Source organism: Candoia aspera, chromosome 1 (assembly GCF_035149785.1).
Source record: "Candoia aspera isolate rCanAsp1 chromosome 1, rCanAsp1.hap2, whole genome shotgun sequence".
In the NCBI taxonomy this organism is placed as follows: Eukaryota; Metazoa; Chordata; class Lepidosauria; order Squamata; family Boidae; genus Candoia; species Candoia aspera.
This window is the reverse complement of record NC_086153.1, coordinates 255,971,601-256,259,958: the sequence shown is the minus strand read 5'-3', so window position 1 is coordinate 256,259,958 and position 288,358 is coordinate 255,971,601. Positions and strand designations below refer to the sequence as shown.

Genomic DNA, 288,358 nt, shown 5'->3' with positions numbered 1-288,358 from the left:
TTACAATATTCTGATTGAGAGTTTATTGGAGATGTATCATAAAGTTAAACTATCTCAGCCTAGGTAGGATCATAGCTGGTACATCAGCTGAAGCTCTCCTTGTCATTGAAGGCCACCACTGCTCTAGTTATAGACTGGAATCAAGAGGAACTCCCAAATTATGTAACCGTTCCTTCAGAAGGAATTCTACCTTATCCAACACAGATTTTTTTCCTAATTCCTGGCTGTAAGAGCTATTTATCCACAGTGTCTTCTTTTTAGCCAGATTCAGTTTCTGGTTATTAGTCCTTTTCCAATTCAGCACAGCCTCAAATATGTACCCATCCTTCCTAAACAGGAGTAAAGAGAGATACAGCGGAGTGTAATCTGCATATTAGTGATACCAAATCTCAAATCAATGGATCATCATCCTAGCAGTTTCATGTAGATTTTGAATGAAAGGGAGAAAAATGAAGTTTTGTGAGATGGTAAAATTCAAGCATCATAGGACTGAAGAGAAATTTCCAAGACCGTTCTGTGGTGGAGGTCCTTTAGCTAGGAATGGAACCACCATGGTATGGTGTCTCTGTCTCCTACTGAACTACTCTAGTAGTATCCCATAATCAATAGTGTGAAGAATAATCAACATAGTAGCACTAATCTTGTCTGCTTCCCAGTAGACACAATCAATCAGGGCATCTAAGGCTGCTTCTGTGCTATAACCAGACCTGAAACCAGTCTGAAACTGATCAAGATAAGCAGATTCTTTCAAGGATACTCTGTAGCTGGATGGCTGCCACCATTGCCTAAGGTGAGAATATTTGCAAGAGGACAATGCGGTTGTCCAAAATCTCAGGGTCCAAGGATGGTCTTTTTTAAAAAAAATGCTTTCTAGAATTCTGGTGAGTGTAATTCCTTCTTGTAAAGAAGCACTGACCACTTCCTGGACTTAATCATTAAGACCCTCTCTCCTAAATTTTAACAGTCACAGTGGGCAAGGGTGTCTTAACCACCTGAAGCATTTAGTTCATTTAGTGTCAGACTTACTAGGTAGACCAGACAGGAAATATGACTAGATGAGCTAATTCTACTTTACTGTAAAGCTACATTAGCAGAATCTTGCAAGTCTGAAAATACTTCTCTCCCCCCATCCTCTTCACAGCCCAAAAATTAGGAAGGGCCTCTTCTGAGCCTCTTGCCCTGTCCACATTCCTGCTGCAGGCTCAGCTGCCTTTTATCTGTCTGTTCCCTTGACTAAGTCTCTTTGCCCTGTCTCCCAAGGTCATTCTCACATACCCTTACTTCCAGGGCCCAATAACTGAAATAGATACTGTAAACCCTGACCAGACAGTATTCCCATAAACACATCAAGATCTGTGAGAATTGTGGGATCTAATTAGGGACTGATGGTAGGGACTTTACTCTCAAGATGCATTGCTAATTTATCACAATAGCTACTAACTGGTAAACTGAGTCTGCTTTGGGATTAACCTTGAGCAGCCTGGCCTTTACCTGAGAAAACCCTGCTACGTGATTCACTGAGGATGCAATGCTGGTGAAGAAATAAACCTCTTTTCCTACCACCACTGCCTGCCATGTAATTAATAAATCCCTTTTTCCAGAAGCCAGAATTCATTTCTGTTTCTAATACCTCACAGACTTACTGATTTGCATTAGTATTCTGAGAATATTCTTTCTGTCCCCATACAGAAAAGACTACCTCTCTTCTCATTGCCTTATTTTTAATGCTTCCAAGTTTATTCCTTTTCAGATTAGTGCAATTGTGTTCATCTAGCTAAAAAAGACCATTGTTTGCTAAGTATGTATATGCTCTATTGTACTTGAGCACATCTCTTGAAAGCACACACTTTAATCTGTAGTTCCAAGTAACTTGAGATCAGCTGAACTTTGTGTTTCCTCACAACTGCAGAGGAGTGAAAACAACACAGAATCCCAGGAAGGCTTCATATTATAACTCTCAAATATAGAAGGCCCATGTAACAGACCATTATAGTATATTATCTCAGTTCACTTTCTATCAGAGAGGTAACAATCTCCGTGATGTCAAAGATGTTCCAGTATTAGTACAAAGAAGCCACATGAGGGAGCATTTGGAGAATTGAAAGGTATTTATTTAATCAGTGTAGCTGAACGCAAGAATCAAATATCTTTTGAAGCCCAGAACTTAAATGTGTCTAAAAATAAGTCCTTGTTCAACAACTTGTATTTAGATTACACATCATCATTCCAACTGCAATATTTATATGCAATGCTCTCCTCAGTTATTGTCTGCTTTCCAATGTTATGGTTTTATTGGGTTTTTTTTACACTATGCAACTATTTATTATCAACTATCCTTAAGAATAGACATTTATTTGTTTTAGAGTTCTTCAGAATAAAAATAGCAGAGCTTTACCAAGTCTTTGAAAGTGATGATTCACAAGGTATAGAAGTGTGTACAAAGTCTCTCTTTTCAAATCTTTAACGCAGTTGTGTCCTTTGCAAGGCTTCTGTGGCTCTTTCAGAAGATGCTCTGGTGATTTCTACTGGTGATTTCTACTGAAGCCCCTTTTTTCACACCTAAATGTTTAGACAGCTGGAAGCAGCTTCTGAAGTAGCTATTGAAGCCCTGAAAACAACATGGCTGCTTTAACAGTTCAAGAAAAGTTGCTTTGTATGGACTCATGTGGGTTGCACATCCTCTCTTTGAATGTTTTGCACAGCAGTAAAAGATAGACCTTTAGACTGCAACCATACAGAACGGGATTCCAGGGGTCATGGGTCTGATCCATTTCCTCTATAAAGCCAGAGGTGAGACTGCAACCTCAAAAGGGGAAAGGAATGACATAGAACTTCCTCTATAACTCCATAGGTGGCTTATTTCTAAGGGTAGGAGACCTTGACCACAGAGCTTCAAAAAATAGGGAATGGCCAAAAGTCTCCGCAGGATCTGAAGCTTCCATCAAATGTATGCTTGCCATCATGCTGCCAGCTCTGTCCCTTTCCTACCTGCATGCAATGTGATGATGCACATAAGAAAGGAATGGAGCTTACAATGCAACACTGCTTTTGTCATTTGCCCCTACTCCCCACCGCCTTCTCCTGCTGATGCCTCTGGAAACTGGCAAAGTTTAGCCAGGGAGCTGTCTGGGAGGATCTTCTGCACAATTCTGAAGGGGGGACTTATTTATTTATTTAACGTGTTTATTTATTTAGATTAGATCAAAAGCAAATGGAAACCTATTCCATCCTATTGTCTATTATGGAAAAAAAACCCTGCTTTCAGCAAAAGGAAAACAAGTATCTCTCCATCCCCGTTTCCACCTGCCGATCTAAGCAGGCAAGGCTTTAAGGCATGTCATAGAACTCCAGGTTTGGAACATTCTGACAGGACAATAGAACTGACCTGCCCATCAAGCTGTCCTTTTTAAGTAGGTTCTCCTTTTGACAGTTCTTAAAGCAACTTATTCTAACATGTTGTTCTCCTGGCTGAGGACATTGCTTGTTGGGATTTGTAGCTGGTATATCTGGAGGGCACCAGGAAAAGGATCTATCTAATCAGTGTCCTCCAAGACCGTCTGGATTTAGCAAACTCAGTGATGTCTGAATGGTGAGGGGAAACTGAAGCAAGCACAATAGTGGATGCACGGTCACAATGCAAGCCCCATCCCTTTTGTATGTGTGTGCAACATTGCACTGTGATACCACATTACACCTGCTTTGACTCTTTTCCCTGCAGATGCCACTGAGCAAGGCATCATATATGAGGAATGACTTCAGCTGAGCATCCTAGAAGATCGGTAAGTTGGCCTAAGCAGCAGGCACTGCTTCTAGGCACATGTTTCAGGCAAATGCTGCTTCTTTTGTTTTCTAACACTGGTAAGAAGTCTTTCCTGAAGTTTATCCAAAAGTGGTTCTGCTGTAGATTAAACAGAAATAAACTGAATTCAACAAGATTGATCTATGCATAGAAATGAGATCCTTTGTTTACACCAGGATTTTTCAAACTGAGTTCCACTGAACCTTCGGGTTCCATGAGGTATAGAAGGGATTCTGTGAGGTATTAAGGGAAAAAAAAAACCACCCTCAAATGCATTCAGCCATCTGCTCCCACCTCCATGCTGCTCTTCCCCTTTTACCAGCATTTGCAAGTGCTCCACGCAAAGGCAACTAGCTGTCTTTCCCTCGCCACAACAAACATTTCTAATTCTGCAGCAGTGATCCTGGTGAGGGTCTCCCTCCCTCTGCCACATTGCAGACAGTATTTGTCTATATGCATGTAGAGATCCCCAAGAGGTCTGCTCAATAAACAAGGTGACATCCTGTGTACACCTATTTAGGAGTATGCCCCTTTGAGTGTGTAGGAATTAATAAAGAAATTTAGGATTGCACTGCTTGGGTGCAGTGGACCTGTGCCTGAAACCCCTTTGGAATGAGATTTTTTCCACAGTAAACAGCATGCAAATGCAAGTAGATAAACAGGTACCACTTTGGCGGGATGGTAACCGCGTTCTGTGCCTGTCATGCCACCACATGACTGGGGAAGTGTCTTCGGACAATGCTGGCTCTTCAGCTAAGAAATGGAGATGAGCACCACCCCCTAGAGTTGGACACGGCTGTGCAGGGGAAACCTTTACCTAGACATAGATTATGCTTGCAAAGGCAGGCAGGTGGACAGTTAGAAGTTGGGTGCTTAAGACATCTCTAGTTCTTAAGTTCTGCAGCAGCATTTTAATACTACAAGTGGATTGATAATACAGATGTAATTGTATTTAAGGAAATTCCAATTAGAATACTGCACAAGAGAAAGGAGTATTTTTTTTTCTGACAGATAAACTCAAACAGAAAAAAGATTCCATTTAGATGGGATAAATTGGAAGGGGTGATTTTTACTTTTAAACAGCAAAGATTCAGATTGAACTCTGTGCAAAAAAGCAAGAGACTTTCTGGGAAAATTCAACCAAGAATTGGAGGAAATGCAAATGGAGTGACAATGACAGATGTGACTAAACAAACGCCACAACAGATACAACAGGACACTGAAGATGCTATCAAGTTGGGCACTACAGGTATTGATTTTTCTAAAATCTTGGTGTCACTATGGATTATAAATGCTTAATGTGGAATAAAATGGAGCAAATGCTCCTCAAAAAAGAAACAGGTATTTCATTATTTGAAAAAGTTAAAATGAGATGGGATTTGCTTACATGAAATGCATATAAGAAAAAAGGATATAAAATATTTGAGTCACAAAAATTGGGGTGAGGACTTTATTTCAGCAGGAATGGAAAAAAGAAATGGAGTTGTTTTGTATATAAATTCTCAACTATATCCAAAACTTATATTGACTGATGATTATGGCAGATAAGTTGGGGTGGAAGTTAACTTAAAGGGACAAGGACTTTGATATTGGGAATTTATGCCCCAAATGAAGATAGAAAACCATTTTATAAAGGACTTATGGATAAACTACTGGACTTTATGAAAATTGGTCCTGGGAGATTGGAACGGGGTGGTTTTCCCACAAAAAGATAGAACCTCAGAGGAAAAATAGGCAAATTACCAAAGGTTTTCTTTGACTTAATGGACAATTTGGAGCTTGTTGATAAATGGAGATATAAAAATGGTGACTCAAAAGAATATATTTATTTTTCTGAAAGACATAGATCTTTAGATTCTTTTTTCAAGAATAGATAGACTTTGGCTACTAATGTTCATAAAATAGAGATATTACCAAAGACTTTCTCAGACTACAACCCAGTCACTTTAACTTTTAAAAGGAAAAATGGCACTTCCAGATGGAGATTGAATGAGATGTTGTTGCAAAAGGAAACGATAGTGGAGGATTGCAAAAAGAAGTTAAAATAATTTTTTGAGAATAATTTCAATAAAGGCACAGAAGTAAGAACCGCCTGTGATGCAAGTAAATCTTTTATAAGGGGATATTTCATACAACATAGTGATTTTTTTTAAAAAGGCAAGAGAAAATACAAGTGATTTTGGATGAGATAAAAAAGGAAGAAGAGTTTAAAAAGTCCCCAGAGAGGACAACTATTACCTACCAAATTAAGCTTCTACAGAGGCAATTATCTATGTTAACAGTGAGAGAGATGGAAATAAAGATGAATTTTGAAACAAATAAATTTTGAATTTGCAAATAAACCAGGGAAATGGTTGGCATATAAGTTGCTAAAAGAAAAAGAAAAGAAAGTGATACTAAAGTTACAAGAAGGAAATACTGTAAGAACAGATAATGAAAATATTTGAAAAGTGTTTCACCAGTATTATTCTACTTTATATAAATGTCAAGAAATTTCCTTGGAAAAAGTGGATGAATATTTACATAAACAGAATTTACCGAAGATTACAGAGAATCAGAGACAAATTTTGAATGGACCTATAACAATAAGGGAAGATTATGAAGCTATTAAAAAGACTATAACAGGAAAGGTGCCTGGCCCAGATGGTCTGCCGGCCTCTTATTATAAATGTTTTGAGGATGAACTTTTACAATCTTTACAACAAACAATGAATATTATTTTACAGAATGGAAAGATTCCTGACAGCAAGAAAGAGGCCAATATAGCATTAATACCTAAAGAGGCCCAGGACCTGACTTTAACAAGAAAGTGTCGACCAATATCTTTACTGAATAATGATTATAAGTTGTTTACAATGATTTTGGTTGAAAGGTTGAAAATAATTTTACAGGATTTTATTCATGAAGATCAATGTGGGTATTTACCTAAAAGACAATTACAAGATAATATTAGAAATGTGTTAGATATTCTGGAGTATTTGGAGCAGCACAATGAAAAGCCAACGGCATTGATCTTCTTAGATGCAGAGAAGGGCTTTGATAATTAGAACTGGATTTTCTTGTTTACTGTTCAGGAAGATATGAACTTTGCAGACAATTTTATTAAATGAGTAAGATTGATTTATACCTCACAGAAAGCACAAATAATTGTTAATGGAGAACTAACAAAACCCTGTGAGATACAAAAAGGGACAAAACAAGGATGTCTCAGTTCCTGTTCATTTTAACTCTTGAGGAACTGAACAGACACATAAGACAAGATGAGTGAATTGTGGGAGTAAAGATTAAAAAAGAAACTTGTAAATTAAGGGCATTTGCTGATGACCTGGCAGTAGTTTTGGAGGCTCCGTTAGAAGGAGTAGAAACATTAATGGGAAAATTAAAGTACTTTGGTATGCTAGGAGGTTTAAAGATTAATAATCAGAAGACAAAGATGTTAATAAAAAATAAGAAAATAGAAGATCAAATAGAACTGATGGAGAAAACTGGTTTTAAGATTGAGAAAAAACTAAAATATTAGGGCATTATTATGACAAATATGAATTGTATGTTATTTCAAAATAATTATGTTGAGACATGGAATGAAATTAAGAAGGACATGATAAGAGGGGATAAATTAAAACTGTCACTGTTGGGGAGAATTTCTGTGATAAAAATGAATGTTTTGCCTAGAATGATATTTTTGTTTCAGACAATACCTGTTTTGACAACTGATGTACCCATTCAAGCAATTGGAAAAAGATGTATCTAAATTTGTACAGCAAAGGAAAAAACCATGAGTTAAAACAAAGTGTTACAAGATGCAAAGGAAAGAGAAAGATTGGTTTACCAGACTTGAAATTGTATTTTGCAGCTTGTTGTTTGGTTTGGATGAAAGAATGGGTGTTGCTGAGAAACAAAAGACTTTTAGAGTTAGAAGAGCATGAACTGAGGTTTGGATGGCATGGACATTTATGGTATGATAAAGTTAATGTGGATTTTAAAAGCCACTTTATTAGATGTGCCATATTGAAAATGTGCAGTAGATAATAAACCCAGGCTGTGCCTGAAAACACCTCTATGGGTCTCAGCACAAGAAGCGTTTTATGGAAGAGAAACAACAGGCAAAGACAAATGGTTAAAGTACCAGGAATTATTGGAGAATCATCAAGAGCAATATAAAATTAAATCAAGAGAACAACTACTGGCAGAAGGATATAGTTGTCAATGGTTTTCCCATTTACAGTTATCAGAAAGATTTAAAATGGATTAAAATACTTATGGTATGGAGCAGAGTAAGACAGAATTTGAAGTGCAACTGAGTACTGATGATGATCATGTAATTGCTAAAATGTATAAACTTTTGTTGAAATTTGAAATGGAAGAAAAACAGGTTAAACAATGTATGATAAATTGGTCTAAGAATTTTAGTTATAATATACAGATGGATCAATGGGAAAATATGTGATCAAAAGGGCTGAAATTTATATTAAGTTATGATCTTAAAAAGAGAACCAGTTTGGTGCAGTGGTTAAGGCATCAGGCTAGAAACCAGGAGACCATGAGTTCTAGTCCCACCTTAGGCACAAAGCCAGCTGGGTGGCCTTGGGCCAGTCACTCCCTCTCAGCTCTAGGAAGGAGGCAATTGCAAGCCACTTCTGAAAAGCCTTGCCAAGAAAACTGCGGGGACTTGTCCAGGCAGTCTCCAAGAACCAGACATGACTGAACAGATTTTTTTAAAAAAAAAAATATTAAAGAGAATTTTTATAAAATGATGTATTGTTGGTGCATGATGCCAGAGAAATTATATAGAATGTATAAAGGCATTTCAAATGTGAACAACAAGGGACATTCTATCGTGCTGTGTGGATTTTAAAGATTAGTATTCAGTTGAAGCCAGAACTTTTCCTTTTAGGACTGATGGTTACACAGATAGAAAAGAGTCATGGAAGGTTATTTCGATATATGAGCACTACAGCAAGATTATTATATGCCCAAAGATGGAAAGATTCCGAACTACCCACCATGGAGGAATGGTAGGTGAAATTGACAGAACTTGCTGAGTTGGCCAAACTGACTTCTCTGATTAGAGAAAGGTCATTATAGACACTCATCAGTGACTGGAAACCCCTCATGGACTCTTTTGCATAAAAGAAGAAAATGTTTTTGTGACTTATGGTTTTGATGATTAGAAATAATAGGTTATAGAAAGAAGGAAATTATGATGTCATCTTAGAGAGAGGGGTTTGATTAGAATTGTAGGTATAGCTGCTGAGAGGAAGATTGGAAGCCACTTCTTTATATATATATATTTCATGTTTTCGGTTCTGTTCTGTTCTTTTCTTTTTCTTTTTTCTATCTCCTTTTTTCTTTGCCTCTTTTTCCTTTCCTTTCTTTTTCTTTCTCTTTCACATTTACTATATCTTTTTCTTTTAGTGCACTTCTTATTATATATGTAAAATCTTTTAATAAAAACTATTGAAGGAGAAGGAGAAGGAGAAGGAGGAAAGTGTTTAAGTGGCTTCAGCCAGGTATGTACAATGGAAAAAATCCATGCCATTAACAGTCATCCTAGGTATATAGCCGTCAGTGTGCACCTGTTCTTTTTATTTTGTTTTTTTTAATTAGGCCTAATAAATGTTTATGTAATACGAACATTTTTGCAGATATGGATCATCAGCTACAAAGTGGTATGATTGCCAATGGTAGAGAAAAAGGTGAAAACTGAGAAAGCGAAACAAATCCCAGTGCTGTTAGTGCTGCTGCTGCTTCTCCTTCTCCTTCTCCTTCTTCTCCTTCTCCTTCTTCTCCTTCTCCTTCTCCTTCTCCTTCTCCTTCTCCTTCTGGCTTTGAGAAGTTAAAATTAAATCCAACTGATTTCACATTACAAACAACATTTCCTCATATAGAACTTACAATATCAGAAATTCAGAATATCCTGAATTTGCTATTCGAGCACTGAAATATCTTGTCACTTACAGCAACATGCCTTTGTGAGAGAACCTTCTCTTCATATGCAGCAATAAAAAACAAGCATTGAAAAAGACTAAAAATAGAAGATGACAAGTAACATCAGTTGCTCCAAATATTGAACTTTTATTCAAGGATTCAAGGAAAAGCAATCACATTGCAGTCACTGAACACCTTTGTTTATTTGGTTAAAACATTAGCCTTCCAAATAATTGTGAAATGCAAGGATTCTTTTTTGTACAATGAAAATATTAATTTGGCATTTACCATAAATGGTTTGCTTTTCATTTTGTTGCTAATTTCTATCACTAGTTCTTTGCTCCTTGATCAGGGTTCTGAGTTGTTTTTTTTAAACTAACAGGTTATGCAGCCTGAAAAAAGTAGAGAACCTCTGGTTTAGATCACTTTTCTGGGGGGAATACTGATCAACTCATATATACGTATAAGAGTAGGCTGCAGTCATGCTGCTGGATACAGCAATAACTTTCTCTTTCCTTGCACCATCATCCTATCACCATCACCATCCTCAGTGCTGTAATTTCTTCTCACCTATTAGTGCAAAACTGAAGCCTCATATCTCATCTATCCCAAACAAATGGCCAGGCCTTCCAGAGGTGACAGAGTTAGGTAGGTAGATCTTTATTGCAATCGTTGACCAGCATGTATACATGTACATATACACATAAAATACATTAAATACATATTAAAAATGGCAATTAAAGAAGTTAAATGAGTTAAAAATAAGAAAGGAAGGGGAGGGGAGGGGAAAAATTTAAATGCATCAAAGAAATGCAGTTTTATGGACAATATTTGTTGCCTCACTCTTGCAGCAGTGAGGCAAAATTTGGCTACATTATGGGTGGTACAGTAGTGGTTTTATGGTCTGCTAAAAGATAGAGCTGCACCATTGGTCATCTCTCCATAGGAATTCCTTGAGCGGCTGAATTAATACTTCACGCAGGTTCAAATAGAAATTACAGTACATGCTGAAAATGTTGGCAGATTGCTGGGAAAGCCTTTGGCCCAGGAGAGATCAGAAAAGTCACACACCAGGCATTTCTATAAAAATAATTTTATTTACAGAAAGCAAAACGAAAGCAAAACATATTTAAAAGTTTTGGCTCTCAGTGAGAGCAGCTTGACTCTCTACATGTCTGCACAAAAGGAAACAGAAACTAAAACAAGTCCAGGCACATTCCTTCCCCCAGGTGCTGCAAGCATTAACACGTGAAAAGGAGACAATTAAATTCAACCTCTTCACCCAGCCAAAATGATTAGTTACCATAGCAACCTTAATCTGTAGTAGGAAACATTAATAGAAAATCCTCTATGGCGTGGGAGTCACAGCAGCAAAGACCTTTGTGGAAGGGAAATTTTTGGTATTTACCATCAATAACTGCTGAAGGGAATCTAGCCAGAGCAAATGCTCTGTGATGTTTATTGTTTATTTTTATTCACTGATTCTTTCATTCATTTTTTATATATATATAAGTTCAATCAGGTCTGATTCTCAGAGGCTGCCTGGACAAGTCCCTGCAGTTTTCTTGGCAAGGTTTTTCAGAAGTGGTTTGCCATTGCCTGCTTCCCAAGTCTGAAAGAGAATGACTGGCTCAAGGTCACCCAGTTGGCTTTGTGCCTAGGTCAGGACTAGAACTCCCAGTCTCCCAGTTTCTAGCCTGGTACCTTAACCACTACACCAAACTGGCTCTCAGTGTTTACTAAGGATTGGCAATAATCAGCTGGCTTGGTGGTAGAAGACAGGCTCTAAGGGTTATGTAGCCTTGGTGCTAAACTGATGTCATGTTGCCATCCTGTATCAAGGATTCTCTCCTTCAGTGATCTTTTTGCTTGGTCATATCCCATATTTTGTGTTGCCTCATTTGAGAAGCCATAGGCTGCCAGTTTTTCTCTGATGGATATCTTCCAGGTGGATTGGAAGTTATCCCTGTTAATGAGGGATGTCAGGCTTGTTGGGTTAAAGAGTAGTTTTAGCCAGTAATTAAAAATAATGATCCAGATCCTGGCTTCTATCCTTCTAATTCCTAGTTCTAGTCTTAAAGCTGTATAACATAGACATCTGGGGACTTGCATGACCAATCTTAAGAACCTGGACTGCATCCTCTTGACTGCAGTTAGGTTAGAGTAAGGCCCCACTTGAGTCCCATATAATAGTGTGCCATAGCTTTTGCCTCAAAAAGTTTTAGGGCAGCTGGAAGGCAGTGTTCACCTTTAGAGGAATAAAAAGATAATATGTCAGGGCCAGCCCAAGAACTATGTTGAGTCAGTGTATTCCAAACTCCAGTTCTTTATTGCTTTCACCATACAGACAGAATCTTGCCAGAGTAAAGCTACTCTAACTGACCTAACGGTAAGTAACCTGGGAGACTCTAGGGCAGAGCTACCTTGAACCTCTTAACTTTCCCAGCAACAGTCTCTGGGCTGTAATCCTCTTATCTGCTTGGAACGCGCTCCCTCCTTCCTGGGAATCAGCGGCAACACTGAAATCCACCACATCACCACCTCCTTCAGGAACACATTCCATCACACAATACGACTGTAGCACTCCTCTGAGCAACCTGTGATATGTGGGCCAAGTGTGGGTTCCTATATCCCAAGGAATGAAAGCTAAAGCATTTGACTTGCTCAATTTTATTTATTTATTTATTTATCTATTTATTTATTTTCTATCCCGCCTTTATTATTTTTACAAATAACTCAAGGAGGTGAACATACCTAATACTCCTTCCTCCTCTTACTTTCCCCACAACAACAACAATCCTGTGAGGTGAGTTGGGCTGAGAGAGAGTGACCGGCCCAAGGTCACCCAGCTGGCTTTCATGCCTAAGGCGGGACTAGAATTCACACACTCCTGGTTTCTATCCCGTTGCCTTAACCACTAGACCAAACTGGCTTATTGTCATTGATATACCAATTCTGAATTATTGTCATGAGCACTGATGGTGTGCAGGAGGGGGCCCCTATCCAGGGGGGAAAACTCATGCGTAGTAGCGAGAATTTGAGCTGTCATTCAAAGAGACACAGAACAGACCCGCCTTGACTTTTGGGGGTTTATCTGTCTGGGTTTTCCCATGCTTCTTCAGTTTGGTAGGATTTTCTGTCTACTATAGCATTAATAAAGCACTAGAGACTCATTCCTCGTCTCGGCGTGGTTCCTGCTTGTTAGGACAATTATAGGGCTTTTGTTTAAGTTCAGAATTTTTGTTTTTGGTAATTTATCATCAATGTTTCTTTTTCACAATATTGAGCAAAGGATTTAAGGGTTCTTTGCATCCCTACCACAGAAAATGACAGAATAAATGTCATTGGCATACAGGAGACCTGAAAGGTGTCCATCAGCTAGTTTGGGTAGGTGAGAATCGCCTTTATTGAGGCATTGTGCAACTAGTTTATGTAAACATTAAAAAGTAGTGGAGCAAGGATACAACCTTGCTCTATGCCTCGTGCTGTTACAATTGAGTTGGTTAGTTGCCCTTGGGGACCACATCTTACCCTCAGGTTGGTATTGCTATAAAGTTTATATATTAATAAAAATAATTGTTTATCTGTGTTGATGGATAGCAGCTTCTTCCACAATAGTTCTCTTGATAAAGAGAACCTTTGGATCCATAGGTGTATTTCTCCACTAGGTGTTATAATATTATCATTTGGCCCATGGTAGATCTTCTTGCTCTATAGCCAGCCTGTTCTTCAGCTAGGATATTGCTAGCTTCAGTGCAATCACAAAATTCTCAAATAGGTGTTTGGCATAGATTTTGCTAATTAGTTAGATTTAAAAAAAATAGATTTTTTGTATCACACCTTTCTTATTTTTATAAACAACTCAAGGTGGGGAACATACCTAATACTCCTTCCTCCTCCTCTTTTCCCCACAACAACAACCCTGTGAGGTGAGTTGGGCTAAGAGAAAGGGACTGGCCAAAAGTCACCCAGCCGGCTTTCATGCCTAAGGCGGGACTAGAACTCTCAGCCGTCTGGTTTCTAGCCTGGAACCTTAACCACTAGACCAAACTGGCTCTCAGCAGTGTTGACTGTTGAGTGCAGGCTGACAACAGTGTTGTCCAAATATATTTAAAAAGAAGATAAGGAATGGGAAGATTCGGGGGGAGGGAGGCACAGCTGTGAATTTTACTCCTGTTCTCTGTACCAAGGATGTTAGCCTCCCATCCATAAGCTCCTTTGTCCTCAGTGGATACATCAATGTGTTCCCTACATTTCACTTTTTGCCATTGTTATCAGCATTTGAAAATTGGTAATAGACTTTCCCAACAGCATTAAATAGATCAATTTATCCTGCTTCTGAGGCTTACCTTGCATACTTGTGTTAAACTGAATACTGTGACAGAATTTGTCTTGCGGTCTTTCAGAATTTTCTTCTCCCTATGAAAGAAATTCATGTTCTTCTGCCTTGTTCTCAAGCATCTTTTTTCTTTTCTTTTGAGTTTATCTAGGTGATATTTGTGGGCTTACCTTATTGTTGTAAGTGGTAGATCCTGCTATGTCTGCTGATGTGATGCTTGGATGTGCATATTTCCATTCGTCTGAAGTCACACTGCCTGCCCACCCTTCCCAATTGAAAAAACTCCAGTGGGAGATACTTTCACCATTCATTAATTTAAATAGTAGAATTTCATTGGAGCATGAGAAGTGAAGAGGATGCAGACAACCAGAAAGACTCTTGTAGAATGAAAGACAGGATGTTCACATTCACCCCTTAGCTTACTCAGGGCATCTTTGGGGGCAGTTACTGACATCAAAAACAAAAAAGAAAAAACAAAACAGGCATAATTGAAGCATCATTGAAGCCCTGCCCTGTTTTACAAGTGTGAGTGGCATGCGATACATATTGAAAATTGACTCAACTTCAATCACCTGGTTGCATCCCCCATTTTGACCACACTTACAAAAGTCCTGGGCATATTCATAATCAAATAATGCTATATTCTACCCTTGAGTAAATAATGAAAAATCTCTTTTCTCTTGAAAAAAATGTCAAAAGCAAATTCTTTTCCATTAAACTGAATCACGAAGGGTTGGGAGAAAAATGCAGGTGAACTCCATGACATTATTACACTTCTACCTGGGTAACCCTACCATTCTGAGGGGACAGAAGCTTCTCCGGCTGTCGAAATAGCAACCAGTTACCTTCCTACCTCTCCCCAAATGTGATTCTTAACATCTTCCCCTGTTTGATTCTTCCTTCTGTTCAGTTTTCTTGCTGCCATTATTTCAAACCACCTGTTACTGACATTTAGCCTTTCTACCTTTGAAAAAGTATAATCCCACTTACTTTCTTTGCATTACTTTTTGATATAAAAAGAAGTAATATATTTTTCTTTTGTCAGGAAAGAACAAACATATTAAACACAGTATTGTACATATTGAAAGAGTAGGTGACTTGAATTTAAGAAGATCCCTCCCCAAAAGATTTTATCATAATCTCATCAAATCTGAGATGATGTCCCTCTTTTAACGGTACACTCTTCGGGGAAAGTACTAGTTTTCCTTTCAGAAAAATATATTTTCCATCTTCTAATGGAAAATCCAACAGTGGCTAATCTGGGTAAAAGTAATACTCAGACTAAGGCGGTTGCCAAAAATACAGTTGTCACTGGCATAAAAGTAATATGAATATGGAATTGCATCAAGAGGCTCTCTATATATGCATTTCAGTGAGCATTATATAAAGGGGAAGCATTTTGTCACTATGAAAATGTGATTACTGCCCAGTGTTCATAAACTGTGTCCATGCAGTGCCTGGGAAGACCCTACTTGCTTGAAATATTCCACTCTGCCCAACATTGCTGCTTCAAAGATCTGAAGAAAGATCATTGGAAGGTCTGAAAGGACATTGAAGCTACATTTCAGATGAATATAGTTACAGGCTGGCCTGTGACTGGGAATCGGTACTATCAGGGGTTCTGGTCATCGAGAAAATGGTAACAACTTGGTGTGTGTGTATGTGCCCTGTTGGACTTATGGTTCCTGCTCAAAGAGCAGATGGTAGCCATGGTTAGGAGGGCATTTGCATAGGTTCATCTTGTGTGCCAGTTGCATCCATTTCTGGACCAGGAGGCTCTGCTCACAAGTAACTCATAACTTAGTAATCTCCCAGTTGGATCAATGTAATATGATCCAACTTGACCAGAATGCAGCAGCATGGGCAGTTTTGGCTGCTTAACAATATAGCCATATAACACCATTGTTCCACAAGCTGCACTGTCTTCCAGTGAGCTTCCAGGTGCAATTCAAGGTGCTGGTTATAACCTATAAAAACCTGCATGGCACAGTATCAGGTTATTTGCAGGACTGCCTGTCTCCAATTGTTTCTGCTTGCCCACCAGAACTGATAGGGTGAGCACGCTCTCTAGGTTCCTTCCATTAAGCAGTGTCATCTTGTGGGTCCCAGGAGTTGTTCCTGCCCTGTAGAACAGCATTCTCCCAGAGACCCTAATGGCCTTCAGTAAGGTGTTAGAGACCTGGTTATTCTCTCAGGCATATGGGCCTGGATGTTAGGTGAACCCTGCTGGCTGATTTGTTTGGTTGTTGGTTTCTTACTGATTGTAAAATGGAATGATCTTTCAGACCTCTGGCATGTGTTATAGTGATTTTTTCTGGTTATTTTTTTGTTAATTGTGCTGTTTTGTTGGTTTTAATTTTCTGTTCTCCGTCTAGAGTCACTGTTGTGTGGTGGGTGATCATGTAAAATTTTTCAGCAAACCAACCAAACATATTCAGCCAAGTTGGTTACTTTCTCACCTGAGATGTTCAATATGAAAAGGCTGGGTTGGCATATATGCCTCTTTGTCTTTTCATTGATTCAGTATATATGCTTGGATGGCCTTGTGCAAGTGAGAGTCATTCAATAAAATCATAGCCCTGACCTTCAGCATAACCCCCAACAAAATTTCCACCCCTCTTCCACAACCTACCAAGCACATAAAAATATAGGGATTCTGAGTACATGAAAGATATTTTCTCTTTCATTTTATTTCATGGCCATATACCATCCATCTATGAATGGGGTAGGATTATAGCCTGAAGGCCAGGCTCTCACTGTACTGCTGTAGTCTAATTTAAATGTGACTTATTTAAATGCTGTGCTCTGTACCTGCAGCTTTCATCGGATCCTAATTATAAATATCACATTGCAACAACAATAGAAACTGAGAGGCACTGAACTTAATCCATCTGATTGAGGTTGGTTCATTTTTCATTATAGGTAATCATTTGATCATTTTTATTAAAATGAAGCAGGTTCGGAGAGACCAACATTTCTGATTTATTCTCTCTCTGGAGAACTCTTCTTCTAGGTCGACTGTGTTGGATTTAAAAGGCAAATGGTATTATAAGTGTTAATTTCAAAGTGAATTATTCAAGAAGCACTCTGTATCAGCAAGCATCATTTTGTGGAACTATTTTTATGTCCTCCTTAAATATAGTTCACCTGTTGCATGATCTTTTATAGATCCAGGAAATATGGAGAATGAAGAAATGCTTCTGGTAAAAGGAAGTTTGGGTGGTTAAGTTCAATAAGTGCTAACACACAGGATGTAATCTTCTTTCAGGAATGTGTCATTAGCTATAATAAGTGAAGGATGTTGAATCTAGATCCTGCAACTACAGAAAGTACAAACTCAAGATCTGTACTACCACAAATCTTAGTGCTTAATTCCCATAGTAGGTATATAAAGGGAGTTTCTTCTTGCTTCATGGCCATGTTTTATTGCCCTATTAATAGAATTAGAGGGATGAAAGCCTTCTTCCTGGGCTTTCTCCTAACATCTCGGTTGTGATACAAAACCTTCCGAGCAATCCAGAATGAATGATGACATTTCAGAGCTCTGGATTAGGAACATGAACTGGATCTGATGGTCTCCTACTCATAAATATCACTAAATGGATTATTCTGCAACTGTCCGTCAAGAGCTATAAACTCTTCTAATTCCTAGACATACTTACAATTATTGCCCTATGAACTCTATAGTAACCTAGTCTGCTCTTCTCTCACCTGCTGATCTGGGAACACTGGAGCAGGACAATGTCAATTTATTTTTGTGGAGAATTCTGAGGAGAAATAGAAAATAGAACTGCTTTCCAATTAGAGACATTTAATCTGTCAATCAACTGCATATTAATTGTTTTATCTATTGATTACATCTAAGAAGTTTACTTCATCTATTTTAGTGGGTGTATGTATATCACAACAAACACAACACTAAAATAATCTAAAAGTTTGAGGTGAACATTTCTATTAAAATGTGTTTTGTCAGCTGTAAATGTATGTGCAGGTCTGTGTGTGTGTGTTTCTAAAAAAACAATTTTATTACCCCCCCCCAAAAAAAGTAGGAGCAAATCTTTAGCTAACTAAAAGTTTTTCCCCTGAATAATCTAATTCATATTGCAGTCTTAGTAGCAGGTGCTGGATTCTTTTCAGAGAACGTAGCAGTCATGAGCATCTGTAATGAATGACCAGGAAAGAAGTCAGACTTCAAATCTGCAGAAGAGCTATGTTCTAAACAAGTAGTAAGCATAATCCCAATGCAGTATTTTCAGTTCGGTATCAAATGCAGCCTTGCATACTTCAAAATCCACTGCTTCTGACAAAGAGGGTATAAACAGTTATTTATTTATTAAATTTATACACAGCCCATCTCTCTATAACAGTGGCACTGGGTGGTTTACAAGTAAATTGTTATAGTGAAGCACAAACATCCTGGGTAAAAATAAACAAATTTACCCCCTTCCAAGAAGTCATATAAAACCTCATATACAGGGGCTTAATTCCATTGAGATGATCCAGTCTTCATTTCAAAGTACACAGCTTCGGCACATATGCAGAAGCCATTTTTAAGGAGCAAAGCTCAACAGCTATTCCATTACACTGGCTAGAAGTGAGGTACTCTGATGCTTCACAAAGGCCCTTCAAATTTTCATCAGCATCTCCTTGAATAGCTGCACTGTAAATCAACAATTTCCCTGCCAAATTTCCTCCCCCTCTATTGTAATGTTCAAGATGAACAGCACTGAAAGTAATATATTTCTTATTAGGCTAGTCTTGCTTTCTGATTCATCTGAGGGTCTACTTTGTGCCAATTGCAATGGTGCATCAGGAACCCATCAGGGTACGTCATCTTGAGAAAAGTTGTCTGATGTCAGCAAAGACAATTGAGTCAGGGTGTTAGTGACCCCCCAACAAATCAAAGAACTGTAATGTGAGATGCAAGTTTGAATTTAACTGTGGCAACTCCTTTGCCCCCCGTTTGAGGTTGTCCTGCCTCTTCCATAGAGGAAGACAGAATTCTTGTGGCTTCTGACCAAGTAAGTCTTCAAAAAGCTAAAAGAAGGGCTCACCCAAACCCATCAGTCTGGGGTTCCATCAGACAACAAAAAATGTGAATTAAATGCTAAATATAAGAAACCTTTAACTCCATTTAAATAATATCCCAGTACAGAGGCATCCCATCTTTATGACAAGATTTTACACCCTTTACTCAGTGTATGTACATGAGTAAAGCACCAGTGTGGTGTTTTCAGGTATTTTGACCACCAGAGGGCAATGTGTAACTAGTTTGATCCTTACTGGGAATCATCAAAGATAGGTAGCTATGTCTTAGTTTATGGAGTTTATGGAGTTATCTTCCTGGAATACACAGTGGATTTCCTGTGCGGTGTTTTTAGTTATATTGACCACTAGGAGGCAGTACATGACTGATTTCACCCTCTGAAGTGGGGTGGTGGTGGTGATGGTGGAGGAAGTAATATAAAACCATGTATATGGGGGTATGACATAATGTAATATTTGTATTTTTTTTTTCACTGAGAGCTTAAGGGAAGGTGAACTGTATATACCATTCTGGCAGATCTTCTAGGATTACCTTCCTTTAACACCACTGAGCACCAGATCCTGGATAGCTCCTCAGGAATATTTATATTGCCATCTAAAGTACCATTCCTGGTAGAGTTTGAACCCCATAGAATAAGATCTGGATAAATATATCTGATGATGATTGATAAGGATGAAACCAGTCGTGTATTATCTCCTGGTGATCAATCTTCCTATTGTGAATTTGTTGTGAAATGGTTTTTTGGGGCCATTTTGGACTTCCATCTGAAAATGGGAGAAATCTCATTGACAACAGAAGAATTTACTTCTGGCCAAATTTGAAATGATTGTGCCATTTCACTATTAGTATTGACACCCAATAGTTCCACATACTGAAAGAGAAGGATTTGTAACACGGGCAGGCATTCCAACCAATGAAAGCCTTGCATTTGCATTGCTCAGTAATTAAATGAAAACTAATTTTATTTTCCTTTGTGCAAAAACCTTTTGATTGTGGCAGTGTTCCCTTAGATGATGGCCATGCTACTGAGTTGGTCTCTCTGTACAGCTCATGAGAATTTGTTTGTGATACAGTATATTGTTGCAGCTTTCGGTGAGAAATAGATTCCTCTCCTTGTTATTCATTTTTCCCTATTATAAGTTTTGAAAACTTGAATGGGTCACATTCTTGATATTTTCAGTCGGTGTCAGAGGTGGTATCAGTTACTTGACTTGATAAAAAGCAACACAGAGAATGACAACAACAAGCATTAGGGTGTCTTTTCCTGCTTCCCAATCAATGTTATCTTCAATCAGTCCGAGAAATGCATCAGCTGAAAGCATAAGGGTGCTTCCTTGCTGATTCTAACTGATGGGAGAAGAACTTATTCAAAAACAAACCCTGTCTTTTGTCTTGCTCTTAAGTAGCCACTTGGGTTCATCAGTTGTTAGCTGAAAACTGGAAGAATACAAACTAGTCTGTGATGGATATTCATAACACATCCAATGTGATTTATTGGCATGTACTACACACTCACTTGTCTGTCACATGATGCCCATGGACTTTTAAAAGCTGGAGAGTAATTACTATTTACCACATTCAGGTCTTATGCCCATAGATAATCTTCAAAGGAAGATTAACCCTCTTCCCTTCACTTTAGTAAGAAATGCTATTAAATTGTCTATTCCCAATTTTTCATCCATTGAGGCACTAGTCCATTGTAATGAGCCCTTTGAAGTTGCATCAAGCATATCTTGGGGACTGCAGAAGAGTTTGATCAGTATATGTTTCTGAACTAATAAATATATTAGGCAGCAAATGGAGGGTGTAATTTTTTTTTACCAGGAAATAATGCAATTTCCACCTGCAAAAGTTCAGCAAACATTTATTTATTTATTTATTTATTTAAAAGATCACTCCCCCCCTGTTCATATATTCAAAGTGATTAAGTGATTAATATGTACTTAAAATTTATTCCAAATTCAAACCAAGTTCATCCAATTCAATTGATTAAAAATAATTATCATCTAAAGCTTCAGTGACTTACCAATGCACATGACTTTTCTAAATGAATGTGTTTACTTCACCAGACTACATCATGTACTATCACTTCATCCTTTTCCTGTAAAGTTTGTATTAAATTCAGAAGCAAGAAGTATGAATTCAGAATGCTGAACAGAAGGAATTGCAGTCTAAAAACTGTTTATTTTGTCATTTAACCGAACAGAAATGATCTTGTGATGTTCAGAGTTTGATGGGTCCCTCCCACCTGCAAATTAAATTAATCCTTAAGGTTATTTAATTTAGTCAGTTCAGTGTCCAGAAGAACAACAAATAAATGTTCTAACTTAAATTAACTGAAAGGTGGATTACACTGAGAGTTACATACAAGTCAAGATGCAGTTTTAGCACCTAAAGTTGCCAATAGGTGGCAGAAATTTTAAAAAATGTTGAACTTTCAGAATTTAATAATGATCAAATAAATATGAATTCTCCTTTATATCCTTTCTATATCTTTGTAGAATTAGAAGTGAAGAGAAAAAAAAGTATTTGCCAAACAAAAGAATTACTTACTAGGCTTTATTGTATTTTTAAATAAGTCAGCAATTTCCCTAGAGCATGTGAAAAAACTTTGTACAGTTGTGCAAATGAAATCATCCTCAATAGGTTTATTCCTCCTTCCAGGCACCTGTAAGTACATGTGGAATTTAGACTTTTCTAGATCTATATGATTATTATAATTTCCCTTGTTTAAAAGATAATACAGTTTCCCACAGATCTAGTCACCTTTGTCATTCTCTAAAATTGAAGGAGGCAGTAAAATGAAAGCAATTTGCTATATAGTAATTTTTAAGTCAAAATGTGGAAAGGTGATTAGCAACATATTTACTGAAGAAGTAGCCAAAGCAACTGGAAATAAAATACGATAGAAACTACTTCATTTCTTAATGTTTTTAAAAATATGCTAGATACCTCAGTAAGGATCTATAAGGAGGGATCTGAGAACTACTCAAAATCTTTTCTGATTTACATGTTGTATTAGAAGGGCAGTATTCCCATGCAGTGTTTTTTCTACTGATGAAAAATGAACGTAGAGAAAGAGTGATCTGTATTTGCAGCCTCAAACATATACTTTCCCCTAATTTACAAAACAGTTAACGTAAATGGTTTGGGAATCAATTTTTTAATGCAAATCATGCTGCTGCTTTTTTTTTTTTCATAAATTTCTCTGATACAGGCTTGCAAAGTGCAAATTCCCTGGATATAAATTACTTTTTTTAATGTTAACTGCCACTGTTTGCACGTAACTTTCAGAAGTGTGTGTCTATATATATTCGTCATTTGATGCCTAGGTTTGATGCTAAGGTTTATGCCACTGCGACGTCTGATAAATGTGGAAAGCCCAGATTAGCTCCCGGAAGAAACCACGGCAGAATTGTTTTAAATCCATATACCTACAAAATCTTTTTTTTTAAATTAAGGATTTTAAACAGAAGATAAAAACTAACAAGAACTAATAGAAAGTAAAGAGAAAAGAGAAAAAAAGCAAAGAAAAAGCCAAAAGTGGAGAAAGAAAAAATAGAAATAGAAAAAAGTAGCTTCTGATTTTCTTTATGGCAATTACAAGTATTGTTTGCTATTATCTTTTAAGGACTTACTTACTTTAATGGTGTCACTTTCCTTTCCAATTTTCCCTGTTATTCAGTTAAGTTTTCTTTAGAATCAAGCTTGCATTTATTTTTCAGTTCTTTTACTGATCATTATGTATTTCTAATTTCTCACTGTGGTCTCTTCCAACAGCTATACTGCTTACAATAATACAAATGCTATTTGTAGTACCAAGAAACAATAAGATTTCTCACCACCATGATGTGCTTTCAAACGTTTGTCAATAATATATCTGTTTATTGAAGTATCCCTCAATTATAGGGATGTCGCATGTAGTGTGTTTGCTACTACTACAAAAGTCGTACACATGTGCTCCTAAGTGAGTAGGAGAAGACATGGGGGAAGAGTTCCTGCTGTCACTTCTGATGGCAAGATGAGTCCCTCCTCCCCAAATCAGACATGCATTGTTATGAGGCAAGCAGCGGGAAGTGGGCATCCCATTTCAGCTGTAAAGAGTTTGTAGAGAAGATGGTGGGCAATAAAACTAGATCCTTAATAGTGGCAGCTCCAGAGATAGAAGAAGGAATGGGAAATGTCTTAATAGACATTCAATTTTGCAAGGAATTTGCTGATGCATTGAAGACATCAGAAACAGCAGTAGTGCTGCACCTCTACAAAAGGGGATGAAGAGGCATCAGCGCTAGCAGCCAATACTTCTTTGATGTCTTCTACACTTCGTTCTTGGAGAATACTAGCACCCCAGTTTAGACAGTGATTTAGAAGAAGTAGAACATGATACGGGACAACTTTCAGGTGGCATTAGATCCCTAATACGCTACCTACCTGTGCTGCCGAAAAGATATAAGCAGTCAGTTAATAGAAACTTGATTATTAAAATTCATAATTAAGAATATTGCACTTAAAAAGGGGGGCTTCAGGGGGGTTGTTGCATGGAACCAGAAAGTTTAAAATAGATGAATGGCCATTCTTTCTCCCCAGTCAAATCCCTCAAGCTTTGGGCTTAATAGAAGCTTATTTTCTACGCCCATCTCAGCATATGAGTGTAATAACATTTGGAAGCAACACACAAGTATGTTAAGAGAAACTGGAAAATGGTGTTGTCCTTCCTTCTCGCCCACCAGATTTTCCTCTTTATTAAATAATTCAGTTGAAAAGTTCAAAATAGCTTTGGAATGGGTTAATTAAAATATAGCATTCTTCTGTATCTATTTCTCAAACACTTAAAATTTTCTTCAGAGATGTTTCCCTGACAAACAACTGAAGGAATTATGTTTTTCAGCATGTGGCAGCCCACAGAGCCATTATTATGAACGCTTGGCGCTAGAAGAGAAATCTGCCCAAAGCTATTATTATGGATGTTAGACAGTTCTATCATGCTCTTGACATTATTGGCATCACCTGGATTGTTCAGTTTTACTTATGGGATGAGTTTTGTACTACGTTATAATATTGATTGCATTTATATTTTATTTTGTCTGTAATTTATTTTTCCATTGTTTTGGGTAAGCTGCCTAGCCAGTTTGTTCTGGGGAGGCACACAAGCATTATAAATTAAATGAAGAATTGTCTAGACTAGACTATTATCCATCTGTTTGCTTAGTCAGATACTTTCTAACCTTGTGACCTTATTCTGTGTCTGAAATCAAATATATTCCATAAGGCTGGTATTTTATATTATTTTTGCACTTCTGTGCTAGGTTTCTCTCTCTGTCTCTCTTTCACTTACTCATTTAATTACCATGATTGTAAACTGGTGTAAAGTAAAGAAAAAATAGTAAAGATAGAATGAATAAAAAATGGAGTGTTGACTTTGGAAGGTGCTATATCACAATGCGAAGATTGTTTCAAGATGTACCAAATGACTTCAAGACAAAAAAGTTAATGGACTCTATTTTTTTGGTGGTGGGAAGTTGACATTAATTCTATGGCCTCCTTGCAAGACCAACACAAGCAATAGTAATCTCAGTTGGTGATGTCTACTGCAAAAATGATGAAGACAAAAAGCCTGACATTTATTGAGTCAAACATGTTGTGATCATGTCATTGTTGATGTGGCAGATACATTCATATATTGTATTCTAGTACTGCTTCTCTTCAAACAAATTATTTAAATTTGTAGCATGATTTGATGCTCTAAGTAAGACAGCAGCAATACTATAGGCAGGAGTATCTCTGCCATTTCATCTTTACTTCTTTAAATATGCTATTGACTGTCTCCAGCAAAAGTTAACAATTGTTATGAAACATAACTTGGAAACTCCAGTTAAATATGATAGGAAGACTAGTTTTAAGCAATTTGGTATGTTATGTCCCAATTCTCACCATAACATTAACATAACCCTTCAGTTCTAGGTCTTGATCTAATACCACCTCCTCCATGGCTTTGATCTTCTTTCCTTCTTCTTTTACACAAAGAGACCACAAAGAGATCATTTTGCTTTTTTGGTTCATCAATTTTTTAAAAAAAGAATTAAAAATGTGCATATGTTAATTGAACATGTCTTCCAATGTATATATTTTCCAAGCAATTTCTGATAATGCAATACATTTTCTTGTGCACTTTTCCCAGATTTGTGTGTTCATGACTTGAGAACTGCATGACAAAGACCAGGAAGGCAAGAATTTGGGCATTATAGTATGAGAGGGAGTACCAAATGGTTAAGTAATCACATTCACAAACTGAATAGGTTTCTTCCCATTGCCAGGTCTGAATTCTCTTCTCCCTACCCTTCCTTCACCTGCCCACAAATCCCAGGAAGTATGCACTGTAACTCTAAAAGACCAGAACACCTCCTTGCCAGCAATCAACACCCAGATATGCAAAGATTAACACTAGGATTAATACCAGATGAACAATCAAACAGCACAATATACCCTAATCAAGGAACTATTAACTCAGGCAATCAACCAAGCAGCAAACAACAGCTCAATCAAAGAAATCCCAAGGAGAGAAGAACACCCCCACCAACACAAACAGGGCAAGCCACAGTATATAAACTGAGAGCAAGGCCCACTCCCTCTTTGCACTGAAGATGTTGCCTAGTCTGGCAATGAAACGTCTGCAAGAAAACAACAAGGCCCAGAGAGCACCAAGGACTCCATGAATATAGGTAAATATAACTTATAGCCACCTGTGCCATGCCAGTCACTCCACTTCAATCCAGTGAAGACATTTGTGGATTAAAAAGAGTTGATTTTCAATTCTTTCTGTATATATACTAGTGTAGGCTTTCATGGCAGGTATCTGTTGGGCAGTGTCTGGCTTCAGGGCTTAGTGACCATGGGCTAGAGAACAGATTTCCTGTTTCACTGGCAACTCTGGCCGGCATCTTCACAGGCAAAGTGATTTGCTATAGAGACCACAGGAAACTAAGCAGGGACTGAGTTCCTGCCTTTATAGCCAGGTGTCTTGACTTCTGACTTTTTGCTTTTAGCTGAGCTGTTTTCAGATTGGTGAGGGCTGGTCTCTGATTGGTTCTTTGTTTATGACTGATCCTGAACAGTCATTTGAGTGCTGTTGTTTCCTGATTGGTCGTTTGTTCATGCCAGCTTCTGATAGGTCATTTTTGGAGTGCTGATTTCTGATTGGTTCTTGGTTTATGTTGGGTTCTGGTTGGTTAGTCTGGTTGGTTAGTCTCTCTTTGTCTCTGTCTCCCTCCCCACCCTCCAAGACCCTCTAATCTGCTTCAAAGGATTCAACAGTCTGGGAAGTGGTGCAGGATAAGGGTAGAATTTGCAAACACCACCTTCCTGACTTCTATAGAGCTAATCTAAAATATTTGCTAGCTGAAGCAAAGGAAAAGATGGTGCTTCCTCCACTACTATACTCAGTGAACAGAAGCTGAATGAAATGGCAGTTGAATCTTACACTTTGAACAGGCTTGTATCCTCCATTAACTTTGGAGGTGGCAAGCTAACTCAGAGAATACAAAGCAGGCTGTAACAACATTGCCATGCAAATAGGTTTAAATCGTGAATAGGTATATGATGAATTAAATTCGGTTACCTTAATCTGGGTTCAGTTCCACATTCAGGTATTTCAGCCAGTTCACTCTTGTAAAGATAGAATGAATAGTTCCAGTATTGAGCTATCCATAAGATATACTGTATCACAGTGGTGTAGGAATTCTGATTTCCCAATACCTTATTCTAATATCCCAAAATAATTTGCTGAAGTTTCTTACTTCTTAAAATAAGTTCAGTACTGAATCATATAAAACGTTCTGGGACCAATTCGACAGAATTCAAAATAAGTAAATAACTAAAAGTGGTGATCTAAGGATGAGTGAATGATGCTTTAAACCAATAATAATAATTAATAAATAAATAAATTAATAAATTAATAATAATAATAATAATATACCTCAGGTTAGAGTTTTTGTTTTTCAGAACTCAAAAGCCATTTTGCCAGTAAAAATAGGAGTGGACTTTCCACATAGGTAAATTATGTGGTTTACCTAGGGTGCCAAGTTAAGTAGGGCACTGAACTTTTGGATAAAAATTAAAATGAAATAAAAATACAATAAAAATTTATTTAAAAAATATTTTAAAAATAGGGTATTGATTGCATGGTTCACCTGTGGTGCCATTTGCTGGTGGCTAATATTGGGTCACGACTTTTTCCAAAGGTTTAAAAGCAATATTGCAAAAAGGCTATTTTCAGTGGTGAATCTTGGAGAAGGCCAATTTTATTTGTTTGTTTGTTTGTTTATTTATTTATTGCTCCCTTTGAGTCAGTCTTGACTCCTGGTGACTGCCTGAACAAGTCCCTGCAGTTTTCTTGGCAAGATTTTTTTGGAAGTGGTGTTGCCTTCATTCTAGGGCTGAGAGGGAGTGACTGGCCCAAGGTCACCCAGCTGGCTTTGTGCCTAAGGAGGGACTAGAACTCACAGTCTCCCCATTTCTGGCATGATGCCTTAACCACTACACCAGACTGGCTCAATAATAAATATTTCTAAATACTTCCCCCTAAAGCCAGAGTGCTTTCCATGACTTTTACATTAGCCAAACTTACATGTATATTACATTAAATATCAGAAACAATGAATTTTAGCATGTAGAGGATGCTGTTAGTATTTTGAAAAGTATTAGGACATTATGACATGTCTGTGTCAAAATCAGAGCTAGAGATTAGAAGAGCATTGCCCAAAAATGTTGATATAGAAAAAAGTCTTCTATATATATTTATGCACATGTCTATATACACACTTGATTTTTAGAAAGGAAATTGAGCCTACTCTGCTGCACCTGGATCTGATTCTAGTTGATTCTATAGCTCTTATGTCTTTAAATATACATTAATAAAAATGTATCATAATTTTAAAAGACTACCAGTGGCAGGAGCAAGACAAATGAGCGTCTTATGGATGACTATTGCGTGCACTGGAGATCATATCTTACAGGAATTTCCTGTAACTCTTTTCATAGGCACAATTTATTGTAAGGAAGAAAAGTATGTTAATTATTGCATAGCTGGTAATTAATCATAGAAATCTATAACACGCTAGAGGCATTCATTACCACAAAGTGCTAAAGACTAGAAGCATTAGAAACCAGTTAATTCACTCAGATTTTCTCTTGGGCTCCTTTCCCTGCAGACTCAGACCGGGGCTGAATGTTGAATTCAGGCAAGGATGGAGTCAAGGTTTTGAACTGAAAAGAAGCCCCTCTCTTGTTGAAAGTATTGCTAGAGTAACATTACCAGTCTTTGGCTAATGATGACCCAGTTGTTGGAAGTTCTGGCAAATCCAGCATGCCTCATTTGCATGTGAATTGACATGTAAATTAAGTTGTCCCACAGTGCAACTCTGAGGAAGCTGTTCGTTGCCACTCCCACTTCCTCTTTCTGTCTTCCTTCTTCTCCACCAGAAGCAAGCACAGGGATGTGTGCTGCTCTCCTCCATTCTGGGCACCACGTGGTAGGTCTGGAATTCCCCTTTCTTCCATGCAGCTCTTGGCAGCTGTAGGGCTGAGGGTTTAGGGCAAAACTAAGTATTTAGAAAGAAAAGGAGAACAACGGAACTTCATCTTTTCCACCAAGATGGATGTAACAGAAAAAGCAACAATATAGTCAGTAAGAAATTCTTTTACTTCTTAACCTAATATGTTTAAGCATGTGATTCTTTATGCTTGGGAGAGCTGAGTGTGTAAGATCCATAACCTGTATTTCTCTGGCATGCTCACTGAAGTTATCTAAGATAATTTTCTTTTTCTGTGCTAGCTTCTCAGCTGTGTTATAAGCTCTGCTCCATTTCAGTGGTTCTAGCAGGCCACTAAACTGGCTTCACCAGTAACATCCAAGTACTGAACCACAACATATACATGTGCATCTAACAGCCAGAATAGATGCAGCTTGAGAACATCTGTACAGGATTTCCTCCAGTGGTTGGGCAGTGGCAGGCAAAACAGGTTCTGCCAAGTAAGTTGTGTATTAGCCTTGCCCATGAAAATAAAAGAGGATGAAGTTAGAAAGCAAATGGAAGTACTTTTATTAGACAGTTCCTCTGTCTCTGAAAGCGTGGGCACCACATAGTCTCTATACAAGTGAACTGGGCCAGTTTTATTCTAAAACAAAGTATGAGGCCTTGATCCATAGGAATCCCTAACTTATAGCCAGGCAATCCTTAGATTAGGACCAACAAAAAGTTTACAGTGCATTTTTTAAGATTTTGAAATTGCCTCAACAAGTAGAACGTTACAAAAAGCAGGCCAGGTAAAGTTTGGAGGGAAAAGAAGTAGATTTGTTATTGAAGTCAGAATTTTGAACTGGAGATTTAAACAGATCAGTTTTTCATAGGTGGTATGTATGTAGGTTTCAGTGTAAATGTTGAGTGTGTGTCTATAAAACATTATATATATATATTTCAAAAATGGTGAAATCCGCTATTGCATAATTCTTTGTTTCAACAGTTTTAATTTAAAACTGCATAATGGAATATGCATATAGAGTCATAGGATTTGTCACTCTATCATCTTCAGATGGAATATAAAAGAAAGTGCAGACTTAAATGAAGTCTTTTATGTTTCATCTGAAAATGATGACATGCAAACACTATGACTTTAGCATAATTTTTCTATTTTTTTTTTAATTGTGTCTAATGAATTATAGCCTGATGTAGATTCTGGCCTTCTTTAAATTCTTACCATTCATCAGAAACAGATTTTTTCCAGGCCCAGAGCTAGTGTATTGCCCCCAAATAAAAACATTCTAAGAACTTTCTGTGTTATCATACATATAGTCAACAGTCTATAGATATAAATGTTCTGTAATTAATTCAGATATATTCAATCTGTTTTTTGCTTTCCTTTGCTTTTGCTTTTGCAAGCTGTCTTGAGAATTTGGTTATAAAGCAGCAGGGAAAGGCTCAAACTTTCAACTTCAGCCATTATCAAAGGGCAGAACTGCCCTTTCTGCTTAGCCCTTCACCAGTGTAGGTCACTCACCACCTCCTGAGTGCGGAAGTGGCTGGTACCCTCCTGCTCCTAGTCCACTCCAAGTGTACCAATGCCTGGTTTTCCAGCTTTGATTTAAAATTGCTGTTTTCCAACAGGAGCCACCTCAAGCTCTTCAGGGTGGATGCTCTCCAGTGCTTCCTTCTGTTCTAATAGCTGCCCAGCTCCAATTGGCTGCAGGGCCTGGCTTGGCCCCTCCCTTCCAGCAGACAGTCACTGCCTTGTGTTGTCATTATCTCCTGGGCTGCCAGGCTGCTGGGTTCTCTGCTGACTGGCAGCTGCTTTTTTAAAAGCAATCTTGCATTTGATCCCATGATGGCCCATTAAGTTAATGAACTATCTTCAACACTAGAAGTCATGCTTCATTCAACCTTTACACTTCCAGTAGACACCATTTTGGTTTCTGTCTAGGATGGGTAAAGCAGGCTTTCTTGCTCCTTGCTCACAATACTGCAAAGCCTCCCTTTTATTTCCTTTAACTTTTTAAAGGATCTTTAACATGTTTCTATAAAGCTGAACTATCAGTTCATCCTTGCTACAAAGATTCCATGGACTTACAGAGGAATGTAGGAATGAAAGAACCATCTGTTTCCTATTGCTCTGATTATTGTTGCATCACAGCATATGTGCAAACGTGTGCAAACATTTAGGAAAGCACAGGGATTAGTGAGGAAGGAACAAACCCTAAAAGAAGGCAGGCACTAGTAGAGCAGGCTGCACAGCATCCAACTGGTAAAGCTTGCTTTCTCTGCATCAACAGAAAGGCAAGAAATAGGGGAATGGCCAATCAGGTCTTGCAATGGCTATAGTTCAGATGGAGCACCAGTCTGGCCCCATTGCCAGCCTACTATAATCTAGACTTGAACTTCTGAAGATGGCTTAAGAAACAGCCAGGACAAGTAGCTTAGGCTGTAGTGCCAAACTGCCTAAAGATGAGATATCTGGTTTAGTTATTTGTTTTAGCTCAAGAATCATCTCAGCAATCATAACCACAGTTGAATATTGAAAAATCAATAGTCCTCTTCATGAATCTAGGAACCTTGTGACTACAATGGAGGGCAGTTCTTTGGTCCTGCTCCACTCAGGTCACCCTCCATGTGCAGAGGGCAGCTATGGATGAAAAGAACCTGTTTCTTTGGAGCCTGTTCTTGCAAACAAACACCACGGGAAGCCCAGATCCTAACTGCTTGGACAGCCTCAAAGACAGTAGTTGTTCGCTACTACAAGTAGCTGCCATTTACATAAGAGCAACATGAGGTAGTACAGTTATCGCAGAGGTGCACCATTGCTGGTTTCTTGAACACCTGAAGAGAGCTTATAAGAAAGCATAAAGGGGAAGAGAATGAACTTTCTAATGTATTGACTGAATTTCTCAACTGCCTTTCAAGACCATAATCAAGGCACATACAGCACAAAGGAATGCATCAAGCTGACATAAAATCCTATAAAACATGAAATAAAACAAAATATAACCACAAATGTTAAGAACTCATACCTGAGTTTTCCTTTTCCCACCACATCCCCCTTTCCTTCTGTGTGCCTTTTTGGATTGGAAGCTTAAGAACAGGGACTGTCTGGTTTTACTTCTTAATTTTATGCAGCTCCTCTGTAAGCCATTCAGGCTGTGAAACAAGGTGTGTGTGTGTGTGTGTGTGTGTATGTAATTTTTATCCCACCTTTATTATTTTTATAAATAACTCAAAGCAGTGAACATAGCTAATGCTCCTTCCTCCTCCTATTTTCCCCACAACAACAACCCTGTGAGGTGAGTTGGGCTGAGAAAGAGTGACTGGCCCAAGGTCATATATACTTTAAATAAATGAATAATAAACTATTTGAAACAATGCCAGTTACAGTAACTTACAATGTCAGTATTACTTAATCACTCACAGCAATATTAGTGCTCTTCCAGTTCATTCTCCTCTCTTTTTTCTTTTTGTATATTTCATTCTCCTTCTTTTCATTCCAGTTTTTAATAAGAGCTAATCAGCATAATGCCATTGCCTTATTCATCCATACATTCCATATTCACTTTTTAAAAAGTCAAATCCTAGGACTACATGAGTGTCTTTGCTGGATTTCACTGTAATATTTGCCTTATTAGAGTACAATATATACCTTACCTATGGATGCATTAGCAGTATAGTTACCATGGGAATAGAGATGACCTGTAACACCACACATGATTCATATCTGAATAGTAATATTGATACTCTTTTGGAGTCCTGTTACCATGATTACAGTTGCAGTGGCACAAGGAAGTACATGACAAATCAGTCATTTTTATATAATTGAAGATTTTGTGACTTCATTTCTGGAATCATGCAAACATTTTATTCAGGTCCCAGTAATGAATGTATAACTAGCATTATTGTAGCTTATCGTCTTAAAAAAAACCTCTTTCCTACGACAATCACTTTAACAGTATTTTCTGACATTTGCTCACTGTACTGTATGTTACAGAAAATGCCTCATGAAGGAGCAATTACCCACTGTAAATGGATTTCTAAACTGCCAGAGAGTAGTAAATTTGCAAAACAAGCCTAATATCAAATGAGAATCAGAGAAAGTTGAATGATGTTCAAATAATGCATTTATAACTGCTGTTATTTTTTAGACTCAAGAGATTGGATTCCATTACAGCTAACCTGGTGTCAGTGCATTTTCTCACAAAATTCTAGCTCTGTTTGATTTGAAATAATCAATAGCAGTTGCAAATGTGGTGTTCCATATGACAAGCACCAAACCTGTTACCCCATTATAGTAAACACTGAAACATTGAGAGCAGGTGTTTAGCAAAACTTGAATTATTAAAACTAATTATTTAAATTAGTATGTCTTATCAAATATTGGCTCCAATTGGCTTGTTAGTCAACCATTCAATGTCTGTAACCAGCTCAGAAATTCTTCAAATAACAGATCTGGGTCATAAATGGGCCTGTCATCAGAATGAATCTGAGACCTTAGTGCAGATTTGTCTTCCCTGTCCCTTCTAGGAGAACTTATATGCTGATATACCTATACCGCCTCCTAGCAGAGATCAAGCTTTCAATGAGGGAGACCAGAACCCTGCTATTACAAGGTTGCCTAATTTTAATGGCTGTCAGGCCCAGCCCAAGAATAACAAAGAATCAGTCCAGCCAAACTTCAATTCTTTATCTGATCACACCGTATAGACAGAATCTTGCCAGACTAAAGCTGCTCTACCTAAGTAAGGGGAAATAACCTGGGAAAGCTCTAGGGCGGGGCTATCGTGAACCTCTTAGTTTTCCTACAACTGCCTTCTGGACTATGTTTCCTCTTATCTTGTCCTCCTCCTTGGAATAATGTGCTCTCTCCTTCCTGAGAACCAGTGGCATTACTGAAATCTACCACAATGGCATCTATTGCCATAAAAAGGCTCCAGGTGCCTTAATCTTGGAATGATGTCACAAGGAAGACCTTTTATTCTTTTAGCTTAATTTATCTTATCTATTTTGTCCTGGTTTGCTTTGTTTCATTCTCTTTTGTTTACTTCTTGTATACATACATTTTATGCAGGTCTATATGGCAGTTTTATTGCTCTTACTGTATTTGAGCCTACTTTTCTGTGTTGCTTTTATTGAACCTACTTTGCTGGTCATTGACCATAAATAAATGCAAATTCATTTCAATATTTTTTAAAGAAATAGGTGCCATGTAAATTTATGTATTTGCAATTGTTTCTGGTGTTTCACTTATATTAACATTATCAAACAACTGTCAGTTGGAGGCTCAATTCAACTTGGCCTGGCTCTTCCCCCAAGCACTGGGCTCGGATGGGGATTGACCTGGGAAGAGGTTTGGTCTGGTGCCTGCAGGGAAGGGTACTTTTGTTTTTAACCATGTTTTTATAGGTTGTTGTGAACTGCCCAGCATAAACATTGAAACATTGAGAGCAGGTGTTCAATAAAACTTGAATTACTAAAACTAATTATTTAAATTAGTATTTCTTATAGAATATTGGCTCCAATTGGCTTGTTAATCAGCCACTCAATGTCTGTAACCAGCTCAGAGATTCTTCAAATAACAGATTTGAGTCATAAATTGGTCATTAAATCTCATAAATATATAAGATAGACAGCCATATAAGTCCTGTAAATAAATAAATAAATAAATAAATAAATAAATAAATACATACATACATACATACATACATACATACAATAAAAACTTATGTAATTTTGAGAAAGGCAGATTCTATCTGTGGCAACTTCTCCCTCTTCCTTCTTGCCCTCCAGCACATAATGATAGAAAGAGACACACACCTGAAAATCTTCCATCCGTATAGATAATACTAAGGAGACATGAGCCTTTTTCAAGGTTTGCCTCTGGTTTCCCCTCTATGATCTCCAGCAACATTAATGGGTCTGGACGAATCATACCCAGTCCATTTTTCAGAAGAGCTTTGCAGAAATGAGGGCATTGCATCAAGCCAATCTGATTTGATCAATTGCCTTGATTCAATAAGGCTGATTTGATCAATTGCTGTCAGGTTGGAAGCCAAGCACCCCATTCAACTTCAGTTCTTCCTCCCTGTCATGCAGTTTGACTGCGGTGCAGCAGTGGAGGGGGGCAAAGGGGGGTGCAGTTGAAGGTGCTGAAGGAAAGCGCACGCGCATGTGAACTGGCTAGCTGAGGAATGCCAACCATTGTGTGATAAGAGAGATGGACTGCTCAAGGCCGGGATGTTTGTACCATCTGGAGAAAGAAGAAAGAGGGAACAAAGGGGGGTAGATGGAGGAGGCCCAGTGGAATTTTACGGGCTTTGCTGCTTGCATGCTGTGCGAGGGGAGATTGTTTTAAACTGCTGAAATGTGCGCGAAGAGCCAATTGTGACTTTGTCTCTGAACTTGATGCTGATTCTCTTTGAATAAACTTAAACCATATTCATACACCTATGACTTGTGGTTAAGTTGGGTTTAGGGGAATACAGAACTGGGTTCATCACAAATGTCTTGATTCAGTAAGGCTGGGTGACCTTGGGCCAGTCGCTCTCTCTCAGCCCAACTCACCTCACAGGGTGGTTGTTGTGGGGAAAATAGGAGAAAGAAGGAGTTTTTGGTATGTTCACCACCTTGAGTTATTTATAAAAATAATAATGGTGGGATAGAAAATAAATAAATAAAAATAAATAAATAAATAAGACAACCTTTGGTGTGTGCAGAAGCTACTCTTATCTGGTGAAGAAAGTTGGGCAGCCACTCTGCTCTTCCCTTTAGAAACGGGGTGTCGCTGTGCTTCACAGAATTATTTTGGACGGCTTGCTTCACTGAACCTTCCAGTGAAGCAAAGTGTCTGTTCAAAGGTTTGTACAACCCTCATAGGTAACAAAAGACACATGTGATATAAAAGGAAAGGCAAAAGAAAGCTCCTAATTCTCATACTTTCACTTCAGCTTTGCTCTAGTGTAATGTTTATTTCATGTATGTATATATTCTTTCTCTTTTCTTTGTTTTTGTGTTTTTGTGGTTGGTTTAACTAATTAATAATAAATAAATAAATAAATAAAGCCAGGAAAAAAGGAAAGCTCCTAATTCTCATATGGAGTGGGGTTGAAAGCAGCGCATTCAAAATGAACTCAGAAAGAAGGAGAGTAGCATAGACAGCAGGAAAAGATCAGTAGGAAACAGAACAGAGAATATCAGCACAAATGACCTTAGGATCAAGCTGCAAGTCAGATGGTTTTAACTCATTTACATTTCTATTGAATACTTACCTGATCTGATCTGTTTGACCATCTTCCTTTGCTGAAAAAGGAAGTGAATGATATCTCCTTTACTACGGGAAAGGGAAAAGAAAAGATGTGCTACGTAGTACGACCACTGCATTATGTAGCATTTCCATCAAGCAAAACCCTAAGTTTTTAGTTGCATAATTCCACTCAGATTTAGCATCCTAACAGAATCAAAGCATTTGATTCTAGCATTTATTCTTTGGAACTCCACCTTCCTACAGCTTTGTCATCACACTCATTCATTTATTTTTATCTTGTATTATTTTGGAAAATAATAAATCTAAGAAAATATGGATGGACTGAGAACTGTATCACAACACCAGTGCTTAAGCCTCCCTAAAGGAGTTGGTTCTTAGGGAAAATGTGGTGATTTTCTTTAGATTAAAATAGTCTTTCAAATGTATTATGAGTCAAAGTCTTTTGGAAAAGAACATATCGAAAATATTTAGTGGTTATTTTTACTGAGCTTTTTTTTAAAAAAAGAAAAGAAATATTAGTAGTCAGAAGGTAGATGATTGTAAAAGTAGGTTGACTGAGCATACATTTCTTAATAAAACATTGCAATTCATAAATTAAGAACAGCACCTTCTGTAATCTAGGACCACTTATGTTTTGACCAGCAGACAGGCATACTGTCTTCCTCATTAAGTCTGCATACAATATATAGTACCACAAGAAAAGGTGGGGAAAAAAAACCCTTGCAACAACAGAGTGTACAGTCATCCATGTGTAAATAAAATACACAGGAGCTGAATGAGATGGATCAGATGAACAAATAGATCAGAATTGCTCTGATTCTTGGAGCAGTCAACTGTGTTATGTTTTTCAAATGTTTGGGGAATTTTGTTTATACTGTTATCCCACTGGAGAACCGCTGATCTTTCTTGTCTTAATCATTTTAATAAAGTCTTGTTCCTGACAAAGTCCTGGATTCTGAATGGGGTGAGAAAGCTGAGTAGAAAGTATGGGCTCATGTGGGCTAACTTGCTCTCCCAATGTTGAGCAAGGGCATCTGTGAATGAGGATAGACTTCTCTTTGCAACCAGAAACCTGTTCTGTCAGGGTTCTCAAGAGAGCACAAATATTCTAGTCACATTCAAGTGAAGATAAATTAAAAAGTCCCTACAGATTTCAAGCTCAACAGAGGGAAGACAGGGATGTTAGAGGTCAAGCCAGTACATGCTCTCTCCATTTTACTGTGTTCATAAGGCCTGTTCAGGCCAAGTGTCTGAATAAGGATATGATAGCTGGAGATCTTTTCAAGAAATGTGAAGCAATATTTATTAGAGATACTTTACATAATTTCAGGTTGTATCCAATGTCATCAGTAGTATTATAACTTATCCTAAGCCTTCGCTTCTGTTGGTTTGCTTCCTTTTTGGATCCTTCTTACTTATATTGATATAAACATATTTATATGCTTTACTTATTTGTTTCCATTTAAAAGCAATATTTATTGGAGATACTTCTTTTTCTAGCCAGCATGGTTTAAACTGTATGCAGTCTCAGCTTTTAGGCAACCAGTTCAACAGCATATTGCACTTATTCTAAGCCCTTCATCCTATACATTTGCTTATTTATTAGCATACTTCTAATCTACTTATTAATTGAAGCAAATATTTGTAGCTCAGGGTATAACTGTGGAGTCCTTGGTGCTCTCTGAGCCTTGTTGTTTTCTTGCAGACGTTTCATTGCCAGACTAGGCAACATCTTCAGTGCAAAGAGGGAGTGGGCCCTGCTCTCAGTTTATATACCGTGGCTTGCCCTGCTTGTGCTGGTGGGGGTGGTGTTCTCTCCTTGGGAGTTCTTTGGTTGGGCTGTTGTTTGCTGCTTGGTTGATTGCCTGAGTTCATAGTTCCTTGATTAGGGTGTATTGTGCTGTTTGTACTGGTCTTTTGGCTTTTCTATTGTCTCTTTTGAATGGTATGTAAATATTGTTTACCTCTATGTGTCTATCAGACAAAGCAGCCATAAACAGACAATAGAAAAGCCAAAAGACCAGTACACTCCCTTGCCAGCAATCAACACCCAGATATGCAAAAAATCAACACTAGGTTAACACCAGATGAACCAGCAAACAGCACAATACACCCTAATCAAGAAACTATGAACTCAGGCAATCAACCAAGCAGCAAACAACAGCCCAACCAAAGAACTCCCAAGGAGAGAACACCACCCCCACCAGCACAAGCAGGGCAAGCCACGGTATATAAACTGAGAGCAGGGCCCACTCCCTCTTTGCACTGAAGATGTTGCCTAGTCTGGCAATGAAACGTCTGCAAGAAAACAACAAGGCTCAGAGAGCACCAAGGACTCCACAATCTACTTATTTGTTAACAGACCTTATTTATAGATCCCATATCCCTAGATTTCAAGAAGGGATTGTAATCAATAAAATAAACATACAGAAAACAACAATAATGACCCAAACAAAATGCAACTATTTTAAAGCCACAAAATGTGGAGAACAGTTAGATCCACCCTTGCCACGGAAAAGCTAATGTGGGCACAGCAGAGAAGCTGTCTCTTACATTTCCACATCATGTTTCACTCCCCAATTGTGAGGCCCAGTGGGGTGTGGAGCACACAGGGATGCTCACTTGCTTTTAGGGCAAGAAGATGATGAACAGGGACAATCCAACTACACAATGAATTAGATCTTGGGTGAGTGTCAGACTCCATGATCAAATGATTGATGGATCATCTGATCATGTTCATCTGCCATGATGAGTCAACACATGTCAAGAACCAGTGGGGAGGGGGAATACTAAGGAGTGTAAAAGTATGCTGCTTGGGCTAATAGGAAGAGTCAAGGTTGTACCATCAGAGACATCTGTGCTTGGCATGCATGGCCGTAGGAATTAGGTGGGAAGAGAAGAAGAGGGGAGTGGGGTAGTTGCTAACTTTTAATTAGGTAGTTTGGGCGGGAATCTTCCATCACAGCTTTTCTCTTGATCTGTACACATTCTCAATAAATCTGAATTCTGCATATTTTAATTGTGCATGAGTCAGGTCATTATTGGGATTCAAAGTGTCAGGTTCTTACAGTGAGTGACTTAAGAGATACTCCTGTCCTAACAGTCAGGAACCACGCTGAGACAAGGAATACGTCTCTAGTGTTTTATTACTGCTACATTAGACAGAAAATCCTAACAAACTGAAGAAGCGTGAAAAAACCCATACAGATAAATCCCAAAAGTCAAGGTGGGTCTGTTCTGTGTCTCTTTGAATGACAGCTCAAATTCTCGCTACTACGCATGCATATTCCCCCCTGGATAGGGGCCCCCTCCTGCCCACCATCAGTGCTCATGACAACTCCTATGTGTCCAGATTGCTTGGTAAACCTAATCTTGTCTCATGTGTTATGGCTTATTACAGAATCTCCCTGGCTTTTGTTAAGAAAAGCTGTGCTCTTTCACCCAATTGTGTTTTTTGTCACTTTTCCATGGCTAGGCAGATGGTCACTTGATAAAACTTTTAGAACCCCGGACAAATGATAGCATTAATTCCAATAAATGAAAGTAAAAGCTCCACTACCAAGTGGCTTGTTTTTTCTCACAATATTTACAGTATCCCGGGCTATATATTTAAAATCTTCAAAATATTAAAGAAATGAGTCAAATTTCAAATGAACAGACTCCTCCATCACCTCTCTTCATTCTCCTACCTACCTCAATGTTCACCTTTATGTATTTATGTATTTATTTATCACCTCCATCCCAAGACGCTGGGCAGTTTACAATATACCATAAAAACCATTTAGTCTGAATTCCATTTCAATACAAAAAACCACAAAAATGGAGCCATGTTCTAGAGAAATCATAGCTCTGTAACGACTGTACATTAACTGATACAATCTTTGATCTAATATGGAAAGGGAAGGGAGGGAAAAAGAAGCAATCTTCCTATTTTGAGCACCAATTTCTCTATGTTCAATGACTTACTTTAGAAACCTTTTCCTAGTAATGAGTATTGATTCTTTGTGTTGGGTTCACTTCCTTTTATTAAATGAACCATCCAGAAGCAAGTTTGTTGTTCCTGTTCTTGTTGCTTTTACTGCATGGCTGCCTCATGGTAGGTAATCATAATGAGAGTGATTGGGTATCCAGCATTGCAGAATGATTTATTTATCACATTTCTATATCTGCCTTCAATATAAACATTGCTAAAATGCTTAAAGCATGACTCGATTAAAGGATTAACTAAAAGAAATATAATTAACACTGTTGTTTATTTTATTGGTTGTGTTTCTCTCCTGCCTCTCCTCCAAAGAGCTCCACATGGGACATACCATGTATTTCTTTCATACACAATTAGGATTCGGGTTAGTTAAAGGGCTGAGTTTGAGGTGGGATTGGGATGTCCCCAGAATCACAGATTTATCATTCAACCATTGCATCAATTGACACCCTCTATAGACGAGTATTTTTTTTTTCCTTCAGCATTTTACAAAGTGGATTTGGATTTTAGGAAAATAATGAAGAGAGGAGAAAAAAAATGAAAGCAGGACTAACTGGATAGATGTAGCAATCAGTGCAGTGATGTACATGTTAGCTGAATTTCTGTGTTGGTGATCTTGAGGAATTTAATATGATTTTTATTAACCTTTATGTTTTTGTCCTGTTATATTTTACATGCATTTATAGAAATATGTTTAATATGAAGACTAAAAATATTCAGAGAACCAGAAAGCATTAACTACTATCCAACATAAGGGCCTAATTATGTCAGAGCATTAGATTTATCATCATCCTATATTAAGAAAACGGTTCTGAGTCTCCTTAGATATTTCAGGTGTTTATCATTTCACCCTGTGGCATATCTGCAATGTGATCAAAAGCATACCAATAAGATAAAGCTAATTTAACCATCTTGTCCATACGTAGAATCCGGTCTTTTTTTACCAGCTGGAATTAGCATATATTTGTTGGTCACATTCACTGCAATAACCTGGGTGGCTGGTATTAATATATTTATCAAGTCAGTCTTTTATGTTGATAAACAAGGATGAGCCAGGTGAAGTAACTATGACACAATGTTGCCAGATGTGAGTAGAATTTGACAATGGCTGACTGAAACTGAGGTTCAGTCTTAACCCACTACTAAGGGATAAGGGTCTTCTCCCACACATCCTGATCTGTTTCCCCTGGTTTTATATCCAAAGACTTGTTTCCAATTCCACCCCCACAATTAGGGACCTGTGACTCAGAGCTAAAACAGAAAGGCAAAGCGCTGTGTGATATATCTCTTGCTGGGCTGCATAATTTCCTATTACAGGTAATAAATAAAGCAAAGGGAGCCATTTTGTTCCTAAGCAAAATTCCAAAATCCATTTTTTTAAAAAAAATATCCTAGATATATAACTCTAAATTTACAATGTACTATGATAGAATTGTGTGGACTATTTTCCAGTGAATATTAGTGTACCAGAATTGAATTAAGATATCGTTGTAAGTCATCTTATGGCTTATGAATTTGTGGCTTGATGTGCAATGTGGACCTAGTCACTGTTGTTTTGTGAAGTATGTTTTATGGCTTAGTGTACTGTGTAAACCCAACTAATGCTGGCTTTTTCATCAAAGCATAGCTAGGCAACCATGGTTTAGCACAGCCTTTCTCAACCTTTTGACCCTGGAGGAACCCTTGAAATATTTTTCAGGCCTCAGGGAACCCCTGAACATTCAGGCTCAAATATAGGGCACAAATTACAAAATTATTGTATTTGTTTCATGTGTAGTCCTGTATATATGCCCTAACAGTATACTTAAACTAAACATAATGAATGAAACGTACCTCTTTAATGTGAAGTTGCCCGAATTTGAAATTGATTTTTAAATAAATTGTGATCTCCCAGGGAACCCCTAGTGACTTCTTGCAGAACCCTAGGGTGCCACAGAACCCTGGTTGAGAAACCCTGGTTTAGCATAATGCATGCATCAGGTAAAGCAAAGGGAAAGGTTTTTTTAGAGCTGAGTTCAACTCTTGATGATCTCATGGACATGTTCTGTAGTTTTCTTGGCAACATTATGGAAGTGATTGGCCATTGCTGCTTTCTGGGATCTTTTAATTTTTTTAAAATCTCAATTGATCCTTCAGCTCTTTCAGCTCTATTGTTCCCTAGTGGTACTAAGTACTAATCAAGTCTGACCATGGTTACCTTTCTGAGATCAGCCAAGGTTATGTAGGTGTTGCCACCTAGCTGGAAGTGGTTCTGGTAGAAATGTTAAACTAAAATAGGCAATTTTGTTGTGGTTGAAGAATCATTCCCTCACAATGACCTCCTGGATTTAATGTGAAGAGAATGAGATGATATCAGACTTAACAGAACATTATGTATTATTTTTATGTAAAGTTATAAACTTATAATTAAAGAAAAGGATGTAATATTTGAGGGAGGCAAGCTATTGTATAATCCTGGAGCTTAGGAGAGACAATGAAAAGCCTTTATAAATGAAGAGAGTGCTTTTTCTTCCGGCGTATGTGCAAAGGCAAGTTTTAAAAGTGTGACTTGCTTCATTATGAGTCATCTCTTGAACATTTGATGGATATGAATCAGATGACCTTCCTCTGGCAGCATTTGCTGAAAAGAAACAAATGCTTCTGATTGTCTAGAAATCTTCAAAGACAGTTCTTACAGGCATCACGATCATCTTTACCATTTATTGCTTTCCTTTCCACATCAGCCTCAGTGAGAAAGTAATGCTCCATAGCTTGTCTCTCTGGGCTGGAGCAAGTGAGGCTCTTAGTAGGTTTTTTCACTAGCCTACAAGCTGAAGGAAGATGAAGATGCAGCTGAGTGGGTTGATAGTGGATGCAATGACAATTCTGACAAGAGAGGAATAATTTGGAACAAAGGGTCATATTGAGAACTCTTGAAGATCAAAGTCTATAAAGACTAAATGTGAACCTCCACTGTGATTATGGCAATAGTGCAGATGCTGAGAATTTGTTGTGATTATGACAATAGTGCAGATGCTGAGGATTTGTCAACTGATTTATAGAGGAATCCTAATCTTGCAAGTCCCAAGGGAGAACAGCTTCCAGAAAGGAAGTCACTTAAACCAGATGCCTCCTCTAACCAAGAAAACGTTGACCAAAACTAAAACCTTTTCAGAGCTACACATTCCTGAAAAGCTGTATATTATCATAGCCAAAAGCCTACTCTGAATCATTCAGCACTAGAGAAACACGCATACTCAGCTCTTCCTAGGCCAAGTTAGGCAAAATTAAAGATTCCTTATGTAATAATATAATTTACTCAGAGCTCTGAGCAATGTGCATAGTGTGCCTTTCTCTTATTATGTGCCCATAACAACAGCCCCATGAGATAAGTTGGGCTCAGAGAAAGAGAGAGTGGCAGATCCAAGATCACCCATGGTTTCCATGGCTGATAGCAGACTTGAAGTCCATATTTCTATTCTGGATCCTAACTATTATACAAAGCTGATTCAAATCCATCGGCTTTTCTATGGATAAAAGAATTGTTAATTTTTCTTCAGTTTGTGAGAGAAAGTAGTCAAACTCAGCATTACAGTTCTATTTCACAAACTGTTGTGCTGTTGTGGTTATTATTTCCCATCAATCTGGCAGATCCAGAATGGAAATGCAGTTGAGTTCTCATATATATCCTGGACTACATTTTAGCTGTATAGCTTAATGGAACACACAATTTACCACTGCAAGGAGCTAGAATTCGACTGTGTCTCTAGCACACATGGAATAAGTTTTAATCCTTTACTCATTCCTTAATCATGCATACAATTTGCATTATGGTTTCCTTGAATGCTTTGTGGAGATGTGTGCAAATGACTGGTGCAGCCTCCCAGGTCAGACTGGATTGCTGTAGGAGGAAAAGTATCAAGCCACTCTATCCAAACTTTTGTAGTGACAATTTGTGGAAAGGAAAACCATTCATTCAAGTCAAAATTACGTAACCAATAATTTTTTTTCAGATAGGATATGAAACTCCTCCCACATTCCTATAATGACAATACTACATATGTGTGATTGTATGGATTGTCTCAAATAGTGTGGAGCAGGCTCAGGGACTGGGTATCTCAAGGATCACCTTCCCCAAAAGTGACTGATTGTCCTAACCAGATAACTAGGGAGAGTTGGCTAAAGGTTCCAGCTACCAGGAGGTATGGTGTGAGGAGGTACAGCATGTGGGGCCTCCCCTCTTCTGGATAGATTGTCCCTTGAAGTGTGGATGACCTCTACCTTCTTGCTTTCCAGAAGCAGGGGAAAAATATGGCTTTTCCAGAGAACTTTGGGGATTAATTGTATACAGCAGCACCAATTTCTATACTTCTATAATGTTAATCTTTTATTGTAGTTATCATTTTAATATTATTCTGACTTTGTATCCTGATTTTATTATGTCACTTCTTTAAGCCACTTAGAATCTGATTGATTTCAGGCAGTTTCATAAATAAACATTTCATAAAGAAAGAAACAAATAAACAAATAAAACACTGTGACCTGGAGCCATTTTGTGTGTCCGGGTACACTACTTAGGAATGTGGATGGCGATCATCTAACTCTGTTGAAGGAGCTACAAGAACTCTGAAATGACAAGCAGCTTGGCCCTTTTCTCCAAAATCAACACCTGAGAATGGAATGTGACAACGGGACTTGGGTCTGTGGTTTACCACCACAGTATTTCACAAGACGCTCTTGGCAAATTGAAACTTCTTGTGTTTGTATGATACAATATGTTCCTTTCTCCATCAATTTTGTTTAAGGTTCCCTGAAGTTGAATCTTTAATTGTGTTATTATTCACTTGCATATGCCCTGAAGATATCTTATTTGAACTCTGTTCTCAAGATCGAGCAAATCCTTGGAGCTCACTCGGTTTACAAAATCTGAGTTTTACATTTGAAGAGTTCTGCTAATCAACATCACTCTTTCTCTCTGCATTGAATATTTCAATAGAAAACTAACACTATTGCAGGTGGGAAACTGGGATAGATTACAATTTAGTAACTAAATTACAACAAACGCACTGAAATCAACAAGGCAAAGTAGGGATTACTAAATTAAGTCCAGCTGTTGAGAGAATTAGAAACAAATATGCATTTATGCATACATACTGATTTTCAGTGGATCTTTTCTAAAATAGCAAAATCTTTATCCAACCTCATAATTTCTCCTACTAAAGAGGCAACACGTAGTCAAAAATATCTAAAGTAGCACTTATTCCTCAAAGCATTTAAACTATGAATGGACTGTAACAAGGTGGCTTTCCTTTGTTTTATAATTCATACCTCTGTGGGAATCAGTGATTCTTATCAGGATTAAAACAACAGCATATTCAGTGGTGTATATCATTCTTTTGGATAAATTGATTGGGTTTTTTTTTTTTTTCTGCCTTAGAGGCTGGTGAAATGGAAGGGCACTTGTAGGCTTTACAATGTGGTGCTCTAATAAGGGATTTGAGCTTGGAAACATGAACCTACCAACACGGAACAACAAAGGATAAACGTAATTTAAATGACTAGAAATTAAGCTCAACAATTAGTATTTAATTCATGTTACCTGATAGATGGCTATTACTGTTTCTCTATGAATCACCATAACAAATTGTATTCCATACTCAGTAAAAGTAATGCCTACTGAAGAGAAATTTTTGATATATCTTAACTGAAAAGGCTGTTCCTCAGTACACTCCCCTATGCCAACTCTGGCATTTGTGTCTGGCACTTTCTTAACAGGAGACACTTCTGAAATTGGAAGGTTTGAGGTGTGACCACCATGTTCTGAAAAGTGTCTGTTGTGGTTATTTAAAACTACAGTAAGAGAAGCTCAGGGCCAAGCTAGCATGACACTGAATGCATCATTAGAAATAACATTGGTGTTTTTAAAAATAAATGTTAGGGAGAGGATGATTTCAACTGGAATCATAGAAAAAGGAGGAAAAAGCTAACTCACCCCTCTATGTTGACTAAAATCCTTTCATATCCTCCTCCTCCTCCTCCTTGATATTTATTTGCTATTTTTTTAGCACTGCATTTATGGGATGCTCTGATAAAATACATGCCATCAATTAGGGAAGGTACAAAGTAGTTCAGTCACTGAATGTTCAGCATGCTGAAAAAGCACTCGAGTAAACACGTAGTTGTCCAGACAGCTTCCTTAAAAAGAATAATAAAGAAATAAAAGTTTTATTTGAAAAGAATTGTTTAAGAAGCATAAGCTTTATCAAAACAAATGCAAGGTGACACCTAAATAAACAACTGCTCCAAAAAAAAAAAAGGAAGGAAGAAAAAAGAAGAGAAAACCCACAAAATTTGAGGACAGTTGGAGGGCTGTTTCAGGCACTTCTTTATCTTGGAGAGAATATTTTTTCTACTTGCGAAGTGTTGCTGAGTGCAGCTCTTCAGCTCTCCTGAGATTTTTCTATTTGAAGGGAGCTCATTTTATCCCTGCAGCTTGCAAGGTCTTAGAAGCCAAGGTATCTTCCAGTTTCTCTACAGCGTCTAGGTCAGTACTTTTAGAAAGCTTGACATCCTTGAAGCCATTCAAGCTGAAGTTTATTAAAGCTATTCTTGCAGTTCTAAGATGTATTAAGATCGCTGCTCTATATTAGAGATGGGCTTGTGTCTGGGGATGCTAGAGCTTGGTACTATCTTTCTAAACTTTGTTTAACATTTAAACTTTTCTCCCCAATGTGTCTGGGCCCAATGGTTCTTAAAAACCAAATTTAAGTCAACTTGGTTGAAAAAAGTTATTGGCAAGCTTTGCTCCCTAGGACTCTCACTGGAGATGCTTTGCCCATGGGCATTGAAAGTGTCAGAAATCTTAAGCAGCATACTGTATCTGGGACACTGATCTTTGAATCAGTCTAAGTCTGGTATCCCTACTTTCTATGATTCTACATTATCAGATATATTACTGAATTACATTTTTAGTTGTGATGGCTTTTTAAACTTATTGTAAAGCAAAACAATGGATTGAATCTCTACCTTGGGACTGTTTTTAACCATAAAAGTTTTGAGGTACAATTTTTATAAATGAATGAACAATGAAAATGTTTGAACTGTTGAGTTTGCATTTTAATTTGCCTAATTTTATATGTTTGCTCCATTATTTGTTCCAAAATTTAGTTATTCTTCAAAACTTTATTCTTCAAAAATTCTGTTACATTAAAACAGTTGTCCCTCACTTAAAATACATGCAAACCTGCATATCTGAAGGAAAATGCATGAAATATCCATATTTATGGATCTGATGTACAAATAATAATAGGGAAATAAACTACATATTATAAGAATACAAAGTATATATACATTTTCATGCAATCTCCTTATGTTCTCAGATATAAGTAGAAGAACCCAACTTCAGAATGAAAAAAAAAACCTAGAAAAAAATAGGTGTTTAAAGATTTCTGCAGATGTTAATGAAAATTGAAATGTGGTATGAACAAGGTCAGGCAGAGATGTTCATCTCTAACATCTGCAGTAGTTTCTAATTCTCCATACACTGAACTGGAGATCTGCAGGAATGCCATAAGGGCTTTCAACTGAATATATTGCATTTGGATTCCCAGATACAGAATGGCTTGTAAGACCTTAGTGCTGCACAGCTCTCAGCATCCCACCATTAGCCACACTCCCAGAGTGGCCAGGCATTGTGGTTTAGCAACATTGTAAACATAATGCACACAATGTGCTGCCATTATGATGTAGTAGGTTGAAATATGTATCAGTATTATTAAGAATATTCTAATGTTTCCTTATGGTATACAAAAATATAAACAACTCCAAAGAGTAATCACAGAATAGAATATTAAAGCAATATTTACAATAATTAAGAAAAGTTTAAGAAATGTTCTAAAAAGTTGATTAGAATCAAATTGGAATTGATCTGTACACCCTTATAATATAGGACTTTGGTTTTGAATTTGTTATTATTTGTTGTTTATTCATTCAGTCGCTTCCAACTCTTCGTGACTTCATGGACCAGCCCACACCAGAGCTTCCTCTTGGTTGTCGCCACCCCCAGCTCCCTCAAGGTTGAGTCCATCACCTCTAGAATGTCATCCATCCATCTTGCCCTTGGTTGGCCCCTCTTCCTTTTGCCTTCCACTTTCCCTAGCATCAGCATCTTCTCCAGGGTTTTGAAGTTACAGGGAGATAAATTAAGCAGATATTAACATCATATATTTAAAGGACATTTTAGGAACTATCTGTAAGAGCACAACACTAGGGATCTCTCACAGAAAATTTGCATCTTTTCACTAATGATAACCTCTAGAATCTTTGAGGGAAATTGTGATAATTAAACCAATATAATGCAATTAGATCAGAAACCAAGCCCTCTAGGTTTCCTCTTTCTTTCCTATTCATATGTCTAGGAACACTTCTAAAAATGTGAAAAGTAATTCATAATGAGATGACCCCAAATTCATCCCACCCATGTTCTTAATTCTTTCATCCCTTTGTCCTAAGGCCTTCCTCAATTAAAATGTTCAGCCACATAGTGGTTGTTATACTAACGTTAAAGCATTCATTTTCACATTTCTCTCTGTTTGGGGACATGCTACATCAGTCATAAGAATGTATGAAGAGTCCTGCTGGTTTGATAAGTATTCTAGATATAGTACTCTAGCTTTCAACAATAGCCAGCCAAACATTTTCATGAATCTCATATATACATTGTGGCAGGATGTAAGATTCAGTCAGGAACAGCATACACTGAATGTCAGAACCAAATAGCTGGAACTGTGTACAGGAACATCTGCACAGTGTATGGGCTAGACCCTCCCAAGTCCAGATGGGAGATTCCACCGAAAGTCATGGAGAATAACAGGGCTAAGATCCTGTGGGACTTCCAGATCCAGACAGACAGGCAGGCACTGGCCAATCAACTAGAAACTGTGGTAGTAGACAAGGACCAGAAGACGGGGGTGTTGATAGATCTAGTGGTGCCAAGTGACAGCAACATCAGGAAGAAGGAGTATGAGAAGCTGAAGAAGTACCAGGGCCTGAGGGAGGAACTAAAGAGGATGTGGAAAGTGAAGGCCAAAGTGGTCCCAGTGGTGGTAGGGGCACTCGGGGCTGTGACCCCCAACCTGGGAGAGTGGCTCCAACAGATCCCAGGAACAACATCAGAGGTCTCTGTCCAGAAGAGTGCAATGCTAGGAACAGCTAAGATACTGAGCAGAACCCTCAAACTCCCAGGCCTCTGGTAGAAGACCCGAGATTGAGGAAGACACATACCACCAATAGGGGTGAGAGGGGATATTTTAAAAATAATTTTTATTAAATAAATTTTTAAGAGAATAAAAACAGTACAAGTGTTGAAAGAAAAAAGTAAAAAGTAAAGAAAAGTAATAAGTGAAGCAAAAGGTACAAAGAAAGAAATAGAAAGAAAAGAAAAAAAAAGTTATAAAGCAGCAGCTTCTGATCTTATCAGCAGCTACAAGTACCATCTCTCTCTAAGGTTACAACACAATTTTCTTCTTTCCATAGTCTACCCTTTCTAATCATCGAAACCACAAATCACAAGTTTATTTTTTGTTTTTTCTGCAAAAAGTCCATAAGGGGTCTCCAGTCACTAATAAATGTGGTTATTGTCCTATTTCTAATCAGACAAGTCAATTTTGCCATCTCTGCTAGTTCTGTCACTTTCACCAGCCATTCCTCTGTTCTGGGTACTTCAGAGTCTTTCCATTTGTGTGCATATAATAATCTCACAGTAGTTATCATATACAGAAACAATCTTCCATAACTCTTTTCTAATTGTCTATCCATTAGTCCCAGGAAGAAAAGTCCTGGTTTCAACTGAATATTAATCTTTAACATTCTTTGTATCACTGTGTGTATTTAAGTTCAAAATTTTCTGGCTTTTTTACAAGTCCACCAGGCATACATTTTCAGGAATCTCATAAGCAGGTCCTAAAGTTACAGCCCCACTTCCAACAACAAAACTGATACTCACAAGGCTACACGCTCTGAACAAGCAGGTTCCGTTTTGGTATCATTACTAATAACCATCGATAGGCCTGTCTTCCATGACACATTTTACTGTCTTCCAGACTAAAATCTGAAAGTGACTCTATAGAAGTCCATTTATAAGATACACAGGAACAGTGAGATTATATCCCTTTGGAACTGTGACTGAGTTCCTACTCTCTGCTTTTACATGATTTGGAAAGTCAATTTCATTCAATACTTGATTGAACTGGGCTCAAATCAACTCTGAAAACTGAAACTTCACCCAGTCCTACAATACATATGAGTGTAAGGATCCAATGAGGCTTGTGCTTTGCTGATCTGAGCTGTATTCTCATTCATAGGTGTGAAGCCCTTCAGCTAAGGAGGAGAGGTGAAACCTCCTAGCCTATTCCTAGTCATTGATGGGAACTCAAAGGAAGATGACCAAATGAGCATGATAAAGGAAGGGATAGAAGCAGGCATGAATCTATAAACCAAATAAGACAAAATGATCACTTGGATTATGACTCAAGATATTCTAAAGAAACCAAGATAACTGTTCTGACAATTGGATTCACCCATGTTTTTAGGCTCTGGAATCTACTTTGCACATTATTAGCACATTTCTTCCTCTCACAGCAAGGTTGAATCACACAGCAGAACATACATAAACACTGCTGAAATCATGGCTTTGGAACAAAAAAAATAAAGGCAGAAGGGTAAAATTAACTCCATAAACATCAGGATCTGCCCTTTGAAGAAGCAAAGCATGGTTTATATTCAATGGAAGTATTCATCTTTCCTACAGAACGAAGATGCCTATCAGCAAATGTAAAAGTTTCTATCCCAATCACGTAAAACACAAATGGACTGACAGCAAGATCAAGAGAAACAGTCGTCATAATCTATGAAAAGAGCATTATCTGTTGTGAAGAACCATGTTTAGAGCCTGTGCATGTCAGCAGATGCTGTCATGACAATGAGCTTAAATTACGAGGAAATAGAATTTGATCAGGAAAAATATCCTAACGGTAAGAGTTGTTCAATAGTGGAACAGGCTGCCTAAGGAGTGGTGGATCCTTCTTTGCTTTTGGGCTTTGAAAAGAGGCTCGAAGGCCATCTGTCTAGGACACTGTTGTAGTGGTTTCCTGCAACAGGCAAAGGGTTGGACTAGCTTATCTTTAAGGTTTCTTTCAATGGGTACGTTCTATGATACTAAGATACCTTGGCTAAGGCAAGTCATAACTGCAGGGCAGAGCTGGCCACTTAGAACTAAACAAGTGTGATTTGAAATTAATTGCATGTATTAAATTAATGTGAACATTTCTCATTATATTGAAGTGGCAACCAAAGAGAGGCTTGAAGCCCCTGGACTTTGTCAATGTGTGAAAAGAAGGGATTTAACTCTTTCCCTGCTAAGAGTTTCCACCCCTGGAAACTATTGCTTGAATTTCAAGAGAAGTTCCCATTAGCATCACTGGGAGCTTTTCTAAAAACACCAATTATAATTTTTCACTTTTGTTGTTGGTGCTGATGTTACGGCAGGCAGGTAGGCACGGAGAACTGAACTCCCATTATTCACCCACCTACACAGTTCTGAGACTGCTTTTTGGCGGGGGTGGGGGTGGGATAGAATGAAGAGAGGTCCTTGAGTTCCCGTAGAAAAGGCAATAATAATAATATAATAATAATAATAATAATAATAATAATGGGAATCCAAACTAGACAACTGATGAGATTTCACTTAAGTTCTAAATTGTATGATTTAGTGATCTCTGGACTTATTTTTTTAAAGGTGACAGAAGGGTGATCCCCATGAAAAAAGCTCATCAAACTGGCTGTGATCTTTTAAAACTTCAAACAAGTTAATGGACACTAAGCATATCAGTGAAGTTCACTGTTATTTCACTGGAAAATTAATTGCTACATCAAAATCAAGTGACCAATGTCAAGAAAGCTGAAATTCAGAATGAGCTGAAGTTGGCAAAGAATGTTAATAATAACAAAAGGGGATTTTTAAATGTACTCAGAATAAAAGGAAGAAAAATGAATTAGTTTACCAGCTGTTGAATGAAGCAACAAAACACTAACAGATAGCAAAGAAAAGATAGAGCTACTGAACTTATTTTTTTGGTCTGTTCTCTTCAACAAGAGGATATGTGTTCCAGCAGGCAACCACAAAGAGCAATATTGAAGCCTGAAACTAATAGAAACATGAACAGAAAATTCTTTCTATTTACTTTGAAAGAATTTAAATCTCCAGAGCCCGATGGATTGCAGCCTAGGGTATTGAGGAAACATGCCAAAACTTTAGGCATTACTTTTGAATGGGTGAAGTGCCAGACAACTGCATACTTGCAAAGTTGTCCCTATTCACAAAAGAAGGAAAAGATTCTAGCATGGGTCATCAAAAAATCCATCTATAAGCACCTTGAAAACAGTGCAGTAATTATCAAACATCAGCATGGATTTGTCAAGAAAAATTTTTACCTGAGAACCATATGCCATTTTTTTTTATTCTTAACTTTCTTAGTAGATTGTTGGAATGCTGTAGTCAGCGGATCTTTTTTGCTCCAGCAAAACACCTGAGAAGGTACCTCATTTACATACTTTATATTATACATTGTATTGTAATTTATAAGTATGTACCTCATTAGAAAACTTATTTTGGAAAGCTGGATGGCATAATAAATACATAGCTGGTTTAGAAATGGAACTCAAAGGGTGCTCATAAGTGGTTCCTCATCATATTGGAGTGAGATACATTCCTAGACTCTTTAACATTTTATTAATGATTTGGATGAAGAGGTGAAGGGAATACTTATCAAATTTGCGGGTGTCATAAAATTGGGTGAAATAGTTAAGTGCAAATTTCTTCACCTAAAAAACAGTCACTGAATGCATAGTTATAGGAAAGGAGTATTTGGCTTGGTAATAGTGCTTGTGAAGAAGATTTTGGAAATAATAGTTGATTACACACTATATATGAGTCTGCAGTGTGATGTGGTTGAAAAAAGGCAAATGCAGTTTGTCTGCATCAACATATGGATGGTTTTGAAATAATGGGGATGTATAATTGCACTTTATTCTGTGTTGGTCAGACCCACGTTCCGAAATACTTTTGTCTGGATCTGAGCACCTGTAATGGTTGCCTATTCTAAAACACTGTCAGACTCATGAACAGGAATTCAAAGATATCTGATTTATTAAAGAATAGTGTGCAGGATCACAGAGAAAGCTGAGAATGATGAAAGCGCACCAAATTCAAAGTAAAAACCCTTGGTGCAAATGAAATCCCTCCCCCTGTAGAATCTTCTCAAGTTCACAATCCCAGGTGCTCCTAACGGTTTCTGATGATCTGTGAGAAAAGGCCTTGAACAGATAACATAACCCAAACACATTCCATTGTACTGATTTCACATACAGAGCTTGGTACAAGGTTTCACAGCAGCTCCCTCCCAAACAGAAACGCGCATCAGAGCCATGGCATGTGAAATGTTAGGATGTATAAAGTACATTGAATCAGTGAACATGACATACTGCCCCTCCAAAATAAAGATTACATCAAGCAGCAGGCTTTAAAGGATAAGCAAGGTGGAAACGGTTAACTAAGTCAGGAGCGTTAACACCCATTCAGGATGAGGAAAATGTTTCCATCAGACGAGATACTGCAGGGTGCCTCGAAGTTTGCGGGAATCGATGTTCTTGACTTCAAAGTGTTGTTGGCCATCAATCATAATTGGAGCAGGAGGAGGAGGTTGAGGGTGCCAACGTGAGGAGTGGTGCATAGGCTTAAGCAAGCTGCAATGGAAAACAGGGTGCAAGCATTTCAAATTGTGAGGCAGGTCCAATTTAACGGTAACTGGATTGATAAACTGAACAATAGGAAAGGGACCAATGAATTTGGGAGCAAGTTTTTTAGAGGGTTGAGGTGATTTGATAAATTTAGTAGATAGATACACCTGATCCCAAACTTTGAAGGCGTGTTGTAAAGAACGATGCTTATCAGCCTGCGACTTGTAAGCAGCCTGGGCATCAGCCAAAGCTTGTTGAATTACCGGCCAGGAATCAGACAGTTTAACAGCCCAGTCAGATGCAGAACATGTTTGGGAAGGGGGTTGTGGCAGTTCAGGGATGGGAACAAAGTCGTGACCAGAAACCACGTGAAAAGGGGTTTGTCCGGTACTTTGATGCACAGCATTGTTGTAAGCAACTTCAGCAAAAGGTAATAAGTCCACCCAATTGTCCTGATGGTAGTTAATGTATGCTCTTAGAAACTGTTCAAGAGTGGAGTTTAAAATCTCAGTAGAACCGTCAGTCTGAGGATGGGACGATGTGGATAGTGCTTGTTTGGTGCAATTTTAAAAATGATTTCCAAAACTGGGAAGTAAACTGTGTCCCGTGGTCAGAGATCAAATGGGAGGGGCTACTGTGGAGGTGGTAGATGTGGTGGAGAAATAGGCGCGCCAATTGTGGGGCTGACGGGATGGATGCACATGGAATGAAATGAGCTTGTTTAGAGAAAAAACCTTTTACAACCCAAATGACAGTTTTCTTCTGACTGGGAGGTAGGTCCACAATGAAATCCATAGAAATCTCGTCCCAGGGGCAGGATGGGCAGGCCACAGGTTGTAGAAGCCCCTGTGCCTTGACATGGCACAAACAGGACAGGAAGCAACATAGTCTTTTACATCACGTCTTAAGGTTGGCCACCAAAATTGACGGTGAACCAAATGCAAGGTTTTGACAAAACCAAAGTGTCCAGCAAGTTTATCATCATGGAAATGCTGCAAAACATCAGCTCTTAAAGTTTCAGGCACATAAAGGCGGTGTTCCACCCACGCCAGACCATTTTCAAAAGAAACATTGTCTCTATTAGCTAGCAACCAAGTGTCAGATTTCAGTGCCTGGAGAAAGTCCTTCTGTAACTGACAAGGAACTTGTACTTTCCGCTTCCCAGACTGGGCTGGGGGTGGGGTTGCAACCAAGCCCAGTTGTGGTTCAGTGAGAACAGTCCCAACCACATCTGCCACCTGGTCAAGGTCCTGAGGTAAACGTGACAAAGCATCGGCCAGAAAGTTTTTCTTTCCTGGGATAAATTTTAACTGGAAGTTAAAGCGACTGAAAAACTGAGCCCAGCGAATTTGTTTAGGGTTGAGATGCCGGGAGGTGCGGAGGGCTTGCAAATTCCTGTGATCGGTCCAAACCTCAAAAGGGCATTTAGCACTTTCAAGGAGGTGACGCCAGGTTTCCAAAGCAGCTTTTACAGCAAACACCTCCTTTTCCCAAACATGCCAACGGAGTTCAGTTTCAGAAAATTTCCTGGACAGATAAGCGCAGGGTTTTAAGTGATTTTCAGAATCCCTCTGTAACAAAATAGCTCCAACTGAGGAGTCAGAAGCATCAATTTGGACCACAAAGGGGTGTTCAGGATCAGGGTGCTGTAGAATAGGCTCGGCAGTGAAAAGGGTTTTCAACTTTTCAAATGCTGCCTGGCATTCAGGCATCCAATTCAGCATGGTCCCAGGGTGTTTTACTTTGCATGTCTCCCCCAAGCGCTTGGTACAGAGTAAATCAGTGAGGGGCAAGGCAATCTCAGCGAACCCCTGGATAAACTGGCGATAATAATTACTGAACCCTAGGAAACTTTGCAATTGCCTCCGGGTGCGGGGACATTCCCAACTTAGAACTGCCTGAATTTTTGCAGGGTCCATCTCAATACCCTTGTCAGACACCCGATAGCCCAGATAGTCAAGTTGGGTTTTGTGAAATTCACATTTGGAAAGTTTGGCATAGAGTTTGGCATCTCTAAGTTTGTGTAACACCTGTTTGAGGAGGCGTTCGTGTTCCTCCTCGGTTTCAGTGTAAATTGGTTGCTCTGGCTCTTCCCCATCATCTAAGTAAACCAGGACCCCTTTAAACAAATGATCATGTAAAACTTCATTAATCAACTGCATGAAGACTCCGGGTGCCCCTGCTAACCCAAAAGGGAGGACTTTGTACTGAAACGATCCTAGTGGGCAATTAAAAGCAGTTTTCCACTCATTCCCCAGCGGATGCGGAAATAGGCTTCGCAAAGATCGAGCTTGGAGAAAATCTTGCCCTTTGACAAATGTCCTAACATGTCCTTCATGAGTGGGAGAGGGTACTTGTTGACAATAGAGAGAGAATTTAACCCCCGATAGTCCATACAGAGTCGAAGCGTGCCATCTTTCTTTTCCCGGAATAACACAGGGGCCCCAACTGGGGAAGTAGCAGGTTCAATAAATCCCCTTGACAGATTTTTGTCAATGAAGTCCCATAATGCTTCAAGCTCCTTCTGAGTCATTGGATAAAATTTTGGCTTGGGCAATTGAGCATTGGGAACCAACTCTATTGCACAGTCAGTTTTCTGGTGTGTGTGTGTGGGGGGGGGGGTAGCTGATCTGCTTCCATTTCCCCAAAAATGTCTGCAAAGTCTTGGTATCGATCGGGCAAGCCTTCTAAATGTTGCAAGTTAGGGTGCGGCATGGCGGCTGCAGCCCTTCCAACCCCCTCATGTGCAACTATCTCCGCTGTAGGAGCTTGGTAAAATCCATCTTTAAAAGTCACAGTTCTGTGCTCCCAGTTTATATAGGGGCTTCAATAGGTCAACCAGGGGATCCCCAGGATTACCAAGGGATTGCCAACAGGTGCTACAATGAATTTCAAAGTCTCATGGTGGCTGCCCATTTGCATTGCCACAGTTCCAGTGAAATGGGTTGCCGCTACCCCCCCACCCCACCGTTGAACCATCCAGCTGTGTGAAGATCAAAGGCTGCTGGAGGGGGAAGCTAGGCAGGTCCAAAGCAGCAACCAGATCAGGGTGAATTAAACACCTGGAACACCCAGAGTCAACTAAAGCCCATACCTCTGTAGTTTTTGTGTGGGAACCCAATTTCACTTTTACTGCTAAAGTGGGACAGTCAGCACTCACCATAGCATCTTCGTGCCCATCCTCCTCCACCTGCCCGCAGGCGCTCTTCATGGCAGGTGGCTGGCGTTTTCCACCGGCTCCTTAGAGTAGTCTTCAGCCTCTCCCGAGAAGTAGATTACTTCCTCAGCATCGGCTGTACCTTGGCTACTGTCATCCGCCGCAAGGGGGGGGGGGCGATTTGGCCGGAGGCTTCCCTGCTTGATCTCCAGCTTTGGCTTTTGGGCAATCAGCTGCTCGGTGGCCCTCCTTTCCGCATCGGAGACACTGACCCCCCACGTAGCGCCGATCTCTCTCCTCATCCCAAGCTCTATAGCTTGGTCGGGCAGCAGTTGTAGCACTTCGGGGTCCCCTCATGGTGGCGGGTGGTTTTTCAGATTTTCTAGTTTGCATGAAGGTATGCTGAGCATGCTCAGCCTTGCATGCCAGACTGATCCAGTCGTACAATGACTCTGGGTCATCTCTACACAACGCCCACCATAGGATGTCCCGGTTGAGTCCCTCTTTAAACCGTTCTATTAGGGTTGACTGAGACCAGTCAGTGATTTTCCCAGCTACAGCCTTAAACTCTAGGGCGTAATCAGCTACAGACATTTGGCCCTGGGTAAGATCCTTCAGTGCCTTCTTAGCTCTTGCCTTGGCCAGAGGATCCTCAAAATGTAGCTTTAACGCCCACATGAAATCATCAAAATAATCAAGTGCAGGGGAGTCAGCATCACTTAACTGAACATACCAGTCAGCTGCTCGACCTTTCAACTTGGTGGCAATGGCAGTTATCTTAGCCTCTTCGGAAGGGAAGCATGCTCCAAACTGCCTCATATAACTTTTAGCATTAGTTAGAAAGAAAGATAACTTTGTTGGATCCCCATCAAACTTGACAGAAAAATCTCTCAGCCCCACTCCAGTTGGGGTGGAATCGGCAGCCACTTGAGTGGTTGGGCCCCAGGTTACAGTAGCTTTCCCTCTTCGGAGTGGGGACACTGGTGCTCGAGCCCTGCGGGTGGGGGGGGGAGATTCATCCCAGAGCCGTCTCCGGGCCCGCTCCACCAGCAGTCTGGATGGGAGGATGGGGGATGGTTGCATGAAGCTGGGATCTCTTCCACGCCTCCCCTGCCCCTCCAGTGACAGAGACAGGTTTCTTAGCATGTACTCTATTGATTCTATTTTGGCCTCCATCACTCTTAGTCTTTCAGGAGTTTGAGAGTCCTCCCTCCCTCGCATGTTTGGCTTTCTCTCTGTTGACACCATAGTAGATTCTTTGTCTGGGGTTAGTGGGAACCAATACTTCCAGGATGCCCCCGACGTCCCTGGCTGGGGTTCCCCTACTTCATCCAAGGTGATCAACTCTGCGAGCAATTTTCTGGGTGCCGGTTGCTCTGGCTCTTCCCCATCGTTAGATTCCTCCACATCAGAATTGGAACTCAATCCATCCCGGGAGTCTGAAGGTTCTGGGGTGAGGTTCAGTTCTCGGCTCTTGACCGTCGACTTGGGCATCAAGCTAGCCAGCTCCTCAAGTCCCCCGGTCGTGAGCTTGGACTAGGCCATCGTTAACTATTTTCCCCCACAAGAAACTGATCTTGGTAGGAGCTAACGGTACAACTTTGGGGATTCTCAAAATTCTCAAATTTGCCTATTCTAAAACAGTATCAGACTCACAGGCAAGATTCAAGGATATCTGATTTATTAAAGAACAGTAAGCAGGATCACAGAGAAAGCTGAGAATGATGAAAGCGCGCCAAATTCAAACTAAAATCCCTTGGTGCAAATGAAATCCCTCCCCCCGTAGAATCTTCTCAAGTTCACAATCCCAGGTGCTCCTAATGGTTTCTGATGGTCTGAGGGAAAAGGCCTTGAACAGATAATATAACCCAAACACATTCCATTGTACTGATTTCACATACAGAGCTTGGTACAAGGTTTCACAGCAGCTCCCTCCCAAAGAGAAACACGCGTCAGAGCCATGGCATGTGAAACATTACAATGTATAAAGTACATTGAATCAGTGAACATGACAGCACCACACAAACTGGAATAGTTTTAAAGAAATGCAATGAGGAAAACTAGCAACCTGGAAATAAGTGAAGAGAAGTGAAGAGAAGAGAAGCTGAAGAAATTAAGGAAGTGTAGTTTCAAGAAGAGAGAATACATGGAGAAAGCGGGGGGAGGGGGAGGGAATATGATAGTACTCCTCAAATATCTGAAAGAATTTCACACAAAAGAAACTCAAGACCTTTTCTCGATCAGTTCAAAGTTCAGGACAATAAATAATGAATTAAAATTAGAGTGGATCTAATTGGCCAGAGAAGTATTAGGCTCCCCTTTGCTGTGTGTTCATGCAGATGCCAAATAACCATCTGTCAGGGATGTTTTAATTTAGATTTGTGCTGAGCAGGAAGTTGCACTTGATGGCTTAAATGACCCATTCCAGCTCTATGATTCTATCATTTCCTTTTCTACACAGGTCTGGTATTAAACAGAAGACTTTTGTTGTTGCTATTTTTTTTTCCTTAATAAAAGTATTTTTGGTTTTTATCCTCTGGGACTATCTCTGAGAAAAAAACCCCACTATCTATTACTAGTTAGTTATTTAGTGTTGGTAAGTACATGAAAAATAGTTGGACTCCTAGTATGATTATTGTCAGTATACTCAGTCTGCTTTAACTGAACTGGTACTTGCATAATGAATTCACAGCGTGGCTGTAATATGTATGACCTTGGAACTTAGTTGCCTAATTATGAAACAGCAATGTACTTGCATACCTTGCAGCATCATTGGGAGATCAATTAAAACTAATGTCTAATATTTTGAATACTGAAATTAAGAAATACGTAATACTAGGCTATTCGGCTAATGTAAGCAGGCAAAAATAAGCATAGAACAAAGTGGGGCAAAAATCCTTCAAGACCCCCCCCCCCCAAAAAAAAATCATTTGGACATGAACAATGTGTGATGACATGAAGCAGTACTTTTGTTCATGTCCTGTATTGCTTCATGTCATCACATATTTATAACACAGTAAAAATGATACACCATGATATTTTTTTCCATTATCTATGAATACTGGATAATCAGATTCTGTCTTCTACAGATTATTTTGTAAAACCTGTTCAAAAATGTAGAAAATTCCAGCCTAAATCTTTATAGAACACAATATAAACAGCAAAAATATCAAAATTAGCAAATTAAGGCAACTGGAGTGTTGGAATGAAAGACTGCAAATTAGACAAGACAACTCATTAGTCCTAATGAAACACTTACGCATTTCATAGGTCTTCCAGCCCCCTTTTAAGCACCAGTTCCTGGATTGGTTTGACTCCCCCCATTAGCTGAAACATTTAAAAGATCTGCTGTGGCTATGGTTGCATCAGTTCAGTCACAGAGCCTTCTGAATTCTCTCATTTAAAAGACTTGTTTCTAAATAACATGCAAAATACTGTTTCTTAATCTCAGATTACTGATCTTTACAGATAGCCTTTCACACAATTTAAAGTTAAAAGCAGTTAGTATTCTGAAAGCTGTTGTAGAAGACATCTCATTTCTGAACTTGGGTTGTGATGGAGTAGGTCCTGTTACAATGATTTTTCTCAAAATGCATTGAATTTTGCAATTATCATGGGCTGAAGATAGGCCAAAGCATGAGTCTAATTGGACCTTTCCATTAAAGATGATCTCTCATCTGCAATGAGCATTGGTTTGGGAGACCATCATGGAGTTTGTTTTCAAACTCTGAACTTTATCCATATGGGGATATGTCAACAGGCTTCAGTCATGAAAGTTTATAAGTCTTGTGATAATAATAATAATAATAATAATAATAATAATAATAATCGTTCCCATTTATTTTACATTAATAATAAATAGCCATTTAGATTTGAACAATTGAAGCAGCATGGAAAGATTTGTAATAAATAAATAATAAACTGATTCCACTCTCAGCATCAAGTTCAGGTTCTTTCCCATTTCCTCTTTATTTCCACTCAAAACAAATTTCATGCTGAGATTGACAGGGCCATCCCAAACCTGCTTGCATGAATTAAAGCATCTTGGGGACTATTATGCCAAAAAGGTTATTAGCTTGTCCTATTATGTTTCTTTTTTCCATTTGCTGGAACCAGTGTCAACTCCCCTTCAATCTGGTTTAGAAGGTCATTCCTTTAGCCCACAGCTATAGCAGCATTTTTAGAACACAATATTCTACCTGGAATAGCTCAGCACATAACATTTTACATTCTCCAGATACAATAAGTGGTAAGGCACTTATGAAAAGTTTTTAATTCACCTAAGCCAGCAAGAAAAGACAAGAAAGATGAAGTAGAGAGATATGCAATGTCTGTGTTTCCTAAATGTCAAGATATTTTCATGAAGCTTTACATTTTATGTGGCAAAATCCCTGATTCTATAGGACAAATGATTTTTTAAGGATCACCCTAAAGCTTGGTCACTAGGGTCTTTAGCAACAGCTCAGTGAATCAGACTGATGGGCAGCTATGCCAAGCTTTACAAGTTCTTTTCAGAAAAGGACCAATTAGAAGTGGACAGTTATAGTACCTGGAGTAGCCAGTTATGAACTAGATCAGTGGAAGAGTTTTACTGCTTTTGTGCACGATATGGCTAAGCACTTACCCTTTGACAGTTGACATCAGACTTACAAACTGGCACCAGGATTAGAGGTGAAATAATTTCCACTCCTTCCAGGACATCTCTCCAGGAGAGGCTTCAGATAACATGCAGTCTCTTAGAATCAGGTGAAAACTTAAGCAATGCTGCAGGAAAAGAACAGGAAGTCTGCCTGATGTCCCCATAGATTTCTTCTAGATGGGTGTGGAAGGGGATTGGGGTGGGGAAGAGAATCTACTTTCTTTCAGCAAGTAGCAGAAATGACAATTATGCACGATTCACAAGGCTCAAGATACCAGTGTTTGTATTTATTCATTCAAAATATTTTAAATTGTACAGTATGGAAAATTTCAAAGATGTCCTCAACTTAATTTGGTGCCAGCTTAGGGAATGTATTTGGAGGCAGCAAGAAGTGATGCAAACTTCTTTTTATTCTCTCCTTCCTCCTTTTTCCTCTTTCATTTTTAAGTTAGTGATGAGCTTTGTAAAACTCAGAACCTGCTACCAGGTTAGATAACGGCGTCCTTAAAAATAAATCACTTGGCATAAAATGTATCCCAAATTTTAGAAGCAGTTCCCATCTTTGTTTTCATTTGGGAGAATAGGTGTCCATTATTTGCATATATTCCAAAATGAGATTCTATTTGAAGAATAAATGTTTTCCTTTTATTTTTTTTTAAAAGCGGTGTTGACTATAGAACTTATAGGAAAAGAACATGTCTAACCTTTGCCCAATGTGGGTTTCTCCACTCCAAATCATATCTTAGCATCTTCTCCTTCAGTGAGATTCCAGCTGGTTAACATGTATCTTTTTAAGTAAAAAAGAGACAGCAGCATGAGCTACATGTAGGGTGTATATGCATGACCCAGTGTAAATAAATGAAAAGTGGGGAAAAGGCTAACATCCCATGTGACTTCTGCACTCAAAGTTCCCTGTTCCTGATTCTGTTTTTCTTTTACAAAAATCAGCACTGATGATGCATGGTACATTTTTAAACATAGCTAACACTTGATGCAACAGTAGCATCATATATGGGAGAATTCCATTTCATTGGTGACTTCTGTTGGGGTGTGAACACTACACTCCCAGCAACCATAGCACAATCTGGAGATAAGTCTTATCTGTAATCCACAATTTTAGCAGTACAATTGCCTGTAGCAGCTTTAAACCTTGCACTTTAATTGTCCACAGATCCAAGAATATGAATTTCTCAGACTTTTTAACCAGAGGATTGGCTAACTATGGTATAAAACATTTTATGCAACAAAAGCTGTTTTCCTACACCCACCAAACCCTGTGGAGCTTACTTTGGGATTAACTTCTGTAGTACTGTATTGTATTGTATGAGGGTTATAAATGCAATTGGCTCCAGACACCTGTTTTGGCAAACTGTAGAGGAAATCATTGCACCTGCCCAGGTAAGAGTTGAGGATGGAATTTTACATGGCTTTTTGTGCAAGGAAGAGTTAACATTCGGAATACAAACAGCCAGAAAGAAACATAATATAGAATAGAGAGAAGGAAGTGACACTGGAGATTGTATCAAATGTACTTAAGAGCAGGTTAGATCAGAGGACCAATCATGTTCCACAGTGCTGAGTGTTTAATAATTGGAGCCTGAAACTTTGCAAGCATGAAGAAATCACAGCAAGCATCTTCCAGAGGTCGAGGAGTCAGGTTTGATGTCTTAACTCTGGAGGATCTCTGTGATTATTGGCCATACCTTTCCTTTTCAGGCCAAGCATTCTTTAAACTTGGGCAACCAATTTTATAAACTGCCCATGTTGCCCCATGCAGTTGAAAAAAGTTCCAATCCGTTTATTCTTTTCCTTTCCTCAGTGGTTGTCTCTGTCTTTGTCTGTCACAGCTGCCTTAGCTTGGAGGATGTAGCTAGTGTCTTAGAAAGGCTGATCATAGCCCACTTCCTTCTCTTTATGTGAGAGATATGCATGGGCTTCCCATGAAAGTAATGGTCAGCATGTTGTGGCTTGCATACACAGCTATAAGTCATCCTAAAGAAGAAGACGAGACTCCATTGCCATCTCTGTTGATCTTTCCCATGCACATTCTTCCACTGAGGGAGAGGAGATGCATTGTGTTCCCACTATATTTTTGGGACTGGGGAGTATAAGAATAACTTTGGCTGAATACCAAAGATGTGACTGCTGATTTACAGTGATCTGCATGATATTTAGGTTTTATGTACTTTGGAGCTTTTTAAATAAAAGGGTTGTAACAAAGACAACATACTCTTGGTGCATACAGTGTACAATATACATTGGATATAATTCACAAACTGCTACAAATGGTATTGAAAAAGTGTTTACACACAGCTGTGCAAAACAATGCACTTTCAGAATCAGAGGAACAGAAAAGTAACCAGATCCCTTGCCTTGGCATTCTCCCACTTTGCCAGTGGCATTACAGGATGGCTCAAAGCCAGGGGTTAAAATCGGGAACCTGAAATGCTTTGAATAATATGAAAAGACACACACTGAAAAGCTGTAAAGTAAAATTGATCATACAGATGATAGTTCAGGAACTGAAGTGACTGAGAACAAAAACCCAAATATTACAACTAAGCAGCTGCAACAAAAAGGGAAGAAAAGAAGTTAAGGAAACAACTGGACAGGTGCTGAATGCACAATGCAAGTGTGACGACAGGCAAAATTGCTTACTGTCATCTGAGTACAGATTGCAAACCTAAGAAGCAAGTGTATACCCCAGGTATATATGGCTTTGTTCAGTAATTTTTGCCTTTTGAGACCCTTATTTACAAAGTGATAAAATACTGCAATCTATCTAGCATTAAAAACCACCATGACAACAACTGGACGGCACAGTTTCCTATGTGTGTTCCAAATGAGAAACCAACACCTCCATCTGTCAACACTTCTGGCAGGTAATGGGTTGAGATTCCTATCCTATCCTACCCTACCCTACCCTACCCTACCCTACCCTACCCTACCCTACCCTACCCTACCCTACCCTACCTATCCTATTCTATCCTATCCTATCCTACCCTACCCTATCCTATCCTACCCTACCCTATCCTATCCTACCCTGTCCTATCCTACCCTACCCTACCCTACCCTACCCTACCCTACCCTACCCTATCCTACCTATCCTATCCTATTCTATCCTATCCTATCCTATCCTATCCTACCCTACCCTATCCTACCCTACCCTATCCTATCCTACCCTACCCTATCCTATCCTACCCTGTCCTATCCTACCCTACCCTACCCTACCCTACCCTATCCTACCCTACCCTACCCTACCCTACCCTATCCTACCCTACCCTACCCTACCCTACCCTACCCTACCCTATCCTATCCTATCCTATCCTATCCTATCCTATCCTCATCCTTTTTTTTTTGCAGCAATCCTGAGCTATATCTTTCAGAATGTGCCAGAAGTACACACAGTTGAAGAGATCAAGTGGGGATAGTATAGCACAAGTGCAATACCAGTGGTATTTATCTTAATGGGAGGGATTTGATACACCATGTGCATTTTCAGAAAAGTTTAGCAATGACATGTTATTAAATAACAGATGCCTAAAGCAAATGATACACACTAAGCAAGGGCTCGACAGACATTAGACTTGTCCAATCATTGCTGCTACTTCCTCTTTATTTATCTACAATACTGTGTTTTTTTTAAATTAATAAATGCCTCCAAAGTGGTGTGTGCAAAAAAAAAAGTAAATATAATAAAGTAGAATTTAACCAACACAAATAACAAAACCAAAAGTTAATTTGTAAATAACAATAATTAGAACAGATGATTAAGACACTGAGAGGGAAATTAGGAGTATAACTTGGGCAAAGAAATACATTTTTATTTCCAGTGATAGCAAAACAGTGGATTGGGTGCCAAGACTAATCTCTGTATTCTTCTTTCTCCTCGTCTTTCCTGCTCTTTCATCTCCTCTTCCCCTTCTTCCTCCTCCTTTTAATATTTTATTAGAATACAGTTATCCAGAAAAATAGAGAAGAGTAGCATTAAATGCCACATACTTTGAAGTTGCCACCGAGAAATCACCTAGTGCCAGGGCCTTCTCTCTAGCAGTCCCACTACTGTGGAACTGCCGGCCCATTAGTTTACAGTCTTCCTTCTCTTTGGTTATGTTGAATAATATGAAAAGTTGGTTTGTAAACTACCATTGTCTTTTTGAAGTTCATTTATGTTTGTACCAATGGCTATTTTATAATTATGATTTATTTGTTTTATTGTTGTTTATTGATAGGTTCATTGTTTTAACTATGGTTTTATTGTTGCCTAATGTTGTAGTCCACATTGACTGGCTTTGCTGGGAGTGAGCGGGTACAACTTTTTTTTAAAAAAAAGAAGTTAAATAAATATGCATTTTTTTTTCCCTATAATATTTGAAGCTATGGAAATTGTTCAGTATGAAAGCTGATATTTCTTTCTCCTGTGCTTATCTTGAACATTCACAGCCGAAGCTCTCACAGACTTAGGATTGTAATTTTACTGAATGTAACTAAAGAGTTAAACTCACTGAACTGTTTGCAATGTGTAAGAAAATAAATGTGCTTGAGAGTGCTAACTGCAAAAGAAATAAGATAGTGTCTATTTAGTTATCTGGGTAGTATCAAATGCTAAGGTGTAGTAACTGGCAATCAATACCTGTAATCTGATGAGTATGTAATTGTATCTTCAGTCTGAATCTGATGAATTTTTTTCAATGTAGTTTAGAGTATTTTTTTTTTTAAAAAACATGTCTGTGTACAATTGCTATGGATTAACCAGTTAATCAATAAAAAATTGACATGCTTAATGAGCTTGGGCAATGCAGCTTGTAAATAAATGAAGACATTGCCCAATGTAAATAGTAAGTGCAAAGGCCCAGGCCATAATAGAAGATAGGAATCTAGCTGACAAGAGCCTGATGGCAAAGGGTGTTGTTTTAAGGCAATGCTTTTTCAATCCAAAGAAGGGGGAAAAGATCAGAGATATGCAGAAACAGAAATATATGTAATTTAATTGCCAGTGAAATTAGCGCAAATGTAGAGAAAGCCTGAACAAAATTGTCTATGAAAAAGAGGACATTGCTGAGGATATGAAAGTGACTTCCAAAGTTGCTTAAGGTTTAATTTAAGGGAGGAGGGGCAAGTCTGCTTTATTTAATGCAAAACAGATTTTGAATCATTAGAATCCCCAATAGTCTATCGTTTATAAACCTGAACTACCTATTCTATGTTTTCCGAATTTGATTCAGACTGCAAAAATTTGTCAGAATTCGAACAAATTTTTAAAAGAAATCTTATTATAAGAAATTAATATGATTTTCTTCTTAGCTGCTTGAACTGCCTTTACACATTTTGCAGAGCTTCTCAGCTCCTTCCTTCCTTCCTTCCTTCCTTCCTTCCTTCCTTCCTTCCTCTGCAATCTGTTTCAGCTGCCTAAAATGTACTTCATGAATTAGTTTATGTGCACTCTCTTACTTGATGTGCAAAGAGCATCTTATCTTTTTCAAAGACATAATCCACAGTTTTGGAAGGGGCAAATCTATTTTAGTTACTTTGGAAATAATCCAATCTACTTTAGCCCCTGACTCTGAAGTAAGAGCTGGAAAAACTGGATTCTGTTCTCCTACTGTCTATCATAAGAAAAATGCAAATACAAACAGCACTAACTTTTCCATGGGGTGGTGATTTTCCTCTTTGTCTTAACCTTAGGTAGCTGAGAAGTGCTTCTGAAGTTACATCTTGTCACAGTGAAACAAAGGAAGCTGACTTACATCAACTTAGGTATCATGCCATCTCTTTCAGCATAATCTTAAACAGCTTTCCCAATTTAATGGATCAGAATTACCAGTAGTTCATGGCCAGTAGTACACTGACACGGAGATACTAGGCCTGAAACTAATTGTTGGCATGCAAACAATATGTCGTATTCTTATGGCCCCCATAAAGGAACTGGGGTTGGGGGGAAGCCCCCTAAATGTGAGACATCCAGATTTGATGTTTCAGTTTAGCTACTGAGCCAGGTTCATGGTTTTGAGTATGACACTTAAATTTCTAAACAACTTGGAGCCAGGATACCTGTCATATTGCTTTCCTGTTATAGACCTGGTCATCAGAGGAGATCCTGCTATGCATACTGAGAGATGCTGTATGCCATCTGATGGCTATTCATAGAAGGACCTTCACTGTGGTGGCTCCTGTGCTCTAGAATGCTCTCCCCTCTGAAATTTAGAGACAGTATTATTATATGTTTTGTTTCTGTTTAAACTGCTTTGAAATACATAGGCATAAGAAACATTATACAAATATATTCTTTAGTTATTGGCTGGTCCAAACAGATTACTATATCATATTCAAATACTCTAATTTTTAATATGGGAATAATCATCCTTGCTCACTGTTTACAGAATATCTGAAATATTTATTTTCTCAATATATGAGAAGTGCTTTGAACAAGGAAAAGCAGCTTATAATTAGATGCTTATACATTAGCACCTAATTTCATTAGCATGCTTTGTTCTGTTATCTAAAAGGTTGAATTGAAATCACATAGGTAGTCCTCCCAAATATTTCACATGTATGTTTCAGTCTGCTTTATTACGCATCTGGTAGAATGAATTCTATTCAACAGAAGCTTGTGCCCCAAAACTTCATGGATAAGATATTCACATAATCATATTAGCACGACTGGTCTCCTTAAAAGTTTTAATTTGGATCAAACTCTTCATTGTGGATGATTTTGTTCTTTCTTGCCCTCTTTCCCAAATATTCTATAAAATTCTGCCATTATGAATATTTAGGTTTTGTCCTTAAAGGTATCAAAGTCCCTTGTTCTTTGCCTTTCCCTTGGCAGTTGCAACTGTCATCAATTTAAATAAGAAAAATGATGCTATATTGGTCCAGTATTCTCAGTATTTGGCCAAATTTTTAGAAAGATTTTTTTTTAATTCAAGAGTTGATCTGGTGGCAATTGCTCAGGCCCTTTTTAAAAATAAAAAAATAATATTTTAAGACTCAATATCTCATCATTTCTTCTCTTCCATCCTCCCTCAATTCTGTTTTCATGTGTTATCATTTTTATTATGCCTAGGGGCTTAAATGTTGGAAGTGGCCAAGGTCTAGAGTCCTGCAATTGTTAAATCTCTGCTTTACACCTTTCTGTGGCTACACATAGTGATAGTATTACTATCTATAGTAGGGAATACTATCTATAGTAGGGGAATAAGCTATTATCCCCCTACTTCCTGCCGTCTGCCTGCATTAGCAATACTGTATGTAACTGGCCTTTACAGTGCTGTTGTAAGAGTTTGCATGCAAAGTAAATTGAACAGTACAACTTTATAACAGTATACAGCTTAAGTACATCTTTTGACATATTCCTTTTACTCGCAAGTCAAACTCTCTTTAATGTGCAAGAATAGAATGTAGGAGCTTATATTGGCAGAACTGTGAAAAGCATCTACAGTATGGCTACAAGATTTGGAAAAAAAAAGTCTTAAAGTAATATTCAACAAATGAATATTAACCATGATAAAGAAATCAAAATGTTTGCTCAGTACTAGGTGGTAGCATTAAATTGGCTGCTATTAATATAAGAAATATCCTCCGTGATTAATATCTGAATTTGTAGGAAGAAGTGTTGCATTGGTTAGTAAATGTCACCTTGCATTACTAATTTGATTTAATGTTACTGTTTGTTTACATAACCTGGCTTTTGCTTCAACTTCATATTAACTTTCCAGCAATGGTGGCAGTGTTTTTCCTGTCCCCACTCAAAAGTAATATAAAGTTAATTGTATTTTATGAGTTTTCCTCTCATGAAGTGGTGGCTTGTCCAGGCAGGTGAACTAAGTGGTTGGCTACAGTACCAAGTTAAATTGGGCACCAGCTTTTGAGAAAATAATTATTATTATTATGATGATGATGATGATGATGATGATGATGATTGAGAGTAGGACAGTGTTTGCATGCTTCCCCTGGGATGTTGTTTACTGCAGCTAGACTAGGCTCTTGCGTCATACATACCTAAGTAGGATATTTATATGTTTGTAAGTCAGTAATTGCACAGTTGGTCTCCGATGTTGTAAAACAGAGTCTGAGAACACCTGTTTTAAGAATTAGAAAAGTGTTCAGATTTACAGGAACTTATCCTTTGTAGAAAAAGTGACACCAAACTTAGTAAATAGGATGTTATGCTTCCTGCATTCATAAATACCATGCAGTCATGCTTAGTGAAATAGTAACGCCTCCATAGGAAGTATTGATTTACGGAAGATTATGAAGGAATCTAGGATGAAAGGACAGAGCAAGATCATTATAAGTAAGAACCAATATGAAGGATTAGATCAACAGCCATATTAAGAGGATATTTATTGAAATCAGTGGAACTTAGTCTCAATGGTCTGTTCTAAGTATGGACAAGTTTTGATCCAACTAAGTGAATGTTGTGGTATAAACTTTTGTGGACTGGAGTCTATTTTACTAGATATATGAAGACTCACTGTATCTTAATGCCTGATCTATCTACATCTGATTAAATGAACTGGAATATACAAAAGTTCATGGCTATATACAAATAATTTTAAGGTGAGATAAGAGACATGGCTTCTGCCTGAAATTCAGGAAAAGGAAGATGTTTACTGTAGTAATGGAGTCCTACCTTGCTCAGGTACTTTTCTTGTTTTCTCTCCTTCATTGTCTTCACCACTATCCACAGTTAAATAGTAAACTAATTAAAGTGGGAAAGTATATTTATTTAGTAAATAATATTGATTTATGGAACAATGTACAAGAAAACAAGTATCCCTGTATAAATATCCGACCTGTTTTTAAAAGGACTATATTTTTATAACAAGAGTAATAATCCTGATATGATTTATTCTAGTTTAATAAAATCATACATACTCCTTGGAAGTTAGTGACCATGTTGTTCTATTTTTCTTTCGAACAAGTTTAATAGCCATGCAAAAATAGACAAAACATTCTATGTATAAGTAAAGTGACAATTGATATTTAAATAAATACAATTGACTACAGACACTTTTGGTGCTCAAATATTTAATTAAACTGAACAACCCGGCACTTCAAAGCATTAAGAAGTCATTAATCATAAGCACAGCATACATGCTGATTAGTTTACATATTATTTATGCAGATACATTTTGCATGAGGAAAAAATGTGTAACAAAGAGGGGATTTTAATTATCATCATAACAGTGACTGTTAGGATATATTTTTTAAAGAGCACTCCCTTTAATACAAACAGAAAAACAGACCAGAAATGCCATATACTATCAGGAAAAAGGGAGAAAGGAAAATGAAGAAGTCCTAATTTTACCTACATCTGTGATGTATTCAGTAAACCTATTTACACTTTCCAAGTTTTGCCTAGGCCAGCTCAGTTTTCTGAGGGGGTTTGAAATGTATTAATTAAAATGCCTTTATCATGTTTTTATTTTAAAAAGCACTTAAGTATATAACAAAAATAATTGAAAACAAATTGAAAACACTTTGTCAACAATATTGACATTACAAAATTTAAAATATAGTATGATTATTTATTCTTGTTTTATTGTAAACCACCCAGAGTCGCTCTTTGAGTGAGATGGAAGGTGATTGAATTTGAAATATAATGTAATGTAATGTAATATAATATAATATAATATAATATAATATAATATAATATAATATAATATAATATAATATAAAACATAAAAAACAACCGAGGAGTCAGAGTAATCTAAACAAATAACAACCATACCACGGGCTCTGATTGACCCCATGCTTGGGAACCCATCGACATCCATGTCTTAAGAGCCTTCCAAAAAGCCAGCAAGTTGGGGGCCAATCTAATCTTGGGGGGAACGGTGTTCCAAAGGGCAGGTGCAGCCCCAGAAAAGTCCTGCTTCCTGGGTCCCACAAGATGGCATTCTTTGATTGACAGGGCTTGCAGCATACCTCTCCTGCTGGATATAATGGGCTAGGTTGAAAGAAAGAGGAGAGGTATAAAGTTATCTGGTTGTAGAGCCTACTTTTATTTTCCAGCTTTGCTGATACAAAGACTGAATTCTTTCTTTTTTATTCTTTGTGAGGCCAGAAACAAGACACAATTAACTGTAGATGTGGGTTTCAGCCATTGTTTTTTTTGACCCTGAATGCTACACACTGGAACATCTATGAGTTTCTTCAGTCTATAGTCTCACTTGATTGGGAAACCTCATGGAAGAAATATCTGAATTCTGTTCTTTTGCTTGTTTGTTTCTTCATACCTGTTTCGTGACATTTTGGCTTTATTCCTCCTAATAAAGATATTAGGACAATCCTCACATAATGAGAAGACAGGACAGCCTGGAGAAGATGCTGATGCTAGGGAGAGTGGAGGGCAAAAGGAAGAGGGGCCGACCACGGGCAAGATGGATGGATGATATTCTAGAGGTGACAGACTCGTCCCTGGGGGAGCTGGGGGTGTTGACGACCGACAGGAAGCTCTGGCGTGGGCTGGTCCATGAAGTCACGAAGAGTCGGAAGCAACTACACGAATAAACAACAACAACCTAATAAATATCATCCTACTATTTTTCATCAGGGGCCATAAGGTTTTTTCTTCCTCATGGACAAAACGTCACTACTTTTAATAGAGTGCTTAAATATTCTGGTCCATGGTATACAAAATAGCTTTTCACATTCCCCCCTCCCCCACTTATTTGTTCTTTCATCATAATTACCATTCAGCAATTCTTAATTCTGCATAATATCAGAAGTGATTGTACAATACATCAAAAGAGACCATAAAAATGAATGAGGGGAAAAATAAATGAAGAGGGGAAAACTTAAAATGTAGACACCAGAACCCCACAGAAAATCACCCCTCCATATTTTTGCATTTTGGATTCTAATTAAAAAGAAAATACAGTAATAACTTTAATTATATTTAGCTCTTCATAAGAAGAAAGGAAAAAGTCACTTTGGTATATTGATTAAGATGTTGGACTAGACTAGGGAAATCTAGGTTTAAATCTACTCTGAGCCATGGAAATTCCCTGGATGAATAAGGGCCAGTTATTTTCTCTCAGACCAACTTACTCACAGGTGATGAAAAGTGGGAAGAGGGTTACATACTGGGTGTTATATACTTGGTTTGATCTTCCAGAGAAAAGGCAAGATATAAATCTAAAAACATAAAATGAAAAAGAACTAAAACCTGAAGTGGCTACTTATTTTAACCTTGAAATTTAGCACAATTTTCTTCCCAATAATTAAAAAACAGTAATGTCATTTGCTGTTAAATTATTTGATATATATAATGTGATGTCTAAATGAGTCATGTTGAAAATACATAAAAAGAGAAAGCATCTATTGTTCTAATGCCGTTGCAAATGAGAAGAGATAAATACTCCAAAAACCCAGTGAAGCTGGTGGGATAGTGGAGGAAGTGAATCATTTAATATGTTTGGGAGTTATATTGGGTTCTTCTTACCCCGGTTCCCTGCTAATTAAAAAAAGAAAAAGAAAAAGAAAAGAAATCTTTCCAATGTATTTCTTCAGCTGTTCAAGAAGCTGTGACTAAGGCCTAATGAGCTATTGTGAAGCAGCATGAAACTTCAGCTCACCCTCAGGTCACAATTAAACAAATGTTATGAAAACACCATTAATTGGAAGCAAATCAAGCACATCTCATGGCACATGTAAGAAGGAAGACTTCTCTTATTTAAACTCGTGACAGCAGCCGGTAACATTTACTTACAGCTTTTCCGAAGAGATGGAGGAAAACACCCCTTTATTTTTACTGGAGTCGAGAGTTCGACTTCGAAGGAAGCTGGAGGTTATTTCCTATGCCCCATGGAAATGTGATGTTCATTTCCATCAAACCATGACTTTGAAAAGAAGAGCCAGCGCTCATTTGCAAAAGAATTATGACTTTCATTGTATGCACATTAATGAAAATCAGTTTTTATTCACCAGTTGTTGTTGTTTATTCGTTTAGTCGCTTCCAACTCTTCGTGACTTCATGGACCAACCCACGCCAGAGCTTCCTGTCAGTCGTCAACACCCCCAGCTTCCCCAGGGACGAGTCCGTCACCTCTAGAATATCATCCATCCATCTTGCCCGTGGTCGGCCCCTCTTCCTTTTGCCTTCCACTCTCCCTAGCATCAGCATCTTCTCCAGGGTGTCCTGTCTTCTCATTATGTGGCCAAAGTATTTCAGTTTTGCCTTTAATATCATTCCCTCAAGTGAGCAGTCTGGCTTTATTTCCTGGAGGATGGACTGGTTTGATCTTCTTGCAGTCCAAGGCACTCTCAGAATTTTCCTCCAACACCACAGTTCAAAAGCATCAATCTTCCTTCGCTCAGCTTTCCTTATGGTCCAGCTCTCGCAGCCATATGTTACTACAGGGAACACCATTGTTTTAACTATGCGGGCCTTTGTTGTCAGTGTGATGTCTCTGCTCTTCACTATTTTATCGAGATTTGTCATTGCTCTTCTTCCAAGGATTAAGCGTCTTCTGATTTCCTGACTGCAGTCAGCATCTGCAGTAATCTTTGCACCTAGGAATACAAAGTCTTTCACTGCTTCTACATTTTCTCCCTCTATTTGCCAGTTATCAATCAAGCTGGTTGCCATAATCTTGGTTTTTTTGAGGTTTAGCTGCAAACCAGCTTTTGCACTTTCTTCTTTCACCTTCATCATAAGGCTCCTCAGTTCCTCTTCACTTTCAGCCATCAAAGTGGTATCATCTGCATATCTGAGATTGTTAATGTTTCTTCCAGAGATTTTAACTCCAGCCTTGGATTCCTCAAGACCAGCTTGTCGCATGATGTGTTCTGCGTACAAGTTGAATAGGTAGGGTGAGAGTATACAGCCCTGCCGTACTCCTTTCCCAATCTTAAACCAGTCCGTTGTTCCGTGGTCTGTTCTTACTGTTGCTACTTGGTCGTTATACAGATTCTTCAGGAGGCATACAAGATGACTTGGTATCCCCATACCACTAAGAACTTGCCACAATTTGTTCTGGTCCACACAGTCAAAGGCTTTAGAATAGTCAATAAAACAGAAATAGATGTTTTTCTGAAACTCCCTGGCTTTTTCCATTATCCAGCGGATATTGGCAATTATTTGGATTTAAAAATGCCAGTTTCTGCATGATATTGTAGCTCTACCTCTTGCTGATTCTCAAGTCTGATCTAGCAGGGTGTCCTAACAGTCAGGAATCACACTGAGACGAGGAATAGGTCTCTAGTGTTTATTACTGCTACATAAGACAGAAAATCCTACCAAACTGAAGAAGCATGGGAAAACCCAGACAGATAAACCCCAAAGGTTAAGGCGGGTCTGATCTGTGTCTCTTTGAATGCCTGCTTAACTCCTCAGTACTACGCATGCGTTTTCCCCCCTGGATAGGGGCCCCCTCCTGCTTGCCATCAGTACTCATGACACAGGGCTAATTACTGACTACTGTAGATAACTGTATATTTTTTTTAAAAAAAAGCTTTCTGTTCATCTTGTAATATTCCGCAGACTTGTTGACAAATATTTCTTTTATTGCAGCTTGTTTTACACATCATCTCATCTTTTGACTTTATTAATGTACAGTTCAAGACTGGTCTGCAGCAAAGCTGGATATGCATGAAGCTGGATGGATGTGAGGTTAACGGCTTAGATAAATAGGGCTACCAATCAAGACTGCAACACTTGGACAACTACTTGATGGCAGCAGAATACTGGTTGGTTGATTCCCTTTCTCTTTGCTGCCATCTAGTGTTTCCCTAAGGTTTTGCTGCTCTTAGGTCTAGGGTACAGGCAACATTCAACAAAATATCTACTATTCGTGAATGTATAAGGCTGTAGTTAGACCTTAAATCCTTTTTTCCTTTCACCAAATACAGATTCAAATAAGAATGAAGTTTTTTTATAGTAAACTTTAATAAACTGTTTATTTTACTGCTATAGTGTAGATGTCACTTGGAGAAAAATGGTCTCTAGTACTTGCAGCATTGTAATATAATATTGCTTTCATTTGAAGTTTGCATAAAATCAGATTATGCGTAACAACTCATGTTTTTCTGGAATAGTCAAATAAAACCTATGAAAACGGCAGCTGTAATGTGAGCTCATAAGACTGCAATTTGTACACACACACACACACACACACACACACTCCAATTAGCTTGAATCTGATGAGACTATGTTAAGTCTCATTGATTTCAGTGGATTTATTAGAACTGAAATGTAAATCAGGATCCCACCAATTATTTTAAAATTTTCTTTCATTCTTCCTTAAACTGTAAATACCATTTTAGGACACTGATTTTGACTGTAAAGGGGGAAATTAAGTCAACTGAGAGCATTTAGAATTGCCAGGAAACAAGATTTTCCCAGAAATTAAGAGAGAGTGAAAAGAATACAACTGACATAATTGCTGGCTGTAGTATTTGAGAATTTCTCAATTACGATTTACTTTTAGCCCCATTCATTATATTTGTAATTCATCCTTCCTCAGAAGTTCTGGATTCCATTTTTTTCCACAGAACAATCCTCTCATGGAGGTGAGGCTAAAAAATAGTGACTCACCCAAAGTTAGTGATGTTCCATGGCTTTGGGTAGATTTGAACCTAGGCCTCAAAATCCTAGTCCAATGTCTTAATTTCTGTAATACATTGCCATGTACTATGATGTCAGGTGTCCTTAGGGTGTCATATGTCCCATTTTACAGATGGCAAACCTCTCTTGGAAGGGCTAGCAAGGAACAGCCTTATCTCTGAATATATTCTGTTTCTGTCATGAGTAAGGATGGCGAGCAGGGGGCTCCCATCCAGGCTGTAAAGCGCATGCGTAGTACTGAGGAATTAGGTAGCCATTCAAAGAGACACAGATCGGGCCCGCCTTAGCCTTTGGGGTTTATATGTCTGGGTTTTTCCCACGCTTCTTCAGTTTGTTAGGATTTTCTGTTATGTAGCAGTAATAAAACACTAGACACCTATTCCTTGTCTCAGCGTGGTTCCTGGCTGTTAGGACAGTTTCTGGGATTTCCATTATAGTATACACCTACCTACCTAACCATACAGAGGCACCTACCAAACTAATTATACCATATGCAGTTAAGTCTAAGCATCTTTCTGGACCTTCTCAAGCATATGTCTGAATATGAAGTCCTGGCCTAATTGCTTGGAAGCCAGGAAACAATTTATCTCCTTTAGCTTGTATGGGTGGGGCTTGGGAGAAGCAACCTTGAAAAACTATAGCTAGAAGGAGATGGATTCCTACTCCCTCATCCATCAAGTTTATATTGGTTCATTGGTAGGGATATAGGCAGGCTTCTTCCTGATCTCAAGCAGATTGAAAGTTCTCAGCCCTAATTATATTAATGAAACAATAAACTCCATTAATTTGAATCTCAACTGCTGAAAATCAGCAGGGGGTGCGTGAAAATCCATTCATCCACAGATTCTAGATTAATGTGGCCCTTGGCAGATAAGCTTCTCCCACCCAAACTCATTTTTCTTGTCAGGGTACTCCCCCATCACCACACCTGTGAATCAATATATTTGTTTGATTATATTGGGCAACCCCACCAGCTCAAATGAACCAATGTATTCATCCAATTCATTTATACCTATTTCCATCTTTCCAGAAAGCAAGGAAAAAGGATGGAAGCCTGTCCCAACACCGTAGATTAGGGCAACACATGATGGTACCCTGTCTTTACTCTTTTAAATAATTGGAACCAGCAATCAATGACTACCTTATGCAGGTGTATATTCATTTTCATATATCTAGACTCTATTACATCTAAACAACTACATGTGTGAAAGCCAACTAATGTGTGAAAGCCATCCATCATTATTTCAGAATAAGTTGGAGGCCAGGTGCGAACACTCTAAGATCCATCTTAATATATTAAAAAAAATGAAAATAATTATGTCAATATTTAAATTGTTATAGAAAAATATGTTGTTATAGAAAAAACCTTTATATTACGTTTTAATTACATTAATTTTATCAATATGTTGTGTGTTATTTAATTTTTGAACACAGTTTTTTTCTTTTTTATGTGTTATTCTATAAACCATGTATGGAATATTTTAATCACAAGCAGGCTTGAAATATTTTTAAATGTAATAAACATTCTACATATATATACAGGACTGCAAGAAATAGCTTGAGAATATTTTTGGAATTACCCTGTTGGGCAGAAAATCTATATATGAAATCACAGTTGATAGAAATGATGTGACCCCTTTTTTCCCAGAAGCTAGGAGAGAAGAGAACTTCGTAAATTTGTTTGTTTGTTTGTTTGTTTGTTTGTCAAATTTTTATCACTGCCCATCTCCCCCCTAAGGAGGGACTCTGGGCGGTTTACAATAGAAATAAAATTTAAAATGCAATACAAACTATAAATAATACATTAAATATAGATATAAATAGAAGATAAAAATATAAAATGCAATAAAATCCAGATGGCAGTAAGGTTCTACTTCAGTCCGTGAATATATAAGGCACCATTCTAGGGCACCAGCCATCCCCAGGAATGACTATTCCCCTCCCTGCCCAGGTGCGATGGCAAAACCAGGTCTTCAGTTTTTTATGAAAGTCCAGGAGAGAGGGGGCTTGGCTCACCTCTGGGGGAAAAATGTTCCAGAGGGCAGGAGCTGCTGCAGAGAAGGCCCGCTTCCTGGACCCCGCTAGATGGAATTCTTTTACAGATGGGGTCCGTAACTTGCCCTTGCTGCATGAACAGGTGGGCCGGGTTGATGTAATGGGGATGAGACGGTCCCTCAGGTAGCCTGGACCCATGCCATGTAGGGCTTTAAAGGTAATAACCAACACCTTGAATTGGACCCGGAAGCAGACTGGAACCCAATGCAGCTCGCACAGCAAAGGTGTTAGGTGTACTGATCTTGGAGCACCTAGGATTGCCCGTGTGGCCACATTCTGGACCAGTTGTAGCTTCCAGATACTCTTCAAGGGTAGCCCCATGTATAGTGTATTACAATAGTCTATAGAGGAGATGACCAGGACATGAGTGACCATTCGAAGGGCCTCTCAATCCAGGAAAAGGAGTAACTGGCACACAACATGAAATTGAGCAAAGGCCCTTCTGGCCACGATTGCCACCTGCTCTTTGAGCAGGAGTTGTGAGTCCAGGAGGACCCCCAGATTCCACACCGGGTCTGTCTGGGGCAGTGTGACCCCATCCAGAACTAAAGATGGCAAATTCCCGGATAACAAGGAGCCATTAACCCATGGCCACTCCGTTTTACCAGGGTTCAGCCGAAGCCTGTTGTTCCCCATCCAGACCCCCACAGCCCCCAGGCACCCAGAGAGGGTAGTCATGGCATCACTTACTTCACCCGGGATGGAGATGTATAATTGAGTATCATCAGCATATTGATGAAACCTCATCCCATGGTGATGGATGACCTTACCCAGCAGTTTTATGTAGATATTAAAAAGGATTGGAGAGAGAACTGAACCCTGTGGCACCACATAAAGGAGGGGCCACAGACTGGATCTCTCACTCCCTATCAACACCGATTGGGACTGGCCCTGGAGGAAGGAGGTGAATCAGTGCAGAACCACATCATCCACCCCCAACTCCCTGAGTTGCCCCAAAAGGATACCATGGTCAATGGTATTGAAAGCTGCTGAGAGGTCAAGAAGAACCAGGATGGATGCACTGCCCCCATCCCACTCCTGCCAGAGATCATCCATAAGTGCAACCAATGCTGTTTCCAACCCATATCCGGGCCTGAGACCTGACTGAAAGGGGTCTAGATAATCCATTTCAGCCAGAATCCTTTGGAACTGCAATGCCACCACTTTCTCAACCACCTTCCCCAAAAAGGGGAGGGTAGAGACTGGATGAAAATTGTCCAGTACAGTAGGATCCAGTGATGGTTTCTTGAGGAGGGGGTGCACAGCGATTCCTTAAAGGCATCCGGAAACACCCCGTCTCTCAAGGATGTATTTACCATCATCTGGACCCAACCACACATCACCTCCTGAGCTGCCTTCACCAGCCAGGAGGGACATGGATCTAATTGGCAAGTGGTGGCATTTACAGTCTGAAGGACCCTGTCCACTTTCTTGGGCCCAAAGGATCAAACTGTTCCCAAATAACTGGATAGGTACATTCCCCAGGCATCTCCACAGACCATGTCTTACACTTGGAGTCCAACTTGGAATGAATCTGAGTAATTTTATCCGGCAGATGCCCAGAAAACTCCTCAGCATGGCCCTTAGACTGTCACTGTTATCAGGAATACTAAAGTATAATAAATAGAATTCCACTAATGAGGAATTCAGAGTCTATAAGAACAGGAAGTCCCCCAAATCCTATTGCTTTGATCTGTTATGTGAATTTGGTCATTGTAGCTAGACCAAATAGCCTCATCTTGCAAAGAGAGCACTCATTTAAATTCTAGCATGTGGCAAGTCAATCAATAAGTAGATAGCTGAAATTAAAATTCTACACATGCAATGAATTTTTCCACTTGCTCCCTCCTGCAACATCCCTAACCCCAAAATGGGTTCATGTGGACCTAAGACTACTTAAAATAACATTAATTAGGCTTCAGAATGCTAAAATGAGGCTGGAAGAAAATTGGTGGAAATCTGAAACTTTGTGGCATCAGTGGAAACTCCTTCATCAAGCAGACTTTTTAGAATCTTCCCTTGTCTCCCTCACATTTCATGTATTCCAGTTCACTACCAGTATTAATTATTATTAATTAGAGCCAGTTTGGTCTAGTGGTTAAGGTGCTGGCCCTGAAACCAGGAGTCTGTGAGTTCTAGTCCTGCCTTAGGCATGAAAGCCAGCTGGGTGACCTTGGGCCAGTCACACCCTCTCAGCCCAACTCACCTCACTGGGTGGTTATTGTGGGGAAAATAGGAGGAGGAAGGAGTATTAGGTATGTTCCCCACCTTGAGTTGTTTATAAAAATAATAAAGGTGGGTTTAAAATAAAATAAAATAAAATAAATAAATGTAACTGATTTCTCACTTCAATCTTCTCCAATGATGCCCTCCAAATGTATTGGACTTCAGATGCTATAAACTCTTGACTATGTTTACTAGGGGTTATGAAGAGGATACCAGAAAAATGAAGGTTGATTTTAGCTCATAATTTTGAATTTCTTTCTTGTTTCTTTGCATCTTCTTCCAGGTGAATGAACCCGATTATTCTCTTGTCTCAGGCAGAACCTCCAGATTTATGAAGATGAGCAACAAGGTTAAATGAGCAATAGTGTATTAGAGTGACAGGCTGTTATGAATTAGTCTAATAGTCTATTTGCTATAGCTTGGAGGGGATCATTATGAATATCTTCATCTCTGTGCAACAGACATTACAAAATAGGTTCAACCTTTGGACAAATACAGACTTCTGGGCCCATTCTACCTCTCTGTAAGCCCTTGTTCTTTGAAATGATAACTCATTCTAGGCATTTTTTCTACCATTTCTCTGAAGAGACTGATCAAGGCCACTCTGCACTTTCTTATTAGTTGAGAAACAGTTGTTCTGAACCAATTTCATGATATTTAGAAGTGGTCTTCATGGTCTTCATGGATGCTATGGTGGAAATCACTCTTTTCTTGGCCTTTGAAAAATGACTCCCTAAGGGCTATGGAAGTTTTGCACATTATCCAGGAAACTATTTCATTATAAATATCTCTCTAGACACATTCTCTCTAGAGAATAGGACAAAGCATTACTTACAGTCCAACAAATACCTGGCAAAAGAAAGGAAAATTGTAGAGACCTCAGATAACCTTTACAAATGTGTAAATGTGTGTGTATTCATTATTATATGTACATATACATTTTTCTATGTAGAGTGTGTGTGTTTGTGTGTGCATGCATGAAAGAGGGGAGAGAGAGAAAGAGAGAAAGTAATAACAGTAATAAGAATGGGAGAAATCCACAATACATTTCCCATTATTTCAAACATAACTTTAAGCAGATACACACATGCAACAACAATCACAGTAAAACCCTTTTTGTTCAATAAGCTTTGCTCACGTATCTTTCAATAAAGATTCTTTTAATTAGTTCCCCATCACAACGATTGATTTTTAAAGTAGGAGGAATCAGAGCAAGTTGCCTTATCAGAGCCATCAGCTAATCTCTAGTTCTCAATATACTGATGAACAATATGTAATAAATTAGGGGTAATGGTATATCATAAATGGGAAATCATTCTAACATTCTTGAAGTAGGAACATCAGTCACATGCTTGCTTTTAACACTCATCCTGTGCATTCTCCAGGAACTGCAGTCATGTTTTCCGGTAAGCCTTGCTCATGCAAACATTATTGAAATGTTTTATAGAAACAGTTGTCAATATTTTCCCCCTGATATGATTATCCTTCTATCATACAAACAACATCTGTGTCCACTGTGCAAGATGATGTCTCATTTTAGGTTATCTATATGAAATTTTTTGCCTCTCAAAACCTAACTAGCAACAGGACTGGGCAAGTTTCCATATACATGTGTCTAATTCTAGCTAAAACAAGCAAATAGGCAACCAAAGATAGAAAAAGATTAAATGAACTTAGCTTAGCAGGCCCACAAAATTTGTGGTCATCAACTCAGTTGAACACAGCCTGTAATTCATGGGTGGTGGTCTACCAGATGTTTGACAAATCTTCAGCTTTTGCGGTTCAGAGCTGGAAATGCACATGGGCATTTAAATGGGTAAATAGGGGGGTGCAACATTTGGCTGATGAGCTACATTCAGTGTGTTAAGTTTCCTTAAGTTTCACCCACACCTGCTATTTAAAGAGGAAAGTGCATTCCAGGCTTGGACATAACTATTGTGAAGGATGGATGGACTGTGCAAAACATTCCTACACACATTTATAATCAGCTCACTCACATGTGTGGGACTTAAGGCACACCTAAGAAAATCTGGAATGCTGTGCCTCACAGCAGTGTTTTGTAGAAGCTCTTATGATATAGATATAGAAGCTCTTAGTTATTACATGTATTTATGAGTCATTTCTTGTCAACTCATACTGTCTGGGCTCCACAGATGCCAGGAGTAGAGCACATGCTTAGCATATGTGCAGTCCCTGATATCTTAGGTAGGGCTGGAGGAGAACAAACAAACTTCCTGCTTCAGACTCTGGAGAACCCTGGAGTCATTGTTGACAGTATTGGGCTAATGGTCTAACTGAAGGATTGAGCTCATATATTATGCTAAACTGTTATTTTAAACTATTAACTAAGACACCATGAACCCAACCAGTGTAAGACAGCTGTATTCAAAACATATCCGTGCTGAAGGCAAAAACATCTGCTAAACAAGAGAGAAATATTTGGCATAATCACCCCTGGTAATAATAACTGACAACAGAGACTTGGAGTAAAAGATGAGGATAAATCAATTAGATCAGAGGAATGCTTTCATCATTAAGTATCATTTAATGATAATGGCAATGAGAGGAAAGATTATCTGTATTTAAAAAACAACTCTGCCAGAAGGCAGCAGCAGCCAACATTGCTCTTTATGAGAAGTGTGTACAAGAAATGACTGAAGACATATGCTTGGAATTCACATTTGTCGGAGTGTAACACATGTAAACATCTGCACATGTGTCTAAACATTCTCTTAGACCAGATTTCACTGTTTCTCCAGTGGCATGGCTTTTTCCACTCAGCCCTAGGAATGAGTCCACAACCAGCTGTAATGGTCTGTGGGAACGGCCTTGGGAGACAGGGTGAAGAGACCCAGCCAAGGGAATGGTCAGACAAAAGGCAACTTAGCTTACAGCAGGGGCAAGAGGCTCAGAAGAGGCCCCCCTAGTGTTTTGGCCTGTAAAAGGGATGGGGGGAGAGATATACTTTCAGATTTGAAGATTCTGTTAATGTAACCTTACCATAAAATAGAATTAACTCATCTGGCTGCTTTTCCTGTCTGGTCTACCTTGCAAGGCTGACACAACTTTCCTAAGTTTGCATGAGGATTTCAATCTTTATGCCTCCATCTATATGAAGAGTCATCCTATCTCTCTCTCTCTCTCTCTCTCTCTCTCTCTCTCTCTATATATATATATATATATAAACAGTATATCTATACCTGTATCTATACCTGTATCTATACCTGTATCTGTATCTGTATCTGTATCTATATCTATATCTATCTATCTATATCTTCTGGGCTTCTACCCTGGAACTGCTGCTTTGGAAGTCAATATTTGTCTGAAGAGTGGGATGAATTAATTAGTTGATTAATTAAATGAAAACCATGACTGAAGAATTTAATTTTTAAGATAGATTTTTTTAGTTTTTTATTTCTAAAAAAATTACAATAACTTTAAACAGTGCAACAAAATTCAGTGCATACATATATGGGTTAAAAAGGGAGACAAGAAAAACAATTAGTAAAACCACATATTAATAATTCCTTAATATTCCTCCCAGACATTAATGTTTTTATCTGGCATAAAACAATTATGGTTCCCCTGGTTAGCGTAAGATAAAAAATCAGACCATATATCTGAGAAGGTTTTAACTTTAGCTTGACCAGAACACAGGGGAAGAGTGTAGGTCAATTTCTCAGTAATGGTGATATGTCATAGCCACTATAAATTATCGTTTTATTTTCCTGTGTGTAGCTATGGACATTCTAACTGCAGTCAACAAAAATACCACTGATTCTTTAGAGTAAATATTTGTGTGAGACTCTAAAATATATTCAACAAAGCAAGTTTTGGACACATATTAATTATTTTATTTATAACTCTGCCAATCTCCAAAAATACCTCAGACCAGAAAGAAGAAAACATGTGGACATGATCGCAAGTAGCAATAAGGGGAAATTGTTCACTGCCATTCCAACAAAAAGAGGTTTTTTTGTTTATTCATCCTAGTTTATAAGGAGTCATATACCATCTATGGAATAGTTTAAGAAAATTTTCTTTAATTTGGGCTGAGGGTGATGACACTGGTTTCCATTCTGTATTTTATTCCACTTTTGATTCTTAATTTCTTATTGGAAATATTTTTTCCCAATACATTTTTCAAACAAATTAGAGGCTGGCATATTTGTTCTGTGATAATGTTATATAATTTAGAGATAAGTCCTTCAGATGAATCTGAAAGATTCAATACCCCTACTTCAAAGTTTATCAAGGGTCTGTTTGCTTGAGCTTTTATTTCTGAAGGAACTAAACTGTAACCGAAATAGCCAAGCACATTCTGAAGAAGTTAATTCATTAATTATCATCTCTAAATTAATAGGATTGCCAGAATGATGAAATTGCTTCAGTCTGTATAATTTCTGATTGATCTTTGGTTTATAAAATGTAGTAACAGATAAAAGGAATTTAAAGTGGCTAAAAAAAGAAATAAAAGGAGAACAAGGAGGAGCTAAAGTCTTTAGCCATTTTGCCCAGATTTCACCCAGATTTTAAAATTAGCAGTTGCACAGATAGGATCTGCTAATACTAATCATCTGCATAAAGACTGATCTTATGTTCAGTTTTGTTGATTAAGAGGCCTCAAATAAACTGATTACATCTAATAGCTTGAGCTGTAGATTAAATGACAAATGTAAATAATAAGGGAAATAGTGGGCATCTATGCTTTGTGCCCCTAGTAATGGCAAATGATTCTGTATTCCAGAAATGTATGTGAATTGTTGCAAAAGATTTACCATATATTTGTTTAAGAATATTAATGAATCCAATTCCCATTTGAAGATATTCTACCAATACAATCAAATATGGAACTGCAGTTGATCAAAGACCTTAAAAATATCTAAGGTAAGAAAAGCTAAGGGAGTTTTGGTATGTCTACTGCAATGCATGCAATTTAGAATGTGGAAAATTGGATCTGCAACCTGTCTGCCTTTAATAAATTCTTATATTAAACTATTATCTCACCCCCTTTATTGTAATTTTTCTTTTGTTCCTTTTTCTACAAAGAGCTAGATTTCCTCTGCTCCCCCATCCTTCTGTCTGTATTACTTCCTACCCATCTGGGGCCATTTGCCTTCTATTTCTCTAGCAAACAATTTGATTGGCTACTTAGACACTGACTATCAAATGATCTGAGGTGGCCCTTCTTCTTTAACTTTTCTTATCCCGGCTGTAGTTCCCTTACCAGTGATCAATTACATAACTCACTGACATCTGACATCTGTTTTCTTGAATATAGGTTGGACTTAGGGGATATTACATGTGTCTCTATTCTAGCTACACTACTACCAGTAACTTTGAAACAGAAAGGCTGGGGGGAAGAGAGACTTTCTTCTCTTCCCTTGAATGGCTTTGGCCAGAAAAGCTTTATTTTAATAAAATCGTTAGACCTACTTCCTGATGCATAATGTCTCCAAGTATAAAGATAACATAGTGATAGAACCATGCCACTAGGAACTGTCTCCTTTTTAAAGAAATAGCCCAGAATTTGTGTTCATCAATTGAGGCCTCATTACCTGTTCCACCTCATATGTTTTAGGCAGGGAGATCAAAATCCCTTGTATTAAGTGTTCTTTAATTCAGTTGGACTTCTTACTCCCTGATGATAGGTATCATCAATATTTATTTTGGTCATTGGCCAGCATAAAATAACATTAGTTAATGACAATTTACAACCATCCCAATATGAACAGTCTAGCCTACAAGCTGTGGAAAAATAATTAAAATCCCTAGTAGGATGTATAGGATTGCAACTTAACTTGTAAAGGTCTGGGTGGGATATTAACAATAAGATCACAAGAGTTGGAAGGGGACATTTAGGTCACTTAAACAACCCTCTGCTTAGTGCAGAAATTCAAATTAAAACTTACCTAATGGTTGGCTGTCTAACTGCTGCTTAAACACATCTGGTGAAATAGAGCTCACCAACTCTCTGGATAATTAGTGCTAATGTCAAACTATTCTTGTTAAGGGGGCTACATTGTTTGGCTGCTCATTGAAAGCATTTTTATACACTCTTCAGTCAAAAAATGTTCCCCTCAGAGCCACCTAGTAAAGCAGCCTCTGAGCCCAAGTTTTCTTTCTAAAGTTAATGATAAGAAAGACAGAAAAGGCTTGATAATAAAAATAGATAGGACATTATTAATTAATTAATTTGCATAATTTCTCCAGTGAAATAATTTTAAGGTGAGGTATAAACAGATGAAGACAATTACTTGCACAGCATTAATACGGTACAAAAGAAACAACAAAGAACTCTAACAGAAAGCAGACCCCCAAATAAGCAGACAAAGATTAGATGACAGTATTAAAAAAAAATACAAAGAAATAAGTTTCCTTGAAAGCAGCTGCGCAGTGAGGAAGGTCATAATGTGCTGTCATAATGTATGTAGTGTCACCACCAGCTGTACCATTCTGGTCTAAACTTGGGATTAATGCCCTGCTGCATTTTGTCTTGCAGAAAAAAATTGCCTTCTCCTGCAAAGGGAGCTTATGGGTTTTTTTACCTTATTTTATGGGTTGCTTGAGAATTTCCTTTCAATTTCTATTCATGGTGCTTTTAAATTGAATTTATTGTTGGAGGTGGTGAAGGGTGCTAAAACAGTGCTATGTTTTGGCTAAAGATCTTTTCTTAAGCCCTCCTGACTGGACCTGCTTCACAAACTCAAAAGAGACTCTACAGTGGGAGAATTCTATTATAATGTCTTCTCTTGGGAGTGAAGTATAGGAAATCAGAGAAGCTGCATACCTTGGTCACCTAAAAACTAAGTAACTGCAAGAATACCATAGTCCACCAATGAACATTTCTCAGAAATTCTGTTCACTAATTTTTTTTAATCAAAAGTTTAAATTATCCATCACTCTGTGTGTGTGTGTGTGCGCACCTTTGACTCCTGGAAACTGCCTAGACAAATCCCTGCAGTTTTCTTGGCAAGATTTTTCAGAAGTGGTTTGCCATTGCCTGCTTCTTCCGAGGGCTGAGAGAGAATGACTGGCCTAAGGTCACCCAGCTGGCTTTGTGCCTAAGGTGGGAATAGAACTCACAGTCTCTTGGTTTCTAGCCTGGTGCCTTAACCACTATACCAGACTGTCTCTGAAATGAAAATGGTAGAAAACACTTGCAGGATAATTTTTCTGCCCAGCACTACTTGGGTTGTCCTGTGCTTTGTAAACACATAATATATGCCTTTTAAAGTCAGTACTGAGTGGTTTTCCCTCTGAATTGTTTACTATAATTTAAAAAGAAGCTAAATAAAATCCAACAATGTGCAATAGGCATTCTCCTTGCACAGTGGGTTTTTCTCCTTTCTGCCTTAAATCTCCAGTGCCTGCGTATTTTCAATGTGTGCTTGGATGACGGAGGGAATATGGGCTAAGAGTAATGTCTTTGCTGGTCTTGTTGACTCAATCAGTTCCATCAGAAAAAGTTTTTACTGAATTTCATTCCATGTTTCCAATGGCTCCTCTGGTTGCTTTTGCAGTCTTGGATATCCAAATCACCAGTGTTGTATAACAGTCATTTGAAAGGCTTCATCTGCATCACTCCTTCACAATAAATCTTCAGATCAGATGTGATACTTGGAATCAGGTTTCTTCAAAGTGATCTGACAATTTGATACCCATTTGTGTATTTGCAAATGCACCTTATTCTGAATCAGTGATTCAAACTGACTTTATCGAGTTGTCAATTCCGTTTAAAAATGTGAATCTAATTGACTCTTCAAACTTATTTGGGTGATTTCCATACTATTACAAGTCACAATTTTACAAACAGAAAATGGAATTACAGCCAAAAACTTTGTATTTCTTCATTTTGACTTATGAGTTATATTATACTGGCTATTGTAGTTAATTATTTCATATTGACTTGATTGTAATAATGTTCTGAAGTAATAATGTTCTGAATGTTCTCTCTTGTTGATACAAGATATTTAATGTGCAGCAGCTAACATTAATTTGAAAAATGTATTCAATCTTACGTTTTTAAATTTCTATTTTTTCCCTTTCTTTTCAGTTTTTCTTCTTGACTGTGTTTTAAATATCTCCTAAAATAAAATTAAAAAATCGAAAATGAGATTAGGCATTTTAAATAAATGCCCCATTGTCTCCTGCAGGGTCTGAGAATTGCATATAATGGAGATATTTTTTTTATATATGTAAAATGAACAGAAGTCTGTTGATGCATGTACGTGTAAGAGATAGCCCCAAACCATGTTGTGTTAGCAGTATAATAAATATCACTAAGTTTTGCTTTGAAGAATGAGAAAAATCCTTCGATTTTCTTCCTAATATTGACATCCTTTTCTTTAAACACTATCCTTTGATAATTGGTTTCTAAAATAAAAAGCTTATAGATTCAGACAAGGTGCTGACTCTCATCTACAGTAGTTTCCAAATGCAGTTGAAACTCCTCTTAAACTTTCCATTGTTTGCACTGCATCTTGGAAGGTATCCTATCTGGCAGGGAGAGGGTGGGGGAACAGGGATAAATTCTGCCTTTGCCATCTACCCTCATGAATTAGTTTCTTTGAATCATATCCTTAAATTTCTAGTCACAGCCACAAAACTAGTCTATAGATCAGATTCTGAAGTCTACTGATAGTTTTGCCACTAGCTGCAGTAGACCACAACTGCAGCTGTTTTGTTTATTTATTTGTGTGAAGGGGAGGGGAAATGGATAGACTAATAACTAGAAAAGAAAAAAAAATAGACATTTTATTTGGTAAGTAAACAAAATGAAGGATCATATTTCAATTATATACACCACCGCATTTTTAAAGCTCACTTTGATCACTCTGGAGAAGGTTGCTGCTTGAAAAACAATGAGTCAGAGAAAAAGTGAGAGGAATGATGTAGGAAACAGAGCTCAAGCTGGTTTGCCCTAAGGAGAAAGAAGAGTTAAGAGGAGCCCAAAGGATTAGCCTGCATTTTAAAACAAAATGAACACACTAAAAGCCTGTGTTCCACTGGAGTGATGGAAAAAAACAGAGATGAAAAGCTCTGTGCTTTTGACAGCAACAAAACGATGATATGTTGACAAACATCCACCCTGACTTCATCCATTTTGGTTAAAATATAGCATTTTGCTCCTTGCATAATCACTAACCAATCTAAAAGGAAAATGGAGCTCATATGACAATGCTTTGCTAGGCTTTGTCATACTAAATGAAACCCTGGAGAAAAAAGCTTGAAAATTTTGCCTTGGGAGAAGTTATTTTTCTGAAGAATAAGAATAAGATGACAAAGCACAAAATAATACACAAACATCAACAGCAAGCTGGTACAAAGGTATCATATGCATTTCAGTTTTGAGCTCAATAGATCCCATTATTGTGCATTTTATGTCACATATGATTATTCTTCAGATGAACCAATGGATTAAATACAGAGAAGCCTATTTGCCAATGGAAGGCCTTTAGTACCTGCAGGAGGACTTTTCCTAAAACAAGATCCTCACGTGGTCAATATTGAAGCCATTTCAGCGGCCTGCTAGAACCACTGAAATGGAGCAGAGCTTATAACACAGCTTAGAAGCTGGCACAGAAAAAGAAAATTATCTTAGATAGCTTCAGTGAGCATGCCAGAGAAACACAGGTTATTGCTCTTACACATTCATCCTCCCAAGCATAAAGAATCACACGCTTAGACACATAAGGTTAAGATAAGTAAAAGGAAGCTTACTGACTTTATTCTCTGTTGCTTCTGCTACATCCATCTTGGTGGAAAAAGATGAAGTTCCTTTGTTCTTCTTTTCTTTCTAATTACATAGTTTGCCCTAAACTCTCAGCCCTACAGCTGCCAAGAGCTGCATGGAAGAAAGGGGCAGAATCCCTGATCAAGGCCCAAGCACACGGCCCTGATGAAGAGAGCAGCATCCATGCTGCCTCTCCCTGGGTGGAGAAAGGGAAAAGAGAAGAAACAGGAAGTGGGAGTGGCAACAAACAGCTTCCTCAGAGTTGCATTTTGGGCAACTTAATTTACATGTTAATGAGCCATGCTGGATTTGCCAAAACCTCCAACAAATATGATAGGCAGCTGAAATACAGTGGTGCTTCTGTTTGTATGAAGCCTTGCTTGCTTGCACAAGTATTTCAAGATGTATCCTAGCACAAAGCATTGCCTGAGCTCTTACACAGTATCATCCCCTAGATCAGGGGTTCTTAAACTTTTTGTGCCATGGACCCCTTTGAGGGTCTGGGGAAACCTTTAGACTCCTTCTCAGAAATATGTATTTAAATGCATGAAATCAAATACCTCAATATAGATTGTATTATAAAGGAATTATGCTCAAATACACTCACAAAAATATTTTAAAAATAACAAATATATAATATAGTAATATATGTACTTCTTTATTAATTCATTATATTAATAACAAGACAAGCTAAATTTCAGTTAGAAGTTAGTGAAAATAAAGCTGTCTTTTTTTCCCATTCAAGTTCATGAGCCTTCTGAAATCCATCCATGGACCCTTTGGTCATGGAACTGATGTGCTAGAATTCTTTCCCATTAGTATATCTCTGGAAACTATGCCTTTGGCTAAGTATTTGGTTTCTCATCTATTATTGTAAAAAAATGGGGATATACTGTAAGCTAAGTATGTGTACCTAAAATTAAGAGTTGAATGAAAAGTAATGCCACCACCTCCATAACTTTAAGTACTCTACACTTTGCCCCTTCGACCAGGTTCTTACAGTCCTTTCTACTTCTTCATTTGAGTCAAACAGATGCCCACAAAGGTATTCTTTCAATTTTGGAAAAGGTCGAAGTCCCATGGCATCATGTCTGTACTGCCTGGTAGATGGGGTAGGATAGTGAGTTCCAACTTCACAATTGCCTTTTGGGTGGTTTGTGAGGTACGAGGCCTAGCGTTGTCAAGCAGGGCAAAATTGTTTCCAAATTCTGCTTAAATGTTGTTTCAAAGTGTCACATGTTGCAGTGTCATTCTCTGAGCTGATAGTGATGCCAGGTTCAAAGAAATCCATGTGAATAACACCATCTGTATCACCAAAAACTGTAACCATGAGTTTTCCTGCCAAAGTCTGGCTTTTGATTTTTTTGGTCACATGGGAAGATTTGTGACAATATTTCATAGACTGACCCTTCCTTTCTGGATCATAATGTTGAGTCCATGTTTTGTCTGCTGTCACAATGCTGTGAAGAACTTTCTCACCCATATTGTCATAGTATGTCAACAACTGCTGGCAAATTTCAACTCTTGAAGCTTTCATCTCTGCTGTCAGTATGGGAGGAACCCTTCCAATATTGAAGAGCATCAATAATGTGACCCATACATTCCTGTGAAATGCCGAGCTTCACATTTTTCCCTTGGAGTGATTTTTGATTGTCCTTAATCAGTTCATCAGTCCTTCTCTTGTGAAAGACATTGGGTGCTGTCACAGGTTGTGTATTTCATTCTTGATCTCACAAATTGATTCATCTTGGTTCACTGTCTTTACATTTTTTTGGCTCAGTAATGCACAGTGTCTACACCAACACTGTCATCACCATTAACCATCTGCATGTCAGCCCTATAGGGTAGACCAGACTAAGAAACCAATGCCATATAAGTCTAAAACTACTTTTAGTAGAACAGCTATACTAACAGAATCTTGCAAGTCTGAATGTGCTTCCCTCCTCCCTTACTTTATCTTTATGTGAAATAGGGAAAACACCTGTCTGAGGTTTTTTCTCAAGTTTGTTTTCTGAAATGGGCTTAAGTCGCATTTGTCTGACCATTGCTTTGGTAATGAATCTTCCCACTGTCCTTCAAGGCCATTCTCTATTCCCACTACACTGCATTTGGCAGTGAATTTCAATTGGAGGGACTCCTTGACCAATCAAAAAATAAATTAGGATCCGTTGTTCAAAGTACACATGTAAGTACTCACTGCAGGTTTCCATTTCAATAGCATCATGTAGGGAGCCATGGAGATAATCACGGAGAAGCCATCTAGAAGCCAGGAAAGTACTGAACTTTCACTACATTGGTCAAGTTGAACCACAATGCCCAGAAAATCCTTCACAATGGTGAAGAAGGTTGGTAGTTAATGGTTCAACAATAGTTCTATCCTGCTTAGATTCAGTAGATGTTAACAATTCACTAGAGTTGAAGTTACATTGAAGCCAGTCCAATGGGATTCTGTAGGTGATACGACTGCTGAAGAATCACCATTTTGTCCTTCAATCAAGCTGTAAGATGATGATGATGATTTTATCAACCCAGAATAATAACTGTTTCTCAGTATAGCCTGCCTATAGTTTTTTTTATGGTGATAATTAAGCAATCATATGACTCATAGTGATTTAATGCATATGATATGGTAGTGGAAGAACAGGGAGGAAGAAAAAGAGGGGAGACTATTCTATCTCTTAACCACTCTATTTGTTTTTAAATCTCTCCCTGCAAAAAGAAAGAACCCACACAGAAAAGAAGCAAGAGCTGAAGTAACATCAGTTTGGATAAATTAATTCAACTATATTTTACTTGACAAATGCCAAAGTTATAGATGAAGAACACTAAAGAAGATGCCAGGCATCCCAAGCAAACAATGGCTTACTTATTGATTGTAACACAATTAGTAGGAAGACTTTTTCTCACAACTATCTGTCTTTGCAGCTTTTGATTCTGCCACCCACAAAGGGCTCCCACACAGCTCATTACATAGCTTCTGGACAGGATAAAACAGGTACTGCTGATTTCTATAGCACATGAATCAAAATGCCAGCGCGCCTTTACCCACCTACAAACTCTGGGGAAAGTTGCTTCAGATGCTTTGTTCCTTAGGAAAAGCAATCTGTGAGGATGCACACACATTAAGAATGTTCGTTTCCATTAAACTGTGGAAAGAAAAAAATAACCTACCTGAAACTGAAAAAGTTTTCCAGTAGAGGAAAACTCTTTAAAAAGAAAAATATGTTATTCTGCATCTTTATATAGCTGAAGGAAGCGTCACACGATTGGTCCGTATATAAGTTTCTGATTTTCCTTGGGAAAGAAGAATTCCAAAGATTCACGCAGCTTAAAATTCAGCCTTCATGGAAAGAAGGCAGGCAACTGTGACAGCAAATATTGTTTCAGCAAAATAGTTCCCTTTTTCCCTGGGGACAGTGGGAGGGAGGTTCTCTGTGGAGAAGATTAGGCCAAAGAAAATGGTTAGGGCTGAGGTCTTTGAAAAGGAAGCAGGGGTTGGAGGGACAGGGCAGGATCTCCTGAAGTTCACTGGGTAGATGAGAAACCACCTCAGTTTGGATTTAGGCTTACAGGCCGAACAGCAAAAGAGAGCCATGGCAATTATTTGCAGATAGCCTATTCTAGAGTAGATCAAATTTTATATAGCCATGCTGTATGAATCCAATAAGTCACAACATAAAGGTTATACCACAAAAACGATGAGGAAGCAGGTTCATCTTGTGGTAACTCGGGGTCAAGCTTTCTTATTAGCCTTTGCTGTTCATTAGAATGCATTCCTTGCTAAACTCTTTGTTGGATTTTTAAAAAGACACAAAATACCTGTTGTTAAACATTCATTAACTATTGATTATAATTGTTTTTCATTATCATTTTCATTGTTTCTAATATTTCAGGTTTTAATTTGGATTTTAATGCCACCAGGAGACCTTAGTCGATTAAGTAATTGTATAATGAAAATATAATTAAGAATTGGGGGAAATTGAAACTTTGGGTCACATGTTGCCACATTGCCTTTTTTATAGAGACCTTTGAGATACGTATATTTTCCTATTCATAACACATTACAGGTAGTCCTTGTTTAGCGACTGCCTCATTTAATGACTGTAGTTATGACGGTGATGAAAAAGTAATTTTATGACAATTCCTCACATTTACGACCTTCGTGGGTCTGTAAAGCAAAGGAAAACTGAATCATAAACACAGTCATGGTTTCACTTAGTGACTACTTTGCTTAATGACTGAATTGCCAGTCCCAATTGTGGTCTCTAAACGAGGACCACCTGTACCCAGGGCTGGCTCTAGACATTTTGGCACCCTAGGCAAGGTCACATTCTAGCACCCCCTACGGTCTGGCTCATCTGATTTTGTTAGGAATTTTTTTTTAAAAATGCCCTCTCCCTCCCTCCCTTCCTTCCTTCTTTTGAGTGTTTGAGCTTTATACTTACGATTTTCAGCCCCAGTCATTTTTTCACATTTTCACCCTATTTACACAGTAAGTAATTTTAATTACATCAGCACCCATTGTTGTCAGATGGCAAAAATTCTGCAAAATCATATTTAATCTTCTAGTGGACATGCTGGCTGATGGAGTGAGCTGTTATTGCTTTTTAATTTTTTATTGTATTTCTGGGGAGTCTTTTCAATTTTGGCTCCCCCTATAATTTGGCGCCCCTATGCGGGTGCCTGCTCGGCCTTAGCCTGGAGCCAGCCCTGACAATACCCAGACACGAGAAAGGGTGATTATCTTAGCCTCTTGCTACCTGACCACGAGGGGGGAATTTCAGACAGTGTAGCTCAGTTCTGTATCTAAGCTGTGGTCAAATGCAAACAGCTTCTCCAGGTGAAGTGATGTTGAGCCCTGTCTAGGTTACCATATCTTATTTTCTCTTTCTCTCTCTCTTTTAAATTTACATATATCATTCCAGTTACACCATGTTTTATCTTGCTATTATCTCACTTCTGGTTGGTTGGATTATAACTGCAATAATCCCAATCAAATCCTAGTAGGCTACAGCCAGTATTAGGCTCATTACAAGTTAAGATAGTACTAAATTATTATGGTATCTTATAGAACCTGGTATTTCTTATGTATTTATCTATAGGTATCTGGCTGAACTACTTATAGCATTTAGACTGACTGTAATGCCATGGTTTTATATTTTAATTGTATGTTAATTTTTTATTTTATTTATATGATATTTTACTCCTACTTCTGTTTTGCATTGATTTTTATGTTATTTGTTTTATGCTGGTCTACCACTGAAATAAAACCAAATAACTTAATTAAGAATTAGAAGTAATTAGAAGTAATAGTAAATTAAATGCCATAGTCCAGCTTCCATTGTACTTTAATTTTTCTATCAAGATTCTGAACTAATTTAGTTTGCTTTGGCAGGTATGCATACTTTCTTTTATTGGCCGGTAGCCTGGTATGTAACACTAAGCTTCCCATCTTTGATTTTGTAAATCTCTACTTTAAGGGGAAATTGGAGCCATCAAATAGAGACAATATTTGTATTGTCTTGACATTCCCTCAAGTCACATTTGCTTTGTGGTTAGAGTATCTCTTAAATACTGTTGCATTTTATTTATTTATTTTAGCATTTATATAGCCATCCAATCCACACCATGTGAATCATGGCATACAAAAAGAAAAGAAGAATGGCATACAAAAAGAAAAGAAGAAAAAAGAAAACCATAAGCAACCAATACAAAATAATGTATCTCATTATATATTCATTTTTAATGGAATAACTTAGTTAATTTTTTTCACACCTAAGATACTGCAAATAAAACTTGTAGAAAGTTAGCTGCGTAGCTGATCAGATTATATAAGACTTTCATAAATGGAGTCAACAGAATGTGAGAATGCAACATGAGCCACTTCCTTTAAAGTGTTTGTTTTTTTCAAATCTCAAATAAAATTCAGGATATTTAAAGACTCTTATTAAGAAGTATGTTCTTCACTCCCATATTATTCATTCTCACTTTATATGCAAGACTACAATAACATACAGATGATTGTATAAGGTGTGACATGAAGCTGGTATGAGAAAATAGGTTCAGCACTTATTTGTACTGGATGTTTGGTGTTGAATCAAACATTTTTCTAATAGTCAACATAAATTCCATTAAGCATATTTTTTTAAAACTCAAATATCTTTCTCACATATAAATATCCATTTTAACTTCTTGGAGATATTAACATGCTCCCTTTCAAACATACTCTTCTGTAGATAAAGGACCTATAGGACCTTTATTTAGGGCCTACAGGACCTTTATCTATAGATAAGATAAAGGACCTACAGAACCGTTTCTCCCCTGTGGTGTCTACCCATCCTGTGAGACCTGGCAGGAGAAGCATGCTTCAGTGCTGTTCACAAGAGAGTGCCAAATGAGTGCCAAATGAGAAAGAATGAACACAGGGAGATGATACACAGCGTCTCCAAGAAGCCCTCAAAGAAGACATGACTATAATAGTACTGTCTCATGCTATGGAGGTCCTGCCTCCACAGGTGTCTGGAGGCTGTGGGGGTCTGAATGGGGAACAACAGGCTTCTGCTCAACCCTAGTGAGACCTAGCAGCTTTGGGTTTTAGGACCCCCTGGTTCTGGGGATGTTCCATCTCTTGTTCTGGATGGGATTGCACTACCCCAGACAGATCCTGTGTGCATTTTATGGCTCCTGTTCCTGTGGCTAGGAGGCCTTTGCACAGCTTCATTTTGTGCACCAGTTGTACCTGTACCTGGAGTGGCAGGCCCTGCTCATGGTCACTCAAACCTTAGGCACCTCCTGCTTGGATTACTTCAATGCGCTGTACATGGGGCTGCCTTTGAAGATTATTCAGAAGCTTCAGCTGATGCAAAATCCAGTGGCATGGGCAGTTGTGGGTGTTAGTTGCTCAGCACATGTGACACCTCTGCTCTACAAGCTGCATTGGCTATTAGTATGCTTCCAGGTGCAATTCATGGTGCTGGTGGTCACATTTAAAGCCCTTCATGGCTCGGAGCTGGGTTACCTATAGGACTGTTTTTCCCCAGTGATGTCTACCTGTCCGGTGAGATTTGGCAGGAGAGGCATGCTTCGGGTTCTGTTCACAAGAGAGTCCCATCTGGCAGGCCCCAGAAAGAAAGCCTGGGAGTCAAAGTCCATGCATCTAGACTGCCAGATTGATAAGGCTGATGGGTAGCCATCCATAACAGCTGGTGATAGTTCTAACTTCCTTTAATTGTTTAATTGTCTTTTAACAACATTCAAATCAGTGGCCAGAAATGCTAATAAAAGGTGTAAAATTCATAAAGACGAAGGGGTAATTTGGCAAAAGGATGGTTCAAAATTTAAATAAAGCTGTAGGAAGCTGAAAGAACAACTAATGTATTCTGCATTTTCCTCATCACAAGTCATCCTAGTTTGACTTTATTTCCCAGGCTAAAAAGCTCAATAGATAGATTCCATGAATGGTTATTCTCACTTGTTAGATAACATAGTCCATCAAGGAAGAAAAGTTTCTTGGGAAAACCAATATGGGAGCTTTCATTTTACAAATATTGTCTCTATTTGATGGCTCCAATTTCCCCTTAAAGTAGAGATTTACAAAATCAAAGATGGGAAACTTTTCAGGGAAGTCTTAAGCTGAACATTTATTACTTTTAGATGACGGTAGGTTGCAGTGAGTAGGGATTTGATCTCAGGCAAGTGGGCAGGGCAGATAATTCTTGCAAGAGAGTAAAAATTGAGATATGTGTTCAATTTTGTTTTTTTTTTCTTAGTGTCCTAATTCTGTTGCATGGCTTGTGCAACTTTTTTCAGTTCACCAATCAAAATGATGTAAAATGCTCTCTGTTATATCAGTATTTTTTAAAATGAATTTGGTACAAGGGGCAGGGGAGTCTAAAAAAAATCAAGATGGTGACCATGACCACATAAATGAAGTCCCACCTGTTTTTACCTGCATTGTGTAGGCTGTATAAAAAAGGGATGGGCCTTCAATCATTGTGGCAAACATTTCTTTGGCCCTCCTGCAGATGCTCCTGCTTCAGAGACTCTAGAAGATACAAAAGAAAGGGGGGAGGGGGAGGACTACACATTGCCTATCCCCATATCAATTTTCCTCTTCCAAGCAGACCAGTTGATTATAATGGTGAAATGGTTAGGAGTGCATGAATATACTTTGTCTTCTTTATGGGCACATTTGTGAAGAAAGCCTATAATATGCTATATGAGCAGAGTTTAAAACTTTAATGCCATGGCTGTACTTTGAAGGAACAGCACAGAATTCTGGTTTTTGACATGAGTGGTGGTAGGCTTCTTACTTCCAAGTACATTTACTTTTGATTTATGTTCTTTGGCATACCTGTCCAGACTTCTGAGGAATGTATTAGAAGAGGGGGAGCATATTGCAAAGAGAGAGAGACAGAATCTTAACCAACACATAACTGGATCGAGAACCCTAATTAGGTTTACTAGCAGAATAAGGGGTATGCCTATATTGCACAGGTGATTCCCAAGACTTAGCTGAAACGGCCATTGCTAATCTTCTATGATTAGTTCAGCCACCTAAACATCTAACTCTTCCAAAGCCCTTTGACTCTCTCTAGTCCTTGGTATCATATAATTATTTTAAATCTTTAAATAAGATGCACTCACACAAGCACTTACAGAGTGCTTATGCTTGTCTTATGCTTGTTCTCCTATTACAGGTAGGAATGGAAAATGCTACGAAGATCCATGGCTTGGAATGACAGCTCCTATATGTCAGCTCCAATAAAGCTTACTAATGTCACCATGATAAATAATAGGCAGCTGATTTAACTTAAATAGACAATATTCATGCTACATTAACATCTTCATAATTGTAGGGAAATTACAGCTGAAGCAACGGTCTTTATGGGTATTTTCTCATGAAACACCAGACTGCTGTGAAATAAAATGGTTCATTTACCATTACTACCACATACATTTCCTGTTAAATAGTCCAGTGGGGTATGTAGTAGGAAACCTTGTGAGATCCAATCTGTTTCATGCTCTTGGTAAATTGAAATTGCCAGACACTATGCAGCTTTGGATTTAAGCAGTCCCTTGTATGATGGTGACTCCATAGTCACAGTATTTCTGGTACCATTGCTAAATCTCAGCCAGAGAAATTAATCAGAGAAAAATATCATGATCAGAAGCCTGTATCGGGGCTGTAAAAATCTGGATTATTCACTACACCACAGCAACAATTAAAGATGTTTTACTTCACTGTTATAACTTTTCTGTGAACTTAATTTCTCCTACTGAGTTTGCTCAGGTTTGGAAGAAAATACAGCTCCAATTTCTCCCATTCATTTGTCTCAGATACACAGTACTGTACCTTCATTTTCCTACCATCCTCTGCTGTAGCATAACAAGACATATTTTGCAGGGGGGAAAGAAATATATTTGAATGTATCAGTAAGAGCAGGCTGCTACATCTTAAGCCATCATGCTTAAGAAAGTACTCCCCTAATCCACCTGCTGGCCACTTTTGAAAAAGAACAGTGGTCTGATCCAGGTGGCAATCTCTCTTTTTGTCCTAACGAGAGAGCAGATAAGAGCTACTCAAGATCAGGTGGAGTAACAGCAGAACTGCTGGCTCTCTCCATGGCTTCTGTTCATAGCAACCTTGGCTTTATTTGTAATTACCGAAGTTGCTTAAGCCAAATGAGCAGGTGTATACATCTGCATATTTCAGTTGCAGAATTCGCCTTTGGAACAAGATCTGGAGTTTTTTTAAAGGCAGAGTACACAGACTGTTGCACGCATCAAATGACTGAATTATTTGAAGTGACCCAGAAGCATGTCCTAAGGTGTACACTTGTACTTTTTGTTTGTTGGTCTCTTGGACGTCTGCTTTATGACGACCTATGAAAAAACACCCAATACTAAAAGAAAATACTCAGAGAAAGGAATACTTTATGTATGAATGTGTGTGCATGTTAGGGCAAAACTGAACAAGCATGAACAATACATTTTTTAAAACATTAAAATTAGTTTCCAGATATTTGCATAACCTTTTAATAGCCTTTTTCATTATGTACATACTTCTGATGAATACTGTTCTGATCTTCATATATACTGAACCTTCAGCTCATACAAGGTTTGTTAGAGTTTATCAGCACTCCATGTCAAAGATGGCAGGCAAGTTCCTTTCTAGAATTCCAGGAAGTTCTGATGTAGGACTCAAGCTCAAGTTTCAGTAGTCAAAAAATGTGCGTCAAATGCAAATGCCAAATATACAAAGATCAGACTTGCTAGCACACCAAACAACCCACACATAAGAACACGGTGCTGTACTTCTTCATAGCCAGGAAAATGAGTCACTGGTTACCCATGAACTTTTAGGTATCTAAGATATTGTGATCAAGACAGCATAGAGTTTTATTCCAACTAATGATCCAAAAGTTGGTATTAAAAAGGATCCTGGTAATTTTCATATGGTTCCCTTTCTATATCATCATGTCAGTTATGGTTAAATGCTTATCTGTCTCAATGCATGTAGGAGATAACTTGTTCTTGGATATCTAAGCAAAGAAATTATCTGCTTTTAGAATAGATGGTGTCATTCCATAGAATATTAATAAAATTAAAAATATTTTGAGACTAATATTTTAATAGAATGAAAATACTAATTGATCATGGCTGAAAATGGCAGTTACATGGATAAAAACAAAGAGCCAGGGAACAAGGAATTACTTTGTTGTACATACAGGCTGCAAACGTGCTGCTCAGCCTTACCTCTTGCTCTCAGCTGGTTGCAGTCTCCGTGTGGTGTGATTTACATATGAAATATGTAGCTCTACAAACAGCCTTTTTTTTGTGATCTTTCCTGTATGGTTATCACTTTCCATTCAGCCAGAGGAGGATCAAATTATACTGCACAACTGCATTTGTCATATACAACTGCAACTGGACAGATGATTCTCATGCAGTGAGGACTATGTGGGAATGGGTTGGTGGGGGCACTGACAACCTTAACTGTAAGCTTATAGATTCCACAGAACTACTCACATATACTGAATGGAAAATATAATGGGGAAATCAACTAGCTGTTAGCGATAGCATGATAAATGTTCTTGAAAACGTGTTAGTAATGGCCAAGCAAAGATTACTTTGTTGCTTCTCCCTGTAGACCAAATTGATCTTCATGTTCAGATACTGCTATTGATTCTTGCCTCCAATCATGATTTGGTTAGCAGCAGCTGCATTTAAAGAACTGATTCTTGTATTTGATTTCTAACGAGAAGAAGTGCAGTGGAGTGGTTAGAATGTTGGATTGGGGAGATGTAGATTCAATCCTTCCTCACAGGGTGGCTGCTGTGGAGATAAAATGAAGGGAGGGGAGAGGAGACACCATCCATGGCACATGAAAGTTCAAGAGGAAAGGAAGGATATAAGTGTAATGTCATGAAATACATACTGTACATATTTATTTCCATAGAACTGTATCTGCAAGAATAGCATGGTGCCTCATGTTCTGGTAACCAATGGTGTCAACAGGAACTCTGCTCCTTTTGGGCATGGATGTGACATTGCATGCATGCAGAAAAGGGGCAAAGTTTACATCATGCTGCAATGCTGCTGTCAGTCTGACTCCCTTTGTCTCCTCCTGCAGAGGCCACTCTTAATAACATTGGTTTAGCCACCTATAGATCTAGAAACATTTTTTTTTTAAAGTGTGTATTTCTGTATTCAGAAATACAGAAATTCATTGCTGGATTCCATAATCTGCACTGCAATCTCATATTCAAATGAGTTTGTTTGTTTTATTCATTCATTCATTCAATTTATATAGCTGCCCATCTCAAACCAGTGACTCTGAGCGGCTTACAATAATAAAAACAATCAGACAATAAAAATGATGCAAAAAATTGTGTGTGTGTGTGTGTGTATGTATATATATATATATATATATATATCCATCCATCCATCCATCCATCCCACATTAAGCTTGCTTCTTGAGTTGCATCACCATTATGAAGACTTCAGCTTCTAGTATTAGGCAGGGCTTTCAATGTTGCTCTATGCATTTCAAATAATGGGTGAAAATATAATTCCTGGGCAGGAATAGTTTAAACCAGAGAGACCAATGAATAAATTGGGACATGTTTCTCAGCCTTGGCAGCTTGGACTTCCAGTCCCAGAATTCTGGGATTTGAAGTCCACACATCTTAAAAGTTGTCAACTGAATTAGGATAATTACCTGCAAACCAAGATCCTTTGTTAGTGATCCGATGGACAACAGTTTGCCAGAACTGTCTGTCAGTAACTGTTTCTTTGAGTACTTGTAAGCTTATGCTTGTGATACCACTTACTTAGCTATCTTGTCCTTTATCAGTCTCTTTTTCAATTGCCTTCTATATCCAAAGCCTCAAAATCTTCTCCAAAGCCTCTTGCTTCTGCATTATGCATCCAACGCATGTGTTTAGTTTCATTTTTAGCGGACCTAAACTTACAAGGGCCCAAGATATCACCGAGTCAATGTGAGAAAAGGCCCTCTTTGATATAGATCTGCCTTCCTAAATGGAGGCAGAGGCCCTTCTGATTGTGTAACCACTTACAAGTATCAGTTTGGTATTAATTAGGAAGGGGGCCTTTTCAGTTATGGCATTCCTTCTGTGGAAACTCTTCTCTGAGAACACATCAGTTTTATTACAAGCTAAGAACCTAAAATACTCATTGCCATTTGGTACCTCTTAATGGTAATTTTATTCTACTCATAGTCAATGGATAGATAATATTATTTTATATTTCATTGAAGGCATTCTAATGATAGCCAAATCTGGAAAGCAAGATAAATTTTAAACAAAAGCATATTAGAGCAGGGACAAATTTTCCTGCCCTACTACCCCTGTCATTACTGTTTTGGTCATCTTTCATTTGTAGGCATTCACTGTCTGCAGTCAGTATTCCTCAATCTATACATGCTTTGGGGGAGGTTTAGAAGCTGAAAATTCAGTGTTCTAAATCACATGAAAGATAGCAACAATGGCAATAGAGGGGGGCAAAGCTAGCAAATTCATCCCAATTTCTTTTCTTTCTCTGCAAATGTCTGATGAGACAGCTTTTTTCTCTGAAAAAATAGCTATTGGCATTCAAATAAATAATGTGTTATTAAAACGTTTCCTACCTCTAGTATCTGGAATGTGTTGTAAAGCAGGGGTCCCCAACCCCTGGGCTGTGGACTGCTACCACTCTGTGGCCTGTTAGGAACCAGGCTGCACAGCAGGAGGTGAGTGGTGGTCGAGCGAGTGAATTTACAGCCTGAATATTTACAGCCTCTCCCCATCGCTTGCATTACTGCTTGAGCTCCGCCTCCTGTCAGAGAAAGCAAGCCCATTGGCTGCTATCTCCAAACGGTGTGAAGAAAAAAGAATAAAAGGTTGGGAAAAAGAGGAAGCTCTTGAATCATCCCAAAACCATCCCCCCCGGTCCGTGGAAAAATTGTCTTCCATGAAACTGGTCCCTGGTGCCAAAAAGGTTGGGAACTGCTGTTGTAAAGCAAGCAAAGTGCTTGTGAAAAATCAGTGAAATCTATCAATTACAAAAATATGTTCAGTCTTCACAAAATTTTTACAACTCTCTTTCTCTCTCTCTGTGTGTGTGTGTGTGTGTATGTATGTATGTGTGTGTGTATGTATGTATGTATATATATATATACATATATATATCAGCACACATTGAATGGCACAACCAAGTAGCTGGCATTGTGTAGAGGAACATCTGCACAGTGTATGGGCTAGACCCTCCCAAGTTCAGATGGGAGATTCCACAGAAGGTCGTGGAGAATAACAGGACTAAGATCCTGTGGGACTTCCAGATCCAGGCAGGTACTGGCCAATCAACCAGACACTGTGATAGCAGACAAGGACCAGAAGACAGCAGTGCTGATAGATCTAGTGGTGCCAAGCAACATCAGGAAGAAGGCGTATGAGAAGCTGGGGAAGTATACTAGAGCCCGAAAGAGGAACTAGAGAGGATGTGGAAAGTGAAGGCCAAAGAGGTACCAGTGATGGTAGGAGCACTTGGGGCTGTGACTCCTAAGCTGGGAGAATGGCTCCAACAGATCCCAGGAACAACATCAGAGCTCTCTGTCCAGAAGAGTGCAGTGCTAGGAACAGCTAAGATACTGCACAGAACCCTCAAACTCCCCGGCCTCTAGTAGAGGACCCAAGGTTGAGGAAAACACATACCACCCATAAGAGTGAGAAGGGAATTTTTATCTGTCTATCTATAGATCTTTTAAACATTAAATAGCATTCATTTTGTTTATCATACAGAATTATCAGAAAGAGGTTTGGTAGCTGATCAAGTAGCTGACACCCTTCCAGCTACTGAGCCTTTTGTGCCAACTTAGGAGCACATTTTTTCCTCAAAGGCATCAAACTTAATTTACGCTTTGTATACAGTATTAGGGATTTTCCAATATTCACATGATTATTAAATCACATTTGATGAATTTGGTCAAAAATGTTCACAGTTATGTACATTTTGTGCTACTGCATCAGACAGGGTTTGTAACAGACAATGACTGATGAAATCTGAGAAATTGAACAAGCCAGTGGAAGACAACATTTCAGGGCCAGTAGGAGCATTTGGAAATTTGAGAGCAAGACATAAGTTCTCTCTCAAAGTTGCCAGCCATGTGGGGCCTCTTCCCAAAATTAATGATGGATATGGCCAGGAATCGTGATGGTACCATGTTGGCTACTCCTGAAAGAAAATCATGCAACTATTTTCTTCTCTATGTCACTTAGAAAAATTGACTTAACTATACAAATAAAATCAGCCAATGCAAATTCACATAATTTGTTCAAGCTGTATAATGAAAAGAACTTCTCTTTCAATTTGAGCTACCTTGAAATAAAGTCTGGAGTTTCCAATTTTGTATTATTTACCAAAGCACATGATGCTTAAAAAACAATCTTAGCATGACTGTCATATTTTCAATTATATTTTTTAATAAATATTCTAAATAATGTGTTATTCAATTTCTCCCCCTACTCTAGTTTTACAATTTACTTTCATTGCCCTTCCTTTTACTTTCATTCTATTACTGTTTATTACTATAATGGCATATTGTCAAGCTGTGCAACACAGTGCTGAATAGTTGGTGAGGGGAAAGCATCTGGATTAAGCTTGGATGTTACTATCCAGTGGTCAAGACACCCCAAAAGAGGAAGACTACCTTGACTAATTTCAGCTTATTGGAATTTTATACTTTTTTCTGTAACAGGGAGAACATAATTCACGGGGCTAATTTCATATATTGAATAAAGATTAAAGGGCATTAATTTTAAGAGCCAAAAAAATGCAAAAAGCTACAGATGCATTAAGACAATTTTGACTGGAAATTTTTATTCATAATAGTTAGCCTATTACACAAAAACGTAAAACATTATATAGTGTAGAAAAACTAAACATACAAAGACATATTTTAACATTTCAGTTGCTCAGGAAGTTAAGTAAAAAATTTGAAACTAAACATTTTCTTTTTTAAAAAAATACTTCCTGGAACTTATCCTGGAAATTCTTAGCAGAATGTTAAAAAAACAAGAGAGCAAAAGACTCATGACCTCTGTATGCATCAAGATGTTAATGTATTAATTGGAATGGATATTTGGTTGTGTATTTTTAAGTGGGGAAAAAAATATTGATAAGCCCAGGAGTTTTAGTAAAAAGTACCTAAAGACATGAGAATAAATAGGCACAATCCAATCTGAACGCAACTCATAGTTCTATAAGCAAAGGACACTTCTCCAAAGGTCTGACCTCTAGATGATTTGGGCTGCAATTCCCATAATCTAAGACAAAATTGAATGTGGGGAATGATAGCCCAGCAAATATGGAAGCCTTTCAGTTTGGGAAACATTCACTGGCATGGATTGCAAAAGGAAACACATCCTGTAATTTACTCAGCAAGTTGAGACAAAATGATACAAAATTCCATTCAGACTCCTATAGATATTGAACAGTATTGTCAAAGCAATCCTTAAGTCTGACAAAGGTTCCAATTACCTATTAAGAATTCATGAATGATAAACTACAGGCCAGATGTGGCCCTTAAAGATATTTGTAAATTAAGATGGATCCCCCCCCCAATGCTAAGTGAAAAGTCACCACAGATGAAGGAGAAACTGGCAGAAAGTAGAATTGTTCATTTCTCTCTTTCTGCTAATAAATCAAATCTGTATAAAGTAAGGTTTATTTTCACCTTAGAGCTACTATTTATGCTTTTTCTGACGGGCCCAGTTTTATGTCTGTTGATGTATTTTCCTTCAAATTACTTTTGAGGTGTTTTCTTAGTCTATCATTATGCTTCCAGGTTCTTGTTCTGATTCCTAGGGAACAAAGAATAAGTCATGTTAAAGAGAGAGAAGAAAACAAAACAAAACATCAGAACCATATTAATAAAACAAAGACTCAATTTCATTAATCTTCTAAATGTTAAAACATCTTTATTTAGCCTGATGCTCTCCAGCTGTGCTGGATTACGACTAACCAGTTGGCTGGAAATGATGCAGTTTTAGTTTAATACATATGGAGGGCATTAGATTACTGAAAACTATAACTTTAAGATATAAAATAGGACAGAAGCACAGTAAACCTGGATTTAACAAAGTAATAGTGGGAAAGAAATGCCTGATAGAGCTGACAATCTATTAAATGGAAAATGGAATGTTATGTATGCATAAAATGTATGCAATGTATTTAAAATACATAAAATGCATAAATGCTGTTCAGAGTGATTTGAAAAGCTACCAACTATATGGAATCCAAAATTCAGATTTTGTCCACTACACCCCAAGTCATCTGAACTGAGGTTGTAAAAACAGCGGTTTACTGTATGATTGTTATCACTGTTTCATCCTCTACTTTACGAATTAGAGTATTTGTGACACAGTATGATCTCATTCTGACATACTGGATATAGAAACCGCCTTTGAAACCGCCTTTCAACTATGTAGAAACTGTAGTTGACACAAAATGCAACAGCATAATTGCTAGCAAGGTTAAATATACTATATAAAACACAGCATGCCAATATGGTTTTTCCAAGCTCAATTCAGTTTTGGACTTCAACTCTATGAGCAGTTACTTGGGAGCAAAATAGGACTTCCTTTTTCCTTCTTAGTCATCTAAAAATTGCACTGATACCTTAGGAAGTTCTGAACAGCTAAATGATTAAGCCATTAAATCTGCCTCTAATGAACAATTCTATGATTTCCAGCACATTGGAGCTGAGGTGGGTGATGCCTAGAGGATGGCTTTTCAGTTGTGCTACTCTGTTTATTATATTTTAAAGTTTTACTTTATAAGCAATTCAGAGAGCTAAGAATGACAAGTAAATAAATAAAAATATAGCCAGAAAAAAAAGGCCATTTAGATGAGAGTTCATCATCAGTGAAAGCTTTTTAAAACTATCTGCAGTTGAATAAATTAATTCCAGTTTGTATAGAGATACATAATAATAGAACTAAAGAAATATACAATAAACCCCCCCCCCCACCGGTTCAGATTCTTAATTGCAACGTTTTGAAAACTGAGCATGCCAAATGTCTCTGGGTGAGGCTTATCTCTATTCAAGAATAGCCTGTGCCACAAAGTTTCAGTCATGTTATACTCTGTTCATGCTATATTCCAAAAATGGATTTCTTATGCTTTGATGGCTCCCTTCTCCTGCACTCATCCTTTTACACAGAGGGAATGCAAATGAAATATTTTGCTGAAAGGAATGACTAAGGGTACTGAATATAAATGGTGATATAAAAATAACAAAATACAAATAGCAGCTTGTGCAGGAAGCCAGATTTTCAAGGGTTATTTCCTATGGTACATCTTTACTGCCTCTTACAGAGGAGAGGCACAAGTACACATCCCAAAATATTGAGGCTTCTGACAATTCTAAGCATGTCTGGTGTGCTGCAGCTCTTACATTAATCATTCAATTGCACGATTCTTTAACAATACAATTACAGTAACCAATGCTGGTGTCCTCTGTTATCTCATATTTCGTACAAATAATTAACAACATGAAGATAGCATTGTGTGGGGCTCTTATAATGCTGTATTCAGCTTCTGTGAGGATGGGAGAGACTACATGCAACACTTTATCAAATGAATTCCTTAAGGAGAGCAATAATTCTGCCTGGAAGAATGGGAGTTAATGGTACCAGATCTCCACTGCTTTATTTATACACACCTCCCCCCACCCCCCAGATGTGATTAATAGTTTTAGAAGTGCAAGGTACTAAAAGCAAAAGAAGAAAGCTAGGAAAGGACTTAGCTATTCATTTTTCTTCACATAATGGCCAACCAGATGCACCTTGGAAGTCCACAAGTACACCAGACGTCCCTGCTGTTCTTTCTCAACAAATGCTATTCAGAGATGCACGTCTACAGCCCTCATGATTAGTAGGCATTGAAAATTCCTTGGGTCTGCGAAATCCCATTTTTACCTGTCTATGGAGGCCATCACTACCTTCTTTTGAAAGCAAATTCCATGCCTGAATTATGCATAGTGTGAAGAAGTAATTCCATTTATCTCTTCTAAATATATGTAAGTCTTTATATATGCCAATCTATGATTTGTAATTTCCCCTTACATGAAGTGAGCAAATAAGTATGTTGCAACCATTCCTAATAAATATGGGGAAATTTTAAGAAAGTTACAATTTTATTTCAACCTCTTTCTTAATATGGATTTGTTGCCATCTCTTCCTCTTCCTTTTCCCCTGTAAAATTACCTATATACCCAGTTGATGTTTTCATTGGTCTATCTTAAGGGATTACTTAAGAGACTATCTCTCCCCAGTTGTTTCTACCCATCCAATATGGTCTGGCAGGATGGATATCCTTCAGGTTCCATCAGCTAAGGAATGCCAGCTGGCAGAGTTCAGAAAGTGAGCCTTTTCTGCCATAGCATCTGCCCTCTGGAATATTCTACCTCCAGAGACTAGGCTGGCTTTTACCTTCTGGCCTTTCCCAAGGCCCTAAAGACCTCATTCTTTGCCCAGGCCTGGGGCCGTGTGTGTGAAGGGTCCTGCCTCCTGGTTGTGTTAATGACTGTTGTATTTTTTCTTGGCTGCTATGTATTTTAATTTTTGTAATTGTAACTTTTTAAATATTTTTAATACTGTTCACTGCCCAGTCACTTGTTGAGATGTGATCTATATAAACTGATCAAACAAACAGATAAATCTACAACACTAAACTCCATACAAAGAGATTAGCATACACTTCTGTTTGTTTCAGTATCTGTCTCTTTATTGAGGGGCTTGCAGTGAATTACCTATTGGTTTTTGTCCTTGTTTTAGAGGCTAAACTATCAAAAAATTGTGTGACTATGTTATCATAGCAAAAGACTGTAGAAATTATTAACTGAAAATGTCAGCCTATAATTTTGGGCTTTCTATGTAGCTGTATATTGCTTAAATTTTGACACAATTATTGCAAATTATAAATTTTACACTTACCGGAGGTTGTAGGTACTCTTAGTGGTTTATTACTTAATACAGCATCTCGTCTTATGCGTTTGGCAGTCACATGATCTTGCTGGTTTGTTAATCCACTGCTGGATACAGAACTGAGGGGAAAAAAAAACAAAAAAGTTTGTTATTAAGCACAATAGTGTTGAGCCAGAATTCTGCATTCGTTCTTTAGAGTACATACATTTCCTTGTTGCTGGAACATTCAACAAATCTTGAGGAAACTATGCCTGTGTGAAGCTACTCTGGACTATCATAGTACTTCAGTACAGTGCTATAGTATATACAAGGGGGTCACATGCACACCGGGCAAATGGGGAGGATTGCATGCAGGACTGGTTTCAGCTAGAGTTGGAAACTTTAGATTGACTAGGTTGGGGAAACTGGATATTGCACAGGATTATCTATCTACAGTATCCATCTGTCCATCTACCTACCTACTTATCTACCATTCCTTGGGGAGGGGTAATCTTAAATTCAGGGTTGTCTTCCTTTCAGATAAATAAACATATATTTTTCTCCATCTGGGAGAGGGTTGAGGGGGGATTTTAACTTTTTCCAAGCATGCCAAACCCATCAGAAGTGTTTCTTTCTGTCATTATCTAAAAGCCAGCAAGAAACTGTGAACAGGATAATATAGGCTGCAGGAACCTGTTTTGAATTGCTGTAAACAGAAGGCCAAACTGTGTCACATTTACTGCAAAGGAGCATTGCAGACTGTGCTTATTTTGTCTCCATCTCTCCTAGGAACAGCAAAATAAGTATAATTCAACTTAATTTAGGGGAGTTGATTTTTCTTTTCTAAATATTCATTCTAGTATGAATACACAGAACTGTGTCCAATCTGGTAAAGTATTAATAACAACAAAAAACAGTGTCACAGCAAAAATTTGCAGATAATAAGTTATGGAAAAAAACAAAGTATGCATATGAACATTTTAGAAACTTTTAATTGCATCCCTTTGCTACATATGTTTGCCAAGGAGTAATTATCACTCATTTCCATATCACTTGCTCCAAAATAAATGTGCACAGGAATGTAGTCTTAGTTGCATTAAATTTTATTCTACATGCTAGTCAAATCAATACTAATTAACTCATCAAAGTTGTTTTAGATACCACCAATTTATTTGACATATTAAAAAATAATTGCAAAACACTAACAATAACTGCAAAACACGAACAAATAACCTTTGAGGTAAAGTGGGGGGGGGGACTTTTGACAAAAGGCAAGTACCTTGGAACCCATACTAAAAGGTTTAATACAAATACTAACTCAATATTAACCATACAAAGATGGTTGTATAGGCCACATCTAGAACGCATGATGACTTAGAGAGTGGCAGGTATCTTGATGTTAAAAAACATGAAAACTAAAATATATTAAGAGAATATATATTGCATTCCCTCCTATTTTTTCCCACAACAGCACATATGGGATAGTTTGGGCTAAGAGACAGTAACTAGTCCAAAGTCATCCAGTGAGCTTTCATTCTCTAGCACAATCTCTGGCACAATTTTGGTCATTCAGTAAATTAAGACTAGTTACTGAATGGCCAAAATTGTGCCAGAGGATTTCCTCTTCCATTGGATCACAAATAATCTTCCTGGTTGATCCTAATTTGTGATCCAATGGAAGATACTAGAACAGTAAATATCAATTTCAGTACTAATTTAGCAAATTGACTTGAAGCATTACCTACCTTAATAATTTCCTTTTTCTTGCAGCAGCAGATGTCATTGCCATATAAGATGGCTTTGCATGTATGGGACCTGGTTGCCTATTTAACAATGAAGGAAGGCCAAGTCTGAAATTAAGAGTAATAAGTCACCACCAAAAATCCCATTCTAAGAACCCTACATTCTAAGATATTATTTTGTTCTTGTATAGCCATTTCTTGGCTCTCCCAAGATACAGAAGACATAGAATTTCTGATGACTGATTATGATTCAGTCAAACTGGGCAGCTTCTGATCCAGTTCAAGCTGAATCCGTTTGTCTTCTGAATTGTCAAATCAAGGTTCCAACTGAATCTTGTGAATGCCCACCTTCCTATTTATTACTCAACTGTCCAATCAAAACACATGTGATATAAAAGAAATGCAAGTGCAGTGGGATTTTTGTTCCATTTCTCTGCACATTCAACACAAAGATTTCTCAGTTCTTTGGAGTGAATTATCAGGATTTGCAGGAGGGGAAGAAATCTTTTCATAACATTACTTGTTCCACTGGGAAACAAACACCGTTGGATTTCAATTTCCTTTTTTGAGGAAGTTTACGCTAATCCAAATGATCTCATGCACAAAGATGTCCTTTTTGTCTCAGTTGCAACAGTTCTCATGTATTTCCTTGGAGGACCTGTATCTTCCTTCATAACTGAGAGAACTGCTTTTGCCCTCATGTGCCTGTCAAAGTTTGGACAGCATTTGTGATCATGGTTTATATCCCATGCAGGGTAAGGTACAGGATAAGATCTCTGTTCCAAGGCCAACCTAGCCTTTCAATAAGGTACAAATTTCAGATATTTTAGCTCTCTTACCTGAGTTTACTATTCATACACCAGAATACTAATTGAGGCAAAACTAATGTAAAATTAAAGGAAAGAGTTTATAATTGAAGATAAAAAAAAAAAGGGAGGGAGGGAGCGAGGGAAGGAGATAAAAAAAAAGTAAAGACATTTACATTTCATCTTCTACACAAAATACCTTTGTAAAACACTTCTGTTGTTGGTTGCCTCTGACTTGCTTCTCGATGCATCAAAAGGATAGTCTATACTGTCTACGTTATTTTTATAAAGCAGAACAGTTGAGTTCATGTGGCACTCCGGGGTGACGTTATATGTAACATCTTTGGGGCTGCTCTGCTTTAATGGTTCCTGAATTTGTGCCATGTGACTCTTCATTCCTTCAAGGGTTGGCGTATGCAGTGCTTTTTTAATCACAGTTTCTGTACAGAGAGGCTCCACCGGCTTCTTGCAGACCTCGGGGGTGTACATAATGGGGTGGAAGGCTTTGCTGAGAGAATCTACCACATGGTTAGAATCTGATTGGCTGGAATGCTGAGGACTTTGGACTGTCAGAGGAGACGCCATCAGTTTGCGCCTTGTTCTTTTGTTAGGCGGCATTCCATGCTCTGCCTCATGCTGAGCAAGTGTCTTGACTCTCTCTGCTGGCAGATGAGAAGTTGTACCTAAGTTCAAAACAAGCAGTATCCATGAATTATTCCCTAAATATTCCCAATTAAAACTTAGAATAGCTGCTGAAACTGTAAAAGTAGATCTGACAGTACAGCTCTCTCCCTTGTTTGAACCTATAGCAAACAGTTCTCTAATGCTATTTGTACAATTTGCATACCAGATCATCAAAGTGCAAAACCTTATTAGTGTTGAGCCTCTTGTGTGCTTTTGTGAAGGTGTTAGTATCTTATGCTAACCCAGTTCATTTGATTAGTTCATAGTTCTGTATGTTGTGTGATCTCAGAAAATGGATTAATTAAGTAACCAGGTTACTATATGCAAATACAGTTTAAGTTCAGCAGAGTAACAGAATTGGCTACTGGCATAGTTACCTCATTTAGGAGTTAGATAATCCCTTGCATATTCCTGACCAATATTTTCCGTTTTTTCCCCTTGAGGACTTTCAAAATTACAACTTGTGACTCTAGGCAATTTCACTATATAAGGAGCATAGCTAGTAAAAGTTATTAGTATACTAATTGATGCTTAGAATCTGAGTAAAACTGTTATCATTAAAATACATAATAATAATAACCATAACCACAACAGCAACAATAATTTTAAATCATTATTTTAAATTGTTAGTGATTTTTATTCTGCAATTAATTTTATATTTTTATATTTTTAAATTTATAATTAATTATTTTAAAATTTTATTAATAATACTAATTTTTAAATTGAGAGCCAATGTGGTGTAGTGGTTAAGGCATCAGGCTAGAAACCAGGAGACCGTGAGTTCTAGTCTCACCTAGCCAGCTGGGGTAACTTGGGCCAGTGACTCTCTCTCAGCCCTAGGAAGGAGGCAATGGCAAACCATTCCCAAAAAACCTTGCCAAGAATACTGCAGGGACTTGTCCAGGCAGTCTCCAAGAATCAGACACGATTGAATCGATTAAAAAAATAATAATAACTAGCTCTAGCCTATTTCACCAATATAATTCTCCAGCTACTATAGGATTTATTTATTTGAGGGTTGAGGTACTTATGTCCTCACCTTTTTTTTTTTTTAATGCCTACTTTCTATTAGTTCTCTTGGGAGATTAATATATATTCTAATACTTGTTCATACAAAGCCAATATATTCTCCTCCTGCAGTCATTTCACTTTCTCGCTTGTTTTACTTTACTTTTCATCCATATCTAGTTTTTCCTAAGATACACTTTTGATGTTTCTCAAAATGAACTCTTTGTTCAGAAACTCTGATCATCGTTGTATTCCATATTAATTCTCTCAGACTTTCAACCTAAAAATCAAAGCAAGCATAGTTTTAACTATTTTTTTTATGTTTAAACCATATATTTAAAAACAAATATTCTTCAAAGCTCATCAGTTACCATTAGGCTTAGGTCTCTGAATGGCCCAGCCACTTTTTCTGTACTCTCTTGCCTCATTCTCACCTGTGTATTCATCTCGCCTAGCAGAATAATCTTCTCCCCAGACGTATTCATTCATTTCCTATAACAAATTTCTGCCTATAATCACTATTCCCTTGAATTTAACATGCAACTGTCATCTATTCCTTACTTTCATACATGCCCACAACAACACAGATAACCTAGATAACAACAGTTTATTCTCTCCGATATATATTTTAGCTGTTTCAGTCATAATTAAATCTATACCCTGCATGTATATTCCTTAACTCTATCTATAAGATCATATTGTCATTGTAATTTAGTCTTTCCCCTTTCTATTATGTTAATATCCTGTTATTATATAATATTATTATATTATGTTATTATCCTGATATTCTTGAGGAAAAGATAGGTATTCACTACAACAATAAATCAAAATCAGCTACAAACTGCTTATTTTTCATTCTATCAAACACTTTGCTAATTGACTGTAAGATGCATCTTGACTGGAGTTGCCTTCCCACAACATGTCTCTGACCATATGGTTTGAGAAAAATACGTCTCTCTAAAGACAGTAGTGAGGAAGTAAATCAAAAGATAACAATAATATAACAATGTCAACTAGCTGTTTACATGCTATAATTAAAAGTAAATGAGCTGATACACATATGGCCATTGAGATACAGTAATTGTTGATGTACAGGAAGTATCACACAATGAAAAAGCCAAGAGCATCAGGGAACAGTGACGAGATCAAATGGAAGAACTATGTGACACCACTGAAGGCAAGTGACACCAACTGAAAATAAAAATGGACTATTATAGTTGTCTTAAATTCTCCCGTCTCATACGAAATCACCCAGTTTCAAATTCTACTCAGTTAAGGCAACTCCATATGCCAGTCTAACATCATTTCAGGGTGTCTCATATGAGAATATTCTACAAATCTTGAGCAAGATTTTATCTACAAACATTTCACAAGAGATATTATGCTTTTTTATCACTTCAACATCACTTTCAATTTTACATATTCCAGTAATGTAAGCGAGAACTCATGATTTTTATTCCTGATGTTTACTTTCTTGCCAATTACTGCCCTGGAATCAGCCTATAAGCTAATTATTCCTATTGTACATAATGTATCAGGAGTAAGGATGAGATAAACTATTGTCTAGCATAGGATTATGTAGTTCTCTTAGGTCTTATAACAAATGTTGAAGTAGATGGGCTACACCTTAAATAAAAAATAGGTCTACTGAAACAGATTAATAATATCTTATCTGTTAAACAAGATGGTATGCTACTATCCTATCTTATCTTACTCTAACAGAGTTGAAAAAAAATGTCACAGATTTCTTTTACATGAATGGCATGACCCATGAACATGATGCTGAGGCAGAGATAACAGTAATGTATAGTCTGCTAGTATGTGTTATACTTGGCTCAGCAAACGTATGTATTAGGACATGCTGCATACAAGGCATGTGTAAAAATACACTCATGGAAAAAAGAAAGTACACCCTCTTGGAGTTCTGTGGTTTTATGTATCAGGACATAATAAAAAATAATCTGGTCCTTAGCAGGTCTTAAAATTAGGCAAATACAACCTCAGATGAACAACAACACATGACATATTATATTGTGTCATTATTTATTTGACAGAAATAAAGCCAAAATGGAAAAGCCATGTGTGAAAAAGTAAGTACACCCTATGATTCAATAGCTTGTAGAACCACCTTTAGCAGCAATAACTTGAAGTATGTGTTTTCTGTATGACTTTATTAGTTTCTCACATCCTTGTGGAAGAATTTTGGCCCACTCTTCTTTACAACATCACTTCAGTTCATTGAGGTTTGCGGGCCTTTGTTTATGCACAGCTCTCGAGGTCCCGCCACAGCATTTCAATCGGGTTGAGGTCTGGACTTTGACTGGGCCATTGCAACACCTTGATTCTTTTCTTTTTAGCCATTCTGTTGTAGATTTGCTGGTGTGCTTGGGATCATTGTCCTGTTGCATGACCCAATTTCGTCCAAGCTTTAGCTGTCGGACAGATGGCCTCACATTTGACTCAAGAATACTTTGGTATACAGAGGAGTTCATGATCGACTCAATGACTGCAAGGTGCCCAGGTCCTGTGGCTGCAAAACAAGCCCAAATCATCAACCCTCCATCACTGTGCTTGACAGTTGGCATGGGATGTTTGTGCTGTGTTTGGTTTTTGCCAAACATGGTGCTGTGCATTATGGCCAAACATCTCCACTTTGGTCTCGTCTGTCCAAAGGACATTGTTCCAGAAGTCTTGCGATTTGTTCAGATGCGACTTTGCAAACCTAAGCTGTGCTGCCATGTTCTTTTTAGAGAGAAGAAGCTTTCTCCTGGCAACCCTTCCAAACAAAACATACTTGTACAGGTTTTTTTATAATTGTACTGTCATGAACTTTAACATTTAACATGCTAAGGCCTGCAGAGTCTGAGATGAAACTCCTGGATTTTTTGCAATTTCTCTGAGCATTGCATGGTCTGACCTTGGGGTGAATTTGCTGGGATGTCCACTCCTGGGAAGATTGGCAACTGTCTTGAATGTTTTCCACTTGTGAATAATCTTCCTCACTGTAGAATGATGGACTTTAAATTGTTTGGAAATGGCCTTATAACCCTTCCCAGGTTGATGGGCAGCAACAATTGCTTCTCTAAGATCACTGCTGATGCGTTTACTCTTTGGCATTGTGTTAACACACACCTGAACACTCGAGACCAGCAAACTCCTAAAACTTTGGCTTTTATAGAGGTGGGCACACTTGGTGATGATCAATTAATCAAGGGCAATTGATTAGCAGTACCTGGCTGCTACTTAGCCTCTTAATACCTATGGAAGAAGTAAGGGTGTACCCACTTTTTCACAGATGGCTTCTCCATTTTGGCTTTATTTTTGTCAGATAAATAATGACACAGTGTAACATGTCTTGTGTTGTTGTTCATCTGAGGTTGTATTTGCCTAATTTTAAGACCTGCTAAGGACTAGATGATTTTTATTATGTCGATACGTAAAACCATAGAACTCAAAGAGGGTGTACTTCCTTTTTCCCGCGACTGTAGATATGTTGGGAAAAGTTGCATTTTATCCCTTAGCAAACATGCAAAACAAATGATGCAAGCAAAACTGATAAAGATCATCTTTAAATTGATTTGCACATCCTTAGTCCCTAACTCAAATTTAATTTCACTTATGACTCCGTTGGCTCCCTTGTTGGCTTTGGGCCAGTCACTTTCTAGGCTTCTTTCACACCTTCAACATGGAAAAAAAATACAAGCCTATCTTACAGGGCATTTATATCAGTAATAGAGATAAAGTGGACAAGTATATTTCCTTGTTTAAACAAAGACTACAGCACAATCAACACAAGCTATGAAAAGGATAACACTGCCATACATCAAAACCAACAGACTATTACAACCACACAGCATCACCATAGCACACAAAGCAACTAAAGCCCCCCAAAACATCTTAAGTAAACCAAAACACCTAGTAGCCCAAGAAGGAAAAACCGGAGTCATCTACATCACATAGTGTAAGGACTGTAGGAGTCACTGTATAGGACAGGCAGGCAGAAGACTAGCAGAGCGCATCCACGAACACCAACTAGCAGTCAGAAGACCTGATGAAAACTCCTTAATCTCACAACACATGGACAGACTCAACCATAGTTTCAACTGGGAAACTCTGAGCATCCTAGACCAAGATAAATAAAAAAACGCTACGGAATTCCTGAAAGCTTGGCATTCAAACAAATCAGCCATTAATAGACACATAGAAATAAACCATATTTACACACCATTCAAAAGAGACAATAAGAAAGCTAAGAAGGAAACAAAAAAACACATCTTCTCCAACAGCCAACATGCAAATAAGCAGGGATTAACACCATGCGAACAATCAAGCAGAAAGCAATACCCTAATCAAGGAGCTACCAGTGAGAAAACTACACCCCACCAGCATTGGCAGGGCAAGCTACTGTATATAAACAGGGGGCAAAGCCCACACTCTCTAGCAGTGATGATGCTATCTAGTCAGGTGATGAAACCTCTGCAAGCAAATAACCAAGCTCAGAGAGCACCAAGGACTCCACAACCACTGTATTCTATTTTTCTTCTTAGGACATGATCTACAAACAAAGTAATATGCAGTAGTCAGTGCTACAGGGAAGTTCAAGAAAGTTTTTAGAAATTTAGGATACTACACTTGATCTTAGTTAAAAGGCTGAGAAGCAATGTCTTAAATTTTGATAGCATGAAGGCTATTGATGCATTACCATCACAGCAAGGTGGCAATATTTGCTGTATTCTGGATTCTATGTAGCAGTTTGGATGAACCAAATGGTTACTGTGAATATGCAACAGCACTCTGGCTACTTTTCCCATTTATTCAAAGTTCAATTTACTGGAGACACCACTCTCTCTCCCCCCAAGTTAATAATTCAGATTAATGTCTAACCAGAAACAATGGAATTATTTCCCAGCTTACACACTACTAATCAGCAAAATCTGCCTTTTATTTCCCTTCTAAAATGTATATAAAACGTATAGAAAAGCGACCCTCTTTCTTGAATAGTTGCTTTTCTGATGGTCAAGGAATATGTTTGCCCATGTCATCCAATTAAATCTTTCAGATAGCTATCCTTTAAATATTTGAGACATTTTAAAATATTAATTTATGGCATGTCATAAATGGGTGTTTCAGGAAGAAGTAGTGGTTGGCAGCTCACTGGGCTGTGTTTACGCATTATAACAATGAAGCTCTACTTTCATTCAAAAAAAGGTTTGTTTACTGTAAGGCATGGGCATTCTGCAAAATGCCCTAAGAGCAACTGGGAAGGAAATCTGTGAGGAAGGAAAACATTTTGGTGAGTGCCAAGTTTTAGACGCTTTGCCAACACGAAGTACGGAAATCATTTTAAAATTAACAGTAAATGTAAGCAAATGTTCAAACTATAAACCAGATAGGCAGAGACGCAGAAAATATTGCCAACAATGTGCTGAACTTCATTGCGTCGAGCCATATTTCAAAGAGTACTAAAATATAGTAATAAAAAACAGATTGCAAGGGTTTGCTGTAGCACAAATGGAAGCCAGTGAGAGAGAGAAAATCCCAGGACTTTAAAAATGGCTGCTTAATGGCATTTAAATCAAATCCACAGCAAACACACTAAATGGAGTATCCTAGGTTCTCCTGCAATCAAATCTGGTCAAAATGTTGGCGGCAGAGCAACTTGTCCCCATCATTAAGCTGCCTGCTAGACTTGACTACTGTGTATTTAATTGGAGAACAAAAAGAAGAAAACATGCCTTAAGAGCACGTGTTCTTCATCCACAGTAGAATATTAGATATGGTTACCTAGAAGTATATTCCACTAGGCTCTTTAGCTTCTTGCAAATAGGGTTGGGTTTGCAGTCTCTTACTCAGCTGAATCCAGCAGGTTAAAGAACAAACAGAAACTACATAATCAAAGACAGATGCCAGAATGTTATATTAACTGGGTATAGCATTTCAGACTGAAATAAATCCTTTTTATGCATCTGATCAGAAAATATTCAGCCATTTTCATTCTTATTTAATAATCATATTTCCTAAAGTGAAGACCATTTGTTAGGGGGAAAAAAACGTTTGCTTCATGCCAGAAAGTGATATTTCATATTTAACATGTCTGTGCAAGGTTTCACATAGACTAATGCTATGGTAAGAATAAACTATGCACTAACCTATGTCTGTATGCATTAGGGAAGATTATTCCTGAATCTTCAGACAGAAGCTGAAGAACGTGGACAATCTGAGCCTCAACTATTAGACGAAGAAGGCACACTTGAGGAGATACAGATGCAGACTGAGTCAGCTGATCTAGAATGCCAGCTGATCCCAAGCCCAGCAACACATTGCAAATTAAAAACAGCAAAGGAAGTCAAGCCATCTACTTGAAAGGAAAAACAAATAGGCATTTGTTTGCCTGCTTGCTACTTCATAATATACTACAACATGAGAGCCAGAAGAAAGAGCCACTGGTTCTATCCAATCTTACCATTAAAGTTAGGGATGATGAGGTTTAAATAAATAAATAAATAAAAACCTAATTTGCTTTCTTGTACACACATACACAAACAAAAGGGAAACAGTACTGCTCAAATTAAACTGCAATGTTTTGCATTCTTTCCTAGGAATAAGTCTTATTATAATAATATTTCCTTATTCCAAGAAACAGGCATGAGTTTAGCACTGCACAGGATATAATTTCAGATTGGCATGCAGAATTCATCTGAAAACAAAATATTCCAATTAATAAACATACACTCGCCCATTCAGTTAAAAAAAGTTTTAGATATACTTAGTCATGCCATGTTAGGACTCCAGAAATCTCCACTGATAAGGAACTAATCTATCAAGAAGTAAGCAAATGCAAGAGTGACATGACATCAACTAATGGGGAAGGTGTGAAAGTAATATTTAAAAATATGAGTCACAGACCACAAGTGTAGAGTTTATGTCAGAAAGACAGATGAATGAGACTACTTCTAACTGGATTTGGGACAAAATAACAGTTTGGAATTTGTTTTTCCAGAACTCACGTTAACACATGAATGAGAAGATATTTCTGGCTTCTGTGCTAAATTAAGTCTGTTAGGTTATCTGGGCATATTAAAATAAAATATTAATATATTCATTTCAGTGAAGATGCCTGGGTTTTTAGTGATTGATCCAATTAGTTTACTAATCATAAATTCTGATTCTCTTAACAGCTTTCTGACTCATGGAATTTTGAGGGGCTAATGTTGCCTAGTGAACATAGAACCAAAAGACATTATCCAATATAATAATGTAATAAGGTTTTAAAAGCAGTAAATGCAATGTGAAGAAGTGAGAAAACAGCTTGCATTCAAAAGAATGGCATAATGTCACTAGAATTTCATTATTATTAAAAATGAAGGAAGAAAGTGAAACGGAAGGATCTCTCTGGGCACATGATGCATCATGCAAGTGAGAGAGAGTAAGCAATAGATGACCCCACGTCCAAAGTCAGTATTTTGCTTTTCACCAGAATTCATAGCAATTAGCTCTCCTCAGTAATATATTGGCTTTGTTTCTAGTCATAGAGAAAACAATGAAAAACACTTCACTTTGCCTTTAAAAATGGATTTATCCCTCTACTAATGCAGAGTGAGGATTAACAAAATGGGATACCTGAAACTATGCCAAGAACCTTCATCCTGACAGAAATACTGGCAAGTAAGTGCCTGGCTGGAAGTAGAATTCTTGTCTACAACTTACACACAGAGAGGGCATGGATCACACCATCAATCTAAACTGGACACATGAGCCTTAAATGTCATTCTTCCCTTTAACGCTTGTACTCTGCTTGACTTGTATACTAATTGATGTCGCACCAGTAAAAGAAGTGAAATAACATAGCTTTTTTCAGCCAGAAGGGAGAAGATGGGGAAAACCCTCTGCTAAAATAAGAATAACTGTATATAATTTCTTTTCTTTCTGAACTATTGTTTCATTCAAGTCTTAACAAATATTCTCCCTATATTCTCTCCTTTCTGAAAATAAGCTGCCAGGTGTGACTGTTTACTTATATTGCAGATACACATGCTTTTTCCAGCACTAGTCCATGAGCCACCATCATTTAATTAACATGGATATTATCAAAAGAAACAGAGGAAGGCTATATAAAATACAAGATAAAAGTGTTTCCTTCAATAAAATATGGAAGCGGCTGTGAAGGAATAAGCTTATATCCAAACCACTTAAAATTAACATAAAGCAGTTATATTTCAGGTTCAAATACTAATATAACCAATGCTATTCAGACATGCAAAACTATATTACCTTATCTTACTCATAACCTCTGGAAATCCTAAAAGACCAAAGCCCACCAAACATTCTTTGTGCATATTTGAAAGAATGAAGATCAAATCATGAAATTGGTATTTTACCTAGCTCGGGGATCCCATGACAGAGCGGAGCCTGCTAGCTGGCTATATGACAGTTGAGTGCACTCTTTTTCACTGCCATTTGGTCATTCATTCTGTTTTTATCTTTTTAATTGAAGTTGGTTGTCTTTAATATAATGCGTTTTATGTATTTTGATTGTTTTATTACTTACACCACCCAGAGTCACAATGTGAGATGGGCTATGCAATTGTGTTAAATAAATAAATAAGTATAAATAGATTGAGAAGACGGGGAAGACTGGGAACATCATGGCTGGATGGAGTTGATAGAGTCCTCAAAAGTAGAAGTGAGAAGTTTCAAGACTAAAAGGCAATAAATGAATGGATGAGGTAGAAGTAAGGTTGCTTTGCAAAAATAGAAATGTACACTGGACAATAGAAAACAGTGAGCTTTTTTTGTAATGATAGAGTAAGAGTTAATTTTCAATTTTAGTTATATTTGTTGCAGAAGAAATAGGAAGCTTCTTCTGTCTATTTCTTTTTGTTTTCTCTTTTTGCACTTTCTCTTTCTTGTTTTCTTTGTTTCTTTTACTTATTTGTGTTAGTTTTTGTTTTTTATAAAACTTTTAATAAAATTCATTAAAAAAAAAAAAGGCACAGGCAGTTCTGCAAATAATCTGGCCCTGTTCCATAAAGGGCTTTAAAAGCAATAACTAGTACCCTGAATCCAACCAGGAAGCGATCAAGGTATCAGTGGCTGTGAGCAAGGCCTCCCAGTCCAGGAACGGGTACCATTGGAGCACAAGATGCATCTCTGCAAAAGTCCCCTTAGCCATGGCTACCACCTGCTCCTTGAGCAGGAACTGTGGACCCAGGAGACCTCTAAATTCTGTACCAACTCTGTCTGGGGAAATGCTACCCGATCAAGAGTTAAAGATAACATCTCACTGGACCCAAGGGGGCCAAAACCGAAAAGCTTCTCCACCACGCTAGGATTGAACCAGAGTCGGTTCTTCCCCATCCAGACTGTCATCTAGCACTGCTGGTCCAGTGCAGGTTGGGAGATATATGTTTATCGATTCCCCAGTCTTGGGCTGAGACAGAGTGACTGGCCCAAAGTCACCCAATTGGCTTCTGGGACTAAGGGAAAACTAGAATCTGGTTTTCCCTACTCTGCATCCAACATCTTAACTACACACCATACAGGCTCTTACTAATATTTACACATATGTATTTTAAAAAGCCTTGCATCCCTCAGTTCATAATTAAATTAAAAGTCTAGTGCCCAAAAATGGAAATGTATTTCTGTTACTTTGACAACTGAAGCCCATGCAATTATGCTGCATGTGAAATATGGGTTTTAAAGTAAGAAATAATGATCACTGTGCAACAGGTGGTGGTTTTTTTTTTAATCCTCTGTGCACAAAGCCCATTTACTGTTCAACATCTTGAAAAGATTATAAACTTTAAAAAAAAAACCCCATTAAAAAGCTGCAATGAGGATCTGTATTAATCTCCAACCAAACATTTTCTTACTGAAGATACATGTCAGGTCTTGGCAGCTACCAAATTTTGCCCCTCTCAAGAATGTGTTTTCTCAAGAAACAGTTTTTGTTACTCATGTCATTTTCTGTGTTGAACTTTTTTAAAGAAGCAAAATTCCACAAGATTTGGAAAAGTGTCTGTTTCAACTCGATCCAAATCATTGGCTATCAGGTAAAATTGGGGGCCAAATTTAATACAAAATTTAGAAATTCAAAACATGATTTCTCCAATTGACTAGTAACCTCATAAATGGCAATACACATGTATTCTAACAGAATAGCCTTAAATTTCCATAGAATTACCGAGTTGGAAAGAACCTTTCTGATACTTTAAAGCAATGCAAATTGTTATATAGTAATTTACTCGTGTCTGGACAAAGATATTTTCAGGCAAAGTTTAAACTCAATCTCCATCCTCCAAGACATTGTTGGACAGCTGATGAGCCATTTGGTATAATCAGAAACTAGACCTCTTAGTAACTCAGTTTCATTCCTTTCTCTTCCCATTTATGAAAAAAAATCTCTCTCTCTCTCTCTCTCTCTCTCTCTCTCTCTTAATGATATACAGTAGTTTCTGCTTTGTCTTAGTTTCCCAACATGCTGACTTGCACACAAAACCTGGTAATAATCTCAGTTCCATTCTTGTTGTCATTTTAGACAACTCCTGCTATATCATGCAAAGGCACAGAAATAGGTGCAAATGGTTTAATCTGATTGAAATCATGACATTAATACTTCACTCTCGGAATGTTCTTTGATCCATTCCATGAATGTTGGGGAAACTTTCAGAACAGTATGGCAAATAGTCAAGAAGATTTCAGAAGAAAGAGGATTTGTAAAACCACCTTTGTTTAACTTCTCTTCAAAAAAGCATCTGCTGGATTAAAACATTTTCTGGAATACAACTCTAAAAGTTCTACCCTATGCTAGGAAATATCTCAGATTTCTTAAGAAAGGCATACAGATGTTTGAACCTTGAAAACATTTGCATTTTTACATACTTAGGATAATGTACTCAAGCTTTTTATATCTAGAGTACCACCAATCTATCTGCCACTGTATTACTGGAGACTATATGATGTGTCACAAGCTTAAATACAGTGCTGGCATGATATATTCTATTCAGTCTTATTATCACTCCATGTGCCTTGAGAATAACTCCTAGCTCTCCTGTAGAATTTTTTCTTCATTGCCATAGGAGATCAATAACAGATATCTTTCATGGCAATCTGTCAACCAGTAGTTATATTTTCACTGAATGTTATCCCCTAATGTCAAGAAGCTTGGGGAAAACAAAAACACCAGTGGCTTAGGCAAATCAACGTAACAACAGTGCCAAAGGCATCAGTTGTCAAATTAAGTTTTACTATCAATGTGTGTACATGTCTACTGATGTTTCTTCCATGGGCATTAGAAAAGGAGCACTCAAAAAATTGCATATAGCAGTATGTTCTAAATAATATAACATAAGGGTTTCATATAAGTTAAGGTAGTTACAGAATAAAAAATGAAGTACAGTGTTTTCTAAATTAATAAATAATTCCTTGCTTTAGTTTATGACCAGAAATTGTTCAGAGAATATAATCTATGAAGGTATGGGCTTTCTTCCCCAGATATTACAACTGAGTAGAATTTCTGCTGTCTTCTGAATTTACTAGCCAATCTTCTCCTAGGTTTTGTAGGGGACAACAAAATGGCCTTGACTCATCAGGCTTTTTGAGACTTTGAAGCTTATTTGGGTGGTCTTCTGATAGATGAAAATATACAATGATTGATGATAAACCTATACACAGGTTAGAAGCCACAGTAGAGAGAACATGATGAAACAGATTGGGTCCAGGTTGGCAAAGGAGTGATACAAGGCTGTATATTCTCCCTTTATTTATTCAACTTATATGCTGAACTTGTATCAAGGGAAGCTGGATTGGAAGAAGATAAGCACGGTTTTAAAACTGGAGGAAGAAACATCAGTAACTTGTGCTATGCTGATGACACTTCTCTAATAGCTGAAAATGGAAAGGAGCTGCAAACTGTAGTAATAAAAGTCAAGCTACTTTTTCTTGCTGGGAAATCCTTGTGAGGTCCAGCAGCCAAATGTGTAGACTATTTAGCTGTGACAAGTCACATTGCCCAGGGTGCACCACGAAGAGGCTAGTCTACATTGCACCGAGTTGGGCTGAGAGAAAGTGACTAGCCCAAGGTCACCCAGCCGGCTTTCATGCCTAAGGCAGGACTAGAACTCACAGACTCCTGTTTTCTAGCCCAGAAAAGTGGTTAAGGTTCTGGGCTAGAAACCAAGGAGCATAGTGAAAAAATGAGACTAAAATTAGTAAAGAAGACCAACCTAATGACAACAGGTACAACAACCAGTATTAGAATCGATAATGAAAATACTGAAGTGGTAGATAACTTTTGCCTTTTAGGGTTAACCATCAACAGTAAAGGAACAAGCAGTTAAGAAATATGTCACAGACTAGCACTTGGTAGAACAGCCATGAAGGCCTTGGAAAAGATATTCAGATGCCATGATGTGTCTATACCTAAAAAGATCAGAATAGTGCAAGCAATGGTATTCCCTGTGACACTGATGAAGCTGAATTGTGATGTCTAACTTAGCTATCCAGTTATGTAGAGTTTTGATCACACTACTGATCCTATTGGTTTGGACCAATGTGAAAACATTTGGAGAGGTCCACTTTGTGAAATGTCCTAGGATGCTAGGGAACTTATTTTCTCTCCTTTGAATTTAACTGATGACACCACAGTAAATTCTAGGGAAAACACCCATTAGATTATGTTAGGCTTTACTGTAAATCTGTCTTTTGAGATAAGGTCATTTTCTGTGAATATAGTCAACATTTTATACACAAAATACAGTTACTTACTACAGGGAGTATTCTGATAGCTTACAAGCTGTGGAAATGATGTGATAGAAGACATCATGAATTCATCATTTTGATCTGATTCAACAATCTGGTCAGCCCAAACTACAGCTTTCTCTCTGTGAATCAGCTGCTTAAACTCCCTGAAGTCATCCTCAACACCATTGGCTAACTCCGTCCTTTTTAAAGCAATATACTGCTTTCTTAAAACTGGAAGCAAAGAGTTCAGAATTCTGTAACAACAAAAAGATTATTCTAAGTATCTCAAAGACATCTTATGTGAAATCACACTAATTTTATTTAAAAATTATAACACACACACATATATACACATACTGTATGATCTAAATCGTATACAAATATATTGGGAGAAAAAGATACCACCGCTGGATATTTTGATATGAGATTGATCTTCCTCCTTTCATTCTTCCCTCTCTACCTTCCACACTACCTGTCAAGTTCTTCAGCAGCTGCCTAAACTAACAGTGATTATTTTCCAGCAACAATTCTCATAGAGTTCTCTTTAGCAAGATTTATTGAGTTGGATGGAATGGGGTCACAAAAATGTCAGCAGCTTCATTTTCAGTTTAGAACCAACAGACTGCTGTGTACATTAGTGTAGCGGCTTTCTGATTCTCTAACAACTCTTTGATGAACTGGCAAGGAGGCAGGTCTCCTCACTAACTGTTTGCAGTTGGCCACTTGCACACAGTTTCTTGAATCACTATCAGTTTCAGAATTGGCTGTTGCACAATGCTTCATAGGTTAATCACCTGCGGTTGTTTTTTGCTCATGGGACAGGGCTTTCTTTGGGACACTGTTTTTTGCCAGAATGTATATTCTTTGATCACCTTACGTAAGAAAACACTTTCGAGCCAAACAAACTCAGGTCACAGCTATTGCATGGGCCACCTGTATCCATTTTAGTTTTTTGTGAAGTAATTCCTGGAAAAGGCTAAAGTTACGCCTTCTTTGGAATTAATTCCAGAACTGTTAGAAGAAACAGAGAAATCCAGAAGCTTTTGCTGCCTTTATATTAAAATACGCTGGACAACTTGCATCATAGTATAGAGCAAGTATATTATGGGCAAAAGTCTTTCTTGCAAAGGGCTACTTTTGGTTTTTTATGGCATTCTGATGTTTCTGATAAAAAGTAGGTGGGACATTAACAACTTCTCCTTGTTTTCTGGAAAATTAATTATTATTTTCAAATGCTTAGTAGGAATTAAGATTATCTGAGTATTTTAAAAATTATTTTAGCATTAGATTAATTCCAACTAATTATATTCTCTTAATATCCCCTTTCCCATCCTTTTTTTCTAACACACAGTATAAATCCCATCTAAGAAGCACATGTGAAGGAAGATGTAGAAGCCCACCCCAGTTTAGGATAATGGTTATTTTCCTGCTGTCTTTCTCTATTCAATAACTGAAAGTAAAAGTTTCAAGTCACAGTAAGTCTCCTATGGACAGTAATATACAGTAAAATACCATGCTGTAATATGCTGAACTTGGATTTTTATAATACATGCTAAAGAATTTGGCCTCATGCATATTTAGATAAAGCAAAAAATGTTCTGAATGAGATGCTTTATATTTTCTAAAAGAAGACTGATTCCATTTTTAGTTTCTTGAAGAAAACTATCCAAATGGTCCACTGCCACTTTCATATACAGTTAACATAACTGCAGCTTTTATGTGTCAAAAATAATTTTTATCTATCTATCTATTTATCTATCTACCAATCAATCATATTTTTATTACCGCCCATCTCTCCCACTTGGGAGACCTTTTTAAATATAAAAGTTAAATGAGGCATTTTACTACAGACTTACTTTTCTGTCTGCTTATACTGCTGTTCTTGTAGGGTTACTAGAGTTTTCATGTATTCAATTTGTGTTTTCAAATCCTGAATTTCCAATTTCAGGTGACAACACTTCAGATCTCTATGTAGATCCTTGAAAAAAGTGAAATTGAAATCAAAATTATACACTGTACAACTGAAAAGTATCAAAATACAACTTTTATAATAGCCATGCATCTCATTTATTTCAACAGTGGGTGTGACTCCAGGAGTGTCCACAGATCGTGATCAATAACGTCCAGAAGACGGCTGAGTCTGTGTGATTGAAGCTCTGTGACACATAAAAAACAGGCAAAGCGTCAATCACACAGTTCTGGCTGCCATCTGTACTTTTTTGACCATACCCTAGGGACATCCCTGCGTGACTCAGAACCTTATTATATAATAAGGAAAGTTGGGCAACATTATACAATAGCAGAATATTTTAATTTAAGAGTGGACAGGCAAACCCAATACAAAGCGAAAGCCAGAGAACCTCTTGATATTTTGGACAATTCACATCATTTCCAGCCAAATTAATCAATGGCAAGGGATAGAAGGAGAATATTGGTTGCCTAAACCTGGTTAAAGCTAAGCACAGTGTGGACAACTGAATTAATGTCTTCAAAGATAAAAATGCAAACAAGAAGTCCTGACAATTTTTTGACTTGCCCATCTTAAATCTAGGACTACTGTCAAGAAAATGAGTGTGAACTGATACTAGATCAAGGAAGGCCAAGAGAGTAGACCAAAGTGGAAACATTGCCCACGTGCTGATGCCTAGAAACCACCCAGGCTAAGCCAAGAGGAAGAACTGGCTCTGTTGGTAGAGAATGATGAAAGAATACCGGAGAACACCCTTCAATGTGAGGTCAGTTAAAAAAAAAATTACCACATATTATTTGATTTATAAGCCACCTAGTTGTGAGGCATATCAAGATGGCATACATTTAAGAAAAAAAATTAAATAAAACACATCATAAAAACCATATAAAAAAGAAATCCATAAAAAACTCAAAAGAACAAGATACCGCATCAGGAAAATACAGAAAGAATCAAAATATTTCCTCTGTAATGGGGATTCAGAAATTTATCCTGGCCCAGGCCTGCTCGAAAAGCCTGAAAGACAGCAGGGATGGGGCTGTGAAGACTTGGGGGAGGGGAAGATGGTGTTCCTGGGGCAGGAGCAACATGCATACAGTAACACTAAAGTTTAGAATGGCAATATATTTGTAGCATTTTAAAAAAGTGATAGCTGTTGTGCTTTCCATTTATTAATATATTTCTATATGCTAAAAACTGTTCACCAGTTCAGTGGTGACAAAATGCATAAACTTCATTAAAGAGTATTCTATGGAAAATACTGTTTGAAGAATGCAACATGCTTTTTTTTTTTTTTTTTTGTAAAATTTTATATTTTGGCTTCTCTTCTGATTTGTGTGCATTTTTCACCTTTTCCTGTGAAGATTTCCATGGAGAGCAAATAACAGCAGCTTATTACAAGAGTCTACTATAGACCTGGTTTGCATGATACATGAGGCCAATGGAGATTATAGCTTATCTTTTGGAAGGGAGAGAAACTATGCCATGCTTTGGTTTCTTTCCTTGACTGGATCAGCCAATAACGTTTCCAAGTCCCCATTCAGATCTTCTGCTAAACTAGGCATGGATGGGAAACCTATGGCTTGTGAGTCGCATCTGGCCTCTTACTATAATAGGCAGTAGGAATAACCCTGAGGAACAGGAAGAGCTGCAACCAAGACTTGATCCTTCCTAGTTCTCACGAAGAAAAAGGGAGGAGCGGAGAGTCGCATTCAGACTTGTAAGATTCTGTTATTGTAATCTTATAATAAAAGTGGTATTAGCATTCATAACTTTGGTTTCCCAGTCTGGTGTACCTCAAAGGGCTGACATCAGTCTTGCAAGCCTCAATGCACTTCCTCCCTCCATTAATCTTTGTGAGAACCAGGGAGAGTCAAGTCTGAGATGCTTTCTCAAATTACATTTCTGCCACTGACTCAAATTTTTTACCTGACCTTGGTTATGGCTTTTCCTCTTGTTCCTCAAGGTTATTCCTACTGCCCATTCCACTAACCTGCAGCCTGCCAAACTACCTCAGTGCTAAAATTCAGCAGGAAAGGCCCCCCTTTCCCACTATAACAGCACTTTTTGGCAAGGGGCGGAGGGGCAAATTAAAGAAGCAAACAGAAGAACTCAGTTTTTGCAAGGTTTATCACAGACGTTTTCGCCTTTGTGTCCCAAACTGCTAAGCCCTAAAAGAAAAAAATATTTCAGTTCCAAGAGCCAGTTATCATGATTAGAGTGGTTACATTTTACTTTAGTGCAAATCAGCTCATAGTCAACTGTTACTCAATGAAGTTCAGAACTGTCCTAATGGAAACCTTTTCAAGTAGCAAAACAAAACAGTATTTTATTGAATGTTCATAATACAGATGCTACAGCATTTTCTTCTTACTGCATCACAAACACACACACAAAACTCCATATCTGAAAAAAGTTTAACTTATATATAGTTAGCTAAAGATAGTTAGCTAAAGCAGCTACTGTTCTGAGTAACTGGTGAAAAATTCAATGTCATATCGAAAGTCAGACTATAGTGATTTTGACTGAAAAGGTCCTGCCCTCTTATTTTCAATAATTTACATTCCTCTCCAACTTGTCTTCTTGCAGATTTATTTTCCAAATCAAACGAACTATAGATGTCAGACTCCACAATCAAAGGATTGCTGAATTGTCTGATCGTGTTCGTCCGCCATGATTGAGTCAACGTGTGTCAGGCAGGAAGATGGGAGGGGGGAATTGCAAGAAGTGTGAATTACTACTGTTTGGGCTAGAAAGGGAAAAGTCAAGGTCATACTGGCAGAGACATCTGCGGCTGGTATAGCTGGCCATTAGAAGGAGGGTGAGAAAGATATATGAGGGGGGTTGCTGAGTACTGGAATGTTTTAATGAGCTACCTTTGGCGCGCTTTTTCCAATCACAGCTTTCTTCTGTTCTGTACACTTTTTCTCAATAAATCTGAATTCTGCATATTCCAATTGTGCATGAGTCAGGTTATTATTGCGACTAATGGTGTCGGTTCTTACAATAGACCAGAATATGAGAAACACTATTTTACCTTCAATTAAGCAATAAATTTTGGTGTACTCACTCCAATACACTTTTGCACATTTTGTTATTTCTTAAGGCACTGCTAGAAGTCAATTGCATTGGACTTTCAGGGGAAAGAGTTATTGGCAAGTACAGAAGTATGCAGAGAGAATTCCTACATTCAGGCTGGCTAACATAGTAGGACAGTGCTGATCATGAAAGACCCCAACAAGGGAACAACACCATCCAACTACCAGCCAATAATCTGCTTCCCCACAACATGGAAAGTCCTAGCAGGCATCATAGCTGCCAAGCTACAGGATCATAAGGGCCAGTACATGAGCACAGCTCAGAAGGGCATTGGGAACAACACCAGAGGCTCAAAACACCAGTTGCTCATAGATAGAGCAGTTGCCCAAGACTCAAGGTCTAGACAGACCAATCTGAGCACAGCCTGGATTGGCTACAGGAAAGCCTACGACTCAATGCCACACACATGGTTCTGTGAATGCCTGGCACTATACAAAGTCAACAGGACACTCAGGACCTTCCTCAAGAACTCAGTGGGACTATGGAAGACAACACTGGAAGTCAACTCAAGGCAGCTTGCACAAGTGGCCAATCATAACCTCTATATTGATAGATGTTCCAATAGGAAATGCTCAGATTCTATTCAGAAGCTGTTACAGAAATGGATAAACTCAATACATGAATCACAGGGGTACAGCATGTGGACTGCTGGCATTGTACATAGGTACAGATGGAAGATTTGGTCTAACATGACAAATACAAGATCATAATGGCTAAACATTGGTCAATACAGTATGGATTGCAACTCAGCTTTATTTCATTTATTTGACCCTACTGGAAGCTTATTCCATTATATCATATATAATGGCATATCTGCTGCCAACTATCCATTTCCAGGGATGCCTTACCAAAATCACCAGCATTACTTCAATCTGCTTATCAGTGGGATTTGTGCTAATGCTCTGACTTCTCCTGTCCCCTCACTAATTAGTGATTCATAAAATAGTGGAGTCTTTTCAGCTTAAAAAACTAAAATCGCTTAGAATCAAAGAATTATAGACTCGGAAGGAGTCATTATATCCAATCTCCCACCCTCTGCAGGATGTTATTAGAGAATTACTTTTAAAACCCATCAGAGCCAGTTTAGTGCAGTGGTTAAGGCATCAGGCTAGAAACTGGGAGACTGTGAGTTCTATACCTGCCTTAGGAACAAAGCCAGCTGGGTGACCTTGGGCCAGTCACTCTCTCTCAGCCCTAGGAAGAAGGTAATGGCAAACCACTTCTGAAAAACCTTGCCAAAAAGACTGCAGGGACTTGCCCAGGCAGTATCCAAGAATCGGAGACAATTGAACCAATTAAAAAAAAAATTGAAACCCATGTAGGGGCATTCTGTGCGTCATAAGCACATGGTTCCTCTGCAGCATAAACAAAAGGTGTCAACAAATTCTCATGGCAAAGCTGTCTCTGTAACTCAGCATTACAAGAGTCTTCAGGATAAGTAAATAAATACAACTGTGATTAAAGTAAATCATAGAAGGCTATGATTATAGCTAATTGTTTATCTCCAATTTATGGATGGAAAAATACTTACTTTTCTGTGCCTATAAAAGAAGTTGATTTTTGCCCCTTGAAAAATATATACAGGGCAGGAAAAAGATCAGCTAAGACTGGTTACACATTACAACCACCTGCTCTTAATATTGTTAATAGTTATTTTATACTATTATTTCTAATGGGTACAGGAATGTTGTTTATAATTAGCATTGATGCTATTATGGTGTTGTTCTTGCCATGCTCATTTCAATTAAGTGATACTGGTGCTTTAGACTTATAATACATGTTTTATTACTTATATACTTATATTATTTATTTATTTACTATCCCGCCTTTATTATTATTTTTACAAATAACTCAAGGCGGCGAACATACCTAATACTCCTTCCTCCTATTTTCCCCACAACAGCAACCCTGTGATATATATTGTCTTAGTTTTGTTGTAAGCCACCATGAATTTGTAGAGTTGGCAGCATATAAATTCTATAAATAATATACTGCTGAGAAACAAAAATGAAAAAAAAAATGGAAAAAAAAATGAAGCAGCTTACTGGAGGAATATGACCATCTTGTCCCAGGAGGCGCATTTCGTTCTCCAACCTGTGCAACCAATTTGTGTTGTCCTCAAAACATTTAGATTCTTCTTCTTTTTTCTTTTCTAGATGCAAACGGCGAGTTTTAAGTAAAGCAAGCCGGTGATCATGTCTGCCAGTTGCCTATAATATAAGAAATTTAACTTTGCAGGACGAAGGCACAGATAACAGAAGTATGGTTACTACTGAAAACAGAGTACGTTGTCCTGCCCAATGACACATTTTTATTTTGCCTTACAGAATGTTATTAAAGAGATTAGATTTAACACCATACAGAGAAACTTCTTGTGCAAAGGGAGATTCTTGTACTCCCATTTCTCCAGCCATCTGAAGTAGATTTGGGGATGTGTTGGGAAAGGAGAATCAGTATTTTCTAATTTTGCTAGCTGAAAGTGGCAACGGAATAAAACCCAGTGTTCCCTCCCATCCATGCTACTTCATTTACTATCAACTATGACTTTAGAAACTCAGAAGTATGTCAACGTGTTACATGCTATTATTTGCACATTATTAACAGGGTTGCTATAACTGGCAGAACAGAGCATTGGCACCATCTACAACTAGTCCTCAACTTATGATGGCAATTGGGACTGGAATTTCTGTCACTAAGAGATACAGTTGTAAAGGAGGATGGTATTGCTTAGCAACGGCAATCCCTGCAGTCCCGGTTGCCGTTATTAACTGAACCCATGGTTGTTAGGTGAGGAACTTCCTGCTGGCTTCCCATGACCAAAGTTAGTGGGCAAGTTGGCAGGAAGTTGCAAGTACCAGGCTGACAGGCAGGAAAATGGCTGCTGCCGGTGGGTGGGTACATGGGAGGATTGGGGAGGGTGTGCAAGAGGCACAGTGCGGGGTGTGGCATGGATCAGGTGCACAGGTCATGTGAGTGGTGAGCGCAGAGTGGCTGGGGGAGGGTGCACGAGTCAGGAGACTTACCCCAGTGACTTGTGACCTTTCCTGCCAGCTTCTGCACTGATTTTCTGGAGAAGCTGGCAGGGAAGGTTGCAAATGGTGATCATATCATCACGTAGCACCGCAACCTGTTGTAATTGCAAACCGGTTTGCCAAGTGCCCAGATCGTGATTACATGACAGCAGGGGTGCTGGGATGGCCAGAACTCCAAGGACCAGTTGTAACTACCATTCATTCAGCGCCTTCGTAACTTCGAATGGTCGCTGATCAATGGTCGAAGGTAAAAGACTACCTATTCAGGTAGTGTTTTACCTACAGTAAAAGGCTACCTGAATAGCTGGATTGAGGCGCTATTGGACTGAAGCGCTATTCACTCCACAGCTTTTCAATCCACTAGTGGCATGATTGATTAAAGCAATTCATTTGGGTCTTCGACACACATCCAAAAGGATAAATATGTATTTACATTATCCTCTCTTGCCCCAAGATATCTTTTGAAAAGTTTGCTTTTCTTGCTACCAAATTGCTCTTTCAACTCCAAGTTAAAGATGCAGTTAACTATTAAGAATAACGGCTATTGAAATAAGGCTTTATGTATTTATCTTCAATTTCTAAAAGATTTTGTTCTTAGTATAGCAGCAAAAAAAGAGTTACCTTTCGTTTTTAGAAAGCTACTGCTATTCTTAATTGAAAATAGATGAAAGCAGAAAACAAAACAAAACAAATGTATGCTGTTGAAATTCAAAATTTGACGGATTGTTAACTGCTATATAATGGAAGTTTATCTGCATACAATCTGCTCAAGTCATATTGCTTTTTCAGATAAAGCATGATTAAAAAAGGTTAATATAATTTTTTTAAAAAGGGAGACAAAAATCCTTGCATGTAAACCCAATAAAAACTAGCAGCTCACCCCAAGCCCACCTTTTTTTTCTTTGCAGTTATTGAAGACTTGCCATGAGAAAGGGAAAAAAAAAGGGCAGCAAATTGTTAAGATGATCGAGTCACAGAATAGCAGGCAGTGAAAATACAGTTTGACTTGGGGGTTACCTTTCAAGAAAGACCCACAGATAGAGAAGGATACTGAGAACTGAAATAAGAGAGAAAGTGGTTTTTTTCAGGTTGGGTTCTGCAGACCTGAATGGGTTCTGTGAGGACAGAAGGCTAAAGGGGGGGAAAAATGTCAAATACATTCAACCACCCACTCCTTCCTTGCTGTTGTTCTCTCAGTGGCTACAGGTAATCCTTGTTTAGCGACTGCTTGCAGTTACAATGGTGATGAAAAAGTAACTTTGCGACCAATCCTCGCATTTACAACCTTTGCAGGTCTGTAAAGCAAAGGAAAGCTGAAGTAATTTTGTAAGCACAAGCATGGTTTCACTTAGTGACTGCTTCACTTAACGACTGAGTTGCTGGTCCCAATTGTGGTAGCTCAATAAGAACTACTCATGTACGTCACCAACATCTGTGAGGGCTCCCTTAGGAAGCTACTGGCTGCCTTGCCTTCATCACATTCACAGGAACAAAACCCAACTTCCTGCCTGCCCCAAGCTCCGAAAAACATTTCTAACTCCGTAAGAATGATCACGGTGATTTTCACATTGCAGACATATCTGCAAGAAGTCTGCCTAATAATCAGAACGCTTACTTATGAGTAAATCCCACTGAACTGTGGGGATTAGTTAAAAAAGCTTAGGACTGCACTGCTTCATCGCAGCGCATGTGTACCTCAAATCCCTTTGGAGTTGGACTTCCTCTGGAGTAAATATCCATGAGAAGGCAGGCAGGCAGAAGTAGTTTCACCTACGCATTCAGAAGGGGAAATCTCCATGCCATCAAAACCCATCCTGATATACAGCTCTTAGTATGTGAATATTACTTTGTTCTTTAATTAGGCCTCATAAATATTTTTCCAGGTGTGGATCATTGGCTAAAAATTGGCGCAATAGCAGATGGAACGGAAGAAGGCGAAAAACGTAAAAAGCAAAACAAATTCCAGTGGTGCTGGTGCTGGTGCTGGTGCTGCTTATCGTGGGACAAGGTTTGAGAATTCAAGCTCAAGGACCGAGAAACAGAATTAGGATCAGAATTTTATCAACTTTGCTTTTACATGGACTGGCAAGAAAGGCAACCCAGGTGGGTTACATGCTGAATGCAAGCAAATATCGGGTAACAGTAGCCTGAATCTTAAAAAATTAGCAAGACATCTGGAAACCAAACATTCCAGTCTGAAAGATAGAAGTCCAGGGTACATTAAAAGAAAATGTCCAGACGACCACAAGAAGAAAATAACATTTCATACGTTTTGTGTAACAACCCAAGTGTCCAGAGCATTGAATTGTTTAAAGAATCAATCTCCCAAATAATTTTGAAACCCCATTTTATTTTTTTGTACTTTTGAAACATTAATTTTGCATTTATTATAAACAGTTTATGTTTCATTTTATTGCCAATTTTCTATCATTACTGCTTATCCTCTTGATCGGGGGTTCTGGAAAATCTTTCTTTTAACTAACAGGTTCTGCAGCCTGAAAAAATATGAAAACTGTTGGAATAAAGGATCACTAATGGTGAAGAAAGAAGCAGGATCTGAGAAAAACATAAGCAGATGAGTAAACAGGGCATCAGGACAGGAAGATTGGATTAGAAAATCTCTTGCTCAGATTTTGGACGACAATGAGATAATTTTGGTTATGAGAGAGGGGAAGGCAAGCTAATGTGCCCCTGAAACACTTTTTACACAAGCTTTCAGTATGTTCAGCTGAATGTCCTCAGATCTCTAGTAAATAAAAAAGAAAAATGTTATGTGAGTACAGCAAGCAGACCCCCTGGATCAGAACCAGAACTACATGCTTTACATTACTCTTTTTTTGGTGCCTTTGAGTCAGTCCTGACTCCTGACAACTGCCTGGACTAGTCCCTGCAGCTTTCTTGGCAAGATTTTGGAAATGGTTTGCCCTTGCCTCCTTCCTATGGCTGAGAGGGAAGGACTGGCCCAAGGTCACCCAGCTGGCATTGTGCCTGACAGGACTAGAACTCAGTCTCCTGGTTTCTAGCCTGATGCCTGAACCACGACACCAAACTGGCTCTCAGACATTACAGGTAGTCCTTGGGTTACAGCTGCAATTGGGACTGGAACTAACATCGCTAAGTGATGCAGTTGCAAAGTGTGCGGAATGAGGCTGGGGAAGGAGGGCATGTGGTGCGAGTGAAGGGGGGGAAGGAGGCATGGTACGTGCAAGCGAAGAAAGGCCAGGGATGGGGGAGACTTATCCGAGTGACTTGAGACCTTTCTGCTGGCCTTCCCACTGACTTTGCCTGTGGGAAACTGACAGGGAAGATCGCAAATGGCGATCACGTGACCGCGGGATGTAAGTGTGAGTTGGTTGCCAAGTGCTCAAAATTTGTTCAATGACTGAAGGGGCGTTGCAACAGCTGGAACTTCAAGGACTAGTCATAAGTTCTTTTGTTCGGTGCCGTCATAACTTTGAATGGTTGCTGAACGAATGGTCATAGCTTGAGAACTATCTGTAAATACAATAACAATTTAAACAATTTAAAAATATAAAAAGAAAGATAGCAGATCTGTTGTATAAATTGCTTACCTTTTCCAGTCTCTCTGGTGAGCATGAGCATACTATTTCAATTTGTTCATGGCAACGTTTCTGATAATGTGTTTTAAGGGCATTTTCTTTTAGTTGTAGTTCAAGCTTGAGGAACTCTTTCCTGATATCCTCTCGCTTTGCAAACACACACTTCAAAATTTCTTTTAACCTGCCCCAAACATTTATATGAATAAAAGCAGTGTCAGAAATATATTAGGAAAAATAAAATAATTGCATTACAGCTTCTAGTTTCCAAAAGGGATTAGGTTAAAACATCATTGGTTAATTCTAATATTACTGTGATATATACTAAACCTCTAAGTTTCAGTTAGAAACTTGTTTTCTCAGAGGCACACATTGAAGATCAAATATTACCACTTTTGACATCTGTATAATGCTAAGAAACCATTTCTTTCGTAAACTTCCTAGCTTAATACTAGGAACCTGTTGTTAGGTATTGAGACTTTTTAAAATACCACCCCCCCAGCTCTACACAGACCATTCTATCTTTTTAAGGTGGAAAGCATGGAAGGTATGGAATTGCAGATTAATTAATTAATTAAATTTCTTTGCCTCCCATCTCGCGTGCAACAACTCTGGGCGGCCTACAAATAATGAAAACAGCAAATCGCTAAAACAATTTAATATAAATACCTAAAAATGCAAATGCAAATGCAAAATATACACTATAAAATAGAATATAAAATATAAAATTCCAGATGGGAAGATCTTAACCATTGGTACCCTCATGGGCCAACCAGCCCCAGGAATAACTGTCCCCCTTCCATCCCTTCTTCAAGTAACCATGTGCTTTTCAGGATTCTAATCTTAAAACATTCTCTTCAGGGCAGGTTAATATTCTAATAGTAATTCTTATAAACAGGAGCCCCATCGTATCAATTCCAACCATGTGTAGATCCTTGACCCTGTGAAGGAGCAACTACCTACTCCATAATATCATATAGCTTAACCTAGGAGCTGTGTTCACTTCCACTTCTGGTTATACACATCACACATTTAAATATCTAGGAAATTAATCCAGGTTATTCAGTTGTCCGGGAGCCTTTCTTCCAATACAAGGAAAAGGTTGACTTCGCCCTCTGGTCCTCATAGTCTTTCAGATGTGATAACAAAGTTAAGTAAAAGATGAAAAAGAAGGGAAAATTGATGTATTGGATAAGCAGTGATATCAATTGTTTTTCTAAAGCACTGTTCTTCAGCTGGAAGATCATACTCTGACTGAAGGTGGATTGACTGTACAGTGACACTATCACCACACTTTTTCTTTTAGGACTTCCCTCCTTGAAGGTGAAAAAAGAATTATATATGCATTATATTTTTGCAGTAAAAAATAAACAGCAATCAAATGCTCTACTCCAGGGTACTCTAAAGTTGTTCCTGCAGCAGCTCTAAGAAGAAGTCCTGCCAGCAATTCTGTTGGCTGCAATTAATGAAAGTATCTTCTTTTATTGACAGGTAGGACATATAATGAAATACATTTGGCCAAGTCTTGTAGGGTGTAATGGAAAAAATCATTTACATAATGCAACTTCAGACTTGCCAGCCTGCCCTCCCATCATACCTCATTTGGAGACTTTCCAAAATTAGAGATTTCTGACCTTAGTAAACTCCAGCCTTGAAGGTTGGGGGGAAGCTAAAGGGGTAGTCTAAGCCTGAATTTTCCTTTCTGAGGCAGAAATCCAACCCACACAGCAGTCCTTAGAACACCGTCCCAGGGCCATAGATTTCCCTAAAGGTAAGTCACATGTTTAAAGATGGCACTACTGAACAGCCCCATATGTAAGAATAAAGAGTATCTGTTCTAAAAGAATTCAGAGCCTCTGTTGAGCAAAAAACAACAACAAACATTTTAGAACTTTGATTTATTATGCTTTAATGGTTCTGTCTTTCTTAACTGTTTTTAACAGAAAGGTTAAAGTCCCTTTAATTGGAGTATTAAAATGCTGGTTACCATGGGAAGGTTTTATTGTAAAAACTGAGATGTTTCACACAACGTAATTAGTTCCTACGATCCTCCCCTTGGGATCATTTCTATATATGGAGTTACCACAGCTCTAGTTAAAGCATCCCAGAAATATAATATAACAAAGTAAATTTACTTAATGTGTTTATTATCCAGAAAAAAGTGACAAAAGTTGCCTTGTTATTTACAGTTTTACCCCACATAATTTTCCAAAGTATTTTTATCCTTTTTTTTTTTTTAAAGAAGTCTTTGATTATTTCTTTTAAAAGTAAAATCACCCACACACAATCTCTATTATGGCATTTTAAAAACTCCCACTTTGAAATAACTATTTTTTAAATTAAAACAAAAAACAAAAAACAGCTACCCAATGTTGCTGTAACACAAAATTATGTCTCTGTGCCTGGCTAAAAGTAGAATACTGAATTCTGACTGTACTGCATCTGACAAAAAAATCAGAAAAAGCCACACGGTTGCATTTTTAATCCCTCAAAATACCTGGTTATGAATTTAGTAACTGATTTTCCTTATGCATTTCTGCTATTTTTCTATTAGATTTCTAGAAATTCAAAGGGCTGTCTTATAAAAATACGCTTCAGCTGTGTCTTGCCTCAAAAAAGGCTATGGTAATTAAAGCCTATTAAATACTGAAACATTATAATCCACACACAAACAAAAGAATATCACAGTATTAATAAAATAAACCATTAAAATTATTTTCACCAGAATTAAATGCAATAGCATTCTTATAAAGGAAGATGTTAACAATCTGATCAAAAATTGGTAAAAAGGAAAAAAGATAAAAATCTCTAGAAAGGGAGCCCTAAGGCCTGAGAATGAGAAAGGGCAACAAGTGGGAAGGTTTATATGGAAGATGATGCCTTGTCTACTCCCCAGTGGTAGTAGACATATGGCTTTGAATTAATCCTGGAAATAAATCAGAAATACATGTAGCTGTTTAAATAAGGGAGTCATATCGCTTCTACCCACTGAAATTGCCAAACAGGGCCCTGTTAGTCCCTGGAACAGAGATTCAATCTATATCACCGGGTGATTGTTGACGGTAATGAGTTCGATGCTGTTAAGACAATCAAGAAAAACAGTGGTAATGGCTATATTTGCACAATATGCTAAACCCATGATAGCCAACTACATTGTAGCTTCTTTGTTGTGTGAATCCAGACTCTATGATTAGTTTTATCATATTTAGTAAATAACGGCTTAATTTTCCTTCCCCTGCAAGCTAGGGCAATGCAGCCTTGGGTAGTGTTGGGATCACCAGATGGCATTACGAGAATATGGATGAACATAAGAACATAAGCAGTGTCCTGCTGGACCAGACCCCTGGCCCACCTAGTCCAGCAGTCTGTTCTCACAGCAGCCAACCAACTGCATAAGGAAGCCCACTAGGCCCCCAGCATAAGGCCTTCAGAGGCAGGCACACTGCCATCAAGGCTAATAGCCGTTGATCCCCATGATTTCCATGAATTGGTCCAACCCCTTTTTGAAGCCAGCCAAGATGACAGATAGCACTACATCTCCTGGTATAAGATGAGGCTTCTATTGTTCAGAATAGCCAGGCACATTATAGCACACTGTTAGGAACAAAGATCGACAATCAAAGAGGCATTTATATGCTCCATTATCCCAGGAAAACATGTAAGAATGGGCTGTGCTCTACATTTGAAAAGAAATAATCATAAGTACTACCTTGCTATCTCAACTTGCTGTTGATTTGTACATATAGCTGTATCTTGATTACTGGGAACAGGTACTTTTTCCAATTCGTATGCTCTCAGTTTCTCTTTCAGCATCATAATCTGAAACAATAAGGAGTTTTATAAAACCGGGGGAACTTCATGCACATTATTTTTTTAATTTCAAATTTGTTAAACAATTTTTTAAAGCTTTCATTATCAAATTTTATAACACCAGATTTTCTTCGACCTTGGTGTACAATAGTTATTTTAATGCAAAGTAATTAGCATCAACATTTAATTATATTCTTACATTTAAAAAAAATCCTAATGATAACTAACAACGATAGCAACTGACCTACCTCTTTCTTTTGTTCTTCACAGATCTTAACATATTGACTTATATGGCTATCCAGACTTACAACATTGCTCTTCAGCTGTGGAAGGATGGATAGAAAAATTATTATCATCTTCTTTTTTAATTGCAATAGAGTATATTCCCCTTTGCTATCAGTGCTTCTTAAAAGTTATCACCTAAACACCACACAGCAATAATTAAAAGAGCTCTAGGTAAATGTATCTTAAAACAAACAAACCAACCCTAGGCAACAAAGCAAACCAAAAGCAACACAAAACATGTGGCAGAATCCAACTGTGCACGGGACTGAAGAAATTCTTTGGAAAGGCAGAGGACTGCATTGAGTGAGTGGTGGGGAAGGGATCAGGTGGAATCTTGTCTATCAAAGAACTGTTTGAATGTTGAGATAGAAGGGAAGAGGGGACAATCAGAAAAAGGAGGAAGGCAAGAAAGACTATGAAATGTGGCTTTTCCAGAGAGTCATGGGGCAAATTGTTAGGAAGTGGACACTTCTTGTTAAGGACACACCTCCCCCAATTTTTCCTTGATCACCAGGGCTATTTAATTCATTTAATTACATCTTATTATTTTACTTGCTTTGAACCTTCTCACTGTATGAGGATCTGTAAATCCTTTGGGACTGGAGTGGTATATAAGCTTTAGCAAATAAATAGATAAATCAATTCAAAATGTTCAGTCACTTCAGAACAAGCATGGCATTTTTATCGTGGAAGTGTGTTACAGGTTGATTGCTATGCTATTTTAAAATAAGAAGCAAATATATATATATTCATCTGTATATTTTAAAATGCTCATAAGTTGCCATTATTAATGATGAATTTTGGAACAGAGTTTACTTACTGAGGATTTGATGTCTTTGGCTCGGTTGGCATATTTAAGAGTGTTGTATGTGTCATCATAGAACAAAGAGGAAGGACTAACAGCAGCTATAATGATAGTGCGACAATTTCCTCCTAGAGAATCCTTCAGTAAACGAGTAAGCTTACTATTCCGATAGGGAATATGCTGATTCTTTCTCTGAAAAAACAAAACCCAGCACAAAATATGAGGTGTTTAATAGCTTGCTGAGATTTCTATAGCTTCAGATGAAGACCTGCTATAAACAGCTGTTCCACATTGCACACGTTGCAGTACGTGATAAAATCTTGAAAAAAATTGCTTGTTTACAACCCCTGGCTGATCCTCACCATTCTGTGCTCCGTTTTTCCTTCTAATTAAATCAAAAGTTAGCAAGTCACATTCCTAAATCCTTGAAATGAGAAATGTTAGGATGGAACCAGTAAGTCCATCTACTCTTCCAGCAGACTTCTTCCTCTGCCTTTCTATAGTAAAAGTCAACAACAGCTACTTCTCTATTTCTTTCCCTATTGTTAATTATAGCAGGAAAGCAGCAATCTGCAATGAGTGGGGAATGAAGGACCACAATGGGTCTGCATCATCACTGAACAACTGCTGAACACATAAGCCACAATTCCACACAAAGCCATAATTCCAGGTTTCATAATAGTTCTGATATATTTTCAAGTAGATCTCAATATGTGAGGAATGGTGAACACCCTTTATCTGTGTCATGCTGTTACATCACTAAACTGCTAGCTGTCCATGGGTGCAGTGCAACTGAATGCAGTGGGGAGGTGTGATTTACACATAAACACTTCCACGTGAGCAGCAACCCCGCACTATCAGTATTCTAGCTTCCGTGGAAATCTCTGTGTGGAAACAAAGGCCTTGCACTGCAGATAAGTGAACTGTACTTCAATAAGGTCACTTGAGTGATGCCATCACATGTGGGGTGCTCATAGCTTCTTCAAATACATTTATTAAACAGTCTGTAATAACAGTTGATAAGTTATTTCTTATTTAAACCATGAAATATATTAGATTTTATATTATAACTCTGTTTCTATTAACGCAAGGATTTTATTCTACTGTTGGCAATTTTTTTATCTCCCTAACTTTTAAGTCCTATTTCCCCAACTTTGTCAATTCAATCTTTACCTGAAAAGAACTGTCAAATTAACTAGGCATACACTAATATATGCATCTGTCAGTAGGTTCATAAAAGTAAGTTCTAATAACATGGTTTTGGGATTAAGCATTAAGTTTATAATTCCCTGCATTTGTCTCCACAAAGTTTAGATTTTTTGTCTTCGACATAGATAATCAACAGATTGCAGGCAATGCTCCACCATGAGCAGATATATTTTCCATAACTATATTAATTTAAATGTGTCAAATGACAACACATTATCTTGCAATAATCCTTTAAATTAACACAAATTATATCTGACAGCCCAGCAGTATATTAGCTTTTATTCCTGGTCATCAATTTTGAACTACAACAATTTTTATCTGAATAGCTTTAAATAGTGTGCTTTTATTAATAAACATTTTTATTGTTAACAACCATTTAAGACATACTGTACTCCAGATGTGTTTGACTACAACTCCCACCTGGATGATGGAAACTGAAATCACTGATGTCCAGTTCAGACTCAGAGAAGGAAAAGTGGAAGCTTAGCACGCAGAGACAGAGAACTAAACCTTGATACACAACCTAATCCAGATCCCTTTCCATCAACCTTGGCAGAGGGTGAACCAGAAGTGCAAGACATAAATTTTAGAGAGTGACAGTGCCATCATGTGGAAGCCTAGCAAGATAAACAGCGCTGAAAGGCAGGGCGATGTGGCCCAGCTTCTCAGGAGTAATGGGCGCTGGTTGAGCTTAAAGGGACTCGGCCCTCCAGAATACACAAAGATGTACAATGTTCTGATCAAATTTCTGGAAATAATGTTTGTACCTTCCTGTCTTGCCATTCCATACTTTGAAGTCCAGACGTACTTGATTAAGTTGGACTCTTTGATTTTTAGTCACCTTCTGTGTCTCCTGACCAATTCCACCTGACTTGATAAATTTGCTGCATACAACCCTTGGGTTGAACTTGGCTTACTTTTCTGTATATTTCTTTGTTATGGCCTGTTTATAGTGGTGTTAACTTAAGATCTGCCTGACTATACCTCCTAGTACTCCATCTGAAAGGTTGCCTTAAGACTTCTCAGTTCTAAAAACAATTTTCCAGACTTGATTAGCCACCTAATCAATTAGCTGTGCCTTAGTGCAGTATTTATATCATTTTAGATCTCCATATACTGGAAGAAATATGGTCTATTCACTTCTATTTTATTTTTAAAGGATTTCATCATTAAAAATACCCCAATATTATAATGCTACAAGGCTATGCAAACTTTTTTAGACAAGAACATTGGAATACACAAGTATGTGTACAAAGCATCTCTTTTTGAATCATGAAAAGTTACTTCATTTTGTATTTTTCTCAGCAAAGGGCATGCACAGCCAGGAGCAACTTCCAAAGCAGCTGTGTATGCCTGGGAAAAGAGGTGGTTGCTTTAACAGTTCAAAAAAGGTGCTTCACACACAGCCCTGCATGCTCCAAAACATTGCTTGCAAAGGATATACCCAGCTTTGCCTTACCTCAAAAATATGAATTACCATTAATATAAAAATTAGCATTATAAATAAATTAGCATCAAGGTTCACTTCCCTACCTAGGCATTGAAAATGTGAGTGAATCTCTGGATGCTAGATTATGCTGCTGAAAATGTCCTGTGGCCACATGTCTTGACATACAGAAAACCTCTGGCTCAGATTCCCAATCAAGTTTGGAGCTCGGGAAGTATTCCGGCATACAAACAACCTTCCTTTCATTCTTTGCAAATACATGACAACCGGGATGTACGTCTGGTAAAAACTGTGGCTGATTTGGAACTAGTTTGAGGAATTCATTCCAGGACATGGGAGAACCTCCTTTTAGCTGTCATCTTATGCTAGTTATTTTTCAGTTCAACCTCCTCAAGTAAATAAAAAAATAAGAGAGTATAATTTCCATGTACAAAAACAATTGAAATGCCATTATTTTTCTCTTTGAATAGGAATAAGGAAACTCCACTATGGACAGTGGAACTTATGCCCAGACCCTTCCAAATGTGCAGCATGAAAACAATTATATTCCAAATGAATGAAGACGCATAGGATTGTGCAGCTCATCTCATATTGATCAGTGTGAAATTTAAGAAAAATATTGCTGAGAGATATTACTGACCTTTGGGTCTGCCAGGGCATTAATAACATTCCCAAGAGCAAGCAGTGACCGATTTATATTTGCCCCTTCTCTAAAGCGAGCCCCTTTGGCCTTTGTGGCACTGGCACGTTCGGATCCTGCCAGGTCAATGAGACACATTTTGGCGATACGGACATTTTGATTGATGCTTGCAGTTTTATCTTGTTGCCTTAAATAAATCTAAAATTAAAAAAAACAAAACCCAGAATAAAGAAGCAGTTTAGTAAGGCTCCAAGTAATAACATCCCCATATACACACATATTTAGAGGACAGAAGTTACTGATTACTGCACACAGACTTAAGCTTTTCTTGATATTAGAGGGATGGGTGGGGTGGGGTGTTGTATAATCATTCAAAGAGTGGGAGATTTAAGGGCTTAATGGAATTAAAATTCATGTTAGATGATATTCCTGAGATTAAAACACTTTTGAAAAATGAACTTTATTAAAGTTTCTTATGTTTCTGTTCCATGTGTCACTCATGATTACCCAATACAATTAAATGCAGTATACTATAAAATCACGAGCTAAGAGTTGGACAGGACATTTGGAAAGCTTGCTTTTTAAAATGACATTTTCTTGGATAGCTTGTTGGCTGCAATCCTGTGGACTAGGATTCACAAGCAATAAGACCCACTGAAATCAATGGGATTTTTACAGGAATAAACATGTATTGGATCCAGCTGTTTTTAACTGAAACCACATTTATTAAAACTAACCAATGGGGAAAAATACTGTTTGTAAAATCATGTTACTCTAATGTCAGTATAAGGGACACTTATTTTACAAGCCGCTTCAACACTACAATAGACTACAGAGCTCTTCTCTTGAAGGATATTTAGCACAAAGGATTTAAAGCAGGTATGTCTGCAAGCTGGAACTCTCTTCCCAATAATAAAGCTATTATGAATGACATACCATAATCTGAGAGTTCTTTCTCTCTCTTACACAAAGCATCAAAGGTTATCTAAGATCCTCAGACACCTTATCTACCGTTTCATCTTACCTGAAAGACAGCATGGGACCGAGAGGAGGAGGCATTCACATCAGTAGGATGCTGTGTTCTGTTTTTGTTTCCATAATCCAACATTTGCAAGACCTCTTTTGCAGATTTAGGCTACCAAGGATTGAGGAAAAGAGCCAATTAAATTAGTAAATCTTTGCAAGATTTTAATCAGGGAGTTTCATTATCACAAGATCCAATAATAATTTAAACTTTATAACTTAGTCTATGGTTACCATCTTATCTCAGGGGATGAGCGATACAAAGGAAGTAAGATGATATTTCTTATCAAACCAGCTTCTGTTAGTATACACAAGCATCACTATCTACCCAAAGACTATGTACAAAAATAATGTATATAGTATTGGGAGGGAAAAGCCAGAAAAAAGTGTATTTTCCTCCATTAACAGACTTTTCTGACTTTTGGCTATCACAAGACTAATACAGCTGTCTCCCTATAATGTCTGTTCAAAACCAGTAACTCATTCTGACTATAATAGCTAGACCGTTATGTCAGATCAATGTTTGCCTAAAATTCATCTTAAAGCAAATGAATAATAAGAGCATTCAGAGATCCAGAATTAAACATTTACAAGGGACAAAAACATAAATGTACAATAAATCATACAAATAATTAAGTCAATTCATGGCAAGGATGACAGCAAGAGGTAAGTTTCTCATTCCACTGTCTCAAAGTTTATAGTATTGATTTAGTGTTCTACTTTCAGAAGAACCTGTCATATCCACACACACACCCCAAAAGTAAATATTTGACACGAGCAGCACACATTCACTAGCTGAGACCTAGGAAGAAAAATCTAGTTTCATATAGGAAAAGACAGTTTGGAATAAGTTGGACTCTCTCATTTCTGTTGATACAATATCACTTACACAACTGAGACTTCAGTCTAGTTTCCAACTTTCTCCAAAATCTATCTTTTCTTCTGCCCATTTAGTTTTGTCATACAAATTCAGGTTGTTGTTGCTTCCTTGTTCCACAGAAAGAGTTTCTGCCACTAGAAGACCGACTTTCTGAAGTTGATCCTTTTCATAACATACTGCACTATTTTTTATTCCTGAACTATTTTCAGGAACCATTGTTTCCTCAGTCCTATACACAAAATGACCACCAAATTTACTGTCAATAAATTTGGAAGGAGGTGGCGTCTTCGAGTCAGTCTTGACTCCTGACAACTGCACGGACAAGTCCCTCCAGTTTTCTTGGCAACATTTTTGGAAGTGGTTTGCCATTGCGTCCTTCCTAGAACTGAGAGAGAATGACTGGCCCATGGACACTCAACTGGCTTCATGCCTAAATTGGGACTATAATTCAGTCTCCTGGTTTCTAGCCTGGTGCCTTAACCGCTACACTAAACTGGCTCTCTGTCAATACAATGGGGAGTAGGAATTTCAGCATGTTTGGAAAATCCTCATGAAGGTATAAAGCTAGAGAGCAAGTGACAGTGTACATAAAAAGGAAGGTGAGGACATTGGCCATATTTCTCTTCAAAGAGCTGATGACATACAGCTAGCTCTGGATGGAAAGGGGAGCAGATTATGAGGTATACATTTCACAATACTAGTTCTCTTCCCCAAGCCCAGTATGGAAGAGCTTTGGAGGCACATGGAAGTGGGCATCACATGGCCTAGCAGTGCCCTGAATGGATTTTCATGGCTTGACCAAAACCACCACCAACACCAAACCCTGGCTTCTCCAGTCCTAACAGAAATTGGCAGCTGTAATTGACAGGTTTCTGAAAAGCCCAGCAACTCAAAGAATTGGTTTCTCTGAAGGGGTAAAAATTCCCAAATAGCCTGAAATATTTTTCATTGGGTTGGATAGAAATAAGTGTAAATGTTTGGAAGTGGACATACCTCTGAATGTAGATCCTTCCCAAATCCTCCCAACACTGCATGAAGGCAAAAATAGCCTATTTCTGCGGTATTGCTCAGATAGTGAGCAAGACAATTATAGTCCATTAAAATTCAGGATTAGGCAATCAAGAAGCTATACATCTAGTGTATTTTTAAGAACTCCATACTATGAAACACTAGAGTTGTATACCCCATCCTCATTTTTTTGCTGCTCTCCCCAACATATCAATTCATCACTTGAGCGTTGTTGCCATTAAAATTATCAGTAAAGTACTAAACCCATTAGGGGTTAATACTTTTGGAAGTTCGATTGATATAAGATGACATCAATACTAGAGAAAATTGCTTAGAAGACATATTTCTCTGTTCTGGATCCATTGCCAATTTCCTCCAGAGCTCTGATTGTAGAAGCTAAGATGCACAATAGGGTGGCAATAGCACAAAGACACAGACAGGAAGATGGAAAATTGATGAGAGGGTAATCACAAGTATAAGCACAAATGTAAGAATAGTACTACCATCATAAAGCTATTCCTGATTATTTCAAAGTTTAATAACCCAGTTTTGGGATTAATGGTTTGATATCAACAGCCAAGCTCTTCAGTTTTCTTTTGTCAGCTCTAAATAATTGCCTCATAGCAACCATTTTTGCTAACAGGCCACTTAGAAGTCCATTAGTCTTTCAAGTGTTTTTAAAGGTAGTATGGTAACTGTTTACACCATATTTCCTCCCCCAAAATGCATTAATTTCTACTTAGTTAATAACTGTTCTGATTTTGGAAATAAGATTGCACACCTGTGCAATTTGGATCAGAACATACTTAAATGTGAAGTCTTTCAGCTGAACATGCTTCGTACTGATTTCATGAGCACATACACATAATTTTATGAGGTAGCAACATAGAAGTAGCTTGCCATTATATTCTTGTAGGATGCTTTTTCGAATTCCCTGTCTAGCCTAAAACCTTAGTATTTCCAGGACTAAGTACTAACAGGGCCGAGCACTGCTTAGGTCAGGAGTCCAGGCACAGTCAGAGATGGATTCCCAATTTTCATCGTAGTGTTCACATGAGCAACTTTCATCCCTTAAGACGTTCATTGCACATATCCCCAAAATAAACTAAACATTCATTTTATACAGGAATTATGAAAATGGAAAGATTGCAAAAATAAAACAATAAACATCTTCTTTTCTGATCCTTCCCCACCTCCACAAAAGGAGCTTTATACCAAACATACGTTTCACAATCCATTAAGCAGTGGCTTATTTAGACATGGTGTTTTGAATGTCCCCATCATACAAATGCTAAATAATAAATTATGGTTCACAATTCACATGTGTCACACAACACATTAAGCTAATTCCAGATTGTATTACAGATCAGTCTAAAGCAGTGTTTCTTAAAGTGTGGTCCAAGGACCCCTGGGAGTCCCCCAAGAACCTCTCAGGTGTCCACAAAATCAAAATTATTTGCCAGATATTGATATTTGCAAAGATTTAAAACAATGTCACTCTTCTTTTTTATTTGTTAAAAATATAGGGCTTTTCATGAAAACGATTGTGTTTATGCTAATATCTAATGGGTTTAATATTATTTTTACATGATGCAATAAATATTCTACTAATGCATCCATTTTAATTTTAAATATGGGATAAATATAACCCATACAAACAAAAGCTCTTTTGAGATCTTCCAAATTTTTTTTAAAAGTGGAAGGGGTCCTGACAACAAAAAGTTTAAGAAACACTGGTCTAAAGTATGAATGAATAACTTTATTGATTAGTCAAATGAACATATCAGAAAGTTGGGCATCAGCCACTATAAGATATAAAATAAAACAATAAAACAGCTAAAATACAGTAAAAATAACTAAAAGATACTATGGTGAGATAAAATACGATAAAATACAGTAGGGTAAAATAGAGATAAAATTGTAAGATAAAAATGCAAGTTGTGATAAAACAAGTGATAAAATACAGAAACAATGTGAATTTAAATGAATTCATCACCTTTACATGCCACCCGAATGCATTCTATAAATTGTGTTCTCAGTTGGACAGCCCTAACCATAAACTTAACAGTTCTATTGACCACATATGTATTTGTGCCCTGGAGGAAGTAACACAGTCTTTTGTTACGATCCCAGTATGTGGTTCTGTCAATTAGTGTCTGAAGGTACTGAGCCCTTGCTGGGGCATATAGTTGGCAGTTAAATAGGACATGTGCAATGTCTTCTACTTCGGGTGCTCCACAAACACACGTCCTCTCAAGGTAAGGCACTTGGTGGAATCGTCCGTATTTGACCATAGAATCTAGTTGCTCAAATCTTGCTCTAGTAAGAGCTATCCTATGGTATTGAGTCAGACCCATTGTCAGGTACTTTTCTATTTGAAAGGACAGTTTATTCTTGGCCAGCCATTTCGACGACCTATTGTGTGCAAGTGACTCAATGTCTGTTTGGGCATTAACATCCAAGACTCTTTGTTTGAATATTGCCTTGGCCTGGTCTCCGGCTAAAAGTAAGTATTGTGATGAAAAGCCAAGGAATGCGATGGTTTGGAGGAGTTGGTTGACCCATGTTGATGGTTGAGGTGTGCTCATCTGTTCTTCAAGGCACATTTTTGGTAGTCTATCATGTTCCATTGGGAGAATCCTCCACCAGTAGTTGAAGACTTTGGTTACTGATAGACTGTAAATGGAATGGGTGCCTGTTTCAGCCCTTACTGCTGCTGATGTATTCCTGTCAGTCCCCAGAATAGTTCTTAAAAAGCGTGCTTGATTTTGTTCAAGTAAGGAGGCCTTTGATAGGCCCCACAGTTCGGCACCCTATGTTAGCACTGGTACAACTTTTGCCTTGTGGACCTTCAGAATGGAGAGCAGAGAGCAAGGGTGGTTATAACTAAGTAGTTTAATTAGTGTTTTAGAACTTGCTGTGGTCTTTGCAGAACTTTGCTTGTAATGATTAGCCCAAGGTCCTGTATCTGTAAAAACCACTCCTAGATATGAAACAGTCTGTTTGCTTTATAGGCTCCCCATCCAAGTGCCAATTGTATTTGGCCCATCTTTTCCCAAAAACCACCACTTTGGATTTTGACTTGTTAATATTCAAAAAGTTTGCAGCGCAGTAAGCACCAAATTTCCCCATCAATCTTCTCAGGCCTACTTGGGAATGTGCCATCAAAACCATGTCATCTGCATATAAGAGGATATTGATATGTCTGTTGAGAATCTTTGGCACATGAACATCTGTAGAACGGAGGAATCCTGGGATGTCGTTAACATAGAGATTAAACAACATTGGGGCCAAGATACATCCTTGTCTGACACCTTTGTGGGTGGGTGGTCTAAAGTATGAAGCCCCCATACCTTACAGTAAGTGCAAATATTTATACAGTTCTTTCAGTCTAAATGTCCCTCCATAAAAATAAATAGGCAAAGCATGAATGTTGTTAACTATACTTTCTTTAATCTTCCCCTGCATTTTCAAAAAAGTATTTTTAACCTATGTTTCTGTATAACTTTGCAACATTTATAGATAGTGATGGCACATATATGGAAATGTGTATACCTGATGTAACGTTAACCCATGAACCAATACTCCCTTTTGAGGATCTTCTCGAACAGCCAACGGTCCTGACTCTACTAATAGGTCACGTATCTGCTCATTGTAGACCTAGGAAAAAATGTTGTCTTTAATTTGGTTTGGATAGGTCTGCTACTACAGTTGCATTTCAAAGTTTGGGAAATGCATAAAAATAATACAGCATGCTGCATCTATTTCTCTCTCCCCAATTTAAATATACTGCATGTCATTTCTAATTTTATTTATTGGCAATAGCAGCAGTCAGAATGGTGTACAGTAAAATTCTCTTGGATAAGACTGTCTAAATGTCTAAAACATTTGGATGAACATAAACAAGTTTGGTGATTTTACGTGGCACAGTAAAACAAAAACAAGGTGAATTGATAGAGTATGCTCTATCATAGTACGCTCTATTGCTTTCTTGGCAGTATGCTTCACTGCATGTGGTATCTCCAAACAAGTTGCAATAGAGTTAATTCCACTGAACATGATAGGCCTTACCTTCTAAGAGCCATGACAGCATTACACTTTTTGTACTGTAGGCCAGTTTCTCTTAAAAAAGACCACTGTACCCTTTACTCATTTATTAGATTTGTATCCTGCCATTAATTTAAGAGTTTAAGGCGGCATCGACAGTGCTCCTCCTATTTTTCCCTTGCTGGCCTATAAAGTAGGTTGGGCTAAAAGATCATGGCTGGCCCAAAGTCATCCAGCGGGGGCTGAGGGTGGACAGGAACCTGGGTATTTTTGCTCCTAGTCCAACACTGGTGTTTTTTGGTGGCACCACGCAGGGGTTAGCATCATAGTGCCTCTGAGTAATAAGGCACACATGACCTCCCCCCATGGTATGTATGGGGTCCCAAATATAAATAAAAATTAATGATTTAAAATTTTAAATTAAAAAAAAAGTTGCTAAATTATGAACTATGAACTCATATCACAAGAGTTTGGTGTTCCTGCTTGAAAACTTGTAATTTTTTTTTTAGCAAGAACACCAATATCTTACTAGACTTTGCAAATCTGGCAAAATTTAGTGACCTCATGAGATGTGGGGGATGGGGGGCTTTCATTTCAGCTCCTGTGCCAGGAACTATCTTCAGTAACCTCACAAACCATAATTAGAAACCATTGCTTTAGGCTGTTTTCAGTTGTCAAGAACTCAATACTCACACGTCAAGCTGTTATTAAGCATTCTGAGAATATGCAAGTTATTCTGTAAAACTGAACTGGTTCATCAGTTCCATTATTTGTGGTAATCCTCTTGTCCTTGCCTGCTAGCAGTACTGGAAATTGTATCTCAATTATGCATTCACCTAGAACTCTGGGCTGATTCACTGAACTGGACTGAATTCTAGAAAGCTAGTCTTAAAATATGGCACAATCAGCTCATGAATAAGTGAGGCAATCAGTCAGAAAGAATAAGGCTTATATGAATACAGCATGAACATTAGCTGTCTAAAAGAGTGATGCTCTTTCTGGAAGATTCTAGAAGAAAGCAAGCCAGAGCAATAAAAGTGCCCTTACAGAAGTAGTAGTATCCATTTGTAACATCCATATACAATAGACTGCGCAAGTCTTCTTTTTCCCAACTCAGCCATGCTTCAATATATAACTGCTCCAAACTTAACTTTATGGTTTGCTTCCTATAGGTTGAGTGGTATGTATGCAATAAGGAAAGAATAGGTAATATTTGATATTTAAATGTATTTATTCTTTCAGTTACTGATTTGCAATCAATTCAGGTTATATAAAATGTTTTATCTCAAATGTGATCCTCAAGAATCTTCTTTTATTATAGAAATCACAGAAAACGTAGTAACATTTTTTACTTGAGATAATCTGTCTATCTTTCAATGCTCACCTAAAAAACATAGCTGCTTCTGGATGAAGTAAATGAAAGTGGGGCACATGTGGTCAATTGGATGAAGAAGACTAACATGGCTGAGCTAACTGCATACTCCATCCAGCAACATGGGACCCCACCATAGGAAATATCTCTCAGGCAGTTGGATGACTGAAAGAAACCCAGGTTAACTAATAGGTGGTCAACTAACTCACTTATTGTTCTAAACCATAATATGATTTGTCTGGCATGTGCAAATCCAATTATTATGTTTTATAAACTGTGGTTTATCACTTTGCATGTTGTCTGAACCCACCCAATTGTAGTTTATTCAGTAGGATTAAGCAAATAATGGCTTAGCATAATACATTAACCCAAATGGTATTTCCTCAGACACCAACAAAGGTGTCCTGGAAATGTTTATTGAAAAATTTTATAGTGCAGAATTTCTTATCTACTTACCTCAAGATATGAAACTGCAATAGCACAATGCTTCTCTTCTTTCATTCTATCAATGGAATTATAAAGCTCCATCATAGTTAGGTACATTACTCCAGGATCTTCAGGGGAACCCAGCATTGTATGAGTCTTCCCAGCTCCAGTTGCACCATAAGCAAGCACTACATTGTAAGGCAGACAGGGAAATTTTGAATCAACTCTGACTCATGACCCTGACATTTGAAACAAAACATAAGCCACCAAATGGATTTTGCCCATTTGCAAAAATGTAGTTGAAGAAATATGGCAACCAAGCTGAAAAATTATAATTTTATGCAAAATAGACTAAACATCTATTGAAGCAAAGATCAGCGCTTCTCTTGAGAGAAAGCAGGTATTTGGAGCAGACGTTTGAAACAGCTTCTCTTTTCAGAATGGTCGAGAAAGAACCGTAAGAAAAGTTTATTGCTGTTAATTATTTTTGCTAATATCTAGGCATTTAGAAATGAGATACAGAAAGCTTCCACCTTTAATTTTTAAGGTGAGGGGGTTAGTATTAAAATAATGGGATTATTATTCATATTGATGACAAATGACCACTGAGGAAAGTTACCTGTGCAATTATAGCCATTTAAAAAACCACCCAGAACAGTTTTGGTAGTGTCTTCAAAGAGTTCCAGCTGTGTAGAATATTCATCAAATATGGCATCAAATACAAATTTTAGGTCCTTGTTTTGCCTTTTGGTAATATCACGGTTCGGTAATTTCTTTCCATGAAAGAAACTGACCTCTTCCACTTTGGGATCAAACACTAATATATGTTTATCAACAACCTGAACCACTTTTTGAAAGCCGCCATCTTTCTCTTTTGGATTCTCAGGACGAACACGGATCACTACTTTTACATGATTGCAGACATTTTCTTGACCAGCATTGGACATTATGAAATGCAGCTATGTTGTCTCAGGTGTATTTCTTATGCCAAGTAAATTCTTCTTCTGTTAATAAGGAAAAATAAAGTAGTTTAATCAACATCAACAAAGGCTCGAATTTGATTGGATTGTAGGGATTTGCATAAAGCAGAAAATGTGTTGCTTCACACTTTAAACAAAACAGTGTATTTTGGGAACAAATGTCTCAAAATGCACGTGCTGTTTCACACTCAGAAGATTCAAACCAGCCATTTTGACACTGGTGTGTATCACAGTAGAAACATTTTGCATACTCCTACTTAACATTATGTCTTTCAAGTTGGCCATTCTCATATAAAGGAGTTCCAACTATCTATGACAAATTGTGAAGCAAAACCTGTTTCATTTTTTGAGTCAGGTATTATAATCCCTTATACTCTCTCCTTTTTCCCACTCTATGACTAGCGGGAAAACTCTAGCGGTTCTTCTAGGAGTTGTTTGGAATACTAGGACTTGTTTCAATAGCTAGAAAAAAATATATAGAAGACAAGTGTATGTTTTCATGGACTCTGGCATAACAAAACAGAGATGACAAACAAAACACACACAAAAAAACCCTGTTTTCTATATGCTTTTCCTATGATGGTGCCAACAGTCGACCTGAGCCAAAGGTATCATGAAACAGCCAATTTAGTTTGATTGGAAAGTACAAGGTGGGTTGGAACCACAAATTCCTTTGGCAGGGAGAAAGTCGCATAAAGTGGGATTATCACAAAGAAGGCCTGTTGTTCTGCATACAAGTTTAATAAATGATTATTATTTCTAAAGTGAGGAGACTTTTTACAGCCCTGTTCTGAATGACAGGACATGGAGATTCAATTCTCACAAGACATTGTCTTAAATATTCTGGGGCTGTTCTGGGTTGGACTTTTAAGGTTAATGGCCATATTTTAAATTGGAAGCCAACTGGTAACCATTGCAGTGATTTTAAGTATTAGTGAGCAGCCATTCCTAAATAAAATCCAGCCCTAAATATGTCTCTCAAAAGTAAGTATTGATGTGAATGTGACTTAATCTGAGATGAGAACAGAATTACATCTATCTACACAGGGAGTGTGTGTATGTGCGCACGTGCATATACTGTATATAGATATATATTTTATTTGTATTGAGAACAAACAAAATAAAGTGTAGGATGTTAAAGCTTTATTAACATTTTCATCAAACTTTAGAATTCTACCCACCATTATTATTTTGGGGAGTGGGAGCCTGGATTTTAAAATCATCTCAGCAGATATACTTCCTAAAACATCATTTTTGCATTATTCTTATGTACACCTTTTCAACCACAGCAAGAAATGTAACTGGTACAAGTTACACAGCTTTAATAATTTCTTTGTTAACAAAACATTGTTTAGAAAAATATAAAATTTCTTAATTCATATTTCTTAATTTTTATATTTTTCAAAATTGTTTTATTGTACTTTTTGTAAAGTACCAAGAACTGTTAAGGAAGTGGGTGGCATTTAAGTTTGCTCAACAAGCTATGGTGCAGTTCTACTGAATTCAATGAAACTTATTCTCAAGGAACAGTCTTGTGGTCCTAAAATAATCTAAAATGCTAGATACCGCTTTAAGTTAAATTTTAGCACTTAATCACACATTTCAGCTGAATTGCTGTATGTATTAAAAGGCAATTTGCAGTCGATCAAGGGAAAAAAGTCTGTAACAGAATAGTTTCTGAGGTCACTTCTTTCAGATTCCACTTTGCTACAGTCAATCTTTTTGTTTTGCAGTAACTACGCAATTGCACAAACAACATACAATTTTAAAACATCATAATTTGGGAGGTGGATGCTGTTACCTGGAATTTTTAGGCTTCCTTATTAGCTTTTTAATAAAGGTGGTATTAGCATTTAAGCATGGCATCCATGCCTTCTTTTCAAGTTCATGGAACCATGTTTTTCTTTTATCCAAAACCCTTTCTTTTACGTACAAAAACTAGCCTATTCAGCAACTAAACAATAGAGAGCATATTCTGAAAGTCCTTGAATACACTTGCAACTTTTATGATGATACAAACCTGGCTGGGAAAGGGAGTGACATAACCCATAAATTTGCCACTTGTGGAATGTTATCTAGAATCAATGTTTCCCATTGTTCAAATTCTTACATGTAATCAATGTCTTTTATTGTTTGACTACTTGCTTTATGACATAGCATATATCAAATGTATGTATCATTTGTCTCTGTACCCTATAAAAGGACTTGACCCCCGCTTAATAAATGCTGTTTGTTTTTGCCTGAATTGCTGCGTGATTCGTGTTTTCAGGTAGGCAAAAATCCACTTTGCAAAGTTAGTCTCTCCCCCAAATTCAGAGACCAAGTTTTTATTAGCTCCACGCCAAACTCGGGGTGCCTGAGCTTCTAGGCAACAACGCCTTCGAGTTGACTCTTGGCGACAGCCTGTAAAGTCCCTGCAGTTTTGTATGTTTTAAATCTTGAAAGTAAGACAGGGTTCCTTGCTATTCACTTGAAGATATTTTACTACCAAAATATTTTGCTATTTTTCTACCCTATGCCTGTACACTCAAGACGAAAGTCCCATTATATTCGATAGGTGCAATTTCCCGCCTGTGTACTTAGAAGTAAGCTGAACGGTATTAATTCTCGGGTTAAGCATGCGTAGAGTTCCGGCCTCAATCCACGTAGATACGCAGTATTTTTTTATTATTATTTTAATAGGAATTACTGCCAGACACCACGATCGCTTGCTAATACGGTTAAGAAAACATGGCCCGACCGGTAGTTACCGAGAGCTCATTATATCCCTCCCTACTTTAGCAACAGCTTCCCTTTTAAAGGTATCCGAGCTGATCCATTATACACACACATACAGAGAGAGAGAGAAAGTAGCATCGGGCTCATTTAGGCTTATCAGACTTCACTCTTTCGTAAACATATATACAACTACTCACCCAAACATCAGGCTCCTCTCTACCGACTGCCAGCCCGCACAGCTTGCTAAGGCGTCGCCGCCGCTCAGCTTCCTTGGTTCAGCAAGCCACCAAATTCAAACACCAGCGGTTTGTAGGTCGGTCACTTCTGATTGGTTTAGGACTGAGAAACGTCAGAGTTGCCTCCACGCTCTTGACGGGACTGAGTATGAATTTTGGTCTAAACGAGGACCCGTCTTTCCTTACACCCTAAACGTGCTTGAGCCGTCTTTCGAGGAGAGGGAAAGCTAGGCTGCTTGTCTCTATGGATGGTGCGGGGAAATTAGAGTCTTGAATGAGGGGAAGCGTGGAGGGAAGAAGAGAGGAGTAGAATTGTGCTTTCGAAGCAGGGATGGGTCGCTTTAGATTTTTTTTTTCTTTTTTTGCGCAAGGAACCAGGGGTAGGCTTACTTTACAAGGATTAATAAAGAACGTGCTGAAGAAGGTGATTTTTTTTCGGAATGGATTAAATGAAAAAGTTGAATGAAACAACTCTTAGGTTTATTTATTTATTTGCTGTCGTTTCAATGTAATCGTTCTATCCTTTCATTGAGTGGACAGGTCACATAGGATATGGACTTGCGTGTAGCTCAGAAGCAAAGGCCAATCTTGTTTAATTTGTTCAAGCGGCATAGTTTACTCCAGAAGCCTAATTATAGTGACTCAAAAGTACTGTCTGACTTTCGTGGGAATTAGTTTTTATTGGATTGCGGCCCAACCCACACTGAATTCTTACGCTGCATGTCTCTTTAAGGTGTAGGTGGCTTTAAGCAATTTCTCTACGGAGTGAAGTGGTTGCCCGTAAGGGTGCTGAAGGGCGGGCGTTTCCTCTACTATTTGGGAAGTTTCTGAGTTGAAGCACGTATAGGCTTGATGATGCATTGCGTGCGTTTTAATTTGAAAGCGATACACTTGAAGCTGTACGATTCCAAGGCCTCTGCGAGAGCACTGGAATCTAAAGTATGTGTTATATGACAGACACGTGGCTCAGTCTGAAGGGTACATTTATTAGAAAAAGAAAGGAAGGAAAGCAGCGGGGGAGCTTGTGACTGCGTTGTGTGCATTAACCCTTTACTCTCTGCTTTTTAGCACATAACGCCCTTCCCCGCATTTAGTTTACTATGGGCGGGGTATTCGTCTAGTACAAATACATACCACACCTCGGATATCTCGAATAACGGCTGTCGCTCTGAAATAGTTAATAGTAAGTGGGGGAGGAAATGATAGTGTGTAAGTACATTAGTGCGAAGTGGGAGAATAGTAGCTATTTGCATATAAATAGCTGGGGGGCAGTTGGTGAATGGATTTATAACAAGAGCTTTTTAATAAACATAAAATTAAAATAAACATACCATCATTACAGATTATTTATTCGTCAACTGGCAGTCGCCAGAGGGATTAGAGCATATAAAACTTGGATAACATACTTAGGCTTAATTGTACGTTCGTGAAATTGAGGCTTGATGAGCGAATCTATAGGTTGACTGTTTTACTCATTACAACTGTTTTTGTGCATGATAGAGTGATGGTGAGGGCCCCAAACAGGAGATTGTCGCAGTATGATCTATCTATAGGAATGGTCATTTAGAGAGAGAGAGAGAGGAAGGTTTGGTGGCTTTTGTTTTTATCCTTGGAAAAAAATAGCATACTTACAAGCAGTCATGAATGTCGATCTAAAAAATTTTTTTCTACTTAATGTGCCCCTTCCCCCAGGACACCCAGTGTAGAATAAATTACTACTTTATTATGTTTCAGGGACATTGAGGACTAATAAAATATGTGCTATCTCTCTGCTTGTGATCATTCTTTCACATATTGATTTGGGTTGACAAACTATGATATGGGAACATCTAAGATAAAAATAAGAGATGCTTACGCAAAAATGAAGGGTGTTAATGGCATGAGGGAAGAGAGTAGGGAAATCTAACAAACGCTGAACGTGTGGATCCCTATTAAATACCTGTTAATTCGAAAGTCAGTTCTGCCGAATTTATGGAGTTTTTGTCAATATAAGAGTGCGTGGCTAATTGTAATTCAGAACCTGTGAGAAATTAAAGTAGGTGTGTTGTATTTCCGTCTGGAACTAGCAATATTCAAATACATGTGGAGAGAGGGGTCAGAAAAGAATGATGCCTCGTACCATAAGCGTTGGTTTCTTTCACCAAACAAATAAATGCACAATATTTTATTTGGTTTGTTGCTCTTTGGGAAAGTGGAACTGAAAGCGGCGAGGTTTTGTTGCAGGGAGGAAGCCTTTTGGCAGCCCACCTGCCTCCGCCAGCTGTAACGAAGAACCTAAGAGGCGGAAGCGTCATCCAACGCCGTGAGGACCGCCTTAGAATGAAGTCTCCCTAAAACCTGGGACGGGTGAGACAAGTAAGCGTTTGAGGAGAAAAGGTTCGTGGTGTTTTGCATACATTTCTAATCCCACATGGATGCATACATTTCTAATCCCACAATAAAGTATCCTTTCCTTGGGAGTCCTAATTGTAAAGGAAATGGCGATGATGGTATTCTCTCACCTGTTCCTTCCCTGGTCTCCAGTGGATAACGTCGGCTATATCTTTTCTGCATTTACGAGAAAGTGTTGTTTTTGTTGAGCATCTTAAAAGCACCTGCCAAAGTAAAAGTCCCTTGAAAAAATAATGGCGATATAGGTTAATAAATGATAATCCCCAGACGGTTTTAACCCCAAGCATTGGATCCCTTTTCAACACTAATAATGTGTCAAAGAAAGAAGCACAGTTATTAATTATGGGCGGAATGAGGCAATTGGCAGTCACTCTGGACTTGAACGATTGTGAGACTTGTGCATTTTATTGGTTAAAAGCAGTTGAAACAACAGTTGTAACAGTGAACAAACTCATCTCAAATGACTTAATTTAGTCAAAAAGCTTTTTTTCTCTTCTCCCTTTGTCAACAATTGACTCTTTCCAAATATATTTTCAGCATCCTTTCACTTGGCATGCATTTTATGACCACATAACAGGACAACATTTAAAATGAATTCCTGAAAAGCAAAAAGACTATTTATGGGTCCCTTACAATTGCTTCTATTTAATTATTCCTGTTCTTTTCATGAATGTTAGGATGGCACAGGTTGCACGTTTACATAAATACTCTTATTTGCTTAAAATTTCTATTGCAGCTGGAATTTGCTTTATTGTAGATACATAAAAAGGCTTTGATTATTCCTACTCTTGTAATGTTTGCATGCTCTTGAGGCTAAATAAAATCTGCCTCATTGATGGGGAAATTACAAGCCACATTCCATCAGTTAAATGCATTTAAGACAAAGTGAGAGGAGGCATGATAATGATCTATTAAATTATGTTTAGTTTGGAAAAATAGGGAGAAGTTTTTCTTGGGTTATCCGTTGAAGCTCAATGGAGGAATATTCCAGACAGATTAAATATGGAATTTTTTTAATCAGAAGGTGATAGTGGTAACCATCAATTTGGGTTATTTTACAAGGGAATTAGCTTTTTCCTTCATATTTTTTTTTATCAGTGACTATTGCATTAATAAATATTGACTGCACTATTAGTAATTCCTTTGACTATATGTTGCAAGAGAATTAGATGGAGGCTGCTGTTATGTTCTTGTCTATGTTCCATGACTATATGGCTGCTTAATCAGTAGAATAGTATATGGACTAGATAATTGTTGGTTCTCCTCATCTACTTCCATTCATAGCTTGCAATAGCACTTGTTTTTAAAGCAAGTCAGCTTGTACTCAGCTCTCTGATTTTTCATTTTTAGGCAAGGAGTCAAGACTTTTCTTTTCAGCCAGCATTTTAAAGTTGGGGTAATTTTAATAATGGTTTGAACTACTTTTCTGAAACTGTTTTATTGTTAACCACGTTTGAGTGTCTTGTGGGTAGGAAGTGGGTTATAAATGATAAAAATAAATAATGCACATAAAAAATAGTGATAAATCTATTAAAAAAACAAGCTGAGGGAAGAATATCAGTACATTTATAAGAACAGACATTGCTAATAGAATACCTTGTGGAGTAAAGAAGTTTTCAAAAGCTGCATGAGATCTAGAGCTCCCCAAGGAGAGAATTCTACAATTCTATAAACCATAAAGTATCCATAATTAGCTGGCATACTATACTTAAGGATTCTTAACTGTCTTTAGAATTGTGAATGTAATTATTTGATTCTGATAAATTATTTTCAATGTGCTCTTTTTTAACAAATGCAAACTTAAACTTTTGAAATACTTAGAAGGATTAGCAGTAGCAAGTGGCAGTAGTTAAATAGCCCCATGTAATACTAGCTAGCAGCAAAAGCTTTCCATGGCAATTTCATTACGGTTCTTCTTTCCTATTGACCATATTGTATAAACTAATTTTGATTTCTGTTGCTTTTTTTCAGATTGATATATGTACTAATTTTTTACTAGTATTTATGCCCTGTCCTTCAAGCAACTATCTCCAACATGCATTGGCTTCCATATTTACAAAAAATCTGCAATCAATTTACTTTGCATACTTTAATTCATTCTAGCCCAAATTGCTTAGGTATGTCAGTAAAATACATACATTCTTCATTAGCAAGTACATGTGAAGCTGAAGAAAAATTGCATTTCAGTATTGATGAAAACTTACAAGATGGAATAAACAGTGAAGATAGTCAACAATTACATAATCCAGTTATGGTTGAAGAAGTTGTTGAATTTTTAGCACCTCAAAAAGGACAGGTAAGTTGGAATTTATTCTCAAAGTAGACACACATTTTTGAAAATATAAAAGATTATAATATAGATGAAACATTCTATTCTGTGACATACATTTGACTTTCCTATTGTACTGTTTTTTTAATCTGTAATATTTTGTTACAAGTGAAATACATAGTTGTATATATGCCAATTTTTAATGAAGCAATATTTAGAGGAGGCAATCTTAACATGAATTTTGAGCAGTATCCAGTAACTGTTAAGAAATGTGGTTTACCTATAAAGTTAGATATGGTTATCATATGAAAACTTCTAAAAAGACCCATCAAGATCACCTGAGAAAATTTTGTAGGGAATCTCAGAACAGATGTCATGAATCAAATCTATCGCAGTAACCATTGTCCTGTATCCAAGTTGGAAATAAGTTTGAAAAGAATCAAAGGAAAATTTATATCTAATCATTCAGAAATTATTTAGTTATAACATACTGCACAGCCTTCTTTCCAAAGAGAAAATGAATACGTAGTTCTAATACTGGCCAAGCCCTTTCATGTCTAATAATAATTAAAATATAAATGAGCATATCACAATATCCTGCTAGAAGAGAAATCCGAATCCCTAGTAGAGAAATGCTGATTATCTGGGACAGTTTTCTGCTAAGATCTGCCTTATTGTCAGCAAAAGTACCATTAAAACGTAAGTATCTAAATTATATGGGGTGTATCTCACAACATCCTGTCTACATACTTGTTTGAAGGAAGCATTGCTATAACCTCTTAGAGTGAAACTCAAATTAATCTTACCTGAAAAACTATTTTGGATATTTTTATGTATTGTTTTTAATTCAGTTGCCATTAATACGTATGTATGCTGCTCAGAATCTATTATGATTACAGCAGTCTACATTGGTAAAATAGATATTTTTGTTGCCATCATTGCAACATAATAAGATTGCAAATAGTTTTCCCAAGCTGTTTTACCATTGTTTTACCATTATTTTTTCTTATGATCATGTTTCTGCCTTTGGTAAGTTGGTTTTAGTTCTTTTATCTGATTCACTTACCTTTGTACTGATAATTGTTTACATTTTTATGGTGGATTTGAAAAAATGTATATTGTAATAGGAGTTGTGTATTTTTATTATTTTAACTAAGTAATCACTTACATAATTCATTGAAGTAGTATTCTAGTCCACTTCATGCTTTCAAGCTTCTTAGCAGACTAAAAAGTGGAAATACAAATGTATGCTCAGATAATATTTTTGCCTAAATATGTGACCCTTTCAGGTGTTTTAGAATGGGAAATCTTTTTGACTTCCAGGATAAACAATCATATGTTTAGGTTAGGTTTTCCTTTGTAAAAAATGTAACTATTTTGTGATATGCATTCAGTCTTTTGATTAGAGACATTGTTGCATAAGTTTGAATGGCATTTTTTAAAGTTTAAATTACAGTTCTGTGTGCTTAAATTAGTTTGTGTTATATATTCAGAGTACTGTATAGTTTCACTGTAACAGTCATGCAATATGCTAGCTGATAACATTTCTCTGTTGCTGTTTATAGCATAGTATGTACCCAACCAAACAGTGGCCAAAGTCTGGTTTCTGAAGCAGTTAAGACACTGGTTATGTCTCCACATGTTAGTGGGTTTTTTTTCTTCTGTGCATGTAATGTATCTCATTCTGTTGGCCATCCTGGCACATGATACTGGTGTGTGTTGTTGGTGTCTTAAGTGGCAGGAAAAATGTAAATTTAGCAATTCTGAAGATGGAGAATGTGGAATCTCAGAATGTTGGTGTCACAGGTTCATTTGATACCCAAGGGTTGTTTATTCAGACTCACCAAGATGTTCCCAAATGAGAGACACTGCACACGAAGACCTTTTGTTCACCCCTTTTATGTAGGTGGGGTTCTTTTACCTATAAAATCACTAGTTATAGTATAAAAGGGCTTTTTCTCTACCTAGGTGACCAACTAATACAATTCTTTCCAACTAACCTATATTGCTATCACTACTACTACTCTAAACTGTCTATTATAACTAATACATGTAGGTCACTAAGTTCTATCACTATACTATTTCTATAACTATGAAATGCTACTAACAATTCTACTACCTTTAGAACCCAGTTCTCCTTTAAATGGACAAAGTCTCACTCACTCCTTCTCTACCTTTGTCAGAAACCTTGACTGCTGCTCTCACCCTCGCTTTCTTCTGCTTCTCCTATACTACTACAGTACACCCCCAGCTATTCCAAACCTTTTAGGAGATGCTTTTAACCATCTCCCAGCCCTCCTTATGCTGAGGTGTGTTAGGCTTAAAGGGGAAGGAAAGCACTTAAAGGGTGCCTACAATTTCAGGATAGTCCGTCCTGCCACAGTTGGTTTCAAAGGTGGAAAGGAGAAGATCTCAAACTGTTGGTGTCTGCAGTTCTTTTATGGCTTGAAAGGCCTGAAAGGTAAGAAGAAGAAAAAAAGTAATTTTGAGCATAAAATCTTAGATTTGCTTGAAAAATTAGAAGTTCCCATTGCATATGTTTGTCAGGAACATGTCAAGAACATGGTTTGTCAGAAGCAAACTACATCAGATATTCAGAACACAACAGAAAAGCTGAAGAAGTATGTATTGCAGTATAGTATGGATGCTAGTGAGGAAACAAGTGAAAATAGGAAACATAACTTGAAGTAGTTATGAAGTGGTATGTTCAGCAACGTTCATGTGGCATTGATGTACACAGAATGAAATAGCAAATAGTATTGTAGAAAGCCACATAAATATAAGTTTGAAAGTCACTGATGGCTGTAGCAATTTTGTAAATGCTACAGAATTTTTAATGAACCAACTTTTGATGACACTTTCTGTGTATTGATGGAGGAGATAGAGCCTTTCAGGAAAAGTTTATATAAACTCATTGCTGTAAATACCCCAAATTTACAATGGCAATGAGACCCATTTGTTATTGCACTTAGTTCCTGACAACATTCAGACATTTGAACCTGAAAGATCAACAGCAGGATAAAAATCAAGGAGAGGATGGCAGGAAGTATAGCTGCCACATAAGTCTTAAAATAATTTCAGTATAACTTTTGAGCAACTGTTAATGACTTTGACAATATATTTACTTTTTTAAAAAAAAGAATGACCCGAAAGCTTAATGGATTGCTTGGATGATGAAAGAGCATCTGTCTATGAAAATATTTTGAATCTTACCCCATTCTTGATTTTACCTGTAGGAAAACTACCTGTTACTTAATGTAAATAATGAGTTTCTAGTTAGCTCTTATGTAGTTTTCCATTGCTTTAGAATATTTCCCACTTCCCAGTTCCTTTTTGAATAGTATTCTTTGAAGTGTGTTGTAAGAATGAGTCACATTCCCATTTTGGTTCGATTTATTTTCAGTGACGTTCCTGTTGCAGTAAATTTGAAGAAATTTAATTCCTGAAAACAGCGTAAAATATGCTATATTATCTAAGGATTCTTTTTTTTGCATTTTAAGGTTTCTTAGTTCATTAAAGAGTTCTATACTAGTGTATCCGTGAACTTTGTCAATATAAGGTGCTATAGTTGTATAAATGTTTTGTATCATACTTAGAATGATACCTCTCCCTCATCTGAAGTCAAAGGGATGGAGGGGGAGGTCTTCTAGCAGAATATTTCTTCTTTTTTCTGTGGTGATACATCTGTAATGTAATGGGAGAACTAAATAAGTGCAGGGAATCTGCAAAATAAGTGATGATGTGTAGACATGCTGGTGCTGAAAAAGGACTGGCAACATTGGCCTTAACATGTAGAGCCTGTACAATGAGTTACTTATACTGAAATCATGTAACCTTTATTTCAGTTCCAGTGTTGATGCTAACAGAATGTTTGGTTCATCTTGGGACCAAACCTCATGTGATACTAAATTACATGAAGATTTTTCTTTTTCTTTTTCTGTACAAAATGCAGCAGAAGAAGCAACCATCTTCAGAGAATTAGAAGGAGATTGCTGCTTGTATCATTTGGGAAACACTTTTTTTTTTTTTTTTGCTAAAATTGCTTTTAATATTCGTGAAAACTGGAAGCTTCAGACTAAATCAACTGACAAAATATTCAACATTTTTGGAAGCCTAGGAGGAAGGTGGGAGGAGCTTTTGTGTTAATTATGTTGAATTGCTATGCTGTTTGCTTCTATAGCACTGAGTGTAAAGAATCAATGCATGAGATCTCTGAACAATTGCATCCTCTTTATTATAGAATTTTGTAATTTGCAGTGATCTTTGTAGCTTAATTTCAGCAGACATTCTTTTTCATGGCATCTTTTTCACTCCCCACAGCTTACTTCCTGTGTACATTTTTACTGAAGGAGTATGTACAGCTTTTACCAAGAAGCGTATTGTAAAGCATTTGGTCTAAGAACCAGATCTCATTTTCTGTGGTACTAAGTTGGTTTGCTGCTATCACGTTGTACCACATAACAAATTACAGTATTTCAAGAGCTTGTTTATAATCCTATATTTTAATATGCAGTGCTTTAGGGTGACTCAGCTTGTAAATGACTTTGTGTACACTTTCTTTCTGTGTTAAAGCATTAGGCTTTGCATATATATATATATATATATATATATATATATATATATATATATGCAAAAGTAGTCATAAGAAAGTAATCTAAGACCTTTGAATGAGACACCGGTCCCAGAAGTAGTGATAGATATCAATAGTTATATACTCTTCCTGGTACTGGCCAACTTTATAAATATTTGAATATTGGTTTATACAGTGTGATTCAGATTTTCAGTTTCCTGCTACACCAAATAGAACAAAAACATTAAACTAGTTAAATGAAAGTAACATATATGCCACTTAAACTACTGTTTATGTTAAGCAATAGTAGAATTAATGCAAGAATAGGAAAATACAGCTAATTGAGCATACTGCACTATTTGTCATTCCAGTCTTCCCCTTATCATGGAAAGGAATGCTTAAGTTCATTGAAGACCAACTCTGGAGACAATTTGATCAATTTTGGTATCCTACTTGGCTTCTGTTTCTTTGAAGCTTGATTATTTAATGCCATAAAGTTGTCAAGAGTCCCTCCGGTGGGAGGAGATGGACAGTGACAAATTTGATAGATAGAAAATTTTCTTCTTGTCAACATGGCTGAAAACATTTTAAGATAAAGTCTAGGCTGACTTTGAGTCAATCTTGAATTCTGGTCCATGACATTTTCTTAACAACAGTATGAAAGTAGTGTGCTCTTGCCAATATGGTGTAGTGGCTGAGATATTAGACTAGGACCAGGGAGATCTCAGTTCAAGTCTACTATCAGCTAAACTCAGTGATAATGTTGAGTCAGCTCCTATCTCTTAGCTCAGTCTACTGCACAGAGTTATTGTTGTTGAGAAAAACTGAAGGTGGTGGTAGCACTCTACATGTTGCCTTGTGCTTCAAGGGAAAAATAGGATGTAATGTGCCTTTTCCATAACTGCTCCGACCTTGTGGAACACCCTCCCCCCAGTAATCTGGCAGGCCCCTGTCCTTTTAGCCTTCCAGAAGGCCATTAAAACCTGGCTCTTTAGCAAGGCACTGGGGAAGAGTGATGGGAACCTATAGATGGCTGTTGGGGCATCCTAGGAGATGACTGAGGTGCTGGATATTTAGGTCTTGGTTTTAATTTTGGTTTTATGGTTTGTAGTTTTAATATTGCTGTGAGCTTCCCAGAGTTGTGTTTTGAATGGGTGGCCATACAAATATTCTTAAAAAGTAAATGTAAATCTAAATAAAAAAGAAATAACACTTTTGATTTCCCCATCTAGCCTAGAATCCTAGAATACCCTCTCCCATTGAAGTACCATTGCAATCTGAACTGGCTTACCTTTTTTGAGGTTAGTCCAGGTGTTGCTATTTAACAGAAGTATTTTTGTTCATTTAAAATATTTTTACTAGTCTTCTCTTGTTTTTTCCCCCTGAAAATTCTTTAAACTGGTTTTCAAATAGGAACTTTACCCAAAAGAGTGATAAAGTATTTCTAAAACTCCAATTTAACCCAGAATAATCACAAAACAAATTGCAAGCGATAAAAACTATGAAATTTAAATTGATCAAAAAAGACCAAACTGCTAACTAGGAATATAAGATAGACATAGAAAAGAAAGCAGTAAAATATTTATCACAGATAAAAACGTATATCACCAATGATATTACCTATAATTAACGTTCAGTACTAGAGTTTTACAAGCCTGAAGCTGCTTATAAACACGTGGCCAGCCTAAAACATTGGCTGAACAACAACAGTACACTTTCACATATATAGAAACAAATTCTGAAACAGACCTAGAAACCTATTGTGTTTTCCCATAATTACTTTTATAGCAACACTACAGGATCCTACAGTGTCACTCACAGCATCAGAGGGTGATACATCCATCTTCAGTAGCATATATCATAATTAGTCAGCTTGTGCTTTAGAAAAATTGGCCAATTGATTTGCAAGAGAATGAGTGGGCAAAAAATTGATATCAGAAACAGCAATATACAAAAACCATTTGGGGAGCACTTTAAGTCCCTGCTAAAGTCTCCCTTTATCTGTGCCCTTTTGGCCACCCTGCATTTTGCTGCTGCCTACCCCTGCAGCCCCCTGCCTCCCCTAGCTGACCAGGGGGGAGATAGGTGGGTGGGGGGAGTTGCAGTGGAGGGGAGTGCAGCAGCACAGAACAAGTATGAGGTCCTGGCCTAAGGAAGGCATGGTCCTGGCCTAACAATGGCAAGCGAGAATATTGGAACTGCCGTCACTAAGTAGTGTGGTCAGAGGATGTTTCACCTAACGTCCGCTTTGCTTACCAATGGAAATTCTAGTCCCAGTTAGGGTCAATAAGCAAGGACTACCTGTATATTCAGTTTGCAATTAGCTATTATTCCATGATCTTTTCTTTTCCACAAGTCTATTGCCACGCTAGGTACATTTCTTGGCATTTTTTCCCACGTGTATTGATCTTTGCTAAATTTCATTCTCTTATTCTCAGTCCATTTCTCTTAACAGATCAAGTATTCTGAAAACGTTTGATACTTTTGTTGCAGGTGTGGAATGTAGCTGTTGTTCTGGGTGCTATTAACTTATATCTGACTAAACATGAATAGTTTTGCTTTGTAAATCTATTGATGTACATCTAGGGCTCATTTTTGCTTGAATAAATAGGATTTTTCTTTTCTGCCACCTATTCTCTATATTCTCAGTCAGTTTTGTAGGGTCCCTTAGTGTCCTAGAGCAGATTTTGGATATGCATATGAAAGTAGCAGAAGAATCAATTGTATTGGAAGATGCCATTGAACAGAGTTCACCATTGGATAAGACATTTTTTATTGAGCACCCTCCATATGTATGCATTTTAACTCCCGGTATTACTCAGACAGCTTGGTAATTGCTGAGAGTTCTGGAATTCGAAGTACTGTATGTAAGTGTGGAGAATGCCCAGGCTGGAGAAGGCAGCCGAAATTCACAATAGCAGGATTCACACAATAAGTTCATCCAGAGTGGTAGCATGGTGTAGTAGTACTGGACTAGGAATGGAGAGACCGAGATTCTAGGCTTCCTTCAGGCACTGTAGGTAGCTGGGTGACTGTGGCCCAGTCACTATCCCTCAGCCCTAATCGGCATCAGGCTTGGTAACAAGCTAGCTGATAAACAAAACCCCTTATCACATCATGCATTGGTAACTTTGCTGTATCAACTAGGTGAGTGCAGTGTAAAAACAAGTGCATCATGTAACCATTCAGAACAAACACTGGCAATAATTCGATCACCTGGAAGCAAACAAACTATGTTATGAATTAGCATGTCATGTGAACCAACTCTTTAAGTCTGTAGCACTTTTAGAAACTATGCATTTTTAGTTTCATAAGATAATTAAAAATACTTTAATGTATATGTTTTTTAAAAAATTTATGAATACTGAGTTAATAGGCAATACTTTAAAAAATGAAGATGTACTTATTAACCCAGATAAATAGGTTATTGCTATTGTAAGCGTGTAGTACTTACTTTTGCCACTTATATTTATATGAAAATAGTATTTTCAAGAAGTCATCTCCTCATTTTTATATCAATAAAAAGCTATATAACATTATGAAACTTTTCAAGCAACGTGCAGATAGAGAAAAGAGTTTAATTCCTACCTGTACTTAGGAATTACATCAGAGTAGCATACATTCTTAATAGTAGATTTAAGATTGACAACTCACTATTGTTTTCATTGTTAGGATTTTTGTACATCTTCTTTTTGGAAGAATTTAGTACTTTATTAAATAAAACCACATTCTTTATCTATCCCTCATTATCTTCTATGAAGTCTTATTTGTGACTTGGTATTATGATTCCATTTTACTAACTGCATGATCCCTGGTTGAGTGAGGACCCTGAAAAACGATAACAACAGCACCCCTGTCATGAGTGAGGATGGCGAGCAGGGGGCTCCCATCCAGGCTGTAAAGCGCATGCGTAGTACTGAGGAATTAGGTGGCCATTCAAAGAGACACAGATCAGGCCCGCCTTAGTCTTTGGGGTTTATATGTCTGGGTTTTCCCACTCTTCTTCAGTTTGTTAGGATTCTCTGTTATGTAGCAGTAAATAAACACTAGAGACCTATTCCTTGTCTCAGCGTGGTTCCTGGCTGTTAGGACAACCCCAAAGATTAAGATAGAGAAGATAATAACTGTAATTATCAGGATAATTGCCTGAGAATAATAATAAAATTAGGGAAAAAAAATAAAAATATGCATAATCCAATTGTTTTTGAACCATACCTCTTACTCTCCTCAATTTTTCAGTTTCATTCCAAATACTTTTATTAGAGAATACTTGTAGCTTTTCTTGTGATATTAGAAGAAATGAAAAGATGATAAACTTGGAAGTTAAAAAAGGGCAGCATTATTCCATGCTGCTAGAGTAATATTTATTTAACAGCAAAAACATATTTTGAAGTTACATCAAATGTTAAAGGCAAAAGGAGATGCCATAATATTGGGTTGTTTTGCCACAGGAGGACCTGGAAAGTTCTGACACTATGTTCCCATAAAGGCTGGAGTGTAACTGAACTATCTGTTCTCCCTTCTCTTTGCTGCCTGTTTATTTCTGGATAGATTGAATGGGAATCCTTCATGCTCAAGAGCTTTATACGTATTTATTGTTCAGTTTTATTCATATACAATTTTTATTAAGAATTTTAATTACAATAGTAAAAAGAAATACAAACTAAACTTAGAGAAAGAGCATAGAATGGAAAGAAAGAATAAAATGTGCAAGAAGAAAGAAGAAAAAGAGAAGAAAGAATATAATAAAGAAAAAAGAAAAATATAAAGAAGTGACTTCCAACCTTCATCACAACAAGTATAAACAAATTTAATAACTCTTCACCCCTATAAGGTTAAACAGATATCTCTTCATCGTATATCCCATCCCTTATCTATAAGTAAATCCATAAAACATCAACTATTCAATCCTGCTGCCAGCAGCAAGTCCATAAAGAGTTGCCAGATTATTGCAAAAAAAAAAAAAAATCTTATTGTAACCTTGAACAAATAAACCAACTTTATATTCCTTCCTTTTACTTCTAACAGTCTCTAATTCAATAAAATATGTGTGCCATGATTTGATTTCTCTTAAATTCTTCTTTATCCCATTGCACAGATTTCTTCAAGGCTTTAAGAAGCCTCGTCTTTAAATCCAATAAGAAAACATTTTCCAAGTCATTCTCTTGTTTTATTGTTTGAATTTCCCTTTTAATTTTTAAAACTTCAGCCAGTTTCTTTTGTATATCCAGTAAAGCGTCCTTTTCCAAATCATTCTCTTGGCCTGTCATTTGTAGTTCCACATTCTCTACTTTACTTATCAGATAAAATTTGTTCCACATTTGTCATTTCTTCATACATCTTTTAGACACAGTCTATCCATAGAAGCAGACATCATTACTGACAGTATCGATATTGTAGTTACTAACTTCTGGCTCCGTTTTCCAAAGATCTCCTTTAATATTTCCAATGTTATAATGTTTTGTATCATTCAGTAAGTCCCAGTATTAACTGACATTAGGCTTTGCATTTTTTTTCTTCTGCTTAAAATCTTTAGTCCCCTCTAGTGTCCATTTTCTAAAATCATCACTTATCTTTGTTATGACTTGCAATTGCCAGGATAACCAAAATAAGTCTGTTTCCCATGAGAAGTTGTTTATTTTTTTATAGTTAATTCCAAAATCTAATAGTAAAAGTCAATATTCCAAATTTATCTGGACCCTTAAACTGTTGAAAACTTTCTTAGATCAAATCCTTATATAGCTTTTTGCTATTTATTTTAAATCTTTAAGTTCTTATGCTTGTAATTAATTTTTCTTTTCTGAGTTGAAGATAAACTCATCCAATTAGGACTTTTCAAATGTGTCATTCCAAAGATCTCTAATAGCTTTAGAATAGTTAATAGCCAATTTCTGAAAGTGATTACAAAGTGAGGTTTGTGAACTTAGTGTCCTTTAAAAGTCTCCACTGCAGTTACGAGCAAGATGGCTGATCACGTTGTCTCCCAGTGCTCAAAGCCACAGAAAACTGCCATCCTGTGGTCTTGCGAAGAGCAGCCGTCTGGAGCACGTGTGGGTGATCTCCCATCCTCTCCTTGTCCAGAGAGGTTCCAAGGAACCGGATTACTCACGGGTTCCTTGATCTTTGTTACGGTTGTCAGCTCCGCTTTCGCAGAGCCATCTTCAGTGCACCATACCTCCCTTGGAAGTCCTTTTATTGTTCAGTTTTATCACATTAGTTCTGTTGCTTATGGGGAGTGGGGTAAATATCGCAAGTTCCATTTTTATATATACATTTGCAGTTTTTTCAAAATTCATAATTTTTCCAAATTTCTCTACTTTTTACTTGTTTTATAGGCTCATATAAAGATACAGGACTTTCTTTGAGTCCCGGTGGCTAGTTTTGGCAAGAACATGGAACTTGGCTAATGAAATGAGTAAGATATTAAAGGCAGACTTTTTCTGTCAAAGATGTGATGGTGCTCAGCATATCATATAGACCTGAGCTCAGCAAGTTCGGAAGAGGACTTTGGGTGTGATGAACCCAAGAAATCTCAGTCCTTAACTCTTTCGTGCCACCTAGCCTAAGGATATAATCATCCTATTACATTGTCTCCTCAGTTTCTCAACCAAGCTGAAATCTGAGGCTTCAGGAAAAGCTAAGGCTGTTTTAAGGCATTAGTGTGGGGATGGGGGGATCACGGTGGTGAGAGAATTAAAGGATTGCCTGTCCTTTTCCATCCTTTTTAAAACCTTAATTGACTAATGAGAGATGCAGTATCAATAGTTCTTTTGCTGTGAATGAACCCAGCCTGTATATCTCCTGTAGTGAACTCTCCAAGGTCCTGACATGCCTAGTTCTTCTAGACATGTTTGTCTGTCTTCCACTCTATTGGTTGTTATGATTATTTGTAATTTCCAGACTCAGAATTACTATGCCATTTGAATGCTAGTTTCTGGGAGAAGGAACAGGATGAGGATTTTTTTGTTTGTTTGTTTTCCCTGTGGGTATGGTGGAAAATACGTGTTTGGGTTCAGTGGTGGCCAATCTGTTTGTGTCAGGAAGCCATACTTTTACATTTTTTTTCTGTCTGTCTCACACACCCACACTTTACATACAAACATGCTCATATTTGTTTGCACCTTCAAAGGCTAGAGGGGGCCTTCAGTCTCTCCCTTCTCTGAAATGTGTGGGATTTAAATTTTCAGCCTTTTTGCCTATTTCATTTATTAAGACCTATCACACTGACTTAACTCTAATTCTTTAAACATAAAATAGGAACAATTGACCTTATATTTTGTCTTTTTTAAAATAAATAATAGATATGCAATAAAGCAAAGTAGTGTTCTCTAGAATGGGTAAGGCCATATTCTTTCATGGTCGAAGCTATGAAAATTTAATATCTATGTTGAGGCAAGGCCAAAGAGAGATGTTGCTCAAACAAAAAAGTAAGAGACCATGGGGGAATGCTACAAAACCAACCTTGGCTAAAAGAGATTGTCATTCTTGTAGCACTGGAGAACGTTAGGAAATAAGTAGGAAGAAGTACATGAAAAAGGAACTCAATGGCAGCATTTTTCTTATTTAACAAGATTTGGATCTGAAAACAAAAGACCATTAATATAACAGAACAATTAAAACAAGTTATTGAAAAAAACAAAACACTTCCATGGGATTGTCAATCAGTAATCTCAGCTGACAACTGTGTTTTAATTAAATTTGAGACTGTTACCAATTAGTCTATAGCACTACAGGCTTCAAACTATGACTCAGTGTACTGACTCATCCAGCAAAACTTTTCTTACCAAAGAAATATCCAGGCACCCACAAGGATAAAAGATCAAAAGAAAAGCAGGTTCACTGACCTTCTTTCCCAAATCTTTCCACTAAATTTCAATTATCAGAAATGTGCAATGACTTTCTTTCCCCCACTTAATTCACACAATTTTGTGGTCACAGCAATTGCAGAAACATGTCTTTGTTGCTATTAAAAAGTAAATAATTCATGTTGACTGTACTTTCTTTTAAGAATTTTGCTTAGAGCTAATACTTGAATTTGTACAAAATGAAGCTCACTAGCTCATAAATGCATTGTATATAGCTTGCAAATATTTTCAGGTACCTAACCATAACTTTTATATTTCTTTTAGAGAAAGGTGTGAAATTACCAAATTAGTGATATTTTATTGAAATCACATTGAAACAATTTCACTATCTTTTATTTATATATGCTTTATATGACTGAACTATGTTCTACCACAAAATGAAGAAATGAAAAATTCAGAACAAAAATATAATTCTTATATGTATTCTTCATAGTGTTTTAACTTTTGTTGTTTTTCCCATGTTATTGTATATCGCCCAGAGTTTCATGATTCGGAAATTCTACAAATATTGTAAATTAATGAATAAATATGACTCTTTGTCTCAAAGTATAATTCTATTTGTGTATATTTAACATCAGTGCAGATCAAACATTTGTCAAAAAGAAACAGGATTATAATAGCTACCTCTTTAAGTTCATAGAGTTAAATAAGATTTGTATACCACTTACCCTTTTCTCGACTCTTAAAATTCTCATTGTGGTCTTGGACACTGAAAGATTTCAGGATTAAGCAACGTTTCAGCTGTCACTCACAGATTCTTGAGGTACTTCCTACCTTGGCAAGCTCTAATAGCTTATCTTTGGTTTACTTTGTGTAGCCTTCCTGAACCTGAAACATTTCAGATATGTTTGTTTATTTATTTATTTTTCAAATTTCTATCACTGCCCATCTCCCCCAAGGGGGACTCTGGGCGGTTTACAATAATATTGACAGTTAAAACCATAAAACACATAAATTATAATACAGATAACCGATATAAATAGAGAATAAATAAATACAAAATCTAAGCAATAAAATCTTGTTCAGTAGGGAGGGCACTATGACACCAGCCACTCCCAGGAAGAACTGTTGCCCTTCCCATCCTAGGCGAGGTGGCAGAACCAGGTCTTCAAATTCTTCTGGAAGGCCAAAAGCAAAGGGGCCTGTCTCCCCTCTGGGGGCAGAATGTTCCAGAGGTCAGGTGCCACTGCAGAGCAGGCCCACCTCCTGGACCCCACCAAATGGAATTCCCTTACTGACGGGGTCTGTAGCATGCCCTCTCTGCATGATCAGGTGGGATGGGTCAATGTTATGGGGATGAGACAATCCCTCAGGTAACCTGGGCCCATGCCATGTAGGGCTTTAAAGGTCATAACCCACACCTTGAATTGGACCCACGCAGCAGTGGTGTCACATGTGCCGATCTTGGGGCACTAATAACTGCCCGTGTGGCTGCACTGTGGACCATCTGAAGCTTCCAGATACTCTTCAAGGGTAGCCCCATTTACAGCCTATTGCAATAGTCTATATGGGAGATGACCAGGGCATGAGTGACTATTTGGAGGGCATCTCGATCCAGGAACAGGCATAACTGGCGCACAACACGAAGTTGCGCAAAGGTCCTTCTGGCCACAACTGCCACCTGCTTTTAGAGCAGGAGTCGTGAATCCAGGAGGACCCGCAGGTTCCGCACTGGGTCTGAATGGGGCAGTGCAACCCCATTCAGAACTAAAGATGACAACTTCCTGGATACCGAAAAGCCATTAACCCACAGCCACTCTTGACTTACCAGGGTTCAGCTGAAGCCTGTTGTTCCCTATTCAGACCCTCACAGCCCCCAGGCACTGAGAAAGGGCAGCTATAGCATCACTTACCTCACCCGGGGTGGCGATATATCATTGAGTATCATCAGCATATTGATGATACCTCATCCCATGGTGATGGATGATCTCACCCAGTGGTTTCATGTAGATGTTGAATAGGAGAGGGGAGAGAACCAAACCCTGTGGCAACCCACACAAGAGGGGTTGAGGGTCAGATCTCTCATCTCCTACCACCACCACATGTTGGATTGCAACTATTACTATCCATAGTTGGCATGGCCAACAATCATGCTAGCTAGAGATGCCAAAAAGTGTAACCCAAACCATTCTGGAGATGCTATGATAGGAAAGGCTGTGTCAGACACTTCTTCAGTAGCTTACCAGCAGACAAGAGTACCTCTATTGATCCTTTTGATACTGTTTCAGTCAGGCCTGTTTGACCAATTATTGTCAGTTATCTAGCCCCAGTATCTTCTATTTGATAGGTCTATAATTTAAAACAAATTCAGAAGCAGGCTTTTAGATCATGTTTAAAATGCAATGTTTTGACATCCTCTATCTGATGACAGACCTAAGTGTATTGTCAAAATCAAAACTACTGTTGACTATGGTTGTATCATAGTAAAATAATAGACAGCCTAGCATAATCTTTGAATAGTTTTAGGCCTTATCCAACTCTGACAGCTTCATCTCACATTTTTTTGTTGTTGCATTTATGTATTACCTTTCAAGGAACAATTTTATAATGTCAATATATTTTATATTTATTTTATCAGTCTTTATTCTCTACAATTTATTTTCTGGAATCTAAGATTCTGGAATATTTTTGAGATATTAATTGCAAATTATGATTGATAGTTTGAAATGGGTTCACAAAATGTGAATATGTTCACAAAAAGAAGCAATACATAAAATCAAATTTTAAAATCCACCTTAGGGTAACAAAATAACAGTCAAAGCTTTCAGCTTTTCTAGAACTCTTTGGCTAGTTGGTAAACAAAGGAAAAGTCGAGGGGGAACATGATCCCCATGGAAGACATGATGTTTTCATTAATTCCCTTAAAATATAGTGTGGAAAGAAGTTGAAGATACAGTATTCAAATTAGATTCTGGGAAAGTTTCATGTTATACCTAGGTATATTTCAGACCTATGCTGAAATAAATAAGCATGCAATGACTGATTATCAAGTTTCAAAAATATAAAGTTTAGTTGTTACATATAACTGATATGATAATTGATTTTTTATCTATCTTTAGGGAAGATGGGTCAATAATTTAGTGAAATAACACGGAAATAGAAACATAATTTTTATATGAAGAAAGCTGGAAATACTTTACGTGCCATGTTAGATAAAAATGACAGTCAAGATCAGTGTGTCTAGGTTTACTAAGAAAGTAGATTTTCCTCAGAGGGTATATTAGTATCATGTTACAATTTTTAAATAGGTTTTAAAATAGTGTAAAACTGTAGTGTAAATCTTTTGAAATATGTTCTTTATAACATGCAAGAGTTTGTATGAAGCACCTCTTTTTGCACTGTTAAAGCAGCCATGACTTTTGACTGGTGCTTAGCTCGGCTGGGAAAAATATGAACTGTTTTTCATTCTAAAACACCTCTTTCAAAGGATTAGCACAGCCCTATGAACGTGGCCCCACATTTCTGTAAGTGATACAATTAATTTAGTTAATGCTGGCAGAAGCTATATATATATATGACTGTTTAAATGGTTATGCATGTTTTCTGATGAGTTGTTAATTTTTTTATGGATAAAATGGTGTGTGATGCTGTTACATAGTCTAAGATTAGGGAACTATTTACCATAATGTGTTTGTTTTGCAATTTACTGTGTTAAGGTCTAATGAAATGATCTTCCAAGATTCAGTTACTGTTCTAGAAGCTCTTGTTAAAATTATAAGTTGCTCTAGCTGCATGTAGATTGTGGACAGCATGTTACCAATGTTAAGATTTTTATTGCAGAACAGTTCCAACTGAAAGCAAAAAAATGAAATCTGATGTATCAATTTTTTTAAAGGTGTCTTATAATTATGCTTGGGATTTGTGCAATTTTTAAAATGTCGGAATCCAAGTAGAAAATGATAGCCTTCTTTCTTCCTTTGATTATGATTAGTAGGAACAAAGATTATGGAAAAAAATGTAGAGATGAAGTAGGTTCCAATCGAAGCAAATATTTGTAGCTCAGGGTTGAACTGTGGAGTCCTTGGTGCTTTCTGAGCCTTGTTGTTTTCTTGCAAACTGTGGAGTTTGCGGTTCTTGCAAACTGTTGTTTTCTTGCAAACTGTGGAGTCCTTGGTGCTCATAGAGCACCAAGGACTCCACAACCACTTGTTCAGTGACTGAAGTTGCAGCAGCACTGAACAAGTGGTACTTATAACCGGTCCTCGAAGTTCCGGTGGTTGCACCAACCCCACGGTCATGTGATCACAATCCAGGCACCTGGCAACCGGCTTTCAGTTATGATGATTGCAGTGTCCCGCAGTGACATGATTGCCATTTGCAACCTTCCCTGCTGGCTTTCCACAAGCAAAGTCAATGGGAAGCTAGCGGGGAAGGTTGCAAGTTGCTCCTGCCACTTCTTCTCCTGAGGAGCCCTGTTACAGAGTATGAATCAGTTTGTTTTCATTGAATGTTATTTGAATAGAAGAGAAGAGAAAAGAAGAGAATAACCTTTTATTGTCATTCCACTATACACCAAGCTGCGCATTAAAATGAAATTCCGTTGCAATTGGCTCACAAAAAAATTATACACACACACACACACACACACACACACACACATACACACACAGACCATTCCACTGCCTACTCATTATCGCTAATAAATATCACGGTCCTACATATAACATGTGCCACAATGAAATGAGAGGATTATTCAGGAGTCTAATAGCCCAGGGGACAAAACTATTACCTAATCTAGCTGTTCTGCATCGAATGCATTGGAACCTTTTCCCAGAGGGTAACAAGGAGAAAAAGCCACAGTGAGGGTGGGAGGGGTCACTGGCAAGTTTTCGGGCTCTAGACAGACAGCATTTATATGCTATATCCTGAATGGGAGGAAGTGAAATCCCAGTTATCCTCTCTGCTACCCTCACTACCCTCTGCACAGACTTCTTATCTGAGGCACTACAGCCTCTGAACCAAATAGAAATACAGTTAGTCAGTACACTCTCTATAGTGCCTCTATAGAAAGTAAGGAGGATGGGAGGTGGAAGATGTGCTTTCCTCATCCGGTGCAGAAAATGCAAACACTGCTGTGCCTGTTTTACCAAGGATGCAATATTGAGAAACCAAGTCAAACTATTCATTATCTGCACCCCCAGGAACCTAGTGCTACTACCTGACTCCACAGCTATGTCATTAATAAAGAGTGGTGTACGGCTGAGCCGGTTCTTTCTAAAATCGATAATCTCCTTAGTTTTTTTAACATTTAGAACCAAGCTATTTATGTTACACCGATCCACCAAACCCTTCACCTCCTCCCTCTAAGCCCACTCATTGTCATCCCTGATAAGACCCACCACCGTTGAATCATCTGCATACTCACAATGGAGTTGGTGGTAAACCTGGCACAACAGTCATGAGTCATCAGGGTAAACAGCAATGGACTCAGGGCACAGCCCTGAGGAGAACCGATGCTCGAAGAAATAGGGCTGGAGATATTGTTTCACACCGACTGGGACCTATCAGTGAGGAAGTCAAGTAGCCAGTTACACAAAGGAGTACTAAAACTCAGCCCAATTTGTCTACCAAATGCTGAGGAACGATCGTATTAAATGCTGAACTAAAATCAACAAACAGCAATCGCACATAGCTCTTCTCCTCTAGATGTGCCAAACTCAAATGGAGAACAGAGGAGATTGCATCCTCTACAGAGTGGTTCTGCCAGTAAGCAAACTGAAGTGGATTGAACGATGGGGAAAGTCTGGAGACAATATGGTCCTTCATCAGCCTCTCAAAACCTTTCATCATAATGGGAGTGAGTGCTATTGGATGACAGTCATTAAGACATATGATCGTAGATTTTTTAGGCACAGGTATAACAGTTGCAGTCTTAAAACATACTGGGACCACAGCCTGATGCAATGAAATGTTAAAGATGTCCGTGAGAATGCCAGCCAACTGATCAGCACAGACCCTGAGTACCAGCCCTGGAATATTATCTGGGCCCTCTGCTTTCCACATATTGATTCTTCTCAGGGTCCTCCAGACATCAACTATATCAGGGTGAGGAACAGCCTTCTTCACAGGGATGTTATTAAGTGCCCTCCAGACATCAACTATATCAGGCTGAGGAACAGCCTTCTTCGCGGGGATGTTATTAAGTGCCCTAAACCTGCCAAAAATCATGTTAAGTTCATTAAGAAAATCTATATTCTCCTCATACAGCGTTGGAGTAACCTTGTAATCTGTGATGGTCTGAATACCCTGCCACAAGTGCCTAGTATTTGTAGGATCATGAACAAAATTCTGGACTTTCCGACTATAGGCCCACTTTGCTGATCTTATAGCCCTATTCAGATCAGCTGTTGCTGTTTTGAGTGCCCCCACGTCACCAGATTTAAAAGCAGCATTCCTCGCTTTCAACATCACATGTACTTCATGAGTCATCCAAGATTTCTGATTTGCCCGTATAGTCATGTTCTTAATAACACTAACATCCTCCATACACTTCTGAATATATGCAGATACAGATGAAGCGTATTCTTCCACATTAATATGTTGATTATTTGTTGCAGCTTCTTTAAACATGTCCCAGTCTGTACACTCAAAACAGCCTTGTAAAGCTTCCATTGCTCCCTTGGGCCAGACTCTCACCTGCTTCACAATTGGTTTTTCTTTAATTAACAAAGGCCAGTATGCTGGAATTGGCATTACAGTAAGATGGTCTGAAGAACCAAGGTGAGGGCGCAGAGAAGCCTTACATGCATTCTTGATGTTAGAATAGGCTAGGTCCAGTGTGTTCCTATTCCTGGTTGCAAAATCCACATATTGATTGAAATAAGGGAGAAATGTTTTCAAGTCAGCCTGATTTAAGTCCCCAACTACAATAAAAACACCCTCCAGGTAGGTGGTTTGCAAATCACTGATGGTATAATAAAGGACCTTCAAGGCCGCCTTCATATTTGCAGAGGGAGATATATACACAGCTGTAATAGTAATAGTAAATTCCCTGGGCAAATAATAAGGTCTACGTTCGATAGTCAAAAACTCCACATCAGGTGAGCACCAAGAGCGAAAGCTATTTCTGTGACTTAAGTTCTATTTTAATGTTGAGCAAAATAGAATCATAACTTTATTTCTTTAATTGGCACTAATCTTTGTAATAAAGCTACTAATATATTAATTCATTTAATGCAAATTTCAATTAGATAATGTCTAAGGGAAAATTAGCATGTCATGTACAAATAGTTTATTAGATTGCTTATCAATTGCTGCTTATGCCAGTGAATATAGCTATCTCAGTATGAGATGAATTTATATCTAAATCCTATTTCCAATAGCAGTGTTATAGAAATTTGCATTTCATTTTGGGAAATGCTTTAAAAATCTTTAAAAAGTTTAAGCTGAATAGAGTTTTGGTATTTAACATAGTGTCTTACATTTAAAATGTTTCTAAATGAATCAGCAGTGTGGTAGGCCAATATGATATTTCTAAGGTGGTAGTGGGGAAAATGTTCTTATTTGATTTAGAAGTAAGAACTCAACTTTGTTGCCACATATTGGGAAGTTTTGAGTCTAGTTTTATATAAATCATATAGATGAGGAGCTCTTAAAAAAAATAATACTGTTCAGAACCAAAACCATTAGCACCTGTTATTTTTGCAGGGGGGTTTTTTGCATTGGTATTTTGCAAGATTTTTTTAAATGGTTCTATGACTTGAGATTGCAACCTTTTTTGTCCAAATAAGCATATACGAAATATAAGGGATTATATACATTTCAGAATGAGACTCCAGCATTACATTTAAAATTAATGGGTTGGATCTATATGCAAGCCATTTATAGAAGTGACCTGTTGAAAGCAGTGAGAGTGTTAGTTAGCAGTTAGTCATGACTTATATTAAATTTAACTTAGTTTAGTTCCAGCATAGTGTATGTGAAGGATGGCATGGAATTAATTAAAAGAGTGCTAGAAAAATAGATAGTATGATTATGCCCCTTTAGTATGATTATGCCCCAACTTCCTGTTGGCTTCTCCATTGACTTTCCTTGTGGGAAGCTGGCAGGGAGTGTCATGAGTAAGGATGGCGAGCAGGGGGCTCCCATCCAGGCTGTAAAGCGCATGCGTAGTACCGAGGAATTAAGCAACCATTCAAAGAGACACAGATCAGGCCCGCCTTAGCCTTTGGGGTTTATATGTCTGGGTTTTTCCCACGCTTATTCAGTTTGTTAGGATTCTGTTTATGTAGCAGTAATAAACATCAGAGTACTACTCCTTGTCTCAGCGTGTGTCTCACTGTTAGGACATCAATCCTAACAAACTCCTACTCCCATCGAAAGAGGGAGGAACAAAGAAATTAAAGGAGAGACATTTGGAAAATGTCTTCAGAAAACCAAGAAATTCGGCTCGCCATCCAACAATTGGCAGCAGCCCTGCAACAACACCAACAACAGGTAGATCTACAGGTCAACACATTACAGGCTGCCATGCTACAGCAGTTACAACAACCAGCTCCGATTAACCCACAACCGGTGCCAGCAGCAGCAGCGGCAGCTCCGCCAGTAGTCTTGAGATCCCAGGGCAGTCTACCAGAGAAGTTTGGAGGAGAAGCAGGACAGTTGAGAACCTTTCTCACACAGTGTACAATGTTTTTCGACAGCAGACCGGCAGAGTTCCCCACAGACAGAACCAGAGTCACCTTCATCCTAAGTCTGCTAAAGGGCCCAGCAGCCAAATGGGCTATTCCCATGGTGAAGAACAACGACCCAATTCTCAACGACTACCAGAACTTTTTGGCAGGGTTCCGAGCACACTTTGACGACCCGATCAGAGAGGTCACTGCCAGCCGGGAAATTCGGAAGCTCAAGCAAGGTAACAAGAAGGTGGGAATCTACATTGCTGATTTCAAGTTGTTAGCAGGAGATCTGGACTGGAATGAGAGTGCATTAAAAGACCAATTCAAACGGGCTGGATGAAGAAATTAAGAATGAATTAGTGCGCCAGGGAACACCAGCTAACCTAGAAGCCTTATATCAGTCGTCTGTGGTCATAGATGCCAGGCTAGAAGAGCTCAGACAGATGCAGCCTGGGAGAGGCAGGGGCCTCAGGACGCTTCCAGGATTTCCAGCTCTCTCCGTAGCATCTCCTCACTCAGGACCAGAGGAGCCGATGCAGATCGGGGCGAGCAGGAGGCTTATTTCCGAGGCTGAGAGGCAGAGAAGGAGAGAGAGAGCCCTCTGTTTCTACTGCGGAGCCCAGGGGCACATGGTGAGAGCTTGCCCAGCGAGAAGCCAAGCAACTTCAGTAAGAGCCCCAGGGCAAGCAGCTGGAACAAGAGCCATCTCCACCTCTGCTTCCAACCAGGGAAACTCCGTCGGTCTCCCTCCACAGAGCTCAGCAGGGAGACCATCAATCAATTAAGGAGGGCTCATTCCGAGGATTCCAGGCAATCCTTTTACTACTTACCAGTAATACTGCATGTCAACCCAGAGCACCAGGTCAAGCTAGAGGCCCTCGTGGATTCCGGAGCTTCAACCAATTTTATTGATGTGCAGACCGTACAAGACTTCAACATCCCGACCATAGAATTGCCATGTCCCATAGAAGTGGAGACCATTGACGGCCAGCCCCTCAAGGCAGGGCCGATTAGAAGGTTCACAGAACCGGTGCAACTGACAACAGGAGACCACACTGAGTGGATCAAGCTTTATGTTACTGCATCGCTTAATGTGCCTGTAATCCTAGGCACGCCTTGGCTGAGGATCCACAACCCATTGCTGAACTGGACTACGGGAGCAATCTCTTTCCCAGGTGAGGAATGCCAGCACCACAAGATTCAAGCCGCTCTCTGCTGTCCAGCAACCAACGCAGTCACGGAAGCAGGGGGGGTCCAGTTGCCAGCCAAGTATGCAGATTTTGCAGATGTCTTCAGCGAACAAGAGGCCACAGCACTACCCCCCCCCATAGGGACTGTGATTGCACCATTGAGTTGATACCAGGAGCCAGGATTCCAGCAAGGAAACAATATCCCATGTCTCCCAAGGAACTAGCCACCTTAAAGGATTACTTGGACTCTAATCTCCAAAAGGGTTCATCCGACCATCTACTTCCCCAGCTTCTGCTCCTACCTTCTTCGTACCAAAGAAGCCTGACCCGTTGGCACCGGCAACCCAGGAGACACCCATGAGAGTGGTCCATGATTTCAGTTTTTTAAATAAACTCACAAAAAAAAGAAACTTATCCACTGCCCCTAATATCTGATCTGCTGGATCGCTTACAGAAAGCACACATTTTTACCAGGTTGGATCTCAGGAATGTGTACAATCTGATCCGGATGAAAGAGGGGCACGAATATCTAACTGCCTTTGACACCAGGTTTGGTAAATTTGAGTACCTTGTTTTGCCCTTTGGCTTGTCTAATGCAGGAGCCATATTTTCCCGATTTATGAATCAAATTTTCTCTGATTTACTAGATAAGTATCTGGTCGTTTATCTAGATGACATATTAATTTTCTCTGAGGATGCTACAACTCATGTAACCCATGTACATAATGTCTTACAAAGACTGAGAGAGAACAAGCTATTCGCCAAGCTAGAGAAGTGTGCCTTTGATTTAACTGAATTACATTTCCTGGGCTATAAAGTATCAACAGAAGGCATATCCATGGATCCTTCTAAGGTCCAGGCAATTCTCTCTTGGCAACCTCCCCGAAATGTTAAAGATGTACAAAGATTTCTAGGATTCTCCAATTTCTATAGCTGGTTTATAAAGAATTTTAGTGACAGGGCTAGACCCCTCACACAGCTTTTGAAGAAAGGATCAAAATTCATTTGGGGGGACAGAGAGCAAGCAGCCTTCCAAGAATTTAAGCAACTCTTTGCATCCCAGCCGCTGTTAAGACACCCTGATCCCACGAAGCAATTCATAATGCATTCAGATGCTTCCGATATTGCCATTGGGGCGGTGTTATTGTAATATACAAACAAAACCGAGAATACATTGCTTCCGTGTGCCTTTTTTTCACGCATGCTCTCACCAGCAGAGAGAAACTATGATGTTTTTAACAAGGAGTTGCTGGCAATTAAAGCAGCATTCCAAGAGTGGAGGCACTGGCTAGAAGGTGCAACCTTTCCTGTGAAAGTTTGCACCGATCACAAGAATGTACAGCTTCTACAAAACACCAGATCCCTCACCCCACGCCAAATCAGATGGAGCTAGTATTTCTCCCGTTTCAATTTTGTTATTTCTTATGTGCCCGGGGCGCAACACTGCTTGGCAGATGCCCTGTCTCAATCCTTTCAGGCAACCCCCGCCACTCACCAGGAGGTACAGGCTACTATATTACAACCTCACAACTTTGATCAGTCTATGAGGGGGAACCAGACAGAGATTTTAGCACCAGGCAGACAAGCAGAGGACCTATTTACAAGAGTCAGAGCTCAGCAGCAACAGGACCCGTATGCCAGGGCCAGGATGGATGACCTCCAGACACTGCCTCCCCCTTTAATGTGGAGGCAGGAATCCTCTGGCATAGTGGGTGATTATACATTCCCCCCTCATTGAGGGAAGAAGTACTGAGACTTTGCCATGACCACCAAACGGCAGGCCACAGAGGTGTTTTCAAAACTCTCCATAGAGCTCTGAGAGACTACTGGTGGCCTAAGATGACTGCAGACATAAAGGGCTACATGGCTTCTTGTCATACCTGCAGACGAGCCAAGCTTCCCCCAGGGAAGCCCACAGGACTCTTGCAACCCCTACCCACCCCCAGTAGGCCTTGGGATACAATCTCCATGGATTTCATCACTGATTTACCCCCGGTCCAGGGGCTGACTTCCATAGTAGTGGTGGTGGACCTTTTCACAAAAATGGCGCATTTTATTCCTTGCAAGGGCCTCCCATCTGCACAAGCCACAGCGCAGTTGTTCATGGACCATGTTTTTAGGTATAGAGGCATGGTGAATCACTTGGTGAGTGACAGAGGCCCACAGTTCACTTCCAGGTTCTGGAGGGCCCTTTTCCAGTCATTAGGGGTCCAGATCCACCTGTCATCATCGCATCATCCTGCTAGTAATGGGCAAGCCGAGAAAATTAACCAATGGTTACAGCAGTATCTCAGGTGTTACACCACTTATCAGCAAGACAATTGGCCAGCCCTGCTCCCCATGGCAGAATGTACTTATAACAACTCTGTGCAATCGTCTACCAAGATGTCTCCTTTCCAAGCACTCTACGGGGTTACCCTCGGGTGTTGCCCACCTCCCCCCAGCAGGGAGCTGTTCCAGCCGCGGCTGATTTTCTTAAAGAGCAACAAGCCGCAAAGGAGTTGTTAAAGGAGCAGCTGGACAGGGCAAAGAGTGCTTACAAGAGAGCTGCAGATACTCACAGACAAGAGGGGGCAGCGATTGCAGTAGGAGACAGAGTGTTGCTCTCTACCAAGTTTTTGAACTCTACCAGACCCTCCAAGAAATTGGACTCTAAGTTTGTGGGCCCTTTCACTGTGGTACAGCAGATAAATCCATTGGCTTATTGTTTACAGCTACCAGCATCCATGAAAGTCCATCCAGTCTTTCACACATCATTGCTAGCCAAAGACCCTCCCCGAAGTGCCTTATGATAGCAACTGCCCCCCCCCTCCAGTAATTGTGGAGGGGGAAGAGGAATACGAAGTTGAGGAAATTCTGGACTCTAGGAGGAAGGGAAGGGGCATCCAATATTTCATACACTGGAAAGGGTACCCTGAGGAAGAGTGCACGTGGGAGAATGCCAGAGATGTACATGCTCCAGCACTGGTTCATCGATTCCATCAGCTTTTCCCTCACAAACCCAAGCCTCGCACTCTACCAGAGATTCCTCACTTGGATGAGCAGGCAGAGGAATTCGTAAGTTTGCACCTTCCACCCCCGCCTGAAGCCTTGACTCCAGTTATAGAGGAGGGGGGGGGCCCGCAGCCCTCCACCTCAGGCGTGCATTTCCCAGGGGGGAGGGGGGACGACTCTTCTAATTATCTAGCTATTTTCCAGCAGCGGCCACCTGGGCCAGAAGCGTTATCAGACCTGGAGAGCAGCACTGATTCGTCCTTGGAGGAGTTTTCCTTTGAAGACTTTCCATCCTTGCTCAGTTCCCATGGGAGCTTAGAAGAAGACATAGACTCATTAGAGTACTACTCGTCTCAGCGTGTGTCTCACTGTTAGGACAGGGAGTGTCAGATATTGTCCTTCCTTTTCTCCTTCCCTCCCTCCCTCCCTTTTTCCTTCCTTCCTTCCTTTCCTCCCTCCCTCTTCCTTCCTCACCCATGCACCCTCCCCCAGTCCCTTTGTGCCTGTGTCCGCCACTTGCATATCCCCACGCGCCCTCCCCAACCCGTGCCACACTCTTACACACTGTCCTGACCCATGCCACATGCACACTCCCCAATCTGCACACTCCCCAATCTGTGCTGCACCCCCCCTGACTTTCACCACACCTCTTGTGGACTAACTCACTCCCCCACCTGCCTACTGGCCTTGGACTTACAACTTTCTGCCAGCTTCCCCACTGACTTTGCTTGTGGGAAGTTGGTAGGGTTGGAAATGATTAGCATGTGAACACGGTGGTGCTGAAGTGGTGGCACAACGGTGGCACTAAAGTAACCATAACTTTGGCAGATTTTGGGATGGGATTTTGGGTGCATTCTGTAAACACATTCTGTAAGTTAGCCTATCTGAGGTAGGGAGGGGGCTGAAATGGAATGTGAATCTGGAGGGGAGGGTGATGTCATGAGTAAGGATGGCGAGCAGGAGGGGGCCTCGATCCAGGGTGGAAAACACATGCGTAGTACTGAGGAATTAAGCAGCCATTCAAAGAGACACAGATCAGGCCCACCTTAGCCTTTGGGGTTTATATGTCTGGGTTTTTCCCATGCTTATTCGGTTTGTTAGGATTCTGTTTATGTAGCAGTAATAAACATTAGAGTACTACTCGTCTCAGCGTGTGTCTCACTGTTAGGACAGGGAGTGTCAGATATTGTCCTTCCTTTTCTCCTTCCCTCCCTCCCTCCCTTTTTCCTTCCTTCCTTCCTTTCCTCCCTCCCTCTTCCTTCCTCACCCATGCACCCTCCCCCAGTCCCTTTGTGCCTGTGTCCGCCACTTGCATATCCCCACGCGCCCTCCCCAACCCGTGCCACACTCTTACACACTGTCCTGACCCATGCCACATGCACACTCCCCAATCTGCACACTCCCCAATCTGTGCTGCACCCCCCCTGACTTTCACCACACCTCTTGTGGACTAACTCACTCCCCCACCTGCCTACTGGCCTTGGACTTACAACTTTCTGCCAGCTTCCCCACTGACTTTGCTTGTGGGAAGTTGGTAGGGTTGGAAATGATTAGCATGTGAACACGGTGGTGCTGAAGTGGTGGCACAACGGTGGCACTAAAGTAACCATAACTTTGGCAGATTTTGGGATGGGATTTTGGGTGCATTCTGTAAACACATTCTGTAAGTTAGCCTATCTGAGGTACCTTGGTTGAAAAATTGTTGCCCTATGATGCATTATTTCGCCTAACTGAAGGTTACAAACCGACAGACGCTAGAGTTTTAGTAGTATATAGACAGACAAGAATATATTAATGTAAAAAATAGTATAATATATGTGTGCTAACAATTGAATATCAGTTACTGTATGGCAGCTGAATGTTTAATTTGCTTAATTAAATCAACCTTAGATATTGTAGACTTTAATCCAAACCAGCAAGTGCTAACAAAGAAATGTAAAATGATCTCATCAGTGTGAAACAAGATACTGGAAGTAGAACTTACCTCATAAAATTGAAAGACTAGGTAAGTTCCCTTCTGTTCTCTGGTTTTTAAGATAGCAAACGATATGATAGCATCCTTATACCACGTAAAAAAGGTTATAATATGCACTTTAGAAACATTTTTTATAAAGTGGATTGAATGTGGAATTGTTGCTATTTACACAGACCGCTACGTTCGAAATAAAGTTGCTTTATTAAAAAGAAATGTAGTATGCATTTATTTGAAAAGTGGTGATAAATCTAAAGGCAGTTAGCTTCAAACCAAAGCTGTTTCCCTAATATTTCTTTTTAAGGGTTTCTGAAATAGCTGTCACCAAAAGAATTGTGTGGACTATTCATCTCCATGTCTTTTCTTGGAAACTTCTGTTGATTTGGGAATTTTTTTTTTAAAAAGTATTTTCAGTTCATGTATATATTACAACATAGCACCCCTTAAATAGATAGATAGATAGATAGATAGATAGATAGATAGATAGATAGATAGATAGCCTATTGTAAAAACTGGCATAGTCTCATTTTTCATAGTCATTTCGTAGGATTTCAGTATTTTCATTAAATTCCTAGTAATTATCATGTAATCGTATACTGGTGAAGGAAGTCGAACTTACATAGAGAAACTATGATCTGTGGTAAGTAATCTTATTTTATTTTTCTTAGGAGTCTGAAATACTGCCCTTTTTGTAAAACCGACCTTACATAAATATAAATCACAATAAGTTGTGTTCTTTAATTATGTATTAGTGTACTGTATATGCATCCCAGAAGAGAATATAAGCATCTTGAATTATGGTGCGTCAGAGATTGTTAAATCTTCTTTTCCTGGTGATGTTTGGAAGCATTACATTTCTAATCACTGAAAAAATGTACTAGATACAGTATGTAGTGTATGTAGTATATACAGTATGTAGCTTTGCTCCACTGCCATGATTACTTACTTTTAAATGTGCAACTACTTTTCTAACACCTTAGGAAACAAACGGCAATAAGAATGAATGAATGAATGAATGAATGGTGACAAACATAGATCTGATGAACTTCCTACTTTATGTTTTTCCTGTCAAAGTTGAGATATTTATGTACACATTCTTCATTATACTTAAGAACTTCTCCTGTTTTCCTATTGTTTTCCATCATCCTCTTCTCTCTCTCATGTGCTCATACTTAAACAGAATTGAATGGGGATATCATCTTAATCTATCAGTTGTGTTTTTCACACTGATGTTTTGATGACTGATTTAATTATTGAAACCCTTTGTCATGAAAGTAAGATGGGCTATGTATTCTGTATGAAGGATCCTCAAAATCTTCATTTTTTGGAACTTCTCCAGCTAGACCTTAAAAATAAAAATAATTTTTTTCTTCCTAAAATGTGTTACGTTTTTATATTCATATATACAGTACAATTACGAAAACGAGCTCTTGGCAATTGATACTTGTTTTTCTTTTAATGAAGTTGCAGCCTATATTGTAGTGACTGATATGTATAAGTATTTGATGTAACATAGATGCTTATTGATTCAAATGTCTCTGTGAGCAGTTTTCTATGAGAGTGTTAGTTTATTTCTGCCAGATGTACATTTATCTTGACCATAACAGTCTTTCAGTAATTTGATACAGTCTTGATCTTGATGAGGTGCTGTCTATTCAGCTCCGAAATATTGCTCTCCCTTCCCCTTCTATTTTAGCTTTTAAAACACCTTGGCAAGTCTTTATATAAATACAGATATATTTAGCTTACCTGGTTTTGAACCAGTATAATAATTTTGAGAAGCAGTTTTTTGAACGACTAGTTGACATGCTGGTTAGTCCTACAACATTGTCTTGGTTTATGGACCATACAGTTTGATGGAGTTTTTAAAGGTTAATAAAAGAACTCCAAAGCAGCAAACAGCAATCTTGCAGAGTAGAAGCATGAACCAAAAAAGGAACTTGCATATTAAGCTTAATTACGTTCAGAAATAAATTCAGTTTTCATACCGTAGTTAGATGAAGAAAAATAGAGATAGCTTACTTTTATTCAGTAGATCTGGATACAGGTAGCTTCATAGTAGAAAGCACTTAATCATCACTGGTTCTTTGTAGACACTTTCTAAAGAGCGAGAGCTGCATCCTGCAGCTGCTCCTGCTTGCATGCTTGCCCACGAGGAAATGGAGATTGTTAATCTCTAAGCCCACGAAGGAGGAGGAAGTGGAAATCAGGTGACCCATGTGACATCCTACAAGCACAACAGAGACAAGTCTACCAGAGAAACCCACTTACTATGCTTGTGAGACAATGCTGAGTTGACCCCTGATAATTCCAACACTGTTTACATTAAACTTGCAAAGCATTTTCTTAATTTTGCACATTCTCATCTTTTTATCCCTCCATGTCTCCTTTTTCACATATTAATTACAATAGAGACATTGATTGATTAATTGATTGATTGATTGATTGATTATGTGCCATCAAGTGAGTGTCATCTCTTAGCAACCATATGGATTTTCTCCAGGACAATCTATTCCTAACCTCATCCTTCAGGTCTTCCAGTGGTGTACCCATTGCCATTGTAACTGAGTCCATCCACCTTGCTGTTGATTGTCCTCTATAGTGACATAGCAGTGCTCATTAAGAAGCAAGATGAGCAGATAAATCTGAATATGACAATAGATTTTGAGTAAGTTCTAAAAGATCAAGGATTTCTGATTCCTAAATTGTTCATCAATAACAGTAACAAAACAACTCACTTTCTCATGTATATACAGCCTAAATTACAGCATTAAACAAACTTTATTGGATTTGCACAGTACAATAAAAAATAAAAATTAAAAACTATGAAGAAGGCCTATGAAACTGAGCTGTGTCTTATGTGTGGAAGATTCAGTTCTCCTGTTCAGAACAAAAATAATTTTGGGTTCAGAATAGGAATGTCATTTGCATCGTGCTGTGAAAAATCAAGGAATAATTTCAATATCCTGAAATCTCTATTTGCTTTATTAACGGACCTATTTGAATTTCTGAAGTCGTATAAGTGCAGTATAGAAGTAGACAAATTTATTAATATTTGTTGGAAGGTTAAATCTATACTGAGCTACAAAAATGGGATAAGTGTTTAATCCATAAAGTCACCTATTCTTGTTCCATACTGTCATTTAACATCCTTTTAAAATACTTTTAAAATGGGACTTCTGGGTGAAAAAAAAAGTCAAACTAGACGTCTCTGAAAGAGCAGAGATGACAACATGGCAATGGCCAACAGACTAGTGGTAAGCTCGGTCCAGTGGAACCCCTCCGGATAAAGAGAAATTGAGAGATTGCCCACTTGCACTCTGGACAGCTGCTCCTCATGAGAAGCCTGCAGGATAGTGGTCACCCCACAGGTTTGAGCGCTGGGAGACAAGGGAAGTCATCAAGTTCTCAACCACAGAGGAGCCTTTAAGGACACTGGGTTCGGCCACCTCACTTTCTAATCACCTTTGGATTTACAGTTATTTTATAGCTAAAAGAGATCTTCCAAACAAATCTGAAAAACTACCTGGTGAGTAAATCTATCCCAAAATAGAAGAAAAGTTAACTAGTAGTTTAAAGACCTTAAAGAATATAAAACAAATGACAAAAGGTTGAATAAGAATTTAGACTAAGAAAATTATAAACAGATTAAGGGACAAGACAAATTTGGAATATTAAGACTTTTGCTAAGATTTTTGAAAAATTGAGTAAACAAAGCAATATTTCCATGGAAACACAAATTATTTAATCTATCAGGAAAGAGATCATTGGCTGAAAGTTGAAAACAAAGTAACCTGAGAGTTTGTGAATATAGAAATGAGCCACTAGAAGGGACTAAAGTTCCAGGCAGGAAAAAGAAAAGTGAAATTTGCAAAATGACAGATAAAGGTATGATATTTGAGACATTTCAAAGGATTTTTGAGGAATTGGAATTGATTTGACAGCAATAATCTCTGCACCTATAAGTGTATTTTTTTGAGGAAGATTATAAAGAAGTGTAAGATGTGACAGACAACAATATTGAAGAATTTATGGATAGACAGGATGAAGAGAGGATACAAATCCTAGCTGATGGAGAAATATAGGAAAAGTAAAGAAATTAAGGGTTATAAAACAGAGATGACAGGGTGGAAATACAAATAATAAACCAAGAGATGAAAAAGGACCTGGAAAGGAACTTATTTTGGATTTACAAAAAAGGGTTTCTAAAACCTTGAATAAATCTTTGAGATGGGAGAAAGAAAGTTTGAATGGAGATTCAATCCTATGACAGCAACTTAATGAATTAAAGATTAAGATTGTCAGAAGCAAAAGAAAGGAATATAAAGTTGACTTGTTTGATCAGGGCTACAATAAATATTTTTATAAAATTCTGGAAACCCTTTATGGACATTTTGCCAACATTTGGACTGAAATTACAATGATTTTTGGATTTCTGGACAGATTGGGGTGGGGGGCTGTGGGATGAACTGAACCATGTAGGAGGTGGGGAACTACTAATTTGCCTGTACTTGTTGCAAGGAAGATCAGAAATCGCTTTTTAAATGTTCTTTTTTTTCCTATTTCCTTTCCTTTTTCTTCTTTTTCTTTCTTCTTTTCTTTTTTGTACTTTTTTTCTTTCTATTCTTTTCTTTTTTCCTGATTTCAGTTTGTTTTATCTCTTAGTATTGTAAAACTCTTTAATAAAAAGTATTCTAAAAAAGAAAAGATACTTTTACAATGTTTAGTATTTTCTTTTGTTTCTTTTTTTAAAATTTATTTTTATTGGATATTTTTTTTTAACATAAACTTACATATAAACACAATTACACATTACAATACTAGTACTTATAGAGAGAAGAAAGGAAAGAAAGATAAAAGAGAAAGAAAGAAAAAGAAAGAAAAAACAGGATTTCCAACTATCTAAATGGTGGATCTTTATCTCTTAACATATTATCTTCTTTTCCTAAGCCCATAATATAACATCTCTATTTCTATTTAAATTATATAATTAATATAATTAATATTTACATTTTATATATCTATTAATACCTTTTGCGTCGATTCGATATATTTGAAAAAGGGTTTCCAATCATTTTTAAAATCTATGTTTTTGTTGTTTAGTTAATTGGTAAGTCTTGCCATCTGTGCTAAGTCCAAAGATTTCATTGTCCATTCTTCGACTGATGGAACATATTCTTCTTTCCATTTTGAAGCATAGATGATTCGGGCCGCAGTGATCAAATATAATAAGAGTTTTCCATGTTTTTTTTTTTCTAATTCTTTGTCCATAAAGCCCAATAAATACAACTCCAGTGTTTTGACAATATCTACTGCCAACATTTTGCAAATAATATTATGTATAGATATCCAGAATTTCTTGGCTTTTACACAAGTCCACCACATGTGATACAGAGTTCCTATTTCCTTTTTGCATTTCCAGCAAATATTTGATATATTTTTGAACATTTTGGATAATTTATCTGGGGTTATATACCACCTAAACATCATTTTATTTATAAAAGTTTTCTTTCAAATTATAATTGTGAATTTTAACCCCTTAATCCACATCTTTTCCCAGTAATCATATTCAATATCATATCCAAATTTTTTCTCCCATTTAGTCATACAATCCTTAATTTGTATATTTGTCATGTTTAGTATTTTCAAAGACAAATTCAACAGTGGGCCCTCTGTGCAAATTATGCCACTCTCTCTGCTTGAAATAAAATTTTGATTCTGTAAAAAAGTTCCAAAACTATGCAGTTATTGGAAAAATAAAGAACAAAAGATAGACCACCTGCAGGTAGTGGACAGGAAAAAATAATAATACAGATGTATTGTCAGTGAAGATTTAGAAAGGAGGAATTCATCAGTTAATTTAAAACAACAAAAACTGAAGGTCACGTAAGGATATAATTTGTGTGTGCAAGTAACATTCTAAACCTTTGAACCTTGTTCCCAACTCATATGTTGTTCAACCAACACAAACGTTGAGGTTACAGTCCTATTTCCTCTTATTTAGGGATAAGGCCCATTGAACTTAGGAGGCCATGTTGTTGAATAGACCTTTATTTTTTTTTTTAAAAAAACCCTAATTTTGGATTCATCAACCTTATAAAAATATGTTTATTTTTTAACATATTAGGTACAATTGACTCAATGTAACATTCCGTCTGGAATCCTGTTTAAATTTATTCCTACATCTTTATTCTTTGAAAGAAAGAGTTTGTATGTTATGTAATCACTGAAGTAAAACAGAATATTCTGAATTTTTGTTTTCCGGTGAATATGATAGTAGTGGAATATCCCATGACATTGCATGGCTTTCTCATTGTTAATTTTAATTGCCTCTGGAGAACATTTAATCTGAAGTTTTTATTTTTTGTTTTTAGAGCATGATAAGGTATTTCAAATATAAAGATAGCTGTATTCAAAATGTTCTTAGAGTGAATAGTCAACAGTGCTCAACATACTAAAGTATATAATGGGATTTTCTTGTCGTCTTGTCAATCTGCAGCATTTCATGTTTTACAGAATCTGCTCTAATAGATTAAAACCTCTGGATTAGATTTCAGAGTACAGTGGTTTTCACTGACAGAAATGTCTTGTTAAAAGATTAATTGGATGCAATGCCATTTTTTTTCATTTATGGTGTTAAACTGCTTCTTAAAATATTGTTAAAATGTCCTCATATCTTTAAGCTATGAAAATTTTCTTTAAATGTTAAAGAAAACATTTAATTTCTTAGTATAATCTGAATTCTCACTACTTTAATTTGGATCGTAATATAGCTTAATCAGTAATATGCTTCTAAACAGGTGGTTTCATTTTTGCAGTGACCAAAATATTTTATAAACATTTTGGAAAGATAATTTCTGATTTGCATATTTTCTTTAAAAATGTTAATTCTAATTATATTCACCTAGCTGATAGTGATATTATTCTAATGAACAGATTAATGAACCTTTTTTTTTGCTGTAGTCTGTCCTCTTTAAATTAATTTTATCATTCAGCAGAGAGCCTATTATTTGCAATCATGATGTACGTTTTCTTAAACATACTGTTATTTGCATATGAGATTTATCTTACAATAGCTTTATATATGTTAAACTCAGCTGAGCTGTAAATTTAATACAGGGCTGAACTTGAGTTGACAGGAAAAAGACTCCATACATGTCCCAGACGAAAAATGATAGTGCTTCTATTGATTTGCTTTGAATAGATTGCAGTTGACAATTGTTTACTGACATTAGAATCAAATAAGCTTCTCTGTCAATGTTTGGACACAAGCTACTGAAACAACTTGCAGAAGAGTAACAAAATTAGATGCACTTAAGTTAAAGCTTTCATCAAAAAGGCCTATTTATAGATTCCTCTCTTTTAATAAAAATGGATTGTTCCAATGTAATTAATTAATAATCTGTTGGTTCTGTTTGCTGCATTCTCTATACGTATTTCAAAGAATTAATTGTATTAATTTGAAATTTGACAAATAATTTGAACAAATAAATTAATAATTGGTCAATTGTAAAAGCAGCGAAAGGAGGATGGATAGAGTTTTGAAATTACTGTTTGGCTATAAATTGTGGACTTTTCTATATTTTTTTCAATTATTTAGACTTAAATTTTTCTATACAAGTTGTGTTTCTACTTTTACATTATTACATTACAGTGTTTCTTAGAACAATTCTTAGTATAAGAACTCTTCTCATCTGACTTGCTTCTGCTTTTTTAGAATGTTCAAATATTATATCTCTTACATATTTCTCATGAGCTGTTGGGGTCATGAGCTTCTGTTATAACCAAATAACTGGTTACAGAGAGAAGGTGTTGGGGATTTTTGCCCTGGCTCTCAAGTAACAGAAATATAACAAGCTTTCTATTAGTACTGAGGAAGTTTAATGGCCAGGCTTGCCCAAAATCCTGTCTTGCCCAAAAATTATATATAATTTTTATTGAGAATTTTTTTACAGAATTAAAAAATACAGAAACATAAAGAATTAGAAAAAAGAAAAATATATGAAAAGATAAGAAAAAGTAGGAAACAGTAAATGTCAAGAAAGGAGGGGAGGAGAAAAAATACCTAAAGAAGCAAAAATTCCAATCTTCTTTGCAGCAGTTACAAACATAATTATTACTATTTCCACCCTCCCAAATCATGTATTATGGTTCCCTTCTTCCTATAAATAACCTTTTTAATCAGTAAATCCAGGGATCATCAGTTCATTTTTGTCCATTTTCAGCAAAAAGTCCATAAAGGGTTTCCAGTCTTTTATAAAAGTAGTTATTATTCCTTCCCTTATTGGGCAAGTCAGTTTGGCCATTTCAGCAAGTTCTGCCATCTTCTCAATCCACTCCTCCATTGTGGGTGTTTCTGTGTTTTTCCCTCTTTGTGCATATAATAGCCTCACTGCAGTTACCATAGATAAAACTAACCGTCCAAGCGTCTTTTCAAGTTAACTATCCTTAGGTAAAGGTAAAGGTTTCCCTTGACGTAAAGTCCAGTCGAGTCCGACTCTAGGGGGCGGTGCTCATCTCCGTTTCCAAGCCTTAGAGCCGGCGTTGTCATAGACACTTCCGGGTCATGTGGCCAGCATGACTCACGGAACGCCGTTACCTTCCCGCCGAAGCGGTACCAATTAATCTACTCACATTTGCATGTTTTCGAACTGCTTGGTGTGCAGGAGCTGGGACGAGCAACGGGAGCTCACCCCGCCGCGCGGTTTCGAACCGCCGACCTTCCGATCGACAGCTCAGCGGTTTAACCCGCAGCGCCACCGCGTCCCATATAACTATCCTTAAGTCCTAGTTAAAAAAAAAGCTCTGTAATAGTGACTTTCAAACTAAAATCCAGTAAACTCAGCTTGTTTGCCTACTGTTATCAGTGCTTGGTCTTTGGTATCATCTAGATATATATTTTGCTAATACTTATTGTTGCTCTTTTTCTGCATTTTATATACTTTTCCAGTATTGAGTTACTTTAAATGTAATGAAGATTAAGCCTTTTAATGAAATTAGCTCCTTTAAGATTTGGCCAGCACTAGAGAAGAATTGGTCTCTATCTGTTGCTTATCCTGGCACTTTGCAAATATACTCATTTCTTTATTTTAGCAGTAGCATGCCCAGGAGCAAAAGCTTATGGGAAAACAATCAGAACAAGGGTTTGCTATCTCTCCATTATCCATCTCCCTATTGTACTTGCAACAGAGTCAGGGGATAACAAGAGTGTCAGTTCTTATAAGAGCACCTGCAGGATCCTTGTACCAGCTGCTGCTTCTGTAGCCCCCTGAGCCTGCATGCCATTATGAACAAGCACAATACAGAAATACATAGGCATGAGTGATATGAAATACTGTTTACTCTGCTCTTTTTACCATATAGATTTGCTTATACACAGGCCAATTCAAGCAGAATAAGGGAAGGGAGAAAAGGAATATGTTTGGCAGTTGGTAGGAAACACAAAGATTCCCGAGTCAGAAGATACAATTGGAAACTTTCATCCAGGTGGTATGCTTTTAAGTATGATTGTAATTGATTTTAAATTGTATATTAATTGTCAAGTGCTGTCTTGAAGCCTAGCTTTTGCAGCTAAAAAGTAAGATATTTTTAGATTCGTGTCTATTAAGAAAAGGAATTTGGCATTAGAAAGGCAGGCTTTTTACAAATTTAGTTACAGTACGTTCTTTTCCCCGCACTTTATGGGCAAACCAGATATATCCTGAGCTAATTAAAAAAGGATTTCTGAGGGTTCCTCTTATAAAGTTCTAACTGATATGGAAAACAAGCAACATGGGAAAATGGAGGTGCTGTCTTAACCACTAAAGTCATGTGAAAAAGTAAGTACACCCCACATAAAGTTTCTTTTTTAATATATGTGGACATATCAATATTTTCATTCAAACAGTATATAAAGATAAAGGTGATGTAATTGAACAAAAACTATGAAAAAATGACTTTCAAATCATTTATTCAACAACAACAACAAAAATAACATACATCTTTTTCTTCTGTAGAGAAAGGAAATACATTTTTAGCTGTAATGCCTGGCATTGCTACCTTTGGCAGAAACAACCTCAAGTAGGTGTTTCTTATAACTGCATACCAGACTCTGACATCGACTGGGAGGAATTTTTTTCCAACTCCTCCATGCAGAATTTTTTCAGCTATGCAATTTTTGAGGGGTTTCTTGCATGCACAGCTTGTGTCAAATCACCCCATAGTATCTCAATGGTATTTAAATCCAGTATTTGACTTGGCCATTCCAGAACCCTCCATTTCTTTTTTTTTTTTCAGCCGTTCCTTGGTAGATTTACTGGAATGTTTAGGATCATTGTCATGTTGCAAGGTCCACTTTTGGTTGGACTTCAATTGTCTGACAGATGGTCTCACATTATCCTCAAGCACCCTCTGATACTATGAAGAATTCATAGTGGATTTTGTGATGGTGAGCTGCCTAGGCCCTGATGCAACAAAGCAGCCACAAATCATAACATTTCTATCACCATGCTTTACAGCTGGTGTCAGGTTCTTCTGGTGGAATACTGTCTTTGGGGTTTGCCAAATATGTCTTCTAGTACTGTGTCCAAATGTGTTTTTGTCTCGTCTGTCCAGAGCACATTGTTCCAGGACTCCTGGTCTTTGTGTAGGTGTTCATGAGCAAACTTGTTTTCTCCTAATGTTCTTTCTGGACAGAACATGAGGACAAAACTCCTGTCATACCACCCATGTAGATCTAATTTGTGCTGCTTCTTTCTAATGGTAGACTCATGCACTTTAATATCAGTAGTGGCGAGAACTACCTGTCACATGATGAAATTCTGGGGTTCAGAGACTTCTTTCTGCATCTTACATTCTTTTCTCAAGCTGAACTTGCTGGGATGGCTTGGCCTGGGCAAGTTGGCAGTTGTTTGAAATCTTCTCTGCTTGTAGATGATCTTCCAGACAGTGGAATGATTGATGTCCAATTGTTTGATGATGTTTCTAAATTCCTTCCCAGACTCATAGGCATATGTAACATTCTTTTTGAAGGCCTTAGAGCTCTCTTGATCTAGGCATGGTGATGCCACACACTTCATCAAAAATAGCTAATCAAACTAAATGTCTGAGGTTTAAGTAAAACAGATTCCTCCCAGTTCATCTCTACCAGTATTTTAACATTTGCACCTGATCTAGTGCACCTGATTTTAATTTTAGATAGTTGAGGTAGTGATAAATGTAGGGGGTGTAATTACTTTTTCAACATATCCAACTGTCACGGCGCAAGTAGCCAGATTCTGCGCAGCTGCTATGAAGATACGTCAGATTATGATTGGAAAATGTAATGTATCCCTTGTAATAACTTTGTGGTCTATATAACACATTTTATATATGGTATTTTACTCTTTTTATCACTCCTTTTAATATTTTACATATATTTTTATAGACACTTATACCTGATAGAGTATTAGTCATGATAATGCAAATTAATAAGATTGTTTTTAAACTTGATTAAGGGGCTCACTTAGGGGACGCGGTGGCGCTGCGGGTTAAACCGCTGAGCTGTCGATCGGAAGGTCGGCGGTTCGAAACCGTGCGGCGGGGTGAGCTCCCGTTGTTAATCCCAGCTCCTGCTCACCTAGCAGTTCGAAAACATGCAAATGTGAGTAGATCAATAGGTACCGCTTCGGCGGGAAGGTAACGGCGTTCCGTGAGTCATGCTGGCCACATGACCCAGAAGTGTCTATGACAACGCCGGCTCCAAGGCTTAGAAACGGAGATGAGCACCGCCCCCTAGAGTCAGATTCGACTGGACTTTACGTCAAGGGAAACCTTTACCTTTACCTAAGGGGCTCACTTACATTGTGATCCAAACATATTTTAACACTTAATTGGAACTTGTAAACTCAAATATAAAATTATTTTAATTTAGATGGCTCATATTTTATGGCTAATGGCTAATGTGCATATTTTTATAGAATTGTATCTTGTACTGGTCAGTGACCATAATAAAATCAATTGATTGATTGACTTTTTCAACATGAAAAATTTGCATTTATGTTTATTTAAATTACAGGACAGATTGCAAAATGTAAACGGTACATGATGTTTCTTATATTATACCCCTTTTATCAATATTGTTGAAGATCAAATATCTATATGCTGAAATACATAGAAAAAGTAAAAAATGTCAATAGGTTGTACTCAGTTTTTCATATGACTGTATAGCTATTAGTTTTTCAAATACGGCTACTAGATGCAGTATTTCAGACACAGAGTTACCATAGAGCTGTGTAAGGATCACATACTTTTGCCACACACAAATATATAGCTTTGGATCATTTTCCTCAATAAATAAATGAACAAGTGTAATGTTTTTGACTCTTTTGTTAATTGGGTTCTTTTTATCTAGTTTTAGGACTTACATTTTAGGTCATATTTATGCAGAAATATTGAAAAATCGAAAGGGTTCACAAACTTTTAAGCACCACTGTAGACAGTCAAAGCTCTAGTCAAATCTGAAGTCTGAGATTTCTAGCCTAATCTCAAGACAGATTGAAATATATGAAGAAAGTTTGCTTCCTCCAGGATTGCCTGCAGAAGAGAAGCCATTGTCTTCTCAATCACTCTATCCAACCATGAAAGAGAGTGGCTTGCAATTGCCTGCTTTTCAGGAATTCAATACAGGTTTCTTGAGAAGAGGTTTAATAAACACCACCTTTAGACATGGAAGACATTGCACTATTCCTCAGAGAGGCTTTTAGGTTGCTAAGATTTTTTCTGATAACTTCCCAGCTAAAAGTTGCAAGGCAGGGTGGGCAGAGATCAAGAGGGCATGTAGAACACACCATTCCCAAGAGTCCATCCAAGTCTTTGGGTGTCATAAATTGAAATTGATCTATGTAATTGTACGAGTGTTAACATATATTCACATATTTAACTCTGTATCAGTTGTGGCATCTTGATTTTTCCAGGCTTTTTTTTAGAAGAACCCTCATTAAAAGATTAACAAATCATTGAAGAACCTGTAATCAAACTCTGAGAGGAGGACGCAGAATATGAGTCATCCCTCTCACAATCTAAAACAATTCAGCAGTCCATGAGCTTCAAATCTATTATGTGCAGAAACATCAATAGCAACAAAAACTACCTTGCTGCAGTATTGCTGCAGCATAAAACCTCATATGAGTTTTATGTTCTTTATTACCACATTGGATTTGAGTTTTCCTCTACTTGAATATTAATGTTATGCTTTGCCACTCAGTTGACGTAGTTCATAGGTGTTTCATAGGATCTTTTTAAAAGAATGCCAGAGAGGTCACTGAGGAACAGTTCTATCAACTGTCCTAGTAAATTACCTTTTCTGTCCTTGAGTATTGACAGATTCACCATTCATTCTTTTAAAGGCTTCTTGGAATCCAACTGGATTCAGTAGCCTTGTCAAGTAGAACCATCCTAATAGAACCTCCACCTTGGGTAGAAATCCACCTATAACATCAATCATAATCTTAACTATAGTTTGTCCATCAGAACTGGGAGATGTTCAGGGTTAAAGAATATCTCCCAGATGTTGAAATTTCAAGCATAGCTCCCAGATCAGAATAGTGGATCAAATCAAATGTATTATCTGCATTATGTATTGGACCTGCAACTAGTGGGAGAGACCCATCACTGTTGTAAGTACTATGAACTTTCAACCCTTCAAGGTAGTCCAGACCAAGAAACCAAAGTTACGAATGCTAATACTGCTTTTATTATAAGGCTGTAGTAAGAGAATCTCGCAACTTTGAATGTGCCTGTCCCCTCTCTGCCTTTGTGTTCAAAAAAACCAGGGAGGGTCAAGTTTGAGATGCTTTCTTAAATTACATTCCTGCTTTAGACTCAGTCGTCTTTTATCTAACCATTTTCTTGGTTGCAGCTCTTCTTCCTGTTCCTCACGTTTATTCTTATATCCCATTACATGAACTCTTGAGCCACTCTTCACAAACCAGTACCAAACTGGACATTAGCATTATTAGCCTGGGGACTTCCAAGACAATCTCCATTAGCTCAGGGACTCTGTTAGGCAGCAGGATGGCTGGCACACTCTGGTCCTAAGATACCCCAAATAAGTAAAACTGGTTTTTCAGTGGTAAGGAAATATTGCTAGGAATTGTTATTTTAATAGATAAAAGCCATACCATATCTTCAACCTCTTCCCCTGGCTTTTTCTACTATAGAGTTCTCAGCTGAGAAAAGCTGGACCTACACAGGGGTATCCCCATACAGTGGCATCCCCCCACGTTTTGGGATAGAGTAAGATTGGAGCCTGGAGATTGGAATGTTGAATGTAATGGAAAATGTTGGTTGAGGTGCCAGGTTTTGGTTTTACCGTTTTTTGGTTTTTGGTTTTTATTGTGAGCTGCCCAGAGGTGCGCTACATAAGATGGGTAGCCGTATAAGTCTTACCAATGAATAAATCTTTTCCAACTCATTCTCTGTTATACAAGCCCAATTGGTTCTTTCTCCATGATCAAATAAAGAATGGTCATTAAGTGAGGATTACCTTATTGGCCTTAGATAATAACAGCATACCATGTACGTATGTATGTATTTCAACCTGGACCTTTTTGTTAATTTTTGTATATTTTGTAATTTAAAATAAGTTTGTTGCAACAAGGGGAAATTTTGGCTGTGAAGGACAGATTTTTGAACAGTGAAAGTCAATAATAGACAAAGTATTTGCAGAGTTGGTATAGAATGACTCATTCTAGTAACACCAACGCTCTTTATAAAATGGAAAGAAAATGAAATATTAGCAATGAATTTATTAGTTTTCTTTTATATTTATAGTCTTTCCCTTCCTAGAGTTTTTGTCGTTACATAAGCCTGTGGAATAGGTATACATAAAAAGAATGAGTTCTTTGTAGAGAACTACGTAACAGTGTCTGGCAATATAATACATGGTCAGTCTGAGATTTAACCTGCTTTCATCTATGTCAGGATATGGACCATGTTGAGTTCTACATTTTTCACTTGCTTGTCATACTATTGACCTTGACATTTTCTAGTCTGTTTTATCTAAAAGACAAACTCAGAGTAAACAAACAATATGTCAGTCCAGATAAAATTCAAGAAAAGGTTCAAAAGATGACATATGTTCATATTAATAGACTTCTGGACTCAACAGGTCTTCAGAAGTTTCCAAACAAAAGGAAGCATTAGTGCCATCCAAATCTTGGGCTGGGGGTAGGGAGTGCTGTTACATAGAGTTACAGCAACAAAGATGTCATGTCTCCTAGGTCTCACCAGATAACATTGTTTAAATGAGAGGATGCAGAGCATACTAACCCAATCAGACCTTATCAGATGGCCAAAAGAAATTGGACATTGGTGGTCCTGCAAATAACCAGGGCCTGTGCCATCAAGGGCTTTATAGGTAACAACCAGCACCTGGAATTGTACCCAAAAGCCCACAAGTAACTACTGCAGCTTGCGAAGTAGCAGTGCTTCTCAGTTTCCACAGAAAATACTTCTGCTGTTTTAGTACTACTGTAATTAATTTTGATGGTGAAATGATGCCTTGAGGTCTAGCTTTTGAAGCCAAAAGATGGGATATTAAAATAGATTATTTTTAAAACACGGTTCTATGTATTAAGGGAAGGAGTTCAGGTTCAGAAAGGCAAACCTTTATTTGTTTATTTTACAATATTTATAGCTTGTCCCAATCCAAAGAATTCTGGACAGCATGGAACAAAATCCAAACAAATGTAGTAAAAAATATAATATTTCAAAGGCACCATTTAGTCCTTCTAAGGGCTAAAAGTCCTCTAGAACGATGCTGCTTTGGCTTGCTTTCATGATACCTATAGAAGAGGGGCTGTTCATACTTTCAGAGAGAAAGAATTGCATAAAATAGGAGATAACGTTAAAAAAGCTTGTTACCAGGCCCACATCTGATGAACCTCACAGGAAGAATATTAAAGAGTAAAACAATTTGGTCCACATTATTGGAGTAATACATTTGTAAAAATTTGCAGCCAAATGCCTTGCATTTTGTTAGTCGGAAAAACAGATTTCCAGGAAAGTGATAGACGTACACTAGCTAGGCCAATTGTCACAACATTTCTGACTCCTCACATTTGGAATGTTGAGAACAAGCAGTGGTTGCTCTCACAAAATGGCTGGCTGGGTAGTGAGGGGAATTATTCACAAAACACACATTTACTAGCAGGCAAACTGATGAATATACAACCCATCGTATTCTTCACCCCTGAACTTGAAGATGCTCCCATAAGCATCTGTGGGTGTGTTAGGTGATAAAACATGCATATGATGCTGCAAGAGTTTAATATCTTTTTTTTTTGTAAAGCCAGTTAAAGCAAACAGAACAGTGAGCACTGAAAAAGTACACAAGGTCATAAATGTACCTGTTGTCACCACTTTAGGGAACCTAGGCCTAGCCTGTTTTTCCTCAAGCTTCACAGATGAAAGGTAACTAAAGGTGTTGCAGGCATACTGAAAAAGAAATCCGAATAAATTATAGTAAGCGAAGCAGGTAACATATAAGAAAGGCAATTTTAAAATTATTTATGGTATAAGTTTTATCTACTAAAAACATAAATCTTATAAAACAAATATTTTGGGGGGGAAATTTTGTTCAAAGATGGAAATAAGTTACAAAAAATGCAGAAAATATTTTTAAAAATCATACACATTTGTTATCTATAAAACATACTATTCATAAGTGTTATGTCATGCTTTAAAATGATGAAAAGTTTCTTTCAAATCAAGGATTTTTCTTGATAATTTCATGGAAATGTCCATGTCATTTACTCGGCAACTGTAATGGTATGTGGGAATAACCTTGAGAGGTGAGGGGGAGATGCTGCCAAGGAATGATCAGATAAAAGGGGGAGGAGCCCACAGCTGCATAATGGGCACAGAAAGCTTAGAAAGGATCCACCCTAACTTAGCAGGCTGTAAAATGAGACGGTGGGAAATTTGTACTTTCAGACTTGCAAGACTCTGTTAATGTAGCCTTACAATAAAGTAGAATTAGCTCATATGGTCATGTTTCCTGTCTGGTCTAGCTGGGAGGCTGACCGCAGCAGTATGGAAATGGTTTGCCATTGTCTTTCATGATTTGGGAGTGAGGGGAGCTTCTCAGCCTAGCCTGTCGCCTTCCTGGTAGTCTCCAATCCACGTCCAACCCTACTTTGCTCTTTGAGAGCAGTCTAAGTGGACTAAATGCTGCCATCTAGTTTCAATACTGTAATTAACTTTTCTTGAAGCTGGATAATTAAAACAAAAATCTGTAGGCCTATCCTAAATTAGAGGAATAAGGGATTGCAAAGAATTATTTTCTATCCTCGTAATGAGAAACTAAAATGTACAGTCACACACTGATTATAAAATTCCTTTGAGAAGATGAGAGGATATCATAACTTTCACAGAAATGTGACTCATTGCAGGAAATGTTCATATAATAACCAGTTCTAGAATTTATGGGACCATGGGAATAAAATGTCATTTAGTTGTACAGAATTAAAAAGTGGAAAAAAATAAACCCTAGGTACAACGGAAAGCAGAAATAAATGTTTATATCTTGTCTTTGTGTTGAATATAATTTGTAATTAACATGTGTGGAAGTTCAGTACAATACTTAAACTAGGGTTGCCATACAATCCTACATATATTCTGTTAATTTCCATTGAATGTAGTGGTTCTTTCCTCCCAGGAAACCAAGTATATGATTCCTGCCTTAAATACCCAAAATAATATATGTCATTTATCTTAGATATATTGAAGTTAGTCTTTCATGGATCATGCTAGTGTTATCCATGAAAGCACAGCATACATTATCTTTTCCTACAGACTGTGGGTTTGTGTGTAGCAAATAATTTCATAACATCATACAGTTTGAAGGGACCACAGAAGTAATTTATGAAGGTTGAATGAAAAGTAATGCCTCTAATGCTATAAGTCACCAACAGAAGGCAGAACTGATGCAATAGAAACTCTGACATGTTCCTTAGCTTCTTCTCTTTAACTTCAGTTGGCAGGAGGTTGCTGTGAGAAAAGGATTTGTGTTGCTGTTGTTTATGAAATAGAAGTCTGCAGTAACTACTTGTTAACATGATTGAGGCGGTGCATCATGTTTGAATTTTTGACTGCCGAAGGAGTCCCTCCAGTTGAAATTCACCATTGAATGTACATGCATATGGTGATGACTTTGTTGACATGAATAAAGTGCATCTCTGGACCAAAAAATGTAAAAATGGTGAACTGGGAAGAGCTGATTTGTGTGATCAAGAATGAAGTAGACAACCTCTGACAGCAATTGATGAGTTTCTCATGAGAAAGGTTGATGAACTGATTAAGGACTATTGGCAGATTGCTCCAAGGAAAATTGCTGTCAAGCTTGCTATTTCACAGGAGCAAGTGGGTCATGTTATTGATGTTCTTCAATATCAAAAGGCTTGTGCAAGATGGGTTCTCTTCACGCTGATGGCAGAGACGAAAGTTTCAAGACCTGAAATTTGCTAGCAGTTGTCAAACTACAAGAATGAAGGGGAAGAATTTCTTCACAGCATGGTGACAGCCAATGAAAGATGGACTCAATCCATTAATATCATCACAAAGCTTTATCTGGAAAAAAAAAACAAATCAAATCAAAACCCAGGCTTCCCTGGGAAACTCAGGTTTACAGGTTTTTGAGGATGTAGATAGTATTATTCACATGTATTTTCTTGAACCTGGCGCCACTACTAACTCAGAGCGCTACATTGCAGCACTCAAAACTTTGAAACAATGATTAAGCAGAGTTTGGAAGCACAGGAAGGAAATTTTGCTACAAGTGGCAATGCTAGGCTCACCCTTCATGAGCCATTCAAGCGGCAGTTTTGAAGCTAGATATCAGCATCTTACCCCATTCACCATACAGTCCAGACTTAATGCCATGCAACTTCTACTTTTCCCAAAATCGAAAAAATAATTTTGTGGGCATCTGTTTAACTCAAACAGGTGGAAAGGTCTGTCAGGACTTGGTTGAAGAGACAAAGTGTGGTGTTCTTTTCTGATGGCTTTAAGAAGCTTGTCTATTGTTGGGAGAAGTGTGTAGCAAATGGTGGTTATTATGTGGGGAAGTAAAGCTAACAATAAGAGCTCATTTCAAGGATTTTTTTCCTAATGTATTAAAATACATTACTCCCCTTCCTGGAGTGAGAGGCCCTTCGAACAGTCACTCATGCCCTGGTCATCTCCCAGATAGACTACTGCAATGCTCTCTACATGGGGCTACCCTTGAAGACTATCGGAAAGCTGCAGTTGGTTCAAAATGTGGTTGCGCGAATAGCGAGTGCTCCGAGATCAGCACACTTAACACCCCTACTGCGCGAGCTGCATTGGTTGCCAGTATGCTTCCGGGTCCAATTCAAGGTGTTGGTTACCACCTTTAAAGCCCTACATGGCACTGGTCCAGGTTACCTAAGGGACCGTCTTATCCCCATTACATCAGCCCGTCCCACCCGATCGTGCAGAGAGGACCCCGTCTGCAAGAGAATTCAATCTGGAGGGGTCCAGGAGGCGGGCCTTCTCTGCAACAGCCCCCGCCCTTTGGAATACCCTTCCCCCAGAAGTGAGGTTAGCCCTCTCCCTCCTGGACTTCAGAAAACAGCTGAAGACCTGGTTTTGCTGCCTTGCCTGGAATAAGGAGGGGAAGAGCTATTCTTGGGGCTGGCTGATTCCCTAGTGCTGCGGGGACTAGTTTTATGCCCTTATGGTTTGAATTAGATCTGCCATGGCTTGGATTTTACTGCATTTTATTCTGATTGATTAATGGCTGTATTTATGATTTTATGGAATTTTTAATTGTTTTTATTGTGAACCGCCCAGGGTCCCCCGTCTGGGGGAGATGGGCAGTGATAAACATTTGATAAATAAATAAATAAAAATAAAATAACCCCCTTTAATCTAAAGTCATAGAGTGGAAACGTTATTTTTCATTCAATGCTTGTAGCCCAAAACCCTGCCAGTTTAGGATACACTAGAGCTTCTCTAACAGATAAACATCTAGCTTCTGTTCGAAGACCTCTGGCAAAAGACTACTTAAAACATCATATGACAGCCTATTTCACTGGCTGACAGTTAATACACTATCATACTGTTACGTTATCCTACTAAAAATAAAGATTCTTCCAAAAAGTCAAGTGGGTCTTGTTTCCTAATCTTGCCAGCCTTGCAGGTCTTGGCAAGCATAAGCTGACAGGTCTGTAGTTTCTTCCTGCTTTTGAAGAAGAGATTACCTTTGTTTTGCTCCAGTATTTTAGGGCCTCTGAATTTTTTTCTGGAAAAAGGCAAAAAAATGTGCCTCCCCCTTGACCTCTCTTGCCAGACTTCCTTGTCTAACTTCCCTCCCTCATTTTCATCATTTGAAAAATCCTATGTTAAAATTTATTCATTCATGTTACTCTTAATCTAAACATGGCAAATTGTATTGCAACAAAATAAAAAATACAACAATAAAGAAATTAAAATGATTGAACCCTTTACAGCAATCAAAAGCAAACATGCTAGGGGAAAAAAGCAGCCTCGTGAATCAGTGCAAATTCAGAATTTTTTTCAGAAATCTTAAGAAGAAGAAGAAGAAGATGTCCATGCTGCACTTCTAAAGGTAGAGTTTCACAACAGAGATTCTGTCACTGAAATAGTGCTTAATGCTCACCATCAGTGCTCATGACACTTGTAATGTAATTTTAGTATGTAATTTTTCATTTCTTTTGTCCATTTCAACATATTAAACCTATTAAATCATAAGCCCTGTAAAGTAGAAATGTTCATATATAATATATGAAATCATCACAGAACATCACATGTTGTATTAATGTTATTTATTAAAGCTTCAAAAATGCAACATATATCATGCTGCACTGGTAACATAAGCTTGTACATTCTAGTCTGAATGATTTGATTACATGATTGTTTCACCAGGCCTGCTCACGTTGTTTAATTACACCAAATGTGTAAATAACAGTTAGCAATCCTAGGAAATGCTGAATTCATTTATATGGCCATGCAATTTTAACTTTTCTGAAGATTTCATCTAGGTGTCTACTTGAAACTCCTTTATATATCCATTTGTTATTACTTAGAAAATGTATTCCTTTCAGTTGCATTTGGAAGTTAATACAAAACATGAAGCCATGTTTAATTACAAATTTTATTAAGTAATAAGTTTAGGGATTGCCTGTAGGGATTGATGGGGGAGTTGACTGCAACTGAAAGAAAAATGTTTTTGCTTGTTAAATACAATATATAAATTAACTGAAATGGATATCAAAATGTATATGTTTATATTAATAAGTAACAAGACTTTTTTCCCTTCATCAGCATATTCTTGACATGACATTTGGAGCAGGAGGTCACACAAAAGCAATTTTACGAAAGGCAAAGGACATTAAAATATATGCACTCGACAGAGACCCCACAGCTTATGAATTAGCTCAGCATCTTTCTGAATCTTACCCGTGAGTACAGTTTTTCTTTTTGATTGATGATGGTTTCTGTGCCATTGTCGGGTCGACTGTTAGTGACCATATAGAATAATTTTCTCCATGATGATCTGTCCCTAACCTGATCCTTCAGGTCTTCCAATGGTATACCCATCACCACTTTAACTGAGTCCACCCACCTCACTGTTGGTTGTTCTTTCCTTCCATTTTTTCCAGCATTAGATTCTTCTCCGGAGAGGTGGCTTTTCATAATGTGTCAAAGTAGGATAAATTAAACCTGGTCATTTGTACCTTGAGTGAGAACTCTGGGTTGATTTGTTTGATAATCTATTTGTTTGTGTTCTTGGCTGTCCATGGTATTCTCAGGAGTTTTGTCCAACAAAATTTCGAAGTGTCAATACTCTTTCGATTCTGCGTCTTCAAAATCCAACTTTCATTTCCATAGAGTGTCACAGGGAATACCACTGCTTGCATTATTCTAATAACATCTGAACAACATTTTCAAGGCCTTCATGGCTGTTCTACTAAGTGCTAATCTGCAGTGCATTTCTTGACTACTTGTTGATGGTGAGCCTAAAAGGCAGGAGCTATCCAGCACTTCAGTATCTTCATTGTCAATTCTAACGCTGGAGTTATTATACTTAATGTCATTAGTCTGATCTTTTTAATTTTAATTTTAGTCCATTTTTTTCACTATGCTCCTTGACTTTTATTACTAGAGGTTGCAGTCCCTTGCTATTGGTAGTGTCAAAAGAATAGCACAGATTATTGATGATTTCTTCTTAGTGCTTATATATCAGCACTGATACAGTGTGTGCATGCACATGCTTGAATTTATATGAACTTTATATATAGTTTATTTTTATCTGACTCTTCTAGTGGTTTAATGGTGCTCAAAGCAGCTAATAAAAATAAAAGTCATTAATTTATTAATTTTACATTTAAAACATTGATAAAATGCATTTACATTCACACTTAAAAATGAATGATACAAGGACATTTGCACTGGTAAAGTAAAGCCAAGTTGCCTCAAGTTGAATATGACACAAACACACATACACACATTCGGCCTAAACCAAAGTCTGTAGTCTTTGCAAAGCATATCCCAGGCTACGACTTTTGTTGATTCCAGGATTGGAAGTAGATTGCTTTCAGAGGTGGGAATCCACTATAAGATATCTGTCCCTCTTTCCCAAGTTCAGGGTTTTTTTTTAGGTTATTCTATTGATTTTACAAACCTGGCTGTCTTATGGTGAAACTTTTAAATAAACAAGAAAAAATTGAATCAGTATTTTATAAATGGATGGTGGTGGGGTCAGTTATAAATTAAATCTGAATTATTTTTAAAAATCTGAGGTACGCACACACACTTTTCCTCATCTTTGTTTGATAATTGGGAGAATGCCATTATTGTTCTCCTGTAAAAAGGTGTCAGAAGTGAATGCATAAACTTTAGGGGGATTAGTTTGTTAAGTATTCCTGGAAATATGTTTGGCAGAATTGTGATTGAAAAGGTATGAGAAATAACAAAGAGCAAAATTTAGGAACTGCCATGTGACTGTGTACCAGGCAAGGAGCATGAAGATCACAGTTTTTGCTCTTCAACAGGCCATTCAGAAATGTATTAAAGAGAGTTTCTTGCACACTTGTTCAGAAAATGTATGATAAAGTGAATAAACTTGATATACAAAGTTCTGTAGAAATACATAGTTGACAGGTGGTTGCTGAAAACAGGAGCAGTATATATGACAAAATAAAGCACGTGTGAGAAAAAGTGAAATGCTTAGCAAACAGTTCTACACAGAGCAGTAAGTAGGGTAAGGATATGTGATATCCCCTTCATTGTTTAATATATTTATGGAAAAAGTATAAGGAATGCTTAGTTAATATTGGTTGGGAATGTGAATATGTGTACTCTTGTATGTACGTTTGTCTATACATGTATATCTGTATGTATATTTGTAGAAGATGTCGTACTGTTGGCTTAGAACCCAAATGATTTGCAGTGAAATGACTGTATGGTGCAATGAAAACATGGATCCTATTAAGTCTGCTGGTGCATAAGGAGGATAACAAGCCTCAAACTGGTGCAGCCTAACCCATTTTCTTCCTTGGTTTGATATTTTATTTTGAGAAATTACTTTTGACTGGTATGGACTGCTGACACTCCAAAGGGTCTGGTTTTGTTTTCAGCCCTGACCCTGAATGCTTAAGGGTCTGGGGAGAATATACTACAGCATGTTTTCCACCTATTTGGAGTGTTTATTTTCCATTACTCACAAGTCAGCTCCCCACCTCTCTGTCTACAAGGGATGTTGCCACATGGAGACTTGATTTAACTATATTTCCTTTTCTTATCTTATGCCTTGGTTTCTTTGGTGTACCATTTCTTACTCTTCTTTTATGCTTTAAATAACACTGCTTCCCCCCAAAAAGGATAGCATGATGGGTATGTACAGTATATATGTCGTAAAGATTTTGAATCTTAAAAGGAGGGTATTGGCAATCCCATGAGAAATTATTTTTACGTTGGAGACTGGATTATTCATAACACAGGTGGAAGACTTCTTACATTTCAATTCTTCCCTGTCCCAAATGTCTCCTCAGTATGCTATTTGCATCCTTCAGATTTTTTATCATGCTCTTCTTTTGTTCAGTTTGTTAAATTTTCAAGACTCTTAAGCAGAGTGATATCACAACTCTAAAGTAACCATTCTGATTATTCCCATCCCTATTAATAAAAGAAAGAGGACAAATTCCTGGTTTGCTTAGAAATTGGGTTTACAAGTAAGAGCTATGGCTCTGTTTTTGTATTATCTAGCACTGTTGTGGATTGCGTGGTCCTTCCCAATGGTGAAGAAAAGAGAAAGCATGGAACTCTCTTCTCAAATCAGTCTGATCGAATTTGTCAGCTATGTTTCATAGAAGATAGATTGGTTAGTAAAGTGCTTTGTATAAAGATCCAACCTTTGTGGTGGCTTTTACTCAGCCCTCTTATAGAATCAATCAAGGTTCCAGTTCTGTCCTGTACAGTACTTGTTTTAATAAGTAACCTCCTATGTAGCCGAGGCCATTTGCTTTGAGCTTCCTGAAAATGAAAGGCAGCCAAAACAAGAATGTAAATTACAGTGTGTCAGAGCTTCACCCTGGGCATATCAATACATCTTTCCCTATAAAGTCATGAACTTAACAGCAGAATATTCAAGGACAAGGCTTTTGTTGTTTGTTTTACAGATGTGATAGAAGCACTTACTATGATTATCAGCTACTGCAGAATCTACGAGTCTAGCCATATTTATACTGTATGTCAACTCTGGAGTTTAAGCCCTATTTCTCTCTTTCTTGCCTTTACATGATAACAGATTTTTTTTTTCCATCTGTTTCTCAGCCTTGGTTGTTGAGGGCCCTTGCTCAGTGCTTTGATAATGGCCTTTTCTGATCTCAGACATTTTACCTCTAATCTTGATGGCTTTAACATCACTTTCCCTCTTTAGTTTCCCTCTTCCCAAAGATTTGGAGATACAGGTAGTCCTTGCTTAACAACCACAATTGGGATTGGAATTTTGGTTGCTAAGCGAAGTGGTCATTAAGCGAATCTGACCTGATTTTATGATCTTTGTGTGTGTGTGTGTCTGTGTGTGTGTGGTTGTTAAGCTAATCACCATGGGCATTAAGTGAACCACATGGTTGTTAAGCGAATCATGCAGTTCCCAATTGATTTTGCTTGCTAGAAGCTGGCTGGGAAGGTCAAAAATGGTGATCATGTGACCATGGGATGCTGCAGTGGTCATAAATGCAAACCGGTTGCCAAGCACCCAAATAGTGATCACGTGACCGTGGGGATGCAGCGACGGTTGTAAGTGTGAGGACCGGTCACAAGTCTGTTTTTTCAGCACCGTTGTAAGTCTGAACCATCACTAAATGAATGGTTGTTAAGCGAGGACTATCTGTACAAGGAACTTCTCTTCACTCTTCTTGGTCAAGTGAAACTGGAAGGGCCTATATCTCTCCCTCTGTTTTGTCAGCTGGAGATGATGATAGAGTTTCTTTATTTGTGGATGTTCTACTCTTCCTCCTTCCTGCTTGGGAAGGATTAAGTATTTCTATTTCTTATTTCCATTTCTTCTATTTTTACTCCCTACAACAACAAACTGTCAGGAAGACAGTGGATTTCCATGTCCTTAATGTTTTTTTCAGCTGCTCTCCCAGTCCAAAATTCTGTCTTTCAGCTTCAGGTGAGGTGGTCTCAGTCTGTCAGTTGTAGTACAACTACCTTTTTTCCCCTTCCCAATCCAGTCTGTCTCCACCTCAAAATCAGGCATCCAGCAGTAGGACTGATTTCGCCTGGAATGTCCTTTTGTTTCTCAGCCTTGTCACTTCACAACTTGTATGGACTTCAACTCCCAGGATTCCCATGCTGGCTTTAAATCACAAGTTTAATTGCAGTTTTTATCACCGTTGGTAAGTTGTTTTTTTTTTTTTTAATAGTTATTTCTGGGATATCCAGTGCCAATTTTAATTTTTATTATTTTGACAGTTGAAATAGAAGATTGGCAGGTACTAAACTTTATTGTATCAGGAGACCATTCATATTTTTTGCATTTCTGAGTTGCTTTTTCTCGATCACTGTGTATGTTGTTCAGGAGATGTAATGAATACATACCCACACACATATAGAAACACACATGCAAACATGGAGAAACACACACACTCTGTTTGATCATTGAAGCTGATGTTTATATATTCTGAAGACTATTACCTTTTCAGTATACAACTGCTGTGAATTTTCAAGTGTTCAGCAAGAATCTTGTCTCAAACTTGGTACCACAGCAACGGAATTCAAGCAATTATTCTATGTGCAATATTGTCTGAACTAATATGATTTATTTGAATTTGAATAATACCATAGCATAGTTAAACTCTGGAGTCTGTTGAAATGTTGTGATAATGGCAGCCAGTTTGAATGGTTTAAAAAGAGAGTGGACTGGTTCGCAGAAGACTGGTCTTTCAATGGCTACTAATATTGCTGGCTGTTTATTGCCTCTTGAATAATAGGCAATATGACTTAAATACTAATTGCTGGGAAGCAACAGCAGAAGGAAACTCTTGCTTTCAATTCAAGGGTTGTGAATTTACTAAATGTACCCAGCTTGGATACAGCATGCAAAAATGGAGCTTACAGCCTGATTCAGCAGAGCTGTTATGTTCTTACATCAGGTACCATTGCTAAAATAAGCATCCTAATGCCACTATCCTGTGCCTGCTAACTGGGAGTAAGCCCTTTGAACTCACTTGGGTTTATTTCAGAGAATGTAGGCATAGGATTGCACAGAAAATCTCTGATGAAAAGAGCTCGTTTTTAGTTTGCTGTTTAGGATTATTCTGAGAGATTTCTAATTTCTACATTGCAATGATTTCCTAGAAATTTCACTGAGAAAAAAAAATATATATTTTCATTCATTCTGCTCTTATATATATTTCTGTGTCTGTAAAGTTTTATTTTGTTTAACTTTATGCTGTCTTAGCTGAAGTGTATGACACTTTGTGAAAGCTTCTTGATTAGAAACATAGCATATAAATATGTAAGATAAATAAATATCTAAGGTGATTATACATTAAAGTAAAACATTAATATGTGTGAAAACCCAACTTTGACCATACTGTGAATCCAATAAAACTCTACAGGAATATTATTGCAGGTCAGTAGAGAGCACCTCAGTAAACAGAATGAGGCCACCACACAGATGACAAACTACCCAAAGTCAAGGCCAGGTTTTTGGTCTGCTGGGCCTAATTTGAATGTTGGGAAGTTGTGGTTTCTCTTGAAAAACTGTGTTTGGGGGGGGGGGGAGATTCACCATTCAAAATAGTATAGTATAGCAGTTAAGATTCTGAAGTTCTTACTCAACTCTAGAGCTCACTGGATACCTTTGAATGAGTTACTCTTTTCTTGGTCCAACTCTTGGTTCAGGGTTGTGTTAGTATACATGGAGATTGCTCCTCTTTTTACTATCTTGAGCTCATACAGACAGTATGTATAAATGCAGTCAACAATAAATAACTAGTTACAGAGCACCAGTTTACTGGAATGCTAACAGTTACTTCAGCTTTCTTCCTACAGGATATTCCCTATAATCCCTGCTGATCTTGATCATTCTGGGCAACTCAGTATAATTTCAAAGTACTGAACTTTGTAAGAAAGCTTGCGGGATCCTTGCAGGGTGCCGAGCCATTCTTACAGATAAATATAGATGTACTGTATATCGGTGTGGTTTTGGTATTTATCTGTTTTTATGAATTTTTTTTGGTTCTATATGCTGCCTAGAGTCCTTTGGAATTAGGCAGCTATAACAAATTTATATAAATAAATAAAAATGTATTTTTTTTTATTTATTTATATGGCCACCCATCTCTATTACATGACTCTGGGTGGCTTAAAAGAGTCACAAGTATGAGATGGGCAACTATATAAATTCAATAAATAAATAATAAACAATACTTAAAAGAGAATAAAACAAAATAACAAAATTATATTTTATCTTGTTTTAAAGATGATGCTGGATGTTTAGTGGTTTCTTTGCAGCATGTTAGTTTCTAATTCTTTTAATTAAAAAAAAAGATTGGGCAAAGAGTTTGGTGGATGTCTAGGAAGCTGTCTGCAGGCAAGTTTTCCTAAACCTCTGCATTGCAGAATTCATTAGTTTAAGACTAAATAGCTACACTTACAGTTCAGATTGTAATGTTCCTATCTCCATTCATTGTTTGAAATTGTAAGAGATAAGTAGTGCATCATTTAAAATCAAATTATATCTTACAATTTATTTTTGCTTAGATTAATTGGATAACCTTTGTGTGCATATACATTCAGTAAATTAAAGGCTCACTGTTTGTGAGGATGTTTAACATATTTTCTCCTTCTAATTTAAGGTATTTAATGAAGATATAATGCCAACTTAACAAAAAATAAATTATAATAAAATGGGTCAGGTTGTATTAGGCTTGTAGTAATGGGAAAGAATCTTTTGATGTGCATTCTGATAAAGTCAAACAGCAGGAACTACTGTGGTGATTCCAAAACAAAATAAAATACTGTCGATAGCGATATAAATTGCAAATGCATTACTTTAAAAAACACTAGAAAGAATGCTATAAAGATGCATGTGCTAATCTAGAATAATTGTATCTTTAAAAGAATGGAAAGCTGTATGGTAGAGTTAAGCTGTTACAAAGTGCTTCATTGTTTGGTATGCTCATATCAAGAACAGGGCTAAGTATGTTAATTGCTTTTCTGAAAACATAATCTTTGGGTCAAGGTAAAATTAAATGGATGAAACAAGATAGTGGCGGGGAGTTTGCATAAAATTTGAAATACAAAATGAGCCATTTATGTGAAGCACATAAAACCTATGTGGTACATTGGTTTTCAATAACCATGGGTTCATTTCAGGTGAATTGATTACAAGCAGTAGAAATTTCTACACCAGAGTGTTTTATCTCCTTAACTTGCCTGTTAGCAATTCTGAGTACCAACTATCAAATTTTGAAAAGTGATATGCAGAATTAGTCTTTTGAGGAAAAAAAGGAATAGCCAAAAGCGAAAAAAAGCTTTTTTGTCCTGTAGCTATTTGCATAGTTTCTTCCAGTATGACAAATTTTTACCTAACATTGGCAGGTAGGGCTACATACTCATTATACAGAACTGATAGAACAAAAATCTATTAATATTTTGTTCAAGTCTCTTTCAGGATTTTTTTCTTTCTACTAGGAAAAAAATAGGTGCAGCATTCATGCACTTCAGCTGGATTTTTTTCCTGCTTATAAAATACAGAATTTGTCTGTATTATTTTAACACAGAATTTAATACAGAATTTGTCTGTTTTATTTTAGAGACCCAAGCTATTTGTTGTGTGAATAAAATGTACTGATTTGGAAACATTTGGTGAACATTTATAAAACTGTGGATATTGTTTATAAAATTAATTTCCACAAACTGAAATCTTTTCTTTTTTTGAATATTCCAGTTTTGGAATATCAGCTGATGGGCTCCACATTCCATCTGCAAAGTACTATATACTAGTAAGAATCTTTACAAATATAATTTATATCAAGTTTTGCTATCATCCTTAGGAGGTAGAGGGTAATTTAATATAGAATAATAGCCCATATTATTTCTTCAGTTGGAATTACATTTGTTTACCATGACTCCCTGTGCAGAATCCCAGAAATGTGTTTCAATTGGATGCTCAAATTAAGGTCTTGCTTCTCTATCTCTGAAATGTAATTTTCAGATTTTAATGGATCAAATAAGTATAAAAGGATGATATGCTGTTTGCTGATGCGGGGATCCTTCTTACCATTATTTTTCTGTTTTTCTTGTGTTAATTTTCAAATCGTATATATGTTTTGTATCATTTGCGTGATGTAGTATTTATGCCTTTCTCAGATGTTAGATAGCTTGTACTTCCATCTGAATGAATGAAGCAGTTCTGGCTTTACTGTTTAGCTGATGTCACCAGGCCCCCAGCTGTGTCAGATTTCATAGCTAGATCTTATATTTTAAAAACATACCAGAAACCTAATATAAATACTACTGTTTTTAAGCACAGAAATCTCAGTAACATATTAATCTCTTCTGGGCTTTCAAATATGGCTATTTAATTCTGCCCAGGAAAAAAGTGCACCATAAGTAGCATGCTGATTGCTTTGTATTATTCATGATTAACTTGATTTCTCACACTGTGCAGTGTTACAATTCTTTGAAAATAATAGTTTGAATATTTCTATAATTTTTCACAATGATTTAATTAGTTTCACATTTAAGTTCTAAATCGGAGCATACTTACACAAATACTTGAAGGCTTCTTTTTAGATTTCTGGAAGATGGACATTCTCAGTCAATATCAGAAAGGTATTTTTGTGTTAACTCAATTCAGTGTGTATTTCTCATGATCAGTCAAGACAGACATTTTGGTGTAATTATTGAATTACTGTAATACCTGAAATCAAATATTCTCTCAGCTATGGCTGAATTTAGGTTTCATATCTTAGTTTTCCATTACAGACTCATTTTTTTCTTGAGTTTCTTGGAGAAAACAATGTTTATCACTATGACTAAACGTAAACCAAATTAATGTATTGCTAAGAGACTCAGACTAGAAGGCAAAAGGCTTGGCAACATTTTAGTCAACTAATTGCATCATAATTCATAATACAGAGGTTGCCTGAGATGTATGAAGTACTGGCCCTCTTCTTCTTTTGTAGAAAAGCAAAGAGGAACTTGCATATATTTGGAAGTGAGATGCTTGTATAAATTCATTATCATGGAATATATCAAGGTCACAATTTCTAAAACTGTATGTTTGCCATAGCATTGAATGGCTCCTTCTTGTTGTTGTTCAGTCATTAAGTCGTGTCCGACTCTTCGTGACCCCACGGACCATAGCACGCCAGGCCTTCCTGTCCTCCACTGTCTCCTGGAGTTTACTCAAATTCATGTTCATTGCGTCGGTGATGCTATCTAACCATCTCATCCTCTGCCATCCCCTTCTCCTTTTGCCTTCAGTCTTTCCTAGCATCAGGGCCTTTTCCAGTGAGTCCTCTCTTCGCATTAGGTGGCCAAAGTATTTGAGCTTCAGCTTCAGTATCTGTCCTTCCAATGAACAGTCAGGGTTGATTTCCTGTAGGACTGACTGATTTGACCTCCTTGCAGTCCAAGGGACTCTTAAGATTCTTCTCCAGCACCACAGTTCAAAAGCATCAATTCTTTGGTGCTCGGCCTTCCTTATGGTCCAAATCTTACAGCCATACATTACTACTGGGAAAACCACAGCTTTGATTATGCGGACCTTTGTCAGCAAGGTGATGCCTCTGCTTTTTAATATGCTGTCTAGGTTTGCCATAGCTTTCCTCCCAAGGAGCAAGTGCCTTTTAATTTCATGGTTGCAGTCACCATCTGTGGTGATCTTGGAGCCCAAGAAAATAAAATCTGTCACTGCTTCCATTTCTTCCCCCTCTATTTGCCAGGAAGTGATGGGGCCAGATGCCATGATCTTAGTTTTTTTTAATGTTGAGCTTCAAGCCAGCTTTTGCACTCTCCTCTTTCACCCACATCAAGAGGCTCTTTAGTTCCTCTTCACTTTCTGCCATTAGGGTAGTATCGTCTGCATATCTGAGGTTGTTGATATTTCTCCCGGCAATCTTAATTCCGGCTTGTGATTCATCCAGCCCAGCATTTCTCATGATGTATTCTGCATAAGTTAAATAAGCAGGGTGACAAAATACAGCCTTGTTGTACTCCTTTCCCAATTTTGAACCAATTGGTTGTTCCATGTCCGGTTCTAACCTTTGCTTCCTGACCCACATACAGGTTTCTCAGGAAACAGGTAAGGTGGACTGGTACTCCTATCTCTTTAAGAACTTGCCAGAGTTTGTTGTGATCCACACATTCAAAGGCTTTAGCTTAGTCAGTGAAGCAGAAGTAGATGTTTTTCTGGAACTCTCTTGCTTTCTCCATGATCCAGCGAATGTTGGCAATTTCCTCTGCCTCTTCAAAACCCAGCTTGTACTTCTGGTAGTTCTCGGTTCATATATTGCTACAATTGTTTAATTGATGGTTTATTGTTGTTTTTACTTATGTACATGATTTATGTTGTGTATTTACTGTAGATGTTTTATTGTATATTGTATTTATTTGTTGGGAATTGCCAAGATTGATGTAATAGGCACAAATTGAATGGAACAAATTGAAAAGAACCTTGTGGTGTTCTAAAGATAGCTTTATTATACCAAATTAATTACACTATGTTAATTATCTTATTCTACAAAATATTTTTAAGATTGATTACAATCCTGCACATTTTTGATAAAAGTCCCATTAATCATCTGCTTAGTCACCTGCTGAAATTTTAATCATCTGATAAGTCTTCGCCTACTTAAAGCATATCATGGATATGATAAAAGCATATCCATAAAACAGATTCTGTTCTCACAAGTAATTGTTACTCCAGTCTGCCCATGACTTTACATGTATCTTTTATTATTATCTGGTACAACACCCAGGAAATTCTGATTTTTTATGTATAGTTGTTGTTATCAGATCAGTACAATTCACTGTCCTTGAACATAGCCAAATTTTGTTATACTGCTTCTAAAATCAGACAGATTTTGATTGCCCATTGATGAACCCACCACCAATTGTTAATATATTTTCTCCTGTTTTGTTTTTGTTTTTATTTTTATGTGCTTCTGTCTGTAACTCTGGTCCTTGACAATAATAAAAATTCTATTCTATTTATAAAATAATATTTTGGATATACACAAATTTTCAATTAGGAATTCTCCCTCACCCCCACCCCCTTGTAAGTGTCACTTCTAAATTAGTAACTTGCCTTCTCAAGGTTAGTAAAATTCTTAAGCCTTTTAGCATTGTCATGCCAGCAGTATTGCTATTCTTATTCTAATACTAGATGCATCATAGATATAAAACATATAGGAAAATAAATTACCTTGGAAGAATGAATAAGCATTTCTGTTATTTTTTACCCATAATAAATGCTATTTGTGTTACAATGTAATCTTGACTTCTGTGAATCAGAACTATATAAGTATAGTCCTGATTATTTAGAAAACTGATTATTTAGAAAAAAAAGTTTGTCCATTTGAACACTGAATTTGAAAACTGATTTAAATTTTGAAAAATCTAGTAAGCTTTCTGCATTACCCATGCTTCATGTAGAATATTGCAGATCATACAACTAAAATGAATGACAAAAAGCAGTATAGCTGTGGCTGTATCCATGCTGGTATGGTTGTAGAAATAAATTTCATAATGCTGGCTAAATATATATTTTGATGAAGTAGGAATCAAACTGCTCATGTGCAAGTTCCAAGTTAAGCTAAAGAAGAAGCCAGTCAGTTTCCACGTTATGATCTTGAACATATACCCACCATTTTCAAGGAGAACCTCATGAATTGCTTTGAAGTCCTGAACTTCACTGATAGAGAACTAGAAGAATTATGAAATGAACTTAAAAAGATTGTTAAGGATTAATTGAAAACAGACTGCCAAAAATGAAGAAACAAAAAGCAAACTGGATGTCAGAACAAACGTTGGAAATTGCCAAGAAGAGAAGAGAAGCAAAACACAAAAAAGACAAAAATCTCAGAAAGGATCTTAACAAAGAGTTTTAGAGAGCTGATAGAAGAGACAAGAGTCAGCATTACAACAACATCTGTAAAGACTTTGAAAACGAAACAGACATGGAAAAACAAGGAAATTCTTTCAAAAGATATCTAACTCAGAAGGAGGTTCCCACTCGAATTGCTATGGTAAAGCTTCCAAAGGACAGATAGTAAGCAATTCAAAGGCTATCAGACTAAGATGAAAGATAGTCCTCAATTAATGACAGCAATTGGTATTGGTATTGCCACTGCTAAGCGACGAGATCATAAATGTGATGTCATGTGACCACACCACTTAGGAATGGCAATTCCAACACTCATGGTTGCTGTCCTTAAGCGAATCATCACAGATCATTAAGCAAGGACATAATTACACCCAATGCCCTCATCACCTACAAATTCCAAATGTCAATGTGGCTCATGGCAGAAATGCATACTGTATAACTGGGAAAATCTACAAGCATATACTGGAAACTATATAAACAGGGTAAACTATAGTAATCTAACAGACTACAGTATATAGTAATCTAATATTTAAACTGTTGGAGGAAAATTCTGAGAGTGCCTTGGACTGCAAGAAGATCCAACCAGTCCATCCTCCAGGAAATAAAGCCAGACTGCTCACTTGAGGGAATGATATTCAAGGCAAAACTGAAATACTTTGGCCACATAATGAGAAGACAGGACAGCCTGGAGAAGATGCTGGTGCTAGGGAGAGTGGAGGGCAAAAGGAAGAGGGGCCGACCAAGGGCAAGGTGGATGGATGATATTCTAGAGGTGATGGACTCGTCCTTGGCGGAGCTGGGGGTGTTGACGACCAACAGGAAGCTCTGGTGTGGGCTGGTCCATGAAGTCACGAAGAGTCGGAAGCGACTACACGAATAAACAACACAATATTTAAACATCAATTTAGCTGAATTTTACATAACACACATAATTTCTGACCATTTGGAACAATGAATGGAATGGATATATCTATAGAAAGTTAGGGACCAATTCGCTCAAACACATATATTAAAAATACACAAATGGATAATTTCTATAAATAAATTATGGAATTAAAAACAATGAAAACAGTGGGAATACAATGCTTTAGTTTATTCCTAACTTCATCATTAAGTTCCAGTCCAGTGGGACATGGAAGGACTGCTCATGCAATGAGTCCACCCTCCTTTGTATCTCACCCACAACCCCAGTTTGCTCTAGAGAGTTTTTCTAGCTCTATACGGGGGTGGGAAGGAGTGGTATGTGAGAATGGGTTCCATAATAAATGAGAATATAAAATCATTTAAAATAACTAGTTTTTTTCAGTCTGACATGAGGCTATGTGTATAATCTGAGTCTCTTACAGCATCACTCTGTCACAATTTAAATAGCAAGAAATTAATTGCATACATAGATAAAGATGCCCATGAGTCAACTCTGCTCTTACAATTTTGGTTTTTGGTTTGCTTTATGGCAGTTTTATGGAAGTTTATATATACACAAGTAGGCACACACACAAACTTGTTCTGACCATTGATAGAAAGCCTAAAATCTCCAGTCTGTCTGAAAATATCCCATTAAGCTTATTGCATGTATGTGGATATCATTACACAAGACTAATTTTGCTGAGATCCTAGGGAAATTCAGTATCTACCCCAAAAATGTTTCATATATACAGTATGTCCTTTTTTTTAGATTTGTTAAAAAAAAAAACATTGAGGAAATTTTAAAAAGTAATTATTAATAATAATTTTAATGTTTTCTTTATGTTTAAAATTCCTGCAGATTCTAGCTCTTTAACAACTAAACAGTTGGTATTAAAACAAAAAACAAAACCCAAGATGCTGCTTTTGTTTGGGTTTAGTATTTCCCTCACTCTTTTTATATATGACCTCCAATTGCCAGTCTTTCTACAGACCTGACGCACATCTTGAGTTCTAAGATCAGATCATGTGAATGTTTTAAGCCTGGATGACAGTTGAACGGTATCTTGGGGTGAAAGGCATGATGCATCTGGTATAAAAACAAACATTCCCAAGCTTCTGACGTCTTTTTGCTCCATAATCAACTTAAAGGCTACAGCAGGTGGCTTGAAGGTAGAAGTTAGTTAACGATTAATAAGGCTTTTACACATCCTTTGCGTCACTTTTCCTTTCCAAATAATTTGCTAACAAGTCACCTAAGGGCTTGAAATCGATCAGAAAAATAACCAAAGGGATCCTGTAGTGTGATTGATAGAGATGATTAGAAAACCAGAAGAACCTTGAACAGCAAATAAGAAACATTTATTATTTACTTAGCTACAGTATTTGCTGAATGATTTTAAATTTCTGTCTGTGTGTGTATAATTTGAAATCATTTTGTTGCAATATTATCATTGTGTCATTTCTATCAATGCCTTTCAGAAATTTATAGAATATTCCTCCTTAGTTTAATAATTTCAAATATACATTTGTTCCTGTAGCAATAGTCATGGGTCATAATTATAAAAATAATCTCAAATATTATTTAGATTAATGTCACAATATTTTAAACGACATTTAACCTGCTTGTGCTCCCATCATTAGTTAAAGTAGGAATTCAAATAAATTGATATCAAGCTTTAAAAAATATATTTAAAATACACATCCATTTTGAAAATTATTAATTTTGGGTAGAATTGTTTGGTGCGAGCACAGAAGCTATTATGAATTTGAAATTTTAATGTAAAAAGTATGTTGCTTAGAGATGAGTACCTAGGCAATGAGGTACATTATGGCCACTGAAATGCCAAATAAATTAGGCGCACAAAAAAACCACTTAAAAAAGTCTATAAAATCATAGTTAACATCTAGTGATATAAATAAATATGGTCATATGAAATGATAATATAAGAATCAAATTATATGGCATTTCAGAATGACCTGAGGTGGTGGTGGTGGTTTTTTTAATCAGTATTTAGGAAAGTATAACCTACAGCAAAGGATTGTTACCTTGTCGTGGTGCTGGAGCTTGAGCACCTCAATGATGCCATGAGCTAAACCGTGAAGGGCCACCCAAGATGGGAAGGTCATGACAGAGAGTTCAGACTAAATGCAATCCCTGGGGAAGGTAATGGCAACCCACCCCAGTATTCTTGCCGTGAAAACTCAATGGATCAGTACAACCAGAGATATGTCGTTATACCATCGGAAGATGAGACCCCCAGGTCGGAAGATGGTCAAAATGCTACTGGGGAGGAACAGAGGATGAGTTCAACTAGCCCCAGACGTGATGACGCAGCTAGCTCAAAGCCAAAAGGACAGCTAGCGTCCTATGGTGCTGGTAGTGAACGGCGAATCCGATGTTCTAAGGATCAACACACCACTGGAACCTGGAATGAAAGATCTATGAGCCAGGGCAAATTGGATGTGGTTATTGGTGAGATGTCAAGATCATAGATAGACATTCTGGGCGTCAGTGAACTGAAATGGACTGGAATGGGCCACTTCACATCAAATGACCACCAGATCTACTACTGTGGACAAGAGGACCACAGAAGAAATGGAGTAGCCTTCATAATTAATAATAAAGTGGCTAAAGCAGTGCTTGGATACAATCCAAAAAACGACAGAATGATCTCAATTCGAATTCAGGGCAAGCCATCTAACATCACAGTGATCCAAATATACGCCCCAACCACAGATGCTGAAGAAGCTGAAGTAGAGCAGTTCTATGAGGATCTGTAGCACCTACTGGACAACACACCTAAAAGAGGTGTTATTTTCATCACGGGAGACTGGAATGCTAAGGTGGGCAGTCAAATGACACCTGGAATTACAGGTAAGCATGGCCTGGGTGAACAAAACGAAGCAGGACATAGGCTGATAGAATTTTTGCCAAGACAACTCAATGTGCATAACAAACACTCTCTTCCAGCAACCTAAGAGACGGCTTTATACATGGACTTCCCCAGATGGACAACACCGAAATCAGGTTGACTACATCCTTTGCAGCCAAAGGTGGCGGACATCTATACAGTCGGTAAAAACAAGACCTGGAGCTGACTGTAGTTCAGATCACGAACTTCTTCTTGCACAATTTAGGATCAGACTAAAGAGATTAGGGAAGACCCACAGATCAGCTAGATATGAACTCGCTAATATTCCTAAGGAATATGCAGTGGAGGTGAAGAACAGATTTAAGGGACTGGACTTAGTAGATAGGGTCCCGAAAGAACTATGGACAGAAGTCCGCAACATTGTTCAAGAGGCAGCAACAAAATACATCCCAAAGAAAGAGAAAACCAAGAAGGCAAAATGGCTGTCTGCTGAGACACTAGAAGTAGCCCAAGAAAGAAGGAAAGCAAAAGGCAACAGTGATAGGGGGAGATATGCCCAATTAAATGCAAAATTCCAGAGGTTAGCCAGAAGAGATAAGGAATTATTTTTAAACAAGAAATGTGTAGAAGTGGAAAAAGACAATAGAATAGGAAGGACAAGAGACCTCTTCCAGAAAATTAGAAACATCGGAGGTAAATTCCAGGCCAAAATGGGTATGTTCAAAAACAAAGATGGCAAGGACCTAACAGAAGAAGAAGAGATCAAGAAAAGGTGGCAAGAATATACAGAAGACCTGTATAGGAAGGACAACAATATCGGGGATAGCTTTGACTGTGTGGTCAGGGAGCTAGAGCCAGACATCCTGAAGAGTGAGGTTGAATGGGCCTTAAGAAGCATTGCTAATAACAAGGCAGCAGGAGACGACGGCATCCCAGCTGAACTGTTCAAAATCTTGCAAGATGATGCTGTCGAGGTAATGCATGCTATATGCCAGCAAATTTGGAAAACACAAGAATGGCCATCAGACTGGAAAAAATCAACTTATATCCCCATACCAAAAAAGGGAAACACTAAAGAATGTTCAAACTATTGAACAGTGGCACTCATTTCACATGCCAGTAAGGTAATGCTCAAGATCCTGCAAGGTAGAGTTCAGCAATTCATGGAGCGAGAATTGCCAGATGTACAAGCTGGGTTTAGAAAAGGCAGAGGAACTAGGGACCAAATTGCCAATATCCGCTGGATAATGGAAAAAGCCAGGGAGTTTCAGAAAAACATCTATTTCTGTTTTATTGACTATTCTAAAGCCTTTGACTGTGTGGACCATAACAAATTGTGGCAAGTTCTTAGTGGTATGGGGATACCAAGTTATCTTGTCTGCCTCCTGAAGAATCTGTATAACGACCAAGTAGCAACAGTAAGAACAGACCACGGAACAACGGACTGGTTTAAGATTGGGAAAGGAGTATGGCAGGGCTGTATACTCTCACCCTACCTATTCAACTTGTATGCAGAACACATCATGCGACAAGCTGGGCTTGAGGAATCCAAGGCTGGAGTTAAAATCGCTGGAAGAAACATTAACAATCTCAGATATGCAGATGATACCACTTTGATGGCTGAAAGCAAAGAGGAACTGAGGAGCCTTATGATGAAGGTGAAAGAAGAAAGTGCAAAAGCTGGCTTGCAGCTCAACCTCAAAAAAACCAAGATTATGGCAACCAGCTTGATTGATAACTGGCAAATAGAGGGAGAAAATGTAGAAGCAGTGAAAGACTTCGTATTTCTAGGTGTGAAGATTACTGCAGATGCTGATTGCAGTCAGGAAATCAGAAGACGCTTAATCCTTGGGAGAAGAGCAATGACCAATCTCGATAAAATAGTGAAGAGCAGAGACATCACACTGACAACAAAGGTCTGCATAGTTAAAGCAATGGTGTTCCCCGTAGTAACATATGGCTGCGAGAGCTGGACCATAAGGAAGGCTGAGAGAAGGAAGATCGATGCTTTTGAACTGTGGTGTTGGAGGAAAATTCTGAGAGTGCCTTGGACAAGAAGATCAAACCAGTCCATCCTCCAGGAAATAAAGCCAGACTGCTCACTTGAGGGAATGATATTAAAGGCAAAACTGAAATACTTTGGCCACATAATGAGAAGACAGGACACCCTGGAGAAGATGCTGATGCTAGGGAGAGTGGAGGGCAAAAGGAAGAGGGGCTGACCAAGGGCAAGGTGGATGGATGATATTCTAGAGGTGATGGACTCGTCCCTGGGGGAGCTGAGGTTGTTGACGACCGACAGGAAGCTCTGGCGTGGGCTGGTCCATGAAGTCACAAAGAGTCGGAAGTGACTAAATGAATAAACCACAACAACATAACCTACAACCTGGAAGTGGAAGATGCAAATGAACTGCAAACTCTAGTAATGAAATTCAAGGAACACAGTAAAAATAATGGGGCTAAGATGTAAAGAAGACCAACTGAATGACAACAGATACAACACCACCAGCCTTAGAATTAAAAACGAAGATACTGAAGTGATGAAGATAGTCTGTTGATAGACTATGAACAATAAAGGAACCAGCAGTCAAGAAATATGCTGTGGACTAGCACTTGGGAGAGTAGCAATGAAGTTACTTTGAAGAAGCAAAATAGATAGGGTTATTGACACTTTTGAGCTGTGGTTAATATATAAGGTTAATAATAAACCTCTGAATAACATGAATAGCCAAGAAAAAAACAAACCAAATAGATCATCAAACAAATCAAACCCAAATTTGCACTTGAGGCACAAATGACCAGGTTCAAATTATCCTACTTCAGGCACATGTGAAGACTTAGCTCTCTGGAGAAGTCTATAATGCTGGGAAAGGTGGAAGGAAAGAGAAGAAGAGGACAGCCATGGGTGCACTGCTAGAAGACTTGAGGGCCAGGTTGGAGACGGATCCTCTTGCAGAACCTATGAGGTCATTAAGAGTCAGCACCAACTCGATGGCAAATGATCAGTCACAAATCAACCTACAACCAATGCTTGAATAGAAATTTCAGTAAAATTAAAGGTACTTGGACTTGTAAATATACACATTGGACATTTGGGGAAATAATTTGGCAAAGAGCCTGTAGCCGTGACTATTAATTTTTCCTCTGATAAATTCAATGGAACTGGACAAATTCTCTGAAGTTATCTGGGAAAGATTCTGAAAAACAAAGCATGGGACAGGTGGGCTTCAACTTATACTGAGATTTTCTTCTTCTGCCTTCCCTCCTGAACACAATGCTCTCCAAAATTTTCTAGAGAGAGGTTTCCCCAACTTTCCAGAACAGATTTTTCAAAGGTTCTTGAGGATTGGAACAGAGATGTTTGCAGCACTGAACTCTTTCTTCCTAAAGAAGAGAATGTGCAGCCAGTTTCCTCACTAACCCATCGGTTTTTATGCATTGCAAAGTATTGTGGCTTGCCATTCTCTTTTTGACACACTAACAAGGTTAGTAGAGGCATGATTAATTTTCAGCCTGGGAAGTCGAAGCACAATTGGTGTCTCATTTGCGTATACTTCCAGCATCTGCTGCTTGTTTTTGTTTTGTTATACACATGAGAATGCAAAATGCAGTGGGAAGTGTTTTGTGGGAAGGGGGTTAATTTAAAAAGTTCAAAACTCATCGTAGAGGGGGATAGGAGAGGGACTTCATGAAATAAACACTATTTTTATACGTCCAAACATTTATTGAGCACAAATTATATTGTCAGAATAATAATGGTGTGATTTGCCATGCATTCTATTTTTAGATCTTTATCTAAAATTGACATGTAGCTTGCTGTACCTGAAACCCCAGGTGAGATGGTTATTGGAGTATAACAAAGTTTTGACGTCAGAACTGCTATTTATTCCACTGGAAACCATTAGTGATGCATTACCCCTTGGCAGTTGTGTTTTCAGAAATCCAGTTACATTTTTAAGACTGTTTTTGGCCAATTAGAGTTCTTGCTCAATATAGAAAGAAGGAAAACTGCTTTCTGTATAGTTTCAGAAATGTTGCATCTCAGCAATAGAATTGCTGTAAATTCTAAATCTTTACAGAATTTATTTAGTTCCTTCTGTGTTTGTTTCTTCTTCGTAATAGTTTATTGAGCACACTCATATTTCTGAATTTATACTGATCACATATATGCTGCAAAATAGGGAGTAAGAAAAATATTTTAAAAGTTTGTGATATGACAAAATAAATACTGGAATCCCCATTCTGAATTTCATTTAGGTGTGGGAGCTATATGCACTCATAATCAACAGGAAAAAGCCTCTAGACTTCCATATTGTCTACATGTTGCCCATCTCCACTATAAGGTTTTAAAATTCTGACTCAGCAAAGACAAAAATTCTTCCTTGTTTTGTTTCAACCCCTAACATGAGAGTAATATTGAAAATAAGGTATGAAGCTTATGAATTGTTTGTTTGAACATATTCCAGGAAAGGAATAATTCGGGGCTTTAAAGAAAGTCTAATTTCCATTCAGAACAAAGAGCAATTGCCAACTGCTAAAAATGGTATAAAAGGAACAGAGATTGCTCCTGTTTATTTTTCACTGCCATATTGTTTGTGCTTTAGGAATGAAAGATATTCCATTGTGTCCAAATGTTATATCACCTGTAGTACATATTTTCCTACTTACTAATTTTTTTAAAAAACTTTCCACTCTGTCTTTTGCTCAAAACTCTTATGTCAGACCCCACATTCAAATGATTGATGAATCGTCTGATCGTGTTTGTCTGCCATGATGAGTCAACGCGTGTCAAGAACCAGTTGGGAGGGGGGGGAATTCAAGAGTGTGAAAATATTCTGTTTGGGCTAAAGGGGGAAAGTCAAGGTCGTACCATCAGAGACATCTGTGCCTGGCATGCCGGCTGTTGGAATTAGGTGGGAAGAGAAGTGAAGTGGGGAGCAGGGTGTCAGCTAACTTTTAATTAGATAGTTTAGGCGGGAATCTTCAATCGCAGCTTTTCTCTTGATTTATTTATTTATTTATTCGATTTCTATGGCTGCCCATCTCAACCGGTGACTCTGGGCGGCTCACAACAATAAAAACCATAAAGCAATAAAACAATTACAATTAAAACAATTACAATAAAAAATAAACATACATGGCTGCCAAGATCTGTACACATTCTCAATAAATCTGAATTCTGCATTTCCAATGGTGCATGAGTCAGGTCATTGTTGGGAGGAAGTATGTTGGTTCTTACATCTTATCTTTCTAACCTAGGTAACACTGGCTTTGATGTATAGTTTTCTATTACGCAGAACTGGTTTCTTAAAGACTTTCAGTTCTCTTGCTACGCTTGGGATAGCTTTAAGATTAAAATGTTATATTTTATTCCAATTTATTATTGTTTTGTTTGCTAAAAAAGAACTACTTGTCTGAGCATAATTCAGTACTTGTTATGCTTCTTAATAATTTGCAATGTAAAATTGTTCTATATTTGTTACCTGCATAGAATTGTTGTCTGATTTATCAGTTCATTGAAGAGAAACCTAACTGAGCACTATGTTTAAGTCCAACTCTCATTGATACTTTCAAAAATATTTGTAGGAGAAAACTCTTCATGCATACAACTGTATATGTGTTGGCTTCCAAATGAAATAGGATCTTGTAAGTAATGCTTTTTTCATTAGGTAAAATTGATGGAATTTACATTTGTAGTTTTGTTAGAGTTATCTACTGTGATAGAAAGATTGCCACATGTAATAAGTATTTCTAGGCAAGCAAGCTTCAGAGATTCCTATTAAGGCAGAATATACACAGAAGTGACTGTAATTTAATACCTTCCCCTTCCAATAAAGACACCTGAAAACAAGACTAGCTAATGGAAAAGAAGACAGAGACTGGAGAGAATCAACCACATGCAGACTTCATACTATTTTGATTGTATGTTGGATATGCTCAAAGCTTGCTTGATTCATTTCACAGCTATATTCTCTAAGGCTTAATCTCCATTTGGATGAGCCTAGCCGTTGTCTCTTTGCTTAAATTTACTTTTTTAATCCAATCCTTTCTCTTAAATCCATTGAATTGTTAGATTTAACTGCTAGAACATTTTGGTTAAGTGAGGCATGCCTGGTGACAGGATGATTGAGAACATCCCCATATATACATTTTCAAAAGTTTATATTAACCTAAAAACAAATGTTCTCTGAGCAGAGTAAATAAAAGAATAAAATATCTAAGCCAAAAGTAAAGGGACAGGAAATAGAATATGGAAATTAAAACCAGCAGGTTTGTGTAGGATATAATCATTTTCTATGTGTGAAATCAAGAGTCCGTCTGAAAGAAAAGATATGTCTTGGCCTGCTATTGAAAAAAAATAATATGGATGGAAATCTACACTACCGATTTGGGTTGACATTGTGATATTTAGGCTTAAGTAGCGGGTAGATAGCAGGCATGAAAATATTCGTTGTATAAATCTCTGCGTAGTTTATCTTTCTATAATTTTCTTCCAATTCATGCATCACTGCTTAATAAACTCATTTGATTGCAGTAATAGTAACAACTTGTAATTTATTTAAAATCTTGTTGGAGAGTCATTTAATCATTCATAATTTTCAAATAATGAATGCTACTGAACATTGATATATCTATTAAGACACACAAAACAATTTAGTAAACAGCTCACTTTTACTAAAACTACTGAGACTCATAATAACATTTTTGCTAAGATCTTATGGTGTATGCAGGGTGACACTTAATTGTATGGTAGTCTTTCGAGTTCAAAGAAGACACACTGTTGTGCAATTCCTCTGTGAACACGGAGGTGGCTCTGCAGTCACAGTCTGGAAGCAGAGAATCTAGCACAATGGGAGCACTGGAAGTCTCTTGTTGCAGTAACTGTGAGTGTTACTCTGTGACACCACTCATGGTTTTTAGTGGCGCCAGTCTTCAAAGCTGGTGGAGGTTTCATAGCACAGGGTTCTCCAGCAGCTTCTGTTAGCAGTTGCAGCTTCTAGTTCCCTTGGCTGGATATCACAGTGGCATAGGATTTCTTTCACAGCCTCTTTGTAGCACTTTCGTGGTTGACCTAGAGGTCTCTTCCCAGACTCCAGGACACTGTAGAGCAACTGGCAAGACATACAGTAGTCATCCATTCTGATGACATGTCCCACCCACCACATCTGGGCTCTGATAATCAGGGACTCAATATTGGTGGACTCCGCACAACCCAAGACCTCCAGGTTGGAGACACAGTCTTGCCAATGAATGCCAAGGATGGGGTGGAGAGCGCATGTGTGAAATTTCTGCAGTTGTTTGATGTGTCATTAGTACAGAGTCCAGGACTCATATCCATATAGAAGAGAAGGGATAACCACAGCTCTGTAGACTTTCAGCTTTGTGAAGATACAGATGTGTTGGTTGAGCACTCTGATAGGCAGCCACTCCAGAGCCTGGCTGGCCTTGCTGATCCTGGAGTCAATTTCTTTGTTCAAAGACCGATTGCTCAAGATTATGCTTCCCAAGTATTTGAAGCTGTTTACAATTGTCAGCTGGGTGTCATCAACAGTGATTTTTGGTTCTGTGGGGTTGGTATTTGGCACAGGCTGCTAAAGTACTTCAGTCTTATTCAGGTTGATAGGCCAAAGAGCATAGCAGCATCTGAGAATTTAATTACTTGTCTGAGACTCTTAATTACTATACTACAAATAGTCATAGACAAGCGACATTGGGAGTTGGGATGATGCCTTCACAGTCCTCAGATCAGAAGAGATGAACCTTGGCTGAGTCTTAAATGGCTGCTTAGTAGTAATAATGTACATATAGTCAGTAACCAGCAAAATTTAAAAATATACAACATGAAAGTAAAATCAAATGGGTGAGAAAAAATACCAACACAACAAGGAGTCTCTATAACAGACGTATAACATAAACTACTATAATGACATGTTAATTAACTGTGCAAGTATAAATCTAAAATATTACAATCTTTGAAGTAATACTGCATGCACCTAAAACAAGATATCTAATGCATCATAAACTTGAAGTGATGAATAAAACAGAAGTGGTTATTCCTGTGACCACTTATGCCTTATTCCCATCACGGCAACACAGAATTTGACTACTGAACATGTAATGAAGAGTTTTGAATCTTCTAGAAGATTATTCACATAGAAATTGTCTGCCCTTCCTGGGAATTTACATATTAGGGGTAGAATGTAAGTAGACCTAATATCTTTGTAGAATTTACAGTGTAATAATACATGAGAAATGGATTTGATCTGCTTGTCACCACATGGGCAGTTAATGGGGTTTTGGAGTATCTGCCTTGCAGTAATGTTGGTAAGCGATTATGCCTGGCTTTGAAAAATGCTATCCTCAGCCTAGGGAGAGTTAGATTTTGTAAGTATTTTTCTGGTTCCCAAAAGAAATAGCTGCTTATGTAACTAACAATAGCCCATCCACAATATTTCCTCCCAACAGTAAGCATCTATAAAATATGTACCTATAAGGATATATCTGAATTACAGATATATCCTTATAGGTACATATCCTTTCTGATGCTGTGGCAATGCTTGTGATCAAGTTTAGAAATCATAATAGTTATGATTAGCATTGAACTAACACATAAAAAGACATTCCTCTTTCTGATTAACTGAATCTGTTTACCAAAAAACATACTGGAAGGTTCTGCTTTTCCATCTAGGAAACTGCCAACATTTGACAAGAATGAGAAAAAATAGAGACACAGGTATGACAAGATTTAAAAAATTCTACATTCTACAAAAACCTTTTGGTAAGGTCCAGATAGAGCTCAGGGCCTCAGTAACCCAATTCCTAATGTGATCAAATGACACCTTAGGAATCGGGTTACCTTTTTTGCCTATTCATATTATTTTATTATCCCCATTATTTACACTCATGTGTATCTGTTAGATGATATGTGCTGTTGTATAACTATTTTGTGAGTTGTCTATAGGATTGCGCTGTGCTTTGGATTTGATGGCAAAATAGTGTTTCGAGCACATAGGAGCTGGAACATGGCACAGCCTACAGTTTTTTTTAAAAGAACATGACAGCTGCAGAGGGTGATATCAGTATACTTTGGTCCCAGAACAATTTCAAGGCAGCTTATAACAATATTAAAAATGCTACAAATACATAGCTACATGCGAAAAAAAAAAAAAAAAACTAAGAGTCAAAGCAGTACAACCAACAGATAAAAGTGCCGATAAAGAATAAATTAATAAAGATTGTCCAGGATACAATTAAAAGCATCATGTAGTCATAATATGCATTACAGATAGTCCTCCTTTAGCGACTGCCTCGTTTAGCAACCATTTACAGTTACATTGATGATGAAAAAGTAACTTTATGACCAATCCTGACATATGCAACCTTTTCAGGTCTGTAAACAAAGGAAAGCTGAAGTAAGAGCATAAGCACAGTCATGGTTTCGCTTAGCAACTGCTTCACTTAATGACCAATTTGCCGGTCTCAATTGTCGCTCAACAAGGACTACCTGTATATCAACATACACATTCACAAGCTGAGAGTTAATTGTGTTCTATGGGAAACAACTTCTTGACTTTGATAGAGTTTTAGTTCCCTATCTGGTGGAACAAGGATACTGTGCAGTAATATTGTTTTATATACTCATCCTACTGAGGTCTTTATCAAAAACAAATGAAACAAAATTTTTGATTGACATGTCTGTAAGTTGTAAATATATGAATAAGTGGAAGAGACAGGATAGAAATGATTGTGCTTGGTAAGTTCATGATTCAGTGCCAGTACAAAAGTACCAGTCACAGGGAGCATGTTGATATGTTCCTTCCAGACTAAATGTTGAAACTCCTTATTTCCTAACAGGGCCTTTTTAAAAAAAAAAAATGAAGGCATACATATTGGTCAATAAATCTGGATTCTAGATTTGATTAAGAGACCATTGTGACTGCACTGCAGGCAACTCAGAACGAATCTGTGCTCCCAGTATCCAGAGTTCGAGTGTTCTCTCTACTTTTGTATTTATTCCACCTGATTGCTTAACATGACCTAGTTTGGTTAAGTACTTTATATACCATATTTACCCAATTAGAAGTTGTTTTCTTTCTCAAGTAATTACCAGCAAATTGAGATAGTTGCCTTTCCTTTACTGATAATACAAGAAGCAGGAATGAGCAGAGGTATAAGTAAGTGCAGGCATTTGATGATTAACTTGCTTTGAAAGGGCTTCTTGCCAGTTAAACTTTAGTGCATAAATAGGGCTTCTCTGGATGTCTGTCTGTCTGTCTCTTTTATTCCTTTGTTCCATACGATTCAATAAGACACATGGGCCTATGAAGCAGATTGGCATGAAGAGTACGGAGCAAGGGAAGTTTATGCCCTTCCTCCATTTGCTTCTTGCCCTCCTGTCCCTTGTCAGCAAGGAAGAATTGCCTAATATGGTTATAGTTTAGTAATGACTGTCATCATCATCATTAATGGATTATTGCCAGGTTTATGTGCCAACCTATTATAGAAAGTATTAACTTAGGCCCCTTGGTTGTTCCTGGCTGCCTTTGTCCAGGCTCTGAAGTTGATGAGGCATGGTTAGTGGTATGATGGGAGACCTCCAGGGAATACCAGGACTGTAGGCTACACTGGGAAGTTGAAAAACATCCTGGAAGCAGGCAATGGCAAACTACTACTATGCCAAGGAAATGGACAAGTGAATGAAATTACCAAGTATGGAGCTTGATTAAGGAGACTTTACCTATAAGGGCTATGCTTATCCCTTGGGCTTCCATAGCTTTTCAAGCTGAGTTGATGGACTCAAAAGTGAACAAATCTCAGCTCCAGGTTGAAAGGAAATACTGCAAAGATACTTTTGCAGAGTTTCCTCTTAAGCTGTGTGAGGGGCAAGAAAGTTATCTGTCAATGTCTTCTTACAACTCTACAAAATAAACACAGATATTATTCCCACCCCCACCCTCCAAAAAGAAGTCCTATCTTTCTAAATCTTATAACTATAGTTCCTAATTGGAAACCTGTCTGATGTTGTCTGTCTTTTCCAGGATAGCCATCTAATTAAAAACATTTTCAAGGGTTTGATCCTATTGAATAAAGTACTAATTGAAGTTGGACTGTCAGAAATTAAATTGTGAATAAGTTTTAACACTGTTTGAACCCATCCTAAATTACTGGAAGTAATTGATATGAAGTAGCTGTTTAAGTCTTGTTCCAAATGAATGGCCACATGAATTGCCACTTGGAGAGATGCTTGAACTGTCTCTATACCCATCTTCGTTTTACATTAAATAGTTTGAATTCCTCCAAAATGATTAGATACAGTTGGATTTGATTAACATGAGTACATTGTGAACCTCCTAGGTATACGTAGAATAGTTAGAAAAATAAGAGTTAAATGATAATAGAACACATTGGGAATGAAAGTTATTGGGTATTTCTAGTAGATATTATCTTTACTGGATTATTTGTTTGCCTGTTCATTCTTAGTTCTGATCTCATCATTCCCTTCCCTCCCTCTCATGCTTGCCCTTCTCAGAAAAGTAGTTAAGAAATGTCTCCATGTGGTCTCATTCAGGAATTGATCTGACAATGCCAAGACTAGTCATTTATGAGTTGTCTTTTGTTAGTTAACTCTATGTCAGCTTCTGAAGATTGTTTTATTTACCTTGGTAGTCTTGACAAAATGCCTGCATTAGTTCAAAGAACTGTTACTCATTTGAGACACGCATTGTTTCTTTTGATGTTAGAATGACTGGGCAGCTGTACAGACTATGTTTTCAATAAAGCAACAGAGAGGACTTCAAAGATCTAATAGCACTTTAAATTTACTTTACTTGCTGAGTATACTTTAAAAGCCCTTACATATCCATGAGTTTTGGAACATGTGTAATAAATCTTCCCTAGCCAATATTCATCTTTTTATAGCATAGAGCCAATATTATGCCACATTTTATTTATTCTGCTGTAAAATAAACATTTAATTAGTATAAGTTACGAACATGTCTTGGATAGTTATATAAGTAAGCTGGCCAAATTGCCATGATTTCCAATCCCTTCTTTTTCCCAACTGATTTTGAATTAATGAATCTTCCCTGTAAAAGTTCATGGTGATTCAAGATGCTATTGCTTACTTACAAATATATAGTTTATGGTACTATAATTGAGAATGGTATCCATTAAAAAGTTGTAATCATAAAAGAATTGTTTTTTCTTTTCTTTATTTTAGCTTTGTTGGTTATGAGTAAGATCTGTAAAAACACTAAAATCTCACTTTTGGCCATTCTGTTTCTTCATGTCTACTTCCCAAAAGTTGGTTTATCAAAAAATGAGAATTATTAAAGGCCATAGAAAAAAATCAATTCCTAAATAAAACGTATTTATAGAAAGCTTATGAGAAAAATGTTATGTTCTAAATTTTAAAAGTTGGGTTTAGAGTACAGGATTCTAATTATATGTACCACGCAACTTAGATATCTTGGTTTTGAGTATTTATTCTGGCAGAGTTAAGTTGACAACTATCTAAAATTTTAAGTCTTATTAATAAGTGTAATACAGAAGACTTGTAGATATCAGTATAGTGCAGTGCAGTTTTTTTCAATTTTTTCAACTCTGTTGTAAAAGGAGTCAGCAGTTATCCCTTTTTCTATTTCTGTTCTCTTTCTTTTTTTTTCCCTGCACTTCTGTTCTCTTTTTCTTTCTTTCTTAGTTTCTCTTAGAGTTTATCTCTTTGTTTTAAAATTTAATAAAGTTATTAAAAAAACTTTCAACTCTGAAACTGAAACACTGTCCTAAACCTATTGGCATTCCCCTTCTCTATTCATGGGGGTGGGGGGCGGAATTGAAATTTATTTATTTATTTATCTATCAAATTTGTCACCACCCATATCCCCCCACCAGAGGGACTCTGGGCAGTTTACAATAAAAGTAGTCAATTAAAGCAATAGCCATAAAATATAAATACAATATATAAAAATGTAATTACAATTAACAAATAAATATAAAAATAAGAATAAAATCCAAGTGGCAGAAAGGTCTGATTCAATCCATGTGTGTGAGGAGTACTCTAAGTCACTAGCCATCCCAAGCATAACTACTCCCTTCCCTGCCCCAAGCAAGGTGGCAGAGCCAAGTCTTCAGGTTCATCCGGAAGGCCAGGAGCAATGGGGCTAACCTCACCTCTGCGGGCAGGATGTTCCAGAGGGTGGGAGCTACTGCAGAAAAGGCCTGCTTCCTGGATCCCGCCAAATGGAATTCTCTTACAGATGTCTGCAACATACTCTCTCTGCATGATTGGGTGGGACAGGTTGATATACTAAGGAAGAGGTGGTCCCTCAGGGAACGTGGCATGTAGGGCTTTAAAGGTGATAACCAACACCTTGAATTGGACCCGGAAGCAAACTGGTACCCAATGCACCTCAAACAGTAGGGGTGTTATATTTGCCGATCTAGGGGCACCAAAGGTAGCCCATGCGGCTGCATTCTGGACTAGCTGTAGCTTTCGGGTACTCTTCAAGGGTAGCCCCATGTAGAGTGCATTGCAATAGTCTATATGGGAGATAACAAGGGCATGAATGACTGTTTGAAGCGCGTCCCGATATGGGAATGGTCGTAACTGGCGTACAACACGAAGTTGCGCAAAAGCCCTCCTGGCCACGACTGCTACCTGCTCTTTGAGCAGAAGCCGTGAGTCCAGGATGACCCCCAGATTCTGCACCGGGTCTGTCTGGGGCAGTGCAACCCCATCCAGAACCAAAGATGACAGTGTCCCAGATTCGGAAGAGCCATTAACCCACAGCCACTCTGTCTTACCAGGGTTCAGCTGAGTCCTGTTGTTCCTTATCCAGACCCCTACAGCCCCCAGGCACTGAGAGAGAGCACAGCATCACTTACCTCACCTGGGATGGAGATGTATAATTAGATATTATCAGCATATTCATGATACGTCCCATGGTGACGGATGATCTCACCCAGTGGTTTCATGTAGATGTTAAAAAGGAGCGGATAGAGCACTGAACCCTGCAGCACCCCACGAAGGAGGGGTCGAGGGTTGGATCTCTTGCTCCCTATCACCACCTATTAGGACCGGCCCTGGAGGAAGGAGATGAACCAGCACAAAACCACGCTGCCCATCCCGACTCCCTGAGCCACCCCAAATGGATGCCATGGTCAATGGTATTGAAAGCCACTAAGAGGTCAAGAAGAGCAAGGATGGATGCACTGCCCCCATCCTGCTCCCACAGATTATCCATAAGTGTGACCAGTGCTGTTTCTGTCGCATATCTGGGCCTGAAACCTGACTGAAAGGGGTCTAGATAATCTGTTTCATCCAGAACCCTCTGGAGCTGCAACACCACCACTTTGTCAACCACTTTCCCCAAGAAGGGGAGGTGGGAGACTGGGCAAAAATTGTCCAGCACAATAGGGTCCAGCAATGGTTTCTTGAGGAGGGGGTGTACCAACGCCTCCTTAAAGGCATCCGGAAACACCCCCTCTCTCAAGGATGTATTAACCATCACCTGGACCCAACCACATGTCACCTCCTGAGCTGCCTTTACCAGCCAGGAGGGCCATGGACCTAGATGACAAATGGTGGCATTTACTGTCCATAGGATCCTGTCCACTTCCTCAGGTCCAACAGGATCAAACTGTTCCCACATAACTGGGTAAATATGCTCCCCTGGTATCTCCACAGACCATGTCTCATGCTTGGAGTCTTAACTTGGAACATATCCAAGCAATTTTATCCTGCAGATGTTCAGCAAACTCCTTTGCATGGCCCTGTAGGTGGGTCAATGGTTCCACCTTCCCCAAAAGGGATCGAGTAATTTTAAACAGGGCCGTCGGGTGGCATTCTATGGACGCGATAAGAGCAGAGAAGTATTGATGCTTCACCACTCTTGTTACTACAAGGTAGGCCTTAATAGCAGCTCTAACCTGTGTTCAGTCGGATTCGGTCCTTGTCTTCCTCCAGCAGTGCTCTAGGCATCTCAACCCTCTTCAGAACCCTCAACTCATCTGTAAACCACAGGGAGTGTTGGGTTCAATGGGGCAAGAGAGGTTGCATAGGCACGATCCTGTCCAAGGCTCCGGCCACTTCTCTATTCCAGGCAGCGGCCAGGGCAGCAGATCCTCGGGTATAACCCCCAGGTCCCTCTGAAACCCTAACAGGTCCATCAGTTGCCAGGGGTGGACCAATCGAATGGGTCCTGCCTCCCTGTGGAGAGGTGGCATAAGAGAGTCTCAAGGTCACCAGGGCATGATCTGATCATGACAATAGGGATAGATGCAGCTCTCCCCTCAGATCACATTGCCACCGCTCTGACAAGAAAACTAAGCCCGGGGTGAGGCCACTGTCCTGAGTTGGGTCCCGAATAATCTGGGAAAGGCCCATGGCTGCCATGGTAGCCATGAACTCCTAAGCCGCCCCTGAGGCACCCCCCAGGGACAGCAGGTTGAAGTCCCCCAAAACCATAAGTCTGGGGAACTCCACTGCCAACCCTGAGATGAGCTCAGGCAGGGAAGTTGCTATACAGCAGGGAAATGCTTGAAGCTGCTTATGTACGCTATAAACTAGGGAAAATTCTGTTTTGAAAGCTGACATGTAAATATGCCAATATGTTATTTCAAAACAAAATTTTCCAAGTATGCCAGGAATTGTATGCTACCAAAAATTTGTGATATTAGAAACACCATAGCAGTATTCTCCATAGATTTTTGATAAACAGCCTGTTAATTATTATATTAGAGCCAGTTTGGTGTAGTGGTTAAGGCATCAGGCTAGAAACTGGGAGACTGTGAGTTCTAGTCCCACCTTAGGTACAAAGTGAGCTGGGTGTCCTTGGGCCAGTCACTCCCTCTCAGCCCTAGGAAGGAGGCAATGGTAAATCAGTTCTGAAAAAACCTTGCCAAGAAAACTGCAGGGACTTGTCCAGGCAGTCTCTGAGAACTGAACACAATGGAAGGGGGGGGGGGATATGTTTGTTTATTTGTTCAACTTATATCACCATCCTCTCACCAAGTAGCTAACAAAGGTTAAAAACATAACAATAAGTAGGCTGACCATATGTCCCGTTTTGAACGGGACAGTCCTGTTTTTTTAACATTTCCCGACCGTCCCGTTGTTTTAATATAAATGTCAATTTTGTCCTGTTTTTTAAAAACGTTGGAGCCATTATTGGGAAAAGCAGGAAAAAAATGAAATTGAAATTGAAAAGGAGGCTGACTTACCCATTGGCAGTAGTTCTCAATCTGGCAGGAAACCTAGAGCGGGAACTGCAGGAACAGCCGATCGATGGTAAGCAAGAGGAAGAGTCGCTGCCGCCAATCAGTGCAGTGGAAGACGGTTGGAAAAGCGCGCCCAGCAGAAAAGAAGCCGATTGGCTTTCATGCCAAAACAGCGGGAAGAAAATAAAACAAAATAAAAGGGCGTGCCAGAGAGGAACAGGTTGTCGGGGACAACCGTTCACTAGACTCCTCCGTTCCTGGCCTCCCCGTCCCAGGTCACCGCCGCCCTCAGCCCTCCTGCAGCCTCTCTGCCCAACGCCACTCCTGCACCAGCCTCTCCAGATCCAACCATTGCTGCACCTCCCCCTCCTGCACCTTCCCAGCTTACTGTCGATAACGTTTTTATCGTCTTTTTCGTGAATACGGAATATTACATAAGTTTAATGCCATCCCGTTTTGCCATCTCAATCTCCCATTTTTGTCTCAAGGAAATATGGTCAACCTAACAATAAGAGGAAGAAAACAGTACAATAATAAAACATACCTATGTGCCTAGAGAACCAGGAGGGTATTATCTTTAAATGTAGCTTTACTAATAATAAATGTATTTATTTATCTTTTCCTCTTATAGGCAACAAATACAGCCTCTTCTAGGATTGTTTAGTCAAGCAGAAGCCTTATTAACATCTTCTGGAATAGAGCCAGCGAGTTTAGATGGTGTTGTTTTGGATGCCGGTTGCTCTTCTTTGCAGTTTGATACTCCAGAAAGAGGTTTTTCCTTAAAAAAGGATGGCCCATTGGACATGAGGATGGATGGTGACAGGTATATATTGATAACATTTTTCTTTACAGTAATCAATTTCTCAACGGCAGGCTGAATTTAATTTCCCTTTCAGGGTGCGAAGTCATGGTCATACCCTGCTATATTTCTCTGCAGATATATAATACATCAGTTTTTATTTCCTTTGGCAAAACAGTATTCTATGTTCTGTTTTCAGGATTTGGTGCCTTTTTTGTTTTGTTTTGTTTTGTTTTGTTTTGTTGTTTCCCAGGGCCACAACTAGGGGGTGGCAAGCGGGGCATGTGCCCCGGGCGCTGTGCTTGGGGGGGCACCAAAATGAGTGCGAGGGACGCCAAAAAGGGCACGGAATCCATGTTTCCCCTGGGTGACGCAGACCCTAGTTGCGAGCCTGCTGTTTCCTCTTCCGCTTCCTTCTACTATCTCTCTCCCCGGCAGTTAGGTTGTTACAAACATTCATAAGGATATTGGTTCTAAATCTGTCTTTTAAAACTGAAAGAATGTTAAGTCCTGACCAAGTAATATAAAATTGAATGATTTTAATAGGTGCAATGGAATTAAACCAGGGGAGGCCATTCCTGTGTACACAACTTGCTAATCCTTCAGACTAGACCAATGATTTTGTTCCAGGCTGTTTTATAGGAATTACAATAAACCTGTATTAGTTTGTTTATCTGAATTGCTTTAAAAGCATTATCTGTTTTAAAATTGCCCCATGTGAATAGCTGCTGCCTACCAGTGTCTACGTGATAAATATTTTATTTGGATTCATGTAGCTCATTGGAAGACTACATTTATGTAGTTGTGTGTGTATGTGTGTTTGACATTTGAATAGAAGCTGCCAGGTATATGCAACAATAAATAGATATGCATTGTTAAAAATAGCCCTAGAGTCGATGGCTCGGTGGTGGTGGTGGTGGTGGTGGTGGTGATGATGATCTGCCTAACCCAGGTCTTTGGGAAGGACTCAATAGGTGGACAAAAATGCCACATTCAGTCTAAACTTCTGGCTGACTGTGCAACCAACCATAGTAGTAGTAGTAGTAATAATAATAATAATAATACTGTTTGTCATTGCATTGATTCTTCTGTCAACAATACTGAACAAGTCAGGCCATAGCTATTAAACATCAAAAACATCTGCCAGGCTATCCCACCTCCTATACATGGGTGATCTGAAGCTGTATGGAAAAACACCATCTGAATTGGAATCACTGGTCAACACTGTCCAAATATACAGCCAAGATATTGCAATGGAGTTTGGACTGGACAAATGTGCCACACTTAACAACGAAGGAAAAATAGTGAAAACTGAAGAATCAAGATGCCGTATGGAAATAACATCAAGAGTCTGAATGAAGAAGATGAGTACAAATACCTGGGCATCCTTCAGGCTGACAACATCAAGCACACTGAAGTCAAGAAGAAGGTTAGTAGTGAATACATCAGAAGAGTGAAGAAGATCTTAAAGGCCAAACTCAGTGGCGGAAATACCATCAAGGCGATTAACACCTGGGCAATTCAAGTGATTAGATATACAGCTGGAATAGTAGACTGGGCTCAAGGTGAACTAGAAGCCCTGGATAGGAAGACCAGAAAAATTACACTGTGTGCACAATTATTAGGCAAGTGAGTATTTTGACCATGTCATCATTTTTATGCATATTTTCCACTTCCAAGCTGTATAAACCTGAATGCTTATTGGATATAAGCATATCAGGTGATGTGTATTTGTGTAATGAGGGAGGGTGTGGCCTAAGGAGATCAACACCCTATATCAAGGTCTGCATAATTATTAGGCGGCACCTTTTCCTCAGGCAAAATGGGCCAAAAAAGAGATTTAACTGACTCTGAAAAGTCAAAAATTGTAAAAAGTCTTTCAGAGGGATGCAGCACTCTTGAAATTGCTAAGATATTGGGGCGCAACCACAGAACCATCAAACCTTTTGTTGCAAATAGTCAACAGGGTCGCAAGAAACGTGTTGAGAAAAAAAGATGCAAATTAACTGCCAAAGATTTGAGAAGAATCAAACGTGAAGCTACCAGGAACCCATTATCCTCCAGTGCTATCATATTCCAGAACTGCAACCTACCTGGAGTGCCCAGAAGTACAAGGTGTTCAGTGCTCAGAGACATGGCCAAGGCAAGGAAGGCTGAAACTTGACCACCACTGAACAAGACACATAAGTTGAAACGGCAAGACTGGGCCAAGAAATATCTGAAGACAGATTTTTCAAAGGTTTTATGGACTGATGAGATGAGAGTGACTCTTGACAGACCAGATGGATGGGCCCGTGGCTGGATCAGTAACGGGCACAGAGCTCCACTTCGACTCAGACTCCAGCAAGGTGGAGGTGGGGTACTGGTATGGGCTGGTATTAAAGATGAGCTAGTTGGACCTTTTCGGGTTGAAGATGGACTCAGAATCAACTCCCAAACCTACTGCCAGTTTTTAGAAGACACTTTCTTCAAGCAGTGGTACAGGAAAAAGTCTGCATCTTTCAAGAAGACCGTGATGTTTATCCAGGACAATGCTCCATCGCATGCATCGAAGTACTCCACTGAGTGGCTAGCCAGTCAAGGCCTCAAAGATGAAAGAATAATGACATGGCCCCCTTCCTCACCTGACCTAAACCCTATTGAGAACTTGTGAGCCCTTCTCAAAGGAGAGATTTACGGTGCAGGAAAACAGTACACCTCTCTGAACAGTGTCTGGGAGGCTGTGGTTGCTGCTGCACAAAAAATTGATTGTCAGCAGATCAAGAAACTGACAGACTCCATGAACAGGCTTATGACTGTTATTGCAAAGAAGGGTGGCTATATTGGTCACTGATTTTTTGTTTGAAATGTCAGAAATGTTTATTTGTAAATTTTGAGTTGTTTGTTTGTTATTCTCACGTTAACAGATGAAATGAATGAGATGTGGGAATTTTCGTTTTTCATTTAGTTGCATAATAATTCTGCACACTAATAGTTGCCCAATAATTGTGCACACATAGGTATGCTCCTAAGAAAGCCAAAACCTCACTTTTACTTTCTTAAATATTCAGGTTTGAGGTTTATTAACATTTTGGATTGACCAAGAGCACTGTAGTTGTTCAATAATGAAATTCATCCTCAAAAATACAACTTGCCTAATAATTGTGCATGCAGTGTATGAAAATGAATCATGCCCTTCATCCATGCAGTGACGTTGACAGGCTGTATTTACCAAGGAGCATAGGTGGGCATGGAATGTTGCAAGTATATCAGACAGTTAAAGAAGAAAAAAAGGCATTGGGAGAACATTTGAAGGACAGTGAAGAAGATGCATTGAAGCTAGTACACCATGAAGGCTTACTAAATACCAAAAAGACCAAACTGGCCTGTAAGAAAGATCAAATGAAGAATAGAAAAGAGACACGGCAAGGCAAAGAATTATATGTCCAGTACGTTAAAAAAAAATGCTAGCAGGCAAAACGGATAACAACAAGACCTGGCAATAGCTAAGAGCAAGCAGGAAAGTTGAAGAAAGATACTGAGGGGCTAATTCTGGCTGTACAAGACCAAGTCTTAAGAACAAATGCATATAAAACCAGAATTGAGAAGAGAGCAACAGACAGCAAATGCAGTCTTTGCAACGAAGCTGAAGAATCAGTGGACCACTGTCAGCACCTGTTCATTCGAGCATTCACACAATAACAGTCAGGAGGCTGTGTTCCTTTAACTGTTTTAATGAAGTGAAATGAATGGTACAGAGGTAAAGCTGCGAATGGAGAGTTCCTGCTTAAACCTAGATTTAAAACTACATTCCCTTAACTGGTTCCCTTTCCCATGACAATATGTCACCCCCACTCCCATCCAGGTGGTATTTCTGGTGTATCTCAAGTCATTGTCCTTGATGTCTTCCATAGCCATAATAATCCACTTCACACTCCAACCTCACACCCCCTCCCATCTTGCGACACAGAGTCTACACCCATTGAGAAGGAAACGATGGCAGATGCTCTGCTAAGGGGTTCTGTGAATCCTTTGATTGGGGGATCTGACAACCACCTAGTTAGCTGCTGCAAGAAGATTGTACACACTGATTACCAACAACAGCATGACAAAGTAGCAACAATGGTGCACTGGAATATCTGCAAGAAATACCATTTGCCTGCAAGCAAGAACTGGTAGGACCACAAAATAGACAAAGTAATAGAAAATGAAGAAGCTCAAGTGCTCTGGGACTTTAGAATTCAAACAGACAAGCATCTGCCACACAACACTCCAGACTTAATAATTGTTGATGAGAAACACAAAGAAGTCTGGATAGTGGAAATTGCAATACCTGAAGACAGCAGAATAGAAGAGAAAGAACTGGAAAAAAATCACAAAATATAAAGACCTGCAAATAAACATAGAATGACTGTGGCAAAAGAAAGCAAAGATAGTACCAATAGTAATAGGCACATTGGGTGCAATTCCAGAACATCTGGAGCACCACTTGAACAGTGGCATTGACAAAATCAGCATCAGTCAATTGCAAAAGGCAGCTTTACTTGGAACAGCTTACGTCCTGCAACGATACCTTTAATATTATTAAACAATGACATCTGCCTATCCCAGGTCCTTGGGAAGGACTTGATAGGTGGACAAAAATGCCAAATTCAGTCTAAACATCTGGCTGACTGTGTGATCAACCATAATACAAAGTTTTATGCCACCTAACTCTCAGCAGCTTATCCCAGACCCTGGCCAATGGGAGTTTTTGCTGATAATGGCAGTAACTAGTATATAATATTGACAGAATTTTAAACTGTCATTTACTAATGCAGAGACTTATAGAAGAGATAAAATTAAGGAACAAAAGAGAGACAACTTTCAGCATTTTGTAGTAATTCTGTACCAACTTGAACAAAGAGGGTTATAGCCAAAATGAAAGTGTGTTTCAGTTTAACATGGGGCAGATTTGAAGCAGTTTTTAATTGACTAAATCCCAAATTCCCCTGGCTATCTGCTGTGATTCCAAATTAGAGGTAAATTTAGACAATTGTGGAACTGATCAAAATATATCTTGTCTTATGACCTGTAATTGTCTTATGACCTGTAATTTGGGGAAAGGTTGAGAAAGAAAAGGGAGAATGCAAACATGCCTCTAATTAACTTTTGTCCTTTTGGTCTGCTATCATCTGGAATTAAAGATTCCCAAGCCTTCAGTGGCTATGCTGAGAACTGGTCTTTGTGGATTATATATCTCTCAAAACAGAATCAGTTTTTCTCTAAAAAGAAAAAAAACCCATCAGTTTGAAATGGATTGAAGTAATTTGAAGATAGTAGCAGTACATGTAATTTTGAAGTTGTTGTTTCCTACTTAAATAACTTCTTAAAGAAATTTTCTTACTGTTCTTTTGAACACTATTGAAACTAATAGGTTGATGCAAACCAGGTTGTCTGATGATACTTTTTTTTTTTCCAGAAGAATTGGAATTGTTATATTTTTTCTTGTTAGGTCATCTCTGTTCAATTGCCCTGATTGTACTTGTTGTAGACAGATACAGTATGTCCAACGTTTTATGAAACATCTTTCCTTGTAAGAAATGTAGGACAGTAAATCAGATGTGTGTGTGCATGTATATGTATGTATACTCATTTTAAAAAGGCAAATTTAAAAAAAAATGTTTTTCTGCTGCCCCCTCCCCATGGTATTATAGAATCATTACTGAACTTGATAGGTTTCAATTCTTTTTTCTTCTTCTTTTTAATACCATTTCTGAATTGTGAGACCTTTAAGTGATCATTATATACATCACGTTTTCTTCATGGTAGATTATTTTTCATAACATCAGATTTGAGGAAAAAGGTCAGAGAGATTAAGGTTCTCTTTTTTGATCAGAGAATAGAAAAAGCAATGTGATGTCTTGAAAAAATATCTGCTTGTGAAATGAATTCACATCCTAGTATTATGCAATATTTTGTCTTTCTGAATTATATTTGAACTATGGCTATACTTATCAACTTTTATAATGTTAAAGTTTATGATAAAAGATAGCTACTCTTTATAGTTTAAGAAGTGGGAATGAACCTCTGTATGAATTTTTAAGAAGATACTTTATAAGATAGAAGCTGTTTCTCTTTTCTTATTGTAAAATCTCTGCACTTGTATGCAGCAAGTGTGTATTTGACTTTGACTTAATGCTGTGAAGCTTCACCCCTTGTCAATGAAGGCTGACGTCAGTGAACTAATTGGCTGTTCTTGTGCGTAGGTGTCCTGACACGCCCACTGCTGCTGATGTTGTGAATGCTTTAGATCAACAGGCACTTGCGTCCATCCTGAAAACATATGGGGAAGAGAAGCATGCCAAGAAAATAGCTTCAACAATTGTTCAGGCACGTAGCATCTATTCCATCATCAGAACTCGGCAGCTTGCCAGCATTATTGCAGGTATCCTCATTAATTCTGTGCAGTGTCCGAAAGAGAAAAAATATTAATCCACAAGTCCCAGAGGGATCTATTTGTACTTGAAATCATGCAGGATCTAATCCTGTCTATCCTGCTCTGATGTCAGCTATTTTTTTTCCCATATGCTCTGTGTTTTTATATGTTGAATGCTGATTAGTTTAATAATAGATTTTACATGATGACATTTATAATTTTGCCTACCAATGTGAAACCTGAGATGACAAGAACAGAAGGAATGTTAAGCAAGAAGCCTTTACCTATCAGAATGAAAACATTTATTTGCCTTTGTTTCCACAATCTTACTTTGTTATAAGGCAAGTTGGCTATTTATAAATTGTGCAATCTATTGGCTATTTTTTTCGGTTGTAAAAACAAACTGATTAATAGGGTATTTCAGTCACTGAAACTAATAAAATAAACTTAACAGGACTTAATAAGACATATGACTACATATCTTAGAGAGATGCTTAGGACTTTCTGCTCCCCATAAAACTGTCCAGTCTTGAATGGATTTGGTGGACAAATATAGAGTCCTTTGAGTTCTGACACCCTGCCTTTTAATTTCCTTCCCAGGGAGATTCACTGAGCACAATTTTTTTTTTCTTTTCAAAAGCCAGTTGAAAAGAAAACTGGCTTTGCAGAGTGGGGTGCACACAAACACATATTTTCCCGCTCTAGGACTTTTAATCTTTATTGTTGTGACTATAATCTATTACTGTTGTTACTGTTTTAAAAAACTACTCTGGGAACATCATATAAGTTCTGACCCATATTTGTAGACCCATGAGTACATAGTGAGGACTCTGTGGACCATAACTTGAAAAAGAAAAGGTAGATTTCACTGCACACTAGGTTTTAATCATTAAATGATTAATTGATCACTATTTTGGAATTTATTACAATAAACCATCGTCTATGGTCTTAGAAGACATAAGAATATCAAGTTGCCTTTTTGGAGGCTGATCATTGATTCATAAAAATGAGGGTGGTTGAATCTGACTCTTAACTTCTTTCCAAAGTTCCAGGGGCTCAGGTAATAGTAACTGCTGTTTCATTAACTGGAGATTCAAAGACTTGGAAGTATCTATATCTTTACATAATTCAAGCAATGTCCAGACACCTACGGAAGAATATATATAATTCTGAATTCAAACATAACATTTCTCTTTCAGTACCATGTTAATGTCAGCAAGGAGGCAGGAGACACAACCTTTCCAATAATTATGAAGTGACAGTTATAATCAAATGGGTAAAATGTCTCCTACGTCTGTCACCAGTTTTTAGGACAGAACCTGCATAATGTTGCAGAACACTTGAAAAAATCTGAGAGTGTTTAGAAGGCTCATATAGAAATAATTATACACCAGAAACTCCCTTTTCCTTCTCATTCAGTGATTCTACTTTCTCCACTATGTTCACAAAGAATAGTGTTCCTGTCAAAATGGATCCTTTTAATATTGTTGTTCAAAGATTATGTAGTTAATAAGAATGTTTTGCTAGCTTCAGGATGCAGAACATATGTAGGTATTCAGACATTCAAAACTACTGGAGAATGGACATTGCCATCTACTGGCAAATAAATATCCCAGGATGAGAGGTGATATTTGTTCCGTAAGCTATTTAAAGCTATTTAAAGCTATTTGACTTAGCTGTCTGTTTCTGTATGAAGCAAATATTCCTAATATCCTTTATCTCACCTTTTGTTACTTTGTGGACTACTGAAAATGCTTGTATCAGGTCATTTTTCATATTTCTTATTTTTCCGTTAATATGTTAGTTAGGTGGCTTGCAACATTGGGTAAACAGCAGCAATAACTATATTTTAACCTACATGTGAGAAGTATGAGTGCATATATCAGCTATAGAAAAATGAGCTACTAAAAAAAACACTACACCAAACTGGGTCTCACATGGTATATCAATAAATGCATTTATCATATGATATAAAACATTTGACAATCTACGCTAAACTCCTCTAATATTGTAGGACTAGAATGATGCAATGTATTTATTCATAGAAAGAATCATGGAGTTAAAAGAGCCATTTTTGGCACTGATCCCAACCATTTGCTCAGTAATGAAATCTAAAGTAATAGTGCATCAAGGAACCATTGTAATGATGCAAAAAAAAAATTCAAGTTCCCAACATACCTGTTTTGTGTTTTATGATCAAAAACAAAAATAAAATTCAGTTTTCTTTAACTTTATTTGGTTTAGTAATGCATTGACTTATGAGAATTTAACTTGTCAAGAAATTGAAGCATAAAAGCTAATATGCATCTTTAAACAGTCATACTGGATAAATAAATTTTATTCAGATCGGTCCAAGTTCACAGTATTTTAATTAACAATTTGAAATTTTCTAGAGTTTCAGGTGGATATTGACATTTGTTACCAGTTCCTAGATGAAAGGACATAAGCTGCGTCATTGAAACTTATTAAATGTAATTCAGATTCAGCAGGAAATTCCTCTAACAAGAATTAATTTTTAAAGTCTGCCATACACACTGTCTCACAAAGAAGTCTTGAATGCTGCTCATTGGCAGGCACTGCATTTGTGAATTCAGTTCAGAAGCCTACAATTTAGTGCATTTTAACATGCACATCTGTTAGGTTTTTAATTGTTATGCAACATCAGAATATCCTCTAACTAAACAACAGATATATTTTTTCTCCTTGGGATTTTAAATCACTTATCTTGCCAGAAGCATGGTATTTTTATGAATGAAATTTATTCTTTATGCTTCCCATACAAATTTTGTTCTATTATTATCTGTAGTAAAGCTTGTTACCAAGCAGATTTTTCTTCCACTGCTAGCATTCATTCTCTCTCTCCTTTTTTTTTCTTTTTTGTGCAAAGGTGTGAACAAGATTAGATTTATTTTTTTCCAAGCTACCAGTGGTGAAGAATGAAATCTTTCTGTCTATCCATTTTCATTTTCTTGACTGGACTCATTCTGTTAAAACTTGAGATTAGGAGGGAAAACATAACTTCTTTTGCTTTTTCCCTGGCTACCAGGCAGTCTTTTACTTCTCTATTTTACAGCCTTTATATCCATCTTTATTTGTTTAAAAAGTAGTCAAAAGCAACCAACTATATCACTATTAAAAGATAAACAATATTTTTCTGTTTATCAAACTTATGCAGCATTAAACAGAAGAAGATGGCTCTTCAGATATTCTAATATAAATATGCTGTAAAGTGCTTAAAGAGAAATTACTGGTACTTTGATTTGTACTTAGAAACAAATTTATTTATTTATTTGTCTATCATATTTTTATCACCGCCCATCTCCCCCACATGGGGGACCCTGGGTGGTTCACAATAAAATGTTTAAAATTCAATAAAAACATAAATAATATCAATAATCAATAAATCCAGATATAAAATATAATAAAATCCAAGTAATGGCAGATTTAATTCAACCCAAAGGGGACGAGACCAGCCCCGGCAAGCGTAGGGAACCAACCAACCCCTAGAGTGGTTCCTCCTCTCCCTACTCCAAGCATGATGGCAAAACCAGGTCTTCAGCTGTTTTCTGAAGTCCAGCAGAGAGGAGGCTAACCTCACTTCCGGGGAAAGGGTGTTCCAAAGGGCCAAATTGGAAACCGATACATCCATTCACTGCAGGACTAAATAGTCTCTTCAGTTAATAGCCTAGATGTCATATTCTAATCTGTTGAAGTTCCTAGATGCTTCTTAAGGACAGTCAACTATGATAGTAGATAGGATAACTAAAGTACTAAGGCATATATTTATCAATGTTTGTAGTGTTTTTTACTAGTGTATGTGAAAGGGTATATTTGAACAACAAGTGGAGTTTGTGGCCAGGGGGACTTTCACATGCTACGTTTTCTGCCAGTTGTGGGCATTTCTTGAATCAGAAGCTTTGTTCTCACTTCCTTCATGCCCTTGTTATCTTGCAACTCATAATTCACTCTACATGGTGCTTCACTTGAAGACCATTTGGAAGCTTTACTGGCTTTTATGCAGCACCCCATGTAGTTATAGGAATACTCCAAAGTCCCTCTTTTGGGGGAGATGGGCGGTAATTAAATTTGAATAATGAATAAATAAATACCTAGGTTCTCCCAAATAACACCACTACTGCAGGAAGTGCACTGGCTTGTAATCAGCTTCAAAGTGCAGTTCAAAGTGCTAGTTATCACACTGAAAACTCTACATGACTCAGGACCTAGATATCTCATAGACTGCCTTCTCTGAGTATGCCCATCCATTGAGATCTAGTAGAAGGGGTTTGCTGAAAGTCCCAGCTCTGAGGGAATTCTGTCTACAGGGATGCTCCAACCTCCCACCTCTGGAACAACCTACCCCCAGGCAATCAGACAGCCTTCTGTTCTATTCCTATTTCTATTCTATTTTCAAATGGTTTTTCAGAGAGGGATTTGGGGATGCTTGAAGATTCTGCTGCCCAAATGATGACACATCAGGGCCTTCTTGTTATGTTTATGTTACTGGTCTTTTTATAATTTACAAGACAAAATAATAGCAGCATATAAGCCAAAATAATTAATTTATATATTAAGTAGCAAATAAATAATATATAACTATATATATTAAATAATTAATATATTATATATTAATGACAGCTTCATTTATAGTGAGAGTTGCAAATTGAATTGATAAGCAAAACTGATTATCATGGCCAGCTCTTCTGTTTCTAGGAATGGAGATAGTTGGTACAGAAAATTAAGGCAGAAAAAAAGCATTCCTGATCACAGCTGATATTTGTGATTCAAGGGTCTCCATTGTGAGTCTGTGTTTTTAAAGTAAGTAAAAATCTGTTGAACACAGATCAAATTCTTGTTTATGAATCACAAATTTTAAGAATTTTATTAAGCTTCAAACAAGATAAAAGCTACAGAAAAACAAAAAAAAAACCTACAAAGAAAAAGAAAAAACTAAAAAAGTGTGAAAACACAAGAAAAAAATTTTTTTTTAGAGTTACAAAAAGAGGTGACTTCTGACTTTTAACAGCAGGGATATACAGCAATTTCTCATAATCCCTTATTCTATATTAAACCAAAATCACATTATTTCTATAAATCATTCCATTGGCACATTATAAAAATCACTAAATATAGTTGCTCCATCCCCTTATATTAAAAGAAAAAAAAAAGAAATATATATTTCTTTTTGTATGTGTGTGTACTTGTGTGTGTGTGTGTATCTCCTAATCAACTACCCCTTCAAGGATAACATTAATTATTTCCTTCCTACTACTATTCTACACATTCCTGTCTACTATAATAAAGATTAAACTAAAAAAACATATAAATTGTCTGCCATTGTACTTGATAATACAACAATTTTAATAATCTTAATCAAACCCAAAACCAAATATTTTATTCCTTAGTAATCTTTATCCAAATCATTAAAGATAAATAAAATCAACCAAACCCTAAAAGCAATCCAAATAGATATTCTTTATCCCACTTCAAAATAGACCGAAGCATTCACATGTCCCCACAATGTGCACAGAGCCTTTTTCTTACAGAAATCAAACAGCCCAACTGCCCCCCTCAAAAACTCCAACTTCTCTTCAAGAGACCTCCCATACATAATAACCCCTTCCTTTCCATGGCATTCCATCAGAAGATCAGTTTCACTTATGGCTTACAACTTGATCTTTCCTTTTAATTACTTCAACTCAACTATCCAATCTTCATCCAGCATTTCAACAGAAATTGAAGAGACATTTCTGTGGCTGTTAAGTTCTTCAATTCCATCCACAATATCCCCATTGAAGTTTTAAAACTTATATTTTCCACAGTGTCCTGAATGCCTTGCATAAAAGCGTGGTAAGAATCAGAAAGAATCGATTTGAAATCTTGGTGGAAGTCAGAGAAAGTTTAAGATCCTCCGTGCCTCAAGCAGTAGCTTATGGTGCCCCTAGCAGCTTAACCAGCAAAAGTCGAGGATATGAAAGAGTTACAGAATACGTTTACACAAGTGAAAGAAATAAGCAGACAGTTCCCCAGAGAAAGTAGAAGCAGGGAACTGAAAATTCAAAACAGCTGATTCAACGTGTAGGAAAATGCTAATATCTTCAAATTTAGTACAAAAATAATAACAGGGAGACAATTATTTACTCTCAATCCTTCTTAATATTTGGATGGAAAACAAACCAAAACTTTTTTAAAAATTAAGAAAAAAAAATAAGAGATTGACATGAAGAGAAGAGAGAAAACTGAGCATTGTCTACATATATAAGGCATGTAAGTCAATTAAATTAAATTAAATTAAAATTAGAAACCCCAGACTGCCTCACACTAAATCCCTCAGTGGTTTCATGTGGATAGCATATGAGCACTGTGTCCTCAAATTCTGCTCCTAACAGACATCCCAGAAACTGGATTGCTTTTAGGGAAGTTGCAGAAAGCTCCAACTAAGGGACTTCAAGCTTTTTTGAGAGGACAGGAATCTGGAAGGCAGGTCACTGCAGAATATTGTGTCTTCATGAAAAAGCACCCAAAACTGGCATCAAAACCCAGTGTTGGTGAATTTGGGGGAACTTCAGAAGCTTCAGAAATGGAGAGTAGAGCCATCTGGGAGCAGCAGCTTGGCCATCTCTGCTCTAATGCCACTTAAAAGCATGCCTGTCTATACTTCCTGAGCGGGTATGTATTCAGTCATATCATGGGGTATTCTTCTCTGACTCTCAGCATATCCTCATGCAACATTGTCAAAATTATTATGCTAGCTATCACTCTCAGGTTAGTATAACTGAGGTCTTGCTAAGACTCTGAAACTGCCTTCAGTACTACACGTTTTGGAAATAGTTAAAAGATATTTTTTAAAAAATGTATTACAAATTCAAGAAAAAAATAGTTCCTAGGCTATGAGGTCCTTAAGACATAAAATACATACATATTTTTAAAATCCTTTTGCTACAATAAACCCAGATATACTTTGCCACTAGTCTTCTGGAAGCTTTAAGACAGGGAGACGTAATTCCCACCAGCTAAAAGGCTGTATCAGACTGCAAGCTACATCTCAAGGCCTGTACTTCAAAAGTGGACAGTGCTGGAATCCATTCTGGGGAGAGGTTTGGTGGTGGGGGAGTTAAATCATGAAATGGCAGCAACTGTTTTACCCTTTATCCCAATTCAGAAAAAAAAGTACAAAGAAAGGATTAAATTTGGAAGGTGAACCAAGTCAGGGGATAGTGTAGGGCCACAAAAGAAACACTTGTGGGCTTTTTTGAGTACCCACACTTTTTGCACTCTGGCTTTAAATGAACATTTGATTCAGAGCATTTGATTTTCTAGTTTGGAAACAAACTGGATGTTGTACTTGCAAAAGATTGGTAGTGTCAAAAATAAAAATGTTGATTACATTGTGGACAAGGTCTTAAACCTGGATTTTTACTAGTAATACACTGTTGCTCATAACAATTTTAGTCTGAGCCATAATGTCATAATGCTGCCATTTTTTATGTTAGGCCTAGGCACTGTGTGATTCTCCAGATGTTGCTAAACTCTAGTTAACCCTAGGTTTTGGCAGTATATAAATTAAATTAATACATGGTTATGGTATATGAGAGTTGTTCTATTGGAACATCTGGATTTATATAGTAAAGGTGCATTATTTTAATATATAATCTCAACAATTTATCAAGGATTTGTAAATTGCTTCCAGTTTCTGCAAGTGCCTGTTAGGCAAATAATTCCATGCCAAGTATTTCATCAAGATGAGCTAAGTTTCCTTAGATGGATTTATTTTTCTGCTGGATTTTTATGTATTCACACTTACAGAAATTACATTATATGGCCTAACTGAACATGAATTGTACGAAATCCTATATAAGGATTTTCATTGTCCCCAACAAGCTCTAGCCAAAGGAAAAATTCATATATATATGAAATACGTATATGTGTACGATGCTTTAAGTTATACATCTAAAATGGAAAATATTTAAAAGCTGTGGACACCAAAACATTTTCTACGTGTAAATGTAGACATTCACTTGTAAATTCTGCATATTGTGGGATGGAAGTGAGGCATATACCCAATTGTAACCTTTTGACAGACCAAATTTTGACCTCATTTCCATTATTTAATAATGTACTTCAAGCAATAGGATGGAATGTTTGTCCACTTGTAAGACTTTTAGTAAGAAATTCTGCCATCAAGCCAGAACCAGACTGATAGGAGAAATAAAGAGAATGCAAACGAAATGAAATAAAAGTATGTTTTTAAAGCACTTGTTGGAAAACCACAGCAGTTACTATAAATGCTCCTTCCATTTCATGGTGCCAAATAAAGCAGGTGAATAATGTGAATGACTGCAGACTTCCAGAAGAGGTAAAAATAGATTGTTTTATTTCAAGCATGTATAAAATGTAAGAAATTATATGCTACAGTTTGTTGAAACAAGTTATGTTGGCTGAAGATAAATGCAAATAATTTAAAATATTTCTTCACAACTTGCCAACTTGAACGAGCATAACATCAACACTTATCAGAAATGAGACTGAAGTTTTGAATAACCTAGAGATTCAGAGACACTGTCACTAGCTTGTTAAAATTTTGAGAGCCAATATTAAAATGGCATTTCAATTAAAATGGTATCATTAACTATGGTTAATTGTTAAAGTAACTGTAAATTCATTCAGAAGTGCTTGAATGCCAGAATATTTTCATTTTCATTTTTTCTTTTTTTAAATAGGTGCTTTTCCAGAAACAATTTTATACGCTCGAAAAGACAAGCTTTCAAGACCAGCACATATAGCTACCAAAACTTTTCAAGCCTTGCGTATATTTGTCAACAATGAGCTACATGAACTCTATGAAGGTTTAAAGGCAGCTGAACATTTCCTAAAACCTGGGGGAAGACTTGTAGCAATTACTTTTCATTCTTTAGAAGATCGTATCGTCAAACGATTTCTGCATGGGATAGATATTTCAGAAAAGTTCAATCTCAGTGTAAAGCATAAGATCAAGAGAGCAAGAAGGGATTTGTTAGAAGAGGAGGAATTGTTCAGTGTAAATTGTGGTTCAAAATGGAAACCTATAGAGAGGAAAGTGCTCACTCCCCAGGCTATGGAAATTAAAAATAATCCCAGAGGACGCTCAGCAAAGCTAAGAGGAGCTATCAAGTTATGATCTTGATAGCTGAATTTATGAATTTAAGGATGCAGTTAAATGTGTTTTACATTGATACAGGAAAATAGGGTTCACATGTGCAGGTTGAGGAAGTAAATCTTTTTAGTTTTCTTATTTGAATAAAAGACATCTTACTGCAGGAGTATTCCCAAATATACTGTATACAAATATAAGTGGGTAATAAGATACGCTGACTTTTCCATCAAAAAGGCAGCTGCCTGCCAAATAAACAGTATAGAAATAGATGGATAGTCAAAATCAAAATTTTGCATTAAAATAATACCTTTATTCCCATACAAAATATTTCTTATATTTTTCTTGTTTTGTTTTGTTTTTAAAAAAACTATATAATCCAAACACAACACAGATTAGTACAAATCAAGACAGATCTTGTTCTTGATAAAAAGTTGGCTTGTTTCACAAAACCACAAAGACCTGTTGTCATGTTCACTGTTTCAGTGTATAGTATACATCGTAACATTTCACATGCCATGGCGCTGATGCGTGTTTCTGTTTGGGAGGAAGCTGCTGTGAAACGTTGTACCAAGCTCTGTATCTGTGTTCATTACAATGGAATGTGTTTGAGTTATGTTCTCTGTTCAAGGCCTTTTCCCGCAGACCATCAGAAACCGTTAGGAGCACCTGGGATTGTGAACTTGGGAAGATTCTATGGGGGGAGGGATCTCATTTACACCAAGGGTTTTTAGTTTGCATTTGGTGCGCTTTTATCATTCTCAGCTTTCTCTGTGATCCTGCATACTATTCTTTAATAAATCAGATATCTTTGAATTCCTGCTCATGAGTCTGATAGTGTTTTAGAACAGGCAGCCATTACATAAAGCTGAGAGAATCACCAAAGTTGTACCGTTAGCTCCTACCAAGATTAGTTTCTTATGAGGGAAAATAGTTAACGATGGCCGAGTCCAAGCTCACGACCGGGGAACTTGAGGAGACGGCTAGCTTGATGCCTGAGTTGACGGTCAAGAGCAGAGAACTGAGCCTCACCCCAGAACCTTCAGATTTCCAGGAGGAATCGAGTTCCAGTCCTGAGGTAGAGGAATCTGACAATGGGGGAGAACCAGAGCAACCGGCACCCAGCGAATCGCCTGCAGAGTTGATCACCTGGGATGAAGTGGGAGAACCCCAGCCAGGAATGTCCCAGGCATCCTGGAAGTATCAGTTACCGCTGACCCCAGATGTAGAATCTACCACGGTATCAACAGAGAGACAGCCTAACACGTGAGGGAGGGAGGAATCTCTAACCCCTGAAAGGCTAAGAGTGATGGAGGCTAAAATAGAATCGATGGAGTATGTACTAAGAAACCTGTCTCTGTCATTGGGGGGGCAGGGGAGGTGTGGAGGAGATCCCAGCTTCACGCAACCATCCCCCATCCGGGCCGCCAGCGAAGCAGAGCCAGAGATAGCTCCAGAATGAATCTCCACCCCGCAGGGCTCGACCACCAGTGTCCCCACCCCGAAGAGGGAGAGCAACTGTAACCTGGGGCTCAAGCAGCCGCCGATTCCGCTCCAACAGGAGTGGGGGTGAGAGACTTTTCTGTCAAGTTTGATGGGGATCCAATCAAGTTATCTTTCTTTCTAACGCTAAAAGTTACATGAGGCAGTTTGGAGCATACTTCCCTTCCGAAGAGGCTAAGATAACTGCCATTGCCACCAAGTTGAAGGGTCGAGTGGCTGACTGGTATGTTCAATTAAGTGATGCTGACTCCCCTGCACTTGATTATTTTGATGAATTCACGTGGGCATTAAAGCTGCATTTTGAGGATCCTCTGGTCAAGGCAAGAGCTAAGAAAGCGCTGAAGGATCTTACCCAGGGCCAACAGTCTGTAGCTGATTACACCCTAGAGTTTAAGGCTCTAGCTGGGAAAATCCCCGACCGGTCTCAGTCAACCTTAATAGAATGGTTTAAAGAGGGACTCAACCGGGACATCCTACGGTGGGCATTGCGTAGGGACGATCCAGAGTCATTGTACGAATGGATCTGTCTGGCAGGCAAGGCTGAGCATGCTCAGCATACCTTCATGCAAACCAGAAGACCTGAAAAACCACCAGCCACCATGAGGGGACCCCAAAGTTCTGCGACTGCTGCCCGGTCAGGCTATAGAGCCTGGAATGAGGAGAGAGATTGGCGCTACGCGAGGGGTCTGTGTGTCCGATGCGGAAAGGAAGGGTATCGAGCAGCTGATTGCCCAAAAGCCAAGGCTGGAGATCGAGCGGGCAAGCCGCTGGCTAAATCGCCCCCCCCCCTCACGGCAGATGACAGCAGCCAAGGGCACAGCCGACGCTGAGGAAGTATTCTACTTCTCGGGAGAGGCTGAAGATGACTCTAAGGAGCCGGCGGGAAATGCCAGCCACCTGCCATGAAGAGCGCCTGCGGGCAGATGGAGGAGGATGGGCGCGAGGATGCTATGGTGAGTGCTGACTGTCCCACTTTAGCAGTAAAAGTGAAATTGGGCTCCCACACAAAAACTACAGAGGTCTGGGCTTTGGTTGACTCTGGGTGTTCCAGGTGTTTAATTCACCCTGATCTGGTTGCTGCTTTGGACCTGCCTAGCTTCCCCCTCCAGCAGCCTTTGATCTTCACACAGTTGGATGGTTCAATGGCGGGGGGGGGGCAGCAACCCATTTCACTGGAACTGTCGCAATGCAAATGGGCAGCCACCGTGAGTCTTTAAAATTCGTAGTAGCACCTGTTGGCAATCCCTTGGTAATTCTGGGGATCCCCTGGTTGACCTATCAAAGCCCATATATAAACTGGGAACACAGAACTGTGACTTTTAAAGATGGGTTTTACCAAGCTCCTACAGCGGAGAGAGCTGCACGTGTGGGGGTTGGAAGGGCTGCGGCCGCCATGCCGCGCCCTAACTTGGCACATTTAGAAGGCTTGCCCGATCAATACCAAGACTTTGCAGATGTTTTGGGGAAAATGGAAGCAGATCAGCTACTCCTCCCATCGGAAAACTGACTGTGCGATAGAATTGGTTCCCAATGCTCAATTGCCCAAGCCAAAAATTTTATCCAATGACTCAGAAGGAGCTTGAGGCATTATGGGACTTTATTGACAAAAATCTGTCAAGGGGGTTTATTGAACCTGCAAATTCCCCAGTTGGGGCTCCTGTGCTATTCCGGGAAAAGAAAGATGGCACGCTTCAACTCTGTACGGACTATCAAGGGTTAAATTCCGTCTCAATTTTCAACAAGTACCCTCTTCTGCTCATGAAGGACATGTTAGCTCATTTGTCTAAGGGCAAGATTTTCGCCAAGCTCGATCTTCGTGAAGCCTATTTCCACATCCACATACGAGCTGGAGATGGGTGGAAAACTGCTTTTAATTGCCCATTGGGTTCATTTCATGTACAAAGTCCTTCCTTTTGGGTTGGCAGGGGCTCCCGGAGTCTTCATGCAATTGATTAATGAAGTATTACATGATCATTTGTTTAAAGGGGTCCTGGTTTATTTAGATGATGTCCTCATTTACACTGAAACCGAGGAGGAACACGAACGCCTCCTCAAAAAGGTGTTACGCAAGCTTAGAAATGCCAAACTCTATGCCAAACTTTCCAAATGTGAATTCCACAAGACCCAACTTGACTATCTGGGATATAGGGTGTCTGACAGGGGCATTGAAATGGACCCTGCAAAAATCCAGGCAATTTTAAGTTGGGAACGTCCCCGCACCCGGAGGCAATTGCAAAGTTTTCGCAGGTTCAGTAATTACTATCGCCAATTTATCCAGGGGTTCGCTGAGATTCCTTTGCCCCTCACTGATTTACTCCGTACCAAGGGCTTGGGGGAGACACGCAAAGTAAAAAACCCTGGGGCAGTGCTGAATTGGATGCCTGAATGCCAGGCAGCATTTGAGAAATTAAAAACCCTTTTCACTGCTGAGCCTATTCTACAGCACCCTGATCCTGAACGCCCCTTTGTGGTCCAAGTTGATGCTTCTGAGTCCTCAGTTGGGGCTATATTGTTACAGAGCGATCCTGAAAATCACTTAAAACCATGCGCTTATCTGTCCAGAAAATTTTCTGAAACCGAATGCCGGTGGCATGTTTGGGAAAAGGAGGCGTTTGCTGTAAAAGCCGCTTTGGAAGCCTGGCATCACCTCCTTGAAGGCGCTAAATGCCCTTTCGAGATTTGGACCGATCACAGGAATTTGGAAGCCCTCCGCACCCCCCGGCGTCTCAGTCCTAAACAAATTTGCTGGGCTCAGTTTTTCAGTTGTTTCAACTTCCAGTTAAAATTTATCCCAGGAAAGAAAAACTTTCTGGCTGATATTTTGTCATGTTTACCTCAGGATTTTGACCAGGGGGCAGGTGTAGTTGAGACTGTTCTCACTGAACCACAACTGGGTTTGATTGTTGTCACCCGGAGCCAGACCCGTGCGCAAGCAACCCCGCCCCCAGCCCAGTCTGGGAAGCAGAAGGTGCAAGTTCCTTGTCAGTTACAGAAAGACTTTCTCCAGGCGCTGAAATCTGACACTTGGTTGCTAGCTAATAAAGACACTGTTTCTTTTGAAAACGGTCTGGCATGGGTGGAACACCGCCTTTATGTACCCGAAACTTTAAGAGCTGAGATTTTACAGTGTTCCCATGATGATAAACTTGCTGGGCACTTTGGTTTTGTCAAAACATTACATTTGGTTCGTCAATTCTGGTGGCCTACCTTGAGAAGCGATGTAAAAGACTATGTTTAAAAAAGGTGTTTAAAAAAGGTTTAAAAGCATTTTTGTAGATATAGGGCTCCCATATACTACTCAATCCTGACTCAACAAGCAATTTTCATTCAACCTCAGAGGCCTATGTCATCACTGTGTTGTATCCTATAGGATACTGTACATTAGTTTCGCATGGTATTCCAGCAACTGTTCAATTTATAATTGTGAAGTGGAAAGGCTGAGACACAATATGTTCATAGATTTCACACTTCTCCTACCTTCCATTCGGTTTTCTATTATCACCAGAAAGTACCTACTTACTTCTACTATCATGATATAATGAAGGCAGGAAGTGTTCTCAGTTATTCCACATCTATATAATTTTACTAGGTGAGCAATGAAAATCCAAAATGCAACATCTTCCAAAATATTTATATTGGTTGTATTTATAATGTATATTTTTTTATTTTAAGAAAATGCTGCATGTCCTACCTGACTTACATATTTATTTTAGCAAGGAATGGATTGTGTAGATGGCTTAGTTTGCAGAAATGGATAAACTGACTTGTTTGATTAAGGAGGGAACTACAGCTACTTTTATAAAAGAGTAGAAACCCATTAAGACTTTTTTGCTGAAAATGGATAAAAATGTACTGCTTATTTTGGGATTTATTGATTAAAAAGCTTTGTTTATGGGAAGAAGGGAACTATGCAATATGGGAGGGTAGAGATGGTAATTGCTATGTTTGTAACTGTTTGTAACTGCTGCAAAGAAGATTGGAAGTCACTTCTTTGGATTAAGTATTAATCTCTCCCTACCCTCCCCCACACAAGAAGAAATGTCCTTGGCTTTCTGACATGTTGGAAATTAATGTTGCTTAAAACCAACCATGATTTACCTCATACATTAAATTATATGTGTTAAAGTGTGAAGTGTATTTTAAGACGATTGGGATCTACTGACATGACCATTCAGAACTGACCAGAAGTTCCTGGTTCATACATAGCTGCACCAAAACTGCACTTGGGCCCATTCAGTTTTTATCATCTGATATTACGGTGGTATGGTTTGGCTACAAGTAGTTAAGGTGAGTCCAATTGTCAACATTTCACCATGTTAATTCTAAACATTCTGTTCCTTATATAATTCCTATACAATCCATCCTAGGCCCCTGTGTACACATTAATTTAATTGGATGCCCTCTCCTGTAATGGTGTGTTATTTACAAAGTTGTATCCCTAGTTCACCATAACTGATCAATTGTGGATCTAGTTTTACAATGCTGTCATTTATTCGTTTATCTATTCAACTTATACCCTGCTGCCGCCTGACAACTCTCTGTAGCTTACAGAGTATAAAGTATAATAGTTAAAACAGCCACAGTACAACGAAAAACAATGCCATCATGAAACCCACAACAAAGACAGAAAAACAGCTAACAAAAAAAAATAAAATACATTTTAAAAAATGTCACTATGCATCAAGCAGGAATCCATCAAGTGTACCTGTAGGACTGGTTGATCTTTGATCTAGTGGTTAAGGCACCAGGCTAGAAAGCAGGAGACTCAGAGTTCTAGTCCCACCTTAGGCACATAGCCATCTGGGTAACCCTGGGCCAGTCGCTCTCTCTCAGCCCAACTCACCTCACAGAGTTGTTGTGGGGAAAATAGGAGGAGAGAGGAGTATTTGGCCGCCTTGAGTTACTTATAAAAAAGAAGGTGGGATGGAAAAGTAATAATCTTTTGAATGTCTTCCTCCACATTGCTACAGTAGATAGCATTTTAGAGAAGCTTAGTAACTTGTAGAGATGCATCAGGCATAAATTCATACAGAATAGTTATGTTCAATTATTGGGACAGTTAACATATGAAATGTCCCCTCCAAGATAATTGCTGATCTAAAAGGCTAAGACCAATTGCAGGTGTATAAAGCCCATTACTTGGGTCTCTGTAGAAAAGCAATTATATAAGAAGTTCCAATGGCCATTAATGGGATTCTGGGATCCTCAGTTTGCTTCTGCTGTTTCTGATAAGCCAGAGTAGCAGTACTAGCTGGCACTGTTACTCCTACCATCTCTAACCCCCCCACGAAAGTCTTTGCAAAAGCTTGAATAAACGTGACATTTTTTTCCTTATATATCATCCACTGCTCCCAGATAGACTGCAGGTGAAGGGGCTCATGAACATTGAAGTTATGGAGAGTGTCTACCCACTGACAGAAATACCTTTTCATAAAATTGGCTCTCCTACTGGATAGCGGGAAGCAGGATGGCTTGTACACATGAGTGTCATAGACCTGGGAACAATCTAGGAACACCACATGAAATCAACTGTTTCTAACTGGTTTGGTATGATCGGAATGATAGTTCATCACATCAAGTGGGTGCCAGAGAAGAGAAGACTAACATGACTGGTACCCATTTATCCTCTCTGCTAAAAGCACTCTTACCACAAATGGTTAATGTGAATGTAAGTTCAATATGACATTTGTATTATTTAACTTGGAGAAGACAGACTAAATAATGTTTGCTTCATTGAATTATGAGAGAAATAAGCAATTGATTCAGTGTCATGGCATAATAAATCATTCAGTATTAAAGAAAAATAGTAATATATTTTATCTTGATGGACCTTTTGGTTATGGCTATCATTTGCTCATTTAAGTAAGTTAACATTTGCCCTACTAATACATAAGAAACATTTCTGTCAGAGAGGTTATTAAATATCACAACCCTTTAAAATGTATTAATTTGGCTGCCACTAATCCATTTCTTCAAAGTGCAAGAACTAATATGACTCATAGTATCTTTGCTCAAACTTGTTCAGTGAATCTCAATTAATTCGGCCTATGACAGTAACTTTAAAATATTCTAGGTGCTGTGTATCTCAGTTCCAGGTCCAAGCTGTGATTCAGAGCTGAGTCAGTCTTGTAGAAAAAAAGGCATACAAGAAGGCCCTTCTTGGACAATGCCACTTCAGGTTGAATAACATCTTTGTAGGCTTTCATAGAGAGCTAGTACATCTGGATCAAAAAGCTTTTCCTCACTTGCTAGTTTCTTTTCTGCATGTAGGGTTATTTTAACTTTAATTTAGGGTTTCTACTACTAATTTCTATTTAATTCAGGATTTCCATTACCATTAGGGAAGCTTTTATTCTGAGGAAGCTTTTATTTTAAGTCAAGGAGTTTGCTGACTTGAGAAAGAACTAATAATATTGCTGAGATCGTAGCTCTAATTTTGTGCACCTTCCTTGCCAAGTATCAGACAGGGTCATGCAAAGCAAAGAATATTAATAAGGAATTATTAGACTCCATCCTCAATGCAGAAAAAAATATCAGGAAATGCAGCAAAATATAAGGGATGAACTTGGTGATTTGACCCATTTCCAGTATCTATTTCTACTGAAATTGTGTGGTGAAAAACTCTGATTGGTACCCCCAGTATTTCTGAATTAGATGCTAAAAAGGAAGCATTTGCAAACCCAATGAATCTTCCCCATGTGGAAAACCACGTACTAAAACGTTGCTTGAAATAATCCCAATCTCTACCATATCTTGATGTAATCAGATATACTCTATTTAATAGTCCATGAGCAATTGAATGGAATCAATTTTAGATGAGATTTGATTGCATAATTTTAAAAGCTGTGTTTTCATAGTAACATATTTACTTTTGCTGCTTAGCTTACCAGAGGAAACATATTAATTAATTACCTTTTTAAACTGAATTGCTACCAACAACTCATGTAATTAGGGAAATTCCTGGGCTAAATATGCACATGTGATTGAACCTGCTTATGTTGGAAATGCTTTCACTGACATTTAACAAAGCAATAATTCACAGAAGCAAACTGCCATGCAAAGAAATGCACCTTTTTATTAGAAAAGAGGCTTACTGGTTCATCTGAAACTTTATTTTCTGAAACTTCATTGTCTTTGGACAGTGGTGGTGGTGGGCTTTTTCACGCAGAAGTAAAGTTGCCTTTTAAAATGCAGTGGAGAAATGCAGCATTCCGCTGTGCCTGTTTTTTGGAAAACCAAAAAACCAGCAACAATATAGTTCATAAATCATTTAACAGTTCCCCTGTTGGTTATTTTAAATGCAAAACAGCTATTAGCAGTCAATAATGAAAGAACACGGCTTATATCAGTCCTTAAAGAAACTTCCTGATTTTGCCAGATTTCTGGTGCTGGTAGGCAACTGAGTGTGAACTGCACAACAACCTGAAGCAGAGCTAGACAATCTTCTGTATGTCATTGCTGTTGCTCTAGGGAAGTTAGTTGTGCTGAAAAGAGAGGAACTTTAAATCTGATGGCAGGATGGCACTTTTTCCACATGAGTGAAAAAAAAGGATGTATAGCTGAAGTAATTGTAATACTGCTTTCATCCATTGCTAGAAATAACTATGTGTTGTTCAGAGTTGTTAAGCATGGCTATTAAATTGTGAACAAGTAGTCCTTGTTTAGTGACTACCTCATTTAGCAACCATTTACACTTACGATAGTAATGAAAAAGTAACTTTACAACCAGTCCTCACATTTACAACCTTTGCAGGTCTGTAAAGCAAAGGAAAGCTGAAGTAAGATCATAAGCACAGTTGCAGATTCACTTAGTGACCACTTTGCTTAATGACCAAGTTGCTGGTCCCAATTGTGGTTGCTAAACAAGGACTACCTGTAACAGCAATGATTACACCTACCCCATGGTATTAGTTTCTGTCAGAAACCGGTTTGGCTATCCATATCTCAGGTGCTGAAGTCACAGCCAAAATCAGTCTAATTCCCCTGCACTGTGACAGATTCTTTCCCACTTCAAATCAAAGCATGGCTGTATTCTATAATCTCATCCTTCTTTAAATGGAACACAATTATGTCATATAACACTGTTACGATCATAGTATTGGGAGGAGCCATTTAAGCTAGCAAAGCCAATCCCTGCTGAGTGCAGGCATCCAAATTGAAGCATGGCATTCAGGCAATTGCCCAGTCTCTGCTTTTGTTACAGCAGTGTGTCAAAAGACTACACCAAGTGTAATGGTATGTGGGAATGACCTTGGGAGACAGAAGGAAGAGCCACAGCCTAGACAACAGTCTGATAAACAGAATTTGAATCCAAAGGAGGAGGGGTGGCAAAAGCATCTCAAAAGGAATCCTCCCTAGTATTTGGGAGAGTAAAAGTGAGGGACAGGAGGGACACTTTCAGACTTGCAGATTCTGTTAATGTAACCTTACAATAAAGATAGAACCTAGTACTCCTGGGTGTGCTTCTTGTCTGGGCTACCTTGCAAGGCTAACACCAAGTCAGCATTCAGCTGGGCAGTTTCCTGCCTCTATGATGATAATCTGATGTCCCAGCAACCAAAGGATACAACAAGCTGTATCCTTTAATCTGAAATTTCTAATCATCAGATTAATGGGATATAGTTCAATCATTTAATTATCTGATCATTCAACTGTTAACATATCTTCCCTGCAACAAACTTGTCTTCCTAGGACAAACTATCCCCAGCTGGATGTCCTCAGGTAGATCAAGCCATACGGATTGTGCTCACTTGAACACATACATGTGCCTATCTCTTTGTAATGATAATGAAGTCAGGCTTCTATTGGAACCTTTTCAGACAGAAAGCTGCCTCCAACAGATTTAATTTAGCTTTCTAACTAGTTGCTTGTGGCAATTTCTGGGTGACAGCTTGACTGGGACATATAAAGGTATGATAAAACCAGGTAATGTAATTTCATGCCATCCCAGTTAGTCCTTTATATAATTTGGGGGGAAATTATTTCAGTTGATATCCTTCCTTTCTGTCCATACAGCATGAAGAGTCTCCAGGTCCATCAGTGGGTCCTGTAAGCCTAATTGTGCCGACAAGAATTCTACCTATTTGTCCTTGCATTTTGTTCTTTATTGGCAGCTACATAGGGTAGCTCCCTTTCCTTTGTACATGATTTTCTGACCCTCTCCCCACAGACCCTTAGGTAAAGATGTGAGGGAGTCTGGCAGGCAGTTTGGGATTCAAGTTTTTATTAATGTAGTTTGAAAGCTTGAGTGACAAGAAGCAGGTTATGCTATACAAGTAAATATGAAAAGGTCAAAGAAAGGTGCTTCCCAGGTGGTAGTTGGTTTTTGTGACCTTCAAGTGGATGCATTAGCCAGGGAAGCATAATACTCACTAACTAAAAACAACTGGAGAGGCTTTTTTTTTTTCCAGAATAAACAATTCATCCGTTCCTGAATAACTGAAAATATTTGAATGGTATAATTTAAATGAAGGCTTTCCTAGTTACGTGTTTAATTGGAGCAGAACCTTTTCTTTTTAAGTCTGCACAGTGAATGAAAGTTAACCCAGATGAGCAGCTATCAAAGAGAAACTGCGATCAAACTTTAAAAACAAAACAAAAAAACAAACTATTTTTATGGTGCTGTAGCTCATATCCACACACATACAACATGCACATCTCCTGGAAACGTGAAGCTTTCTTCTCTCTGATGTATTGTGTGTGTTCTTTCTCCATTTTAGTATGAAAACCGTTGTAGTTCATTGGAACATTAAGACCAGACCATGATTTTCTTTCATTGCCTGCTAAGAACAGAGTTGTTAGCAGAGTTGACATTTGGCTGGTTATGCCAGTCTTTACACCAAAGCCATTGTCCTTTCTGTCATGTTGACAGAGAACAAAATCCAGGCATCTTTTCATTTATTCTAGCTCCTTACCCCAGGACATAAGCATGTTTTGCTACTACTGGATTAGCTGAGTAATGCTCAAAGACTGTATTTAAAAGATGTAAATAATCCTGAACTAATGTAACTGAGATAGTTCCAATGCCTAATTAATTATATCACCTGCTATGTGTTAATAAAATTGCACCATCCAGCAATTATATATAGTTCAGTTGTAATGGACAGAAGGAAAAAGTAATGTTTTGTTCTCAAAATTAGCACTATCTATGGCAGAGGCCTTCACACTTTCTGAGGGCACTTAAGACAAATGGCTGTCATGGGGGGAGCCAGTGATACAGATAATTACAAAGCACAATATAAAGAAAGCAAATGAGTTTGCTTGTTCCACACTAACTCCTCACCAACCCTCAGCTTATTTTTATTTTTTTTCTGGGCAAATGTGTTAGTTTATAAACAAAGTTGCGAAGGAGTTGGGTGGCCTACTTGTCATAAATCCCCAAGTACTAGATGACAGCAAACAGAGTTTTCTGTGTCTTCTTCTTGCCATATACTGGCCATCTGGATTGTTGAAGCCCAGAAATGATAACTTTATAAATGGTAGAATGAGACAGGAGGTCTAGTAGTCACCAGGGGCGGTTCTGTGGTGTCACTAATGCCTTAAGGATGCTACCTTGTAGATCCTTAGTCTAAGGTAAATCATTGTGTTGCCTATGTTTGACAGAGAGAAGGAGAGAGATAGGGAAGAACCAGTGGTTTCAGTTATGTGTTGAACTTAAAATATTATGCAGCCACTATGAGATTGAAACAAGTCTAATGAGGTAAATACAGGTATTAAAACTGTGTGTTGATTTACTAATAGTTAGGCTAAATTTCCATCTGTCATAACAGCAGATTGTTAAAGGTTGGTTGCTGAAAAAGCTAAGTTATGGCATGGCAGGAGAGCCACAAATTATTACAAACAAGAATTATATAGAACCTATAATCATAAAATAGATTTTTCTCTTTTTTTCTCTCTCTCTTTCTCTCTCTCCTGGATTTAGGGATGATTTATTTATGCCCTTTCATTGCCCACTCCGTGCATCTAATGAAAATGTGCTTGCTTACCCAAGAACAAATGTCACAGTATGTCTTCAAGGCTCCATAGTATTCTTCATGTGTGGCAGCCAGTATTCACCTCTGGCAAAGCTGGTGCCTTCGTTGATCACTTAGCATATCAGAATTTATGCTGAGTCTTTGATATGCTGCCCTCCTTTTGCAGTGTATCTTTGGAGGGTATTTATAGGGTCATTTTATACCAGCATAGCATAGAAAATAATCCCCTGGAAAATGAAGTGTAAAATCCAATTGGGCGGATTTTCCAGATAGAATTTCTTCATTCAGGGGAATAGATTGGGGACAGTGCTTCATCTTCTTCCCTGCAGCATCCCTTTCACCATCAAATCTATTTCCTAGGTTCCTGGATGCTTCATAGCACTTTTTCAAAGAGGAAGAGAGGAAGAGAAAAGAGCAAGTCCTTTCATGCAAACAAAACTCTACCTTCATGGCATTGGATTTTGACTCTATGGCTCCTACAAAATCTCCTTTTGGAAAACATGAAACGGACATACTGTATATTGATTATGTTATGTTTCACAGAGCTGTGGTGGAACTGTTTATCCAGCTTTGTTACTTGAATTTTGAAATTCATATACATGAAGAATATGCTTTAGAGGTATAGTGTGCCTACAACATGGCCATCTACCTGAGAGACATTGGCATGTATTGTTCTGCCTTGCTGCTTCTACCATGTAAAACTTCCTAGATACAGAAGTAAAACTGCAGCTGCTTCTTCAATGGTTGACTTCTTCAATGACTGACTTATGTCTGACTTAGAGATGTGAAGGCACATCTCTAAGAATGGAAAATGAAAAAAAAATCATGAAAAAAGTGATGAGCTTATGTAAGGCTGTTTCTTGTCTCTGATTGTCTTCTGTGAGTAGGCATAGTAGCAAAGAATACAATACAACTCACAGATGCAAGAACAAAAATGCATTTCTTTACCTGAGAGGCAGAGTGTGACAAATGAATGAAGGACAGGTCTTTATTTGTTCATGGGCTTGCTTCCTATTATTGACTTTTGATCTACAGTTTGATGGATTTGTTCCTGTCCTTCTCCAGGTCTCACTGCATGATAAATTTTGGCAACACCATCAATTTATTTATTTATATTTGTAAATACATAAACGGAACTGCATATATTTGAACTTTTCTCAAAATTTCTGTCTGTTTGTGTCCCACCCCACCCCTTCCAAAATACATCTTCAACACTTCTGGAAATTTTGTATCTTTGATCTTCTATATTGCCTTTTCATATACTGTTTGGAAAAACAAGGTTGTGAGTGGGCTGATTTGCAGCCAATGATGTTGGTTTAAAAAGCAGGAATAACACTTTTGTCCTCACCAAATCTGCTTCTGAAGCTTGGAAAAAAATGAATGAATGAAATAACATTTATGACATATATGCTGTTTTAGATAAAGTATATGATGAATGGAATAGGCTTGGTTTTGGGGTGTTTTATGGGTTAATAGATGTATTTATGAGGAATGTATAAGAAATGCTTCTGGTGATGTTAGAGGTATGTAGGTTAGGGATCATGAATATGCATGTACATTTGTATGCCAATGATGCTATGTTGTTGGCTGAGAACCTGAATGATTTGCAGTAAATGTTAAATCTGGTATGCTAAGGATCATGCTGGGACAGACACTTAAATTTATTTTATTTACATTTAAAGATATTCATATTAAATATCTTTAATTGTCATTAATCTGTGTTCATGTAGCTAACAATTTCCCCCTTAAGTCAAATTAAATACAACTATTTATCAGGAACTTTTGAAGGTTTCCAGGACTGCACCCAAAATCCTTGAGAGGAGAAAGGCACTTTGGGATCTCAGATTGGGAAAATTGGACCCAAATTAATGTGGAGTAGAGCCAGATCCAAAGGTAGACATAGTTAGCCAGATCATTCTTTGCAATCTGAATGTGAGCCAACCTACATGAAATTAGATTGGATCACACATATCTACACTTTTGGGGGATTCTGGTTAGCATTTGAAATCAAATTGCTCCTTCATAATTCACTGAATATTGCATGTGCAGAATGCTGAAAATGAAAATGAAATTGCCCAAACAATAGAACTGCATTCTAAAGAGCACAAGATCTTGAGTGGAATCTCAGCAGTAGCAAATCTTAAAAATACTAACTTAAAATCAACACTGGGCAAAGCTGAGGAAATATGACAATAATTCTGTGTTTCTTATGTTGATTGTTATATGGCTCAGGGAAACTATCATTGTTTTTATTCTACTGGGTGCCCTCTACTGGCATGTTAAAATAACCACAATATAATGTACATTCTGTCTCTGAATACCCCAAAAGTTAATAATGCTGGATAGATTTATACTGTTCATTTTTTGAAAACTAAACATACATTTAATAAAGATATGTTGCTGGATTCCTTTGGATTAGGGGCCTTTAAATCACTGTAACCTTATCTTGGAAACACACCAGTGCTAGATCAAATAAAGAGTAATTGTATTCATGAACATTAATCTTGATTGATTTTGCCTCTGTTTTAACCATTAATGAATGAAAATAGAATTCTATCCAAGCATTTCTGCCCACCAGTCAAAACAAGATTACTAACAGAATAGATTTCCCTTCCCCTCTGCTTCCCAAAATCTGCTGTAGACGTTGGGGAATCCTTCCAAGAAAATTTGGAAAGAAAGAAAAAGTAAGTCCCTTTATGCAAGTAAGCCTGTTTCCATGTGGAGGACATAGCATCTGATCTTACTTGGAACAGAAGACCTTAGGGACTACAAAAACGCTCAAAGAACCCAGTGCTGAATCATCAAAATAATAATCAAATTGTTCAGAATCATCAAAGTGCCTATTACCATATCTTGAATGTGATTCAGTATTATATGTTATACAATATATAAAAATGATCAGATATCCAATTGGAAAACATAAACGTCCCTGTCCAACAATGGACATTTTCATGGCAAATATATCCTTATTTAAAGACTTGCCCTATGGCTAGTTATTAAGCTAATTATGTGTTACAACTACAGTGTTTATATTTATATATATGTACTGCAAAACAGTTTCAGAAGCCAATTAAATTCTCATGTGGAGTTGTAATTTTACTTTACTTTTTTTTTCGAACAGGATTTGCTAATTTGAGGTGTGTGATTGCATTGCAAATGGTGTTCTTCCTTATATGACATTTGCTCTAATGAAGCTGACAAGCAGCTCATCTTATTTTGATAGAATTTAGCAAATAGTCACCTTACTTTGCAGTGTTCATATGATGTTTATTGGCTGTCAGAGAATGACATTCAGACAACACTGTTCAGTGGAGTTTTTATCCACATCTCCATCTATAACTGAAAATAATGTATGAATCCTTATCTCCAAAGTAGGTTTAAAGATTACTGTTGTAGGAATATTAATTAATACCCTCTGCAACAAACCACAGAGAGATTAATAATCTTGAACTACTGTTCCCAACTCCTACAACATTCATAAACTAAAACAAAGCATTATTATCAGTAGCCAAATACACTGTTCTTCTGGCCAATTATTATTTGCACTCCTCTTTATTATCTGTTTTCCCTCTTTAGGCATTAATTCTAGAACCAACAATTAATCTTAAGTAAGATTAAACCACATAAATGATATGTAATAAGTGCATTTACATACTAAATCCCCAAGAGACAATCCAGTTTATGAAAATCTATAGCACAACAGCACTTCTAATCTTTAATATATAATTGGAGAATGTTGTTCATAGCTGAGGACAGAAGTAGAAACACCATCGAAATGTGAATTTGGCCTTGATTCTAAGGCTGAAGTTAATACATACTTATTTGAAGAAAAAGAAAAAGCCACTACAGATGAAAGTTGAGCCAATCCTGGCTTAGAAAAGAATTAAAAACTTTGCTTCAGACAACAGGTAAGCCTGTAGCCCACTCCCCAAACCTTGATCCAAACTGAATCTATGTCTGGGCATGAGAAGGGGTTTCCAACATCTTTCTTCTGTCCTACCAGTTCTGTCCAAATATCCTCCCATTTACTTACCTGCATGCAGTGCAGTGGGTAAGAATGGAGAAGAATGATTTAGATGACAAAGAGATATTACTACTGCCATAATTCCTCCAGCATCTCATATCAATTCTAGAAATTGATGGTGGGAATTATTGTTTGGCAAGAGCTGGATCTGGGTTGCATTACATTGTGAGTTTATACCTACCAGATTTATATAGATATGGTCCCAGTTGAAAATTGTAATTAGCGCCCATCAATTGTTTAGACTGGACTGTAGGGGCTGGTTTCATAGTGGAGTCCTTGGTGCTCTCTGAGCTTGGTTGTTTGCTTCCAGATGTTTAATTACCCAACTAGGTAACATCATCACCATATATTCTCTTCTAATGGGGTTGGTTTAATATTTCACATTGTGTTGCATATCCTCCTAAATATGTGATCACTGCATATCCATTTGTGCATAACCCCCATCTGCGGGGTGGGGTGGGGAAGAGCTGCATTCATTTGTAAGAAGTAAAAGTATCATCTGGTTTGAGGTAGGCAAGTGTTAATATGACCATGATGTCACAAGAATACGTCTTGAGAAATGATGATGATGATGTTTATGGCCATGTTTTCCCACACAGATTATTAAAAGCATCTGTTTTAAATTTATTAGAATGGTCCCTTCTCAGTGATTGCCTTAGAAAGTTGTTTACCAAGTGAAATCTTCAGTTTTAGTCAGTCTTCAGAGAGTAGTCCATAGATTTCTTTGGCAAAGATTTAAACATTATGATCAATAATGCCAAATCTAATAATGTGTCTTAGGCTGTCTTTCCTTTCCTAAATGTAAGATTATCTGTTTGGATAATACAGGGCAGTGATTGGTTAAGACAAAAAAAAAAGATTTACTGTAGAAGAGTCCAGAAAAAATAGAATTTGCTCTATCCATATTGTATATGTGTATGAGAGAGAGAAAGAGAGAGAAATGATGCTTCAGTTATGAACAATGGAATTACAAAATGGAGCCAATGGCAATGGTTTCCCTTTCAGATAGATGACACCATCACAAATGTTTTATAATTTAATTTTTGAATGCATTAGTAACAATCCAGTATTAAATTTAATTCAGAGCCCAAGGGAGCGTATTTATAGACTTTGACAATATTCATAACTCCGTTGGGAGACTAACAGATAAGAGAATATCAGGAGTTTTGTTCAACTATTGTGATCTAAGATGGAAGACTTTTTTTTTTAATGTCTAGAATTGCTTATTGTACAAGAATGCACAGACTGTAGATGGAGAGTTACCACCCAACTGGCAACACTGGTTGTTGGAAGCCAGCAGGAAGTTGTGAGGAGGTGCTTGCTTAATGACCCACGATCCTCGCTTAATGATGGCAATGGGGACTGCAGGTATTGCTGTTGCTAAGCAATGTGGTCACATGACATTGCATTTTACAACTGCATTGCTTAGCGACCGAAATTCTGGTCCCAACTGCCATCATAACTCAAGGACTAACTGAACAGGCATACCATATGTGGGCTGAAAACAAAAAACAGAAAATTGCTAGGTGGCAGCATAGAGATACTTCATCTGATGTTTCTCTGGATTTTTGCAGCCTATACACACGGACACACACATAAAAACACACACACATACAAAATCTTTATTTATCTCTTTATTTAAAAAATGTGTATGCCACTCAACTCAAACACTGCAACTCTGGGTGGCATGCAGTAAAGCAAAGAAGAAAGGCAAAACAAGATAAGCAATCCCAATTAAAATCTAACAAATATTAATAAGTGACCAGGATGTATCTTCCTACCCTCCTCCAGATGGGAACTCTGATCATCCTGGTCCCAGTCCCTGGAAAAAAAGACAGGCTTTTAATGCCTTTTTGAAAGCCAGCAGAAGCAAGGTCTACCATATGTCAGGTGGGGAGATCATTCCAGAGGGCAGGTACCACAATGGAAAAGGCAGAGCTTCTGTGTCCCTTGAATCAGATGGCACTGATTCAAGGAAGGGACCCAAAACATGCCCAATCTATTATAGTATGTGAGATAGGCAGTTGCTATTGGGGAAATTACCCAGCCCAGTGCCAGGTAGGGCTTTATAGGTGACAACGAAGCACCTTGAATTATCTCTGGAAGTTTATTGGGAGCCAGTATTGTTCACAAAGTAGTGGTGTTAGTCTGAAGGGGACTAAGGTATGAGTGACAGGGAGCAAGGCCTGCCCATACAAGAACAGGTGCAATTGGTGCAAAACATAAGTTATGCAAAGAACTTCCTGGCCACAGCTGCCACCTATTTGTTGAGAAGGATCTAGGAATCTAGGAGGACCCCCAAATTGTGCTCTAGGTCTGAGTCGGGAAGATTTCCAAATGTGGAAATCTCTAGTTCTGGGAACTAGTGAGCGGGCTCAAAATCCACAGGTTCTCAGTCTAGGTAGGGCTAAGCCAAAGCCTGTACTTTCCCATTTAGATCCTCACAGCCTTCAGACACAGACCTTCACACCCTCATTTGCTTGGCCAGGGAAAGAGACATATATAACTGTAGGAATGGAATAGGATGACCACACCTTTTGCTGTCCAAATCCTCCATAGTAACCACTTTGGTATTTCTATTAATATTGATTTGTAGAGAGTTTCACTGCTATTTAGATGAAGAGGTTCCTCCCCACTTCCATGGACAAAGTATTATTTTTTTTTAGATGTTTACAATAGTGGAGAATGTATGTAGCTTATGATTGAGTTATACAGTTCTTGGTATTCTCTGGGTATTCTCTAAGCTCACTTTTCTTTCTGCAGACCTTTTATTACCAAGCTAGGTAACATCATCAGTAAATGGAGGAGTGGAATTTGCTTGCTTTTTATATACTGGCCTTGATTGGAGTATTGTTTCTTCCTTGATTGCTTTTTAGGGAGGGTACTGTTTCTTCTTGGATGTGCTTGTTTATCTGGTGCTGCTTCCTGCTTATCTAGATGTTTGTTAATAGGTATGTGGCAAGGAAGGATGTTTTAAAGTCTGTTTTTCTGTTTTCTTAACCTTTGGTTGCATCCTTTCTTAATTGGTTTGTAGATGGAGCTTATCTCAATGTATCCAGCAGATTCATTAATACAGTTCAGTTATGCAGTTTAGCTATGTGGTTTGAAGTACTGTTGATAAGTAGAATTTATAATTGCCAAACAACTATAAGATAAGTTATTTATTGTTTATTGCTAGTAAAAAGGGGGGGGGGAAATCTACACGTACATAGGAAATATAAAAAAACTCCCTTAGTTTTATAGGGCCTACATGATCTTAGGATCTGTTATTTCCTTCAGGAGGGTTTACTAATCACAAGAACTTATGTCAGTTTTAGATACCATAAAAAACACATCCGCTGAAGCCTCTCATTGTGGTTTATTGTGAGCAGTGAATTACTATGCCAGCATCATTGCGGATCTTAGGACATCATTCCTGGCAGAGTCCAAAAGCAGTTACTGAGAATGCTGCTGCAGAACCACAAGTGCTTTGCTTCCTGGAAGGACTTCTCAGTTTACAAATATTAAGTGTTAATAAGGCACTGCAAAAATGTTCCCTTACAGAAAATATAAAATGTACAATGAAGCATGGAAAGAAAATATCAAAAGCTGGAATCCAAGCCTTTTGCACTTGTGTTCTCATGCATCACAAATCATGGCCCTTTCCCAAAGATGGAATGGTGTGTGTGTGTGTGCGCGTGTGCGCGTGTTTCTGTGTAAAGATGCTTGTTGTTATTAGTTTAGTTGCTTCTGACTCTTCGTGACTTCATGGACCAGCCCACACCAGAGCTTCCTGTCGGTCGTCAACACCCCCAGCTCCCCCAGGGACGAGTCCGTCACCTCTAGAATATCATCCATCCATCTCGCCTTTGGTCGGCCCCTCTTCCTTTTGCCTTCCACTCTCCCTAGCATCAGCATCTTCTCCAGGGTGTCCTGTCTTCTCATTATGTGGCCAAAGTATTTCAGTTTTGCCTTTAATATCATTCCCTCAAGTGAGCAGTCTGGCTTTATTTCCTGGAGGATGGACTGGTTTGATCTTTGCAAAACCAGACTCGCATGGCTGCCTCACAACTTTATTCTACTCAAATTTCTTATGCTCAAAACCACTGTTTTCAGTGCCATGTGGATGAGGTTCTTTGTACTAAGAGCTCTGCCACTTGCAAAATGGATTTTTGACCCAACAGTTAGTAAAAGCTGGTAGGAGCCTAGAGGTGGGCAAAGGTTGTTGAGAAATTGGTGAGGCTGCAGTTACAAAGAGTCCTTGATGAAACAGATCATCTGTTTTCAAGATTCAGACCTGACTATGGGATAAAAAATCACATTAGTAACTCTTGTTGATGACCCTTTGTGGGACAAGGATTTTCCTGGTCCAGCTAGATCTCTTGGCTCTCTTTCCTATTCCAACTACAATATCTTTCTGGGGTGGCTGCAAAGATTGGGAGTGGAAAACATTGTTCTGTAGCAATTTCTTTGAGCAGCTATTTCCCATCAGTGGTGGTGGAGAGGTTGAGTGCTTGGGATGCTGTAGAGCTGGGTTTTTTTTCTGCCCTTTTATTTAACATCTACATGAAACCACTGGAAGGGGTTATCTCTCAGCATGGGGTGAGGTATCATCAATACATGAATGATATCCAATTATGCATCTCCACCAGGGCTGGACAAGAGATGAAGTGGAAGTCATGACTCAGCGCATGGAGGCTATCAGGATCTGGAATGGAAAAACAGGCTCAGGTTGAATCCTAACAAGCTGAAATGGCTGTAGATTTGAAAGCTGGCTTATTGTAATAATAGTCCATCATTAGCTCTGACTGGGGTGGTGGTCTCCTGATCAGAGCTGGGTCACAATCTGGGGGTCCTCCTGGACTCATAGCTCCCGTTCCAGCTCCAGTTGGAGGCTGTTCCAGGAGGGCCTTTGCACAGTTACATCTTGTGCACCTGTTGTCACTCTTTCTAGACCTGTTTCTTCAAATTCATGATTTAAGCTTAAGTCTGTCAATACATATACTTAGCAGAGAAATTAGTATTAATCTAGAAGCGCTGACTGTTTATGATGAAAGATTGAAATAATTAGTAAAGGATACAAGGTGATGACAGACCCACATATTCTGGGAATGTTCACGAGTAGATCTTCAGAAAAAATGGATATGAGGGGAAAGAAAATAAATCAAGGGAACAATTGTAAGAAAGTATCAGCCCTGTATAAAAAAAGTTATATTCCCAACAGAATAAATGGAAAATGAGCATAAGAAAAGATACAGTGAAGGCTGCTTGGACCAAAGTGCCAAGAAGTGTGTAGACTTACATTAAAGGGAAGTATGAAAAAGAAGGCTTGGTGGAAGGAGGAAATGAAAGAGAGTGTGGATGAGGAAAAATACATATAAGAAAATGATCGCTGCAAAAAATGAGGATGAGATTGATATTGATATTGATATTGATATTGATATTGATATGATATTGTATTGTATTGTATAAAAAGGTGATTGTAAAGAACTTAAAGAGAGCAAGCAGCAGTTATGATTCTAAAAGCTCAGAAAACAAGGAACAACTTTAATGGAAATTAATTAATAAATAAAATTTAAAAAAAAGGTGAAGAGGGTTAAACAAGGAATATACACTAGAGGGAAGGGAATTAAAAATAAAAATGACAAAATAATTTGGGATGGAACTGAAGTGAGGGAATGCTGGAAAAACTATTTTGAATATCTGTATGAAAAGGACAGTGATATATTGAAGAGATAAATTGAATGCTATAAATGGGTGTCCATAGCAAATAGAGTTTTCATCAAATTGATGAAACACGCATTGTGACATTATAGCAAAAGCTCTTCCTCTTATGTACTTGTGTGCAACATTGTGATGCAAGTTGAAAATGAATAAATATCACAACATACATTTCATAGTTTGTCCCTCCTTTGAGAAGGTGCTTGTATATAAGTGGATGTTTCTGCCCACTTTGTTACACAGGATTGACAGTTAGGTTCATCAGGAGAAACAATAAATAAATAAATAAATAGCTAGCAGTGGAAATAGGATTTTTAATGTGGTAAAACAAAAACATCATATGTGAATTAGAAAAATATATTATGTATGTAAGTATGTATAAACAAATGTGCTTTGTTGAATTTAATGTCTCCCTTGATGAGCTGAGCTTCACCCTTATGAAACAGGGACAGATTTCCTTTTTCCTTCTTTTTCTCTGCATATAATTTAATAAACTCTTTTGCATTCTTGACGTATTTTCCCCTCCTGAATGAAAACCACAATATTTCTGTATCAAAAGACAAGACGTTTTGTTGCAGTGTTAACAGTGCATTCTTTAAATTCCTTAGAAATATGGTGTGAAGTTCATAGTCTGGCCATAGCTGTTGGGATCATAATAGAAAAGCCAGTAAGGGTTTACAATCAGCAACATTACATATCAAAGAGTGGGCTATACCTAGTGGGATCAAGGAATGGTTTGCCCATTGGTTGGCATACAGGCCAGCATTATGTAGCATCCATTGGTAATGAATATCACTTACCTTCAGGATTTAGGGCGATGGCAAGTATATGCAATTGTGGCACATCCATATAATGGAATGAAACAGAAATGTTAAATCTCCCACGGATAGATATATACTCTACATCACCTCTGAATGTACTTTTGTGTGTGTGTGTGTGTGTAATTTAATATTCAGACTGCTTCTTTTTTATATTATTCCCCTGCCATTTCTTTGTCAGAATGATATGTATTGCTGAGATATTTTTTTTAAAAAATTGTATGGCATAATTATTCAGTATCAATACTGAATCTTGTTTTCACCAATTAATCTTGTTGATCTGTTTTTTTTCTCCAGGACCACTCCTGGAGTATTATATAGCATTGGGCTAGGAAGCAGTGCTGAATTGGTAGACTAATAGTCTGGTTGGTCTGGTGCCTGGTGGGAAGGGTGGTTTAGTTTTGTTCTTGTTTTTACCAGTTGTTGTGAGCTGCCTAGGATCACTATATGAGATAGGTGGCCATGTAGCTTCTTTAAATACAAATAAAAAATAAATAGGTTGTTGTTATTATTATTATTCATATACACATAATGTGATTATTCCAGATGCTGCTAATAGTCTTGACAAAGCTAGAGAGTATACTCACACATGGTAACTGTATTTCATGTTAGTGTGGCCACAAAAGATTACTGGTATTTTTAGTCTACAGCCTTTGCTTTCTAGGAACAGAGTCATGAAGGTTCTTTGTGTTCTCCAAGATACATATTGTAAAATGCTGATATCCAACCTTTTAATTAATTAATTGTTTATTTTATCCAATTTTGAGGCTACGTGACTCCTCTATGACTCTGGGTGGCTTACAGAAAAAAAGAAAAGAAAAGAAAAACAATGCATGTATGTATGTATGTAAAAAAGATCCTGGCTGACTTTTCTAATAATTAGGGATTGTCTGGTTAATAACAAAGCCAAGCACCTACAGCTTAGTTCAGGCATTACTCCTGATACCAGTGTCCTTCATTCGATGAAAAAACAAATATATTCCATCACGTTTGCTGTGGATAGTATGATCTCATAAATAATAGTCTATCTTTTCAAGAAGAGTATGGAAATTGTACAGATTTGGTAGGTCATATTACAGTATGGAACAATAAATGCAGATGTGCAAAGTGAAAAAGTGTGTGATGGAGCCCACTATCACAAATCTTCTGAGTTTGTACAAGATATTGAATCATAAGGAAGCCAATTCCTTCTGCACAAATCCAGGCCTTTGTGGGACTATTTACAGTTCAGTGTCTCATATGAAACAGAAATTGGGTTAACTGAATAAACTATAGTTAAGTTAACCATGAATAAGTGTGGGATAGAAACTCAACCATCAAGTAACATATGAAGCCACTGGGAGTGATCATCAGGGAGTATGGAGCTGGATACCATTTTTACATGGATGACATTCAGTTGTATTTTTCCTTTCTATCTTCTTCAAGTGTGTCAGCTCCATGGCTGGCTCCTGCTTGGACTAGGGTTAACGCTGATTCTAGACACATCTGAGGATTTGGCAGTTGGCAGTAACTCTAACAGCATTGGATGGAATCATACCACCCCCGAAAAAACAGGTTTGCAGCCTGGGGTGCTTTTCAACTGCACTTGATTTACCAACTTCATCCCTTCGTGGATAAGGTTGACCTGGATCCACAATCCACATACTGGTTATTTTCCAAACAGATTATAATAATATGTGGTATGTGGGGATGCCTTTGAAAAAAAACCCAGAAACTGCAGTAGATCCAGAATGCAGTAGCTGGGTTTTTGTCTGGCAGGTTCCACCGCTCAGTTGCCCTGGCTTCCCACTGTTTTCTGGGCCAAATTCAAAGTGTTTAATATGCAAATTCTTTTACAGCTTGAGTCCAGCCCCATTATGTGAAGAAACAGGAGCTCTATTGTTTTCTATGGAAATATTAAGAGGGGCACCAAGAAAGGAGGTCCAGCTAGAAACACAACTAAAGCCAGGGCCTTCTTACAGGCTGCACCAACACTGTGGAATTTGCTCCCTCCTGACATATGTCAAAAACAGCATTTGCCATCAGCTTCTCCCCCCCCCCACAACTTTCTTTTAATGTTAGTATACATACATATTTATACATACATTTGCATGTATGTATAGAAGGGGTAGAGCTTATGGCACAATGGCGTGATGCTGTTTTCATCATTTTGACAATCTAGATGCCTCCAGATGCTGATGCAAACCCTAACCCTTGGTTGGCTTTAAGGGAAATATGAAAAAACTATTTTATAAAAGAAACATTCCTTCTTAAATCATAGCACTTTATCTCTTTGGCTTATGTATGATGGCTCTTTTGGATATTTAGATATGTTGCTTGTTGCAATTTAATTTCTATAATTTTATGCAATGCGGTTAGTAATTAATGTTAAATGATTATATTTCATGCTGTTTGGTATTGTATTGCAGACTTCTATAAGCGAACATGCCAGGATCATGAGGGTATAAATCCAACTATTAATTAATTATTTGTTGGCAATGAGCTATGAACCAGGGATGTGACTTAGAGATAAAAACTCTTTTCCCCCCCTTTCTTGCCCCTATATTTCCACTAAAAAAAATGATAATATAGGAAAAAGAAATGAGGGTAGTGATCAGCCGCAGACTGAAACTAACGCAGAGGAAATACAGTCGTACAAAGTTAAGAGTTACTAATTCTGTTGTGTGAGTCACAGCTGCAGTGTTCTTTTACAGCAGCCACTCCATCCCCTGGCAAATACAGTGGTTTTTTTTTTTCTTTATTGCCTCCCAGGATATTCTTTAGGTTAGGAGCATGACTGATCTCAGGATCAGAAAGGGTACTGCTAAGATTAGCTGGAATGGTTCCACATTTTCCTTAGCTGACATGACTCTCTCTCCCATTATGCATTTTTTGTTCTAGTCTTTGCAAAAAATATATTTTTGCTTCCAAAATAATTTCAAACAGGAAGTTAAGATAAAATTTGTTTCTCTTGAGAGATCAGGAGAGGCTGTATGAACAAGTCAGGCCTGAGTGCAGTGTGAGCTGAATGACAACTTATAAACTGAAGTGAACCCCTGACAAAATGGTGGCACTATGGCGAGATGGTTTTCCTGTCTGGGAATTAGGGAGATTGCACTGGAATAGAATGCATCCCTTTGATGGAGCAGGTTCACTGATTGTCATCAGTGGATACTCCAACAGCTTCTGTAGCTAGGATTGCCTTTCTCGTGTCTTTTTTTTTTCAGCAACTACAGATTTTCCTGGACCAGGATACCTTGACCAGAGTGAGTCAGACCCTGGTTGCTTCAGGGTTGGAGTACTGCAACCTCTATGGAGGGCTGCCTTTGAAGTTGTCCAGACATTACAGCTGGTGCAAAATACCATGGCTATGTAGCTGAAAAGGCCATTAACTACAAACACCTCTCACCTAATTTGAAAGAAATGCACTGGAAGCTGCTATGCTCCTGAGAGAAGTTCAAGGTGCTTCTTGGACTGATATACAGTACAAAGCTCCATATTCTCCCTTAAGTTCCTGCCTAGTAAATAAACTCAGATGTCTTCTTAAACATGCCACACTTGGCAGACATTCATTACATAGCAACCTGAGAGATCACAGTCTCAGGATAAGCCTATTGAAGAAACACCTTCCTGTCCATTTACAACCTTGTTAGCAATTATACAGTCTATAACTGCACAAGCTTTTGGTAGAACCTGTGCTCCTGTGTCTTTTAGAGTTTCCATCTGTTGCCATTATGATGTTTTGTTTTTGGTTGGGTTTTAATTTTTGTAACTTTGCATGATTTTACTGTACCCTACTCTGAGATTTCTTTTCATGAAAAGCAGGCTAATAAATAAATATAAGTGCTACTTAGATGGTGACCCTTCTAAATTAGCCTATACACAGGTTTCTAATTTTTCTCCATGCAGATGCTGCACTGCAACCCCATGAGTGTTACATGGTAGTGATGGTCAACAAATCTTGTCTGTCACTAAAGGCAAAAATAGTAGCCTGGCTGCTGTATTGTACTCAGTGTCTGAGTATAGGGATTTTTATCTATTGAGAAGTAGTTCAGTCCAACTTCTTAAGATCTCTATTTTTGATTTCCCAACATGTATTGAATACATTATTGCATCTAGAAGCTGTCATGGTTACAAATGAGGTTCAAGCTTGGGTTTATTTAATGCAGTAGATAGGTAGTCTGGCTCCTCTAATCCTGTTGGATAGGTTTCAACTGTTTGGGTAAGGTCATTGAAAAAAAAATCAGCCTTAATGGTTCTCTTGATTTTTAGTTTTGTTTTTGTATTTCACAGAGGTAAAATGGAATACTTGTTTAGTATACTGAATGTTCTTCCTAATTATCTTAGTCTTGGAAAAACTAAGAAAATTTTCTAGCTGAAAGCGATCTCTCTAATCTGATAGTCCCCACACAGTGGAAGGCTTTTACATTGGCTCAACTCATTGTTTTGCTATCAGCTTTACTTGAAGGAAGATAGTGTAGTACCCTATTCACTGGAATTA

The 288,358-nt window shown here is 38.0% G+C and overlaps 2 protein-coding genes across 2 annotated transcripts; one reads left to right on the top strand and one right to left on the bottom strand.

Moving 5' to 3' along the window:
* Positions 1-106,164: 106,164 nt before the first annotated feature.
* KIF18A (kinesin family member 18A) lies at positions 106,165-156,095 on the bottom strand. The gene is made up of 16 exons (XM_063289544.1): positions 155,720-156,095; positions 155,131-155,288; positions 152,811-152,915; positions 147,369-147,479; positions 146,345-146,542; positions 143,064-143,240; positions 142,207-142,281; positions 141,858-141,967; positions 138,164-138,332; positions 133,605-133,769; positions 128,351-128,472; positions 126,519-126,748; positions 112,261-112,744; positions 111,259-111,363; positions 109,544-109,653; positions 106,165-106,408 (listed from the first exon to the last, which is right to left on the bottom strand). The coding sequence occupies exons 1-16, from the start codon at positions 156,045-156,047 to the stop codon at positions 106,296-106,298; spliced, it is 2,760 nt and encodes a 919-aa protein (XP_063145614.1). The 5' UTR covers positions 156,048-156,095; the 3' UTR covers positions 106,165-106,295.
* Positions 156,096-161,272: 5,177 nt separating this feature from the next.
* Positions 161,273-261,567, top strand: METTL15 (methyltransferase 15, mitochondrial 12S rRNA N4-cytidine). Its single transcript, XM_063289543.1, has 6 exons — positions 161,273-161,410; positions 163,397-163,721; positions 212,231-212,367; positions 245,166-245,357; positions 251,561-251,739; positions 260,451-261,567. The coding sequence occupies exons 2-6, from the start codon at positions 163,461-163,463 to the stop codon at positions 260,885-260,887; spliced, it is 1,206 nt and encodes a 401-aa protein (XP_063145613.1). The 5' UTR covers positions 161,273-161,410; positions 163,397-163,460; the 3' UTR covers positions 260,888-261,567.
* The last annotated feature ends 26,791 nt before the right edge of the window (positions 261,568-288,358 follow it).

Excerpts from the sequence above, each read along its gene's own strand:
- KIF18A (XM_063289544.1), bottom strand. The coding sequence starts at position 156,047 with ATGTCCAATGCTGGTCAAGAAAATGTCTGCAATCATGTAAAAGTAGTG. Across the intron at positions 141,968-142,206 it reads GTGAAGAACAAAAGAAAGAG|ATTATGATGCTGAAAGAGAA; the intron begins GTAGGTCAGTTG and ends TTATTGTTTCAG. Across the intron at positions 111,364-112,260 it reads AACAGAAGTGTTTTACAAAG|ACTTGGCCTTCCTTCATTGT; the intron begins GTATTTTGTGTA and ends TCTTAATTTCAG.
- METTL15 (XM_063289543.1), top strand. The coding sequence starts at position 163,461 with ATGCATTGGCTTCCATATTTACAAAAAATCTGCAATCAATTTACTTTG. Across the intron at positions 212,368-245,165 it reads CATCTTTCTGAATCTTACCC|GCAACAAATACAGCCTCTTC; the intron begins GTGAGTACAGTT and ends TTCCTCTTATAG. Across the intron at positions 245,358-251,560 it reads ATGAGGATGGATGGTGACAG|GTGTCCTGACACGCCCACTG; the intron begins GTATATATTGAT and ends TCTTGTGCGTAG.